Genomic DNA, 288,358 nt, shown 5'->3' with positions numbered 1-288,358 from the left:
AATCACTCATCTTGTTTTTATTATTGCTTGTAAGCCGCTCTGAGCCCGGCCTTGGCTGGGGAGGGCGGGGTATAAATAAAAAAATTATTATTATTATTAAAAATGCTGCCATTTCTGAGGCCTCCATGCCTGGCAATTGCATTCCCAGTGTGATATTGCACAGCCACCGAAGTTTCACGTTGGCAACATGAGGCATTTCATGCTGACGTGGATTGAATATGCCACTTCTGGATGAGAATATATGTTTTAGAGGAGTTTCAGCAACAAGCTTTAAAAGGGCTCTATTTTCACAGCACACAGATAGGTAAGTCATTTCTAATCAGCCCTAATCTTCTGTTCCAACTTTTTCCAGCATCAGACATCCTGTATTTAATCACTTATACCCAACACTTTTTTGCATGTGACAGTACTCATCCATACAGAGTAACATTACCTCTTTTTGGGCTGTTCATGGTAGCCATTTTGTGCTGACACCCGCAGCAGCTTTTATCAAGCTGTGAGTACCAGAACCTCATTTTATTACCCGAAAACCCCCACTACTTCTACCAAAATGTTTTCTATGACTTCCTATTAAAACTACTACTCACCGGAGTCCACAAAAATATAATGATTCATAGTAATAATCAGTTGAGTGTGTACTACTCCAAGTCAGATTAGCGGTGCAATCCTATACGTGTTTACTCAGAAACAGAATGCACCGTGTTCAGTGGGGCTTGTTCCCTAGTAAGTTTGGACTCAGCTATACAGCTGCAAATAAAACGTTTTAAGTGTGTTGTAAGGCACATTATACAAATGTGACAATAGGTGGCGATGGCGAGCTATGGTAAATTCAATATATTTTTCAAAATTTTTAAAAAGCATTTCCACAACTTTTTTTAATGTGTCTAGATTCCACCTTTGTTTAGAATTGAACACTAAACAACACAGAAAGCTACATAGACAACAGCAGTCTAGTGATATACTTTTCTCCCACAAGGAGCGGTCATGTAATCTATTGAAGGTAGCATATGCTGCCTGTTGTAAGCAGGGAGGCAAAGGGTGTTGGAAGAAAGGTCTCGTTTAGCAAAAGGTCCCTTTGCTAGGTGTTAGTTTCTATGCAGCGCTTTGGAGTCACAAGACTCTGTTTTGCATTCCCCACATTCCAGACTGCTGGAAGTCTCACAGAAGACAGGTGACGGATGTGATGTTACTGGTTTCCTGTTCCTTTGTTCAGTTGCTCTCTGCTCTCACAGAGAGAGGGTGTATTTCTTTTCTGTCTGCGTAGCTTAGTAATAAAACCTAGCAATGTAGCTCAAACTTCTCGTCTCTTCCCTGTGCTAGAAACTCTGCTGAATGGGGGAATGTGCCTGGAGCCTTATCAGAAGCTCAGGTCGTTAATTATTGTTGGGGGGCGATTCCGGAAGAGTCACTCGGTCGAACGCAGGTTCCGACACTAGGCTCAGAGAGTGACTAGCCCAAGGTGAACTTAACAGTGGATCAGGAATGTGAACCTAGATTTCAACAGCCAAAGTCCAACACTGTGACCATTCCAACACCACCCATTGCCAGCTAGTGATGATGATTATGGCTGTTAGCTGATCATAATAAAATGGGTACTATGTATTGTTGCTCTCTAGGGCAGTGTTTCCCAACCGGTGTTCCGCGGCACAGTAGTGTGCCGTGGAACTTTGCCTTGTGTTCCGTGGAGGCGGGCGAGTCGGGAGGTGAGAGGCGGGGCGACGGCGGCGAGCACACGCGGAGCGGCGAGCAAGCGAGCTCCCACATCCCATCGCCGCTCGCTACTTGGCCTGCGCATCCGCTCGCTACTGGGCCTGCCCCAGGAGGTGGGGGTGCGGGCATCACGCCCTTCCCCACGTGAGCGGGGAATCCCATCCGCCCCCACGTGAGCGGGGAATCCCATCTCAACCCCCGCGAGAGCAGGGGAATCCCATCCGGCCACGCCTCCTGGCCAGCCAATCGGCTGGCTGGAGGGGGCGTGGCTTGCCTCGAGATTTTTTTCATGAAACAAGTGTGCCTTTGCCCAAAAAAGGTTGGGAAACACTGCTCTAGGGAATATCAACTGCCTGCATTTTTGGGTTCTCCTAGTGGGCAGGGCTGTGGCCTCTGCTAATGTAGGGGCTAAGAGATGTCATTATTTACTACTATATCACTAATTTAATCCAAACCTTAAAACTGCGGGATAGCAAGCCTCATATCACCAACATGCTTACATCTAATGGATGCATGAAAGAGTTAACACCATAGAGTAAGTTGTCCTGGCAGGCTTAGCTAGGTGTCCCATGCCACACCTTGTGAGGAAGGTAATCAAGCCTTTGTTCTTCAGTCTACCTGGGAAGCTCAGCATGTAAAGAGGTCTGAGCTGGTTGCTCCAAGCTCAGACCGCATGGCTCTAACAAGCCTCTTTTGAGCTCCTATACCAATAATATAGGAACTTTCACCACTGTAACCAAGCCAAGAGTTACTGCCTATGCAACTTTTTCTGAATGCCGTATGGAAAAGCACATAGATCTGACCTTTGGAGAGTTTGTAAGTAAACAATTTCTTAACTTACCAAACGTGCTCTTTTCTATGCTAGGGGGAGAGGGGAACTTTGGAAGGAACCTAGAAGGGCATATTTTAAAGGCCTAACAGCCTGTATTTCCACACTTTACTTTTTGGCATGTTTGGGGATTTTAAATCTCTGCCGGGGTCCTCTCAACAAAGCGTATTTGCTCCAAATCTTGGCATTCAGGGAATTCTCCTTTTATATAACTTTTTTTTTTCCCTTGCCAACCAATGAAAACTACCTAACAACAGTAAGACAACTGAAATGAGAATCTCCCTGCAGCAAGATGTATGGTTAATTATTAGAAACCACAGTGTTAAATGGTAGATAAATAAATGAAACAAATAAATGTCACATCAATACGGTGGTGCCTCGCAAGACAAAAAGAATCCGTTCTGTGATACTCTTTGTCTAGCGGTTTTTTCGTCTTGCAAAGCAAGCCCATTGACGGATTAGCGGATTACCGCTATTAGCGCTATTAGCGGCTTTTAGCGGCTTTTAGCGGCTTATCGGCTTATCGGATCAACTGATAAGCGGCTTAGCGGCTTAGAAAAAGGGGGGCAGGGGGGAAAAACCGCAGGAACTCGCAAGACATTTTACAACTGAAATGAGAATCTCCCTGCAGCAAGATGTATGGTTAATTATTAGAAACCACAGTGTTAAATGGTAGATAAATAAATGAAACAAATAAATGTCACATCAATACGGTGGTGCCTCGCAAGACAAAAAGAATCCGTTCTGTGATACTCTTTGTCTAGCGGTTTTTTCGTCTTGCAAAGCAAGCCCATTGACGGATTAGCGGATTACCGCTATTAGCGCTATTAGCGGCTTTTAGCGGCTTTTAGCGGCTTATCGGCTTATCGGATCAACTGATAAGCGGCTTAGCGGCTTAGAAAAAGGGGGGCAGGGGGGAAAAACCGCAGGAACTCGCAAGACATTTTCGTCTTGCGAAGCAAGCCCATAGGAGATTTGTTTTGCGAAGCACCTCCAAAACGGAAAACTCTTTCGTCTAGCGAGTTTTCCGTCTTGCGAGGCATTCGTCTTGCGGGGCACCACTGTACTAAGTGAACACAGCATGTCTAAGCACCTATGATGGCTCATGACTGGTCTCCCATTGTCTTTTGCTTAGAACAGGACCATGGCCCTATCAGGAAAGGGAGTTAAACTCTTCCCCCACTTTGTGCCATTTGTGCCATTTCCCCACATATAAATCCCTCACAGCCCTAAGATGGCATGCATCGTGAAAGCTGGAGGGGATGCAGTGGAGAAGGGGAGACTTGTATAATATAGGTACCTGATGTTCCTCTCACCCAATAGCAGGCAGCTTCAGAGGGGATTTAAATCAGGAAAACAGCGCGTAGAGAAACTTGATCATCCCCCAGGAACTAGGGTTGCCATATTCCCAAAACTAAAAATCAGGACAAATGTGCTGGTGCTGATATCTTTATTTATACTCTACTTTTCCCATTATGGGCCTCAAGGAGGCTTGCATATAAGCATAAGAAGATAAGAACCACAAAAAGCATAAAAATAAACAATAATTTAAAAACATTCACAGAATTAAAAATTAAAAGGTTGATGCTGTTGGCACTATCACCTAGGCATATAGGGGAGGGATGTGGAGGTATTGCATAGCAAAAAAAAAAAAAGCAAAGGTAAAGGATACCTGGATGGTTATGTCCAGTCAAAGGCAACTAGGGGGTTGTGGCGCTCATCTCGCTTTCAGGCCAAGGGAGCTGGTGTTTGTCCACAGACAGCTTTCCAGATCATGCGGCCAGCAGGACTAAACTGCTTCTGGTGCAACAGGACCCTGTGACAGAAACCAAAGTGTGCGGAAACACCTTTTACCTTCCCACCACAGTGGTACCTATTTATCTACTTGTACTGGTGTGCTTTCAAATTGCTAGGTTGGCAGGAGCTGGGACAGAGCAACGGGAGCTCACCCTGTCACAGGGATTCAAACCGCCGACCTTCTGATCAGCAAGCCCAAGAGGCTCAGTGGTTTAGACCACAGCATCACCCACTGCATAGCAGCCCATAAACATAGCATGATCTTTGCTGAGGTAGCACATGCTCTGATAGGCTGTGAGGGAGGCTTTGTGTGTGGATGTCTCTCTGCTCTCAACAAGGTACAAATGGCAAGGTCTCTCCCACCCTCCATTTCTTTCTGATGTAAAGTAAGCCCTCAGCTTATGTGAGGGTTATGTTCCATGGATTGTGCCTATAGCCAAAATCACATATAGTCAAAATACATTGGGAGCAATGGTCGATGGCATTGCCAAAGTCTTTTTTCCTGGACACACACCCCTTTAAAAAAAAATTAAAGAAAAAAATGCAAAGCACATTAAGCTGAATGTGCACAAGTTAAATGTGTGTAACTTGGGCGATTATTGTATACTACTTAGTTCACCTTATTTAGAAAACTTTTACCAGGATTTCCCCTCGGGATTTGATCTGCATTATTCAGTCACTGCTCCAATAATAACTGCAGCTTCCCCCAAAAATGTCTAGAGATCCAATCATGGATCTCCCATGATCCATTCTTGGGATCATGGGAAATCATGGGATCAAACACTGCAGGAGGCCATTTGTCAGTGTTTAGCGTTCCTTTCAAGTGAATCGGACGATGTTGGGTTATTGGCGAAATCGTGACCCCGCGGGTCATTTTATGGCCTACTGTGAAACGTGGGGTCTGAACCACCAAATGTTGCAGGGGGCCATTTTCAAGTGTTTTGCATCGCTTTTAAGTGAATCAGACAATGGATTTTCCACGGGTTAGGGCACCGAGGGCTCATTTTATGGCCTACCATGAAATGTGGGGTTTCTACCACCAAACATTGCAGGGGGGCATTTGCAGATGTTTGGCACCGCTTTTGAGTGAATCGGACAACGTCAGGTTTTTAGTGAAACCGTGACCCCGCGACTTTGTAGTTTAGACTTGAGTGGGCATCACACTGACAGAGCACCACAGCAAGGCTTCAAATGCACATCTCTATTGATGTGTGTGTGGATTTTAAACATGCATAGAAGTGCATAACTGCATAGCCTATATATTTGCCAATAGTAAGATTTCATTGCATACCCCCAAAGCAGAAACTTAAAGACTTGGGGCTCTTCCTTCTGCAAAATTTGGGTTTGTAGAGGAAGGTTTTGTTTTTTTAGGCTAATGAGTTTTTTTCAGAGAACCGAAGGCAGTTGCCAAGAGAAATTATTGCACATGAAGGCTTAGCAAATTATATTATTATTTCAAAAACCTACAAAACCTGTATGATTATATGCAACAATGGGGGGGGGCGACATATGTACACCATGGGAAGAGATGTCTTTCTTACAACAAATGACTTCTTAAAAACTATTTGTTCTGTCTTAGACAGAAGAACGTTCTGGTCTTGTGCTTTAAGACCATGAACTGACAACACCCAATTGATTGCCAAAGTTAAGCACTTTTAAATCTGGCTGATTTAAACAGGGAAGAGGGACTTGCTTAATTATCTCATTGACATAATGGGAACTAAATAGTGTTATAACTCTGAATGGGTGGCGCCCCATATTTTGGTATAGTTTCTGTTCTTTCTCTGAATCAATTAGGTGATTTTGGAATTCTTCATTCTCTCTCCCTCTCCCTCTCTCTCTCTCTCTCTCCCGCCCCCTCTTTTAAATGGCAAATTCCTAGAACGGCAGATTGGTTTGCTAAAATATTAAATTCTTCAGTTTCACATCTCCTGGGGCAAAATGGTGCCAAACCCTTTTTGCTAAAAACAAAATTGCAATGCTGCATTGAAAACCCCGTCCGAATGACAGAACTCCAGCCAATCTAAATCATGAGTGTGGTCACAGCATTCCCTCTGAGAAATCTTTTCTGGGCATGCTCAACAACAGTGCGTGCCGGGATCCGGACCCCCGGGAAAGCACCAGAAAAACCAGTGGTCACTAGCAGTGCATGCTGGGATACGCATCTTCTGGGAAGCGCCAATGCTCTGCTTTGCTGACATTGTCCATTTCCCTCTCATTCTTGGCTGAGCTCAATTGCACACTTCAAAGAGGCCTCGGCACAGAAAGAATGTTTCAATTCTGTTAAGTTTCCATCTGTTATTTCAGTATTGTGCGCTGTGGGACTTACTTCGCAAACCCTTTGCTTTGATTCCATTTCAGTGAACAAATATTTGATTATGAAGCCCCACGGGAGCGTCTGCTAATCAAGTTGCTGTGCTGTGAGCATTCTGACCCTATAATTTTGTCTTCTAGTGAGAAACCCACGCTGTGAAGAAGACTGAATTTTACTCCACACCTCCCACAACCCATCTGAGCAGGATATCAGAAATTTCCTAGCAGGGCTGACTCTGCCGACCTTAACTGCAGAGGAACAAGAATTCATGGACGGTCCTCTCACCCCAGAGGAAATGGAAACAAGTCCTCAAAAACCTGAAACCACACAAAGCTCCAGGCCCGGATGGATTTACAGCAGAATTCTACATGTAATTCAAATAAATCCTGATGCCCTACATGACCCGCCTATTTAATGACATCATAAAAACTTGGACCTCCTCTAAAATAGTCTCTATCCCACTCAAGGATAGTTTCAAAGTAGAATCATACCGCCCAATCTCATTGATAAATCAAGACTTCAAAATACTCACATCAACCTTGGCCAACTGCCTAAATTTTTTCCTACACCAATTAATAGCCCCAGACCAGATTGGCTTCATCCCTGGCCGCAATATAACAGATCCCATTAAGAAATTACTGAATCTGATCAAACACAGCAAAACAACCAAACTCCCACTGACGATTATGTTGCTGGACATTTTCAAAGCCTTTGATTTTTTGGAATGGAAATACCTAATAGCAGTATTTACCAACATGTAATGTGACCCCAGCTTTCTCCAAATTAGGAAACAAATTTACCTCAGCAAAATGAAGAATTAATCGTAAGGGCTCCAATACCATAGCAATCCAAAGAGGCACAAAACAAGGGTGCCCACTGGCTCCCTTCCTATTCATCCTAGGCCTGGAACCCCTAGCAATCCGACTCCGAGCTGCCCCTGATATCAAGGGAGTGGAAATGAAAGGTAAAACCTATAAACTGGGGCTCTTTGTCATGACACCAGATCTCATAAACACAGCAACCATCCTAATCAAAGAACTCAACATATTTGATATGGTGTCAAGCCTACAGGTGAACTTTGCTAAATCCGAGGTTATGTGCTTCAACACACACACACACACACACACACACACACACACACACACACACCGCATACCCAAAAGGAATTCACCAGCATCACAAATATAAAACTCTGCTACACCAAATTCAGATACCTAGGGGTGCAAATCAACAGAGACTTGAGGAAATGGAACGACATCAACTTCACCCTTTCAGACAAAATAGCCATGGTCAAAATGATCACCCTCCCAAAATTAACCTACCTATTCCAAACCCTCCCAATCTGGATTCTCTCAACCCAACTCCATAAATGGCAGGGGGGGGGAATGACACTCATTTATTTTCTCACACAAAAAGCCAAGATTAAGCCCCAAATACCTGCAACTCCCCGCCCCAGAAGGAAGATGGGGAATCCCCAACACAGAATTATACTACATCACCAACCAAGTGCACCGCATAACCCCATGCATTCTAGAAGATGAGAAGACGCAATGGATATACTTGGAGAGACTGACAATTGAAAACACTCCCACCGCAGCATACCCATTCCTCCAAAACAAACAAAGGGAAATCTCCACAAAACTAAACAGGTTCACACAATCTAAGAAAAAGTAGGTAAACTGTCCCCAACCCCATTCCCTTGGTTCACCACCCACTATTCCATCGTGTGGCACAGAACTTCCAAATAAAAGCTTGGCAAGCCAAAGGCCTATACCATCTAGCAGACTTCTACAAAAATAACAAACCCGTATCAACACAAGGAATACAAGACAAACAGGGGATACCCAAATACCCTGACTAACACACCAACAACTACATGCCTTCTTAAACAATCCAGCAGTAAAATCAGCAGTCACTAGTGTTAAGTTGTGGGTGAACATATCAGACGACACAGCGATTCTTCAAACAGCTCTTGTTTATTCACATGCCAGAACAGAACTGAACTGAAGGGTTCAGCCAGCCTGCTTATATAGAGCTCCAGTACAACGTAACTGTAACAACTTTCTGTAACTATCCAATCACTCAACGTCACTTTCGATCCCTTATTTGCATATGTGGACCTGAACTATCTACAGTATCTCCCTGCTGGCCCAGGGTGAGAACTTCAGTACATAACACCTAGGCCCTTGATCACCTTTGAAAACCTCCTCCTAACAGCAGAGGGACACTGCAAGGGAATGGTATCCACAATATACAAAATACTTCTCCAAAATCCCACAAACCCCCTCAACGCAATCAAAGAACAATGGGAGCACGACATAGGCTACGAACCCTACCCAATGGACTAGAATGTGGTCTAAACCTCCCTTTGAATCCATCTCAGTCAAAAGAAGGGAGCTCACCTTGAAATTTACCTACAGATGGTACCTAACACCACAGAAACTGGCACTGATACACCCCGGAACCTCACCAAAATGCTGGAGACGCTGCACCTCCACAGGCACATACCTCCACATGTGGTGGGAATGCCCCCAAATCCAATCCTTCTGGACAGAAATCTTATAAGAAATATGCAAAATAACCAAACAGGTAATGAAACCCACCTCAGAACTGGCCCTCCTGAATATTTTCCAAGAGGATCAGCAGCCGAAATAAGGGATTTTGCTTAGCTTATGCACGTCAGGGCTGCCGTCGCCCTGGCACGAGGAGTTCCATCGGCCCTTTCCCGCCCGAGAGAGAGGGAGGGAGGAAGAGAGACTCTCGCCCGCAAGCCTGGCATGAGGCGGTTGCAGCACCGCAGTGGCCGCTGAAGCGCCGCCCTTCTGCGTCCCTCCCCATCCCCTCCTCTTCCTCCTCCCTCAGGTCGCCTCCTCAGTCACCTCCGGCTTCCCCTGGCAGCACGGTGAAAGTCTTGCAAGAGAGGGGCTGCCTGCCCGCCTGCTGCCACCCGTCTCCTCACGGCATGCCCCTGAGGGGGAAAAGGGAGAGACAGAGACGCGGCAGCTTGTGCGCGCTCTCTCTCAAGGCGGAGGACCCCGAGCCGCTGCTTCCCTCCTGAGCCGGGCGAGCATGAAACCCAGGAAATTTAAGGGACATCATCAATCCGGGACAGCAGCGGGACACGCCGCTGGGATAAGGGAGTTTCCCACCAAAAAAGGGACAGTTGACAGCTATGTTCAAGATTCATAGCTGAAGCCTGGCCCACACATGTAATGGTTGAATCTGAAGGGGGACTGTGGCTGTTTTTTCTGCTGTTTTTCTTCTTCCTCCTCCAGCCTAACAGCAGTAGCTAGTAGCAGTCCTGGCAGGGGGAAACTTGCAAAGCAGATTTTCCAGGTTTTCCTTTTAAACTTTCACAGAGGCGAAATGAAGGAACGTCTGTAAATGGCGCACGTCAATACACACCATGTGATTGCGTATTTAGTCCAGGTTGAACGGTAAATCTGAGCTATTTAGAAGGTGTGTCAAACTTTAAGAACATACCAATTGCCTTGCTGCATTGGACTAAAGATCCATCTAGCCCCAGCTTTCTGTTTCCAGCAATGTCCGGCCAAATACCACTGAGAACAAGTTTATAGAAATACTTCATTACATCTGCCCTGAACCTATCACTGCCAGTCAACGGCCAAATGGAATTTCCCGTGCTGGCTTATGGAAGAGTGCAAAAGCACTGATGTTGCAAAACTTCTCAACAACAGCAAAACAAGAATACAGTGCAGGATGAAATCCCAGCCAATAAATTCTCACAGGAGCCTAAAAAGAATTGTAATAGGGTTTGTGGTATTTCAAAAAGTAAAAAAAACCAGGATACCCCAAAAGTTAGACAAAGCCCAGAGTTGTTGACCATTTCCCCACAAAAACACCAAACAAATGTGATGCCGCCTTCTGGAAATTCCCCCCGGACGTCACTTCCGCCTTTGAAATCCCAGTAATGTCCAGGGAAATCTGGACGTATGGTAACCCTACGTTTGTTCCAATTCAACGCTAAACCACAGGTTTTCCCAAGGGAAAACAGAGGGTCGAAAGGAATCGTACGTGAGCCCTCTGTTACTCTAGCTGGCTCAAAATAAAATTACCTCACAGCCCACGCCTCCGCATGTTTATTGCATGTTCAATAGGGTTTGCTCCTAAAGACATGGGCACAGGATTGCAGCTTTCTCTTAACTTACACAGGGCCCAGGGCCTGTCCGTATTAGACATGGGGCCTCATGCAAGTTACAGAAACAAAATAAAGCTGCCGTGGAAAATAAATATGGCTTGCCACATAAAATCACCATTTAACTAGAGTTGTTATAATAAAATGGAAATAGTATTCTGTGTGGTGACTCAGCTAGAGCAGAGTTCGGCAGATTTTATCAATAACATCGTGCGACTCCTACAGCGCAGCTAAGTGGGTTGCCATGGGGATTATGACAGATTTATTATCACTGTTAACTTAAAGCACTATAGTAAGTATCTGCACAGTTGTTATTGGTTTACAGTGATAACTGTAGTTCAGATTTATGACTAAATTTGTAATGTTACTGGGGTGTTTACATACGGCCAGAAAAAGTAAGGGATTTTTTTAAAAAAAATTAATTTGACTTGTTTCGGGATCCTTCATGTGGTGGGGACCCAAGCAAGTATTTTTGTCTCCTCCGAGGTCTGATATACAAAAGAAAGTTGCATATTATAAAATATGAAAGGGGACTGCATTCAGTTGCAGGTCATAAACTTGCAAGGGTTTGTAGCTTAATTTCCCATTATAACCACTCAATTTACTAAAAAGGAATATAATTTACAACAGCTGTCTCATTATACAAAGATTTTCAGGCGGGACGGCAGGACGGTGAACAGCACTGTAATCCTTTGCAAGTTAATGAAACATAAAAGATAGGCAGTCAATAAGGTATTAATGTGCACTTCAGTGTGCCAGAGCAGGAAAGGCTTGTCTGATCTCAGCGGCAGATTATGTCCCAGATGGAGTCCTGGCTCTTCAAAGTCAGAAGGGAGTGCTCTTGCCCAGGCCACAGATATTCCATGCACCAATCACAAACCAAATACATCATAAGAAACTGTTGTAAGAAAAACTGTTCTCTTTTCCTTATGGGGTATTCCGGAGCCCATATAGAGTCCTTAAGTGGGTTCCCTATTGGTAGGAGAAAATAACAGAGGCCAACCAGAGAATATTGAGAAGCAAAGTAGCTAGTCAGCCCGATCTTTATTCAAGGAACTGTTGGAACAGGGTCCCCACTCACTACACGCAGGAGGAAGGAGAGAACCCCAAACAATGATGCGCAAGCCTTTATATAGACCAGGGGTAGTCAACCTTTTTATACCTACTGCCCACTAATGCATCTTTCTTGATGGTAAAATTTCCTTACCGCCCACTGGTGCTCGACGGAAGGAGGATTCAGCTTGTGCCATAGAACCCCCTACCGCCCACCTAGAATCCTGAAACACCCACTAGTTCGAACCAGGTTGACAAGCCTTGATATGGACTCTTGAAATTGCCCACCCTGTAGCCCAAGACCACCACCACCCCAAAAAAAAAAACACATCATACATACATCACAGAAGGAGGCGGTCTACAGCAGAAATCCTGTCTTGCAGGATACCTGATAATGGTCACTGATTGCATTACCTGGGCAGCCTGGCCATTCTTTTGTGATGGTTAATATTTTAGTTCCTGAACTCAGGTCACAGACTCACCCTATTCATACAGAAATACGCCGTTAAAACAGGATTTGTAAGCAAAAAAAAACCTGGGAAGGCTTTCCCCATTTGCCTCCCTTACTGCAGAGGACTATCTGAAGTCATTGGGAGAGTCAAAAGGGCTTCAGGATTGCTCTCCCATACTATTTCAGACACGTGGTTCATATATTTATATGTGTGTGCATTTATGAAGACTTATTCTATATTTGAGACCTAGAAATTCTTATAACGAAACACTGATGTTCTACTAGCATGCGCTCTTTGGATCTGATATGCCGCACTTGTACTTTGCACTTCACAAGTTTGAACCCACGTATTTGCAAGATGGCTGCTTTGGTTGAGATTCATGCATTGCAAGGGGTTGGACTACATGACCGTCAGGGTTCCTTCTAGCTATACAATTCTATGATTCCAGGTCTGTCTTGCTTGCCTGCCTCCTTCTGAACCATCTTAGAACAGGAAAGGTGCAATAATCTGCATGCTGAGAGAGAGCGTGATAGGCTGTGTTTAGGGAACCTGCAACCTTTTACCTTGGAGCAAGCCTCCTAAATGTTCCTTTCCCCCTAAAATGGACCACATAAAGGGTACTATAGAAAAATAGGGGTGTTTGGCTTTTGCTTCCCAGCTCCCCAAGGGACTGAGTCCCAGAAGAAGAAGAAGAAGAAGAAGAAGAAGAAGAAGAAGAAGAAGAAGAAGAAGAAGAGGAGGAGGAGGAGGAGGAGAAGGAGGAGGAGGAGTAGTAGTTTGGATTTGATATCCCGCTTTATCACTACCCGAAGGAGTCTCAAAGCGGCTAACATTCTCCTTTTCCTTCCTCCCCCACAACAAACACTCTGTGAGGTGAGTGAGGCTAAGAGACTTCAGAGAAGTGTGACTGGCCCAAGGTCACCCAGCAGCTGCATGTGGAGGAGCGGGGAAGCGAACCCAGTTCCCCAGATCGCGAGTCCACCGCTCTGAACCACTACACCACACTCGGTCAGAGATGAATGGATGGAGACAGGATGCAGTGAAAGCAAGGCAGATCTTTGTTTTTCTGTTGCAGCAGAGTTCCCTCCCCTCCTTGCAAGCAGGCATGAGAGACCCAGAACCAAGAAGAAACATCTCTTTGAAGGGTTTCCTTCCCCTTTACAAACCGTCAGAAATTACGTCACACATAAGCTGGGGTTACTGTGTCTCAGGCAGGCCGAGGTGTGATATTCCTGAGGATTTAGCATGTTTCACTTAGTTCCAGACACAGTTTACACAGAACATTAGCATTTGATAGGACAATTAGGATGCCCACCAGACATCCCTCAATGCAGAGCATCTGGGCAAACAATGATACCAAGGAGGTTCATAGATACAGGAGAGGAATCCCTTCTGGAACTCCCCCTGACTGCTATCTGACTGTGTTTTCTCAGGCAAGGGGGATTAAGGAGGCAGAGGAAATATTGAGAGTCTTTAGAAGAACCAAGATGGCTTTTGGGTGGTTCTCCTGTACTGTTTTAGACATGTGGGTTATATACTTATGTATGCGTGTTCACCTTGTGCAATTATCAACATTTATTCTAGATTTGAGACCAAAACAAGGGAAAGGACTTTATCTGCTTTAACTGTGCCATCCGTAGCCATTCCACCATGACCCATCCTCATCTCTGACAAAGTCTTTGAGACAAACGTGAGGACTAATGGGCTGACACTGTGGGATTAAATTGTGACCCTTTTCCTTTGTGACATCAGTAGTCATACAAGACTTTCCTCTTCCTCTCCTTTCCCCTGCAGCCCTGCATTTGATGAGCACCCCTGTGATTTTGAACACATCTCCGTTTCAGACCGACTCTCTGGCGTTTGTTCTGCAAAGCCGGGTGCACATTCCTGTGGCTGCTCCAGCCGCCGTGAGTCACCAAGTCTCCAAGTGACTCATGGACAAAAGGATCCATAGCTCCGCTAAAGGCCAGAATCCCAGCGGGTGGGGAAATATTTTCGTCCTGTGAGGAAATGCCAATCATTTGGGCATTTGTTTCCCTCAGAGATTGGATGGAAATGCCGTGTTGCTCAAATACCACAGGAATAAAACATTGCAAAATACTTTTGATGTGAAAATGTGTAGTGGAAGCGTTTTCCCATTTCCATAGCAAAGCTTTCTCTTGGTGGTGTTGTGTCCAAGGACTTAGTCTGAACCCAATCCAACATTGTATGGATCAGTGAGAGCACGCAGGTCAGGATTCATTGGCCAAGCCCGCTCACCCTTTTCGTGTGGCGGCATTGCAGGATGGAGGAGACTTCACTGGGGCCCCAATGGGGGAATTCAAACTGACTGTGCCCCTCCTGATAGGAGCAGACGGTGGGCTTCCCTCGGATCGCCCCCTTGCCTATTTAAGCAGCCAGTACCTGGAGCTCAGCCTGTTTGTTCCTGCGCTAGGTTTCCCGGCCCGCCCACCCTCGGTTTAAGCCAGGCTTCCTCAACCTCGGCCCTCCAAATGTTTTTGGCCTCCAACTCCCATGATCCCTAGCTAGCAGGACCAGTGCTCAGGGATGATGGGAATTGTAGTCTCAAAACATCTGGAGGGCCGAGGTTGAGGAAGTCTGGTTTAAGCTGATAGTCAATGACTCTGCTGTGGCTACGGTGGTCGCCGTCCTTCAAGGGGCGGGGTAGGAATTTGCCCACTGGGCTAATTGGCACTGACCTGGTGGTTTTGCCTACCTCATAGCAATCCTCAAAACTGGCTGGGCATTGGGGCAATCCTTTGTTTTGGATGGAGGGGAGGTTGTGGTCTCCACCTGCCCCTCCAAACTCTGGAATATCCCAGTAAAGGGATCCGAGGGGAGTGGCCATATCTGCGAGGCCTGGGGGGGCAGAGTCAAAGGCACTCCCCCAGACGGTGGCCCCTGTGGGGGTCACCCTATTGGGTGTAAGTCTTAGGAACCCCCGCCTGGATTGACCACACTTCACTTCCGGTGGTGGGCCAGAAGTATTTTGATTGCCCCATGCCCAAGCCAAACCTCTTTTATCTGTATTCAGTAAAGATTGGTGCTGTACCGAAACAAACTCGTTTTTTTTTTATTCAGTAAAGTTGTGGCCTGTTTTGACCCAAAACCAGTCTCATTGGTATCTTATTATTTGGGTTGGGGTAAAGGAAGTCTGATGCCTGGTCCTGCAAGAAGGAAGTGTTATAAACAAAAATGTGCCCTTTACCCCCTTATGGGGTATCCAAGAGCCCATATAGAGTCCTTACGTAGGTTCCCTATTGGTAAGAGAAAATAACAGAGGCCAACCAGAGAATATTGAGAAGCAAAGCAGCTAGTAAGCCTCTTTATTGATCTTTATTGATCTGTTGCAACAGGGTGCTCCCCTCACATGCAGGAAAGGAGGAGGAACCCAGAACAAAGGTGTGCCTGCCCTTATATAGAAATTTTAAATTCCCTGCCCTGGAGCTCCAGACATCATACATACATCACAGTGGGGGTGTAACTCAAGACCACCCCCCCCAGATGCATCATACCTACATCACAGAAAAGGCGGTCTACAGCAGAAATCTGAGTATGTCTGACAGGTTACCTACTAATGCTCACTTGATTGGATACCCTGGGGAGCCTGGCCAGTCTTTTGTAATGATAAATACTAAGTTCCTGAGCCAGGTCACAGGCTCACCCTATTCAAACACAGACAGACATACCCTTAAGACAGGATTTGTGAAGAAAAAGACAATGGGGAGGCTTTTCCATTTCCCTTTGACCTTGCAGAGAAAACATTTGGTCAGTTTGGGAATCAAAAATGGTTTCAGGTCAGTCTTCCTGTGCTGATCTATGAATGTGCTTAGTTGGTACATTTATGAACATTTATTATATATCTAAGACTTTAAAATTCTTATCACAAAAGCAAATTCAAAATTGGGACTTCGTGGATAGTGGATCTATAGTAGTCTTCAATTATTCATGCTGCTTCATGTCCTTCACTTGCTGACAGACATCCCTCTCTCAGGGCAATATGATGCTTGCTTGCAAACCTGCCTATTCTGACCTCAGCTGGGAGACAGGGGCCAGGCTGCTGGGTTGCCAGGCAGCTGTATTAATAACAATAAGGGGAGGGGGTGTCAAAGTGTAATGGGATGAGACCACAGGGAATCCTAGGGCCCCCACCCAGAGTGGCTTGGGTAACTCAGCCAGATGGGCGGCGTATAAATAATAAAATTGTTGTTGTTGTTGTTGTTGTTGTTAAAAAGGTAAAGGTAAAGGGACCCCTGACCATTAGGTCTAGTCACGGATGACTCTGGGGTTGCGGCGCTCATCTCGCTTTATTGGCCAAGGGAACCGGCGTACAGCTTCCGGGTCATGTGGCCAGCAGGACTAAGCCGATTCTGGTGAACCAGAGCAGCACACGGAAACGCCGTTTACCTTCCCGCCCGAGCGGTACCTATTTATCTACTTGCACTTCGTGCTTTCAAACTTCTAGGTTGGCGCGAGCAGGGACTGAGCAACCGGAGCTCGCCCCAGCACGGGGATTCGAACCAGCGACCTTCTGATCGGCAAGTCCTAGGCTCTGTGGTTTAATCCACAGCGCCACCCGCATCCTTAAGGCAAACATATACATAAGTATATAAACCATGTGTCTGAAATAGTACAGGAGAGACTTCCGGGTTAGCGGGAAAAGGTTAATGGCGGATTCCCTCCGAGCTCCGGAGGGAATCGGCTCCGTGGAAGACGGGTCCTGCCGCCGCGGCGACGCGGGGACCCTCAGAAACCACAGGCGTGGAAGCCTGTGGACTTGGTGACTCGGTGGGCACCATTTGCGCCCCCCGACCCGCGAAGAAGCCTTTTTAAAGGCTTCGGAGCGGGGGACGGAGAGTGGCGTGGTGCTGAGAGTAGACCGCTTCTTCTACGGAGTGAAGCCGCAAGCCATGGCCGGAGAACGCTGACTTCTTTCCTTGAACATTTGGACTGCAAAAGTAACAACCCGTGAGTAGTACGGAAATTGGACTTAAAAATCTCTTTTTTTAAATTCGGTACGATCGGGGGAGGTGTTAAAAGGAAGTCCGCCCCCCCCCCGTTCTGTAGACAATTTAAAGCAAGAATTCGATAACTAAGGTCGAGAAACCACTTTTCTCTTTGTGAGACAAAAGTCATTAATTGCACAATTTGGCAATATAAGTATTTTGCTGGAGGAAAAGAGTTGATTTTTAAGAGCTGCTGTGCAACCCCCCCCCCCCCGGGATCTGGGAGCGATCCGCGAGAGAGCCTGCTGAGGAGACATAAAGAGTTTGACAGCTGTCAAACGAGCTGTCAAAGTTAGAAAAATTTGCCTTTTGTTATTTCTGCTGGTTATTTTTGTTACATTTGACTTTAAGTCATTGAAAATAAAGAAGAAACAAAAACAAAGTAACTTGACTGTTGGAGAAGAATACTAAATAACTAGAATCCCTCTAGAGGGGGTTCTGAGACATTACAATGGCTGCAGATGGAAAAATACAGGCTGAGCTGGATAGAATGTTCTTTCTCCTGGGAAAGTTACAAAATCAGAGTGAAGCTTTGGCTACAGATGTTACGATCTTGAATTCTAAAGTAAATAAACTTGTTGATTGCGCCAAGGACTGGACTCAAGAAAATTTTGCAGCTGAACAAGAAGAGATATGTGTTGTTTCAGAGGAGTGGGAAGGAGGAGCTGAAATCCCGCAGGTGAAAAAGGACAATCAGAGGCCTGTAAAAATGGATTACAAAGAAAACAAGACCTGGATGATGAGAATTTGGTTTGAATTTGAGAATGAAGATTGGAGAGATCTCCCTATGGGGAGATCGGAAGACCTATGGATTAGAAATTAGATTAAGGTGAAAGTTGGAGCTTTTGGGACATTTGGGACACTTGGACTTAAAAAGAATAAGAAACATGATTTGGGCTCCACTTTTGAATATGGAGGTCTGGTTGGAAGAAACATAGACCCTATTGGGACAGAGCTTCTCCGAGACTCGATGTCCAACATAAAGGACTACCAACAAAACCGGCAGAGAGGGACTGAGAGAGATTTGAGGGCCTCGGACGTGAGGGATCCAGGCTGAGAACCGATAGACTGGTGGATATTCTTTGGGGATCGAAACCGGGAAAAGGGGGGGTGAGAGTTTTGGAATCCAAAGGGTGTATAATTATATGTTGTTTTTTGTTATCTTGTTTTGTAATTAATATAAAAATTGGGAAATTTGTGGAAGGGAACTTGGGTCGACCTTAGAAAAGGGCGTAAATGATGAGTACTGTAGTTTAATCGAGGTCTATAAGTTAAATTTGGTTAATTAAGACGAATTAAGTAAAATATGAATAAGGTAAAAGTTGGAGATAAGAACTTGCTGAGTTAACTATTGGAATTGGGATGCAAGAAGGGGAGGTGTGGGGAAGTCTGGGAAAGTGGTTAAGAAATTAAGGATTTAAAATTATATTTGTTATTTGTGTTGTGTTTGTCTGTGGGTGTTTTTGTTTTTGTGTTTGTCTTAAATATATGTGAAAACCTTAATTTTTTTTTTTTTAAGTACAGGAGAACATTCCTCAAGCCATGCTGACTTTCCCAAATTGACCTCAGATATTACACAACAAGCAGGAAGGAAATGGGAAAGTCCATTGTCTTTGGACTGTTGGGGTTTACACCTCCCTTTTCAAATACAGTCTGGAAAGTATCTGTAAACTGAGCAATATGCGTAAGAGTTTCAGGAACTAAGTATTTACCATCTCTGGCCAGGCTACCCAGAAAATGCAATCAAGTAAGGCACTATCAGGCAGACAGGAGAAGCAACACTCTCAAATTTCTGCTGGAGACCACCTCCTTCTGTGATGTATGTATGATGTTTGGGGGGGCGGTCTTGGGCTACAAGGTGGGCAGTTTCAAAAGCCTTTATAGGGGCTTGCACACCATTGTTCAGTGTTCTCCCTCCTGCGCGTGGTGAGTGGGGATCCTGTTGTAATAGTTTATTTCCTTTAATAAAGTTCAGGTTTACTAGCTGTTTTGCTTTCAATATACTGTGGCTGGCCTCTGCTTTCTCTCCAACTGATAGAAATCTCCTGAGGGACTCTGTACGGGCTCTGGATACCCCATAAGGGAATTAGAGGTATTTTTCTTATACAGTGGTACTTCGGGTTAAGTACTTAATTTGTTCCAGAGGTCCGTACTTAACCTGAAACTGTTCTTAACCTGAAGCACCACTTTAGCTAATGGGGCCTCCTGCTGCTGCCGCACCGCCAGAGCACGATTTCTGTTCTTATCTTGAAGCAAAGTTCTTAACCTGAAGCACTATTTCTGGGTTCCTGTAACCTGAAGCGTATGTAACCTGAAGCGTATGTAACCACTGTAACACTTTATGCTCAGAATTGTCGGTTTGTCCCGGTTACATCCTGCCGCCCGGGACTTATCTTTGCAGGACTTATCTTGCCTAATCATTTCCCTCTCTCTTTATGCTCTTAGCTGATGTCGCCATTGCCCATCCTGGCCAATAGGGGGCATGGTAGACATCTGCCCACAATGGCCAGGGGGACTGGCTGTCTCAGGTAGCAGATGCTGGTTGGTGGTGAGCCGTGGTGAGGTATTGCAGGACAATGCTTTATGCGCTGCATGACCTGCCATGTGCCTCCTAAGCTAGCTTGCTGCCCTCATGCGCTGTGGAGAGCCCTGGTCCATTTGCCAGTGTTGAAGTGAGAATCAGCCGACAGCCTGGCCAGCTTCTGTAAATGGAGCCAGAGTGTAGGCACCAAGTTTTCCTTCGCCTTGAGCGTTCTGCCAAGACTCTCCACATTTTTCAAGTAGTCTGAGAGTTTCACTCAGGCATCTTCCGTTTTCATGCTCATTCTTCTCTACGGCCGACCTTTATTTGCAGGAGAAGGTGCTAGAAAGGGCAGACATCTGGAGTACACATGTGTGGAGCTGTCAAGACCTTGAAAGCTGAAGAATACTCTTCATCTCCTTTCATTCTCCCCTATCTCCCAATGGAATTATCTTGCTTGTTTCATTCTCCATAGCAGACTTCAGATAACATGTCATCCAGGCCCAGGAGGAGTTCTCAAAAAAAGAAGACAAGAGGATGCACTCTAGGTAAATAGGCCACAGTCACCACACATCACTAAAATACCTACATTGTTCCTAGTGATAATTTCACCCTAATGAGAAAGCTCAATGCTACACCCTCTGAAATATACTCAGAGTCGAGTAGTGATTTCATGCTCTTTATTTCAGCTCAAAGGAACAGTGATTGAATTTCCCCTAAAAACCTCTGACTTTATATACATTATTTACACAATGGGTCCCATGTGATTGGCTGATTCTGCTTCCCTCCTGGAGCCTGATTGGTCTGCTCTTGCCGGCCAATCGGTTGTTGCATTCTAGGATCCTACTGACCTAATAAGCTGATTCACTTCCTCCTGGTGACTGATTGGTCTGCTCCTGCAGGCCAATCAGGTTGTTGCATTCCAGGATCCTACCTGCCTATTGTCCTAGGATCCAAGCTCAGTACATAACACCCTCCCTCCTTAGAAACACAAAAAGAGCTCTGCTGGATCAGGTGAGTGATCCATCTTGTCCAAAATCCTGTCTCAAGGTGTCAAGAGAAGCCTATGGGAAGTGCACAAGCAGAATTTGAATGCAACAAATTTCCAGCAACTGATGTTCAGAAGCATTTACTGCCTTCCTGAACTTGTGGAACTTCCCAGAACAGTGAAATGTTTATAGGTGCAGTGTTTTCCCTTTGGTGTGAGAGATCGCTGGAGACACAGATGTCGGTAATAGCTGGGTTTATTTGCAAATATACAAATAAAGCATAGAGGAAGGCAAACACCTTAAGGACTTTTACAAAGAGTAAATCCACTGTCCCACATCAGATTGTCAGAGTGAAACTCAGCACCCCAAAATGTTTTCTCTCTTGATTCTCTTCTCTTTCTCCTCTTTCTGTCTCCTTGTCACAAAACCTTCTCCATTGCTCTTTACACAAACAGATCTAACATATATCATCCAGATGGCAAACAATATGATAAAGGGACTGGAAAAGAAGTCTTACTTAGGAGGAATGATTGAGGGAGTTGGTGATGTTCAACCTGGAGGAGAGAAGACTGAGAGGTGACATGATAGTCATCTTCAAATACCTGAAGGGATTGCTGCTGCTCTAGAAGGCAGGATCCAAACCAGTAGAGTTTAAAAATATACCTCTATGCAGCATTTGTGAAATGTGTGAAATATAGTTTATTAGGCCTTTAAATATCCCCTCACACACGCTCAGTGTGGGACTCCACTATCTGTACCCCTCTAGCAGTGAATAGACTACACCATAAAGTAAGTTTAAATGTTTTACTTACATAAACTGAGGTCTTATTCATGCATCGTTGAACATTACAGCAAAAATTACACAGGTAGATTATTCTTGAGTACAAAATACAGAGAAGTATCCTCAAACATAGAGTCTGAGCTCAGAGCACCAGTCTCACACGTGTGATCAGCTACATGGTTCAAACAGAAGAGAGTGAAGAAGGAGATAAACTCTTAAGAGCCTGACCTAACCAAGCCTACTTTACCATTTACATTTCTATGGTCTGAATCAGCTGTTCAGAAATACAACTCTATAGTCTTAACCTATTTCATATATCAGCTAACATTGTGATTGCTAGTTATGTTTTGACTGCAAATCTCCCACACCAATTCTATAATTCGGTGAGTCTAGACGGACGGTAGGGGTGGGAAAGGTGTGTGCCTCAGAGAGATCTCTGTATCTGTCCCACTTGGAAAGGATCAAGTAATTGACTCCCCAAACCACACCATTTGCCATCAGGAAGAGAGTAGGCAGTGTGGGAATGTGTAGGGATACAGGGGAGGATATATTGTCTAAGATATCCTATCCCAACTTGTCTTTACAAGTTCAACAAAATCAGCAGAGTTAACACCCCCCTTTTTAAACACACGCACAGCAGATAGCTTGCTCAGACTCATTAGAGTCTCTGTAAATATTTCCTGGTATTTTCCTGTTTAATCCCTCCTAAAATAAATCGCTACACAGTCTTCTGTAAAGTATAAAATGTTTACTCACAAGTAATCATCTGTTCACACAAAGGTTCCCAGAAGGCAGACTTAAAAGGTTTTAAAAGGTTTAAACATAGTTTAAATATGGTGACTATCTCCTTATGGGGACGCAGGCGGCGCTGTGGGTTAAACCACAGAGCCTAGGACTTGCTAATCAGAATGTCGGCGGTTCGAATCCCCACGACGGGGTGAGCTCCCGTTGCTCGGTCCCTGCTCCTGCCAACCTAGCAGTTCAAAAGCACATCAAAGTGCAAGTAGATAAATAGGTACTTCTCCGGCGGGAAGGTAAACGGCGTTTCCATGCGCTGCTCTGGTTCGCCAGAAGTGGCTTAGGCCTGCTGGCCACATGACCTGGAAGCTATATGCTGGCTCCCTCAGCCAATAAAGCGAGATGAGTGCCACAACCCCAGAGTCAGTCACAACTGGACCTAATGTTCAGGGGTCCCTTTACCTTTACCTATCTCCTTATGAGAGAAAGCCCCCCTTTTCTTCTCTTGGCCTGGAGCCAAGTGTGCATCTTAGTAGTGCTGTTGTTAAGATGGCATTGATAGAGACAAGAGAGACAAGATGGCCGTCAGCCTGTGGTTCTGGTTCTTTCTACTTCAGGAGAGGCCACGCTCATCTCAAGTTACACATAGGAAGTTTCGTCTCAGTCCCGGAAAGCAGGAAGTTCTGGCTGGAGGACTGTGACAACCTTCCTGTCTACTCTTTTTATGTTGTGTTTGACCGCACCTGATTCTTACATCCCACAGGCAGTAGTTGAGAAATATGGTCCTGATGCCACACACTGTGGCCTTCCTGAGACTAGCATTGCAATGGCCAGGAGTTCCTCATCATTGCGAGACAAGAGGGGGATCTCAGGAGGGCCAGGAATGCAGCCTTTTGCATTGCAAGATTTCCAGGCAAACCTTGGGTATAAGGCTATAAAGGCCTCTCCCCACATTTCTTGGCCTTGATATGGGCCAGCATGTCAAACACCCAACCCTTCCTCCTTCAATGTCAGGTTTACCACAGGCATCTGCTGGCTGTACTTTTATAGAGCTGGGAAGGAATTTTTTTCATGTGCAGAATATCTGGGGGTGGACATGGGTTGTTGTTGTTCTGCCTTCTTGGGTGTTTTTAAGGAGTTGGTATGGTTGTTACTTATTTATTGCTTCATTGCATGCTTTATTATTTTAATCAGAACCAGTCAGGAGGGCAATAAAGTTTTTAGGTAAGTCCCCCAAACTGCAGATATACTCCTTTCTTAGCAGTGGCGTAGCGTGGGTTGTCAGCACCCGGGGCAAGGCAAGTAATTTGTGCCCCCTAACCCATGGATTTGCGCCCCCTAACCCTAACCCCCAGATGTTGCGCCCAGTGCGGCCGGCCCCCCCTGCACCCCCCACACTACACCATTGTTTCTTAGTAATTGTAAGACAGTAATGGTTCCCTCAGGTATGGGGGAGAACATTTACCTGGCTTGTGGACATAGCAGCAGAGCAAGGGCTAGACAACTGATCTTTCCAGATGTTGGCGAGGTGATGGTATCTGCTGCCAGTCTAACCATCACCCAAGGGTGGAGGCACCTGAGGAACACATACAGCATGGGCAGTCAGGCCAGTTCCTCAGGTCAACGAGTATTCAAAGTGTGGTACAGTGGTACCTCTGGTTACGAACTTAATTCGTTCTGGAGGTCCGTTATTAACCTGAAACTGTTCTTACCCTGAGGCACCACTTTAGCTAATGGGGCCTCCCGCTGCACTGCCACCGCATCATCCTGAAGCAAAGTTCTTAGCCCAAGGTACTATTTCTGGGCTAGTGGAGTCTGTAACCTGAAGCGCCTGTAAGCTGAAGCATCTGTAACCCGAGCAGTGGTGTAGCGTGGGTTGTCAGCACCCGGGGCAAGGCAAGTAATTTGCGCCCCCTAACCCGTGGATTTTAGTAGGGGCAGAGAGCAGCGAGTGCGAGTGCCCCCCCCCGATGTTGCGCCCGGTGCGGCCAGCCCCCCCTGCACCCCCCACGCTACGCCACTGAACCCGAGGTACCACTGTATAATGCATTTGCATGCATTATTTTCATGTATTAATTTTTATACAAGCTTTCCCCGAATAGATTTATTTTTGTAAACATTGGTTTGCTGAAAAATTGCATTGCAAAATTCAGTTAAGTGCAAATTTTGAAGGGTTTTGGTTTGCTGCTGCTTCTTTCTTCTTCTTTGGTGATCCCTCGTAGCTGAGTAAGATTGTCTTCCAAAAACACGGTTTTAACAATGAGTGACTGTGGAGGCCAATTCTGGATCCACACGTCCTTCCACAGTGGGCATATTGGTTTCCGGGCTGGAGTTGACCACGGTGAGGATTTGCCAAGTGTGCCTTCCTCTTAGCACGTTTCTCCCTTGCGTCCTGAGTTCGAGTGTCTTCAAAGCCCATGACACCTTTGGTAAAGGCTGTTCTCCAACTGGAGCGCTCGCAGAGCAGAGCTTCCCAGTTGTCAGTGTTTATACTACATTTTTTAAGATTTTTATTATTATTATTAAATATTTATTAAAAATTTTCCATTTCAAAAAAAGCCGAAAAGAAAAAACAAAAAAAGAAAACATATACAGTTTCGAACCCTTCTTTTTCTATAACATATTTCTCTGACTTCACCACACCTCCCCTTCTTATATTCCAATTCAAATTGTTGATTCAACAAGTTCTTATCCCCAATTTTTAACCTTTTAATATTTAGTTCAATTTAAAAAACCCTTTTAACAACATCAAAATTTATACATCAATGTTCATTCTTAAGTCTTAAATCCTTTTTCTAAAATCGACCCAAATTCCCTTCCACGAATTCCCCACTCTTCATATTAATAACAAAACAGAATAAAAAGAAAAAAGATGGATTATACTTATGCACCCTTTGGATCCCCAAACCCCACCCCATCCCCTTTCCCGGTTTCAATCCCCCACAAATGTCCATCAGTCTTAATCTGCTATCAGCCTGGAGATCTCACGTCCGAGGCTCTCAATTGTCTCTCAGTTCCTCTCTGCCAGTTTTTTTGATAGTCCTTAATATTAAACACCAGATCTCGGAGACGCTCTGGCCCAATAGGGACAATGTTTCTTCCAGCCAGACCTCCATACTTAAAAGTGGAGCCCAAATCATGTTTCTTATTCCTTTCAAAACCAAATGTCCCCAAAGCTCCAACTTTCGCCTTAATCAAATTTGTAATCCTTGGGTCTTCAGATCTCCACATAAGGAGATCTCTCCATTCTTCAATCTTGAGCTCAAACCAGATTTTCATCATCAAGTTCTTATTTTCCTTTGTAACCATCATGTCAGACCTCTGGCTCTCCTTTGTCATCTGCTCCTTCCTTTTCCTCAGAAACAACATGTATCTCTTTCTCCACACTCTCAAAATTCTCAAATTTCTCCTCTTGTCCAGCTGCATGAACTTCCTGGATCAAGTCCTTATCAAATTCAATGGATTTATTTACTGTTAAGTCCAGAGTTGCAACGTTGGTAGCCAAAACATCAATTTGGCCTTGTAACTTTCCCAATTTAGCTTGAATTTTCCCTCCTTCAGCCATTCTTGTAATGTCCCAAAACCCCCTCTAGAGGGATTTTGGTTACTTAGTATTCCTTCCAGTTCAAATCCAAAAATCAAATTAGTTTGTATCAGTTTTTCCTTGTTTTCAACAAAATATAACCAAATTGTAACAAATATAACCAGCAGAGACAGTAGAAAACAAAGTTCTCTTTTCCCGTCTTGACAGCTAATTTGACGGCTGTCAAGCTCTTCAATATCTCTTCAGCAGGCTCTCTCGCGGATCACTCCCGGGTCCGGGGGGGTGGCACTTCAGCTCTCAAAATTTGCTCTTATCCTCCAGTAAGATTACTTAAACTGCCAAATTGTGAAATTAATGTCTTTGCCCAATAGAAAAGATAAAATCCTCTCGACCTTAGTTAGCTGGTCCTTGCTTTAGATTATATATAAGACGGGGAGACGGACATCCTATTTGCGCCTTCCCCGATCGTGCCTAATTCAGATTTTTTTTTTCTTTAAAAGTCCAATTTCCATACTACTCACGGGTTGTTGCTTTAGAGTCCAATTGTTCATAAGAAGAAGTCAGCGCTCTCCGACCATGGCATGTGGCTTCACCCTGCAGGAGAAGCAGTCGACTCTCAGCACCGCGCCACTCACCCCGTCCCCCGTTCCAAAGCCTTTAAAAAGGCTCCTTCGCGGGTCGGGGGGCGCAAATGGTGCCCGCCGAGTCACCAGGTTCACAGGCTTCACCGCCTGTGATTTTTAAGGGTCCCCGCGTCGCCGCAGCGGCAAGACCCGACTCCTGCAGAGCCGATTCCCTCCGGAGCTCAGAGGGAATCCGCCATTAGCCGATGGCGCTAACCCGGAAGTCTACATTTTTAAAGATTTGCCTTGAGAGAGTCTTTAAACCTCTTTTGTTGACCACCAGCATTACGCTTTCCATTTTTAAGTTTGGAATAGAGTAGCTGCTTTGGAAGACGATAATCAGGCATCCACACAAACATCCAGGGATCCAGGTACCTGCAACTAGGACTCAACGCTGTCTTTCACAGTTTTATTTTTTTCATGCTGATTTGGCTTTTAGCGTGAATTTGTATTCCCGTCATATCTTAAAAGTTGTCGTCATTAAACATATTGCACATCATCTAGAGAATCTAAATTATGAGGTAGCTACTAAATGCAATCACCGCATTTTTCGCTCTATAACACGCACCCGACCATAACACGCACGTAGTTTTTAGAGGAGGAAAATCCGTAGGCATGCCACCCGTAGGCATTCCCTCCATAACACGCACAGACATTTCCCCTTACTTTCTAGGAGGAAAAAAGTGAGTGTTATGGTGCGAAAAATACGGTAATTGATTGATTGACTTTACCAAAACCACAATATGTTCCACATGCCACTTAACGGGAGCATTTAAAAAAACACACAACTGCAATGGTAAATAGTATCGCTTCCAACACTAACATTTGTTTAAGAAACAGGTAAGAAGACACATTTGCTTTTCTTAACATCCTCTGTCTTGTGTATCAATCATCAGCAAAGATATGGCAGATGAATTTTTAATAAACAACAGCCACTGTTTCTAGTACTGTGATGGTTTATGATTCTTAGAGATGGGAGGAGGGGAATTAAATTCATCCCAATGTGAAGATTTTCCAACTTGGGGTTTGACTATAGCCTCTCGGGAGGAGCTTCTTATATTTTTTAAATACTTATAAAATTGAATTGATTTTAAATTGTGCTCAGAGGTTGCACATAGAGAAAACCACATTGTAGAATGAGGAATGATGGTTTGGGCCAACATGGTCTTTTAAGAAAAGAAAAAGTTTTGTGCCCTGTATATACTCTTTGTACATTCCCTAGATATTGCCATTCAAAACACCTCTAACCACATACCAGGAAACAGCTCTTACTGAGGCACCAGGCTGGGATCTGGTTCAGCAGGCAGCCAAACCGCCTGATCACAAAGCTTTGACTGAAGGCTACTGAGACACTTTGATGATGCTCTTTCAAATCACTCATGAGAACAGCCACAGCAACTGCTATGAAATTAGGGATCAGCATAAAAAAGTAAAGGACCGCTGACAGTTAAGTCCAGTCGTGAATGACTCTGGGGTTGCGGCGCTCAACTCGCTTTACTGGCCAAGGGAGCCAACATTTGTCGGCAGGCAGTCTTTCCGGGTCATGTGGCCAGCATGACTAAACCGCTTCTGGAGAAACCAGAGCAGCGCATGGAAATGCCATTTACCTTCCCGCCGGAGTGGTACCTATTAATCTACTTACACTTTTTCGCATGCTTTTGAACTGCTAGGTTGGCAGGATTAGGGACCGAGTAACGGGAGCTCACCCCGTCGCAGGGATTCAAACCGCCGACCTTCCGATTGGCAAGCCCTAGGCTCTGTGGTTTAGACCACAGCGCCACCCATGTCCCTAATTTGGCATTGTTATAATGAGGCTATTAATGGACTGTATTTGAAAACTAATAAAAAATATTATTTAAATATTTTTTCCCCTCACAAGGGCTGCATGCCTTTCAAAAGGTTCATGTTGGGCAGAAACTACTTGCATCTGGTGTTTCCTCTCACAGCATCTTAATGCTAATAAACTGTACTTGTTGCATTTCTGCCTGTCATACAGCTGCTAAAGGAGCAGACGCTTCCGTGGCAAGCCATTCTCTATGACCATGGGAATTCCAGATAAACTGTGGCCTCCGTGCCTCCTGCAAATGGGAATGGGCCCAGGCCAGTGACTCAGATGGCCTCAGGAATGTGTGTGCATCCGAGCTGTTTTCCTTTGAACATCTGGAGAACATCCTCCTCCTGCCGTAACCATAGCTATACCTTCCCAGAGCATGTCAATTTTCATTGCGTGACGAAGAGGGGAGGTGAGGGAGGCATGTGAACACCACACGTTTGAGATGAAAGAGGTATTTTAGGGCAAGTATTTCTCTGGAAAATGCTGGTTATGTAGATGAGCAGCTCACCAACCACAACATGCAGTTGGTTGGTAGAGCAATTGTGCCATAAGCATTAAGGTCCACCTGAAGACCCTCCAAACAGAAGTTTCACCAGCAGTGGTCTACCACCAAGTTGCTGCTTCCAAGGAAGACTCAAAAACTTGAGGAGATTGTCCTACAACAAAACACCATTTCGGGTAGTGGCACTTGCTCGCCATTAAATCTTGGCATAGTGCCCTCACAGCAGATACCATCTTATTTGACCTCTTTGTAGCGGCCCACAGATATGCCTTTATTAAGGCAAGATTTAATGCCTTTCCTTCCAAGGAAGCAATAGGTTCAGCAGAGGGTGAGTGGTCCATTGGAAGGGAGCCAGGATGAGCAACCACCTCCATAATACATTTCTACAAGTCTGAGCTGTTATCTCCATTGGGAGGGACAGTGGCTGCCCTTCTGCATTTACCACCTGAAACAGTCACCAAACTCTGCTCATGGGAAGGACGGACCTGTGGCTCCTCCTTCCTGAGTCTCAGGGTTGTGGCTTCCCACGGCCACCCAACTCATTCTCCTTCTTCTGAATACGGATGCAAATTTCCCAAGAGCATCTGGTGGCCATCTCAGCGTCTTCAGTTCCGGCAAGTGATTTGTTGTCGTTTAGTCGTGTCCGACTCTTCGTGACCCCAAGGACCAGAGCACGCCAGGCACTCCTGTCTTCCACTGCCTCCCGCAGCCTGGTCAAACTCATGCTGGTAGCTTCGAGAACACTACCCAACCATCTCATCCTCTGCCGTCCCCTTCTCCTTGTGCCCTCCATCTTTCCCAACATCAGGGTCTTTTCCAGGGAGTCTTCTCTTCTCATGAGGTGGCCAAAGTACTGGAGCCTCAGCTTCAGGATCTGTCCTTCCAGTGAGCAGTCAGGGCTGATTTCCTTCAGAATGGATAGGTTGGATCTTCTTGCAGTCCATGGTACTCTCAAGAGTCTCCCCCAGCACCATAATTCAAATGCATCAATTCTTCGGCGATCAGCCTTCTTTATGGTCCAGCTCTCACTTCCATACATCACTACTGGGAAAACCATAGCTTTAACTATATGGACCTTTGTTGGCAAGGTGATGTCTCTGCTTTTTAAGATACTGTCTAGGTTTGTGATTGCTTTTCTCGGCCATTTAGGATTACATTTACCCAACTTTATCCAGACAGAATATAACCCATGGAGTAGAGAGCAGAGACAGTGGATTTTCCCTCTAGCCCTTACTGCACTTCTTTCCTTTCAAGATCCCTTCTAGATACATTCGCAGATGGATATATTCTGATAATAGCATTTTCGCTTTAGTTCCACTGGAAGGAACTGCTGTTGTTCTAGGCATCTCAAGGAAGCTGTTATTAAATGACATTTGTGTGAAGCAATTTAGTCCCCCTTGGTGGAATGAATTGTTCTGTCCATTTGATTGCGGCCCAGACTGAAATAAACTCCTTATATGCGCTGAAGACAATTGAGCTGCTTTTCACCCTGAGGGCTTCTGATGCTTAAGATCCACCTGTCCGTAGATCAGATCCCAGTCTGGTAACTGTAAGCAAGGGATTAACTATAAAAATATGGGGAGTTCATGACTTTGTCTTCCCTTAAGGTTATTGACTAATCCAAAAACAACAACAAAAATGGAAAAGATGCAATTGAACAGGGTAGAGGAGGGTGGGCATTGGCTGGAGTTGAAGCAATTTCATAGAATCGTAGAATTGGAAGGGAACCAAGGGTCATCTAGTCCAACCCCCTGAAATGCAGGAATTTCAGCTAAAGCATCCATGACAGATGGCCACCCAACCTCTGCTGAAAAACCTCCAGGGGAGAATTTGTCCTTGAGGTCAAAGAGACTGGACAATGTGGTCCTTTGGGCACATGCACTTAAAGACATGGAATAATTAAATGGTCGGTCTGTGAACCCTTAGAAAAGGATGCTGTTTTTATATGCAACAACAGCGGCAAGAGTATTGTTGGACCAGAAATGGAAGCAATAAGAATTACTGACAAAAGAAGAATGGCAGACAAACTTAATGGACTACGCAGAATTAGATAAGATGACAGGAAGGATTCGAAACCTGCGAGACCAGAGATTCACAGAAGATTGGAATAAATACACGAACTATTTGAAGAGCAACTGTAATCAACAAATTACGCTAGTAGGACTACAAGAAGTTTTGTAAAGAGGAATATATGAAATGTTGCAAAGAAGATAAAGAAGAGAGACTTTAGTTATGAGACTTAAAAGTAATAGTGAAAGTAAGAAATGTAAACTAAGTGGAAAAGATTGGAAAATATTCAGATGTGATTGACGGAAGTAAAAAAAAATAGTATAAGATATAAAAGTATGTTTTATAATTGTTGAAAATGATATGTTAAAACACACACACACACACACACACGTGTGTGTGTGTGTGTGTGTGTGTGTGTGTGTGAAAAGGATGCTATGATTACTAAGACCTAGCATGGGTTTCTCAAAAACAAGCCATGCCATGTGAATCTCATTTCTTTCTTTGATAGAGTTACAAGTTAGGTGATCAGGGGAATGCTGTGGACGTAGTGTACCTTGATTTCAGTAAGGTTCCCCCATGATATTCTTGCAGAGAAGCTGGTAAAATATGGGCTGGAAGAGGTAACTCTTAGATGGATTTGTAGCTGGTTGACTGACTGAAACCAAGGAGTGCTCACTACTAGTTCCTTGTCATCCCAGAATAAAGTGACAAGTGGTCTGCAGGGTTCTGTCCCGGGCCTGTTGTTGTTCAACATCTTCCTAAATGTCTTGGATGAAGGAATTGAGGGGATGCTCATCAGATTTGCAGATGAAACCACACTGAAGACAGAATCGGGATTCAAAATGACCTTAACTGATTGGAAACTGGGCCTAAACTAACAGAATGAATTTCAATAAGGACAAATGTAAGGTTCTACACTTAGGCAGAAAGAACAAGCTGCACCCGTCAGCAGCACCAACTCCAGGGGCCCCCGGGGGCCCGGGCACCCACATTTTTTTGCCGTTGGTGCCTGGGCTCCGCTCGTGACTGCTGCATACTGCCGCCACTGTCCGCCGCCTTATTTCTGGCGCTGCGGCGCTGCGGCGGCAACTGGCCTGGCCCAGTCACTGCTGCAGCTCTGGCCAGGGCTGCCACTGCAAGACCTCTGTTGGGGCCCGCTGTGGCCGCAGACATGGACGAGTCAACCTAAACATGATAAAAGTGGTTCTCTCTATGTACACAGGCACTGACTGTTTAGATATGTTCAAGCATACAAAGAATGAACAGTAATCATGCGCAGTACAGTGGTAACTCAGGTTAAGTACTTAATTCATTCCGGAGGTCCGTTCTTAACCTGAAACTGTTTTTAACCTGAAGCACCACTTTAGCTAATGGAGCCTCCAGCTGCTGCCACGCCGCCGGAGCACAATTTCTGTTCTCATCATGAAGCAAAGATCTTAACTTGAAGCACTATTTCTGAGTTAGCGGAGTCTGTAACCTGAAGCGTATGTAACCTGAAGCATATGTAACCTGAGGTACCACTGTAGTTACTTTCAATGCATTGGTTACGGAATACCTTACTGCAGGGGTAGGCAACCTAAGGCCCATGGGCCACAAGTGGCCCAAAGGGGTCATTTAACTGGCCCACGAGCCACCCCTGAACTGAGCTGTCTGCTCAGCAAGTCCCCACACGCTGTGCTAAACCAGCTCAGCACGGCGCAGGGACTCGCTTCCGCAGTGTCGGAAATCACGTCTGCGCATGCTCAGATGCGAAAAATCGCGTCTGCACAGACGCAGACACTGGAAATAGTGTCTGCACAGACACCGTAAATCGTGGCTATGCATGCAATTCAGCCCACGGAGAGATCGCCGCTGGAGTGAACCGGCCCAGGCGAGATAAACCTTGCTGACTCCTGCTTTACTGTCTTGCAAACCAATTCAGTGGAAAAAAGCTATGCGGTTCTTGGGAAGGCAGGAGAAGTTTGGGATAGGTCAAAGAACAAGTTCCCAGCTGTGAATAGAGTTTTCTGAGTGTTCAGCCCATCACTACTAATTCTGAAGTACAGTGGTACCTCGGGTTAAGTACTTAATTTGTTCCGGAGGTCTGTACTTAACCTGAAACTGTTCTTAACCTGAAGCACCACTTTAACTAATGGGGCCTTCTGCTGCTGCCGCACCATCGGAGCACGATTTCTGTTCTCATCCTGAAGCAAAGTTCTTAGCCTGAAGCAGTATTTCTGGGTTAGCAGAGTCTGTAACCTGAAGCGTATGCAACCCGAGGTACCACTGTAACTTCGTTAGCCCAAACCTGCAAATATACTGACCTTTTCTCAACCCTACAAGTACCTTTTGTTGCATTTCAGGAGAAGAGTTGGCTGTTCTGCAACCAGAGCAGACAAAAAGTCGTGGTGAGGAATGTGTGGATGTGAACCATTTGAAAACATTTTTAGGGTATATTTGGGTCCCCTCTCTTTCACACAGTCTGTCACTGAAAACAGTGTGAGGAACATGACTCACCCCTCCAAAATCAGTGCTCAGAAATAATTCCAACTTTCTCAATATTAATCCGAAAATAAGAATTTTGCGAAGGCTCTCATCATACCCATTGCCTAGATCCTCCTTGTTCATTAAAAAAGTGCTCCATCACTCTGAAAACTAAACTGCTCTTGTGCAAATCCACCTACATGCTAACTAGCACAGCCCAGACAATCTCACGACTTTGGGAAGTCCATTAAGGTTTTTCCCTCCCCACTTTCTTCAACATTGCATCAAAATTACCAGTGTATTTGGCTGCTGAGATGTTGGGTTGCAATTGGCACACGTTTCAGCAATATATATATATATTAAGATAAAAAGATCCTTCAGATACTGATGGAAGACACTAGCCTGAAGGACGAAGACTGGACCATGAGGAGCAAACTGAAAGCAGGAGAAACGAGACAAGAGGAATTGAAGCAGATCCGTTGCTGTTTCCCAAAGTGCCTGTGGCAGTCATCCTTAGGTCCTTAACCCAGCAGGGCCTAGGACCAACACACAAGCTATTCTTGAGGTTTGAAGCAAAGTCCAATTGCACCCGAATGCATAGCAAAAGGAATTGCACAAAGGACCATTGAGAACCTGAATCCGACCTCTATCGCCCCTGCCCCTTCACTGCAGGTTCATTAAGGCTTTTTCCATAGAAAACAGGCTGCATTTTGGGGGCCACTGGAGCGTTTGATATTTTCCACTCCGAGAGTCAAGGGCATTTACAGTCGGCGTCAGAATGTTCTGTCAGTCTGAGGGAAGCACTTTGAAGTGTTTGTGGTCTGGGCCACATCTGCAGGCAACATGTGCCTCTCCAGCAGTTGCTCTCTGCTGCCCAAGGATCTTACTCAGCTCACATTCCCAGAGTCATGTGACAAGGAACAACACTGCTTAACCCTTTCCTACGGCCGCAGCCAGCTTCCTCCGAGAACGCTGGGACCGTTGATACATGCAAAGGAGACTCAGAAGCAAAGGAGTCCTCTTCTTATGCTGCCGTTTCCGTTGCTACCACTGTATTTCCAAAGCTATGGAAACCAAGACGACTTCATGGATGGATGACGGCTAACAGATTGAGGTTGAATCCTGACAAGACAGAAGTACTGTTTTGGGGGGACAGGGGCGGGCAGGTGTGGGGGGTTACCTGGTCCTGAATGGGGTAACTGTGCCCCTGAAGGACCAGGTGCGCAGCCTGGGAGTCATTTTGGACTCACAGCTGTCCATGGAAGTGCAGGTTAATTCTGTGTCCAGGGCAGCTGTTTACCAGCTCCACCTGGTACGCAGGCTAAAACCCTACCTGCCTGCGGACTGTCTCGCCAGAGTGGTGCATGCTCTAGTTATCTCCCGCTTGGACTACTACAACGCGCTCTACGTGGGGCTACCTTTGAAGGTGACCAAGAAACTGCAATTAATCCAGAATGTGGCAGCTAGACTGGTGACTGGGAGTGGCCACCAAAACCACATAACACCGGTTCTGAGAGATCTGCATTGGCTCCCAGTACGTTTCCGAGCACAATTCAAAGTGTTGGTACAGACCTTTAAAGCCCTTAACGGCCTCAGTCCTGTATACCTGAAGGAGCGTCTCCACCCCCATTGTTCTGCCCAGACACTGAGGTCCAGCTCTGAGGGCCTTATGGCGGTTCCCTCATTGCAAGAAGTGAGGTTACAGGGAACCAGACAGAGGGCCTTCTCAGTAGTGGCGCCCACCCTGTGGAACACCCTCCCTTCATATGTGAAGGAAATAAGCAGCTATCCTATCTTTAAAAGAAATCTGAAGGCAGCCCTGTTCAGGGAAGTTTTTAATATTTAACACTATTGTTGTTAACACTTGATTGGGAGCCGCTCAGAGTGGCTGGGGAAACTCAGCCAGATGGGCGGGGTATAAATAATAAATTAAAATTATTGTTGTTATTATTATTCACAGATGGCCTGAGCTTAACTTTACTAGCCTGAACTGAAAGTTATCCGGTTAGTCAGCAGCCAGAATGCGAGGGCAAATCCAGAGGAGATCCCTGCCCCAAACACACAGCTTTGCAGTTACTGTGCATGTGTGTGTGATGCACATGGCCATTACATCACCCATATGTTGGGGTGATGGTGAGCATGACAGCATTTGTAGCCGAGAGCATGCATGTGAACTTAGGACTGGGAATGAAAATGCACCGATGCTGCTCTGCCACGTGGAGCTCTGCCACGTCAAAGACGAGGCAGGCGCCTTTTAATGTTCATTTCCCTTGCATGCTCAGAATTTCTGACGGGCTTTTGGCATGCGCTAACACATTTGGTGAAAGGGAACAGTCGCTAGGAAAATATATGGAGTTGGTGCAAGCACTTGTATGAGTGGTGGCTGCAGTAAAATGCTACCGTAAACACACCCAAATGGCCTCAGGTATAATAATAATAATAATAATAATAATAATAATAATAATAATAATAATAATAATAATAATAATAAATGATATTCTTTATTACTTATTCTTCATTCTTTATTCTTTATTCTTTATAGCCTGCCCATCTGGCTGGGTTTCCCCAGCCACTCTGGGTGACTCCCAATAATAATAATAAAGTGATAAAACATCAAACATTAAAAGCTTCCCTAAACAGGGTAGCCTTCAGATGTCTTCTAAAAGTCAGATAGTTGTTTATTTCCTTAACATCTGGTGGGAGGGCGTTCCACAGGGCGGGCGCCACCACCAAGAAGGCCCTCTGTCTGGTTCCCTGTAACTTCACTTCTCGCAGTGAGGGAACTGCCAGAAAGCCCTCGGAGTTGGACCTCAGCGTCCGGGCTGAACAGGTATGTTCACATCATCACTTTCTCTGCATCCAGTGCAATCTTACTGCTAGTTTGATGCATATTTCATTTCCTCAAACCAGTTCCAATTTGACTAGAAAGACACATTCTCTTGATAATTATTACTTAAATAGTTTGAGGATCCATACAACTGTGTAACATGCAGAAAACAGCATTTTTCGAGAAATCAAAAACTGGAACTGAGGGAAGTTGGGGGGTGGGGGTGGGTGGGTTCTGTGGGGGAGGGAGGAAAAAAGGAGGGAAATAAGGATGATATGTTTCTGGATAATATGTTTTGTTTTAATTTTGAATTAAAAAATTATTATTATTATTTTTAAAAAGAAAGACACATTCTCTTTGTGCTTGGAAATGGGCATGCGCAGACAACAGCTTCATGAATAGTTGCTCAGAAGGGGGAGTCGCAGGGGCAGGGAAACCCAAAAGCTCTTGTGACCAGGTGATGACATCACCACCACCCCTGTCATACAAACAGCACTGTGCAAATCCACTTGAACCCCAGTGAAGCGGGACAGAGGGACAGCCTTGCTGCATTTTAAGCCCCCGGTGTGAACATACCCTTTGACTGGTTGCAGCCAATTGTTTTCAAATACGTCTACAACGGAAGCATCGTGGTCTTTTAATGTGCACTCATTTCTTCTTTTGCACCCCTCTAAACTTGGGAGGTTTACGAAGCTCTATGAAAACATGTTAAGGGTGTTGCTTGTAGGATGGGCATCCACAGCACAGGCAAGAACACCATTAAAAAAAAACCTGTTGTGTAGCTCTGGCTCTGGCTATTGATAACCAGAAACACTCTTAGAGACACAGGAAAAGAAACAGCCTCTTGCCCTCTGCGACACTGAGGCAGGTCATCTGGAGAGCAAATACCAGCAATTCTTCATTCTAGATGCCAGAGAGAAGGGAGAGCTCTGAAACCTACTTCTCTGTGGGGCAAGTCCCTCTAGGAAGATTGCCTTTCAGAGCACAGCTAGAGAGCCAAACAACGTGCAGTGAAGTAACTTCATATCTCTATGTTACTGTACTTTAATATTTTGTTGGAAGCCACCCAGAGTGGCTGGGGAAGCCCAGCCAGATGGGCGGGGTTTAAAAAAAATAATAATATTATTAATAAATTTATACCCCACCCGTCTGGCTGAGTTTCCCCAAATGTTAAAAACAGTACAGCATTAAATATTAAAAACTTCCCTAAACAGGGCTGCCTTCAGATGTCTTTTAAAGATAGGATAGCTGCTTATTTCCTTCACATCTGGTAGGAGGGTGTTCCACAGGGTGGGCACCACTACCGAGAAGGCCCTCTGTCTGTTTCCCTGTAACCTCACTTCTCGCAGTGAGGGAACCGCCAGAAGGCCCTCGGTGCTGGATCTCAGCTGAGCGATGGAGGTGGAGACGCTCCTTCAGGTATACAGGACCGAGGACGTTAAGGGCTTTAAAGGTCAGCACCAACACCTCTTCTTCTTCTTCTTCTTCTTATTCTTATTATTATTATTATTATTATTATTATTATTATTATTATTATTATTATTATTATTATGTTATACCAGATACGGGGAATGGCAGGAGAACCATCACGCTCAGGACTGTGAAGAAGGAGAAGAACAATAGTCTGATCCTGCCTTAAACAACAACAAAAGTAATTCAACATTATTAACAACAACGGGGACGCAGGTGGCGCTGTGGGTTAAACCACAGAGCCTAGGGCTTGCCGATCGGAAGGTCAGCGGTTCGAATCCCCACAATGGGGTGAGCTCCCGTTGCTCAGTCCCTGCTCCTGCCAACCTAGCAGTTCGAAAGCACGTCAAAATTCAAGTAGATAAATAGGTACCTCTCTGGCGGGAAGGTAAATGGCGTTTCCGTGCGCTGCTCTGGTTCGCCAGAAGCGGCTTAGTCATGCTGGCCACATGACCCAGAAGCTGTACGCTCGCTCCCTTGGCCAATAAAGTGATATGAGCGACGCAACCCCAGAGTCGGCCACGACTGGACCTAATGGTCAGAGGTCCCTTTACCTTTACCTTTTTAACAACAACAACAATTTTATTATTTATACCCCGCCCATCTGGCTGAGTTACCCAAGCCACTCTGGGTTCAGGCCCTAAGATGCACTGTGGTCTCATCCCATTACACTTTGATACCCCCTCCCCTTATTTTTATTGTTATTAACACAGCTGCCCGGCATCCCAGCAGCCTGGCCCCTGTCTCTCAGCTGATGTCACAATAGGCAGGTTTGCAAGCAAGCATCATATTGCCCTGAGAGAGGGATGTCTGTCAGTCTGATGGGGATACACTTGCCAAGGCCCATGGTGCCCATAAGCGATAATGAGCAGGAACTGTGAAGGTAAGAGGAGCTCAGATGTCAGATTCTTGAACTTGGGGGGGGACCCCATGCATTGGAAATGGAAAACCAGGAGGGTGTTGTGTGTCACAGGATTGTGCCTTGACTTCAAGGGGAACGCTGGGGAGATGGGTTTGGCTCGTGCTCAAGTGCTAAGAGATTGCCACACTGGTTTTCCCACATATTGGAGGACAGGGAGGCCTTGGGAAATGCATAAATGAATCCTGCTATTTCCTAGCAACCAAAGACGCCTGCTCCTTGGGAGAAAGGCTATGGCAAACCTAGACAGCATCTTAAAAAGCAGAGACATCACCTTGCCAACAAAGCTCCGTATAGTTAAAGCCATGGTTTTCCCAGTAGTGATATATGGAAGTGAGAGCTGGACCATCAAGAAGGCTGATCGCCGAAGAATAGCTGGGCATGTTTAGCCTGGAGAAGAGGAGGTTAAGGGGTGATATGATAGCCATGTTCAAATATATAAAAGGATGTCATATAGAGGAGGGAGAAAGGTTGTTTTCTGCTGCTCCAGAGAAGCGGACACGGAGCAATGGATCCAAACTACAAGAAAGAAGATTCCACCTAAACATTAGGAAGAACTTCCTGACAGTAAGAGTTGTTCGACAGTGGAATTTGCTGCCAAGGAGTGTGGTGGAGTCTCCTCCTTTGGAGGTCTTTAAGCAGAGGCTTGACAACCATATGTCAAGAGTGCTCTGATGGTGTTTCCTGCTTGGCAGGGGGTTGGACTTGATGGCCCTTGTGGTCTATTCCAACTCTATGATTCTATGAATTGATGCTTTTGAATTATGGTGCTGGAGGAGACTCTTGAGAGTCCCATGGACTGCAAGAAGATCAAACCGATCCATTCTTAAGGAAATCAGCCCTGAGTGCTCACTGGAAGGACAGATCCTGAAGCTGAGGCTCCAGTACTTTGGCCACCTCATGAGAAGAGAAGACTCCCTGGAAAAGACCCTGATGTTGGGAAAGATGGAGGGCACAAGGAGAAGGGGACGACAAAGGACAAGATGGTTGGACAGTGTTCTCGAAGCTACCAGCATGAGTCTGACCAAACTGTGGGAGGCAGTGGAAGACAGGAGTGCCTGGCGTGCTCTGGTCCATGGGGTCACAAAGAGTCGGACACAACTAAACGACTAAACAACAACAAAAATCCCATTTTAAATAATATTAAACAAATCTCACACCCAACCAATTAATTAAGCCTGTGTTTTTCAGTGGAAATTTTAGGGCCTGAGTCAATTGAATAGTCATGCTAGTAGGAACCTGCACAATGATTCCAACTAGCGTTCCCTTCTCCTTCCCACACCCAACTGCCATTTGCTCCAGTTGAGTGCTAAAGAGCAGCTTTCCCAGCAGATGGGGAGCAGCCAGCCAGGTGAAGTGGAAGTGCAGATAAACTCCCCGCTACCTCATACCCATTTTGAAGTGCGTGAAAAGAGCTCAGAAATGGTCCTTTCCTTGCCAATTCAGTACAGTCCTAATAGTTTTTTAAAAATTGAACTTAAAAATGGAAAGTATAATGCAACAAAAGATGTTGAAAGACTCTCTCAAGAAAAATCTTTTTAAAAATGTAGTATAAACACCAACAACTGGGAAACACTGGCCTGCGAGCGCTCCAGTTGGAGAAGAGCCTTTACCAATAGTGTCATGGGCTTTGAAGACTACTACTACTACTACTACTACTACTAATAATAATAATAATAATAATTTTTTATTTATACCCCACCCATCTGGAGGGGTTTCCCCAGCCACTCTGAGCGGCTTCCAACCAAATATTAAAAACAATACAGCGTCAGACATTAAAAACTTCCCTAAACAGGGCTGCCTTCAGTTGTCTTTTAAAAGTAAAATAGTTGTTTATTGCCTTGACATCTGCTGGGAGGGCGTTCCACAGGGCAGGCGCCACTACCTAGAAGGTCTTCTGCCTGGTTTCCTGTAACCTCACTTCTCGCCAGAAGGCCCTCAGCGCTGGACCTCAGGGTCCAGGCTGGATTATGGATTTAATATTATTTAAAATATCCTTTAGGTATACTGGGCCGAGGCCGTGTAGGGCTTTAAAGGTCAGCACCAACACTTTGAATTGTGCTCGGAAATGTACTGGGAGCCAATGGAGGTCTTTCAAGACTGGTGTTATATGGTCCCGGCGGCGACTCCCAGTCACCAGTCTAGCTGCCGCAATCTGGACCATAGCTGTCAACTTTTCCCTTTTCTTGTGAGGAATCCTATTCGGAATAAGGGAATTTCCCTTAAAAAAAGGGAAAGGTTGACATGCTAAGAGGAAGGCACGTTTGGCAAACACTCACTATGATCAACTCCAGCCCGGAAACCCATGTCCCCACTGTGGAAGGATGTGTGGATCCCAAATTGGCCTCCACAGTCACTTACGGAGTCCAGACCGTGTGATCACATTCGCCAAAGAAGAGTAGTTTAGGAATTTCATTCAAGTAATTGAATTTCAGGACTTAATTTGAGCCAAGTTTGCCAATACTGCTCTGTCCTAAAACATAGGAAGTAGTCAAACTTGAATGCTCCATTTCTTCACCACCAATTAAGCACCACCACTGTTCACACATCTAAAAACATGTGTCAGAATCCATGGGTACGCAGACAGGCTTGGGCCCTTTGCAATGTTTTCCTGTCCATTAAGTCTTTCATATTTGGTCTTTATGATTGCAGTTCCTCTGTTGGCCAATATCCCAAACCACAATACTCCACCAAACATACCCCAGTGAGGCAATCCTGTTTTCCTGTTTTCCTTTCTCTGACAGCCAGCAGAGAGTGTGACTCACAAACGGAACTGGATTTACCCCTTTAATGATTCATTCGTTTTGGGGGAAGTATCTGTGTTTCTATGGAGGGCCTTGATCCAGCATCCCTTTCTGGCAGTGTTAGTGTCAAGAAGGCACCCTCAGAGGTCACAATGTTGGCAGCACAAACGGATCGAACTTACCGTTTGTTATGATTCATCCACCCCCTTAAACATAATATAAGGAGTTTTACTGGAAAGCTCAACACTGCTAAGAAAGGGCAGTTTTTCAAAATTCTAAAAATACTAACTGCACCATCCAGGGTCCTCTTCTTGCTGCTGGATTCTGGTCCTGGAAAACAGGATTGTTTTATTTGTTCTGTGCATTTCACGGGGATTTTTATTACAGATGTTGCACCTCTGGTGCCCTACAAACAGGTGAGCACAGCCTAGTCTTTATAGACAAGACAATGGCTACTTTCTCTCCTTGGATCTTTCCAGTGCTTTTTCCACCACAGGGTGAACCCTACCAATCCCTCTGGCAGCATAAGAGAATGACTTCCTGGCTTGGTCCATATACAGGTAACTCACTCATTTAAGATTTTTTTATTTATGATGTAAAAATGGCGTGCATGGGTGGTGGGGGAAGGATAAAGTTGTGAAAGTGGGAGGGAGGTGGTGGTAGAGCAGGAGAAAACAGGCAACAGCCCAAGAAGGGAAGAAGAAGAAGAAGAAGAAGAAGAAGAAGAAGAAGAAGAAGAAGAAGAAGAAGAAGAAGAAGAAGAAGAATAGTAGTAGTAGTAGTAGTAGTAGTAGTAGTTTGGATTTGATATCCCGCTTTATCACTACCCTAAGGAGTCTCAAAGTGGCTAACAATCTCCTTTCCCTTCCTCCCCCACAACAAACACTCTGTGAGGTGATTGAGGCTGAGAGACTTCAGAGGAGTGGGACTAGCCCAAGGTCACCCAGCAGCTGCATGTAGAGGAGCGGGGACGCGAACCCGGTTCACCAGATTATGAGTCTTCCGCTCTTAACCACTACCACTACACCACTACCACTTAACCACTACACCACACTGGCTATCAAGCCTTCATGAGAGTGTTTAGGTGAGGAAGAGGCAGTTGAGGACGATTGGAGGAGGCAGAGAGATTTGCGGAGTGGAAGAGCTCATTGAGGGCCAACAGATTGTTGAAGCATTGGAGAGACCCTCCAACTCCCAGAACCTGGTGAGCCTTGAAAGTAGGAGAGCAAAGAGCTCAAAGACAGAGGACAATGCCGTTATCCAAGAGGCTGCATTCTCAAGCCTCTCTCTGTAAATATTGAACAAAAAGCAGATTGTAAGGACTTTTCCTTGTCTTCTCTGTTCCTGGCAACCTGCTGTGGGGATTGGTTCCTCTGCTGCCTGACACCCATATCAGATGCAAGTAACCTTTATAAATCCATAGCTAAAACTATATAGACCTTTCCAGACAAACAAAGCCATTGTTGGCCTTTACCTGTAGCACCAGTCCCATTCTCATGGAATACCTAAAGGGGAATAGCCTTGTTGCAGTGGGTGGTTGCTTTGGCAAGGTATGTGTGCAAATATTGTTGCATACTCCAAGACTAGCTGGGAAACGGGCATATCAGATTGCAGCCTGAATCATATCCTGTTAGATCATCCCCGCTTCCCTTACTGGTGGAAAGTTCCAGGACAGTATTGCTGGGGTTCTTCCATTCAGAGCAATTTAACCATAGGATGTCTTTGTAACGTTTGGCTTGTTTGCAAATATACAAAGCAGAGTGAAAGTTGGGCCACATACACGCTGCAGTAGGTAGCAAATCTGTTGACCCATAATAATGAAATGTGTAAAGATGCTTGAGGAATTCAGCCTCTTTAAATTCAAACATGAACCATCCTCTCAGACTAATTTGTGGTTGAGAACTTAATTATCCGTTGGCATTCACACTTCCTTTGACAGTTCTTCCACTGACAGTTCTCAACTAAAAAAAAACACATGAAAAGGCACTTGCTAATTTCTTTTCAACGTAAATACTTTTAGAAGTGCATATTTTGAGAGAAAATACACTTAAAATACATATTCACATACATATTTAAATATACATTTTCATGAAGATGGGCAGAAAGAAAGTAGGCAGACTTAAAAGTGACATGGATCAAAAATCTCCCCAACCATGTTTCCTGCTTACAATGTAAACCTTCTGTGAATTGATGTTTAGGGAATACATCAACATAAAATTTCCATGCTTTTTTATGCATGACTAAAGTCTTGAGTGTCTTAATTTTTTTCCTGTTTAAAAAGTGCCCCCTCCCCCATCCTGGAATCTATTTTACACTCCTAAGTACAGTATGCGGGTGGTGCCGTGGGTTAAACCACAGAGCCTAGGACTTGCTGATCAGAAGGTCGGCGGTTCGAATCCCCGCAATGGGGTGACCTCCCGTTGCTCAGTCCCTGTTCCTGCCAACCTAGCAGTTTGAAAGCACATCAAAGTGCAAGTAAATAAATAGGTACTGCTCCGGCGGGAAGGTAAACGGCGTTTCCGTGTGCTGCTCTGGTTCGCCAGAAGTGGCTTAGTCCTGCTGGCCACATGACCCGGAAGCTGTACACCGGCTCCTTCGGCCAATAAAGCGAGATGAGTGCCGCAACTCCGGAGTCGGTCACGACTGGACCTAATGGTCAGGGGTCCCTTTACCTTTAAGTACAGTACAGTTCAGCGCTTTGTTGTTGTTTAGTCGTTTAGTCGTGTCTGACTCTTTGTGACCCCATGGACCAGAGCACGCCAGGCACTCCTGTCTTCCACTGCCTCCCGCAGCTTGGTCAGACTCATGTTTGTAGCTTCGAGAACACTGTGTCCAACCATCTCTGTCGTCCCCTTCTCCTTGTGCCCTCCATCTTTCCCAACATCAGGGTCTTTTCCAGGGAGTCTTCTCTTCTCATGAGGTGGCCAAAGTATTGGAGCCTCAGCTTCAGGATCTGTCCTTCCAGTGAGCACTCAGGGATGATTTCCTTCAGAATGGATAGGTTTGACCTTCTTGCAGTCCACGGGACTCTCGAGAGTCTCCTCCAGCACCATAATTCAAAAGCATCAATTCTTCGGCGATCAGCCTTCTTTATGGTCCAGCTCTCACTTCGATACATCACTACTGTTCAGCGCCTAACCTTGGTCAAATAGTGGTGGTGGTGCTCAGTGGGATCTGAATAGAAAAGGCACCCAACTTTTCGTACATCAACGACAACTCCAGTTCTAGCTTTCTGATATGTGGGTGCAGGGGCATGTTGGCTTGTTGCAGTCAAAATGAGCTCTCTTTGAAACTCCAGCTCTTTGTTTGATCTCTTATTTGTGTTGCTTGACTACTGTCAGTCCTAGCAGGGCCGTCTTTACCCAGGGGTGCAAGGGGTGCGGGGCACCCGGGCGCCGAATTCTGGGGGGCGCCAGGCACCCGCCGCTGAAGCCGCCTAAGCTCTTAACCTAGAGTAGGCAAACTAAGGCCCGAAGGCCAGATCTGGACCAATCGCCTTCTAAATCTGGCACGTGGATGGTCCAGGAATCAGCGTGTTTTTACATGAGTAGAATGTGTCCTTTTATTTAAAATGCATCTCTGGGTTATTTGTGGGGCATAGGAATTTGTTCGTTCCCACCCCCCATATAGTCCAGCCCTCCACAAGGTCTGAGGGACAGTGGACCGGCCCCCTGCTGAAAAAGTTTGCTGACCCCTGCTCTTAACTATCTACCTGTTATGGAATAATAAATAGTTCTGATTAAGCTAGAAAAACAAAATACATATATACCTACGTATTACTGAAACGTATACCTACTATTTCACTAAAGGACTTTCGACTTTGTGCGCTCATTTACCAAAGACACGCCGTGCCAGCAACGGCGCTTGTCATTCACAACAGCGGCGCTTGTCAGACTCAACGGCAGTGCTTTTCATTCATAATGGCACTGAGCACATGAAATTAACTCTTACATCAAAATATTATGTTACATATTGTATTGAGCTGCTATGTGGCAGCAGGGTCAGTGACACCTTTGACACGACTGATGTTTCTCCTAAGTAGGTGCCTAAACAATACTTATACGTTTAAGTGTGGTGGTGGTGTATACTTAAGTATAAGTGTATTGTACATAAATGAGCAAATTAAAAATTTGTTTCTTTTTCCTCCCTTCTTTCGTAGACAAGAGATAAGGCGAAAGCGTGGTGTCTGACATAAGCATAACAAAAGTTAATTGGGGGGCTAAACTAAATTTGGGGGCGCTGGGTAGATCTTTGCACCCCGGCAGCACATATGCAAAAGACAGCGTTGAGTCCGAGTTGTGGGTACCTGGATCCCTGGATATTTGTGGATGCCTGATGATCGTCTTCCAAAGCAACTACTCTACTGTCTACTCCAAACTTAAAAATGGAAAGCGTAATGCTGGTAGTCAACAAAAGAGGTTTAAGGACTCTCTCAAGGCAAATCTTAAAGAATGTAGTATAATCACTGACAACTGGGAAGCACTTGTCTGTGAGCACTCCAGTTGGAGAACAGCCTTTACCAAAGGTGTCATGGGCTCTGAAGATGCTTGAACTCAGGACGAAAGGGAGAAATGTGCTAAGAGGAAGGCATGCTTGGCAAACCCCCACTGTGATCAACTCTCGCCCGGAAACCTATATCCCCACTGCGGAAGGACATGTGGATCCAGAATTGGCCTCCACAGTCACTTACAGACTCACTGAGCCAGTGTGGTGTAGTGGTTAAGAGCGGTAGTCTCGTAATCTGGGGAACCGGGTTCGCGTCTCCGCTCCTCCACATGCAGCTGCTGGGTGACCTTGGGCCAGTCACACTTCTCTGAAGTCTCTCAGCCCCACTCACCTCACAGAGTGTTTGTTGTGGGGGAGGAAGGGAAAGGAGATTGTTAGCCGCTTTGAGACTCCTGAAGGGGAGTGAAAGGCGGGATATCAAATCCAAACTCCTCCCTCACTGTTAAGAGCGTGTTCATGGAAGACAATCTTACTCGACTACGAGCGATCACCAAAGAAGAAGACGACCTGGATCCCAATGGCAGCAAAGCTTATACTATAGCAATGATTCGAGGGGGGCTTCTCTGAAGTTTCTCATTTGAGAACTCGCTTGGCTGGGGTGGGAGAGACGCAGAGGGAGAAAAATCACATCTGGCTGGCTCTTATCCCAGATAAATTCTCTCCCCTCCATTCATGTTTCCTGCGGCTTCGGGACAATCAAACTAAGGAATGTTTCCATGAACGTACCTTTCAGAAGGCACAGTATGTGAGCGATATGCCCCAAGAGCACCCCACTGCTTCTTCCTTTCCTCGGCTTCTATGCTCTGCAAGGCTTTCTCCAGCAATTACGTAAAACACTGTCAACATCCTGGGAAGCCTCAGCCCCTGGCAGGATCAAAGGCCCTGATGTGCCAGTCCTTGAAACTGAGGAAAAACAAGAAGCACGGTTATCTCTCTAGGAGTGCCAATCTTCACACACAGCTCTGCAACATAAAAGACTGAAAGGAGAGCCATATTGTGAAGAAGAATATATTCTTAAGATGGCTGTTCAGTATTATTATTTAATAATAATAATAATAATAATAATAATAATAATAATAATAATAATAATAATTTTATTATTTATGCCCCGCCCATCTGGCTGGGTTTCCCCAGCCACTCTGGGCAGCTTACAACACATTCAAAAATTGTAAAGCATTAGATATTAAAAATTTCCCAATACAGGGTTGCCTCCAGATGTCTTCTAAAAGTTAGGTAGTTGCTTATTTCCTTGACATCTGATGGGAGGGTGTTCCACATGGCAGGCACCACTACTGAGAAGGCCCTCTGCCTGGTTCCCTGTAACCTCACTTCTCGCAGTGAGGGAACCGCCAGAAGGCCCTCAGAGCTGGACCTCAGTGTCTGGGCTGAATGATAGGGGTGGAGACGCTCCTTCAGGTATACAGGACCAAGGCCATTTAGGGTTTTAAAGGTCAGCTCCAACACTTTGAATTGTGCTTGGAAACGTACTGGGAGCCAATGGAGGTCTTTCAGGACCAGTGTTATATGGTCTCAGCGGCCACTCCCAGTCACTAGTCTAGCTGCCACATTCTGGATTAGTTGCAGTTTCCGGGTCACCTTCAAAGGTAGCCCCACATAGAACGCATTGCAGTTGTCCAAACAGGAGATAACTAGAGCATGCACCACTCTGGTGAGGCAGTCTGTGGGCAGGTAGGGTCTCAGCCTGCGCACCTGATGGAGCTGGTTGACAGAAAAGCAGGGAGAGGAGTTAAATGTTCACATTTGATACCAGAAGGACAAAACATTGGAGCTTAATCCTTGTGGACAGCCTCATTCCCCCACTCCAAGGTGTAATGGGACGGCAGATCACAGCTTGAGGAGCAGCTATAGTTGAGAGAACATATACTTTGAATGCAGAAGATGCAGGTTACCGGTTGTTGTTGCTGCTGTTTAGTCCTTTAGTCGTTTAGTCGTGTCCAAGTCTTCGTGACCCCATGGACCAGAGCACGCCAGGCACTTCTGTCTTCCACTGCCTCCCGCAGTTTGGTCAAATTCATGCTGGTAGCTTTGCGAACACTATCCAACCATCTCGTCCTCTGTCGTCCCCTTCTCCTTGTGCCCTCCATCTTTCCCAACATCAGGGTCTTTTCCAGGGAGTCTTTTCTTCTCATGAGGTGGCCAAAGTATTGGAGCCTCAGCTTCAGGATCTGTCCTTCCAGTGAGCACTCAGGGCTGATTTCCTTCAGAATGGATAGGTTTGATCTTCTTGCAGTCCATGGGACTCTCGAGAGTCTCCTCCAGCACCATAATTCAAAAGCATCAATTCTTCGGTGATCAGCCTTCTTTATGGTCCAGCTTTCACTTCCATACATCACTACTGAGAAAACCATAGCTTTTGCTATACGTACCTTTGTTGGCAAGGTGATGTCTCTAGGTTACAGGTACCTGACAGGATTAGGAGAGGCCAGGTATACAATATCTGTGGAGCATGCACATTGAACACCCCCTATTCAGTCCATCCAAGTGCCAAAACAGATCTGCCTACAGAACACTGTTTCTTTCCCTATTTTTGTGTGACTGATTATTTGCTCATAAATGCCAGCAGCGTATAAAAATAACCATTGCCAACTAAGCCTACGAGGGCTGATTTTTTATTTGTTTTTTGCACGTGCAGCCATGCTACATTTATTCCCCACAAAAAAAATATTATTTTACTCTAATTGGAACCCTGTTTCTCATCTGCGACTAAGCCCTTCTAATTTTTAGCACCGAATAGTTCAAATTCTGGCATAGGATAAAGGATACCATTTCAGTGCATTATGCCTCCAGAAGAAAATGGGTTCCCTTTTTTGTTCATTTTAAATCAATGGTAAAACAACAGCAGCCAAGGCGACATTTTTCCACCTTCGCCACATCAAGCAGTTGGTCCCTTACCTTTCCTGCCCCAACCTGGCCACAGTGATCCATGCAACGGTAACCTCCAGGCTTGACTACTGTAATTCGCCCTACTCGGGGCTGCCCTTGAAGCTGCCCCAGAAACTCCAGCAGGTGCAGAATGCTGCAGCGAGGCTCCTCACAGGGTCTCTGCCATGGGAGCACATTCACCCAGTGCTTTTCCAGCTGCATTTGCTCCCGGTGGAGTACAGGGTCAGATTTAAGGTGCTGGTTTTGACTTTTAAAGCCCTTCACAGCCTAGGACCCTCGTACCTACAGGACCGCCTCTCCTGATATGCCCCACGGAGGACCTTAAGGTCCATGTATAGCAACACCCTAGAGGTCCCAGGCCCTAAGGAAGTTAGATTAGCCTCAACCAGAGCCAGGGCCTTCTCAACACTGGCTCCGGCTTGGTGGAATGCTCTGTCTTATGAGACCAGGGCCCTGCGGGATCTGATCTCTTTCCGCAGGGCCTGTAAGACAGAGTTGTTCCACCTGGCCCTTGGCTCAGAATCAGTTTGATTCCCTCCCCCTCTTTCTTTTTCCTTTCTCCTCCTATGAAGAGATTGCTCCCTAACTGTTTTAATGTTGTATCTTAATTCTTTTAAATTGTATTTTAATCAACTTGCTTTTATTATTGGTTGTTAGCCGCCCTGAGCCCGGTCTTGGCTGGGGAGGGCGGGGTATAAATAAAAATTTATTATTATTATTAGGCAGAGGCATTAAGGTAAAACATTGTGGTGAAGTCAACTGACAAAGTCACCTTGGTGGGATATGGAGATGAACGCCAAATTCACACACCAAGAGGCCCAATTTACACATTTAGGGTTCATTGAATAGAACATGGGGTCATCTAGACAGCGTAAAAAATGGAAGCACCAGGGTAGCGTAAGTAAAGTTAAAGGACCCCTGGACAGTTAAGTCCAGTCAAAGGCGACTATGGGATTGTGGCGCTCATCTTGCTTCAGGCCGAGGGAGCCGGCGTTTGTCCACAGACAGCTTTCCGGGTCATGTGGCCAGCGTGTCTAAACCGCTTCAGGCACAAGAGAACACCGTGATGGAAACCAGAGCGCACAGAAACGCCATTTACCTTTCAGCCACAACAGTACCTATTTATCTACTTACACTCATTTAAGATTTTTTTACAGTGGTGCCCCGCAAGACGAATGCCTCGCAAGACGGAAAACTCGCTAGACGAAAGAGTTTTCCGTTTTGGAGGTGCTTCGCTAGACGAATTTCCTATGGGCTTGCTTCGCAAGACAACAATGTCTTGCGAGTTCCTGCGGGGGTTTTTTTCTTCCCCCCTTTTTTCTAAGCCGCTAAGCCGCTTATCAGCTGATCCGATCAGCCGATAAGCCGCTAAAAGCCGCTAATAGCGCTAATCCGCTAATCTGTCAATGGGCTTGCTTTGCAAGATGAAAAAACCGCTAGACAAAGAGAATCACAGAACGGATTCTTTTTGTCTTGCGAGGCACCACTGTATTTATGATGTAAAAATGGCATGCATGGGTGGTGGGGAAAGGATAAAATTGTGAAAATGGGAGGAAGGTGGTGGTAGAGCAGGAGAAAACAGGCAACAGCCCCAGAAGCCTTCTTGAGCGTGTTTAGATGAGGAAGAGGCAGTTGGTGAGGACGACTGGAGGAGGCAGAGAGATTTCCAGAGTGGAAGAGCTGTTGGCCAACAGACTGTTGAAGCATTGGAGCGACTGGTTAGATCAGGTTCACGATGCAAGGATGATGGTGAGACTGGTAAGCATGAGCTAGCAAGCTAAAACAACTCCAAGTCGCATAGCACGCAAACCATCCGTTTGAAGACTTTGAACCCTTCCATAGAATGCAGCCTCAAGATCATCTGTGGGACTGCAGACACCCTGAGACCATATCATGAAATATATAAGGAGCTCAAGAGGCAACAGCAGCTGCCAACCACTGTATTCCTCACCAAGAAAACCACCAGCAGCAGGCATTAGTTGTGTCTTGAACCACAGCCAAGCACTTCTTCCAGCTACTGGTCAACCCCGCTGGTCCTTATATCATCTCAAGTTTCATCCAGCGAGGGAGAGGAGGAGGAAGAGGAGATAAACTTCATCGGCAATTGCACTGGCGTGCTTTCGAACTGCTAGGTAGGCAGGAGCTGGGACAGAACAACAGGAGCTCATCCTGTCGCGGGGATTCGAACTGCCAACCTTCTTGGTTTAGACCACAGTGCCACCTGCATCCCATAAGTGCATAAGTGGACAGTGCTGGACTTGGATGTCGGAAATCTGGATGACACTGGGCTAGTATCTCTCCGTCTTACCTCAAAGGGCTGTTATGATGCCAGAGTGGGACACCCCAAGTGTACTGCCTAATAATGTAGCTCTGCCAGTGCCACCAGACTGGTGAGCCCATCTAACTGGTTTTCACTTTCTGGTACCAGAAATCTCCTGGTTGGAGGGGGAGCTACCATTTGTATGTGACACTTTCCATCACCCCTGGTTCACACTGCAGTTTGAACTGGGACCCCATGCGATGCTACAGCCATTTTCACAAGACTGTGAACAACTATGGACCAAGACTGCCAGGAAATAGAGCTGAAATAGACCAGAAACAAGGAAGAGATTTTGCTCTGCTGATAAGGAAAATGTAAGGTTCCTATCATTTATATCAGGTTCACTCAATGCAGAGGTCTCATACCGCTCACGGTTCCAGGGGATGAGGATGGAGATATTTATTCACTTCTATGCCTGAAAAGGGATGCGGGTGGCGCTGTGAGTTAAAGCACAGAGCCTAGGACTTGCCGATCAGAAGGCTGGCGGTTCGAATCCCCGCGACAGGGTGAGCTCCCGTTGCTCGGTCCCTGCTCCTGCCAACCTAGCAGTTCAAAAGCATGTCAAAGTCCCGGCGGGAAGGTAAACGGCGTTTCCATGCACTGCTCTGGTTTCGCCAGAAGCGGCTTAGTCATGTTAGCCACATGACCCGGAAGCTGTCTGTGGACAAACGGCGGCTCCCTCGGCCAATAAAGCGAGATGAGCGCCGCAACCCCAGAGTCGGTCACGACTGGACCTAATGGTCAGGGGTCCCTTTACCTTTACCTTTATGCCCAGAAAGAGGTCTCTCGGTATATTAGGGACTCAGCAACATTCATCAAAAAACGATGTTTTGAATTTGTTATAAACATACAATACCAGATGGCACCAGAGAGCAAAAAAGTTTTCTACCAAATTTTTACATAGCATTTTTTTCACTTTTGTTATAACAATTTAATTTCTGGCTTATTTGTAGCTTTTTCCACCCTGTGTGGAAGCTTTTTCCACCCACAGTCGGCCAATAAAGCGAGATGAGCACCGCAACCCCAGAGTCGGTCATGACTGGACCTAATGGTCAGGGGTCCCTTTACCTTTATTTGTAATTATGTGGTGTGTTTTTTCATGTTGTAAGCTGCCTCGAGTGTGGCATGAACTATGGAAAGGCGACATACAAATAAAATGATTTATGATTTATGCATTCTGTATAATGATAGGTAAATGGTCAGCAGGGAAAGGGTTACGCACCCCCTCCCCACCCCCTCTTTTTTCCTTCCTGATTGCAACAGCTGTTTTTCATATTAAACAAGCAAACAAAAAAATATGACTTTTTTGAAGAACATTTGTTGACAGCCTAATCAGCAAAAGTCCTCTGGGCAGTTGCAACAGAGTAAAAAAAATATACAATTAAAACGTTACAATATTAAAACATTAATTAAAACGTTAAAACCCAATCCATTTCCTGCCTAAAAACCGGTGTATGCAGCTAAGAGCTTTTTAAATGCAGCCTAGACGATATGTCCCAAGAGCAAAAAAGACAACAACCCATAGTTTTAAAAGGCAGGGCAGAATAAAAATCAAAGAAAGCTACATTGAGCTATGCCTAACATGTAGTCGGGTCTTTAATCCCAAATGTTAATACATCAAAATTCCATGCGTGCTGGCAAAAGTTATATAGAAATAGTAGCGCAAGGAGCTCCAACCTTTGGTGGAAATCCATCCACTACCAAAAAGTAACGCAAAACAAGCAGCTGAAAAAACACACCCACCGATTGCTTCAAATATGACACACAGTAACATTACAATTCACTATAAAGTTTCCAGAGACATGAGAAGCTTGCTTTTGGCATTGTAGATCAAATACGGAAAGGCTAAGGTTAAAGCTTACTGGGAAATGATATATAATGAATTGAAAAAGATGTTTAAAATAATGTTTGTAAAAAAAACCCAGAAGCCTTTCTCTTGGGAATTATAGGGTTAGAACTACCAAACCTGTATAGAAACGTATTCATGTAGGCTACTACAGCGGCAAGAATGTTACTTGCCCCAAAATGGACAGAAACAGAAGTCCCAGCAAAGGAAGAATGAATACAAAAACTATGTAACATGCAGAAATGGTGAAACTTACCGGAAATCAAGACAACAAGATTTTTTAAATAAAAGAATGGAAATGGTTTATTGAATATTTACAAATAAATTGTAAACAGATGAGAGCATTGGCAGGATTATTGTAACAACCTGCAGTTTTATAAGAGTATATATTTAAAGGCGCCACTGTGGTCTAAACCACTGAGCCTCTTGGGCTTGCTGATCAGAAGGTTGGCTGTTCAAATCCCCGTGACAGGGTGAGCTCCCGATGCTCTGTCCCAGCTCCTGCCAACCTAGCAATTTGAAAGCACGTCAAAGTGCAAGTAGATAAATAGGTACCTGTAGTGGTTGGGAGTTACTCGTGCGTAATCCTGCCCCGTTTGAGCATTGGATTGCCTGGTTAAACCCTCCGGACTGCACAGCCCATCTCAGCGTGGCTGCCCTTAGTCACTCGTAGAATCTGTCTGTGGGCGTTTCTTAAAGCGCTGCCAACATAAGAGTTGTTTGACGCCCAAGCGTCTCCGCCTCTCACTGCGCGGGAGTCTCCTGCGCAGGGTGGGCGTGGGCAGCGGGGTGCTTGGGCTCTCCTCACTGACTTCCAACGAAGAGTCCTGGAGCCCCTGCACCTCCCTGTCCCGTTGCTCTCCTGGATCCCTGGTGTTACACTCATTCTCTTCCCCTTCTTCCCAGCTGAGTCTCCCCCTAGCGCTGGGACCTTCTCCTGCAGAATCAGAGACCCTCTCCTTCTCCCGTGCCTCTGATGGCAGTTCCCTGACAGTACCATTCCGACGGGAAGGTAAACGGCGTTTCCCCATGCTACTCTGGTTCACCAGAAGCAGCTTAGTCATGCGGGCCACATGACCCGGGAAAACTGTCTGCGGACAAACGTCGGCTCCCTTGGCCTGTAAAGTGAGATGAGCACCACAACCCCAGAGTTGTCTGAAATCTGGACTTAACTGTCAGGGGTCCTTTACCTTTACCTGTATTTAAAGTAGATAAATAAACGAGAGCAAATTAAGTTAATTTGGATCTGCAGAAGGTATTAAAAATAAATTTAAGGAATCGCAGAAAGAGGGGGAAGGAAGTCGAGTTTTGAAATATTAAAATGATTGTAAAATCAGGGAAATGTATAAACCTGAAAAGTATGAATAAAAAGTTTGAAATAAAATAAAAATAAAGAACACCTGTAGCACTGAATACAAAATGCTGATTTCTCTCTCTCTCTTGAATTATGGTGCTGGAGGAGACTCTTGAGAGTCCCATGGACTGCAAGAAGATCAAACCTATCCATTCTTAAGGATCCATTCTTCACGAGAAGAGAAGACACCTTGGAAAAGACCCTGATGTTGGGAAAGATGGAGGGCACAAGGAGAAGGGGACGGCAGAGGACGAGATGGTTGGACAGTGTTCTCGAAGCTACCAGCATGAGTTTGACCAAACTGCGGGGGGCAGTGGAAGACAGGAGTGCCTGGCGTGCTCTGGTCCATGGGGTCACAAAGAGTCGGACACGACTAAATGACTAAACAACAACAGCAAGGCTCTCATGGTGACATGATAGTATCCTTCACTGCACCTGAGGCAGAAGGCCAGACCAGGGGTCCCAGGACATACCATGGGACAAAACAGGACTAGCTGAGATTCCCTGCTATGGCCCACACAGAACGGGAACAGACCAAATGTTGGAAGGATGGCACCCAACGCCTCTTGAACCAAAATCAATTACAAGATCTTCTGGTGATCATGAAGATGGATAAGAGGCACTTAAGAGATTGCCTCTTCAGGTCCGATGCAGAAAGGGATTTAACCACGATTGCCTCTACCAAAAGTTCACCATGGTTCCCACTTATCAAAACGGAGCGCATCCGAGCTAGCTATTTGACAAACCTCCCACTTGCGTTACTAAGAATCGCTTTTACAGAATTACAATTCCAATCGAGGCCCTCGGTGGTGGTGGATGGTCGGTATAGCAAAGTACAATACATGGAGATACTTTGTCTGTATGGGCAACCCTGCGTAGATGACCTGTACCACTATTTATTGCAATGCCCGCTATATATAGAACCAAGAGACCGATTTATAAAAACCCCTGCTCATGAATGGAACACACTTGAACAGGGTGGAAAGGGTGAAATGGCTGCTGAGTGATACTGATGACTTTGTAACTTATAAAGTAGCACTGTATGCGTTGGCAGCTAAGAAGATCAGGAGAAAAGAACTACATGGCCTTTGGCTAGTGCAATAAAGTTTATGATGAAAGAAAGACTAGCTAGGGAAGGTTTGGGAGGGACAGTGGCTGTTCCTCTGCATTTACCACCTGAAACAGTCACCAAACTGGGAAGGACGGACCTGTGGCTCCTGCTTCCTGAGTCTCGGGGTTATGGCTTCCCACGGCTACCCAACTCATTCTCCTTTTTCTGAATACGGATGCAAATTTCCCAAAAGCAGCTGGTGGCCATCTCAGCCTCTTCAGCTCCAGCAAGTGATTTGTTGTTGTTTAGTCATTTAGTCATGTCCGACTCTTCGTGACCCCATGGACCAGAGCACGCCAGGCACTCCTGTCTTCCACTGCCTCCCGCAGTTTGGTCAAACTCATGCTGGTAGCTTCGAGAACACTGTCCAACCATCTCGTCCTCTGCCGTCCCCTTCTCCTTGTGCCCTCCATCTTTCCCAACATCAGGATCTTTTCCAGGGAGTCTTCTCTTCTCATGAGGTGGCCAAAGTACTGGAGCCTCAGCTTCAGGATCTGTCCTTCCAGTGAGCACTCAGGGCTGATTTCCTTAAGAATGGAGAGGTTTGATCTTTCAGTCCATGGGACTGAAAGCACCATAATTCAATTCACCATCAATTCTTCAGCGATCAGCCTTCTTTATGGTCCAGCTCTCAATACCATACATCAGTAGTGGGAAAACCATAGCTTTAACTATACGGACCTTTATTGGCAAGGTGATTTCTCTGTTTTTTAAGATGCTGTCTAGGTTTGTCATTGCTTTTCTCCCAAGAAGCAGGCGTCTTTTAATTTTGTGACTGCTGTCACCATCTGCAGTGATCATGGAGCCCAAGAAAGTAAAATCTCTCACCACCTCCATTTCTTCCCCTTCTGTTTGCCAGGAGGTGATGGGACCAGTGGCCATTATCTTAGTTTTTTTGATGTTGAGCTTCAGAGCATATTTTGCGCTCTCCTCTTTCACCCTCATTAAAAGGTTCTTTAATTCCTCCTCACTTTCTGCCATCAAGGTTGTGTCATCTGCATATCTGAGGTTGTTTATATTTCTTCTGGTGATCTTAATTCCGGCTTGGGATTCATCCAGCCCAGCATTTCGCATGATGAATTCTGCATATAAATTAAATAAGCAGGGAGACAATATACAGTCTTGTCGTACTCCTTTCCCAGTTCTGAACCAATCAGTTGTTCCATATCCAGATCTAACTATAGCTTCTTATCACACATAGAGATTTCTCAGGAGACACATGAGGTGATCAGGCACTCCCATTTCTTTAAGAACTTATCATAGTCCGGCAAGTGATATGGAAAGCAAAAAAAGCCATCCCATCTATTTCATGGAACTCTTAGAAACAGCATGGTGGGTTCGGCAAACCTTAAGCTGCGAAGGAGAAGCTGAAAGCCTATCCGTAGATCATCTGTGGTATGCCTGAACTTCTGCCAAGGTGGATAAAAATAAAATAAGAGAAAATAAGGTCATTAAAAAAAATAAAAAATGGGGGTGGGGGTAACATTACATTTGAAAATAGGAGTAACTGTGTTCTATATCTGAAATGGCATCTGAAAATGATTTAGCTGAACAATGTGGTTTCTGATTGGTATTTGAATTGGTTCCAGAACATTTTTAACAACCATCATAAAGATCCCAATTATCTGATCCTTCCCCCTCCCAATCCACCCCCCAGCCTGGTTAGAGAGTTAAGTTTCCCGGAGGGAGATATTTTTCCTCCTTTGCTTTCTGAACCTTGCACACAATTCCAGGACTACACATGCACATTCCTGTCTAAGTGAAAGCTGCTCATGTGCGCAGTAAACGCTCTTAATGTGTTTGAAATAGCAGGGTTTACAGAGGAGCGCATTTTGTACTCCGGTCTGGTGAATGAGGCCACTAATTCTAGGCCCACTCGCCATTCCAAGGGCTATCCACGATTCATTTATAAAGCCCTGTAGATCTCAGCATTCCTCAAATAATTCCTTACTTAAACAGCTCCGTAAAACCCAACAACGGCAAGAAATACGAACCAGAAACCATTCCTACTTCAACGTTATCAGGTCTGGATGTCAGACCAATTTCTGATCTGCTTCCCCACAAACATCAGTAAAGAGTCCTTAGTACCGATAACAAGCCTTGAACATAAATCTGGCCTGGCTGGGAGGTGGTTTTATTTTCTGGAACAGTTGCCAGATTTTTTTTTGTGTGTGTGTGTGTGTGTGTGCAGGCCAACGTTTGGGTCTGATTGCCATAATATGTTTGACTACAGCTGGAACTGGAAAAGTTGGCCGAATCGTGTTTGCACGCTTGAGCTATGTAGCTCACAAAGGCTGCAAGCCAAGCTCCGCTTACCTGGCAGAAGACACCCCCCCCCAATAAATTCAGTAGGACTTACTCCTGAGTAGAAATGGCTAGGATTGCAGTGTAAAGAAGCTTACAGTGCTGCAACACACCATTGCATTGAATTTTCTGCCCTCCCAGCTCCACTTAAAAGAAGCCAGCTGAACTGGCAGCGGAATCTCATATGAATGCTGGTGACAGAATAACATCTTCTACCACACGGGAGGCAAAATGCAAGATAATGGCAGGAGACAGGCAAGCCCACCTTCCCTGGGGCTACTTAAGACCTGTGTGTCCTGGGAAACAAAAAAGAAGTCAGGAAATCCAGACCAAGGAGCCAGTTCCATTAGCTCCTGCAGTTGGCCTAATGATATTATGTATTTACAGCACTCTAGTACTGTCGTGTCGCAGTTCTCCAACGCCTTGGTACTCAAACAACTTGGAACCCAAACACTGCAAATCCGGAAGTAAGTGTTCCGGTTTGCAAACTTTTTTCGGAAACCAAACATGCTCCGTTTTGAGTGTTACACTTCTGATTTGAGTGCCACACTTCTGTTTGGAGTGTTACCCTGAAGTCTGTCTAATTTTGCTATTTATTCTGCGTTTTTGTGGCTCTGTTTTTTGTTTTTGTGACTGTGTGGAAGCCAGTTAATTGATTGATTGTGTGACTGCAGTATATTGTTCATTGCTTTCATTTTATGGATCAATGGCCTCGTTAAATAGTAAAATTCATGCCAACTTGCTGTTTTAGGGGCTGTTGGTTTTTCGTTAAATAATTTTTATTGATTTTCTTTTCTCATAACAGATATTCAATATGATCATTTAGCATCCATTTTCTAGTTTCCCCCCCTCCCTGTTGACTTCCCCCAACTTCCATTTCTGGTTTATTACATCAAAAGTCTGGAACAGAATAATCCATTTTGCATCACTTTCTATGGGAAAGCGTGCCTTGGTTTTGGAACGCTTTCGTTTTGGAACGGACTTCCGGAACGGATTAAGTTTGAGAACCAAGGTACGACTCTATTTCGAATTGGCAAGTGCCTTGGCACAGCAAGCAGTATATAAATAGGGGGGAGTAGCCAAGGGCTCCTACTGCTGTCCTTGCCTGACTCTGCCTAATAGTTGTAGGGCAGGGGTAAGCAACCTTTTCCAACTGTGGGTCGGTCTACTGTCCCTCAGACCATGTGGGGGGCTGGACTATATTGGGGGGGGGGGGAATGAACGAATTCCTATGCCCCACAAATAACACATTCTACTCATGTAAAAACACACTGATTCCCGGACCGTCCACGGGCCATATTTAGAAGGCGATTGGGCCGGATCCGGCCCTAGGGCCTTAGGTTGCCTACCCCTGATGTAGGGTAACCAGCCTCATATAACCAGCAAGCTTTAGTTTAATTAATGCCACGGACATGGAGTAATCTGTCCTACTAGGCTTAGCCCATATCACTTCCCCTCAGCTTGGGAGGATATGTGCAACAAAGCCTTTGGTTGTACTCAGCCTACCTGTGAAATTGGTATTTGAGTAAATAAATTTTATTTGCAGTACCTCGTACCTACGGGACCACCTCTCCCAGTCTGCTTGTAAGCCGCTCTGAGCCCGGCCTTGGCTAGGGAGGGCGGGGTATAAATAAAAAAGAATTATTATTATCATTATTATTATTATTATTATTATTATTATTATTATTATTATTAGTTTTACAATTTCAACTTCAACAATTATTTTCCATCAAGTAGAATGAAAGATGCAAAATATCCAACATAAAAAATAAAAAGTGAAATAAAAGTAAAGAGAAACAAAGAGAAAGGAAAAAGAAAAGAAAAGATCTTTTCTGAGGTTCTCTTTAATTTCCCGACTTCCCTCCCATTTCCTTTCCTGGTTCATTGAATATATATATATATACCTTTTCTGCATCCGTAAGTAATTTGTATTTTATTCTTGGCTTTTTCCCTTTCCAGGTAAATTTTGTAATGCCTTTTTGCCATTCTTTGAAGCATCTCGTGTTATTTATCACTAGGATTGATTGAAACAAAAATAGCATTTCTGGCAATACGTTCATCTTAATTACTAAAATTCTTCCTATAAGTGATAAATTGGTGTTTGAGGACTGAGGAGCACGGAGGGGGTTCCTCTTTTGCTTCAGACCAGAATGGAGTTTGAAACTATCATTTTCGTCTACGAATTGTTTCGGAACTTGTGCCATTCTATAGCCAAGCAAAGTTTTACTGCCTGTGCAACTTTTTCTGACTGCTGTATGGAAAAGCACATGAATTTAGAGAGTTTTGTAAGTAATATGAAAATGTTATATCAATGGTACCCGACACCAAGTAAATTGGTAAAAATGTATAAATCCAAATCAAATAAGTGTTGGAAATGTAAAGAGAAAGAAGGTTCTTTTTATCATATGTGGTGGTCTTGTAGTAAGGTTAAAGCTTACTGGGAAATGATGTATAATGAATTGAAAAAGATGTTTCAAATAACATTTGTAATAAAACCAACCCAGAAGCTTTTCTTTTGAGAATTATAGGGACAGAACTACCCAAACTGTATAGAAATGTATTCATGTATGTGACTATAGCAGCAAGAATGTTACTTGCCCAAAAATGGAAAGAAAAAGTCCTAGTGAAAGAAGAATGGATACATGTGGAATATGCAGAAATGGCAAAAGTTACCAGAAAAATAAGAAATCAAGACAACAAGCTTTCTTTTTTTATAAAAGAATGGAAATGGTTTATTGAATATTTACAAATAAATTGTAAACAGATAAGAACATTGGCAGGATTATTGTAATAACCCGCAGACTTATAAGAGTATATATTTAAAGTAGATGAATAAATGAGCAAATATTAGAAACAAATTTAAGGAACAGCGGAAAGAGGGGGAAGGAAGTTGAGTTTTGAAATATTAAAATGATTGTAAAATTATTGAAATGTATACAACTGAAAATCATAAGTAAAATAATAAAAACGAAGTGTTTTGTAAGTAAACCATTTTATGACTTCCTAAGCGTGTGGTCTAGCTTTGTACTTTGGAGAGAAGCATTAAAAGTGGGATACTTTCAGAGTTCACCGGAAAGGGCACATTTCAAAGATCTAGCAGCCCATATTTCCATGCTTTTCTTTGCGGCATGTTTTGCTATGTTAAATCTTTTGGAGGAGGAAAACAAGAAAAAAAATATTCTGAATCTCAGAAGTCAGAACAGCAAGAGGGATCGCTGCCCTCTTGCTGTTCTGGCTTCTGAGATAGATGTGCAGCCTGCATTCGCTCCATAAGATGCACACACATTTCCCCTTACTTTTTAGGAGGGAAAAAGTGAGTCTTATAGAGCAAAAAATACGGGGTGTGTGTGTGTGTGTGTGTGTGTGTATGTTCATAAATGTACCAACCAAACACGTACATAGATCAGCACAAGAAGACTGACCTGAAACCATTTTGACTCCCAAACTGACCAAATGTTTTCTCTGCAAGGAGGGAGGGGGTCAGGGAGCCTTCCCATTGTCTCAGGAATTGGGAAATCACCATCACAAAGGAATGGCCAGACTACCAGGAAAGGCAATCAGATAAGGCATTATCAGATAACCTGGCAGACAGGAAAAACAACAACATTCATGTTTTTGTTGTAGACCACCTTTTCTGTGATGTAGGTATGATGTTCGTGGGGGGTGGTCTTGGGTTACACCCCTTTTGTGATATGTGTATGATGTATGGAGGGGTGGTCTTGAGCTCCAGGGCAGGGAATTTAAAATGTCTATATAAGGGCGGGCACACCTTGGTTCTGGGTCCTCCTCCCTCCTTCGTGTGAGGGGAGCGTCCTGTTGTAACAGATCAATAAAGATCAGGCTTACTAGCTGCTTTGCTTCTCAATATTCTCTGGTTGGCCTCTGTTATTTTCTCCTACCAATAGGGAACCCACTTAAGGACTCCATACAGGCTCTTGGATACCCCATAAGGGGAAAAGGGCAGCTTTTGTTTACAACAGGTTCTCTCACCAAAGAGCCCTTGCCCCCATACTTAGGTACTTGGCTTCCAAGGATTTCCAGCACTAGTAAGGTCAGCCCTGCAGTGTTGCAGGAGAGAATTGCAGGGTTGAATCAGAATCAGGTGGTTCCTTGGTGGCTTTTCTTTTCAAAAATTCGTTTCTGTTAAAGATTAAGAGTGCATGCCGATGTTGGAAGTCTAGATTTTGGATAACTTTTTGAAACACGGCAACCCTCAAATAGGAGCTACTCAAGAATGTGGGCAGGTCAGTTTGTGGGAGCGTGGGAAGCGGTTCTATTTTTATTTTTATTATTATTATTATAATTAATTAATTAAATTTCTATACCACCCTTTAGCCGAAAGTGACAGGGTGGTTTACACTGCCAAGCTTCCTCAACCTTGGCCCTCCAGATGTTTTGAGACTACAATTCCCATCATCCCTGACCACTGGTCCTGCTAGCTAGGGATCATGGGAGTTGTAGGCCAAAAACATCTGGAGGGCCGAGGTTGAGGAAGCCTGGTTTACAATATAAAAACACAAAATACATATCATAATAACAAAAGGGAATAGTACCTCCCCCACACACATACACAGATTTAAAAGGCCATCAATTGTCACCAGTCATCTAAAATTTCCAAATGTCTCCCATCAGCAGGAGGGGGGCAGGGAGAGTTGAAGAGTCGTTTTTTTGCTCCTACTGCTCCCTTTTAGATGGTTTCCAAAGAACGGAAAAAGTCTCTGGGAGTGGAGAGATGGAAAAATGAATGCTGACCTCAGCATCCCATGTCACCCTCTTTTGTTTAGGGCTTTGCGTATAATTTATGAGGTGTCAGACCAAAATGGCTTTGGGCAGGGCCCATTTTTACACTTCAGTTGTGGTTTAATTCTGTTTCTTTCTCCCCGCACGGTCTGTCTCCTTAATCAGCGGAGCCTCACGCCTTCCAGAGATTATTTGTATAGTAAAGTAACTATACTAAGTCGCAGTTACACCAAGACATGTGTGATTCCCCTCCTTTTCCTTACTGGCCTTTTCATCCCTGATTAGATGGGAACTCCCTTTTCTTGGGGCTTGGCCATGGAAACGCTGGCTTTGACAAATTGCTTCGTGTGTGTTTTGAGAAGAGCTGGGAGGGAGGACGTTCTTAAGGATTCCTCCATATACTTGAAGAATCAGGAACTCGGGCAACCACCTTCATCAAACCACAGCAACCCAGTTACATCTAGATCCTAAGGTTTCTTTGCTGGGAATTTACGAAGGGAAGGGAAGGAAAGAGGAAAAGAGGCCCCAGCTCAGCCGTCTCCTCCAAATCCGCTACACGTCTCTGTCTCTGTAAAAGCGTTCTTGGGACCGAAGCCCTGTTTCCTTTGGCTGGCATGCCCAGCCTCCTGGCTCCTCTTGACATGCAAAGCTGTAGACATTCTGCGGAGTATCTTGCAACCTTGCTTGCCAGGAAAAGCCAATGTCTCCACAGAGAAATCTCAGCGGAGGCTCTTCGCATGAAACCTTGGGCAGAGAAGAAGGGAGTTTGTTCCTGCTTTTTGGATTTTGAGCCTAAGAAAGAAAGAAAGAAAGAAAGAAAGAAAGAAAGAAAGAAAGAAAGAAAGAAAGAAAAGAGAAAGAGAGAAAGGCAAAGCCATGTCAGTGGGCTAGCCGCTATATGAACCACCCAGAGCAATGGAGCGAAAGTGTCGTCATATTTGGCTAGAGATGGAGACAACTGGAAGGCGCCTGATGGATCCAAAATCCAGTGAAACCACTGGGATTCTGTCTTTTTAAAATAGCAACAGACTGATGCAGTAGAAAGTTTCCTTTTCTTTGAAATAAAAATTTTAAGGTCACACACACACACACACACACACACACACACAGTGGTGCCTCGCAAGACGAAATTAATTCGTTCCGCAAGTTTTTTCTTCTTGCGAGTTTTTCGTCTTGCGAAGCACGATTTCCCATAGGAATGCATTGAAAATCAATCAATGCGTTCCTATGGAGACCCTCCGGGGCCAGAGGGGGAGCGCTGCGCACCTTCCCCTCTGTCCCTGGACCTATTTTAAAGCAAGGGAAGGGGCAGTGGGGAGAATCGCTTCTCCCCGTTGCCGCCCCTTGGTTCAAAAGGGGTCCGGTGACAGAGGGGAAGGCGCACGCGCCTTCCTCTCTGTCCCCTCTTTTGAAGCAAGGGGCGGAGGGGAGAAGATGTTCTCCCCGTTGCCGCCCCTTCCCCTCTGTCCCCGGAGATTGCGGGGCTGGCAACGGGGAGAAGCAATCTTCTCCCCGCCGCCCCTTGCTTCAAAAGAGGTCCGGGGACACAAGGGCAGCCTTAATCTTCATTGATGCGGAGAAAGCATTTGACAACATTTCTTGGATGTTCATGAAGAAAAACTTGAAAGGGATGGGAGTGGGACGGGGGTTTGAAAATGGACTAGAAGCAATTTATTCAGAGCAAAAAGCTAAGCTGATAGTGAACAATGTGGTATCGGAGGAACTGCAAATTGAAAAAGGGACACGACAGGGGTGCCCTCTATCCCCTCTGCTATTTATTTCTGTTCTGGAGGCATTGCTGAATATGATCAGGGAGGACCAGTTGGTGCAGGGTATAGTGGTCGGAGCGAAACAATACAAACTGAAAGCTTTCGCAGATGACTTAGTCTTGACAGTTCAGGAGCCAGAATCTAGTACAAAAAGAGTTCTGGAACTTATCTTGGAGTTTGGTCGGGTGGCGGGATTTAAGCTAAACAAACAAAAAACTAAGGTTTTGGTCAAAAATCTGACACCTACAGAGATAGAAGGGTACCAGAAAGAGACAGAGCTAAGTGTGGTTAAAAAAGTGAAATACCTGGGGGTATCCTTGTCCACTAAAAATTTAAACCTTTTTAAAGATAATTATGAAAAATGTTGGTTGGAAATTAAAAAAGACTTGGATATTTGGTCAAGATTGAAACTTACCTTGTCAGGCCGAATCGCAGCTATAAAGATGTGTGTTTTGCCAAAAATGTTATTCTTATTTCAAACCCTTCAGGTCGTGGACAGAATGGAATGTTTTGGAAAATGGCAGAAGGATATCTCTAAGTTTGTCTGGCAGGGCAAAAAGCCCCGAATAAAATTTAAAATACTAACTGACTCAAAAGAAAGAGGGGGGTTTGCCCTGCCGGATTTAAGGTTGTACTACGAAGCTGCAGCCTTCTGCTGGTTGAAGGATTGGTTTTTGTTGGAAAACACCGATGTCCTAGATCTGGAAGGGTTTGATAATGTGTATGGTTGGCATGCATACTTGTGGTATGACAAGGCGAAGGTTCACAAACTGTTTAGAAACCATATTGTCAGAAAATCAATTTTTGCCGTCTGGATGAAGTACAAGGACTTATTAGAAAGCAAGACCCCAAGGTGGTTATCACCAGTGGAAGCCAAGATTTCTAAAAAAAGGCCCAATATGGAGGCCTACTGGCCAAAATATTGGGAATTGATTGAAAGAGTTGGAGATAATTGGAAGCTCCAAAGCCAGGACAAACTAAAAAATAAGGTGCGAGATTGGTTACATTATGCTCAAATTCAAGAGGTATTTAAAATGGATAAAAAAGTGGGCTTTCAGTTGGAGAAATCGAAACTGGAGACGGAGTTACTAGAACCAAAGACTAAGGTACTTTCGAGGATGTATGACTTGCTGCTTAAATGGAACACACAGGATGAGACAGTTAAATCTGCTATGATAAAATGGGCACAGGATGTAGGACACAACATTATGTTTGAGGACTGGGAAAGGTTATGGAACACCGGTATGAAATTCACGGCATGTAGTGCCTTGAAAGAGAACATTATGAAAATGGTATACCGGTGGTACATGACCCCAGTCAAGCTGGCTAAAATATATCATCTTTCTGATAATAAGTGTTGGAAATGCAAGGAGGCAGAAGGGACATTCTTTCACCTCTGGTGGACCTGCCCGAAAGTAAAGGCCTTTTGGGAAATGATACATAATGAGCTGAAAAAGGTATTCAGATATACCTTTGCTAAGAAACCAGAGGCCTTTCTTCTGGGCATGGTGGACCGGAAGGTGCCAAAGAAGGATAGAACTTTGTTTATGTATGCAACTACAGCAGCAAGGATCCTTATTGCAAAGTTCTGGAAGACACCAGATTTACCCACACTGGAGGACTGGCAGACGCAGTTGATGGACTACATGGAGTTGGCAGAAATGACTGGCAGAATCCGAGATCTGAGCGAAGAAACAATGGAGGAAGACTGGAAAAAATTCAAGGACTATTTGCAAAAATACTATAAGTTGTTTGAATGTTAAGATTCGCACGATTAAGAAACGTCACGCTTCTGCAAATTATCTAAGTAAATGATAAAGTAAGTAATGATGGAAAAAAAAACGAGACAAATTAGGAACAAAATATTATGTTTATTAAAAGTTTTGAAAACAAACTACAAACTTCTGAAATTGGTAACATAATAAACTCAAAGGTACAATAAGATGTGAAACAAGATAATAAATTGCTGAACTGGTTAGAATAATGAAAGCAATGTTGAGAGGATGCGAGGAGGTCCAAAAGAAAGTGAATTTGAGGATATTTAACTTTTGTCTTCTTTTTTCTATTTTTCTTCATATATATAAAAAAAAATGTTTCTTGTATGTTGCTATGTAAATTAATCTGTTAACCTATGGAAAGAAACGCAATAAAAAATTTTATAAAAAACAAAAAAACAAAAGAGGTCCGGGGACAGCGGGGAAGACGCGCTGCGCCTCCCCGCTATCCCCGGAGCTTGCGGGGCAAGCTTTGTTTTGCGAAGCAAGCCCATAGGGAAATGCGTCTTGCGAAGCGGCTAAGAAAACGAAAAACTCCTTCGTCTAGCGAGTTTTTCATCTTCCGAGGCGTTCGTCTTGCGGGGCACCACTATATATATATATATATATATATATATATATATATATATATATATAATGTTCATAACTGCATATATAAACCACATGTCTGAAACCCCACAGAAAAAGCCCTGAGACCATTTTGTCCCTCCCAAATTGACCTCAAGTATTTCTCTGCAAGGTCGAAGGAAAATGGAAAAGCCTCCCCATTGTCTTTTCCTTCACAAATCCTGTCTTAAGGGTATGTCTGTCTGTGTTTGAATAGGGTGAGCCTGTGACTGGCTCAGTTCCTCAGTATTTATCATTACAAAAGACTGGCCAGGCTCCCCAGATAATCAAATCAAGTGACCATTAACAGGTAACCTGCCAAACAGAAGATAAACAATGCACTCAGATTTCTGTTGTAGACCACCCTTTCTGTGATACAGGTATGATATATCTGTGGGGTGGTCTTGTGCTACACCCCTTCTGTGATGCATGTATGATGTTTCTGGGGGTGGTCTTGGACTCCAGGGCGGGCAATTTAAAATGTCTATATAAGGGCGGGAACACCTTTGTACTGGGTCCTCCTCCTCTCTCCTGCGTGTGGGGGGAGCACCCTGTGGCTTACGAGCTGCTTTGTTTCTCAATATTCTCTGGTTGGCCTCTGTTATTTTCTCTGACTGACGGAGAACCTACAAAGGACTCTATGATGGCTCTTGTGTTCCCCACAAGGGAATAAGGGCAGATTTTTGTTTATTACTTCTTCATTTGTCTTTTAAAAAATTGTGCTGCCACCACTGCAACAGGGTAAGACCTTGGAGTGAATTTTGTTTCCCCAAAATAACAAATTTGCCTATCCCCTTCAGATGGAGGTATCTGGTATCAGAGAATATGAGTACCCTGGACTTTACCACAATTTCATTTGTGGGTGCATGTATTTAAAATGCAGGGAGGTGGCCGTGTTGGTCTGACGCAGTAGATAGATAGAGATAGAGATAGAGATAGAGATAGAGATAGAGATAGAGATAGAGATAGAGAGAGATAGAGATAGAGAGATAGAGAGATAGAGAGAGAGAGAGAGAGAGAGAGAGAGAGAGAGAGAGAGATAATTGTCTAGTAGCACCTTAGAGACCAACTAAGTTTGTTCTTGGTATGAGCTTTCGTGTGCATGCACACTTCTTCAGATGTATTTAAAATGTTCCACCATGCTTTCCCATTAGGACAGCTTCCAAGGCATCTTAACTCCAAGAGCTAAAGCAATCAGTTTAAAACATGCAACAATCAAGCTCATATAAAACAGCAGCAAAAGACCAATGACAAAACAATAAATCAGCAGCAAAGACAACACTTTTCACTCCTGTACCTCCAACTAAACCTGCAGCTCCAAAAAGCCACCAATCGGAATGGTAGGGCTTCTTTCTCCTGAAAAGCCCCGTACCTATTCAGCCAGTCAAAGGGACGCGGGTGGCACTGTGGGTTAAACTACAGAGCCTAGGACTTGTCGATCAGAAGGTCGGTGGTTCGAATCCCCGCAACGGGGTGAGCTCCCGTTGCTCGGTCCCTGCTCCTGCCCACCTAGCAGTTCAAAAGCACGTCAAAGTGCAAGTAGATAAATAGGTACCGCTCCGGCGGGAAGGTAAACGGCATTTCCGTGAGCTGCTCTGGTTCACCGGAAGTGGCTTAGTCCTGCTGGCCACATGACCCGGAAGCTGTATGCCAGCTCCCTCGGCCAATAAAGCGAGATGAGCGCCGCAACCCCAGAGTCGGTCACAACTGGACCTAATGGTCAGGGGTCCCTTTACCTTTACCTTATTCAGCCAGTCGGCTGCCTGCTACAGTACATATTTTTGAAATACAGTGGTGCCTCGCAAGATGAAAAGAATCCGTTCTGTGATTCTCTTCGTCTAGCGGTTTTTCCGTCTTGCGAAGCAAGCCCATTGATGGATTAGCGCTATTAGCGGCTTTTAGCGGCTTATCTGCTGATCGGATCAGCTGATAAGCGGCTTAGCGGCTTAGAAAAAGGGGGGAGGGGAAAAAACCAGCAGGAACTCGCAAGACATTGTCGTCTTGCAAAGCAAGCCCATAGGAAATTCGTTTTGCGAAGCACCTCCAAAACGGAAAACTCTTTCGTCTAGCGAGTTTTCCGTCTTGCGAGGCATTCGTCTTGCGGGGCACCACTGTACTTCTAGATCACATGTTATTCCCCGCTGCCCATACTTAGGGCCTCTCAAATTGCAGTTGAAGTCCACAAGTCTGCATTACAACTGAGTCGGCCCTTAGGCTTGCCTCCCATCCAAATGGCAGTTAGCCTGCTCCCCAAATAACATCTCAGTCAGTAGGTGGCACTGAGCACTTAAAAGCTGGGAACTCAGGTTTCCCATCAGCAAAGACAGGATGGGATGGCAACAGAAAGCTGTTGTATGCTCTACAGATTTAAAGAATATGTAGTAAAGGTGAGACTCCAGGACAGAGAGAAAGTTCATAGAGAGGATCACGTGCTTCGTTTTTGTTCGTTTGGTTTCAGGTGGGGGTTTCTTGCCTCTGGAAAGCAAATGTTGGGAGAGAGGAGAGGTTTCTCAGTCCGAGCTCCCAAGCCAAAAGAAGGATTAGTGGAAGGAATAGCTCCTGGTGGATAAAGGCCTCACATGGATTCCTCTTGGCTTTTCACCTTGGCAGTCTTGGCTGGGGATTCTCTGCTACTGAACTCCACACAATGCTGCCTCTGAAAAAGCCGGCGCAAGTGCCTGCTGGGAAGAGGTCCCTGACACACCAGTGCCAAAACGTTTAGGCAGGGAATTTGCCCTGGGTGAAGCTTCCAGAGGGCACCATGGATTCTCCCCATTTTACTGTCTGGGCCTCTTTCCAGCTCCCTTCTCTCTCTCCCAGACACCCTTCCCTGCAGCCCTGGGACACCCCTTCACCCCTGTGATAAGAATTTTAAAGTCTCAGATATATAATAAATGTTCATAAATGTACCAACTAAGCACGTACATAGATGAGCACAGGAAGACCGATCTGAAACCATTTTTGATTCCCAAACTGACCCAATGTTTTCTCTGCAAGGTCAAAGGAAAATGGAAAAGCCTCCCCATTGTCTTTTCCTTCACAAATCCTGTCTTAAGGGTATGTCTGTCTGTGTTTGAATAGGGTGAGCCTGTGACCTGGCTCAGGAACTAAGTATTTATCATTACAAAAGACTGGCCAGACTCCCCAGGGTATCGAATCAAGTGAGCATTAAAAGGTAACCTGTCAGACACACTCAGATTTCTGCTGTAGACCGCCTTTTCTGTGATGTGTGTATGATGTATGGAGGGGTGGTCTGGAGCTCCAGGGCAGGGAATTTAAAATTTCTATATAAGGGCAGGCACACCTTTGTTCTGGGTTCCTCCTCCCTCCTGCGTGTGGTGAGTGAGGACCCTGTTGCAACAGTTTAATAAAGATCAGGCGTACTAGCTGCTTTGCTTCTCAATATTCTCTGGTTGGCCTCTGTTATTTTCTCCTACCAATAGGGAATCCACTTAAGGACTCTATATGGGCTCTTGGATACCCCTTAAGGGGAAAAGGGCAGATTTTTGTTTACAACACCCCCCAAAACAGGGAGCTCACCCAACCCTAGGAGGGAAGCACCAGTGCAACCCTGGCACGCACAGCAGTTGGGGGCAGCTGGGGGGGGTACAGCAGTTCAGAGTGCTGCGAGCCCAGCCTTGGCCTGTGCTGCTGTGATGGCCTGGGAATCAGATTCAGAGGCTGAACCTGAGGAATCCCAGCCTGCACAGGAGTCCCCGCCTCCAGAACCAGTTGAGCCGGGGCAGGAGCTTGAACCTGAAGGGCCCTCACCTGTGCTGGATCCTCAGGAGCAGACACCAGCTGAATCTGCTCTGCCTCCGGAGGTGATGGAGGACCCATTGCCTGCAGGTGCTCCACTCTCAGCCCTGCCAATGCTTATGGCGAGATGAATTCTCCAGCCTTTGGACTAGTAGAATTCATGCCAAACTCCTGAGCTATGGAATCTCTCCCTTAGATTCCCTAAAACTAGATCAAATCACTGCTCAAAGACTGATCCGCCAAAGACTGGATGACATTGATTTACAGCGAAATTATACGCTGGGGGGAGGTGTTTGTTCGCCCCAGAACATTGGTATCACTTTAACTTACTGCGTTCCATCATACCTCTCCTCCCTTTCGACTGTTGCCCATAGGCTGGCCTTCACCAAAGCGAGGTTTAACGTTTTTCCCTCCAATGTCCTGAGACATAGATTCTCAAAGGGCCAAGCCTCCGCCATGTGCGAATGTGATAAGGAGACGCCGGAGTCGCTTCAGCACATTATGTTCACTTGCCCCTTATTCAAGGTGCCAGGGGCAAATTTGTTGGGATCAATCATACAGAAACTAGAGGGTACCCCACCAAAATTCCACCTTGCCCAAATCTTGCAGGATAAGGATACCCATACGACCCTGAAAGTGGCTAGGTTCCTGGTCGCTGTCCTTACCCAAAAGCGTTGCCAAGGAGCACCACAAGCTAATTAAGGCGCAGTATGCTATTCCATCTTATAGTATTTTATTGTTATAGTAGTGTTTTAGCGGCTGTTTTTTCCCACGTGCACAAGCTGTTATTTATGTCTTGTTTTTATCTGTATGGGCCTACGGCCGTAATAAATTATTATTATTATTATTATCCTGAAGAGCAGAATACAGATAGGTAGGCAAATAAATAAACTGCCCTGCCAGGGGAAGCTGAGGTTGCCTCTGGGTCCAGTAACCCTCCAGCCTCTCCGGAGCTACAGAGGCTCAGGGCAGAGAGGCGGAGGGAACTAAGTTCCCGCAGGAGGAGCGCTCGCCTCCAGGCCAGGAGAGGCGAGTCACCTGTCGACCGGGGCCGCCCTATGCCTCAGGGCAGATAAAAGCCGGCCAGGCCAGTCCCAAGTTGCGGGAGCAACATTGTTGGTAACCTGTTCCTGCCGGCACCCTTGTCCTGCTCTTCTGCCAAAGTTCCTGACCTCACCTGACTCCCTGCCTTGGACCCAGCTTCAGCCTTGACGGACAGCCTCCATACCACACCCTCGACCTCGGACTGGACATGGTAACCCCCTGGGACCAGCACAGCTGCTTTGGGGAGCAGCACGCTGGGCTCTGGGGCGTGTGGGCTTGCATACCATCTTGGGCTCCGGCATGCTGTCCTCAAAAGTAAGTGTCGTCGGGCACACCCCGCTATGCTTACTGAAGACACCCCCAGCCATGGCAGCAGCAGCAACAACTGGAGGAAAAGCCACCAGCCACCAAAGGTGTGTTGCACCTGGCTCCGTATTCACACACACACACCCCCGAAAAATTCACACACACCCCTGAACAGTTTACACACCTGAAAAAAATTGCATGACCCAAAGTGCCTTGGCCCCTAGGAGTTGGTGCCTATGCAGGTTTCTATGGAGGGCACCGTGTGTGTGTGTGTGTGTGTGTGTGTGTGTGTGTGTGTGTGTGTGTGTAAAGGTAAAGGAACCCCTGACCATTAGGTCCAGTCGTGGCCGAATCTGGGGTTGCGGCGCTCATCTCGCTTTACTGGCCAAGGGAGCCGGCATACAGCTTCCGGGTTATGTGGCCAGCATGACTAAGCCACTTCTGGCGAACCAGAGCAGTGCATGGAAACGCCGTTTACCTTCCCGCCAGAGTGGTAGCTATTTATCTACTTGCACTTTGACGTGCTTTCAAACTGCTAGGTTGACAGGAGCAGGGACCGAACAATGGGAGCTCACCCCGTCACGGGGATTCGAACCGCCGACCTTCTGATTGGCAAGTCCTAGGCTCTGTGGTTTAACCCACAGCACCACCCGCGTCCCTGTGTGTGTCTGTGTGTCCCTGCAAAACAAATTCCCCCCATCCTGCAAATTCCCTTCCTCTCTAGGAACCTTGCTCGTTTTATCTTTAACCCTTTGAAAGTAAGGCCAAGCTCCACTGCCATCTCCCTCAGGTGTTCAGAGGAGAAGCTAAGGAAGAAAGAAACCCAGTCTGGGATGCTACTGCCCACCCTATGCCCAATGAGATGCCCAAGCTGGTGCCCCTGCTGAGGGTCATCTCACCCCATTCTGCTCATGGCAGCCCTGGTCGCCTCAATCCCTCCCGGTCTCAATTGTGCGAGGCTCTAGCAAAGCCCTCCTCAGCCCACTTCCAGTGGGGCTCCCTCCAGTCAGGAGCACGGGTGGGTTGGTGTCTTGCCGCAAATGAATCCATGAAATCTTTGAATACCAAGTTTTGTTTTCCTATATAATAATACGTCGCCTGCTTTTTATGCCCCTTAAGAACAAAAGTATTTAGGTGTATGTGCCAGATTGAGCCTTTGACTGGGCGAAATAAAGCCTAGTTTTACCACACACAGTCTGCAGTCCAGCAGCAATTTGTGATCATGATCCATGTGCATTGATGTATTATTGGTGGCAGGTAAATTGTCCTCAACGAATAGTCCTTGAGGAGAGCAACTCCATCAGCCCCTCCATCCATTCAAAGGGGACTTGCTCTGGAGGTGCAATTTGACTATACAATTCTCTCTCCTCCCCCACCCCAATAATTATCTCGTGAAATGTGGATATGCTGTCACACAGTATCAAATCCTATGTTCTCAAGGTTAAGGAGATCAACGTAAATCTTTGCCAAGCGCCTCAACTCTTCTATGTCCAATGATGGATGTAAACGGTTACTCAGTTTCAGCAGCTTTCATATGTGTCAGGATTGGGTCTGTAAAGATGGAAGCAGTTTGCAGGTGATTTGAGCTCTGAAAGAGACACCTGGAAAAAGCTGGAACTTATGTCTAGCCCATCAACATGGTTTTTATGCTGTGATGGTGCTGTTTTTCCCTAGATGAAAATAATTGCTTCAGCCAGATTTTCTTTTTATTTACCAGGGTTATGATGACCTTCCAAAGGAAGAAGGGAAGGTTTTCAAATAACTGCAGTAGCCTTTTCTTGAGCTTATCACACAATCATCAAAAGGAAGAAAAGAAAAGGAGGGAATCAACACAACTGGTTTTAATCACACATAACAGTTAAACACATTTGACCATTATCTGACAGAGCAACAGGAGATGCTTTATAAAGGAACAGAAAATCATGATGATGGCAACACTAGTCATATCGTAGAGATGCCTTTATTACATTAAATGTGAGACTCTGGTTGTGCCCAATTTGTGTGTCCAATACAAATAGCTAATTATTCCCATGGATACTTTACGTACGTTGTTGCTACAGTCGCATTGAAGGCCATTAATTTGGCTTCATTTCTGTGTGATGAGGAGCAACATGAGTTACATACAATTTGCTACAGCCAACTCAGGCAGCAGACAGGTTTGGCCCATGAGGACCAGCCCGTTATCTCCCACTTGGACTACTGCAATGCTCTCTACGTGGGGCTACCTTTGAAAGTGACTTGGAAACTACAACTAATCCAGAATGCAGCAGCTAGACTGGTGACTGGGAGCGGCCACGGGGACCATATAACACCGGCCCTAAAGGATCTTCACTGGCTCCCAGTGCGTTTCCAAGCACTGTATACCCGAAGGAGCATCTCCACCCCCATTGCTCAGCCCAGATACTGAGGTCCAGCTCCGAGGGTCTTCTGCTGGTTCCCTCACTGTGAGAAGCAAAGTTACAGGGGACCAGGCAGAGGGCCTTCTTGGTAGTGACGCCCTCCCTGTAGAACACCCACCCTTCAGATGTCAAGGAAATAAACAACTAACTGACTTTTAGTAGACTTCTGAAGGCAGTCCTTTACTGGAAAGTTTTTAATGTTTGACCTTTTACTATGTTTTTATATGTGATGTAAGCTGCCCAGATGGATGTGGTATTATGTTGTTGTTGTTGTTGTTACCATTAGACAGTTCTCCTGCACAAAACCTACTGAAATGAAAAAAGCAAGAGATTAATATAAAATAGGCTTATTTCGGAGAATTTGTAAATAAATTGTGCCCTGTGCATGTTACTTAGTATGCAAGGTTTTTATAGCTGAGTACCAAAATTTTGTCAGCAAATCATAAGGTGTAAGAATTTGTTTATTAATTTTTCTGACAGTAACACAACATGCCCCTGTTGGAATTCTCCCTTCCCCTCTGACCTGACATTTCACATGTCATGAGCATTTCTCATGACACCTCCAAAATGCCATGTTTTGCTGGAGGGATTCAGATGCATACTTTAGATTTCCACATTTGAGGTGGGTTAAAGCAGCTGTGGCTCTGTGGTCTAAATCACAGAGCCTAGGGCTTGCTGATCAGAAGGTCAGCAGTTTGAATCCCTGCGACAGGGTGAGCTCCCGTTGCTCTTTCCCAGCTCCTGCCAACCTAGCAGTTTGAAAGCACCTCAAAGTGCAAGTAGATAAATAGGTACCACTCTGACGGGAAGGTAAACGGCGTTTCTGTGTGCTGCTCTGGTTCGCCAGAAGCAGTTTAGTCATGCTGGCCACATGACCCGGAAAAACTGTCTGCAGACAAACGTCGGCTCCCTCGGCCTATAGAGCAACCCCAGAGTTGTCCGTGCCAGGACTTAACTGTCAGGGGTCCTTTACCTTTACCTTTTTAAAGCACTCTAGCACAATAAATCAACATAGGAAACTTTTTTTTTTTGTAGTGATGGGAAAATGCATTGAAAAGTTTGGGATGGAGGAATGGATGAACGATTAACAGGGATACATATAAACACCCTCAAGAAAATCTGGATGAATGCTCAATAAATCAGTTACAGTGGTACCTCTGGTTACGTACTTAATTTGTTCCGGAGGTCCATTCTTAACCTGAAACTGTTCTTAACCTGAAGTGCCAGTTTAGCTAATGGGGCCTCCTGCTGCTGCTGCTGCGTGGCCGCCGTGTGATTTCTGTTCTCATCCTGAAGCAAAGTTCTTAACCTGAGGTACTATTTCTGGGTTAGCGGAGTCTGTAACCTGAAGTATATGTAACCTGAATCGTATGTAACCCGAGGTACCACTGTATTGACAAACTAGAACTTACTTTAATTGCTGTACTAAAGATGCAGGCAAAAGATCTCCACTCTTATTCTACCAATAGCCATACATTTTCCCATATGATCTTAGATAGTTACTATATCTTGGGTTCAACCCACCTCATGGGACTGTTATGAGAATAAAAGGGAGTGAACTACCCCAAGGTCTTTGGATTACATGGAATAATGAAATTAATTTTAGCTTTAACAGTGGTTCCTGCCTAAAGTTACCAGATTTTTTTCAATGAGTCCTGGGACACTTTTCAGCTTCAGTTGAAGGGGATGGATTTTGTCAGGGGACTGATTGGTAAATCCGGGGATGTCCGGTAACCTGACTCCAACCACCTGCTTCCATTTATACAAAACTAGAGAAAGATGGGGAGGTTTTGCCTCCCTGGCTACCACAGACTCATTGGGGAGGAATGGTGTGGTATAAATTCATTGAATAAATAAAAATAAATAAACCTACTCTTAATGCCTAGACTCCTACAAGTGCTTGGGTACACTTATACTATCATAGTTTGGCTAAGGCATGCAACCAAAGCAGAATATTTTAATTGTCCTCGTCAAAGAAATAACTAAATTCCTCATCTATTGTCAGATAACCTTGTAGTCATTTGACTGAATCTTCCTGAATTTGTAGCATATGGACCATTGTATCAAAGCCAGAGGGAGCTAATCTAAAACATTTTCATCCCACATATTCTGCTTCTATTTCTTCTGTGGGTTGTTTAAAGTTTAAAGCTAAATGCACATAAAATGCTGTGTTTGAATACATTGCATTTAAAATGCTGTAAAGGGAAGAGGTTCTGCTATGGCAAAAGCTTCAGAGAACACCGGCATTTTACCGTTTCAATGAGCTAAAAACCAACTGAGGACTTATTGCCGGAAACAGGAGCTTACAGGAAACTGAAACATGAGAAGTCTCTATGTGTGCTTGTTGGGGGTGGCTAGCAGCAGCAGCAGCCATGGCAGAACAACTGCACATCTATGAACAAGCTTAGGATCTCTCTCCAGGACCAGAGAGAGGAAGGTTTACTGAAGTACTTAAAGGCCTCCACCGCTTGTTTGCAACCTGTTACTTTGCTATTTTGTAACATTCATCTTATTGTCAGTAGTATTTAAGACTGTTCTGCAGTAAAGCTTTGAAGCTCATGGTGGAGAGAATTTGTCTGAGGTGAGTGATAAGGAACTACGAACTCCCAGTTGCATGCATCCAGGTTTTCAAGCGAGAATTGCCACTGGCATTTGAGTTACTCATGCCCCCCGAATTTCAAACTTTGTGGAAACACCAACAGAATGAATACCTTGAATACTATTCTAGATAATGCCCAACAGAAAGGAGCAGGGAACAACCGTAAGTTAGGAACAGAGCAGCGTGTGAAGAAGAACAAAACAAGCCAACAAAAATAGCTGTACATTTTTTCTTGCAGGAAAAAAAAAGCAGTTTAAAGGGGGCAGTTTAGAGCTGAAAACAACCAAAGGGGAACAGATTAAGTAACTTATTAAGTAACCTCTCCTTCTTCTGCTCAGACGTGAAGACTGCCCAAGCTGGTTGAGATTAAAACCCAAACGAAAACCCAAAAGGAAGTCATCACAAAGCTCCATGTAACTCTGTCTTGGCCCTTCTAGCCATAATGAGATATTTCAGGAAACATGATCTGTACACTTCCAATCACAATCACATGTACACACCAGCAGCTTAAAACTCAGCAAGATTGTTTCCCCTGCCATGCTTCGAGTCACTTTTCCGTGTACACACCTGAGTGGGGTGTTTAGAAAGAGAAGGGTTAAGGTGATAAGAGTTGATTCCAAGAGAAGAGAGGCAAATGGCAGAGAAGGAAATGGCTAGAGTAGATGCTGTTCCAGCCATTATCAGACTGCATAGGACAGCTGTTTGATGGGTCCTCTACACTCATTGCATTAGAAAGAATGACAACCATTCTTCTGAGCTCCGAAAACCATCAAAATGGAAGAGGAAAAACCTGGGAGTGCCGCTGCTGTTTTACAACGTGAAATCCAGCCTGGAAACACTACTTCAATTCCCCCCACTTTGTTGCCCTGAATTCCAACGGCCCTTACAACATCCCATTTCTCATATGGATAGGATTCTTCTGCATGGCTATCATCCAGATTGGTACACACTGCTCAGGAAAGCCCTCTTGCTTTTCCTGTCTCAGGATGGTGAGGCCGCTCTTTTCAATAAGACTACTGAGGATGTTCAGATCTCGGATGACACTGCTGTCCAATGGATCGAGGACACAGCCCTCCCGTGCCACGTTGTCCTTCAGAATAATAATGCCGTTTTCCTTCAAACCATCCTGGCAGCGAATGAAAAACCCCAGTAAATCCTTATCTGTCAGGTTTCCTGCAGGAGGTCAAAACAGAAGAGGACTATATTTTTCATAGGAACGGTGGCTTCAGCCTTGCAACAGTATGAAGTTCTTTAAGGTGTAGATGCAATATTTATTATTGCAAATTTTCTGCAACATTGCCACAAGAGACAGAATAGGGGCAAAGTAATTATTTTTTTGGGAGGGAGCACTGCCTTACATCTCTGATTTCTGAAATGAAAGCAAGGGGCAAGCTAGTTATCAGAGGAGTAGATTGCAACCCCCTCCCCCTGCTTAGCATCATCCAGGAATGTCTAACAAATAACTATACTTAATATTCTGCAAACTCCACAACTGCTTCACTGTGGCACACTTTGGTTAGGGACGCATGGACATGTAAATTCTGGTCCATCCCAGATCTCAGATGAAATGGGACTAAGAAATTATGAGGTGATTCAAGGTTTGCAACTATTCTGTTGTTGTCGTCGTCCCCATTTTTCATTTAAAAACTTCTAAAATAGGATATCCAGTGACCCACATTCTAAGCAGCTGGTTTGCAGGGTTCCTTGCCGCTACATATTTTGAACGCTCAAAGAGCAAGTCCCCTTTGGAGGAATGAGTCTCGATGGCATTCTGTTGCTCTCCAGAGGAATTGGACAGAAAAAGCAAGGCTGTCCTCATGCAAAAGACTGCTTCACAGTTCAAGGATGCATTCCAAGAAGACAAATACATTGGAGGTGGGTCCAGAAAAGGGTTGTCAAGAGGTGTGACGCAGAGAGAGAAACATGGAGGGCACTATTGGACCACATCCCTGTGCTGTAAGCACTGACTACCCAGGGAGTTTTGTTAGGAAAATGGGACGGTGCCTTATACCAAGTGCACTGAGTTGGATCTTCTAGATATAAACCCTTGTTCAGTAGGCCTTGGTTCTCTACCTGCAGCCTGAGATGCAGTGTGTGGCCATGGTCTGTACAAGGTATGAGGAAAGATGGAGAGAGGTAGCCAGAGGATATTTGGTCCACTGACGCCTAGGGCTTATTCACACCTATGTTTGCACCACCTCTTGCCCAGTGAAAGCTGCCCTTCCTCTCTTTTAAATCGGAACCAGTGAATAATAATAATAATAATAATAATAATAATAATAATAATAATAATAATAATAATTTATTATTTGTACCCTGCCCATCTGGCTGGGTTTCCCCAGGCACTCTGGGCAGCTTCCAACAAAGATTAAAAATACATTAGAATGTCACACATTAAAAACTTCCCTGAACAGGGCTGCCTTCAGATGTCTTCTAAATGTTAGGTAGTTGTTTATCTCTTTGACATCTGATGAGAGGGCATTCCACAGGGCAGGCGCCACTACCAAGAAGGCCCACTGCCTGGTTCCCTGTAGCTTTGCTTCTTGCAATGAGGGAACCGCCAGAAGGACCTTGGACCTCAGCGTCCGGGCAGAACGCTGGGGGTGGAGACGCTCCTTCAGGTATACAGGGAACCAGGCAGAGGGCCTTCTCAGCAGTGGCGCCCGCCCTGTGGAACGCCCTCCCATCAGATGTCAAAGAAATAAACAACTATATGACATTTAGAAGAGATCTGAAGGCAGCCCTATTTAGGGAAGTTTTTAATGACGGATGTTTAAATGTATTTTTAATCTTTTGTTGTAAGCCACCCAGAGTAGGGTAGAAATAAATTATTGTCATTTATTATTATTATTATTAGTGCTGAATCAGAACAAACGGTGACAGATTGCCATTTTTTTTCCTATTCAGCACTAAAGAACATGTTTTTAGGGGGAAAGCAGCGAAGCAGAGACAAAAGTGCTCCTACCCACGCTTAGAAAGCAGACAACGAGACAAGCAGAAAACCACTTTGACCCATGCTTTCTAGGTACAGGAAGAGCAGAAGCGTGGACAGCCCCTCACTGCTGCATATCCTGTCTCACTCGCAAAGATGACCAGTTATGTGCCCTCCCCATAGCTTCTCTTGCTCACTCGTTTTTACATGGGAGACCAGATGGCAGAACTGACCTGAAACCCACTGGATCCAGATGACGTCGTATTTTCTAGGCGTTGGCGTGAACTCCTGGAGGCTGCAGCAATAGTACATGTCGACTTTTTCTCCCTGACCCTGCAGGTAGTTCTGAGCTTCTGTCAGAAAAACATCCATCATGTCCACCAGCTCCACGTGCTTGAATAAGGGAAGGAGGACATGTTTGCTCACCCTCCCTATTCCTGAGCCGCAGTCAAGAGCGAAGTCGGTGCCCGCTTTGCCAGGCCCCTGCGGAGAGCATGAAAAACAATGCTTGAGTCCCCTGGCCTCTCACATTCATTACCTCAGTAAACCTTACGGAAATCTTGCAAGGCCAGTCTTGTCCTTCTGTTATCGTTGAAAGAGGCAAGGAAGAGAAACAGCGGATTGCCCAAAGCATTCACACCAGATACAAAACCCTTTCCTTTTTTAAAAAATAAACAAACAAATAGTTTATAACCGAAAAGCAAAAAGCAAAGGCAAAAAGAAACAGGATACAGACAACGTATCCCAGGGGTCAGCAAACCTTTTCAGCAGGGGGCCGGTCCACTGTCCCTAAGACCTTGCTGGGGGCCAGACTATATTTTGATTTTTTAAAAACAAATGAATGAATTCCTATGCCCCACAAATAACCCAGAGATGCATTTTAAATAAAAGGACACCTGCTACTCATGTAAAAACATGCTGATTCCCGGACCATCGAAGGGCCGGATTTAGAAGGCACTTGGGCCGGATCCGGCCCCCGGGCCTTAGTTTGCCTACCCATGACGTATCTCCCCTGACTTCCCTCCCCCCACCTTTTATGGATCCTTATGTTATTATTTTCCCTCTGCTTCTTCTCAAAAATTCCAATTATTATAAAGCCTTAATCAATCCGTAATTCAGTTTTTTTACTACAAGGTTTCTGCCAATCCCACTAATGTGTGTAATTGTTTGCAATGATTTTTCAAATGCATTCTATACTTTCCCCATGCCTTATTCAAGGGGGCTGAAACCCTTTCCGCCCCCTATAGCTGCCCCCATTGACCCTGTGGGGATATATAGAATAACAACAGATTCACATGGAAATGACTTCCCTGTTGCTCCATGATACCCCAGGAGCAATGAAGTTAAAGTTCCCTCCGAACCATTGGCGCCACATATATAGGAGCTATCGTAGGGCAGAGTTTGGCTCTAAATAGTCTCCCTCTAACATTACTAATAGTTGTAAATCATGTCAGGTGCCCATATGCCATTTCTACTTGGGCTGTGCTTCAGTGATTAATTCAGCAGATTATTAAGGTCAAACCAGGGGCAAACAGACAGTGTCATAGCTATAAATATCCCTGGTTGCAGAGAGTAATTGTAGAATGAGCTCAGTGGGCATTTTGCCCCTTCCCACTTTGCTCTGCCAATGGCGCTGTCCTCAACATAAGCAAGCAACACAATTTAATTTACTTTTTTTAGAAGGAGAAGAAGAGAGTCCTTAGTTCTCGCGCAGATGTCATGGGAACAGATGTCAAATCCTCAGGCAGGTATAAAAAAGGTAAAGGACCCCTGACAGTTAAGTCCAGTTGCAGATGACTCTGGGGTTGTGGCGCTCATCTCGCTTTACAGGCCAAGGGAGCCAACGTTTGTCCGCAGACAGTTTTTCCGGGTCATGTGGCCAGCATGACTAAGCCGCTTCTGGCAAACCAGAGCAATGCACTGAAACACTGTTTACCTTCCCGCCGGAGTGGTACCTATTTATCTACTTGCAATTTTTTGGCGTGAGTTCGAACTTCTAGGTATAACAGGTGGTTTTCATGCCAGAGGCAACAATTGTCGAAACGACCGGCTGTATTGAATGTCTACTATCACCTTTAGGACAAGATCCCATTTTAGAAGTACACAAAGTCTCTAACTCAGGAGTGGCTAGCCTGTTAAATCTTAAGAGCTGCACACCAGCCGAAAGTGGGTGTACGCACTTTGCATGCACACACTTATGGAGAATACACACGGACGCCACCTCCTCAGCTGCTTTGTGCTGCAAGCACAGCAGCGGGAATCATTCAGTGTGAATCCTACCAAATTCAAGTTGTTGCAGTACGATAAAACACCATATGAACAAATGGAAAGCAATTTTTAAAAACCAGTCAAAACTCACAAAAATCACATGACAATGGCTACAGCTACAAAGACCCTCAGCAATTTTCAAGGAGTCAATGAAGGGAGAGGGAGACGTTTGGTAAACTCTGATTTCGCCTATTCCCACATGGTTCCACACTTCCAATTATATTCACATAGCAGAGCATTTTGTATAACATCCTATGAAACATTCTATGATGAATTTCAGAGACACAAGAAATTTCAGGTGTTATGAATACAACTGAATAGGCATGTGAATCCATCTGAATAACAGAGCATGTGGAGTCATTTTAATTTACACTTAAGCACACTCATTGAATAGACAGTGTTGGGAATGGGAGTTCAGCTTTCATTTACATTTTTACTTTTTTTCATTTACATTTATGATATGCAGTATAGAGTTGAGACTCTGGGAAACTGGGAAGGGATTTAAGGCAGGGCAGAAGCACCAGTTGCCGTTGTTATTTTAAATTCACAGAATCATAGATTTGTAGCCACCTATTTCAGCCATGAAATCTTTACCAGAAGTTTGCACTTCCTTGGTCCCCATTCATTTAGGGTAGCTCTCAGTCATATTTTCCTTGAACCTTATGCCAAGCTCCAAAAATACAGACAACACCAATTCCAATAATGAATTAAGAATTAACTCATTCCTGGTGCTTATGGTTCATGTTACTGTGCGAGAGACCATCCATAGATTGCACGCACCCATGCTTTATGTCACAAGTTTCAAAGAGAAACTGCTGACAGTTTTGGAGACAGAACTTTATTAAAACTTAGAAGAAGAAGAAGAAGAAGAGTTTGGATTTGATATCCCGCCTTTCACTCCCTTTAAGGAGTCTCAAAGCGGCTAACATTAGAGCTAAACTCACATACAAACCTGGCATGTAGGTTGTACACAGGAAAGGAAGGTCAGTCTGAACTGAGCACCCACCCTTCTCTAACAGAGAATCGTGGTAATTATATTTCGTATTTATATAGCACATTCTAATTCACAAAGTTCTTCAAGTATGTTATCTTTTTGTAAACATCGCTGCAGTGTAGGTGAGGAATGGAGGAGAAATTTGATTTAGTTCTCATTTAATAATAATAATAATAATAATAATAATAATAATAATAATAATAATATATTTTATTTACACCCCGCCCTCCCCAGCCGAAGTGAGGCTCAGGGCGGCTAACAACAATAAAATAATACAACATTCCGAAATCATTTCATTATAAAATTAATTCAAATCAAATTGATGGCAACCATTGGGCTAGAGTTCTGTGCAGATTGCCAAAGGAGGGAGTCAGGCTGTGCCCTGGCCAAAGGCCTGGTGGAACAGCTCTGTCTTGCAGGCCCTGCAGAAAGATGTCAAGTCCCGCAGGGCCCTAGTCTCTTGTGACAGAGCATTCCACCAAGTTGGGGCCAGTACTGAAAAGGCCCTGGCCCTAGTTGAGACCAGTCTAACCACCTTGCGGCTTGGGACCTCCAAAGTGTTGTTATTTGTGGACCTTAAGGTCCTCCACGGGGCATACCACGAGAGGCGGTCCCGTAGATACGTGGTTCCTAGGCCGCATAGGGCTTTAAAGGTTAAAACCAGCACCTTAAACCTGATCCTGTACTCCACCGGGAGCCAGTGCAGCTGGTATAGCACTGGGTAAATGTGATTTAAAGGCGAATCTACCTAATTTGCACTTTCTGATACAATGTGTGGGCCAAAACACAACCGTCCTTCAATATTTGCACTTCTCTGAATCTTTGTAGTGCAGTTCTCTGGCCAGGCAATGTGTAAAAAAAAAATGCACACGCTAGGGTGAAGTGTGTTAGTTAAAATAACATACAAGCATGCACATTAAGGAAAATTGCTTTGTGAAAATGTATATAGTAGACAAAATTGCACACAAATGTGTATATTGGAGAAATCCACACAAAATTGCTAATGAATTCTCCCCATCCCCACTCCATAAACTGATGTGGGAATGTGGAGAACTGAACTGAAAACTAGAAAAACGAGAAACTCAGAGAAACAGAAATTGGCCAACACATCCATCCATCCATCCCTAAAGGTAAGGTAAAGATAAAGGGACCCATGACCATTAGATCCAGTTGTGACCGACTCTGGGGTTGCGGCGCTCATCTCACTTTATTGGCCGAGGGAGCCGGCGTACAGCTTCCGGGTCATGTGGCCAGCATGACTAAGCCACTTCTGGAAAACCAGAGCAGCGCACGGAAACACCGTTTACCTTCCCGCTGGGGCGGTACCTATTTATCTACTTGCACTTGATGTGCTTTCGAACTGCTAGGTGGGCAGGAGCAGGGACCGAGCAACAGGAGCTCACCCCGTCGTGGGGATTCGAACCGCCGACCTTCTGATCAGCAAGTCCTAGGCTCTGTGGTTTAACCCACAGCGCCACCCGCGTCCCTTCCCTAAAGGTAGGTGTGAATTATTACCCCTATCTCACTGACTGGGTAGTTGAAGCTGAGTCTAAGGCTTGCTTAAGGTCACATAGCAAATTCCTGGCAGCAGCAAGATTAATAAAAACCATTGGCTTCCTGGCTCGGTCACTTGGTCCCTATGCTAGCTCTTACCTTGAGCCTGAACTGGAGTCTATGTGTGAGAAGGCTGCACTCATGAAAGCCATCCATATTTTATGGCTCTCCTGCATGCACAGCCTTATGCGCTGGTGCCAGATGTGACTTGGCTCTAAGGAATCACGAAATGACAACACAGCATGAAAACGAAATCTAAATACGTAAATGAGTAGCTCTTTGGAATTTCGGGTTGATTAAATTCGTAACTTTTTGCTGTACAAGCAACCATATAAATGTGACTGCTTTCAAGTCACTGAATGAACAGTTTGATCATTGCTAAAAGTCGCAGTGAACACGGTGACTGAGTGAAAGGATTAAGTACCACTTGAGAGCTGTTTAAGATAACCAAACAGCCCTGAAGTGGAATTTATTACACTTAATCCTTGTTCTGGCTCCAGCGCCACTGAGGAGTTACAAACCTCTACAACTAAATTACTATTATTATTTCAGATATTTCTGATTGATATTGTAGATTAGGACCTTTTGACATCTTCTCAGAAAAGTTTTGTTACTTTCAAGCGACTAACTTTTTTATATTGCTACATGCCACCCCTGCCTCTGAGCAGTGTTGGATTTCAGGGGTTCCAGACACATAGGCAGGGCTTATTTTTCCCTTTGGGAGTAAGGCACAGCAGAGACTGTGGTGTGTGGCCCTCCAAATATTGCCGAGCATATTATGCATTCCTGGCTGAGGCTAATGCAAGTCGAGAGCCCATCAACATTGAGGGGGGCACATTTCCATGCTTCTCTGCCAGACAACTGGAGGATTTCGATACTGTCATCTGTGTACATGGTTTCAGTTGTCATTTTCAAAATCGCCTTTATATTTAACATGGATTGATTTCTATTCTGCAGTGTATTTCTAATTGGTTTTATATTTGGTTTGCTTAAATGTCTTTTATTGGTTTCGTACATTGCTTTGGGGGCTAATTTTTTGCAGAAAGGCAATTGAGAACTGTAATAAAATACATAAATAAATCAACTGGTTGTCTGAGATACATCTTTCCAGTCTGTTTAACTTTTCCTTAAATGAGTCCCAGGCTTAGTGGTGTGTTTTCCCCCCCAAAAGTTATTTTTCCTTCCTATAGGTCTATTCCTTCTTTAAAAATTAACCAAATACTGACAGTCAGACATCTGAGGGCAGCCGAATTATATTATTGCATTGCCACACCTGGTGGAAGGCATGAGAAACGCACCGAAGGAACATAAAACTGCTTCCCAGGAAAACGTGCAACCGGTTCAAGTCTCTGAGATAAAGAGTTGCAGATTGTCATGGCTGACCGGAACAAATGTACAAAAGCCATCACTGCTATCTTGCAAGGAGTCACTGAAATATCTTGTCATTGGAAAAATGTGATTTCCTGTCCTTACCCTCAGCAAACATGTACACAGCCAGTTAAGACCAAATTCTCCTCACCAGGGCCGACTGGATTTGAGCAACGCACTTCCAAATGCAAGTTTCACATTTGTGGGCTATTTTCCCTCAAAGACGTTTACACACACACACCGCTCAAAAAGACAAGAGGAATGTGGTCTCCATATTTCTCTTGCACAAAATGGAGGCATCACCATAAAACCAAAGGGGTTTATAACAAGAGATGTGAACTTCAAAGACAGACACAACTCACCCCTACAAAATTCTTAAGAAATTCCCTGGAGGACTCAATATCTGTGTTGGACAACTCGATGAAATCCCCCATCATGCCTTCTTCCGACGCCGGCACCTCTTTGTAGAAATGTTTGGCTCTGGCGTAGAACTGCATCTCACCATTGATGACTTCGCTTGTCAGAGCATAAAGTTTGACTGCAAAGAGACAAAAGCAATAACTGCTTGTGGACTTTCCCAGTTGTATAAACTGATTTTAAAAAAAAATATATAAAATTACTTCTTGTTAGAAGGCAGGAGAGCTGGCCCAACTCTTAGCCTCAATGAGTCAATTGCCTCAAGCGGCAGGTTGCAGAGAGCTGGGGCCGGGGGGAGGCAGATCTGGAAAGGATAGACAAGGGCGTCCTTGCATGCCTTTGCCACTTCTCTGGCTGTTGTAGCTCTAGAACCAAAAGGATCTTGCAAGGCTCCAGGTCTGGGTTAGTTCAGGTGAGGAGAAGCACTCCTTGAGGTATTGGTGTCATACCCTCCAACATTTCTCCGATGAAAATAGAGATTAACAGCTAAATAATGCTCAGATGTGGGCAAACAAGGAGTCTCAGTGCATAGAGAAGGCTCCTTGATACAGAAGCTGCCTTTTCAATCAGCTCCCTTTTCATCATGCTTGCCCTGTACAAATAACATATGCAGAAACTGCAGCTGCCCTTTTCTGTTTTGTAATTCATTCTACATTGACTGCACATACAGCTGCATTATCTTCTGGGTTTTCTCCTGCATTAACAAAAGTTGTCGTGATACATATTGTTGGAAGTGCAACAGCAGTTGTTACGTTACGTTACGGAAATATACTCGGAGTTGAGAGTGGATTTCATGCTCTTTATTCAGCTCATAGTGGTGAGGAGGAACGGAAGTTCCCCCAGAATGTCTGCCTTATATACATTATACACAATGGGCCCCACATGATTGGCTAATTCCGGGATTCTCCTGTAGGCCAATCAGGTTGAGGATTCACTTCCACCTGGAGCTGGATTGGGTGGCTCCTGTGGACCACTGTGGCTGCGGACTTAGAGCAGGACATAGTTCCAGCTAAAAGAACAGTAACCTGTAAACTAGAGGAGATGGACTTGCAGCAGAAAATGGTGTTGGGCAATGGTACCTGCTCACCTCAAAACCTTGGTTTATTACCCCTCTTAAGGCTCCCAAACTACCGTATTTTTCGCCCTATAGGACGCACTTTTTCCCCTCCAAAAATGAAGGGGAAATGTGTGTGCATCCTATGGGGCGAATGCAGGCTTTCCTGGGCTTCTTGCAGCTCCGCGCCACCCTCCCGATCCCGGCGCGAAGCTGCGCGGAGCTCCGGAGGGTGGCGCGGAGCGTGCCTGTGCTCCAGGGCTTCTTGCAGCTCTGCGCCACCCTCCCGATCCGGCGCGAAGCTGCGCAGGGCTCTGGAGGGTGGCGCGGAGCTGCCTGCGCTCCAGGGCTTCTTGCAGCTCCACGCCACCCTCCCGATCCCGGCGCGAAGCTGCGCGGGGCTCCGGAGGGCGGCGCGGAGCTGCCTGCGCTCCAGGGCTTCTTGCAGCTCCACGCCACCCTCCCGATCCCGGCGCGAAGCTGCGCGGGGCTCCGGAGGGCGGCGCGGAGCTGCCTGCGCTCCAGGGCTTCTTGCAGCTCCGCGCCACCCTCCCGATCCCGGCGCGAAGCTGCGCGGGGCTCCGGAGGGCGGCGCGGAGCTGCCTGCGCTCCAGGGCTTCTTGCAGCTCCGCGCCACCCTCCCGATCCCGGCGCGAAGCTGCGCAGGGCTCTGGAGGGTGGCGCGGAGCTGCAAGAAGCCCTGGAGCACAGGCACCTCCGCGCCACCCTCCCGATCCCGGCGCGAAGCTGCGCAGGGCTCTGGAGGGTGGCGCGGAGCTGCAAGAAGCCCTGGAGCACAGGCACCTCCGCGCCACCCTCCCGATCCCGGCGCGAAGCTGCGCAGGGCTCTGGAGGGTGGCGCGGAGCTGCCTGCGCTCCAGGGCTTCTTGCAGCTCCACGCCACCCTCCCGATCCCGGCGCGAAGCTGCGCGGGGCTCCGGAGGGCGGCGCGGAGCTGCCTGCGCTCCAGGGCTTCTTGCAGCTCCGCGCCACCCTCCCGATCCCGGCGCGAAGCTGCGCGGGGCTCCGGAGGGCGGCGCGGAGCTGCCTGCGCTCCAGGGCTTCTTGCAGCTCCGCGCCACCCTCCCGATCCCGGCGCGAAGCTGCGCGGAGCTCCGGAGGGTGGCGCGGAGCGTGCCTGTGCTCCAGGGCTTCTTGCAGCTCCGCGCCACCCTCCCGATCCGGCGCGAAGCTGCGCAGGGCTCTGGAGGGTGGCGCGGAGCTGCCTGTGCTCCAGGGCTTCTTACAGCTCCGCGCCACCCTCCCGATCCCGGCGCGAAGCTGCGCGGAGCTCCGGAGGGTGGCGCGGAGCTGCCTGCGCTCCAGGGCTTCCTGCAGCTCCGTGCCACCCCCCGGATCCCGGCAAGAGGTCCTGCGGGGTCGCAAGGCTTGCAGGCAGCAGCCTGCAGCCCATAAGCTCGGGGGATAGCAGGGAGGCGCAGCGCCGCCACCCCGCTATTCCCTGACCTGATCTGAAGGCTGGGGGGGGAGCAAGCTTGCTTCTCCCCCCCGCCAGCCCCACAAGCTCGGGGGACAGCGGGGCAAGCCGCTGCCCCACGGAGGCTAGAGATGCTGTCCCTGAAGGCAGAAGAGGGAGATGGAGCGCTCTGTCTCTCTCTTCTAGCTTGGGGATGGCTGCGCAAACCTGGGGGGGAAATAAATTTTTTTTCCTTGATTTCCCCCCCAAAAAACTTGGTGCGTCCTATGGGCCGGTGCGTCCTATAGGGCGAAAAATACGGTATTTGAATTCCTTAACTTCTTCGGCTCATAGATATGCCTTTATAAAGGCAAGATTCAACGCCTTCCCATCGAACGTGCTGAGAAATAGATTTTCCAATGGACAGGTATCGCTCTTATGTGATTGTAATTGTTTGGCACCGGAATCGTTGCATCACATAATCTTTGATTGTGCTTCTCACTCATCGGCCAGGAGCAAGTTTCGTGATCCATATCTAAAGGGAATCATCGATGATTCGAATGGAGCCAAACTGAGATATCTACTAAATGATGAAGACCCCCTAAGATCACTTACGGTTGCCAGATTCTTGATCAGTGTCCTATCCCTAAAGAAGAAAAACGGACTCCTGTGCGGCTCGGATAACCCTTTTAAACCATGATATATGTTTTAGGATGTTTTAGGATGTAACTAGGTGATATCACCACTGATGTCTTTTATTAATTTATGAGCAGAGGGCGATGTTTATGTTGCAAATTTATTGTAATGTATGGTGTTGGTCTTTTGCTTTTTTTGCTTTGGTTCTTGTCTGTTTTTGTAAGCTTTTAGCTGTTTTAAATTTGGAGGTTTAAGTATATATATGTTGGTGGGAAACTGTCGTGTGACGGGCCAATGGCCGTAATAAATAAAATATCAATGTGGCTGCGGACGTAGAAGTGGACGGTACCAGTGCCACTTCCAGCCATTTGGTTTAGGAGTCCACCACTATGAAGAATGTTTTCCCCTAAAAGGGGCCAGCAAAGTCCACATGCAGGCGTGACCATGGTGCTCAGGCGGACTCCCAGGACTGGACTGGGGCTCTGGGTGGGATTCTTGGCAGGCTTGGCAATGTTTGACCCAGGCCTCTATCTCGCTATCAATCCCCGACCACCACACATAACACCTGGAGAGGGCCTTCATTCTCACTACTCCTGGGTGTGTCTCATGTAGGGCTGTGAGGACCCTTTTGCGGAGGGGATGGGAACGACGACCATGCTTCCCCATAACAGGCACCCCTTGTGGGCCGACAGTTCATGTTTACGGGTTGTATAGCCTGCGAATTCTGGCCCGGTGGCTCCTGTGGACCAATCAGACTGCTGCATTCTGAATCCTATTGTTCTAGGACCAATCAGACTGCTGCATTCTGAATCCTATTGTTCTAGGACCAATCAGACTGCTGCATTTTGGATCCTATTCAACTCAGTTCATAACAGTTACGTTATGTTATATGGGTGAATTTCGTTGTTGGTGAGTCAGCTAACCAAGAGGAAAGGGTAGATGTGTTGTTTGGTAGAGTGGCAAAGTGGTCTGATCTTCACTGAGGTAGCATGTACCCTGATTGGCTATGTAGTTTTGAGGGAATTTCCCCTCTGTGTTTTGGTTGTATGTCTCCCTGCTTTGTACAAGGTTTAAAGTAAGAAAGAGAAAGCCTCGCTGTTCCTTTCTCCTCAAATTGCATTCTTTTGTGTTCAGTTTCCTCAGTAAAGTGTTATCAGGATTCCTTTTCTCTCTGGCCTCCCTCTGCATTATTCAAGTGATTTTGCTAACACATACATTGTGAGAAAGCCAACTGCGCTCTTAATTGGTCATTTATAATTTTATTTTCTTTAACGTTTGCTACTGACAGCAAATCCAGAAGTGTGGGACTGCACAGTTTAACAATGACGACGTCCCTTGCAAGCATCAAGAAAACGTAATGGGAATAATTCACAGCAAGGCAGACTGTGAGAATAGGGCTCTTAAGTTTCATCTAAACAACATGCCTGGGCTGTTGCTCCTTCCAACAAAAGCAATGTTCCCAGCCCTCCTTGTCATCACCTGCTTAAGACAACTGCTGAGCGGATACGATTAAACCTTTAATCCATTACACATTTATGTTATGCCTGAGAGATGTATGCTGCAAGTGAGTGCTGAACTCAGCACGGGTCAGACCTGGGATGGTTTTTACACCCCCTGGTGATTTATTTTTGCATCCTCTGCCTCAAACAATTTTGCAAATGGAAACAAACAATGGAGGATGATCCCCTGGTTGTGATGACTGGGCTATAACAGTTGGTGTGCAATTCTGGGAGCTTCTCTTTCTGTCTCCTGACACATATATAGCCATATATGACCTGCAGAAAGGAAATAGCATCTGATATATTTTATCTGTATCTTGAGTACCATTCCAGTGGAGTGGGTGTAGTAGCCTGCAGCACAGCTGTAAAACCCTCAAAGGCAGGCGAGAGAAAGTTGTGGAAGTGGTATGATAGAGACAGGGACGCGGGTGGCGCTGTGGGTTAAACCACAGAGCCTAGGACTTGCCATCAGAAAGTCGGCGGTTCGAATCCCTGTGACGGGGATCCCTGTTGCTCGGTCCCTGCTCCTGCCAACCTAGCAGTTCGAAAGCAGATCAAAAGTACAAGTCGATAAATAGGTACCGCTCCAGCGGGAAGGTAAACGGCGTTTCCGTGCGCTGCTCTGGTTCTCCAGAAGCGGCTTAGTCATGCTGGCTACATGACCTGGAAGCTGTACACCAGCTCCCTTGGCCAATAAAGCGAGATGAGCGCCGCAACCCCAGAGTCGGTCACGACTGGACCTAATGGTCAGGGGTCCTTAATGATAGAGACACGATTGCGGCTCATTTATTTTCTGCCGCCTTTGCCTCCACTCAAACAGGCTTCACGGGTTTGTAAGCACTACCAAAAAACGCTGCAAAACTTGTTTACAGAAATTGACAGTGGGATAGGTGCGCAATGGACAGCAATCACTCTGCCGTGCCACTTTGCAGGTGTAGATAGAGCATTGTAAAAGCAGTTGTGTCAGATTTTTGCCCATGGCATAGACCAGGGGTAGGCAAACTAAGGCCCGTGGGCCGGATGCGGCCCAATTGCCTTCTCAATCCGGCTCGCAGACAGTCCGGGAATCAGCATGTTTTTACATGAGGAGGATGTGTCTTTTTATTTAAAATGCATCTCTGGGTTATTTGTGGGGCATAGGAATTAATTCATTCCCCCCCCCCAAAAAAAATATATAGTCCAGCCCACAACATGGTCTGAGGGATGGTGGACTGGCCCGTGGCTGAAAAAAGTTGCTGTACCCTGGCATAGACCATGGGTAGGCAAACTAAGGCCCGGGGGCCGGATCCAGCCCATCACCTTCTAAATCCAGCCCACGGATGGTCCGGGAATCAGTGTGTTTTTACATGAGTAGAATGTGTCCTTTTATTAAAATGCATCTCTGGGTTATTTGTGGGGCATAGGAATTCGTTCATTCCCTCCCCCCCAGATATAGGCTGGCTGCCCACAAGGTCTGAGGGACATTGGACCGGCCCCCTGCTGAAAAAGTTTGCTGACATAGCATCTCAACTTATGTTACACATGAACATACCATGATAATCATTTACTGGACCAGGGAGCTGCTTCTGATACCCAGATGCAGTGTCAAGTCTAGACATGCCCCACATTTCCCTGATAGGCTGCTCATCTTATAAAGGACGTGGGTGGCGCTGTGGCCTAAACCACTGAGCCTCTTGGGCTTGCTGATCAGGAGATTGGCAGTTCGAATCCCCGCAACGTGGTGAGCTCCCGTTGCTCTGCCCTTGCTCCTGCCAACCTAGCAGTTCGAAAGCACGCCAGAACAAGTAGATAAATAGGTACCACTGTGGCGGAAATGTAAACAGTGTTTCCATGCATTCTGGTTTCCATCACGGTGTTCCGTTGCACCAGAAGTGGTTCAGTCATGCTGTCCACATGATCCGGAAAGCTTTCTGTGGACAAACACTGGCTCCCTCGGTCTGAAAGTGAGATGACCACCGCAACCCCATAGTCGCCTTTGACTGGATTTAACTGTCCAGGGGTCCTTTACCTTTTACCGCCTTATAAAATCATTTTAAAAGCAACACATGCTCATTTATTTTGTACATATATGTTTCTCTTTCAAACAAAAAATAAACGTGGTTTGTTTGTTTGTTTGTTTTTTAAAAGGCTGCAAAAGTACCCTAGAAGTTGGCGATATCGTAACCCTCAGCCAATACTAGCATGCCCACGACATGCAGATTTCTGCTGACACGAAAAAGGAGACATGCTGTAAACCTGCAGAACACACACTCACCCCCCCCCACCTGCTTCAAAGCTCATCCCAGAACAAAAAAAGTAAGTGGATTTGGAGGACAGTGACAAGGTTGTCCACCGTTCGCAAAGTGACATGTCTGCCTTCAAATTGAGACAACTACCCCCAGTCTCCATCCCAGCTGAATACAAATCTGGTGTTCTAGTTATTGTTGGAAATTGTTTGGTATACGAAGTTTCTCCTTTGCTTGCTTCATGATTGCTGCATGAATGACAGTTCTGTGCTGACTGTGCTTCAGATATTTAAGAGGTATGTGACAGCTATTGCAACCAAGCGTCTGTGTGTTTAGCTTCACAAGATCTTGCACCACAGGGGTTCGCTCTGCAAATGTGTTAAGCATTTTTACTGGACAATGCATCTTAGTCCTTCTCCCTAATGTAAGGAAAAGGAACTTTAATGCTGTTTGCAGAGCAAGGTACAGGATGTAGTAGGTACCACTAGAACAGTGGTGTGTGTCCATGCAAACTGGGGGTCCCAAATGGGATATAATAATAAATAATAATAAATTTTTATTTATACCCCGCCCTTCCCGGTTCAGAAAACCATGCTCAGGGCGGCTAACAACAAATTAAAAACACTTAATTGATGCAACAAAAAACAGCATAAAATACAGTATAAAACTTGAATAACAATAAATTCAGAATTCAAAAATCAATTCAGGGGGAAAATCCATCCAATAAACATTAGATGATCACCAGGGCTAGCTGGCTAAATTAGTCCTATTTGGGCCAGCGAGGAGACCAGGGAGAATTAGCTGTGTGATCCCCGAGTGGGTAATCTTCATAAAAAGGGGAGGGAGAAGGAAGGAAGGGGAATAAAAGATCAGGCTAAGTTCAAATTGAAAGCCAGGTGGAATAGCTCTTTATTACAGGCCCTGCAGAAGGAAGTTAAATCCTGCAGGGCCCTGGTCTCTACTAAATTCCCTTTTTTCTGTGTACAGTCATACCTCTGGTTACGTCCGCTTCATGTTACGCTCTTTCAGGTCCCGCGGCGACCCGGAAGTACCGGAAAGGGTTACTTCCGGGTTTCGCCGCTCGTGTATGTGCAGACACGCAAAATGACGTCACGTGCATGCACAGAAGTGGCAAATCATGACCTCCGCATGTGCAGATGCGCCGCTGCGGGTTGCGCTCTTTTCATGTTGCAAATGGGCCTCCGGAACAGATCCCATTCTCAACCAGAGGTACCACTGTATATTGTAATGTTTTACTGTTGCTTTGGCCATCGGATGAGACGGATAAAGTTTTATCTTAGTCTTAGTCTTCTCCCACTGCTGCTGGTCTCACACATTCCCTTTGCTCTAGTAGCAGTTTGCCCTATGTACATTAGCAGATCTTAAAAGCGAGCAACATACAAGTGAATTTCAAACGCAAGACACAGCAGAATCATAGAATTGTTGAGTGGGAAGAGACCCTGACGACTGCTCTCTGCAAATTCTATTTTCTTCCTGGAGTTACTCACTGACCTGGTCCATATGACACACTATGGCAAATCATGGTTTAGCATGAATATGTGGGCAAGGAGGTCCCCAGGGAGGAAACAGAGTCTTTGCTTCTCCTGATGCTGCGCTGTTGCCAGCTAAGTCATGGTTTGGCATAGTGTTTTATCCAAACCTGGGCTTGTGGTCTGTCTTGCATGAGACAAGCCATGAGCTGTAACCAAAGTTTGTTCTGTTTGTCTGAAGGAGGCAAACTACAAGCCCAGATTCAGATGACATTTGACGCCAAACCATGGCTTAGCTCATACCACCATAAGGGCTGGAGAAGCTCAGCAACTGCAATCTCCTCTCTGGGGACCTGCAGGCTTGCGGTATATTCGCTCTAAGCCAAGAGTTTGACTTTGGGCCTGTCCACACATCCCATGCATAGAAAACATGGGTCTGAGCGATTTTCTGCTCGCCCCGTGCTTTCTAGACTTGTTTCCGATTAGTTTTTCCTTTGCTGCTTTCCAATGGTAAAAAAATGTTTTTTAGTGCTAAATCAGAACATACAGTCATCTGCAGAAGACCCAGTTGCTGTTTGTTCTGATTCAGTGCTAAACTGCTGGCTTTCCTGGGGGGAAATAACAAGGCAAAGAAAACCATGGACGGGCCCTTAGTGTTATGTGTGAACCAACCCACTGACTCATAGTACTAGCTAAAGCAGACTGTACCCATAACTTTCTAACACAACCTGCAACTATAGGGGCATGCAAGAGACAGAAGCAGGCAGGCAGGCAGGGGAAAGGGAACCTGGTAAAACCTTGGTGATGGATTCTGGGGGTAGTTCAATATCAATTTTTAATCTGCAACCAGGCCATTAACAACTGGTTGGTGGCACTGATTAATGGAGCTCACAGATACTTCCTTCAGCAATAATTAAACATTTGGAGATGTACTGCCAAGATTTATTTTGCTAGTTGACTACCATCCGTATCACATTTAAAGATGACTGCAAATCAGTATTTCAAGAGCGAATAAATTGATTAATTTCACATCTCTGAAAAATTTTCAGCCAGAGGTCCAAAACCCTGCTCTTCTTTTCAGAAGCCGAGCATACCCTGCCAAGCCACTCAACACTGCTGCTACCTTTCAGCTTACTCACCCAGAGGCAGCCGCTCCAGAAGGTAGAGGTAACTCTGGAAAAAATCGTTCCGAATTGCCTTGTGGAGGATGAAGGACATGCTGTGTCGACAGAGTTCCTCATCTGTCTTGTGCCAGCGTGATTTAAAGGCTAAATGGGCCCCCATATACTCCATGCTATTCAGGACTTTCTGGAGGAAATTGCCTGGCTGCCAAGTGGGACCTCTCTGCTCTCTCAGAGGGCTCCGGTGGTGTCATTTAAACCACGTCCATCTCTGTCATTCTATATGTGGCTGTCTGTCTGTCTGCCTGCCTGCCGGAGTCTCCTGACACTTGCTCAGAATAATCCCTTAAGTGTCATGCTCTTGCACTAGCAGGTGCTGGGAAGTGATAAAAAGCCAGATTGCTTAGACAGGGGAAAAGTATATCTGCTCTTAGATAGGTCACTTTACCTCCCATCTTAAAACTCGTTAGCTTCTTCTTGAAAGGGACAGAAACATTGTCCCATGGCTACTCCTGCACCCCGTAGCAGTGACGTTTCCCAATACAAAGGCCATGACTTTAGGTTTATAACCCACCCGCAACCACTAAGGGCTCAAAGCCATACAAAGACAACATGATCATGCACAAGGGCATGTGAGAGGTCAGCTACATTAACGATAATGTATCTGTAGCATAAAAGAACTACAAGGACTTCTTCAGATTGTAGCTGCTTGCAATCCCTGAAACTTTCCCCTGGCGGTTCGCCAAACCGGAATTTGCACTTTCATTCATTCTGAGCTGATTCAAGACCTTTTTTTTATTTTTTTAATGCAAGTGGGCATTTAGTGGCCATGAATAAGCATATGCTAAAGGTAAAGGTAAAGGGACCCCTGACCATTAGGTTCAGTCGTGGCCGACTCTGGGGTTGTGATGCTCATCTCGCTTTATTGGCCGAGGGAGCCAGCGTACAGCTTCCAGGTCATGTGGCCAGCATGACTAAGCCACTTCTGGCGAACCAGAGCAGCGCACGGAAATGCCATTTACCTTCCCGCCGGAGCGGTGCCTATTTATCTACCGTATTTTTTGCCCCATAAGACGCACTTTTTCCCCTCCAAAAATGAAGGGGAAATCGGGGTGCGTCTTATGGGGCGAATGCCTGCAAGCCTCGCGCGCCCGGCAGGAGGTCCCACCGGGTGCGCGAGGCTTGGGGCGGCAGCCTGTCGCCCGAAGCACGGGGAGCCCTTGGGAGGGCTCCCCTTGCTTCGGGCGAGTGTCTGCAAGCCTCGCGCACCCGGCAGGAGGTCCCACCGGGTGCGCGAGGCTTGGGGCGGCAGCCTGTCGCCCGAAGCACAGGGAGCCCTCGGGAGGGCTCCTCCTGCTTCGGGCGAGTGTCTGCAAGTCTCGCGCACCCGGCAGGAGGTCCCACCGGGTGCGCGAGGCTTGGGGCGGCAGCGGACTGCTTGCGCGCACCTAGAAGCTTGGGGCGCGCTGAGCTCAGCACGCCCCAAGCTCCTGGTGTAGCGCAGCGATCCGCTAGCCCTGGGAGAGCCCCGCGGCTCTCCCAAGACTAGCGGACTGCTTGCGCGCACGCAGAAGCTTGGGGCGCGCTGAGCTCAGCACGCCCCAAGCTCCTGGTGTAGCACAGCGCACCTGGGGGGGAAATAAAATCTTTTTCCTTTATTTCCCCCCAAAAAATCTAGGTGCGTCTTATGGGCCGGTGCGTCTTATGGGGCGAAAAATACGGTACTTGCACTGGCATGCTTTCGAACTGCTAGGTTGGCAGGAGCAGGGACCGAGCAACGGGAGCTCACCCCGTCGCGGGGATTCGAACCGCCGACCTTCTGATGGCAAGTCCTAGGCTCTGTGGTTTAACCCACAGCGCCACCCGCGCCCCCAGCGTATGCTAGCCACATCCTAAATATCTGTATGGGTATAACTGCCTGTTGTATTGCTACATTGTGAAAATGCTGGCAACGTCACATCATTTTGTCATGTTGTGCGGACACAGTTGTTGACATGCCATCTCTTCCACACACACCCTCCCTTTTGCATTTATGTTACCCTATGAAGCACAAAGTAAATTGATGGCACCAAAACATGCCCCCCCCCCCGTGCCTGTGTGATGCTGCAGCAAGACACAGGATGGTGCATTTAGCAGTAAGTTCTATTTATTGTTTTAGGGTATTTGGGATGTGTCTGTATTTTTCAAAACACTGTAAACTGGTTTTCTTTTTGGGGGGGGGGTTACACTTAAACTAGGAGTGGGCCACATTTCGGCCACATGGGGTGGTGAGTGAGTACTCAGGGGCCACATAGCAGAGGCGTGGCCATAACTGGTGGTGGACTTTGGGTGAACACACTCACACTCACAGATACAGTTAGTCCTTACATTCAAAGTCCTTCTCTGTTGTAGTCAAGAAAGGCAGATTCCATCAGTGAGAGAAAAACCACTTTGAAAGAGACAAATAATAAATGTTGGAAATGTAAAGAAAAAGAAGGAACATTTTATCATATGTGGTAGGAATGTAAAAAAGTAAAGAACTTCTGGGAAATGATATATAATGAGATGAAAAAGATGTTGAAATATACATTTTTTTAAAACCAGAAGCATTTTTACTTGGTATTATAGGTCAGGACATTAACAGGCAAGATGTTAAATTGTTTTTATATGCAACAACTGTGGCAAGAGTGTTGTTAGCCCAGAAATGGAAACAAGAAGAAATTCCAACGAAAGAAGAATGGCAGACAAAATTAATGGACTATGCAGAATTGGACAAAATGACAGGAAGGATTCGAAACCTGCGGGACCAGAGATTTACAGAAGATTGGAAGAAGTATATGAATTATTTGAAGAGCAACTGTAATCAACAAATTACTTTAGTAGGATTACAATAAGTTTTGTAAGGAGAAATATACGAAGTGTTACAAAGTAGAAAAAGATAGAGATATTGGTTATGAGTTTGAAATGTAATAGGGAAGATAAGAAATGCACACTGAGAGATTAGATTGGAAAATTTTCAGACAGGATTGATGGAAGTCAAAAATTTGAATAAGATGTAAAAGTATGTTTTATTATTGTTGAAAATGATATGTTAAAAAACTAGTTAAAATTATATACAAAAGAAAGAGGGGATTATGTCAAAAATCTCCAACAGGAACCATTTGGTGGAATGTACATTACCTGTCTTCTGATACTGTGTACTAATTGTTTGTCCTCCAACTTGTAACTAATGCTGGATTACTCGCTATCCAACTGTAGTTCTCCAGGCAATAGAAAACCAGCTGCTCATTATTGTTCTGCCTTGGAAGGATACAGAGTTTGAGGTTCTGAAAAAGGTATGTGCTGTATCTAAGGGCAAAAATTTGTTTACTGGGTGGTGTATATTTAGAACATACATTTTATAATGTAAATCTCCCCCCCCCCCAAAAAAAAATATATATATGGGAATTATTCAAAGTTAATATTGATCCCTTGTGGGGAGGGGGAGGGGCGTGATTGCTTGAGGTCACTATATTATTTTTGGCCATAAATTTCAAGGAGCAAGAACTATTTCATATGGGCATGTTGCCCTCTGTTGGTTAGTTGCTCTTCAAAGGGGGCCTGCTTGCTCCTCTAAGGTTGAAAACAGGTAATAATAGCTTTTAGGTGTTGTGTTACAGCCATTATTGGGTTCAGTCCAATGATTTAGTCATACTTTCAGACCAACTGAAAACAATAGTCCACACGCCTCATTGATTTCAATATGCCTGCTCCAAGTCTGGATCCAAGGTTCCAAGGCTGCAGGAGGCATTCATCTCTTTTGTCCCATTTTTTACTCTGGGCAAACGGCATTCAGCACGGCAGAATAATTTTTTAAATGGTTGTTTTAATAATTAAAAACAACCAATTAAGTCGCAAATTCAATAATGGACACACAACAAAATAACCCAGCTGCAAACCATCATGCCAAATTATATGATATGCCACTTATTATTGTTGTTGTTGTTATTGTTGTTTAGTCGTTTAGTCGTGTCCGACTCTTCGTGACCCCCTGGACCAGAGCACGCCAGGCACTCCTGTCTTCCACTGCCTCCCGCAGTTTGGTCAAACTCATGTTGGTAGCTTCGAGAACACTGTCCAACCATCTCGTCCTCTGTCCCAGCATCAGGGTCTTTTCTAGGGAGTCTTCTCTTCTCATGAGGTGGCCAAAGTATTGGAGCCTCAGCTTCAGGATCTGTCCTTCCAGTGAGCACTCAGGGCTGATTTCCTTCAGAATGGAGAGGTTTGATCTTCTTGCAGTCCATGGGACTCTCAAGAGTCTCCTCCAGCACCATAATTCAAAAGCATCAATTCTTCGGCGATTAGCCTTCTTTATGGTCCAGCTCTCACTTCCATACATCACTACTGGGAAAACCATAGCTTTAACTATAAGGACCTTTGTTGGCAAGGTGATGTCTCTGCTTTTTAAGATGCTGTCTGTTTGTCATTGCTTTTCTCCCAATAAGCAGGCGTCCTTTAATTTCGTGGCTGCTGTCACCATCTGCAGTGATCATGGGGCCCAAGAAAGTAAAATCTCTCACTGCCTCCATTTCTTCCCCTTCTATTTGCCAGGAGGTGATGGGCCCAGTGGCCATGATCTTCGTTGTTTTGATATTGAGCTTCAAACCATATTTTGCGCTCTCCTCTTTCACCCTCATTAAAAGGTTCTTTAATTCCTCCTCACTTTCTGCCATCAAGTGTGTCATCTGCATATCTGAGGTTGTTGATATTTCTTCCGCCAATCTTAATTCCGGCTAGGGATTCATCCAGCCCAGCCTTTCGCATGATGAATTCTGCATATAAGTTAAATAAGCAGGGAGACAATATACAGCCTTGTCGTACTACTTTCACAATTTTGAACCAATCAGTTGTTCCATATCCAGTTCTAACTGTAGCTTATTGTCCCACATATCGATTTCTCAGGAGACAGATGAGGTGATCAGGCACTCCCATTTCTTTAAGAACTTGCCATAGTTTGCTGTGGTTGACACAGTCAAAGGCTGTAATAAAAAATTATTATTACTTGGCTGCTTTTTGTATATAGTTCTTTCAGACTGTCAGTCTTGATGCTTATGTTCATTCTTCCTTTACTTTCTGATGCCTTGCTATCTGCTTTCTTCCCTTGAATCCTTTTCCCCTCCCCTCTTTTATCAACAGACTTTTCACCTTACTCATTCCCAGCATTCAACCCTTCCTCTTTATTAGGCTCACATTCTATGACCTTGCAGGAGTTGGCATCACAGAACTCCCTCCTCAGAGAGGCTCGCCAGATGTGTTCCACTGAGGCCATTTCACGTTTACTCCTGAATCAATTATATACAGAAATACCAGAAGGCCTTGTTTCTTCAGTCCCAGGCTTTCAAGGTAGGATTGCAGATATGAAACCTGGAGCATAGAGCCTTAGGTTCTATCGGAGCTGTGTAGGTGATCCTTTCACACAAAGCAATGTCCTATATTATAATAAATAATAATACATTTTCATTTATACCCCGCCCTTCCTGGTTCAGAAAACCGGGCTCAGGGCGGCTAACAACAAATTTAAAACACTTCATTGATGCAACAACAACAACAACAAAAACAGCATAAAATACAGTATAAAACGTGAATAACAATAAATTGAAACTCAATTTAGGGGGGAAATCCATCCCATAAACACTAGATGGTCACCAGGGCTAGCTGGCTAAGTTAGTCCTATTTGGGCCAGTGAGGAGACCAGGGAAGAATTAGCTGTGGGATCCCAAAGCGGGTAATCTTCAGAAAAAGGGGAGGGGGAAGGAAGGAAGGGGAATAAAAGATCAGGCTAAGTTCAAATGGAAAGCCAGGTGGAATAGCTCTTTATTACAGGCCCTGCAGAAGGAAGTTAAATCCTGCAGGGCCCTGGTCTCATGGGACAGAGCATTCCACCAGGTCGGAGCCATCACTGAGAAGGCCCTGGCCCTGGTGGAGGATAATCTGACTTCCTTAGGGCCCGGGACCTCTAAACTATGATTATTAATGGACCTTAAGGTCCTCTGCGGGGCAGACCAGGAGAGGTGGTCCCGTAAATATAAGAGCTCTCTTGAGAACCATTCCAGTTCAGCTGCCATGTTCAGTCCATGACTGCACAGCCTGTGACCAACAAGTCAAATGCAGTCCACCAGGCATGTGCCATGGCCTGCAAAGGGCTTGGTATCCCTTCCCAGTTTGTGCACGCCTAGACAGAGATCAAGAGCAAGACAATACAGCTAACCGAAGGGTCTTTAACTTGGTGAGTCACAAGTTGTGCATGCAGTTTCATAATTTGAGAACTTGTTTGGGATGCCTGTATGTGTTTTTAAAGAAAAGTCCACAAACTGTATACACCAACAGATAATTTGTGTTGGAAGACAGTGGTTTTTTGAAATGTTCTATCAAGTGGGAGGATAATTTTACTACTCATATGTATTCCTATGTATTCTATATGTATTCATTTATTTGGAGAGCCAGGTGGTGGTTACAATAAATCCTCAAAACCTGATGGAATGTAGAACACTACAAATGAACAGCTTTTGATATAGCTACCTTCAGAGCTTGGGACGTTATCAGTTGGTAAGTGGTCACTTGGACTTACTCACTGACCTTAAAAATCATATTACAAACCATTTTATCTGCTTTTATTTTTAGTAGTTTACTATTACTGTACTGTATAATCATCAATAGTAATAATAATAATAATAACAACTATAAACTGCCCTTCATTTGAGGATCACAGAGCGGTTTAGAGTATAAAACCACAATAATACATAATGTAATTAAAAATACTTCTGTTCTTTCCTTGCATTGACATGACTCTCTTCCGCTCTGTTTAACTCAGGACTAGTAGTTAAAATAACATTTGTTTCAAGTCGCCCCCAGTAACTGTGAAACCATTGTGACATGAAAAGACTAAAGATTTCCTCTGGAGATTGGGGATAAGGAGTCTGATCAAGTAACAAATGTAAATTTAAGAAAAATGCTTGAAGTGACCTGACAAGGGAAGCATACATTGTATTTTTAATGGGTTGGGTTGTACAAAGCTGTCCCGGGAGGGCTATATCTCACTAAGAAAGCACCATGTTAAGTTTATCAAATATCCAACACCTAGATATTAAGCCTTGGGGACTCATAGGACAGTATTTCCCCTGGATTAGTAAAATACATATTAGTAAATTTGGATGAAGACAATCTCAAGTGCCAGAGCTTTTAAGGTAAACATTAAAAGTGTTCTAGTTACAATGGAAAGCTCATTGACAATCCCTGCTTCTTAGGTTACACTGCTTTTCCTTGAGAAAGTTTCCCTAATTATAATGTTTTATTTTGAATCATTTCTTTGCAGGCCTTTTCCCACCCAACCTAGGAGGGTGAGGCCCTGAATGACTGCAACTACAAAAACTGAGGCTAAACAGAATCTTGGGCTAGGATATGATGGTTAGAGTATTGGACTATGACCAGGATTTGAATTCCAACTTGGATGACATCGGGCCAGTCACCATCCCTAACCTACCTAAAACGTTTGTTGCAAGAATGAAACAAAGAGGACGTTCTTGGAAGATAAAGGTTGTTGGTGAATGAATGAATGTTTAGGTTTTTTTGTGGGAGGGGGGAGCTTGTTGCTACTACTGATTTTTTTTTTTTTTGCATCTTTATTTGAGAACTTATTCTGATTTATGCTGAAATGGTCGAATTCTGTTGTGTACTTTTTGACATTTTATTGTTTATGACATCTTTTATTGTGATACGGAAGGGGGGGCATGTCTTCTTCACCTCCTTCTTCGCTACAATATATCCATTTATTTCCAATTGTCAATGTCAAAATCTATAAAATTCATAGAAGATCAACGTGCCAGTTTGCTCAATTTCTCTAGGACCCCATGACACCTCCCCTGTCCTCCATAATCCCTCAAATAGCTCTGCCAAGCCCTTCCTCTGGGCAATGCCAGGTGACAGACTATGCATACATGGACCATTGTCTTCTCAGGATGTGCTTATCTGCGCATATCTCCAGCTCTGCATATTCCCCCCTCCCTCCTCCATATGTTAATCCGGTGTAACCCAACCTCTTCCTAATGTATTCGTGATGTAATCTGTGTAACCCAACCTCTTCTTAATGTATTCATGATGTAACTGGGATGTATTTTGCACTGTATTCTGGGACATGGAGGGAAATTTCAAAAGTTCATGTCACCCCTTTCTCGCTGTTCAATCTCGCCTTGAACCTGTTGCGCAATAAACTTGGATCTTCTGCAGTTTGCTCCTGTCCGGCTGAGCTCATTTTCTTCCGCAGGGATCCGCGGACCTAGTCCGACGTGCTGGGTGGCAGAGTAGCCCCGCACCCAGAATTTTTCGTAACAATTGTGTTTGCAATTATGTATTTTTTCATGTTGTAATCCACCATGAGCACGATCAAAAGACGGCGTACAAATTAAATGATAGATGATGTATGATGATGTAAGTATTTAGGGAAGCATTCAGCATTGCACTAATGAGATTTTTTCTGTCATTGCAAACATTTCACCCCTCTCTTCCTGCAGGGTTCTCCTGACCCTCTTGAACAAATTTGGGAAAGGCACAGGGGGAGAATAAGGAAGTCCCACTGCACTAGCAAGACTTTTGTGCTGGCTTCCGTAAGCGCAACTTAGTTAAATCTAGCCCACTGTAATTAAAATGTTCCCTTAAAAATACATCCCACGTATAGGGAAGGAGAATTTCATCTGGTGCACATTTTTAAACAATTGGACTCCAATTACATGAATCAGAACATAACAATTGTTATGTACTGAAGTTCTCACCCTGGGCCAGCAGGGGGATACTGTAGATAGTTATGCAAATAAGGGATCGAAAGTGACGTTCAGTGATTGGATAGTTTTAGAAAGTTGTTACAATAACATTGTACTGGAGCTCTATATAAGAAGCTGACTGAGCCCTTCAGTTCAGTTCTGTTCTGGCCTCTGAATAAACAAGAGCTGTTTGAAGAATCGCTGTGTCGTGTGATATGTTCACCCACAACTTAACAATAATCATTTGGATTAAAATGTATCCAAATCTTACAAATTTGGCTCAAAAAAAGGACCAAAATTTGTAAAAATAAATAAATGTTATTTTTAGGACAAAAAATGTTTAGAGAAAAACAAAACCCCAGAAAGACAAAGAGCACAAGTTAATGACCACCGTGGCTTTCCTTTTCTTACTAGCAAGTAAGTCTGGAGTTATCATAGTGATGTCACAGTTCACAGGTCACTAAGATGCTGGGTCTCAGCAACACCAATGCCCTTTTCACCAAAGCTGCCTTTAAAGTATCAATTCAGTCACATGCTAAAAGAACATCCCAGTCCATCATGATGGGCGAGGTACCTGGACAGCAGGAAGCCTTGGACCCATTTTTCAGCATCATTACTAGGTAGGGCTGCCTGACTAGGAATTCCATTTTATGGGCAGAGATCCCTTTTATATTCATTTTTACCAACAACCACTTGTAGGTTGACTTCTGTATTAAATTAAAGACTATCAGTTAAAGCAAATTAAACAAACACTACAGGTTAAGGTCTTATCTTGTATTAAACAAAACTTGGAAACTCTCCCATCACCTGCAATGCAGATAAATTCTGAGTTGAATTCTAATGCCATGCATTTTATAACTTCACACAGAAAGAGGTCCCATTTAAAAAATCGTTCTTGTCATACAAGTATCTATAATACTCCATTGACTAGCAGTGAGATAATGGATTTTTTTTTTAATGGCCCACCCATCTTCATGGAGATCAGTTTAATATCTAGGGAGCCATTCCCAGAATATTCCAGATAATGAAAACTTGTTTCCACATTGCTTGCTTTTGTCTTTTTGCATATACGAACTCATATGGACCATTACTGGCATGGATATGACTGCTGTTTCAGTTTTCCAGTCTGTAAATGGAAATATTTCATTAGAATTGGTAGTGGGATTGCTCACTAGAAGGTCACCACCGTAACTTATCAGGATTACTTACCAAAGTCCCTCCAGTAATCCTTTACTCCTCTGGTCTGCTAAGCATCAGAGCTGTACAGTACATCCGAATCCCAAGTTAAAGATTAGACTGAAAGCTATGATAGCCATTTGCAACTATGACAGTAAGAGCTGTTCGACAGTGGAATTTTCTGCCAAGGAGTGTGGTGGAGTCTCCTACTTTGGAGGTCTTTAAGCAGAGGCTTGACAACCATATGTCAGGAGTGCTCTGAGGGTGTTTCCTGCTTGGCAGGGGGTTGGACTCGATGGCCCTTGTGGCCTCTTCCAACTCTATGATTCTATGATTCTATGATTCTATCTCAAGGGCTGTCACATGGAGCAAGCTTATTTTCTCCTTCTCCAGAGGGAAGGACCTGAACCAATACAGTGGTGCCTCGCAAGACGAAAAGAATCCGTTCTGTGATTCTCTTCGTCTAGCGGTTTTTTCGGCTTGCAAAGCAAGCCCATTGACGGATTAGCGGATTAGCGCTTTTAGCGGCTTATCGGATCAGCTGATAAGCGGTTTAGCGGCTTAGAAAAAGGGGGGGAACCCCGCAGGAACTCGCAAGACATTTTCGTCTTGCGAAGCAAGCCCATAGGAGATTCATTTTGCGAAGCACCTCCAAAAAGGAAAACTCTTTCGTCTAGCAGGTTTTCCGTCTTGCGAGGCATTCGTCTTGCGGGGCACCACTGTAGCTTCAAATTGCAAGAAGGGAGATTCTGACTAAACATCAGGAAGAACTTTTTGACAGCAAGAGCTGTTCGGCAGTAGAACGGATTCCCATGGGAGGTGGTGGACTCGCCTTCCTTTGAGATATTTAAGCAGAGGTTGGGTGGCCATCTGTCAGGGATGCTTTAGTTGAGATTCCAGCATTGCTGGGGGGTTGGACAAGATGACCCTCAGGGTCTCTTCCAACTCCACAATTTTATTAACACAGCGAGACTTAACCCCACACTATCAAATCTGAGAAAAGCAGCCTCGTTTTGCACAGAGGATATTTTGTAGTTACTTCTAACACCTGGAAACAACATCCCAGCATGGGCGTAGCCAGGATTTTTGTGGCTTCCCCCAAAAAATTGCTTTTGGGGGGAGATGCCCCCCCAAATAGTTGAGCTTCGTCCAAAAAGTTGTTGAGCATTTTTGGAAGACTGCTCCCCCAAGTTGTTATTTGAGTGTTTTCAAAGCTCGTCCAAAACTTTGTTAAGCTTTGGGAGACTGCCCTGCCCAAAGTTGTTAACTGAATGTTTTCTAAGCTTTTCAGTATATATATATTTTTAGGACACCAGCTTACACATCCACCCCTGGAAAATTTCCTCTGTTACAGTGGTGCCCCGCAAGACGAATGCCTCGCAAGACGGAAAACCCGCTAGACGAAAGGGTTTTCCGTTTTGGAGGTGCTTCGCAAAACGAATTTCCTATGGGCTTGCTTCGCAAGACGAAAATGTCTTGCGAGTTCCTGCGGGTTTTTTTTCCTCCCCCCCCCTTTTCCCAAGCCGCTAAGCTGCTTAACAGCTGATCCGCTAAGCCGCTTATCAGCTGATCCGCTAAGCCGCTAAACCGCTTAGCAGCTGATCCGCTAAGCCTGCTAAGCCGCTAATAGCGCTAATCCGCCAATGGGCTTGCTTCGCAAGACGAAAAAACCACAAGACGAAGAGACTCGCGGAACGGATTCTTTTCGTCTTGCAAGGCACCACTGTATTAATATTATTATTATTCTAGATTTACTTATACCCCATCTTCCCCCCACCCCCACGACATGGACTCAGGGCAGCTTACAGATTAAAAACAAGAAGATAGAGGTAAAAATTTAACTATAGAAAATACATTTTGAGGGTTTATCTCAATAATCAAATAATAGATATTATTAATATTGATTGATTGATACCCTGTCTTCCCCCCCGCCCCCACAACAGGGACTCAGGGCAGCTTACAGGCTAAAAACAAGAAAAGTTAAAAACACAGATGAATAGAAACCCCAACATTAAAAATATATATATTATTATTAGAATCAAAAATATCTTTATTTGCATCAGCCACCAGCCATAGCAATAAAATAAAATGTACTGAAGATAGAGGTAAAAATATAACTATAGAAAATACATTTTGGGAGTTTACGTCAATAATAGATATTATTATTATTACTGACTGTTTGATTTAAAATATATATATTATTATTAGAATCAGAAAAATCTTTATTTGCATCAGCCACCAGCCATAGCAATAAAATAAAATGTACTGAAGACAGAGGTAAAAATTTAATTATAGAAAATACATTTTGGGGGTTTACATCAATAATCAAATAATAGATATTATTATGATTGATAGATAGATTGATTGATTGATACCCCGCCTCCCCACCCCACCCCCGTTGAGGGACTCAACAAGAAAAGTTAAAAACACAGAGGAATAGAAACCCCAACATTAAAAAAGGCAACAACGAAGAATTAGCTGAATTAAAATTTAGTCTCTCACAGAGAGACATATAGGGACATATTCCAAAACTGACAGAGCTCAACCGACTCAGAGCCCTTCGCCCCGCCCCCTCGTGACGCCGCGCGCGCCTGCGCAGTTCGGAGGCCGCGCCTGCGCCTGCGCCTCGCTGCCCTCCGCCTCCGCCTGCCGCCTCTCCATCCCTCGCTCTCTCCGTCTCCCTGGCAACGGCGCCTTCCCCGCCCCCTCTGCCCCCCCCCGATGTCCGCCGGCGACGGGCGCCCCTCGCAGCCCCCCTCGCGCTTCAGCACCGCGGCCGCCGCCATGCAGGGGGAGGACGCCCGGTACCTCAAGAGGTAGAGTGCCTCAGGGCCTGGTGGTTAGGGAGCGGCAGCGAAACGGCCCCCCCCGGCCGAGCATCCTCCCCTCTCCCCTCACCCCCCCCTCAGATGTCAACGAGTTGGGGGGGCGGGAGGGGCGCCGGTGAGGGGGTCGCGGAGAGGTTTGGGGTAGGGGGGCGGGAGGTGGAGAAAAAGCCGGGGGGGAGGGGAGAGATGGCGGCATGTTTGGGGAGAAGGTGAGGGTCCTTGGGGTGGGGGGAGAAGGTGAGGGTGGGTTGGGGGAGGAAGTGAGGGTCCTTGAGGTGGGGTGGGGGGAGAAGGTGAGGGTGGGTTTGGGGACAAGGTGAGGGTCCTTGAGGTGGGGTGGGGGGAGAAGGTGAGGGTCCTTGGGGTGGGGTGGCGGGTTGAAGTTGGCGGTGGGTTTGGGGACAAGGTGAGGGTCCTTGAGGTGGGGTGGGTGGAGAAGGTGAGGGTCTTTGGGGTGGGGAGGGGGGAGAAGGTGAGGGTCCTTGAGGTGGGGAGGGGGGAGAAGGTGAGGGTCCTTGGGGTGGGGAGGGGGGAGAAGGTGAGGGTCCTTGGGGTGGGGGGAGAAGGTGAGGGTCCTTGGGGTGGAGGGAGAAGGTGAGGGTGGGTTTGGGGACAAGGTGAGGGTCCTTGAGGTGGGGTGGGGGGAGAAGGTGAGGGTCCTTGGGGTGGGGTGGCGGGTTGAAGTTGGCGGTGGGTTTGGGGACAAGGTGAGGGCCCTTGAGGTGTGGGTGAGAACTTAGTGGGATTGAGGAAGCTGCCTCAGGTTGAGTCAGACCATTGGCTCATCTTGCTCCGAATCAGGTCCCCCCCATGAAGTGTTGGATGGAACACAACTCCCATCAGCCAACCTCTTCTTTGGCGATTCGTCGTAGTCGAGTAAGATTGTCTTCCATAAACACGGTTTTAAAAGTCAGTCTGTAAATGACTCTGGAAGCCAATTCTGGATCCACACATCCTTCCACAGTGGGGACATTGGTTTCCAGGGGGGAATTGATCACAGTGGGGGTTTGCCAAGCGTGCCTTCCTCTTTTTGTCCTGAGTTCGAGCGTCTTCACAGCCCATGACACCTTTGGTAAAGGCTGTTCTCCAATTGGCGCGCTCGCAGGCTAGTGTTTCCCAGTTGTCAGTGTTTATACTACATTTTTTAACATTTGCCTTGAGAGAGTCTTTAAACCTCTTCTGTTGACCACCAACATTACGCTTTCCATTTTTAAGTTCAGAATAGAGTAGCTGCTTTGGAAGATGATAATCAGGCATCCGAACAAAGTGAACAATCCAACAAAGTACATGTTGAAGAATCATTGCTTCGACACTGGTGATCTTTGCTTCTTCCAGTACACTGGCATTAGTTCGCCTGTCTTCCCAAGAGATGTGTAAAAATTTTCGGAGACACAGTTGATGGAATCTTACGAGGAGTTGGAGATTATGAGTGGTCCATGCTTAGCCAGCATGGCAAGTGATCAGAGATGATGGGACTTGTACTTCAGGGACATCCAGGGTTTCAAGCAGGGATCTCTCCCAATCCTGTCTGGAGAGGCCAGCCCCAGCGTAAAAACTAGGTGCAAAAATGGCTTTTTAAAACCAAAGTTGCAGTTGCCGAAACAGAGCGTGTGGTTGCTATTTTGGGGGCAAGATTACTCTAAAGTCTTATTTTCCAAACAATGGGCTGACCGTAATCGATTATCAGTTCAACATCTGGCTGGTTCTGAGACAACCTTGAGCTGGGTTAAGAACACTGAGAACTTGAAGAAGAAAAGTCGCTTGATCCAGTGACAGTCCACGTATATATTGGCCTATTCTGAGCTCTTTCTTTTTAACGCTGACTGCTCCTGCTCAGGGCTCAAGCTGCACAGAAAAGGCACTTTGATTCCAGAAATTCATTCTGATTGTGCAGATAAAAGATAATAGTAATAATTTTATTATTTATACTCTGCCCATTTGGCTGGGTTTCCCCAGCCACTCTGCGCAGCTTCCAGCACATATATAAAAAGAGATGTCTTCTAAAAAAGTTGGGTAGTAACTGATAAGACTTCTACAGGATGGGGTATTAGTGTGTGGAAGGAGTCCGGATCCAATGATCCCCAGGCATACAGCTCCAGATGGTGAGAGATCAAGTGCCATCCTGGCACCCAGACATCTTCACTTGGTCGCAAGTGGTTGAAAGCTAAGTGTAAAATGCGCCTGGCACCTTGCTAATTTTGAACACTGGCCAGCGGGGGGATTGGACCTGGGGGGAACCAACTTCTCACAAGGCACATATTCTCTTCCACTGAGCGATAGGTGGGAGAGCTTGAGAATGCCACAGGAAAGTGCTTTTGGAAACTTTTGCACTGCTTCATGGCAAGAAGAAAGCAGACAGTGCAAGGGCATCTTTCTAAGGCGTGATACTTAGCAGAATAAGCTTTAAATGTGAGGGCACTTTTCAGTGGCTGCTAACATTCATGTCTCTGAATGTTAGTTCCTGGGGAACAAGCAACGGGAGGGCTGTGACCTTCATTCCCTGTTTGTGAGACTTCTTTCTGATCACTGTTGGGTTTTGCAGCAGTCCAGCAGTACTTTATATATTTTTATAATCTTGTGGCTTGATAGTACACCTGATAGATGAAAAGCCAAGTAGTGTGCTCAGCTTTATTTCCTCATCCGTTACTGTGACAAATAATAGGTGCTGATTGCTATCTGAAGTGTCATCCATGTATACTCTGAGACAGCTGCTTGAAATAGCATCTCCTCTATCAGTAGTTCCCAAACAACCCCTCATGAAAGTTGCTGATGGTTTTGGTGGACCACAGTGCTTTTTCTGCCTGTTGTAGCAACTGAAATGTGTTGGGCTAGATGACACACTGGAGCACGTCAGTGGAGCTCATGGATGATGAATGATGCAAATATGGCCTGGTACTGGTAGATACTGCTTTCCTAGAAACATCTGCATTTGTTAGCTCTCCATTTGTCAAAATAGGAATAGTAGTAACTGCCTCAGCTGACTATTCCAAGAATAAACAAAACAGTCTAAAGTACATTTTGCACTAAAAGTTCTGTGTAGGTAATAAAAAATACAATTCTCCTCACCCTTTTCAGGTGAATAGAATCTGCTTGTTTTGGTATGGGAAGCAGTAATTGGCTCTGCCATTCTTTTTGTGCTAGGATCAGACTTTTTCCTTATGGCTTTTTCATTAGAAATGGTTTTAATAGTAGTTAGTTGTATCCCACATTTCAGGAGCAAAAGATGACAGTAAGGCTTTGTACTGAGAGACAAAGCCAATAAGTCTTATCCAAATGAAGAGAACAAAAAAGGAACATATACTTTGGCCAAAGAAATACAAGCAAGTCAATAAGAGATGCTAAAAAGAAAAAAAAGGACTTTAGGAGCATATTGCTTAAGACATAAAAGACCAATAGCAAACCAGTCTTTAAAAAAATACAATAGTAGCAGGAGACCGCCTAAGGAGGGTGGTAGGACCTTTGGATGTCAAAAGGGTCAAATATAAGTTTAACTTATTGTATCAAATATATGTTTTTCTTATCACCCAGCATAATTGCTACACATAATTTTTCTTACTTAACAGGAAGGTAAAAGGGGGAAATATTGATGTACATCCATCAGAAAAGGCACTTATTGTTCACTATGAAGTGGAAGCTACCATCCTGGGGGAGATGGGAGATCCTATGCTGGGAGAGCGAAAGGAGTGTCAAAAAATGTAAGTTTATAGTATCCAGAAGTTCTTGTTAAAATACCTTTGATGTCTAGCTTTTTTCATTTTTAAAGTTTCAAAAAGTTTAAATCAGGAAATTTTGGATAACCTAAATCAGTTGAGACTTGATTGAGCGTATAGTAAACTATATCAACTACATAATATATAAAAAATTGGGAGGAGCGTTATTGGTTTGGTTTGGCTTTTGTTCATTTGTATTTTGTGTTCTCATTTTGTATTTTAATGTTGTGAACCACCCTGCGCATGAAGGGCGGTAGACAAATTTAATAATAATAATAATAATAAGTGTCAAAAAGATTTTCAAAAGCCAAATATTTCAGGAAAAAACAAAAAGCATAATATTCTAACCCAAAATGGAGGGAGAGAGCTGGAAAGTCCTTGTGGCTCTCTAGGAGACCCTCCCCTGAGCCCAAAGAGGACACCAATGAGCCAAAAGTCCAGAAAAAAAGACTCCAAGGGCTCCAAAATGGCATGTGGGAGCTCTCGCTGCTGCTGTGCTACCCCACTCAACAGCTGGGGGGGGGGACTGTATGTACTGCAGTGGGCTCCCCACAGGATGCAACCCCCATGTAAGTGGGGACTCACCTGTATATGAGATCTGCATCAGTTAAGTACGAAAAATCTTGGATTATATTTTACAGCATCCGACTGAAGAGTCTCAATGCAAACACAGACATTTCTTCCCTGGCTCGGAAGGTGGTGGAGGAATGCAAGCTTATTCACCCCTCCAAACTAGCAGAGGTAGAACAGTTGCTGTATTACCTGCAGAACCGCAGGGACACCTCATCGGCAAAAGGTGGGCAAAACAAGATCAAATGCAGACTTCGAAGCAGTCTGTGGTGTCGGCACCTCTCACTTTTACCTGTTTATTGAGGGGAGAAGAGCAATGGTGAAGGCAGCCTCTCTTTCCACCAGATAAACAACTTTATGGAGAAAACATAGCCAGCCAAGTAGAAGAACACTAAAATATGAATACGTTTTTCATTAATCAAGCAATATCGCTGGCATTTTTGTTGTTGAAAATTCTTTCCCAAATGCGCATTTAGTGAGATAGAGAAAATGCCGCATGATTGCTTTCAACTCTGATCAGTGTTTTTTTTTTTGGGGGGGGGGTGGAGAGGGAAGGTAGAAGGAAAGTCCTTAAGATTGGGATCCTAAAAGGTTGCATTAAATTGTAGCCCCTTGCAATGTCCTATTTACAGAGTATTTTACCCATGATTCCCAAGCTCAGCAATGGCCCCCACTAACAAAAATCCTGGCTACAACCATGCTTTCTAATAGCAAATAATAACAATTGTAAAGTTACTAGAAACGACTTCTCAAAATTAAATACAGTTTCTCATAATGTCAAAATCAACATTGTGACATAACGTATTAAAATGTAGCTTATTCAGTTAACCACCAAGTCAAAATGCAATTCCTATTTTGTCAGTCCCGTAGTATATTCATTTCTTCATCTTCTCTTGTATATTTCTGTCTGACAGAGAGTAACATGGAATAGTTTTCTAAGTGTCTAATGATGATGATAAGGTTGGTAGACATAAGAAACTGGCTCTGGTAGATGCTGGCACAGGCAGACGAGACAAGAATTCCTGGATATTCCCCTGTTTCGCCCCAAGGGGCTTCATCACTCATTCATTTCAATTGGTTTTGCATAATATAGGCATTCTAGTGGTTTTGCTTTTCTAATGGCAGCTGCTCCTCTGGAATGTCATTCATTAGGTTGTGATGAGCTGCTGCTAGGAGGGATAGTGTCCCCTTAGGTGTGCTCAGAGAAGCAGTTTGTGTGCTCTTTTCTTTTGTGTGTAACCTAAGTGGTAATCTGTGATAATGGACTAGACTGATACCCTGACCTCAAAATATGTCTACCTAGAAATCAGTAAACTATGGATTTCAATGGAACTTCCCCAAGCATAGGCTTTTGGCATGTATGAGTGCCACTGACTCAGTACTTTTCAGTTCTCCTCCAGATCCTTTTTTGAGCTGAACATAAAGAGACGGTTTAAAATAAAGCGAGAATGTTAAAGGAGCCTTTATTGTTATGACTCTGTTTTCCTTCCACAGAAAAGAAGGAAAAATCCAATAAGCCAAAAGATCCACCACCTTTTGAAGGGATGGAGGTAGGCATTGTTAAAGTTAGAGGATTTTAAATACTGTATAGTTAAACTTTTCTGTCATCTCATTGACTTGTTTGGAATGAATTCATCTATTCTAGATGAATTTTAAAAATTACTGAAAGATGCAGTAGTACACGATATTAATGTACTTCATAACCATTTTGTAAAATTGCAAAATGGTGAATTCCTTCCTTGAAGGGGTTTTAAGCTGAGGTTGGATGGCCATTTGTCATGGATGCTTTAGTTGAAATTCCTGCATTTCAGGGGGTTGGACTCAATGACGCACATGGTACCTTCCAGTTCTATGATTCTATGATTCTATAGTGCTTTTGGTTGTTGTTGTTTTTTTAAAAAAAAACAACGTTTGATATAATTTTATGCTGCTTAACTACTGTGTTTAATGATACGGAAACCAACACTTTACAAAATAAAATGATTAATTTGGGTAGCATATTCATGTTCATAATGGCTATCTTCCCCACCCCTGAAGTTTTCATTCACACTTATCTCTCAGTGTCTCATTTCAAACCTGTTTATACAAGATTTCATTCCTCACTAGCTACTTATACGAATTATCCTTTAAATGCAGTGGGACTACTTATATGAAAAATAAGGAATGAATTTAAGTGTGCAATTTGTTTTATGAATGCAATTTGTTTCCTGGCATGTCTGCAGTATTTTTCTTTTTCTCTGCTTGATATTTTCAGATTGATGAAGTAGCCAATATCAATGACATGGACGAATACATTGAACTACTTTATGAAGATATTCCTGATAAAGTGCGTGGCTCTGCACTCATTCTGCAGCTGGCCAGAAATCCTGATAATCTGGAAGAACTTCTGCTTAATGGTAATTTTAGGCTTATTTCAAACTTTTAGTTTCTGATGGGAATTTTCCTCAGTAAATGGAGCAGGCTTAGTAGTCAGATTTTCAGATAAGCTTTTCAGATAAGTACTAGCCAAAGGCCCTGGCATCATCCAAAGAAGGAAAACAAGAACAGCAGTCGCTACATATGCAGTAAAACAATGATCAAATCCACCAAAACTTCTTATTGCACAGAATAAAATACCGCATTTTTCGCCCTATAGGACGCACTGTCCCATAAGGCGCACCTAGTTTTTTGGGGGGGAAATAAAGGGGGGGGAATTATTTTCCCCCCAGGTGCGGGGCTGGGGCGGGGGAAGCGCCATGCGAACCTCCCTGGGGAGAGCATTCCACAAATGGGGAGCCATCGTGGAAAAGGCCCGTTCTTGTGTTGCCACCCTCCAGACCTCTTCTGGAGGAGGCACACAAAGAAGGGCCTCAGAGGATGATCTCAAGTTGCAGCTAGGTTCATATGGAGAGAGGTGGTCCTTGAGGTCCTGAGCCATTTCAGGCTTTATAGGTCAAAACTAGCACTTTGAAATGGGCCCAGAAACTAATTGGTAGCCAGTGCAGTCAGGCCAGGATCGGTGCAATAGGCTCAAAGCACCTTGCCCAGTTGAGCAATCTGGCTGCTGAATTCTGCTGTCTTCAGAGGCAGCCTTAATGTATAATGCTTTGCAGTAATCTAAGCTACCGTATTTTTCGCCCCATAAGACGCACCGGCCCATAAGATTCCCCACCTAGATTTTAGGGGGGGAAATAAAGGAAAAAAATTTTATTTCCCCCCCAGGTGCGCTGCGCTACACCAGGAGCTTGGGGCGTGCGGAGCTCAGCGCGCCCCAAGCTTCTGCGTGCCGGCAAGGTCTCCGCTAGCGTGGGAGAGCCGGGCGCCTCTCCCAGGGCTAGCGGACCCCTGCGCTAATCCAGAAGCTTGGGGCAAGCTGAGGTCAGCGCGCCCCAAGCTTCTGCGTGCCGGCAAGCAGTCCGCTGCCGCCCCAAGCCTCCCGCACCCGGCAGGAGGTCCCGCTGGGTGCGCGAGGCTTGGGGCGGCAGCGGACTGCTTGCGCGCACCTAGAAGCTTGGGGCCAGCTGAGCTCAGCGCGCGCCAAGCTTCTGCATGCCGGCAAGCAGTCCGCTGCCGCCCCAAGCCTCCCGCACCCGGCAGGAGGTCCCGCCGGGTGCGCAAGGCTTGGGGCGGCAGCGGACTGCTTGCGCGCCCCTAGAAGCTTGGGGCGTGCTGAGCTCAGCGCGCGCCAAGCTTCTGCATCCCGGCAAGCAGTCCGCTGCCGCCCCAAGCCTCCCGCACCCGGCAGGAGGTCCCGCCGGGTGCGCGAGGCTTGGGGCGGCAGCGGACTGCTTGCGCGCACCTAGAAGCTTGGGGCGTGCTGAGCTCAGCGCGCCCCAAGCTTCTAGGTGCGCGCAAGCAGTCCGCTGCCGCCCCAAGCCTCGCGCACCCGGTGGGACCTCCTGCCGGGTGCGCGAGGCTTGCAGACACTCGCCGGAAGCAGGGGGAGCCCTCCAGAGGGCTCCCCGTGCTTCGGGCGACAGGCTGCCGCCCCAAGCCTCGCGCACCCGGTGGGACCTCCTGCCGGGCGCGCGAGGCTTGCAGGCATTCGCCCCATAAGACGCACCCCGATTTCCCCTTCATTTTTGGAGGGGAAAAAGTGCGTCTTATGGGGCGAAAAATACGGTAAGAGGTTGGTTCCCATTCCTGCTTTCTGCACTAACGCAAACTTGCTTGCCATTTTTGTGTGCCTAGATAGCATATTGTAAAGCAAGTTCTAGAGGGATACTAGAGGGATAACATGGTAGGATATATTTTGTGGCTAAGCGCATGTTTCAGATGGTCTTACGGGGCAAGAACGGTTGCTTCCTGATGCAATGTAATCTGCAGCTGAGACTCATCATACTCTCCCCCTTCTTTAGAAACTGCACTGGGTGCTTTGGCCAGAGTTCTACGAGAGGACTGGAAACAAAGTGTAGAACTTGCTACTAATATCATTTATATTTTCTTCTGCTTCTCTAGGTATGTCACATAATTTATAATGTATATGAATGTTTTCTGAAAATTTAATATATATATTTTAAATGAGGACGCTGAAGCACAGAGTAGAACCTCTCTATAGTTGCAACATCACTGATCTGTTTTTATGTGAGTTAGACTGGCAATAGAAGTTTTGTTTCAAAGCCAATCACCCTGCTCTGATTTTTTTAATTGGTATTTTTCATAATGTAGTTTTTCTCAGTTTCATGGACTTATCACACACTACAAGATTGGGGCTCTCTGCATGAACATCATTGATCATGAATTGAAGAGGCATGAGCTGTGGCAGGAAGAACTCACGAAGAAGAAGAAAGCCGATATCCTTTCTGTAATTTTATCTTAGCCTTCACCTTAGCTTTGTTATCTGTAGTAGACAAGTGGGACTGCAACACAGTATTGTAGCATTTAGTGCTCCTATTCAGAGTTCCAACCACCTTCCCTTAAAAAATCCGGTCACTACTGTGTGTTCACTAAGAATGCTCAGTCTCCATTGGAGTATTTTGGGGGCCCCTCTTAGGGTTCCTCCCCTAAAGTTCTGCAGGCCAGGTATTACTTCTCTTTAAGACTGGTTAGTGTCATTTTGACTACATAAGGATGCACACCGATGGGATGAGCTCACTGTTATTATAGGGATGAGACAGCAAATTGCCTTAGACTAATATGATTGCTTTGGGACACGGGTGGCGCTGTGGGTTAAACCACAGAACCTAGGACTTGCCGATCAGAAGGTCGGCGGTTCAAATCCCCGCGACGGGGTAAGCTCCTGTTGCTCAGTCCCTACTCCTGCCAACCTAGCAGTTCGAAAGCACGTCAAAGTGCAAGTAGATAAATAGGTACTGCTCTGGCAGGAAGGTAAACGGCGTTTCCGTGTGCTGCTCTGGTTCGCCAGAAGCGGCTTAGTCATGCTGGCCACATGACCTGGAAGCTGTACGCCGGCTCCCTCGGCCAATAAAGCGACTGGACCTAATGGTCAGGGGTCCCTTTACCTTTACCTTTAATCTGATTTCTTTACTTATAGAAGTTGTCAGATCCTAACTTTGAATTGCATCAGACTGCCTGTACTCATGACTGAAGAGTTTCTGTTCTTTCTTTTTTTCCTGATGTGTTGAGCATATTCTTAACTCCCAATATTCACTTGATGAAGATCCTGATAATCAGACCCTGAAAAAAGAATATGAAAAAACCTTTAAAAAGTACCAGGGGCTTGTTGTCAAGCAAGAGCAGCTACTTCGAGGTACAAATTCCTAATGTAGTAGTTACTTTCTCTGTTCTTAATGGTTACAAGGACTCCAATGTTGTTGATGTCCTTTTAACACTGAAGCTATTTGGGCTACTCAGAACTGCTATTTCAGCGAAGCTTATTTTGGTTTTGCAGCTATTAATAGCAGGTGGACACCTTTGCTGAACTGTGTTTTTTTTTACACCTGTTAAAAACATTTTTATTTCAGCAAGCTTACCCAGACTTGTTACTTTGTTATTGGAGTGTCATTGGTTGTTCCTAGAGTTGGTGAGGTCCATGTGATAACAACAAAAAACAGAGCTGTGTCATTGACCCAGTAGAGTAGGCGCCCCCCACCTGCGGCCCTCCAGATGTTTGGCCTACAACTCCCATGTTCCCTAGCTAGCAGGACCAGTGGTCAGGAATGATGGGAATTGTAGTCCAAAACATCTGGAGAGGCGAAGGTTGAGGATGCCTGCAGTAGAGGTGCCGCAGGCACTTTTTATTGAAAATGTAAATGCCTGCTGAAAACCTTTCTATTCCACAGGCCTATGCAGGCAATTAAGGACACATCTTTCTGCAATAGCTAGTTGATTTCTAAAAATAAATAAATAAATAAATGTATTGTTATAAACCACTTTGATTTTTTAAAAAAGGAAATAGCAGTATGTAAATATTTGTTATAAATAAATTACATTTATTTATTTTTAAAGTTTGATTATTTTATTGATTTTTAAAATAAACATTTTAGACTCTCTTATGTAAACTGCTTAATATCCTTTTCCTTAAACAGTCTATGAATTTTGTTAAACAGCCAATCATTTCTACTTACAAATTCATCTGTTGAGAAAAGCCCCCTGCTTTCAGGTTACCTGAGGCCTGCATAGAGCTAAGGTCCTAGCACACTGCCAACATCAACTAGGTATCAGTTAGTGACCATCAGAAAATGAGAAATTTCCAGCGTTTGTTTAAGAATTTGTGTACAGTACTGGAAGTGAAAAGGCGCTGAATGGATAGAATATATTGAGCAGATAAAACTTTCTATGGAAATTTGTTACTAGATCATGGATATTAATAGTACAGGAAACTGTGGACCCCAATATTCTCCTAAATATTGTTGGCACAGGCAAACCACTGTGTTAGCAATACCGAAGTGACCTTCCCTGGGCACAATGCCTAAATATGGTTGGATGTTATTACAATTTGGAAGCATGTATAATCTTTTGTGGCACTTGGTTGAAGTATAGATAAGACTACAGATCAATAGCGTATGAAATCTCTTAATGCTTTATTCATTCATATAATACAACTAGAGAATTGAATTTGCCTTTCTTTTTTGCAGTTTTATTTATTTATTAAATTTCTTATGTTACATCAGTAAACATCATCATATTACATCACAAGCCTTATTATACTGTAATTTTCAGCATGTAAACTTTGAATTTGCCTTTCATTATGAGTTGTAGATTCCATTGATTTCAGTGGGATGTGTAACAAATAATACTGCCTGGGTATAGCTTATTATTATTTATGCTTATGGCGGAATGAACTTAAACCTTCTCCTAGAATTTATTTGAAATGTTTCCCTTTATTCAGAAATCTTACTGTAGGTAGCAGGTTTAGAAAGAGAGCCCCGTTAACTTTAAGACTAACTGCTAGTTTAGTCACTAGCCATCACATTCCAGCTCAACTGAAAGGCGTTTCTCTGCCTCTGGAACCTCCAGGGAAACAGTTCTGAGCAAACACTCACGAAATGTGCTAGTCCACCTTTGCTGCTTAAATATGGTCTACTGATGATTCTGTAAAGAGAGAGGTGGTGCCCCCCCCCCCGGGGGGGTGGAAGGAAAGGTCAACAACTTTGTCCGGATTTTCACTTTTGGGAATATGGCAACCCTAGGTAGGAGCCAAGCCATGTCTAATATTGTTATAATAATTGATATAAATATTTGAGTTTATTTTTAAAAGACCAAGCTACATTTCCCCAGTAAACTAAAACACTTGAAATATATGCAGTAGCTTACTTCCACCTTTTTGTTGCTGAAATCACTTAAGCATCAAAGAGGACATACTATGCTTAAGTGGATCTCATTTCACTGAGCCATACACAGGAGATGTTTGCAGTATCCAGAATCCTTGGAAATATTTCACATTCTTAGAAATGAATGAGCGCTACATTTTTTGTTTCTCAGTATTGTGATTTCTCTCCCCCACCCCAAATGTGCCAGTTGCCCTTTACCTGCTGTTGAACCTTGCGGAGGATACTCGTACTGAGCTGAAGATGAGAAACAAAAACATTGTCCACATGTTGGTGAAAGCTCTGGACCGGGATAACTTTGAGCTGCTGATACTGGTTGTGTCATTTCTGAAGAAACTCAGCATCTTCATGGAAAACAAAAATGATATGGTAAATCTTCTAGCATTTTGCTGAAACCGTGTTAGTTGTCTATGGAAAGCTAATCAACAAAAGGCAATATCGTTGCTTTCCTGTTCTCCATTTGTAACTAGGTCTTCATTTGCAGTTTGCTTGAATTGGTATGGTGTTAGATCAATTAGTTTGCAATGCCTAAGTATCTGGGAACTTGCACCTCCATGTACCTCACACAGGGAAAGATAAAAGCTCACTGGAAGTGTGCATGTCTTTCATGTAGAGGAGTCCCTTACAACTCCAGGGCTTGGAAAGGTCTCTGTCTGATATGTTGAAATGCTATGGCCAATCACAGTAGATTTCTATGGGATCAACGGGCAAATGGATGACTTGTTGTATGCAGGCATGCCTTTTATCTGAATATATTAGGTTATTCAGAGGGACGCGGGTGGCGCTGTGGGTTAAACCACAGAGCCTAGGACTTGCCGAACAGAAGGTCGGCGATTCGAATCCCCTCGACGGGGTGAGCTCCTGTTGCTCGGTCCCTGCTCCTGCCAACTTAGCAGTTCGAAAGCACATCAAAGTGCAAGTAGATAAATAGGTACCGCTCCGGTGGAAAGGTAAATGGCGTTTCCGTGGGCTGCTTTGGTTCGCCAGAAGCGGCTTAGTCATGCTGGCCACATGACCTGGAACCTTTCTGCGGACAAACGCCAGCTCCCTCGGCCTATAGAGTGAGATGAGCGCTCAACCCCAGAGTCGGCCACGACTGGACCTAATGGTCAGGGGCCCCTTTACCTTTTTATTAGGTTATTAAAGAGCAGCAATAGGGAGCCTATAGCCCTTCAGATGTTGTTTGACTGCAACTCCGATCATTTATTTCAGCAGTTAAATAAAGGCAACTCCCCTCTTTTATGGGGGTTAAGTTCCGGCTCCCCACACACCTAATGGGGAGCACCGTCTAGACACCCTTTAGATGCCCTCCCTGCCATGTTCTTTTCACCTAGATAAAAAATACTGCACCAAAAATATCCACAACTGGAATTGAAGGAGACATTGTGCTTAAACTCTCTGGTTTTTTTGCAACATTCTGAACTTTATGATATTACTATGTTTTAAATGCTGCAACAGATGCCTTGAATTCAGTTACTGTGTTCTTGCTTGTACCCTTCTATGACTCCCGTTGATCTAAAAAGGGATGACAAAGACATTCTGATTGTTTTCTTTCCATTTTGCTTCTTAGATTAAAGAAATAGGCATGCTTTTGCATAAAACTAGAGAGTCTTGACATGTATCAGAGAAATGTTGCTGAGGAGAGAAATCTTGTTTACTGCCAGTCATGATCAAATGTCTCTCTTTGCTCTGTCCTCTGTGCAGAAAACATGATATCGGGATATGATACTGCTCATAAGTCTTTGGAATATAGCTTTTAAAATGAATTAATTAAATCGTTGTGGCATTTAAAATGATATGCAGTTGAACATGACCTTCATACATCTGTTAAAGGGTAACATTTTGCTGCCTAGAATACACGCAGTGTCTTGGTAGTTATAGTTTCATATAGTTAATTGTTTCATCTCACTCCTCCACCCCAGTTTTTACTAATTCTTGAATTGCATTCCTAAAGTTCTGAGCCTGTAGTATCACTTGAGCAGGTTCTCTTTCCAGATGCTAAGCATTGCTGAACTTTGACTTAAGTATTGTTTATGTTTTGGTAACCTTCAGCCAGAAGCTATTCATGAGGAAACTTCAGCAGACCTCTTTTTAGAAAAATAAAAATTACTGTATTTGAGGAGAAAATGCTTTGGAAGCCTTAACCTTTTAACTGTTGTTCCATTTTATGAAATCTTTGCAAGAAGGCTTTCGGAATTCTTACTTTCCTATGCTTCTAACACAGGTTGAAATGGATATTGTTGACAAACTGGTTAAAATGGTACCATGTGAACATGAAGACTTGCTGAACATTACTCTTCGACTTTTACTGAACCTTTCGTTTGACACAGGCTTGAGAAATAAAATGGTACAAGTTGGGCTTCTTCCAAAACTCACTGCATTGTTGGGTAGGTTTCAGTCTTTTTTCACTACTCACTTTACCCTTAGAGCTACTGAAAGCATTTTCTTAGTGAAATATTTTCTGGAGAAATACATATTTTTGTTACTGATCTCCTAATTATTACCAATTCTCTAACATCCCCCCTTAAATGAAGCTGTTTCAGAATATAGTAAGCATAGTTCAGGGTATAATTTGAGTTAAAGCTCTCAAAGTAGGAGGAAAATGAGAATAAGATGTGGGGAATGGGAAAAAAATTGGTTTTGTTTGCCTTTTAATGAGAAGCAATCGAAGATGCACTTCTTGAACACAGCTAGCCTCTAAAATTTGCACTTCTCTGATTTTTATATAATGTTTTCCAACCAAACAATCTGTACAAAAACACATTTATTATTGTTGTTGTTAAAAATTGTATACTGCCCTTCATCCAAAGATCACAGAGAAGTTCACAGCATAAAAAATGAGAACACAAAATAATGTGTATAAAAATGCATACATTCATGAAAATGACAAAAATGCATTAGGTTGGAGGAAATTGCTTGCAAGAATATGTATATTGGTCAAACATGCATTCAAAAATGTATTTTTAAAGAGAAATTCACACTTCAATTTAGACAAGTAGCTCTCTAAACTGTAGTTCATTCATATATCTCTGTAATAAGCCAGCTTGAATTAGGTCCACACTTGGAAATTATGTCTTCTATGTAATGATTAATAAATGAAGTTGAGCACCACTTCTAGATGTAATATTAAACATGATATATCTGCATTATTAGTTTCTGGATATTCTCAATCAGTGTTCAAAGCTCCCATTGTTCTAGGCGCATTTTGTGACATGAAATTTCACTAGCACAAGCCGTTTCTGAGCTCGGCGCAGTACTGCACCTAAGATTTCAGATTAAAACTGCAGAATAGAAGAATAGGCAGGTCCTTTTTTTGCCTCCCCACTTCCAGCTACTCTCTGAAGCCTGGAGAAGAGACCCTCTCAAGAATATTAGGGGGGTGGACAGGGGAAGGACTAGACCATGTGAAAAATGAACATAATATTTTAGCTGCAGCTCATTCTTTTTCAGCTTTGTATTCTTATTAAAAAAGCATGCCTAGACATTCCATTGTTGTGCCCATAACCTCAGTTTAAGGTGCCATTTAGCTCCTAGCTTTCATATCTCGGTTTCTAACACTGTTCTCAATATGTATTTGTCTGCAGTTCTTTAGTACAGGAGTATAACAAGACTGCATATTTATTTCTCTGTCCAGATCATCACTTTACATAGTCATCCAGCTAAAAGATGTCTTTTGGAGGGCCATCCAATCTGATGAAGTTCAAACAGGTCACTGTTTGTAGTAATATTGAATTACCTATTGGCAAGGGGATAATATTTATAATTCTGAACCCTCGCTTACATTCTGCTTTTGATATGATCATCATAACAGTTGCTCTAAGTGGCTGAAAGTCCTTTGGTATATTGACAAAGGCAGCACATATCACAGGTTCTCAGAAGACTTCTGCTGATATGCCCACACAGATATTTAGCACGTCGGCACTCCATGAACCTGTTTGTCTCCAGAACCCAGCTTGCTTTCCATCAGCCAGTTCTGTCAAAAACTTCTAGCACACATATCAGTTAGCTATACTTTTATTTTGTTGGCTGCAAATTTCGCGCAGGCTGTTCTGAAGCCGGGCAAGGCAAATCCTACAGAGATGGCTTTTTATTCCCTTAACAGCTGAAAACCCAAGCCTTGGGAGCCTGTTTCCATTTAGCCTTGTCCAGAGAGATGTGAGCAGCAAAATATTTCCTCATAATTCTTTTGTAATCCTGGCATCACCCTGCTTTGTGTTGGTTTGAAAATGAGAGGAATAGCTGTCGGTCTGCCTGAAAAAAGTAGGTTGGGATCTCAGTGTGCTTGAAGCACGCTTGTGGATACTACAGACACTTGGGGTGGATTCTTGCATTCTTGTTTCTTGATTTTTGCATGGTGCCTTTTTTATTTAGAAAAATTGTGTCCGTACTCACCATGAAGTTGTTCTAGTAAGGGCCACACTTTTAACATTTGGGAAAGAAGGTGCCGGTACTGTGTACCTTTGAGTATCCCCGGGGGGGGGGGGGAGCACTGGAGCGTCAAGATAGCAGGGGGAGCTAATGGGTTGCTCTCTAGAAGTTTTGGACTACAACTCCCATTACCGCTAACCATTATACGAATCGGGTGGCCTGATAGTCATTGGAAGCTTAAACGAAAGAAACTGTAACAATCTAAGTGCACCAATCCATCGTTTGAAAGGACAGGAAGGCCTTTCTTGACAACCTTTCAGAACATAAAGAGGTTTGTGGCAGAATGAATTGATTCTTGTAAGTTAGTGCTAGGCCCAGATAAATTATGCTTGAGTGGTGTTATAGTCCAGGGTTAGGGAGCTGGCCAGTGGACTGGATCCTCATCTCCCCCAACCCCTGTGGGTCATTTTAACAGGTGAATGAGGGTTGTCCACCTATCAGTCCCTGCTTCCTTCATCATTGCCTGCCTGTTGGGTTTAGGGCAGGTGGGTGTGGCTTGGAAGAAATGGCCTTCCCAGCCAAATTAGAATCCCTACCAGGCCTATATAGGCCTATAGGACCAAGGTTCCCCATTGCTGCTATGGACCCTTAATTGGCAGACATCCATTCTTTACCTTTGGTGTCAGCTGCACTGGCAAAGAAAAAGCGCTTTATATGTGTCGTTTATGCATTCTAACACTGTGACACCAGATGGTGCTGTGGAGTTCTCTTTTTGCTAACCCGATTTCTCATACAAAGTTTGAGGTGCATTTAACTGACACACTTCTTTGATGTGTCAAGATCCAGCTTTTGTTTCCCTAGGAAATTATTTTCTTGACAAATATAGTGTAATAAGGCCTGTCTCTGAAGTCACTCAAGCCATCTTCCTATAAAGTGAATTGTTCATCAAAATTGGGGCATTGTAAAACGACTTTAACCAAGATGATTTTTTAAGTTAGTAAATATTTTTTAACCTTCTTTTGACTGCAATACCTTGTTCTTTCTCCTGAGTCAGTTCTATGAGGGGTGCTGCCAGTGGCGTAGCGTGGGGGGTGCAGGGGGGGCCGGCCGCACCAGGCGCAACATCTGGGGGTTAGGGTTAGGGGGCGCAAATCCATGGGTTAGGGGGCGCATATTACTTGCCTTGCCCCGGGTGCTGACAACCCACGCTACGCCACTGGGTGCTGCTGTTGGTAAAAAAAAAAAAATGAAGGCGAAAATGTTTGTACACTCCCACTTCAAAATGATTCTCCACCTCACCTTCTTAGTTTCACGTTTGTGGCATAATTGAATGACCTTAGCTTTGACTGCCTTGTTTTTTCTAAACTCCCTTCCGAAAAAGGCCTGGTTTTCAAAACCTGCATGCTACATCTGATTTCTCCGAAGAAAAGTATTGCAACTTGTTTCCTTAATAAATGGTGATGTAGAATCTCAAAACAGATGATCATATTGAAATCTGGAGATAAACAGGTTCATGGAGTGCTGAAGTGCTAAATATCTGTTTGGGCATATCAGGTTGTGCTTATAACTTGTAACTGCTGCCTCCTGTGCTTTTGCTGTATTTGCAACACTGAAGTGACCTCTTAGATGCAGACCTGGGTAGAGGTCCTGGGCTGCCCAAAACAAGCCCCTGCCTTGCTGTTGTGGTCCAAAGAAAAGGAAAGCAATACATTTGGCACCAGCTTAGCGGCAGGAGTTGCCTGAAGGAGGCATACAAGACACTATCCAACAGCCTCAAGGACTCCACTCCAGATTTGTGTAGGGTTTACTGCTTAGCCTTTTGTTCTCCCAAAGATGTATTGCGAGGCATTTTTCCTTGGGGTTTACAACCGAAGCCTTTCTCATGTGCCACCAGTGGCGTAGCGTGAGGGGTGCAGGGGGGGCCGGCCGCACCGGGCACAACATCTGGGGGTTAGGGTTAGGGGGTGCAAATCCACGGGTTAGGGGGCGCAAATTACTTGCCTTGCCCCGGGTGCTGACAACCCACGCTACGCCACTGTGTGCCACAAGGCTGCAGTGGTTTAGGACCAGAGTTTTCCTTCTCCTAGTTGGGCTACTTTCCCAGGTTGCCCATCTGCCCTTCAAGCTTAACTTGTTCACAAAGTTTAATTGATAGTCAAAAACAACTGCAAATAAACTTCGTTTTTATGTCTTTACACGTGTCTTGTGGTATTATATGCTGCTATTGTGTTCAGTTTTATCTTCAGCTTTTAAAAAGTTGTGTGCCTTCTTTGTCTACCAGAGCTATGGTCTTTTTTCTTTTTTTTAATAAAGGTTCCATTATTTTTATGAACGTTTATTTCCAAGAAGTTTTAAACCAACTTTTCCTTTATGCCCTGGCTTGGCCTTTTCATAATGAATTTAATATGCAGTTTCACACATTTGTTTGAGAAAGTACCTTCTTATTGGCTACAGCAATGTTGTTCTAATTTTAATAAGCCTAATTTATCCTATAAAGAAACATACATTTTCCAACCCGATTAAGTGAGCAAACAATTGGGGTTAGATGTGGCAGATCGTAACAGAAAGCACATGTCCTGCCCTGAGAGCACAGCAAAGTCTCTTATCAGGATTGCTTGAAGTTATTCATGGTAGTAAAATGTTATGCTTCCTCCTGTTTTCCCAATTAAATGAGGAAACCTTTATTCCTATGGCAGTCCTACCACAGCTGGTTTCAATATTTTGTGTGTGAACATTGCCTAAGGTGTCCTTTTCTTTCTAGCAGTAACTAGCTGAATCATATTAAGAATGAAAGGGATTGGTCTTGGGAAAACAGTAATTATTCAGAGATTTATTCAGAAGGTGGGTTTTGTGCTATTTGCAGCATGCATGTCTTGGAAAAACATGTTGCCTCCATAATCCGTGTAGGTCTAGAGTTGTCTAGATAGAAGGCACTATGGAAGAAGAGATCCTAGGCCCCTAGGCTATGTTTGCACTGAAGTCTCAACAGTGCTAGATTACGTCATTCAAGGGTGGGCGGGATTACAAAGTGCAGATTTGCCTGTTTTTGATTTGCTCACCCATATTGCAGGATTTGGTTCTAGTGCTACTTGGACGGTCATTTCCAAGAGGGTGATGCTTGGGGGCCCATGGAGCCTTCATTGTGGGGTTCCTCAGGGTTTAATTTTATTCCCTGTGCTGTTTAACATCTACATGAAACCACTGTGTGAGGTTATCTGGAGTGATGACACGCAGCTCTACTTCTTTACAGCTGCAGGTGAGGCAGGGATGAACGGGACCATGATATTACCTCAGTAATGAGGATGAGAGCCAATAAACTGAAACTCAATCCATGTAAGACCTAGGCCAGGCATAGGCAAAATCAGCCCTCCAGATGTTTTTTGAGACTACAATTCCCATCATCCCTGACCACTGGTCCTGCTAGCTAGGGATCATGGGAGTTGTAGTCCCAAAACATCTGGAGGGCCGAGTTTGCCTATGCCTGACCTAGGCACTGTTAGTGGGGTGATGGATGAGAGGTTGCCTCTTGATGGGGTTACAATTGCCCCCGAAGGAGCAGGTATGCAGTTTGTGGGTACTCCTGGATCTCTTGGTGTCACTTGAGGCTCAGGTGGCCTCAGTGTTGTGGATTGCCTTCCATCATCTTCTGGTGGTCCAGCTGCGCCCCTTATTTGGACAGGGATAGCTTAATTTCTGTTTTCTTGGCAACACATTATACATAGGGCTACCTCTGAAGACAGTTCAGAAACTTCAGCTGGTGCATAAATCTGCTGGTTAATTCCACCATATCTTATGCTTTGTCATGCAGCCAGTGAGAGGGAAGTTTCTTGTCTCAGTTCCAGGGCTGGTGTAAAGTTGCCCCATTGACAGGGATGTGCTCATGGTCTGGAGGGGTATAGCATATGTGTGTGCCTCCCTGTGTTGTCTCCCACCCTGTCCCACTTTTAGGTGTTTTCAATGGCATACGTTTGCCAGCAGAACTGCTACACTGCTGAAGTTTTCCATTGGCCTATGTGCCATGGTGGCAGCATATTTCGTGTTCCATCGGAATAGTAGGACTTCCGCCATATTGCCTCTTGGCCAGTGTGACTTTTTTGCGGAATTCCTCTGTTAATCTAAAAATTATTACATGTGGGAAGCAAAACAAAAAGTGGAAAATAAGCTCAATGGGGTACAGGCATTGTCTTGTTCTGTGCAGGAGCAGGCAAAGGTGATAAGCAAAGGAAGGCATATATTTTGGGGTTTCATGTAGTGATGTGCACATATTCTTTAGCACAGATGTGTCAGATTGGTTCTGATGAGTAGGGTGTACAAGTCACAAAATGTAGAGAGAAAATTAAACCTCAGTATTACATTGCAGCCCTAGCATGGTTAGGGATTGTGTACTAATGAGCAGGTTAGAGTAGTTTTGGTCCATAATTGCTGCTACATGGCTTGCTTAATGTTCAAAAGCTTAAAATAATTTTGAACTTTGGATTCATCATATGTGTAGTTGGAGCTTTTAATTTGTTGAAAACTTGTTGTGAAAACAGCCCAAGGGACACAATATTTTTCCACCCCAGCTGTTCCAGATGAACTGCAGCTGCAAATTTAACGGTATTATTTCTATAAACCACTGAGTACATTTTATAATGGCAATAATTTCCACAGAAAAACCAGTTATTGCTGCTAATGACTGAGTTGTTGAGCATTAACAGCCTTCAGCTGGGAATGACCAAGTGTTCTGGAATGGTAGTATAAATGCAAAGGACAATTGAATAACACTTTGGAATAATGATTTGATTAATCAATGATAAATTCCTGTGGGAATAAATTCAAAGTATTTCTGACCACCCAGTTTATTAGCCAGTGAGCTCATCATTATTTAACCTTATTACCATAATACATAATGTCCAGGCTGTTAGTTTGCTATAGCTGTCCTTAAGTGTTTTGGCCAACCCACTATTAGTCATTAAATGCTGTTGTTTTTAAACAGCTTGTCTCTCTGCAAGGCATCATATGACTATTTTTATCCTTGTCTTTTAAAAACCTAGCATAGAATTGGCATTTGTGTTTATATCTGAATTGTTGCCTTGCTACGACTTTCCCTATGAAACATCATATAATCTTGTGCTTAAATTGGGTCAATCTGGTGTGCTGTGCTTCTGCCTTCCCTTTGCTTATCTGCCTTCCAACTTTATCCACTCATAGCGCAAATAATTGGCAGATGTACAATGCCATCAAAACTCCTTGTGATAGAATTGCTGTGACAGTTATTCGTACTCTCTGAACATTGTTAGTACAAAATGAGTGCTGACCACTTGACCAACTGCATAACAAACCAGAGAGCTGCCAATCCCATAACCTTTTTCTTGATTTTCCCGTGCTTTTAGCAACCATCTGCTTCTAGCATATTGCAGTGGTTGAGAAACTCACTTTCAAATTGAGATTGGCAAAGGGGGGAAAAATCAACATTGTCTGTTATATGGAACATGCCCATGATTTATATTAGAGGACACAGACTTGCAACAGGAATGGCAGGGTGTATGTATTCCTCAAGTTCTGGGACAAGGTTAGAGTGGGAAAAGATGTAGGCTGTACAACTGAAATAGCCTCCTTTTCACACTAGGTTTGCAGGCGGTGTTGATGCTGTAGTACTTATACTAAGCTATATTGCTATGTGCAATATCATCCCCCTGCTTTATTTTTTTTACTGGTAGTGGGGCAAGATAAGGATTTGCCACATGATTTGGTGGAAGGAGTGAGTGTGCATTCCTAAGCACTTTGAACTTAGATTGGACTTGCAATAGGATCTTTACAGATTCCCTTGCCAGTCCCCTCTTGCTCTTCACCACGGAACCATTACAGTACTAAGGAAATTTTCTTTAAATGGTATGCATAAAAGGGGTATGCATATTGGTAAAAGGGGTGTGCATATTGTTAATTGCCCCTATAATGGAGGAAAGCTCTCTTATCTTCAGAACACAGGGGCATGATTAATCTAAAATTAAGTACTTTTCAATTCCATTGATTTCCATAGGAAAAATCCAGAACATATTGCAGCTAGACTGTGCTAAATCTATTTTTTATTAGATCTTTGATATGGAGCGAGCTGCCTACCTCTACTCTAAAAGCCTTCATCCCCCAGTTCTTTGTTGAATCTACAGAATCAACTATGAGAATTCCCATGATAAATGGCAGCTCCGTAACACTAAGCTTATCCTTAGCTTACTGAGTTGAAAGGGTTGGGACGGGCAGGAAATGGCAAAGACAGGGGAACAGTGGGAGTGAAGAGACCTGGTCGCCTGACATCCTGAAGTATTAGAACTAAGAGAGAAATAATTGAGGGCATGAAGAATAAATCGGGAGACACAACAATTGGCTCAGTGTCTATCAAGGTGTATCCAAAATGGTTCTTACTTTGATTCTGCCTGGTGTTGCATTTACTTCAAAATGTTTTCTTTGTTCCTTTTTTATTTTTAAAGGGCAGTAACAGTAGAATAGTACAAATGCTTCTCTCTGAAATGGCAAACTTTGAAAAGTCTTTAAAAACCTGGTTAAATCTGCATTAATGCCAATTCAAACATGATGAATTGATCTAGGTTATCCTGTTTGTCCATTTCTTTTTCCGTAGCCAATGAAAACTATAAGCAAGTGGCCATGTGCATTCTCTACCATATAAGCATGGATGATCGCTTTAAATCGATGTTTGCATACACAGACTGCATTCCTCAGGTAGGTGTGTCTTCTTTTCAAATGGCCAGTTCACCCATACTGGATTAATCCTCAGTTTCCTTGTAGCAGAATTCATAAGGACGTTACAGTAAAAGTGACAATATTTTCCCCCTTGCTAATGCTCTTCAATGGCTTTTTGGGGGGTAACCACCCATTTTTCTTCTAGGCAATAGGATTTGCCCATTGATTTGGCAGGCAAATGCTTCACCTCTGTTTTGTTGCAGTGCTGCTCATGATCATTTTTAGAAATTGTAACTCCAAAAAGGCTGCTGCTGCATCAGAAAAATCTCAGTGAGCAGGCAGGTTTTGAAATTTATCTTTCTTGTATGGTCTTGGGATTTTGCTGTTCTCAGGCAATTTATATAGTTTTGGATCTCTATACTTTTGAGCTTTCACTGATCAATGGTAACAGGTTACTCTCCTTGGTTCAGTCCATTCATTAGTAACTCTACTGAAAAAGGAATATTTATGGTATTTCAAACTGGGTTCACCTAACTTAGACTTCTTTTATCTCCTGCATAAGTTTATTTTGATATGTTAGCTCTCCCAAAGTCCGCATCCTTTCCCCTGTAAATTGGACCTAATGGTTTGTGTCCTGCTTTCTGGAGTGCCTTTTGTCTATGTTGAAATTGATATTAGACACCCCATAACCTACTTAGACTCCAGTTAAATCTAGGTCGGTTCTTGCTGCACTCGCCAGTGGTTTGACATGGCAAGTGATAAACCTGGTAGCGAACAGCCTTGATGAGTTCCTGATGAGCCTTCAGTAGTCTGATTTTGTACTGTTTGTCACTACAGAAATACTGCTTACCTTTAGTATTTATATTCTGAACTGGTTACGTTCAATTTTTTAAAGTTAAGTCTGCATAATCAGCATTTTTCTAGGGCAATAAAGAGTTGTGATTACTGTTCTATTTGTTTGTAATCCTGCTAGTCTTTTAGCATCCAAGTACACATGCAGCTGTGAGAATTTACGTCTTAAAAGACTAAATTTGAATTCTCAGGCTTGTAACTGGAAGTTATACAAAAGTGCTACATGGACTGCAAATCAACTCACTTTTGTGAGTTAGACGCTTCTGTGGGTTTTCGGTTTGCAACCTGTAGGTTGATTGGGTTGCTATCTTTTTAAAAACCATTTTTAGTGGCTGAAAGGAATGCAATATCACTGGAAGGCTCTCATGCCTTTCCCGAGTTAATGGGTGCTATTGTAGTAAGAGTTAAAAGTGAGCATTAACAGTCCATTCTTGTTTAGACCCCAGCAGTGCATGCTTTATTTAAATAGGTGCAAATGCCATCCAGATGTTTATGAAAGCATTTATAGGTAATAGCCTGGCCAATCAAAGGGCATGGTTGTACTGTGATGTCATCGTGATATTCAATATTCTTCCACAGAGCAGTATGCAAACTCCTCTGCAGCTTACTTATCCACATGTTTTTCCATCACAGTTGTCAGTTGGGCCTCTCTTTGATCTGCAAGCTTCTTTTTAGCTTAATGCTGGTAAACGTTCTCTCTTGACAGCCCCCTTTGCTTTTGTCCACCATTATCTGCTGAAGTTCAGAAACCAGAGCATTACTTCAAACATGAAGAGTGAGGGAGTAGCCAGTCGAGAGATTCTTGAGGCATGCAGTTCTGGCATAATCATTCAAAGATGTTTGAGCCGGGGAGAGGGAGAGGGCTGGACTGAGGTGTATGAACGGAAAGCTGTGGGGGTTGGCCTCTGGTCACTGGTAAATAAGTGAAGTCAGGTGCCAGAGAGTCTAGACACAGTGATTTTAGTCCTGGGCTGTGGTATCTGATACTCAATATGGGACTTGTCTGATTGAAAACTACTGCCTCTTCGTTGCACACGCTGCAGCCCTTTTACTGCTTTCCTGCTAAATGAAGAAAAGATGACAATGGACATAGTAAAAGCAGAACAAATTTAATTTTAATATTTCCTATTTGGCAGCAATTACACTCTCCTTTGAAGTGGCATGAGTAGCAATCAAATTAAATGAAGACATAATGGGAAACATGGAGCTCGTACCAAAGGATTATTCTAAAAACTTGAACTAGTTTAGATAAAATTACAGGACTTCCCTCCCTTTCTACAGGAATGCAGTTCAGCGCTGGCAGCACACTTTAACTTCAATTCATTTTTCATTTAATTAAGAGAGGACAATTTTATCTTCTAAATACAATAGATAATTTACAGACAAACTACAGGTGAACTTTAGTCATACTCAGAGAAGACCTATTGAAATCATTTAATTCAATGGGTCTGCACTGCGTATGACTTAGCTAGAGGATCCCCTTTAGCATTTTTAGCTTGTCCTTTGCAGATTCAAGTAGGTCAAAATAAGTTAAAGCAATTCTTTAAAAAGATAGTTTAAAAGACTTTCTTAGAAACCTAAAACCTCCCTTAAAAGAATCAAGCCTTCGAAAAAGTTATATGATCTAAGAAAGTCTTTAAAAGAATACTTTCAGAAGAATTTAAAAATTATAAAGTAGTACCTTAGAGACCAACTGAGTAGTTTTAGGTATAAGCTTTCGTGTGCATGCACACTTCTTCAGATACATCCTTTGCAGATGTTTAATTCCTGCTCTGTAGCATTCCCCATTCTTGATATGAAAACCAAGCATCAGGACAGGTAAAAGGAAGTCCTCCTTCACAGAGTATGTTGTTAAACTGTGAAATTTGCTGCTACAGAAAGGTTTTTCTGACTTCTTAAACTCTCTTCTGTTGCAGTTCTTTATTACATTATCTTTCTCTTCATTGCTGCAGTACGAGCTCACAATTATTAAACTGCTCTGGCAATTGTGTAGCTGAAAAGCAGTCTATAAATGCTTAAAATAAAATAAAATAAAATAAAATAAAATAAAAATCATAAGGTATTGTACTCTAAGAGACTTCTAGGCATACTGAACATTAAAGGAGTATTCCAGGCATGTGGAATAGTAAGGAAGAAAAGACTTGAGGGCAGGTCTGCACCATACATTCAAAGCATGTGACACCCACCCCCAACCAAATCTTGGGAACTATATGTTAAGTTGTGGGTGAACATATCAGACAACACAGTGATTCTTCAAACAGCTCTTCTTTATTCAGAGGCCAGAACAGAACAGAACTGAAGGGCTCAGTCAGCCTGCTTATATAGAGCTCCAGTACAACGTTACTGTAGCAACTTTCTAAAACTATCCAATCACTGAATGTCACTTTCGACCCTTCATTTGCATAACTATCTACAGTATCCCCCTGCTAAAACTATCCAATCACTGAACATCACTTTTGATCCTTCATTTGCATAACTATCTACAGTATCCCCCTGCTGGCCCAGGGTGAGAACTTCAGTACATAACACTATAGTTTCCCCGCCCAGAGCTGCAATTCCCACTCCATAAAAACTACATTGTTGGGTAGAGGGAGCTATGTGTGCATTTCAGTGTGCATTGAATGTGCCTTAGTAATTGGTTTGGATCTGTTCCCATGGGTGTTCCAAAGTCCTACCAGCAGCTGAGGATGGCAGACCTGCAGGGGCAAAAGTGGGGGAAGGGGAGGGTACAGGGCTACTGAGGATGCCAGAGGTAAAAACAAAAGATTTGTCCTGGATATGATATTAAAAAAAAAAGGGGTGGTTGGCCTTTGCTGCCCAACTGAGTCCCTAAGTCCATGTTCCGTCAGAGATGAATGGATGGAGGCAGGATGCAGGGAAAGCAAGACAGATCTTTATTTTTCTTTTGCAACAGAGTTCCTCCCCTCCTTGCAAGGAGGCAAGAGAGACCCAGAACCAATAAAAAACATCTCTTTTAAGGGTTTTTCATCCCCTCTACGAACCATCAGAAATTACATCACACATAAGATGGGGTTACTGTGTCTCAGGCAGGCCAAGGTGTGATATTCCTGAGGATTTAGCAAGTTTTACATAGTTCCAGATTCTTAAGGAAATCAGCCCTGAGTGCTCACTGGAAGGACAGGTCCTGAAGCTGAGGCTCCAATACTTTGGCCACCTCATGAGAAGAGAAGACTCCCTGGAAAAGACCCTGATGTTGGGAAAGATGGAGGGCACAAGGAGAAGGGGACGACAGAGGACGAGATGGTTGGACAGTGTTTTCGAAGCTACCAACATGAGTTTGACCAAGCTGCCTGGCATGTTCTGGTCCATGGCGTCACAAAGAGTCGGACACGACTAAACAACAACAAAACAACATAGTTCCAGACACAGATTATACAAAACATTAGCATTTGATAAGACTATTGGGATGCCAGTCAGACATCCCTCAGTGCAGAGCATCTGGGCAAACAGTGATAATCAATAACAGGAAAGTTCATTGATCTAGGAGAGGAATCCCTTCAGGAACTCCCACTGACTGCTATCTGCCTTCGTTTTCTCAGGCAAGGGGGATTAAAGAGGTAGAGGAAATATTGAGAGTCTTTAGAAGAACCAAGATGGCTCTTCTGTACTATTTTAGACATGTGGGTTATAAAGTATATGTTTGTGTGTTTACCTTGTGCAATTATCAATGTTTATTCTATATTTGATTATTCTATATTTGAGACCTTAGAATTCCTATAACAGATAGGAGACTGGATTGAAGCTAGCGTAGAAATCTTAAGGAGTGTCACACAATGTGAACTCTTGAGAGGTGCGGATGTTTCTGGTGGTAAAATTCTGGATCTAGGTAAGAGAGCCGAGATGTGACAGTGAAAGGCCAGGGTAGAGAAAGTTGCAGTAGAATGAGAACATGAACCAAAGGTTTCACCAAGGAGATGGAGAGGTAGGGTGGTATAGTGTTGGACTAGGACTTGGAAGATCAGGGTTCGAACCCTGCTCAGCCATGAAGCTCATTGGTTGACCTTGGGCCAGTCAGCTTAACTATCTCACAGAGTTGTTATAAGCATACAACGGAGTAATGTACAAGTTTATACATTGCCTGAGCTCCTTGGAGGGCAGGTGGGAGATAAATGTAGGAATAAATAAATAATTTTTGTCACTTTGTACAGAAAGAAACAACAGTATTTGGCAGCAGACGGAAGGTCAGTTAAATTTTAGAGAGTGGGTTATCTTTAAGGCATTTTGATAAAGATAAAATCAGTCCTTTGGCTGGGAAGATTAAAAACCCTCCTTTTATGTATCTTTGCAAAAGCCCTTAATTATCCATATTAATCAATGAATCGCAGCCTCAATGATCTCATTAGGAGTGTATTATGGATGACAATTTATCTTGTAAAATATATGTGTTAGTTAAACCAGGTTTAACCTCATCACCGAGAGGCCATAATATAATTACGGAGCCAGAACCCACTTTAGCAATCTAACTGATGACATTTTACAGAACTGTGCCGTTTCCATTTCTTTCCTGGAGGGAAAAATACTCTAGCCCTCATACTGGAAGATGAAAGGGCAAATACATTTTTGATCCCTTAGGATTGGGAAGCAGAAAGGATCTGAGCACTGGAACTCTTAAAGGAAATATTTACGTAAACTGGAATTGTAATGCTGTTGAAATGCCGCTTGTGCTGATTGGGCACAGAGTGTGTCCACGTTACAAAGGTCTGATAGCAGCATGGGGCAGGGGGAAATTGGTTGGGAATTATTTCACTGCATTCTAGTGCAGTGCTGAATTGTTGGAGGAGAAGGTGGGGAAATGCAGGGCCCAGATAGGGGTTGTGGAGATGGGTACTCTTTTAAAAGTATGTAACCTCCACTGCGGGCGCGGGTGGCGCTGCGGGTTAAACCACAGAGCCTAGGACTTGCCGATCAGAAGGTTGGCGGTTCGAATCCCCGCGACGGGGTGAGCTCCCGTTGCTTGGTCCCAGCTCCTGCCAACCTAGCAGTTCGAAAGCACGTCAAAGTGCAAGTAGATAAATAGGTACCACTCCGGCGGGAAGGTAAAAGGCGTTTCCGTGCACTGCTCTGGTTCGCCAGAAGCAGCTTAGTCATGCTGGCCACATGACCCAGAAGCTGTACGCCGGCTCCCTCCGACAGTAAAGCAAGATGAGCACCGCAACCCCAGAGTCGCCTGCGGCTGGACCCAACGGTCAAGAGTCCCTTTACCTTTAACCACCACTGTACACCTAAGTCCTAAGAGATGAGGAATGAGGCCAAATTGTATGTCTTAGTTGAGGATGTTTATGTGAACCTACTTCCCTGTATTTATATGGGGTGTCCAAATCTTGCGAGATTTCCTGGGTCAAATCAGAAGCAGATAAAAAGTCTTGAAATCACATACTCATTGTCTAGAAACAATAATTCATGGTTCTGTTTGAGACCATTTCTCTTGCAAGTGACAGCTGCCTCAAATAGAGAAATGCAACATTTTAGCATAACTGTGATTGGGCAGCGGTTTTTCTTCTTGCAAACCAAGTATGGCAACGAACAGATACTCATCATGTTCTTTCTGACCCCAGCCTTTTTGCAAATGAAACATGTGGTGTTAATTTTGTTAAGGATGAAATGCTTTAAAAACTGCCTTGCAAAGAAGGTCTATCATTGTGATTCCCAGATTGCAGGTCGAGGGAACTGTGGCTGGGAGAACATGGCTTGTTCCTCTGTAGTCGATTTAGAAAAGCTAAATGCAAACATAAAATTCTGCATATTGAAACACAATAAAACAATTCCATTCTGATGAACATATCCGTAAAATATCTTTCTAATGATGAAATACTACACATTTACTAGGGAGTAAGCCTCATTGAATATAGTGGGACTTCTGAGTAAACATGCATAGGTTTATGCTGTATAAGGCATTTATGAGTAATTCACACATATATAAGTTCACACGACCATGTCTCACAATGAATACATAAGGAGCCTGTTATAGAAAAATAGCAGGGCTGGCTTTTGCTGCCCAATCCTCCATGGAAGTAAGTCCCCTAAGTCCATGATTGGTCAGAGAAGAGTGGATAGAGGCAAGATCCAGTGAAAGCAAGGCAGATCTTTATTTTTTTGTTGCAACAGAGTCTCCCCACTGTTGGACTTTCTTCGCCAACCGAGTTTACACAGCAACTGGGGCGATGGAATAAAAACTTGCCCGCAATATCTTTGCTTACTTTATTTTAAAATAATATTCAAACAGCTGCAACTCTCTACACCAGCCAGTACCATACAAAGCGTTTGGTCAACTTAAATACAGTTTTCAAAATATTCAATTACCCTATCACATCGCTGCATCACATAACTCCACCTCTAATTAGTTACATTGTTAAGATACAGGTGTGCTGAAACATCGATAGTTTGCAGGTGTGCTGCCATGCAAATCATTATTACAAACAAACACCACTGAGTAGCACCGTTGACCACATCAATACTGTATTAAGAAAACCCAACACACACACCCTTCTCAAAAAGGTAGGAGAAACGAAGAACGAAGTGTGCAGGAACTTTTAAGGACGTTTGACATTGCCCAACCCCATAGCTAAAGACCACCCTAAAAACACCATACAGTGGTGCCTTGCAAGACGAAATTAATCCGTTCCGCGAGTCTCTTCGTCTTGCGGTTTTTTCGTCTTGCGAAGCACGGCTATTAGCGGCTTAGTGGCTATTAGCAGCTATTAGCGGCTATTAACGGCTTAGCGGCTTTAAGAAAAAGGAAACAAACTCGCAAGAACTCGCAAGATGTTTCGTCTTGCGAAGCAAGCCATAGGGAAATTCGTCTTGCGGAACGACTCAAAAAACGGAAAACTCTTTCGTCTTGCGCGTTTTTCGTCTTGCGAGGCATTCGTCTTGCGAGGTACCACTGTACATACACCACACATCTCTGCATCCTGTACTGGTTGTGTTTGATCATTTCTATTGGCCTGTTACACTGTCTATCTTCCATATACCTTTTTGCTCTAGGACTAGCTTACTGCCTTTCTTTCCCTGCCTAAAAGTTGTCCAAGAACACCATCCACAAAAAGCTGCTGCACAACTTCCACGCACATTTTTATTGGTGACCTAAGTTGTTTCACCAAGGTCTGCCACCATATTTGAGCAATGCATGGGGCAGATAAATTGAGATGATGTGGCTGTCTTCTTCTTTGGCGATCACTCGTAGCCAAGTAATATTGTCTTCCATGGTCTTAACAGTGACTGTGGAGGCCAATTTCTGATCAACATGTCCTTCCACAGTGGGGACATAGGTTTCTGGGCGGTAGTTGATCACGGTGAGAGTTTGCCAAGCGTGCCTTCCGCTTAGCACGTTTCTCTCTTTCGACCTGAGTTCAAGCATCTTCCAAGTCCATGGCACCTTTGGTAAAGGCTGTTCTCCAATTGGAGCGCTCGCAGGCCAATGTTTCCCAGTTGTCAGTGTTTATACTCCTTTTTTATTTTAGATTTGCCTTGAGAGTCTTTAAACCTTTTTTGTTGACCACAGGCATTACGCTTTCCATTTTTAAGTCCGAATAACATGACCATCTAACAAAGTTGAGGTTGAAGAATCATTGCATTGACACTGGTGATCTTCTTCCAGTACACTGGCATTAGTTCGCCTATCATGTGGGTTTCATGTAAGAGATGGGTTCATTTTTATTGCTGCTAATGCAGTTGCTTGACATTTATGTGTTGATAGTTAATGAAGATGTTGTTTGAGTGCCCTGATGAACGTGTCGACCTTGAGCTCATTTCCTTTTGCATTAACCTGGCAGCTAACAAGAGAAATGTACAACTCATTTGTGAAGGTGAGTATTCCACTATGGCAGAGGAACTGCTTAACTATGAATAATGTCATGAATCAGGATTGGCTCAACCCTGACTTGATTTAGAAACTGAACCAGTTCCAATACAGATCTTTAAAGCACCTTACTTCCCTTAGTTGAAGGAGCAGCCAGCTTATGTCCACCTTCTTGTTCCATGTTTCAGATGTGCAACAGAACCTGTTCTCATATCCCATGACTGCTAAGTTTATTCAACAGCTTTAGTTAGTAGATTCTGTCAAAAGCTTTTTGGAAGTCCGGGTATACAATGTCTACCAAATCAGCCCTGTCTGCATACTTTTTGACACTTGAAAATCTCAAAAGACTGGCCAAATAAGACTTTCCTATGCAAAATCCATGATAAGTCTTCCTTAGAAAGATGTAGTATTCCATATATATAAATATATAGTTTATAAGATTATAAAAAATGTATAATATATTTTGTGTATAAGATGATTGTTGTCATCTGCCCTGCAACCCTAGGAAGAAGGATGAGATATAAATCTCAATAATGAATGAATGAAGGGAAGTTTTCTATCAAATTACTAAGCCAGTCTTTTTTCTTTCTTTTTTAAGAGAGTCTCCCCCCCCAAACATTAAGAAAATAAACAACAAAACATGCTATCACTGATAGCAGCTTACAGGAGAGCAATCTAATCAAGACCACTATCTTTGACATAAATAGACAGCTCAGTAGGTCTACTCTGTGTAGGACTAGCATTGCATACCACCCTTTGTTGACTACTTATAGCAAGCCCCTACCACGATGTGATGTTGTTTGTCCTACATAACCAGAGTAGGCATCATGTACAATGTAAATAGATTGGATGGGCTCTTTGTTAATATTGTATACAAAACGTTATAATCAGTTGGTTCATACATTTCTCCCTCTCCTTTCATTTGGGTTGTTTCTTTTCAGGAAATGGACTGAAGATGCTGATGAAGAGAGCACTGAAATTCAAGGACCCATTATTGATGAAGATGATTAGGAACATCTCTCAGCATGATGGGCCAACCAAAACTTTGTTTATTGTAAGCATGCCTTATAAGTAATTTCTACCCGTCATAAGGTGGGGGACTTGTTTTATTTTAATGAAATTGAATAATGGATAAAATAACTTCACATTGAACACTGCACTTGATCGTTTGCAGCTTTGCAAATGCTTTCACTTCACATGACTTAATTATGTTGGAATATTATAGTAAACAGTGTAAACTCTGACTTCTCTAGTTCGTATTACTGCATGCCAGTATTATTATTTTTTAAAGATAATTTCTTCTGTCCTTCCTGTTGCTGTGCGGTAGCTGATTACTGAGCTTTCAGACCTTAGCATCCCTGCCATCATCTGTCTTATAAGAATATTTGACTTGCCTTTATAAAGCTGTTACCATGTGTATGGAGTGCTTTGAATACTGAGAATGTATTTGAAAGTATTTTTGAAAGTGTAGTTGGCATTCATATAGCACTTCTTTCTAAATTTAGATTTTAATATATAAAAAAATGTTTGTTGGACTGGATAATGTGTCTGAAACTGAAAAAGTATTCATTAGCTTGACATAGGAAGAACGGTTAAGGATTTCTGTTGCCAAAGTACACTCTTGATGTTGGATTCACAATATTGCATGTGTGTAATCAGCAGTTTAGTAACCACCTAGGCACACCTGCTCATTCCAGTTCACCACCATTATAACTGGCAATGCCTTTTCCTTTATGCACGCAATCTATTTGTTAAATGCTTGCTTTAATTGTTTGTTTAGGATTATGTTGGTGACCTAGCTGCCCAAGTATCAAATGATGAAGATGAGGAATTTGTGATCGAATGCTTGGGAACACTGGCCAATTTGACATTGCCTGATTTGGATTGGGAACTTGTCTTGAAAGAGTACAAAATGGTACCATACCTCAAAGATAAATTAAAGCCAGGTATGTATTATGAATGCCTAGTAATTCAAGATACTTTCTTTTGCTGTGCGGCATGTTTGTAGGTTCATTAATTTGCTTGGGTTTTACTTTGAATTTTGGGAAGTTGAAGAATATAAAGTAACACTTCAGCAAACTTTCATAGTTGGGCTAAAATCCCAAATGACAATCCAGGCACGGTCTATTTCTCAGTCAGATGAAAACATCAGATATCCTAGTCAGGTTTTTGAAACGATATAGGGGGCTTTTCCCCGTATCCAGAAAGCAAGTTTTCTAGAGGTATAAACCAGTACAGTGGTGCCTCGCAAGACGAAATTAATTCGTTCCGCAATTCTCTTCGTCTTGCGGGTTTTTCGTCTTGCGATGCACGGTTTCCCATAGGAATGCATTGAAAATCAATTAATGCGTTCCTAGGGAAACCACCTTCAGGCCAGGTCCGGGGACAGTCTGTCCCCGGACCTCTTCTGAAGGCTGGGGGGGGGGACAAGGGCTTTTCTTCCCACCCCCAGCATTTTAAAAAACCCTGGGACAGCAGAGGACTTCTCCGCTGTCCGGGCGATCTTAAAATGCTGGCGGGCGGCATTTTAAAATCGCCCCGGACAGCGGAGGACTTCTCCGCTGTCCGGGGCGATTTAAAAGCCCCTGGGAAGGCAGGCAGGGGGGAGCAAAGACTTTCGCCCCCTGCCCGCCTTCAGAAGGTGTTCCCACCCCCACCCCCCACCCGGCTTCGCAGCAGCGCTACGAAGCCCGGCAGCTGGGGCAGCTGTTCCCGCCCCCCTCCCCCCTTCGGAACATCGTTCCGAAGCGGGGCGGCTGGGGCAGCTGTTCCCGCCCCACCTCCCCCCTTCGGAACATCGTTCCGAAGCGGGGCGGATGGGGCAGCTGTTCCCGCCCCACCTCCCCCCTTCGGAACATCGTTCCGAAGCGGGGCGGATGGGGCAGCTGTTCCCGCCCCACCTCCCCCCTTCGGAACATCGTTCCGAAGCGGGGCGGATGGGGCAGCTGTTCCCGCCCCACCTCCCCCCTTCGGAACATCGTTCCGAAGCGGGGCGGATGGGGCAGCTGTTCCCGCCCCCCTCCCCCCTTCGGAACATCGTTCCGAAGCGGGGCGGATGGGGCAGCTGTTCCCGCCCCACCTCCCCCCTTCGGAACATCGTTCCGAAGCGGGGCGGATGGGGCAGCTGTTCCCGCCCCACCTCCCCCCTTCGGAACATCGTTCCGAAGCGGGGCGGATGGGGCAGCTGTTCCCGCCCCACCTCCCCCCTTCGGAACATCGTTCCGAAGCGGGGCGGATGGGGCAGCTGTTCCCGCCCCACCTCCCCCCTTCGGAACATCGTTCCGAAGCGGGGCGGATGGGGCAGCTGTTCCCGCCCCCCCTCCCCCCTTCGGAACATCGTTCCGAAGCGGGGCGGATGGGGCAGCTGTTCCCGCCCCACCTCCCCCCTTCGGAACATCGTTCCGAAGCGGGGCGGATGGGGCAGCTGTTCCCGCCCCACCTCCCCCCTTCGGAACATCGTTCCGAAGCGGGGCGGATGGGGCAGCTGTTCCCGCCCCACCTCCCCCCTTCGGAACATCGTTCCGAAGCGGGGCGGATGGGGCAGCTGTTCCCGCCCCACCTCCCCCCTTCGGAACATCGTTCCGAAGCGGGGCGGATGGGGCAGCTGTTCCCGCCCCCCCTCCCCCCTTCGGAACATCGTTCCGAAGCGGGGCGGATGGGGCAGATGTTCCCGCCCCCCCTCCCCCCTTCGGAACATCGTTCCGAAGCGGGGCGGATGGGGCAGCTGTTCCCGCCCCACCTCCCCCCTTCGGAACATCGTTCCGAAGCGGGGCGGATGGGGCAGCTGTTCCCGCCCCACCTCCCCCTTCGGAACATCGTTCCAAAGTGGGGCGGCTGGGGCAGATGTTCCCGCCCCCCGCTTCGGAACAGCGTTTTAAAATGCTGGGGGTCGGCAGCGAATGCTCCCGACCCCCAGCATTTTAAAATCTCCCCGGGACAGAGACTTCTCTGCTGTCCCTTGGAGATTTTAAAATGCTGGGGGTCGGCAGCGAACGCTTTGCTCCCGCCCGCCAGCATTTTAAGATCGCCCGGGGCAGGCGGGGGGGGGAAGGCAGGCGGGGGGGAGCAAAGACTTTTGCCCCCCGCCGGCCTTCAGAAGAGGTCCTCTTCTGAAGGCCGGCTGTGGGCGAAAGTCTTTGCTCCTGACCGCCAGCATTTCCCTATGGGCTTTCGTCTTGCGATGCAAGCCCATAGGGAAATTCGTCTTGCGAAGCGCCTCCAAAACAGAAAACCCTTTCGTCTTGCGGGTTTTCCGTCTTGCGAGGCATTCGTCTTGCGGGGTACCACTGTAATCATATGTTTTCATTTACTACCCAGATATGCTTTCACATCTGTGCAAGCTTTAAAATATAGTTTTCCTATAAATAGCCAGCGGCTTCCATTCTCAAACTCTTTCTGACCAGAAATCTCTGATGGTGTGTGTTTTATGACACGTGTGTGCTGATTTTCTTTGCTGGTGGCAGCTGTTTGCACATTATGGACCGCCATTCCAGACGGTCTCCTGACATTTAGGGGTAGCCTTTTAGAGGTTAGAGGAGCTAAAATAGAAAGGGTACAGCTCTTTAAATCCTGATTTCTCTGTTTGGCTAAATAAACCAAGAAAGGTGACTTTGCCAAATGATTAACAAATACAGGAACAGACAGTGTAATAACACCTGTGAGTTATCTAGGCTTCCTTTCCTTTCTACAGTAATAATGATTGTGACACATTACAGTAATGCACTTGACTATGCATGTGCCCTCTCGAGCTCTGTCCCTCTTGGCTAATCAAATCTAGCTGGCAAGGTTTAACCAGCTGGGTCCAGGAGGTGGTAATTGTGTCTTTACCTAAGGCAGTGATGGCCAAACTTGGCCCTCCAGCTGTTTTGGGACTACAGTTCCCATCATCCCTGACCACTGGTCCTGCTAGCTAGGGATGATGGGAGTTGTAGTCTCAAAACAGCTGGAGGGCCAAGTTTGATCATCACTGGCCTAAGGGTATCGTCCCCACTACCCTTAAAGAGGAAGTATTACAGCCACTCCTAAAGAAGCCCACCCTGAACCCAGTGCTTTGTGACAGCTTTCGACCAACCACAAATACCCTGTTTGGGGGGGGAAGGTGATCAAGGCGGGGTTGGTGGTGCAACTGCAGACATTCTTGAAATATACCAGTTATCTAAGCCTATTCCAGTCTAGTTCAGCGCTGACTTTGGGGCGAAATCAGTCAACATTGCCCTGATAATGACCTTTACAGAGAGAACAAGACAAGTAAAGCGTGACCTCCTCAGTCTCTCTGCAGCTTTTGATATCTTTGATGATGGCATTCTCCTGGACCCAACTGGGTACTGGGGGCATGCTTTACAGAGGTTCCACTCCTACTTCCAGGGTCAGCATAGTATTGAGGAAGTTCTCTTCTGCCCTGTGGCAGTTAGGCTATGGCGTTCCTTAGAGCACAGTTTTGTCCCCAATGCTATTTAACATATATGTGAGGTCATTGAGAGAAGTCATTGGGAGATTTGGAACATACTGTCGTCAGTACACCGATGGCACTCAGCTCTATTTCTCCATAATATCTGGATCATGTGTAGTGGTGCAGGAAATGGACTGGAGCCTGGCTGCAGTGCTGGGCTGAATGAGGACCAATAAACTGAGCTTGACTTCTGGTAAGATGGGTGCAGGGCTGGTGAAAATGCTTCGAAGGACCCATGAATCTAACCAGTGCTTTTTTTCTGGGGGACACACAGGGGTACGTATACGCCTAAACATTTTGTGAATCTTTGTACTTTTGTCCATTTGCTGTATTTATTTCCCCCGATTTGAATTATAAAATGGTGATTTTCTTGAGTCAAAATGAGAGTACCCCTAAACATTTGTTTAGAAAAAAAAGCACTGGATCTAACAATCCCTTACCAGATATTGAAACTCCCAAAGCAATGGTTGTCTCAAAGAACCTGTGACATAGGTGCTGTCCTAAAGTCTTCCTGGCTATTAGCCCACTGCATCGGTTTTTTTAAAAAAAGAGAGAGTTTAGAATGGGGCAGAGGAGTAATGATCAGCAACCCTGTTGTACTTTGTTGGGGCTGAAGGCTAAACAAGGATGTTGCATCAGTATGGCAGACACCTCAGATGCTTGCTTGCTGCTAAAAAAAAGAAGTTTTGCTGGCCATATTGAAAGATTCTCTCTGGGTGTGGCTTTCTTCCAGCATGAAGCTTAGTGTGTGTCTGTGGGATTCAACAATACCCTCTCTCTTTGTTAAATTTATCAGGTTCTGCAGAAGATGACCTTGTTTTGGAAGTGGTGATAATGATTGGCACAGTGTCCATGGATGATTCTTGCGCAGCGCTGCTAGCTAAATCTGGGATTATTCCAGCACTCATTGAACTACTAAATGGTATGTTATTAAGAATCTCCTATGGATGTTGGGTGTGTGTGTGTGTGTGTGTGTGTGTGTGTTTGCGCACAGTTCCCAGTTCCACAAGTCTGTAAGCACTTGAGTATTAAACCTATGTTGTAAAAGCTTATTTAATGTTAGATTGTTTATTGCCCTCTGATGCTCATCCAAGACAAATACTTTCAGTGGATATACCACTTCAAAAAAAAAATTGTACAAAAATTACTGTGGAATTTTTTTCGACGAGAGCAATTTACTTCATCTTAGCAACTCCTCTGAGTAGACCTCTCATTAAAAATAAGAATATTCAAGAGGTTGGGACTTGAAATGCTAACTCTTCTCGGCCCCTTCTTCAAGAAGGCCGGCTATTATTAATGTTTGGCTCCATCTTCTTTTGACCTTGGACAAGCTAAAAATGGGGCTCCCTCTACCGTGCCCCATCTCTTTATTCTTCCCAACCCTTGCCTTTCCCCAAGCTAAAGAAGTTTTCCGTTGGCAAAGGAGAAGGGGTAATGATCTACAGAAGACTCCTTTCAGCTGTAACGAAAGGATGCATTGGCGAAAAGCAGCAGCTCACATGCGGGGCATGGCTTAGAGCTGAGAAAAGGGACACATGCTCTCTGGAGAGCTGTTCTCAGTTCAGCTCAGAGGAGAGCGGAAACACATCACTAACCCAGAACTGAGCTTCAGATGGTTTTGACTTGGGAATTCAGTGTGACTTTCGACAAAGGACCAGCCCCTCTGAGGCAGTAGGGTCCTGGGAACCACATATTTCAGGGGAGTGACTACTACCAAGGCTGACCAGAATTTGAGGACCCCACCCTTCCACAAGTTATGGATTATTATTATTATTATTATTTTACTTGAGCAAGGGGGGTGTCTAGTAGTGAAGAGGGTGTGGTGAATAAATTGGACTTTTCAAGTCTTCCAGATGAACACTCAAAAATCCCTTGAGGTTTTTTGAGTTTTGAATTGGAACACTTTAAAAGCCCAATTTATCTTCAGGCCAATCTGGCACCGGTTCACACATTCCTGACTTTCCAGATGTGAGATGGACATGTAGATTAAGCCTGAAAACTGCACATTCTGTCTACTTCACGTCTTGAAACTTGCGACTGCTACTTTCCCTCTGCAAAGTGGTATCAGTGCATGAGTGATTAACAGGAGAGGAGAAATTTAGGAGGTGTGTGGGGGTGTCTAACCTTTCCCTTGCCTGCCATTTTCCACAATTCTGGGATGCCAGCTGGAAAATAAGTGGCAGGGGTGTGGAAAGTTGGCAGGAGCATGATTAAATTCCTTTCTCCAAACTGCCACTTCTGCCTACACATTGCTTCTTCTTGGTGCTGCTTTGCTCAGGAAAAGTGGTGCCCAGATTTCCTGGATGTGGAGTCGGAGTGCAGTGGGTAGTTCTGTCCTAAAGGAAAGGAGAGTTGTACTCCATAGCCTTGGCTTCTGTCCTTAAGGCAGGCAACACCTCCATTGTCCACCTCCTTCAGAACTAGTTTCGAAAACAAGCAAGGAGTCACTTTTTACTTCACGCAGACCAGGGACTCCTAGTTTACAGTGAAACCTCAGTTCTCAAACATCTCTGTTGATGAGCAATTTGGAACCCGAACGCCGACAACCCAGAAGTAATTGCTTCCGTTTCTGAACGCGCCTTGGAATTCGAACAGCTTTCTCCATTTTTTCAATGGATTTTGCTGGCCATCCTTTGATCTTTGGTTCTCAAACTTTTCAGAAGCCGAATGGTCTTTCAGAGCGGGTTACGTTCAAAAACTGAGGTTCCACTGTATTTGCTTTGAGCTAGGCCAGGTAGCAGAGCTGTTTGGATTTAGAGGGTGGGATTTTCACTTTTGCTTTTTTTATGGAAGTGGCCTGAGCAAAGACAATTCTTGGGGTTAAGTGGGTGGAGCAAAGCAGTGTGCTAACTCAGAGTGCATATCTTCCAAATCTCCAAAAGTAAAATGGGGTGGGAAGATTGGTGGCATATTCTGCCCTCCCCCCACCCCCCCAAAGCGAGAAGAATATGTAGAAAGCTGTAGAAAGTAGTGGCATTGATTTCCTTCCAATTCAGGATGTCCCTTGGAATTATAAGCACACCCTTCTCCCCTTCTGTAAGTAACTCTGGAGGACCTTCAGACAAATGCCACTCCTGAACTTTGGTTAAAACTGGTATGTTTTTAGTGTATATTTTTGTGTGGATTATGATCTAAAAAATTTAATGCATCATCTTCATGATTAAATGCTAGTAATTGGGGATTTAAAGTTTGACGGGGCAATTCTTTTTCCTTTTGTATAGCTCAGCAAGAAGATGACGAGTTTGTGTGCCAAATCATTTATGTGTTTTACCAGATGGTCTTCCATCAAGCCACTAGAGATGTCATAATCAAGGAGACTCGTATCCTTCTTCTATAGATCAAATAGTCCTGCTGCAGTGCTTTTATTGGTTCTACAGAATATGCAGAAGCTCTTATTTCAAGGTTTCATCACTATAGGTTCACCACAGACCGTGCATTTCTATTTGAAATTGAATTGCTTTGTATTTTAAAGGTAAAGGTACCCCTGACCGTTAGGTCCAGTTGCGGATGACTCTGGGGTTGCACACTCATCTCACTCTATAGGCTGAGGGAGCCGGCGTTTGTCCGCAGACAGCTTCTGGGTCATGTGGTCAGCATGACTAAGCCATTTCTGGCGAACCAGAACAGCACACGGAAATGCCGTTTACCTTCCCACCGGAGCGGTACCTATTTATCTACTTGCACTTTGACGTGCTTTCAAACTGCTAGGTGGGCAGGAGCTGGGACCGAACAATGGGAGCTCACCCCGTTGCGGGGATTCGAACCGCTGACCTTCTGATCGGCAAGCCCAAGAGACTCAGGGGTTTAGAACACAGTGCCACCCGTGTCCACTTTGTATTTTAGAGATGCAGTGAAGCAGTTGAAGCTAATTTTGGTGTTGTATCTTAAGCTGCTATTTATTGAGGAGTAACTCCTTTGTGGGGTTACTAGTTTGGTCCTCCCAGGATTCCTGTGCCTTCCCAGGGGCAATGTAATGACTGCAGCCATGCCTACCACGGAGATGCAGTGACGGCGAAAGTGTATTTGTTACTCTTCTGTGTGTCATGCAGCTTTCTTAACAACAGGAGCTCTGCAAAAGCGAAAGGGCTGGCAATCCAATTATTCTGTGTTGCCTTCAGAAATGGCCCCACTTCACAGCTGCGTTTCTGTTCTTATAAGGGATAGCAAACGAAAGAACATGCCTCCTCCTCTTCTGTCCACCCCCATCCCTGTCACTAATCTTGGATGTCTTCATTCACAACAGGAGGAGAGGCAGTAGGTGGTCAGTTTCAAAGGATGGTGGCAGGAATAGCTGTGGTTTTTGATCTGCAGTTTTTGTTTCCAAAGCTGCTGCTGCTGCTCTTCTGTGAACTCTGCTGCTAACACTGCATGGGATCATAGCTATGGGTGGTATTCCATTCAGTTTTACTCAGAGTAGACCAATTGAAATTACATTAGTAATGTACATTTCATTGAGTCTGTTCTGAGTGAATCTTCGTTGAATGTCACAGTATGTTATAACACTCATTTTTGCTCTGGAATAGAAGTTGTTTAGTGTAGTCAGGTCATAGAATGAGCTTATTAGCATGTGTGCTAAACCATCTCCATAACAACTGTAATTTTTTTTTTTTTTGTATCCATAAACATTTACATGACTTTTTAGTAAGGCTGCAAGCTTTAATAAAATGTTCATATGATCTTAGCTTAATGGGTGGCGCTGGGAACATGTACATATGCAAAACAAATGGCTGTTCTTTCCGGTTTTGCATGTGATGCTAGCATATCTTTATGCTTTCAAAATCAGTTACTGTGGGCGGTGATGTAATAGGGGATTAGGGAATGATCTGTATTCCTGCTTTCCAAATGTAATGAAAAGATACACCTATTGGTTGTTTTTCTTTCTAGCATTGTTAATAGCAAGTCTATCTCCCACTTAAAAAGCACACTCCCTTTTCTTTAGAGTTCTCAGTAAAGGTAAAGGTAAAGGGACCCCTGACCATTAGGTCCAGTCGTGGCCGACTCGGGTTGCGGCGCTCATCTCACTTTATTGGCCAAGGGAGCCGGCGTACAGCTTCCAGGTCATGTGGCCAGCATGACTAAGCCACTTCTGGAGAAACAGAGCAGCGCACGGAAACGCTGTTTACCTTCCCGCTGGAGCGGTACCTATTTATCTACTTGCACTTTGACATGCTTTCGAAGCAGGAGCAGGGACCGAGCAATGGGAGCTCACCCTGTCGCGGGGATTCAAACCGCCAACCTTCTGATCGGCAAGTCCTAGGCTCTGTGGTTTAACCCACAGCACCACCCGCGTCTCAGTAAGGTACCTCATTTAATGTTAACAGATGTGTGTTTCTTCTAAGCCTTATGAAGATGGTTGAAGGAGCTGGGAATGTTTAGCCTGGAAAAGAGGAGACTGGGGGAGATAGGATAGCCATCTTTAAATACCTTAAGGACTGTCACATGGAGGATGGAGCAAGCTTGTTTACCCCTGCTCTGACAGGTAGGACTCAAACCAATGGCTTCAAGTTACAAGAAAGGAGATTCTGACTCAATATTAGGAAGAACTTTCTGACAGTGAGAGCTGTTAGACGGTGGAACAGTCTCTCTCAGGAGGTGATGGACACTAATTCCTTGGAGATTTTAAGCAGATGCTTGATGGTCATCTGTCATTGATGCTTTAGTTGATATTCCTGCATTGCAGGGGGTTAGATTAGATGATGCTTGAGGTCCCTTCCAACTCTGCAATTCTGTGATTTATTAAAATTATTTCTTACCTACACTTCACCACAAGGGTCCAGGATGAATTTAAAATGCTATGTTAAAATAAGTTTGAAACAGTTACTTCACCCCGGCATACACTGTTCTCACAAAAATTGTATAGAATTGTTTGGAGGAATCCATAATTGCTTTATGTCCTTAACTATATCTTTGTAGAGGCTCCAGCATATCTTATAGACCTGATGCATGATAAAAATGCTGAGATCCGTAAAGTCTGTGACAATACACTGGATATAATAGCAGTAAGTGACTTTTCACTTTCTTCCGTCTGAGTATTAATGAAAATGACAAGCACCTTTTTTCTGAAAAGCAGTAGTATTTTCTGACGTGTGACTGAAAATTATGTCAATTGTGTTGCAAATACGTTTCAGTAAAATTTGTTCCTCCTATTTTACTCAGTTATTTTTGCTTCCAAAATTATAGGTGCATTCAGAAAACACAGGATTGGGGGGTCCTTTATTATGTGTTGCCTTTGAAACTTCTTTACTAGGTTATATGATTTTAAAAAAACAATTGAGTGTGTTTATTTTAAGGCGCTTTCTCCAGTCTTATATGATGAATATTTTCTTATAAAAGAATAATTGTTATACCATGTGGATCAGATCATATTGAAATATTAGGCAGAAACAGCAACTCCTGTGCACTGAAACAGTGCCCTGAATGTCTGTGTGCATAAAAATGAGTAAACTCTGTTTTTTTCAGATTATTTTTTTTAGATGCAAGTGCGTACTTCAAATGACAGTTTACAGTATTTTAAGACTTGAAGATTTTAATGGATGCAAAATCATATTTATAGTCCTCAAAAATACTTAATTTACCCTTGTGAGGAAGTAGTGATCAGTGGTGTTTTATAACATTTTTGCATGTATGCAGTTCTCCACACCTGGATTATTTCACCTATTTAGTACTGTGATATATTTCATGAAAATAAATGTTTCATATTTAGTAAGGCAGAGCTGTTTCTCCTAGACTTTGGGTTATTTCTGTAGGTCATTCCTGTATAAGTATTTGCACATAGCATGGTTGCGTCCATCGTTCTGCCCGGACACTGAGGTCCAGCGCCAAGGGCCTTCTGGCGGTTCCCTCGCTGCGAGAAGCCAAGTTACAGGGAACCAGCCAGAGGGCCTTCTCGGTAGTGGCACCCGCCCTGTGGAACGCCCTCCCAACAGATGTCAAAGAGAAAAATAACTACCAAACTTTTAGAAGACATCTGAAGGCAGCCCTGTTTAGGGAAGCTTATAATGTTTAATAGGTTATTGTATTTTAGTGTTTTATTGGAAGCCGCCCAGAGTGGCTGGGGAAACCCATCCAGATGGGCGGGGTATTATTATTATTATTATTATTATTATTATTATTATTATTATTATTATTATTATTATTATTATTTCCCCTCTGTGGCTCTTCCGGGGCCTCCTGGGTCCCTCATCTTCTGGCTCCGGTAGCAGCTTACTGAGCATGTGGCTATTGCCATCTTGCCGTCATTTTCTCTCTTCAGAACCTGGGTGTTCTGCTCAAATCCGCTCTGCGGCGATTAATGCAGTGAAAGCTTTGGAACCGATTTTAGGGCTGGGTAAAAATGGGGTGTGACTATTATGCGGTAGCAATGATTATGTGATGAAATGCGGTAGTTTCAGAATGTAATGTTCCATCTGCACAGTGTGTCTTCACAATATATTTACAAGTCCAATTTGTCTCTCCATTTCAACTGTACTTTATTGCCACAGGGCAGATAATAATACTACATCAGCCTACTTTGTTGGACAAATTGTGGTTAGAAGCTATGTGCTGGCACCGTTTAAGATAAATAACCCCAATAAGTAAAATTCAAGGTGGCAATTTTGTGATACAATCCTAGTGGTTTCAGGCATATTGTGTCTTGCCACAGTAGCTGTGAGCTTATGTAATGTGCAAAGATATGTATGGCTGTATAACATTTCAAGTGGATTTTTTTTTTTGCTGTGCTTCCAACTTACTGCATTGCAGTTTTAATTTAGTTGAGCAGTTGTCTTTAATGAACCTTATTACTGACCAGATTAAGGACCTGCCACATTAAAGAAAAAAGGGGAATCTGTTTTCCATCAGACACAGCAAAACACAGAACAGATTTATATAGTTCTCTCTTGGCACCGCGTATTTTAATTAGATAAAAGGTGTGACGGAAACCAGTGACAAAGAGGACCCCGATGGATAGCACCCAGATTTTGAGAGGCTACTTAATGCTTCATAATGTGTCAGTGGTTTAGTCCTCTAGGGAAAGATTTAGTCGTTCAAAAAGGATGGCACATACCCTGCAGAAATAATTTGTGTATTTTCCACGATGAAGGTGCCAATAAAGGTAGAGGACAATAACAAGAACTGACTAAACTTGCAGCAGGGGGAAGAACAGTATTTTCACTGCTATACGCGCTCAAACAATGGTCTTGCCTCCCATGTTCTTATCTTCTGTTTTGGCTATTTGTCAGAAATCTTCACTCATCTGATTCAGAAGGCTTGAAGTCACCCCCCACTTCAACCCTGCTTTCTGTGGGAATTATCTATGTCAGAGGTTCCCAAACTTATTTCGCCTACTGCCCCCTTTTTTAAAAAAATTATTCTGCATCCTGCCCCATAAATCTACCTTCTTTAGGTATAACAAACAGAAATATGCAGTGACAAATTTGCATTCTTTTATGTATCTTAATTTCTACCTATGTCGTACCGCACTAGGTCCTATGTCCCCCATGCCTGATTTGCACACACACCACCCGCCGGACCTCTGTGACTGCTCCTTTCCTTATCCCCATGACTGATCTCCAGTTTCAGACATCGCGATATATCGGAATATCACAATGTTTAATGCTGATGTATCACGATGTTGAAAACCAGATATCGCTCAGCCCTAGTCTGTTGTTTTTTTTAGTATGCCTAAAATCCTTTGCTTATAAGGAGCTACCCCACATTTTGTCCATAAAATGGCTTTGCAGCGGTAACTACCAAAGAGCTATCAAAATTTACAAAAGTAGGGGGACCGTGGCTTGGGTTTTGAAAAATAGGGGGTCCTCAGTAATTGGTTAATTGGGAACCACTGTCCTGCAACATCGAACGTGCAGGTGAAACATGTACGAACAGTTTTTCAAAACTTGGCAAGGAGGAGGACTAGGCCCCAGGACCAGAGTCAAGCCTGCCTGTTCAGTCCAATCTGCCGCAGGGGTGGGGCCGGGGCTGCAGCTCACCTGCCATTGGCTAAATAGGCAGGCAAGCTGTGACCCACTTCTTGGGCCTGGGTGAAGCCAAAAAGTGTTCACCCAAACCCAGGAAAATCCCTCCCTCCAGCACAACCATGAGATCCAGGGGGAAGCATTGTTGCCATCTTGCAACAGCGCCCGACCTGGCGGTAAGTGTCATTACACAACAGGCGAAACATGTATGAACAGTTTTTCAAAATTCTATTCTTATTTTTATTTATTGCCCCCCAATTGCACTTGAGGCTTCTACTGCTCCCCTGGATTGTTCCATCACCCCCCCCCCCAGGAGGCATTATTGCCAACTTTGGGAAACACTGATCTTTGTGATCAAGTTCCCCGTGGGGTCCTCAGCTGCTCAGCCAATCCAGCCACTTCTGTACCTGCTCCAAACTGGACAACAAGTTAGGGGGAAATGGCCTCATGGCACAAATTTGGCCTAGGGGCTGGAGGTTCTCCCCGCACTTTAAACAAACTGCAAGCAGCAAGCTGAGAACAAAACATTGACTTTTGCTCATGATTTGTTGGCAGAAAAGTAAAACCTGAGCCTGGGTTCACACAAAATTACAAGCCAGACTCTTGTGGGAAGCTTATTGATTTTAGCTTTCCTTTTTTAATTACCTATCCAAGAAATTTAATTGCAAAAGTTAAGAACTAATAACAGTTTTTACTTTAAGGTTAGCTGGTATTAAAGCCTTTAAATCTCCCAAACAGGAATATGATGAGGAATGGGCCAAGAAGATCCAGAGTGAGAAGTTTCGATGGCACAACTCTCAGTGGCTGGAAATGGTGGAGAGTCGGCAGATGGATGAAAATGAACAGTACTTGTATGGGGATGACCGCATTGAGCCATATATTCATGAAGGGGACATTCTTGAAAGACCTGATCTTTACTACAATGCAGGTAAGGCTGATACAGATAACATTAACTTCCCCACTGCACAAGCTCCCTGCAAGCATTTCATGGAGTTGATTCCCAGTACACCCAATCTTACAGAGAGGTTCAGCAAAAGTTAAGATATTTTGCTGGGAAAGACAAAAATGTTGGATTACTTTAAGTTTGTTATTATAGGTAGCTGAACGCATGTTTAGCAACTGGCATAAGTTCAGAATTCACATGGTTTTTACTGTGATAAAGTTAAATTAATACATGCACCATTATTGTACGATGCAATCACGTTGCTTTTGATATGTATATTAATGTATTATGGGTGGCACTCGACTGTGCTTTACTTTGAGTAGACCCACTGAAATTAATTGACCATGGTCACACGTTCATTAATTACATTGGGTCTGCTCTGCATAAAACTTAGTTGAATACCACCCTGTATCTCTAATACTACACGTTAAAAGGATTAATTTTTAAGAGCGATCAGTTTGATAGGCAATGTTTTTCTTTCAAAATGTATTTTAGTACAGTGATACAGTAATACCTCCACGAATGTCTGCCTCGTCTAGTGTCCATTCGCGGCAAACCCGGAAGTACCAGAACAGGTTACTTCCAGGTTTGCCACTCACGCATGTGCAGAAGCGCAAACCGCTCCACACACTTGCACAGATAAGGCACTTTGCCCTGCGTCCTTTTCGGCTAGTGGCTGGGGCTCCGAAATGGATCCCAGCCGCGAAACAATGTACGACTGTATCTCGGTTTAAGAACAGCCCTGTTTAAGAACTATTCGGTTTACAAACTCCGCAAAACTGGAAGTAGTGTCCCGATTTGTGAACTTTACCTTGGTCTAAGAAAGGAATCTGAACGGTGGAAGGGCACCAGTGGTGGGAGGCCTCATTAGGGAAACCACGCCTCGGTTTAAGAACGGTTTTGGTTTAAGAACGGACTTCCGGAATGGATTAAGTTCGTAAACCAAGGTACCACTGTATATAAAAGAGGCATTGGATTTTCAATATATTCTCAAAAGCCTGTGGAAGGAGATCTTGATCCCCCCCCCCCCAAGGAATGGTACAATAATACTTTTGTCAGCTGCCTCCTGCAAAACACTCTTGCCAGGAATGGGTCCACAAAGCTGCCCTATTGACGGTGGAGTTGTGTCACTTAACTGGGATGGGGCAGAGCATGATGGCAGTGACATTGGGGTGGTATGACTGCAACAGTGGGAGCACTGGATTGGCTGTGCCAGTGTGCCCTTGCCACCTCAACTGCACCTCTGCCCTACCCCCCCCCATCATGTTGGTAAGCACGTTGGGTATGCATCCCCCCCCCCCAATGCTTGCTTTGATTCTGAGTTGTGAAAGAATGCAGTGGTAGGATATTGGACCTGCAGGTAATTGATACGCAAAAGGAATTGAGACTCACAGAGAGCAAAACTGAGCTGTGAAGACACCCACCTGCTACGTACTAAAAGCCCCAACTATAGCATTGGTCAGTTCAGTTGAAATGAGGTGGTGTTGCTGCAAACAAAATCTTGCCTCTCAGTTGCTCACTCTTACTCACCACCTTCTTTGTCACACCTTGTTTATGCTGAAAGCTTTCTTAGGGATCTCTGCGTTGCAAGGGAATTTGCGTTTATTTACTACAGTGTCCATTTGTGCTTAATTTAGGGTAGAAAACATGTGGATCTGTTTACCTACTGCTTAGTAATGAAATTGTAACCATCCCCTGTTGGCCTGTCCTTTAGATGCAAATTGCAATTGTGGGAAGTAACAGTCTAATACCCATGGGCTGGATGCGGCCCAATCGCCATCTCAATCCGGCTTGCGGATGGTCCGGGAATGAGCATGTTTTTACCTGAGTAGAATGTGTCCTTTTATTTAAAATGCATCTCTGGGTTATTTGTGGGGCGTAGGAATTCGTTCATTTATTTATTTTTCAAAATATAGTCCAGCCCACCACATGGTCCGAGGGATGGTAGACCGGCCCACGGCTGGAAAAGCTTGCTGACCCTTGGTCTAATGGGAATTGGTTTAAATTGTTTATATTGATAACTGCTGGGACTGAATTTTCAGTCAAGACTTCCTAGGGTAGGGTAGGGTAGTGGTCAAAGGGTCAGACTAGGTTCTGGGAGACTAAATCCCCTCTCAGGCTTGAAGGTGACCTCAGGACAGTCCCTATATCCCAGCTTCACCTACCTCACAGGGTTGTTGTGAGGATGAAATGAAGAAGCATATAACCACCTTGAGCTCTTTGGAGGAATGGTGGGATGTAAATGCAATAGTAAATAAAAATGAATAAACAGCACACTCCGCTTCTACCTCTTCTCTTTATATAGAGGGGCTGATAGCACACGATGGAGCAGTGAGTCCTGATTTCTTCGGTGATTACCACCTGCAGAATGGAGACCTTGTGGGTCAGCATCATTTCTCCAGCAGGTAAATTGATTCTGCAAAAGACTAAGCTTACACTAATTCAAACGTTATCAGTGTCACATCTTAAGCTTTGGATTTGTCCATTTTCAAACACGTGTTTCAGGGTAGGTGCGATTCTTTACTCCATCTCTGCTGCCTGAGGGGCTGTAGGATTTGGTGGAAGATCTATGTCAGGAGAATATGGCAGCCATTCTCTTTCTGTATCTCCCCAGCCACCCAGTGCATGACGGAGTATAACTGTCAAGTCAAGCCACTTTTACAAAGCATAATATGGGAACAAAGCTGCAAAGTAGAAACCTGTCAGGGAACTGACATCGGAGCTAGAGGCGGAGGGAAGGCTCTCAAATGATGCTGGAGAAGGGCCCAGCAGGGAGAGAGGCAGCTCATCAGCTGGGGAAGGAAATCAGCGCAACACCAGGGATAAAGGGGGGCAGATGGGGGAATCGGCAAGAGGGCTCCAGGACTCTTCGCCGGACACCAGCGCAGAGAGCACGGGTCCTCCGCTACCCACACCCTCCCTGCGCAGAAGACTTCCGCGCAGGGAGAGTAGGAGGAGACTTGGCATCAAACAACTTTTATGCTGGAAAAGGTTTAAGAAACGCCCACTGACGGATTCTGCTAGCGACTGAGGCAGCCACGAAGTGAAGGGCTGCCCAGACTGAAAGGTTTAGCAAGGCAACAAAGCCTGGAGAGGCGGCAACTTACGCACGAGCAACCCTTATATTCATTACAAAACCATTCACCAAACTTTACCATTTTGTTATGTTGGAAGCCCCAGCTGTCAGTTGAATCCTGACTTTCTTCTAACAGATTGGTATAACAAAGTATTTCTGATAGCTTCCTAAAATCAATAAAATAGAACACAAAACCAGACCACACAATTATTTCTGTGTTGTGACAGGCATTGTTATTTGGAAACTGGTCTGTATTTGGAGTTTTGATTTACTTAACAGAGATGGTTTCAGTAATTTTAAATGAGTTGTTAAATATAAATTTCTCTACTGCCATTATTATTTTTTAACTAAAATCTTCCTACCTAATGGACAGCATTATTGCTGATGCCCTGGGCTCCAAAAAGCCACTCAGAGTAATTTTAAGCACTGAGCTGAAATGGGTGGTAGTGGCACATTTTGCAACACTTTCTTCTACAAAACAACCCTCCCTTTAGTGATTTTCCACATCCTTTTAAAAGAGGCTCTTTGCAAGAGTGTGTCAAGGAAGAGAGAATGGGCTTTGTTATTGATGGTGTGTTCTCCCATCCAGCCACACACCTGATTAAGTTAGGTGAGATGTGAATGAGAAGACACAATCAGAAGTACATCTCCCTGTGTATATCTTAGCTTGTGTAGTCATGTGTGTTATATGCTTCTAGATCAAGGCAGATGCTGTTGAGTACAATAAAACAGCAACTGCAGTGTAGCAAAACAAAATGTTTCCCACATGCCTTTGCAATCAGTGGGAGGGCTTTTTTGCCCTTAGTTGAGTTATTGCAATATTAAATCTGGCTGGCTGTGTACTGCCAGGAAAAGTGAACCTCAATTGGCTGAGATCACAAGAAGCAACGTTTAAATTATAGAAAAGCAACCATATACATCACTGAAAAGAGATGCAGAAGATCACTAAGGTACGGCTATTTTCCCTAGGGCTTCTAAAATTACTCAAAAGCACACTTTTCATCTTGAAAATTTAATATCATAAAAATCCATTGCCGCACTAGTTTTTTCAGAAATGTGTGTCTGCACCTCTGCAGTCTCTTCCATTCTGATCACGTGCCAGCTTTTCTGGGAAGACCAAGTAGGTGAACTTTGATTTTGCAACAGACTTGGCATAGCTTCTTTGCTGGAATTATGGAACACCTTTTATTTAGGAGACATGTTTGTGAAATAAAGAGATGGGTTTGGAAGGTACCCCTTTGAACAGTGCATAAACAAACTGTAGTATTTTCTTCAGTAAGACAAGTCTGGGAGAAGTGCATTGTATGTGAATATTTCCTAACAAGAGAATGTCACACAAAGGAAGAATGTAGCTAGTAAGAAATGGCACTGGAACTTTTTCCGGTAATACTACAACCTGGAGCTGCCTTAAAATTTTGGAATAGAAATGTGAAAGCCCTGAGAGCTGAACTGCCTTAATGTGCTTTATTTTAGACACCTAAATTGCCAACCAAATAAATATTACTATTTACTAGAGGAATTTGAGCATGGAAGTATGCAAACTAGCTTATGGAGTCTTGAAAGTGAGGTTCACAGATCTGTATTTTTATTTATGGCCCATTCAGATGACAGATTTCAGCAGGCAATAATCCATCATGATCGCTAAGGTCCCTCTTGGCTGTATATTCTTATGAAAGATGATGATGGCTGCAATCTGGCTTGGGGTGTGTGTGTGTGTGTGCGTGTGTGTGTAAAACATCTTGTCTGTTTGCCAAATGAGGCCCTTTTCTTCAGCTGTGAAAAAGCAAGTTGTCCTCACACGAAAGTTACAGTTGCTTTCAGGACCTTGAATGCAAACGTATACAGTGGTACCTTGGGTTACATATGCTTCAGGTTACAGACGCTTCAGGTTACAGACTCCACTAACCCAGAAATAGTACCTCGGGTTATGAACTTTGCTTCAGGATGAGAACAGAAATCGCGCTCTGGCGACGCGTCAGCAGCAGGAGGCCCCATTAACTAAAGTGCTGCTTCAGGTTAAGAACAGTTTCAGGTTAAATACGGACCTCCGGAACGAATTAAGTACATAACCAGAGGTACCACTGTTTATAAAAAGACATCCTGAAAACGGATGCATTTTGGTCCCTTGTACTGTAGAGACCAAGTAGCATTAGTGCCGAGGGCCCTTTTCACCAAACCTTTTACATTCTACAAAAGTGCCTCACAGTTTTGGTAGATTTAAGGAGATGCGTGAGAAAAGGCAAAACATTCCTCTCCTTTCCAGTGGCCGCTTAGAGCTGTGATACACACTTAGGCCCCTCCCCTTCTCTTGCCTGCCAGGTGGAAGAGAGATCGTGATGTGCATCATTCAGCATGAAAAGCTGGCATCTTTTGGCAGAATCTCCCCCCTCCCTCCACTCTTAAAAAATAAAAAATGTAAAACGAACCCTGTGAAAATTCAGTGCAGTGCTAAATTTACATAGCTAACATTTTGGGTAATTAATTTACTTTTTTCAGAGATCCGGACTGGTTTAGAGTAAAATCAAACATAAAAATCAAGAGTTGACACTCCCTTTTCAAATGTAGCTTGGGGGGCACTTCCTGCACTGTAATTTATCATAGGATTGAACACAATGCGAGGGGCGATTGCAGGACCAGAACTTTGGGTGCTGCCTGCCAAGCAAATGTTTGTTCATTTTATGGTGGTGGGTATTGCTTTAAACTGCTTTAGGTGCTAATTTTGCAAGTGTCATATGGACGCCTACCTTAGAGGCCTTCACACAGATTGCTTCAAATATTTAAAAAAGGGTTTTAGGTATCTGATACATATCTGATTCATATACTGTGCTATATGGAGGCCTCTCAGATGCAGAAAATAGTAATGCAAGAACCCCACCCAACTCAAGTCAAAACCAGTCAAATACATGCAAAACATCAAGGGTTTTTGCAAGTGTTCAGCAGCAATGCTCACAAAGGTACCAGTCATTCTTGTGGGTCTCTTCCTTACCCTGCCAAATCTTTCTCCCTTCCTCACCTCCAGACAATACAACATTGTTCTGTGTACAGTGGTGCCCCGCAAGACGAATGCCTCGCAAGATGGAAAACTCGCTAGACGAAAGAGTTTTCCGTTTTGGAGGTGCTTCGCAAAACGAATTTCCTATGGGCTTGCTTCGCAAGACGACAATGTCTTGCGAGTTCCTGCGGGGTTTTTTTCCTCCCCCCCCCTTTTCTAAGCCGCTAAGCCGCTTATCAGCTGATCCGATCAGCAGATAAGCCGCTAAAAGCCGCTAATAGCGCTAATCCGCTAATCCGTCAACGGGCTTGCTTTGCAAGACGAAAAAACCGCTAGACGAAGAGAATCACAGAACGGATTCTTTTCGTCTTGCGAGGCACCACTGTATATTCAGGCATCATTTCCTGCTTGGAAATTATTATCATTAAATTTATTTACCACCCTTCATTCGAGGATCACCTGGATCACTGAATTTGCAATACAGTTTGTACTATAGGAATGACAATAAATTGCCCTCTTGAGCATTCTCCAAAGCACCATTTCAAGCTCAGAAACTGAATAGGTAACCTCATCAGTGAGCCCTCGCTGCTGCTGGTTTCCCCTTCTCACAATGTATCACACAAATGCTTCCAATGGGATTGGCAAGTTCATGCATAGGCACAGCTGTGATGTTATGATAATTATGCTGCAATATTGCTAATGTACAATAATATATGACTTAATGATACTATTGTAACTTTTCAGACAAATATTAGAATTGGGGCAGCATAGTAGGATATATGCACAAAACCTGTGTTATGATTTTCCAGTGCATTCCTTCTTTCTGGGAATACTTTTTATATGGTTATCCGCAGAGCTATTCATAAGGCAAAAACTACCTAATTGGAAACATGTTCTGCTGCAAATACTCCGTTTCACATAGCAAAGGAGGGGGAGACAGTGATTTGCTTGAAAGAATAGACAGCAGCATTTGGATAGTGAATCCCAGTTTTCAGACATGTGTCATTACAGTTTTGAACTTCTTGGCGCCAGAAGCCAGGATTTCCTGATGTTTGAGCTTGATGTAAAATGCATTAGTGCTCTGGGGCATGAACAACAGAATTGCTATTCCCCAGCGTTCGGAGTTCAACTGCCCATCTCTTCAAATCCGACTTGGTGTTGGAAGTTAAAATCATACTTAATAGGAAGGCTAATTAAAAATAATTGCAGAAAGGTGGGATTCTCTTATATAGTGTGCATTTCATTCATTTCATAATATCATTCTCGGGCATTTTAATGCTTAACTGTTTACAACCTAATAAGAATCATATGTTACTGTGCTTGAGGCTTCCCCTTCTCAATTTGAGAAATACTTTCAGCATTTCATCAGCTGTAACTGCATTTAACACAGTACTACCACACACATGTTTCTTGCTGTCTTTTGGTTCTTTATTAGATAACTTCCATAAAATAACTTTACCCAGGGGTTTGTAACTTTGGTCTGCCCTTGTATCCACGCCAAATATTTTAGCCACCACCTCTTAACACAGTAGTATAGTGGCAAATTCAGAAGTGCAGGGTTCATGATAGTCACGCCTCACCCCCTGCCAGCCATGCCTCCTTCTAAGACTACAATAAAAATGAGCTTTCAGTCTCTTACTTTGTTTGGAGTTCTGTTGAACTCCAATGCTGGATGAGGGTAGTATTGCTTTCTGAGGTTCAGCAAGAAGACGACATTTATAAACAGAAAAAATGTGGGTTTTTTGCACAAAATAAAGCACAGCTCAAAAGCGCAAGTCTCACAGACACGCTCAGAGCAAAAGTGTGTTTTGCTTTATTTTGCAGAGCAGAGTAATGCAGTTTTCAAAAGTTTGACTAATGCAGCCCCCAAGTGAAAAATACAGGGTAGTGATATAAATGCGCATAAATGAAAAGCCCTGCAATTTCAGAATAACAGGGTCCTTGCCAAAGTAATAGCAATTTTCCTTTCAAATGAATCCAGTTTCAAACACTTCTCAGGAAAATGGAGGGGGGAGGGAAGGAGAAAGCAGAGAAAAGAATTTTCAGATAGCTCAGGAAAATCATAGCCAGAGCCATCCCTTGTTCTAACTAAGTGATTGGTTGATGTTTCACACAGCTAAAACAGGCTAACCATGTACAGTGGAACCTTGGGTTATGTACCGTCCTCCTTACGAATGCTTTGGGTAATGAGCTCCATTAACCCGGAAGTTGATGCTTCTAGTTGCAAACTTTGCCCCGGGATGTCAGCAGAAGTCACATGGTGGCAGTGGGAGGCCCAATTAGTGAAAGCGCACCTCACGTTAAGAATGGTTTTGGGTTAAGAACGGTCCTCCAGAATGAATTAAGTTCGGAACCGGAGGTACCACTGTAGAAGGAAAAATGTAGGAGCCACAGCCACCCCAGTGGTAGGTAAAAAAGTAAATAAAATATATGTGCTCAACCCAAGCCTTTCAGCACAAATGGGCTAGAAGAGCCATTTGAGAACCAGTATAGTGTAGAGGGACGCGGGTGGCACTGTGGTCTAAACCACAGAGCCTAGCACTTGCCGATCAGAAGGTCGGTGGTTCGAATCCCCACAAAGGGGTGAGCTCCTGTTGCTCGGTCCCTGCTCCTGCCAACCTAGCAGTTCAAAAGCACATCAAGTGCAAATAGATAAATAGGTACCGCTCCGGCAGGAAGGTAAATGGTGTTTCTATGCGCTGTTCTGGTTTCACCAGAAGCGGCTTAGTCATGCTGGCCACATGACCCGGAAAAACTGTCTGCGGACAAACATTGGCTCCCATGGCCAGTAAAGCGAGATGAGCGCTGCAACCCCAGAGTCGTTCGCGACTGGGGTCCCTTTACCTTTATAGTGTAGTATTTAGTGTTGGACTGGGACCTGGGTGGCATTTAGTTTAAATTTGAAATGCTCATTGCAAAGGCGTTGTGCTCCATTTGTGAATGGAGGTTTTACAGTAAAGTTAGTGATTTTTGAAGTGGGGAGTAGAGTATTACACTTTCAAGATGGCAGATGTGTCATAAAAATGTAAGACTTTCCCAAGCTGGTTCTGTATGTACAATTTATAAACTGGTAGGTTAAGACATTCTAATAAGGAAAGCTGGTATGTCTTAAAAACAACAGGACATAGAGTAAAAAAGTGAAGACTTTGCCATACATCCTTTATTATATATTTGTCACACTTCTATCTATCCCCAGCTAAATGGCAAGTCATTTGTGGTTTGTAAAAGCTGCTATTACCGTGGTAGCATTTCCTTACCTTTTCTGGCCGTAGTAGAGCAAGATATGTCACAGTCTATAAAATTACTACAGTTGCTTTTGTTTCAAAACCAACAATTTTTTAAATATTTGTAGATGGTGGGAACCTAATCCCAGTATACAGTGGTACCTTGGTAGTCAAATGGCTTGGTTCCCAAACAAATCGGCTCCCAAATGCCCCAAACCTGGAAGTGAGTTTTCCAGTTAGGTAACATTTTTCGGAAGCTGAATGTCCGACACGGCTTCCAGTTGAATGCAGGAAGCTCCTGTAGCCAATCGGAAGACGCCCCTTGTTTTTCTAACAGTTTCGGGAGTTGAACGGAATCCTGGAACGGATTAAGTTCGAGAACCAAGGTACCACTGTCCTGTATTTGCAGTGGAGTGTTGTCATGCAGGTGGGCAGCCCAGGTGGGCAAGCAGATGGGCAGGTGACCCAGGTGAGCCACATAGGAACTGTCAGGACAGACAGACTACCTTCCCATCAACTTGCTTGCTCTGCCAATACCTATCTCAGACTGATGCTGCTATTTCAGCCTCTACAGTGGCAATGGCCAAGGAGGCCCATGCAAGCCACAGAGGAACAGGCAGAACAGAATAACTCCTCAGCACCTCTCCTCTTCTGCTACTGTCATCGGCCACTTTCCCCTTCCTCGTCCTCCACAGCTGAGGCTGAAATGATAATTGTTTGAGGCAAGCAGTAAGGAGGGGAGGGTGAACTGTTTTGGGGTGCTATTATTGCCCAGTGATGTAACATGGGAGCTTAGCATGGTGCATGGAGGCAGGAGCTTTGAATTGGCTCCACCATCATGCACTGAGGTCCCTGCCCCTTTTGCTAAGTGGTAGTGACCCACAGTGTTGGCAAGCTGGGAGAGTAACTGAACCCCACCCATGCCAGCTCACCAGCCACTATCAGGATTGGGCAGTGGTTTGGGCAAACTGGGGGGCTTTGGATGAGCTATAAGGGCAGGGCTGGCAAGGTCTAAGGGAAGAGAGCTTGGTGAGGGCAGGCACAGCCCCTAGTATGCATATACTAGTACTGTATCATTATATAGAATCATGTATGTGCCTTTATTCGGATAAGGAGAACTTTATGGGGAAGCAGGCTCATGTTTGCAGGTCAGCAAACATAGATGTATATCAGATGCATGTTTTCATGTGCATTTGAAGATGGATGATACAATCCACACTGCAGCGCTTTTAGCTGGTTGCAGATTTTGATGCTTATCTGGAGTTGCTAGCCATCATAACTTCACATAGCCAGAGTTGGATCCTGGCGATAGTGGCTACGTTGGCAGCGACTCTTAATCCTTACATATAACGTCCACTTTTGTTGAATGTCCTTAAGACACTTCTGAGTTCCCTTTAAGTCCAGTGAAATGAAGTGATATTCGACTTTTAGCACTTGGACATCATTCATTTGCCTACCCTCTCCAGGAAGAACTGAATTAGATTTTATTAGCAGATTGGGCCTATAAACCAGTAGTAACGTTTTATTAGTTTATCACACATCAGCATTAGCAAACTGTAAATCTACTTCAGTGAACAAGAAAAGGTCTCTAGAGGCTTTGAAAAACTGGTGTTTCCAGAGGAAAGAATGTTCTAATCCGAAGAAAGGTATGACCTTAACAGGCAAATATCTTCCTTCCCTCCATTTCCAGTGCCCAGCCTGGGAGTCCTGTTGCATTCAAAATGCAACCCCCACATGCAAGGAGGTGGTATTGGAGGTTTTGAGGGAACCCAAAGTCAGCAAAAATTCCCAAAAAAATATTTAGACAAAAGTACTATAAGGATAGGGATGCGGGTGGCACTGTGGGTTAAACCACAGAGCCTAGGACTTGCCAATCAGAAGGTTGGTGGTTCGAATCCCCGCAACGAGGTGAGCTCCCGTTGCTTGGTCCCTGCTCCTGCCCACCTAGCAGTTTGAAAGCACGTCAAAGTGCACGTAGATAAATAGGTACCGCTCCGGCGGGAAGGTAAACGGTGTTTCCGTGCGCTGCTCTGGTTCGCCAGAAGCGGCTTAGTCATGCTGGCCACATGACCTGGAAGCTGTACGCCGGCTCCCTCAGCCAATAAAGCGAGATGAGCGCCGCAACCCCAGAGTCGGTCACGACTGGACCTAATGGTCAAGGGTCCCTTTACCCTTTACCTTTACCATAAGGATATGAACCCCCAAAACAGCCCAACGAGGATTGAATCATAGAATTGTAGAGTTGGAAGGGACCCAAGGGTCATTTAGTCCAACCCCCTTCAATGCAGAATCTCAACTAAAGCATGACCAATGGCCATCCAGCCTCTGCTTAAAAACCTCCAACGAAGGAAAGTCCACCACCCCCTGAGATGGTCCAGTTTACTGTTGAACAGCTTTTACCATCAGAAAGGTCTTCCTGATGTTGAGTTAAAATCTCCTTCCTTGTAACTTGTATCCATTGGTTTGGGCCTTGCCCTTCAGAGCAGGAGAACACAAGCTTTGAATATATTAGATATTCCTTTCATGTTTCCCCCTTCAATTCAGGGCAGAGCCGCTGGGGGCTCTTTCTCCGCCTCCATCAGTGTCTTTATCAGTGGCTCCCAAGCAACACCGGCTTCCCATCTCCCTTTCACTGCTGAGGAAGAGCTGTAGCTTCTCAGGAAAGCATCCAAACACATTTCCAACTCAACTTTCAAGTACTGCCCATGCCAGTGGCAACAACATCAGCTTGCCTGCTTTATGCCCAGGTATTGCTGACTATGGTGTTATACTTAATACAGTGGTACCTTGGTTTGCATACATCTTGGTTTGCGTATGTTTTGGATTATAAACACATCAAACCCAGAAGTGCAACCTTTTTTTGGATTACGAACAAAAAGATTTTGGGGGCGCCATTGGCAAAAGCGTGCCTTGGGTTACAACCTGTTTTGGTTTACAAACGGACCTCCAGAATGGATTATGGTTGTAAACCAAGGTACCACTGTATAACTAAGACAGTTTTATTCCCGTGCTGTTTTTTAACACGTCACATTTTATCAAGGATCTTAACTTAATCCTTTGTACCTACTTAATCCATATTACAAAACACCTTGGATTGTGTCCTTTGTTAGTTATACTTTGTGCAGACCCGTTGAAATTAAAGGATCCACTAACTTGGATCCATCAATACCAGTGGTTCTTCTCTGAGTAGAATTTAGTTGGATGCAGCCCTTTTCTTGACAGTAGAGGTACCTGTCAGTTAGAGCAGGGAGCCCTGCCTCATACCACAAGAAAAGACAATACAGGGGGTTGGGGTCAACTGATGTGCTGCTTGGCTGTAGGAGTAGGAGTTCAATTAATAATAATAATAAGAAGAAGTTCAAAATTATATTCACTGTATGAAATGCTTGCAAAAAATAGGACCCTTCTCCATGATTCCAAATTGAAAAATAAATGTTGGAACCTTATTATTTAGTGAAACCTGTTTGATCATCATCAGAACATTTACTTATTAATGGTATTAAGACTATTAGTCAAAATTGCTGCCAGGGTTTTATATCACGGATGGCATAAGATAGTCTTGGCATTCTCCAGGAGTTCTGGGGTGGGGGAGTCTTTACCTCCAGGTCTTCTGGCCTCTTGGCTGATGGGCAGGGCCTCTAGCAAGAAGGACACATAAAAGTGTCCAGCATAATACTGTTTGGTTAGCAGTCAGCAGGGTTTTGACCATACACCTATCTAAGCCGTTGTAACTCCACTCCAACCGCTTATTCCTTTTGCAGGAAAGAGGCACTTTCCTGGACATGGAATTGGATCATGGTTTACTTGCATTCTGACCTCAAAACTTGAGGAAACACTGCTTCTAGGGAGATATGGCCTTTCGTATCTCAGCTTTTCTCCTTCCTTTGAAAAACTACACTTTTCCAGATTCAGCAGTGCAATGTACAGGTGTGCTCAGGGATCTTCACTACAGAATTACGCAGAAGCAGAATGCTGCTTAACTCTGAGAAGTTACTTCTATTATCATTGGTCAGTGATGCTGGCAACCAAGAGGGCTGGGAGCAGCTAAGCTCTTGGGAGAGTTCAGCCTAGGACAGTTCATTTATAAATCCTCCCATTTCTGAAATACTTCTCTAGCCTTAGTCTCAGTTTTTCCATTGTGTCTACAGTTGTCCAAAGACTTGTGAAACCAGAGATCTGTCTGCAGAGTTCTCATTTAGATGTTGTTTCTTCACAGACCCTCCCTTACTGTACTTTTTCCATCTATAAGACGCCCCCGTGTATAAGACGCCCCCTATTTTTGGGTACTCATATTTATGAAAATTGGGGGGGGGAGGAGATGGCCCAGAGTATAAGACACCCCCTAATTTTTGACATTATATTTTAGGGGGGAAACCTAGTCTTATACACAGAAAAATACAGTATTTGGTGGTGCCTCTGCACTTCTAATAACTTTTTTTTATTGCTCAAGTATATTTTCTACACTTCAGTCGTGTTGTGGGGTGTGTGTTTGTGTTTGTCGGTGGGAGGCAAACATAGTCCTGGAGTGGTCACATCAGAGGTCTGTTCCCATTAAATTGTGCTTTTAGTATTGAACTGTAGTGAAAAAACAGGGAGGTGGCTGTGCAACACTGAATGAAACCTGCCAGGTTTTGGTTAACACGTTTCCAGTTACTTCCAGTTTTTGCTCTATAAGACTCACTTTTTCCCTCCTAAAAAGTAAGGGGAAATGTGTGTGCATCTTATGGAGCGAATGCAGGCTGCACGGCTATCCCAGAAGCCAGAAACAGCTCTGCAGTGATCCCTCATGCTGTTCTGGCTTCTGGGATTCAGAATATTTTCCCCCCGTGTTTTCCTCCTCCCAAAACTACGTGTGTCTTGTGGTCTGGTGCATCTTATAGAGCGAAAAATACGGTACATGCATGTTTAGGGAAGCTTTTAATGTTTGATGCATTACGGTATTTTAATATTTTGCTGGAAGCCGCCCAGAGTGGCCGGGGAAGCCCAGCCAGATGGGTGGGGTATAAATAATAAATTATTATTATTATTATTATTATTATTATTATTATTATTATTATTATTATTGTGGTGGTGGTGGTGGTGGTGCTGCAGGTCCTGCTATCCAGACACTCATTATACAAAGATCCACTTATCCAAACACAAGGAATTAGTACCCAAACTGCGCTGTATACAATACAGATTTAGATAGTCAGCCAGACTTGTGTGTAGTACCGTAAGCAAATAAGCAGCCTTAAACAAGACTTACTTTGGGTGTTTTGCTGATCCACATCAGCCATTTTACCAGAAACCATGGTGGGAGGTAGGGAGGAAATGAGAGAGTTCAGACCAATAAGTGAGTATTCCCCCCCCCCCTTGTTTGCCTTTTGCAAGGTTTCAAGAAGGTTTTCCCAGTTATTTTTTCATCATATGGGAGTCAAAATTCTGTGGTTGGGAACACATTAGAAATGTTCTCATAGGAAACAATGGAAATGGTCAACTCATTATGTGAATGCTTGTCTAACAAACAATTTCCTGAGAACACATTGTGTTTGGATAGCAGGACCCGCATTTAGGCCTTGTAGAGAAGTGTGTCTTTGAGTGAGTGAGTGACAGATAGCTCTGGCAATGAATTTTGCTAAGTAACTTGTAGTTTGTAGAAGTTTTAGCAATTTGCTTTAGCAATTAGTTTTTAATTATTTCATAAAATATCTGTGAATTGTAGTGAGTGGTGATAATTCTGAGCAAAACATTTATCTGATGCTTTTCTCAAGGAGACTATGTATTCAGCTGTTAATCTAGCTCAAGTATTTAGCTGCCTTGTTTTCTCACATGTGGCTCTTTAATTCACTTACACCTGCAGTCTGGTCAGCATTAATACATACTGAAACTGGGTCTTGAATGTTGGTGCAGTAATTTCAGGTTCCTCCATGTCCTACGAGAGAACAAAAAAATTGTCAATTTCTGAAACTTAGTATTAATTAATTCCCATGTTCTTGCTGCTCCCTGAACTTCCTCCAGATGTGGTGCTTGGAATAGACCAGCTCCTGGGTTACAAGCCATCTGGGCTGTGTAAACTGATTTGTGCCTATATTAAACAATAATTGAACAGAATGCGGAAGACTTAATAAAGAAAATGTACATTGCCTGTAAATCCCAAAAATAAAATATTAAAATGTAGTAAATGGGCATGGAATGTGCAAATGAAGACCTGCTTATTTTAATGTGTTTAGCTGTGACCTTCTCAATTTCAGCCCAGAGGAGGGGGGGAATCTATTTTTTCTCTTTTTAAAATAAAACTCCCCTATAAAACTGCTTACAGAAGTATGTGAGACAGAAACAAGGAAATATAATGTTCTGAACTTGACTGGTCCAAACCACTTGAGCTGCTGTGACAGCTCATAAAACAGAACAGTTTTTAGGTGGACTCTGTTTTAGTTGCCAGAGTGAATTTTCTTGCAGGAAGTAGCCTAAAGGTTTATTTTAGTTTCCAGACTGCAGCTTTGATCTCTCTGTTCTGTCGCTTCTCGGGTTACATAGCCCTTTTTCACTGCAGTAAATCTGCAACAGTTAAATGGAATAAAATTTCCTCCTCCTCACTGATCACATGCTGTTAAATGCCAAGCCACAGCCAGCAGAATGTTTGCAGAGCTCCACTGCATGGTACAAAAGCAGTACAAAAGGTTTAATCACCTTGTCTTTCTACTCTTTCTTCACTACGAGTTCACAAATTCACTTCACAATAGAGATGTACACAGTGGAACTTGGATTTGCTCTCTGATGAAAGGGCAGCTATGTGCATGCTTTACTCATGCATAAGAGCAGCTTTGACAGTGATCCAAACCACAAGGACGGCAAAACGTCTCACCAGGGGCCCAACTCAACATAAAGGCTTAAAAAGAGGATTGGACAAGTTCATGGAGGCAAAGTCTCTTGATGGCTACAAGTCATGGTGACTCTGGAGTGCCTCCACTGTTGGAGACGGCGCTTCTGAATATCAGTTCCTGGAAACCACAGGACAGGAAACTGTTCTCATGCTTGGATTCTGTGTATAGGCTTCCCATCTGGTTGGTCACTGTGAGAATGCGATGCTTTACTAAATGGGCCATTGGCCTGATCCAGTAGGCTCTTCTATATTTTTTTTATAATGCAACTCCATGTGTTCATGCCTAGTTAGCGCTTTCCCAGCTTTCCCAGGCTTTGCGAAGGCAGCACAAGCACTTCCTTCTGAGTAGACATGGTTTGTTTAGTCGTTTAGTCGTGTCCGACTCTTCGTGACCCCACGGACCAGAGCGCACCAGGCACTCCTGTCTTCCACTGCCTCCCGCAGTTTGGTCAAACTCATGCTGGTAGCTTCAAGAACACTGTCCAACCATCTTGTCCTCTGTCGTCCCCTTCTCCTTGTGCCCTCCATCTTTCCCAACATCAGGGTCTTTTCCAGGGAGTCTTCTCTTCTCATGAGAAGAGGATTGGCGCCTCAGCTTCAGGATCTGTCCTTCCAGTGAGCACTCAGGGCTGATTTCCTTCAGAATGGATAGGTGAGGATTGCACTATTAAATCAGTGATGGGAAATGTGTGTCCCCCCAGAAGTTGTTCATGCCTGTCTACTGACCCTGCTGGCTGGGGAGAGTTGTAGACCTGGAGGGTCAAAGGTTTCCCATTCCTGAGCTAAATAAATTGAGGTTCTTTTTAAAAAAAATTGGAGGAAAGAAAGACCATTATTCCTAGAGCTTACTAGAAAGGCTTGTCATAGCTCTGTTACCTTAAAGACCTTATAGACCTTATAGACATCTGAGGCCCTTTTCAATGTTGTGAAATTATTGGGTTTCTGCTTTTGTTTTTATTACATATTTTGTGTTTTTTTATATTGCAGTTTTGTGTTGTGATCAACCCTGAGATCTACAGATATAGGGTGGTATAGAAATTTAATTAACCATAATCCTTAACAGTGTTGATACTTAGCATGTTTTGATAACTAAGGGATGCAGGGAGGATGATGTTATTGTAACACCTATCAGTAGTTGCAAGAATTCAGCCCATTACAAAATTTAGCAGGAGTCTTAAGATGTATGTTGATGAAAAATAACATTTAAAGCAGCTGAGAAATAGGCTCAAGTTTGGTGTGTATTTAGTATTGCATAATGTATCAAACAGTGTAGAGACCAAATCCAATACTTTAGGAAGGATTCAAACACTAGTTGTATTTATCTGTAGCAGAAGCTACAAAACTAATGATGATTGATCCTTCCTTCCTCTTGTGGATTGTTTTGTTGGTGTGCCGGTTATTTATTTATTTACTTTGACTGTTGCTGGCTACTTTACTTCTTTTTATTTATTTATTTAGAAATTTTCTGGAACGCATCTTCATCCAAACATGAGTTCCAGTGTAGTGTATGAACTGTAATAGTGTTTTGATGATTGAATTTTTAAAACCAAAACTGACAATCGTAGCAGTGAAATAAGATTTGAGAAGCACTAAACCAAAAACCATTCAGTTAGCTAAATTAATGTGGTGAATTCTAAAAAGCCTAGACAAATAAAAATGTATTAACCTGGCAGTGTCAGCGTCTCCCTTTACTTCCTCTGGGAGGATATACCAAAGAAGGCCCCCTCTCCTTCCTGGATGTATAAAATATAGCTCTCCTACAGAAGGAACTCAAAGGAAGAGCCTTGTCTGAAGATCTTAATGCATGGGTAGGCAAACTAAGGCCCGCGGGCCGGATCCGGCCCAGTCGTCTCCTAAATCCGGCCCATGGACAGTCCAAGAATCAGCGTGTTTTTACATGAGTAGAATGTGTCCTTTTATTTAAAATGCATCTCTGGGTTATTTGTGGGGCATAGGAATTCGTTCATAAGAATTCGTTAAAAATATATATATATAGTCCGGCCCCCCAGAAGGTCTGAGGGACAGTGGACCGGCCCCCTGCTGAAAAAGTTTGCTGACTCCTGTCTTAATGCATGGGCAGGTTGGTATGGGAGCATGTTCTCCATCAGGATTTGGATCCAAAGCTGTTTAGTGCTTGAAATAACAGCATCAGTACCCCAAAATGGGCTTGGTTGCTTTAGAAAAATTCAGGCTTGAGTGGCTGCGGCTGTGCAGAAACACAGCCCATCCATGATCCACTTCGCAGCTTGTTGGGCTTTGCTTTCATTCCTGTTTTCGACTCTGGTTCTTTTAGGCCTCAGCATCAGTCTGCTTTCAAACTGAGCAGGATGATGCCTGTCCCAGCTCACTTGCGTATGTGCCCCGTGGTGCTAGGCCAGGCCTTTGCGCCATGAATGTTGTTCTGTGCCAGGTACGGAACCAATATGTGTGACTGTACAGGTGAGCACCAAATTAGCTGCAGTCTCAGGTAAACAAGCTGTCTTTCTCCTACTCTGTCGCAGACTGTGCTTATGAAAGAAATTAGGTTTTGTGGGCCACAACGAATTATTGCAATTTATTGATGTAATACTTTTCATTTTAACAGAATCATAAGAGTTGGAAGGGACCCCAAGAGTAGTTTAGCAGGAATCTCAACTAAACATCCTTGGTGGGTGGGTAGCCAGCCAGCCTCTGCTTAAAAATCTCCAATGAAGGAGAGTCCACCAGTCCTTGTGGGAGTCTGTTCCACTGTCAAACAGCTCTTGCTGTCAGAAAGTTATTCCTGACTTAGTCAGAATCTCCTTTTTTGTCACTTGAAGCCATTGGTTCAAGTCCTGCTCTTCAGGGCATGCGAAAACAAGCATGTTCCCGCCTCCATGTGACAGCCCTTTAGATATTTGAAGATGCCTATAGCATCTCCTCTCAGACTCCTCTTTGCTACTTTGACGTGTCTCAGCTGATTCAGAGATCCTGAATATATGTGGTATTTTTATTTTCTCTGAAGCAGTGCAAGTCCCAAGGACTTTATAAAATGCATCATGTATTTTTGGAACATTTCCTCTTTTGACAAGTTCTCACGAGCAAATTAGAAAGCTCAGCTGCCATTCTGAAGAGGTCCTAGATCATGCTAGCAGCCTGAGTTATCCAAGAGGTTAAGTATTGGCATTTAGTTTACAGTGCAATTTTCTCTTGACAAGGCTGGCAGACCAATAGGAAAAAGAAATATTTGTGCTCAAGAGAAGTGCATATGTAGAGACCACAAGCTTAACTGATGGCTGGAAATGATTTCAGACTAAAAAAACAAATCATTAAGAGTGCAGAGGGGGGTAAAATATACAGTCCTATTTTAACGGATCTCAAAATGATCGAGCAACTGAAGTTAGTATTACACAGTAATTAGCTAAGCTAAGCTGTTCACTACTTTAACTCCATGTCTCCCAGTCACTGTAAAGGTTCCAGGGTGCAACTAGACCTGAACCTGTTTTGCTTGTCAGTATATTCCACCAGTGGCAAGAAGCTTGTGAAACCTAAACCCATTGATACATAGTCTAAAGGAGGATGATAAATTACTGTTTCCCCCTCTATTTATAGCTTTTTGTTGGATTTCACAGAAGTGCAACTGCTGTTCTGAACAGCAGGAATTCTTACATCCAAGACCTGCAATTTATCCAAGCACACTTTGGCAGCTGTATAAAAATTTGCATATCTGAAAGGTGGCGATTGTTGAATATTAACTTTGAATTAGATTGCTAGCTTGTTAACACAGTGCGGAAGAGGGTGGGGCTTGAGTAGCCTATGGTTTTGAACTATGAGCATGATATTCATTATCATGTGCACGTTTTGTTTGCAAAATTCTTGTGTACTAGTGTGGATCCATTGCCTGTTGGTGCATTGTCTTGTCCCCATATACAAAATGGGGATTATGGTGCCACTTCTATCTGCAGGTTTAGAAAAGGAACCATTAGCTGAACAGCTTTTATAATTACATTTTCTATTCCTGTAACACACCATGGGATCTCGGCTGAAGGACAGGCAAGAAATATTATTTATAAATAAATAAATAAATAAATCAAACCTTCATATAATTCTGGGATTTATTTATTTTTTAAAGAAAATTAAGGAGATCCATGAAATGGTAGGGCATTGGTGCAGAGACAAGGAGTGATTTCTTGCTGATTTCTTTGTACCACTTCTTTGTAGCTGCTAAAGCGTTGCTTGAATAGTCATTCTGGAGTTCCAGCTGCAGAACACATTTTTATGTTCATATAAACCTTTTTTTTAAAAAAAACAATCAAACCAAAGCTTAGATTCTTACCACATCGTGGAGGCCTCAGAATCTGCTTTTATGACCCTGGGCCATGCTGTGATATAACCAAATTTGCAACTACTCTGAGCACATTAGTTGGTAGGGAGAGTAGAAACATTGAACTTTCATTGTGCAAATTCTACCATCCATTTTAGAAGTCAGAATTTGTGCTAATAGGCAGGAAGAGATGAAACCTTCATTAGTTTGTATAATAACTTCTAAGGCCTCACTGGTACGTATTTATTAACTGCACAAAGTCTTGTTCTCTGCATGAAATAGTTTAAGGTTTTCTGCTAGTCTGATGCCTGAAATGTGTATTTTTCTGCTTCCATCTGAAGCTTAAAGAATCTCTTGTGTGGGGAAGAAAGGCAATGAAGAGGAAAGCCAACACATTTTTAGACAAGCAACTCCTAGGAGTATTATAGATCTGGGCTGATTATCAGGGTGTCCTGCAAATTGGTGACAGTCTTTACTATGCTTGTCCCTTACCAGCCACAAACTTATCTATGAGTTACCCATTTGTGAGGGTCCCCTTATTTATATGTTAGTGTTTGGGTATGATTGCTCCTCCCTCGTTGCTGTTTGCCACACTAAGAAATGCCTAAAAAGTTCTGTACCAGCACCATGTCTCCATTGGACTTCTGACACTGGCATTAGAACTATCCTTACATTTAAAACTTTAGACACCAGCATTTCAATGTGGGAATTGACCATAAAGGAGCAGCAATTATGTCACAAAAGTAACATGTAAATTAGGCCAGATTCACAGCCTTCCCAGTGATCTTTCCAGTGATCTGAATGTTTTAATATTATGTTGGTTTAATGTCTCAAATTGTCATAGCGGAGCCATCACATACGCAAACCATTTGGAAATAACCAAAATGTCTCGAGCTCTGAACTGTAAGGCTCTGCACCTAATTACTTTCATGTTTATTGAACTAAAGGAGTTGATTTGATCGGAACGTAATTGAAACCATGATTCCCCTCCCCTACCTAATTAAAAATATGTTCAGGAGTAGTTTTGAGTAGGTTGAAGTAAATTGAAAGTGACTGGAAGCAGCTAACAACATCCAGAGATGAGGAGAGAGTGCCACCTACCGGTTCAAAAAGGTAGCCTACTCCTCTGCCCCCTTGTACCCATCAAATAAATGCATGGAATTGGGCACAAAAGGTTTTGCCAGCAGGGCAGCTTCTGTTCGGTCTATGGGGGATGCTTCCAGATGGGTGCTCAATTTGCAGAAGGGCTGTCACAATATCACCAACGGGCCATTGGCTATCCGGTTTTCCTCCAGAAGGGTAAATCCAGATTAAAAGGAATGTGTGGAAGTATGGGCTGGCCTTTTGATCATAACGACATGTGGATGCTGCAAAAACTTGCAGGCGTGAGAAGCACCAGTTACACAGAGGGCCATCATTTAGAGAGAACCAACATTAAAGATTTTTGAAGCCAAGATTGTGTCTCACCTCTTATATGGGGTTACCATTGCAGGGAGGAACTTGATGTACTACCTTCAAAATAGATTCCTGCGTACGATATTGGCAGTGCCACATAATACACCTGGAGCACTACACTCTATAAGGCCTTAACTCTATAAAAGTTCGTATACACAAATCCATGTTTCTATATTGGAGGAAAATATCATTGCAGCCAAAACAACATTTAGCTAAAAGATGCTTTTTGGATTTGCAGACAAGAGAAGGCTGGGTAAAATCTCGTAGAGGTCTGATGCAGAGTTAATTGATCTCCCCAACAGTGATATTGGTAGTTGCTCCTGGTCACAAGAGTCGAAATATCGTGTTTAGCAAAGATGCAAAAAAAGATATTGAATATATAAAGAATTGCCACCCTGCTATTTGGTACACTAAAATTAAATCAGACCCCAAAAGGGTTATATGTACTTGTGAGAATTAACTTTTCCCCCTGTTATACGAGCTTTCACTCAGCTCAGATTTCAGACAATGCCTACTGAATATCTGAATGGGAGATTTACTAACAGATCTGTAAAAGAGTACCTCTGTACATGTGGATCAGGGCTTATTGAGGATCTGGTACATTATATTTTATATTGTCCACTGTATGATTCACTCAGAGCTAAATTTATCTCCCGTTTTCAGATTGCCTTAGAACAGTGATGGCTAAACCTGGCCCTCCAGCTGTTTTGGGACTACAAGTCCCATCATTCCTAGCTAGCAGGACCAGTGGTGATGGGAATTGTAGACCCAAAACTGCCAAGTTTGGCCATCACTGCCTTAGAACATCACCCAGATGATTTGAAAATTAAATGGCTGCTGGCAGATGTTGATAATTGCATCAGCTCTAAGGTGGCACCATTTACACTAGTGGCAAGAAAGAGAAGGTCAACATTTCCGGATAGTGGAAGTGCCAAACCCCAGGGATACTGACCAGAAGGAATGCTTTTACATTTTGGACATTGTAGATTTGTCCTGGTCCGGTGCATGAAATGTCTTTTGCTTTGCAGCTGTGCGATTTGTGCTCATACTGCCATTTGATGGCTATTGGCTATAAACAATAAAATAAGATGATGATGAATACTTGGCTATGATGGGCCAACGATTTGATTGAGTATAAGGCAACATTTTCCATGCAAAGCACTCTGGCTACCCCTGTGTTAATTGCTGCTTCCATGTTACGCTGGTCACCCAAGTAGCCATAATTTGCTGGAGAGACAGCTGATTTGATAAGAACCAGTTCTCTAAGACAGGGCAAAGACTTCAGACCCCAGCATATACTTGATACCAAATAGGTACATTTCAATATATTTTTGCATTCTGGAAAAAGTCAGAGGGGACCTTGTACTGCGTGATATCTGTTTGCAAGGATCAGTTTTCAAATGTCAACTCAGGTGTTTTTCTTTTCTGCATAGCGTTGCTGTGGATGGATTTGGCCAGCCCATGGGTATCCCAAGCCGCCCCACCACTGCTTACGGATATCGGCCGGATGAACCGTACTACTACACCTTTGGAGCCCGATAAAACATCCTGGTGTATTAAACTATTGCCTTCCCGTATTCTTGAACTGTAGTTAAATTAAGACTTATCTCTGTCTTCTTAGTGCATGGTTATACTGTTTACGGGTCTTTGTGGTGCATTTTCTTCCGTATGTGTTGCAAAGAAATGTTAGTCGTTCTGTGACTCCCTTTTTGTACAGTTTGTGCTGTATGTTGAAATCTATTAACTGGAATGTCAACACTTGTTATGTATATTAAGCAACTAATTTAATTGCTATTAAATTCAGGTCCTGTAGACCGTGGTACTGAATACTGAGGCTCTGTGAGTTTTTAATTAAGCTTACTACAGTTGATGAGCAATAATTTTAACTAGCTTCTGAAAAAGTAATTGATTTATCCTTTTAAATGTCCTTGAAGAAGGCTGAATACCACAACTTAAATCCAGGGTTGGCCACCTTCTGTGAGACTTTACGAACAGAGACACACTTTGTACACCTGCTAGAAGTGATATGTTGCATTAGTGTCATTGAATAGTTCTAACACAGGTGTGCATATACTTTTGTGACCATGCTGCTTGCAAACTGCAAGAGAAATCCTATGCACATGTTGCTCTGTGTTGTTTGAATATAGGGAGTGGTGTCAAAATGGTGAAAACCAATAGGGCAAACTTGGAAAAGGTGTATACATCTGAATGCCAAACGTTGACTTTACTCTTCTTTGGGACAACTGTGCTTAATTTACCTCTATGTACAAGGTGTGCTTCCTGAGGAACTTGTACTTACATGTGTACAAGCATAGGTGAGGCATCCAGACCATAGTGACATTCTTAATTAACTGAGATGTAAAAGTACAATTCCACATTTTCCATATTCATATTCTAGAGCAGTGATGGCCACACTCGGCCCTCCAGCTGTTTTGGGACTACAGTTCCCATCATCCCTTACGACTGGTCCGTTAGCTAGGAATGATGGGAGTTGTAGTCCCAAAACAGCTGGAGGGCCAAGTTTGGCCATCACTGTTCTAGAGGAAAACTGTTGCTATAGATCAGAGCTTTCCAAACTTTTCACGTTGGTGACACACTTTTTCGACATGCATCATTTCGTGACAGAGTACAGTGGTACATCGGGTTACATATGCCTCAGGTTACAGACGCTTCAGGTTACAGACTCCGCTAACCCAGTAATAGTACCTCAGGTTAAGAACTTTGCTTCAGGATGAGAACAGAAATTGTGCTCTGGCGGTGCGGCAGCAGCAGGAGGCCCCATTAGCTAAAGTGGTGCTTCAGGTTAAGAACAGTTTCAGGTTAAGAACGGACCTCTGGAACAAATTAAGTACTTAACCCGAGGTACCACTGTAATTCAGTTTTGCATCATTTCGTGACATAGTAATGCAGTTTTACTAGCAAACTGGAGGTTAAACTAACCCCTTCCAGCCCCAGGAGAGAGTTTGTGCGGGACACCTACACACTGCAGCCAACACACTAAGATGTCGCGACACACGGTTTGGAAAGCTCTGCTCTAGACAGAATGTGCCTTTCAAAGCACAGGTGTATCTTTCTGCTTAATTATATATCAATGCCACCCCAGGAGAACACTTAGGTTGCAAGGAGCTGCTTTGCCAAGAAGCCCACCCTATGCTGCATGGAATAATGGTGTGCAAATTAGGACTGACTATATAGTAGACAATAACAGAAACACAGAAACACAGACCCTCCACCTTCATTTGTGCCAGGTCTCTCTTAACTATGCTGCACTTTGTATATCACTAATACGTCTTTTCCCTGGAAAAGACCCTGATGTTGGGAAAGATGGAGGGCACAAGGAGAAGGGGACGACAGAGGACGAGATGGTTGGGCGGTGTTCTCGAAGCTACAAACATGAGTCTGACCAAACTGCGGGAGGCAGTGGAAGACAGAAGTGCCTGGCGTGTTCTGGTCCATGGGGTCATGAAGAGTCGGACACGACTAAACGACTAAACAACAACAAATATGGCAAAACGATACTAATCCTGAACTGCATTTTATAAACTGCAATCGACGTTTTGACTTCTCCCGTATTTGAGCTTCAAAATGACTTGGCAAACCACATCCTAATGTCTCCATATCGTATGGAGCAAGGATCATACTTGGTGAAATGAAAAATGTGTGCTGGGGGGGAAAAAACCCAGACCTCCCACTCTGGTAATTTCTTTCCATGTTCATTTTGCTATCCAAAATACTCCCAGGAAATACCTCCCCAGAGTCCTTTTACTACTTGAGAACTATTTGTTTAAATGACTGTAGAAGCTGTCTGTTTGTGTTGCTTTTTTGTTAAAATGCTGAAGCAATTGAGTTGGGGGGCCTTAGACATACGCAGACCACCTGCCTTGAGTGTTTAGTTCTCACCTCAACAGCTCACACTTCAGACCCGTTGAGCGGTTACTAGCAGTTTTCCCAATGTGCATCGGGAATGAACACACAAATCCCACAGAAAGGAACTATGGAAATAAATTTTAATAGCAGCTAGACTGGTTTAATCTGATCCTGGATTCAGTCCCATAATATATGAAGCAGGAGGGTTTATTAATTTCTGTAGTATTTTGGCACTATATTAAAATGCCCCGGCTTATGTTAGCTTTCTCCAGACGCTGGTGGCGTTATTAATGTTATTGACCCTTACATGTTGCCCCACTACACAGAATGCATCCTTCACCTGGGCTTGTGTCTGATACTAAAAGGAAAGATTGATTGTCTATAAATTACTAATATGCAATGCGACAAGCGCACAAGAGTTTATGTGTACAGAGTTAGGCCAGCATCTCCTAGAATCTAGGGGCTGGATTATGACTTTCAAATACTGGCTAAAAAATTATTTTAATACAGACACGGAAAGCTTACTTCTTTATTGAGAGATACACATGGTTTTCTGATACTACCCTCAAACTTAGGCAAATAGGGATTGCAATAGGTTCCCTTCTTCTGTTGGATGACTCACAAATCTCTCTCATCAGGCAGAGGCTGCTAGATCATGAAATCTAAAAACTCTACCCCTCCCAGCCTTTTTATGCACATCTGCTTATTTAGGATTGCAGCCCCACCATGGTGTCATGCCTAATAATTTAGAAACTCCATTGCAGAGTTTTTATGCTAGCTCATCTAAATACATTCCTCTATCATCTATATTGTTTGAAAGGTTTCAAAAAATCCCCTTCCAGAACAGATTCCGTCCCTGTAATAAGAAAACACCAGATATATCACATAATTTTGGATTGCCCACTTCTCTACACCCATCGGAGAAATCTCCTAGTGACTCCCTTACAGCTCAAAATGTTGTTTTGCAAAGAGTCTGTAATCCAGTATTTGCTGAGAGATGCTACTCCCGAAACCAAGATTGTTTCCGGGTACTTGGCTGAGATCTTTAAAGCTAAATCTAAAATTGCCTGATTTATTCAGTGGTGGATATCTAGCCTTCAGTGGCTTCAAATTGCAAGAAAGGAGATACCAACTAAACATCAGGAAGAACTTTCTGACAGCAAGAGCTGTCGGCAGTGGAACAGACTCCCACGAGAGGTGGTTGACTCTTCCTCCTCGGAGCTTTTTAAGTAGAGGTTGGGTGTGTTAGGATATTGGTGTTCCGTTCCACCTTAAAACAGATGTGTGGATTGTTGTATGTCACATGTCTGTTTACACTCCAGCACAGCTTGCTGGGAATTTTCGTTTGTGTGGATAGCTTTTGCTTTTGCTGCTTGCTCTTGGACACGAAAGGGAGAAGACATGTTTTTCATTTGTCCTGACATATGCTGAATAAACTGCCTGTAAATATACTTTCACAGCTGTCTCCTGCCACTTCTGTTTGCGCAGTGTTATTCTCTCTGCTGATTGGAGCGTGCTCCAGCTTCTGAAGGCTTCTGAAACTGCGGGTTGCTGTTTCATGATGAACCAAGAACCGGAGATCGCCCGGCTACCGGCCGGTGAGCTGGAGCTAGCTGGGGCTGGCAAATTGCCCCTGTTTCCTTGGAAGCATCTGTCATGGATGCTTTAGTTGAGATTCCTGCATTGCAGGGGGTTAGATTAGATGATGCTTGAGGTCCCTTCCAACTCTGCAATTCTATGATTCTATGATTGTCCCTTTGGGAAAGAGAACTTGCAATTCAGTACTTCCAAATATGTCTGGTAAGTTTACATTCTTCGTAATACACTCAGTCTCCATTTTTCTTGACATAATTCAAATCCTACAGGTGACCTTCCATTGAAGAGCTTTCTTGATCCCTGAAGGCATTCAGGAAATATATTGAATTCCTCTTACCTCTACAGAGACAATATTTAAATCTTGGTGCCTTTAAAATTTGAATAACGCCTAAACGGATGCCATCAAGTTATTTGAATAATTGTTACAGATAATTGTCAGAGGCAGGAGTTCTTCTTTTTATCCACTTATCTATTAATTTAGTTATTTTCCTCTGTTATTTTTTCTTTTTCTCTTTTTTATATAATTGCGTTTAGCAAGGATCATGAGTATTACATTTTATATTTTCTTTCTCTTTATTCTTCTTTTTGATATATAGCTTTCTATTCTCTTTTTATAAATGAGTTTGGATTTCAGTGCTCAATATCTTTAAAATCTTCAATAAAATTGTCAACCCCCCCCCCCACAAAAACTCACTGCAAAATAACTGCAAAACTTTGGCTCTGGTTTCCAGGGGATCCCAAATGTTGGGGTTCATAGTTGTTAAGTACGAACCCCATGTTTGATATATCAATTATTCCGTTTGTGGGGTGCTGCAAAACACAGTCCCCCCCCCCCCCGCAAAAGGGCACATTTTTTCTTGTGGGATGTCATGCCTCATGTGACCTCCCCTTCCCAACACAATTCTTCTGCTAACACGCATCTGGGGAAGGAAAGGACAGCACCTGCATAGCCAATTGTTTATTATTATTATTATTATTATTATTATTATTATTATTATTATACCCCGCCCATCTGGCTGGGCTTCCCCAGCCAACAAAATATTAAAATACAGTAATCCATCAAACATTAAAAGCTTCCCTAAACAGGGCTGCCTTCAGATGGCCCTGCACTGGAGTTTTATTTCCTTGTGTCCTTAACTGCATCGCTATCAGTTAGTTGGTCTTTAAGGTGCTACTGGAAGGAATTTTTTTATTTTGACTATGGCAGACCAACACGGCTACCTATCTGTAACTGCATCGCTATCAGTCACCTTCTGAACAGGAAAACTGGTCCAGCCTGTGTTTTAAATCTAACACCTTCAATACTCCAATTTGTACCATTTATTCATTTGCAACATCCCCTCATTCTAGCACAGGCTTCCTGAACCTCAGCCTTCCAGATATATTTGGCCTACAACTCCCATGATCCCTAGCTAGCAGGACCAGTGGTCAGGGATGATGGGAATTGTAGTCTCAAAACATCTGGAGGACTGAGGTTGAGGAAGCCTGCTCTAGCCGTTATGGGTGCGCCCTTGCAACCCACCCCCAAAAAAACTTACTGTAGATCTGTAACAATCTAAATGATTGTAATAAAAATATACACGGTCATGGAGACAGAGATGCCGTCTCTGAGAATTGCAGAACATTCAATGAGAGTCTTTTGGGGGCTGTCAGTAGATTGCGGACAGGCTTCTTATATATTCATTTGTAAGAATACAGTGGTACCCCGCAAGACGAACGCCTCGGAAGACGAAAAACACGCTAGACGAAGGAGTTTTTCGTTTTCTTAGCCACTTCGCAAGACGCATTTCCCTATGGGCTTGCTTCGCAAAACGAAGCTTGCCCGCAAGCTCCAGGGATAGTGGGGAAGCGCAGCGCGTCTTCCCCGCTGTCCCCGGACCTCTTTTGAAGAAAGGGGTGGCGGGGAGAAGCGACCTTCTCCCCTCCGTCCCTTGCTTCAAAAGAGGGGACAGAGGGGAAGGCGTGCGCACCTTCCCCTCTCTCCCCAACCCCTTTTGAACCAAGGGGCGGCAACGGGGAGAAGCGATTCTCCCCGCTGCCCCTTCCCTTGCTTTAAAACAGGTCCGGGGACAGAGGGGAAGGCGCGCGCACCTTCCCCTCTGTCCCCAGAGATTGCGGGGCAGGCAACAGGGAGAAGCAATCTTCTCCCCACTGCCCCTTGCTTTAAACAGGTCCGGGGACAGAGGGGAAGGCGCCCGGCGCTTCCCCTCTGTCCCCGGACGGTCTCCATAGGAACGCATTGATTGATTTTCAATGCATTCCTATGGGATACCGTGCTTCGCAAGACGAAAAACTCGGAAGAAGAAAAAACTTGCGGAACGAATTAATTTCGTCTTGCGAGGCACCACTGTATTAATTCTTATATCCCCCCGCAACTGATGGGACTTGTGCTCAGGGCAGGATTACAGATTGAAAACAAGAAGGTGTATGTTGGAAGTGTAATGAAATTGAGGGATTTTTATTCACGTGGCAGTCCTGTAAAATAATTAAGGAATGTTGGAAAACTATATATAATGAATTGGAAAAAATACTTTAAAAAATCTCCCCAAAACGTGAGATTTTCCTCTTGGGGATGATAACAACAGAGGTCCACCCAAAACAAAAATGTTTACTACTATACACCACCGCTGCAGCTAGAAGCTTATTGGCACAAAGGTGGAAAACAAGTCTAGTACCCACTAAGGAAGAATGGCAGTGTAAAATGTTCGAATATGCTGAACTGGCTGGTCTGACGAACAGGATAAGAGAAAACAAAAATAAGGAATATAAGGAGGAATGGACAATGTTTATTGAATATTTCAAGAACCAGTATAGACAGATACGTAGCAGGTCTTATGTAAATCCAGCAGAGTTGAAATAGATTAAGAGTATTTAATAGATAATTAATTGAATGATTAAAAAGATGTGGATTACGCAGAGCAGTAGAAAAACAAAAGGAACCAGAAAAAGGGTGGAAGGGAAGTCATATGGTATTTGTATATATGCTGTTCAAGATGCTCTCTGTTCCTGCTTTTGAAAATGCAAATGAAAATTAAAAGAAAACAAGAATCACAGAAAACACCCATGAAAATTCAAACATGAGTAGAATCAAAACCATCCACATATTAAACCCGTTTGAAATGGGGGATGTTACTGGGTTGTTGTGTTTACACACACACACACACACACACACACACACACACACACACACACACACACACACAGGTTTTATTTACAGATAGGTAGCCGTGTTGGTTTGCCATAGTCAAAATAAAAAAATTCCTTCCAGTAGCACCTTAAAGACCAACTAAGTTAGTTCTTGGTATGATACCTGAAGAAGTGTGCATGCACACGAAAGCTCATACCAAGAACTAACTTAGTTGGTCTTTAAGGTGCTACTGGAAGGAATTTTTTTATAGTGGTTTTATGTTGATCTTGTTCTACAAACCGCCCTGAGACCTCTAGGTATAGGGCAGTATAGAAACCCAATACTGTAAATAAAATAAAAAACCCAATAATAATAAAAATAAAATAAAATAATAAGAAAATAAAAAATATAACAACAAGAAGATTATTGCAATGAAAAGAGCACGGCACCAGTTCTTTTATTTAAAGCCACCCCAGTTCCTAAAAGCCCGCTCTCCTTTTTCTTTTAGGATAACGGACAGACGGATGAGCAGGACGGAGGGGATAATAATAAATAAATTAAAAAACCCGAAATTGGCCCCGGGAAAGGGGTTGGCCGGAACCAATCAGCCCGGGTAATGTGTTGCTACCGGACGCAATCAGCCCGTGCTACGTGCCGTTGCCCTGTTGCTACCTGACAGGAAGTACGTCACCTCCACAACATGGCGGCCCCCTTGGCGACCGCTTTCCGCGGAAGCGCTTCTGCGCGGCTGCTGCCGTGGTGTAGACTCTATGGTGCTCCTCGGGCCGGAAGTCCCCCTCCTGGCCTCGAAGTGGGAAGCGCCTCTGCGCGGCGGCGGCTGTGGTGTAGACTCTATGGTGCTCCTCGGGCCGGAAGTCCGCCTCCGAACTCGCCTTGACGGGAGAAGCGGCGGTGCGGGAGCGGAGAAGGGAAGGGCGGCACAGGGAAGGGCGGCACGGGGGGCGCCCCCCGCCCTCGGGGCAGCAGGTGAGCGGGGCGGGAAGGGGGGGGGGTCGCCGCTCCAGGCCGAGTCCGCCTTGGGCCCCGACGAGGGGGCAGCTCCTTCTAGCTCCTCTCTCAGGAGAAAAGGGGGGGGGGGAATTTCCCCCCCCCCCAAATAAACCTTTTCGATCACAGTTTGTGGGAATCTAGCTCGGAGTCTATTGGAGGAGCTTGTGTTGCTTGTTACATTGCACGTGTGTATGTGTGTGTGAGAGAGTGGTGGGGTTTCCTCCCCCCGTAATTGCAAGGTGGTTGTTTTTGTTTTGGTTATGTCTTTCGTGGTTTTGGTTTTATTCAGTGCACCGCCGTGAGACCTCCGGGTAGAGGGCGGTACAGAGGTACCTCAGGTTACATACACTTCAGGTTACAGACTCCGCTAACCCAGAAATAGTACCTCGAGTTAAGAACTTTGCTTCAGGGTGAGAACAGAAATCGTGCGCCAGCAGCGCAGCAGCAGCAGGAGGCCCCATTAGCTAAAGTGGTACCTCAGGTTAAGAACAGTTTCAGGTTAAGAACGGACCTCCAGAATGAATTAAGTACTTAAAACCGAAGTACCACTGTGCAATGGTACCTCGGGATGTGAACGGGATCAGTTCCAGAGCCCCGTTCGCATCCAGAAACAAACGTAACTAGCGACGGCACGTCTGCACATGCACACGTCGCTTTTCACCGCTTCTGCGCATGTGCGTGACATAAGTTTGAGCACATGCGCAAGCGACAAAACCCGAAAGTAACACACTCCGTTACTTCCGGGTTGCCACGGAGCGTAACTCGAATGCACTCAACCTGAAGGGCGTTCAACCCGAGGTATGACTGTATACAAATTCAATAAACGATGGTGATAAAAAGGTAAAGAAAAGGTAAGAATGATAGTAATAATGGTAAAGATGATGATACACATCAGTTGATTGTGCTGCCTGTCAGTGTTGGGGCTCTCCTTAAGGCCTGGTGGAATGCAAATTAGATATTTCCCTTCAAACACATTGGTTCACATTCGTTTGCTCCAGGGAAGAGCTGTGATTGGACATTGAAGCAAAACACCAAAGTCTTGGAAGACGCCTTAAACATGGACAGCTTCATTATGGGAGAACCGCTTGCAGAAGGGAGCCCAGTCGGACACATAGTGCACCCTGAACTAGATGCGCAAAAATCGTGTGCGTACCACGTTGCTATTGGTGGTGGGAGTTAAGAGTGCATCTGACAAAAGTAGCTATTGTCCTTTTAAACTTTGATTACAGAAGGCCTGTTGGTTTTGAAAGTGTTGCAAGACGTGTGTGTGTGTGTGTGTGTGTGTGTGTGTGTGTGTGCATGTTAACTGAAGACTTTCCCTGATGACATAGTTTGGCCAGAAAACAAACGCTCTCCTATCAGATGTCAAGGAAATAAACAACTATCTGACTTTTAGAAGACATCTGAAGGCAGCCCTGTTTAGGGAAGTTTTTCATGTTTGATTCTATTTTTAATATTCCGTTGGGAGCCGCCCAGAGTCGTTAGGGAAACCCAGCCAGATGGGCGGGGTATAAATAAATATATTATAATCAATACTACTACTACAAAGCAAAGAGTTGGGAAAAGCAAGGGCTGTCAAGGAGGTGGGTTGTTTTTTTTGTTGGGCAGGGTAAGCAAAAAAACGCAAATGGTGGTAAAACCTTTGCAGTGTGTTGGCATGAGTGGCAGATTTTCTTATTTGGGTCTGATATAAAGCAACACATAATTACTGGCGCTGAATTCCAGGTGCCCATCAAACTTTGCTTAAATAACACACACGAAAATATTGATGGCTTAACGTAGTACTATTCTGTCTGATTTTGTCCACACAAAAAACAGGTGGGGTGGTGTTGTGTAACAAACACATTTTTCCGGAGTATTAAAAAAATCTCGGTTTTACAAGCTTAAGGCTGCAGAGGAAAACCAGAAAATACAGCCATGTTCCGCATCTGAAACCTGGTGCTCTAAAGGCAGTACTGTACAGAAGTAGTAGGCCACCAGGGGGACTTAGGCAGTCTGGTCATTGATGTTGCCAGGACTTTAGAGCAGACAGGAAAGACTGCTTCATGCCTGAAGTACACAAAAGTGCTTATAAGACAAGAGGCCGTCACTAGAAATAGGCTGTTTCTGTATCCTTCAGAGCCAAGGACAAAAGAAAAATTTGTGCATCCTATAGGGATGGTTAGAGGTTTCAACATCAGGCTCAAGGGGCAAATCCACAAGTGATTTACATAGCCTGTTGCAGATGAACACAACTGAGTTCTTTATTTCTTAATACAGTGTGTAAACTGTTTTCTTCTTGATTTACTTTTCTGGTCCTCTTCCTCTCTCATTGGCATAGGTTTTTGAAAGGATCCCAATTTCAAAATATTAAATTTTTCAAGGTGTCTGTGGATAGCTCAGTCTGTAGAGCATGAGACTCTTAATCTCATGGATTCGAGTTCCACGTTGGGCAAAGGTTTCCAACTCTATAATCCTATGATTCTGTGTAATTCTTTGGATTCATTTATAAACCCTGAATACGTCATGTTCGTGGATAAGTTTAAAGTGGACTTCTCGCCTTTGCTGCTTTTGACTGAACAAAATTTGGGCTGGGCAGTGAGCACAGCTAATTTGCTGCTTCCAGAGAATTTAGATTCTGGTGCTTTCCTGTGTATATTCCTACTTCTGGCTTTATGTTTTAGCATTAACTGGTAGAAATAGTGTGGCTGTTTCTTTAACGCAAAGAACTGTTAAAAGTTGATGTTGCCTTTTGAACCTTGGAATTTCTGTGCTTAACACACTGATTGGAATTCGAACCCTTTGTCCCAAGACTGATTCAAGGCAATCCTATGCATGTTTACTTGAAAGTAAGTCTCGTTTAGAATTGCAGCATTAAGCTCTTTTTGTGTGTGTGTGAGAAAAGCCAAAACGATATCTAAAATTATTTATTGTGTCTTTCATCTTTGTGCAGAGGATGCTATGAGGAATTTACAGTAACATCTCTTGGGACTAATTTGCCTGGAATCACTTCTCTTTAAAGTTGCTTTGACACTAGAAAACCCCCGCTGCAAAACGGCTTGAGTTTACAAGGTAATGGGCTCAGAGAACAGCGCTTTAAAGCGTGATGCGTTGCAAGAGTCTCCATTTACGTTACCCTCTGGAGTCAATATTTACCCAGCGGTACTGCAGCGTGGCAAACTTGCTTCTGTCTTTGTGTACAAGAGAGAAAATGAAGACAATGTTAACAAAGCTGCCAAGGTATTGTATTATATTTGGCATATCATTTATTTTTAAAAAATTTAGAACTTGCTTCACCTGCGGTTTCCAGGGTGGTTCGTATAAAAAGACCTCAGAGACAATGATAACTCTCGGTTTAGGAATAGTACAATATCCTCCTTTTGTTCCAGGCTTTCCCTCTCCCCTACTCCCCAACTTAGAGCAGGAGCCAAACCAAACTAACAGGAATTCTAGCTAATTCACAGCGCCTTGAGCTTATATGACTCAGCTTCTTCCAGATTTGGCTAACCAACACAGCTCAAACTCACCAGCGCAAAACATGAGCAGAAACTAGTGAAAACTAGAGATACGTTATTGAGCTGTCAGCATTGAATAAGGGTATACAGAACAAGAAAATAAAATGGCAAATGAAGGAAGAGCTGAGAGTTGAGACCCTTTCCACATCTTCTGGATCCCTGGGAAAACTCAGCCAACGTGCTGCACCTGGAACTGGGTGTGGAGAATGGGGCACAGCTGTAGGCAGCCTGAGCATCACCCACCTTGGGCCTGCCCATGAAAAGCAAATCTAGAGTGATAGGCCTATGGTGATGTCTGCTGTTTCCAAAAGTTCTTCTCATTGTGAGGCTTTTGTGGGTGGGGAGTTTGTTTGAACCCAGGGGCTGAGAACCCGGAGGCTGAGAGGGAGGGTATGTCAGAAAGAAAATGAACTGATACCGATTTACATAAGTAACTTTGTATTAATGCAACTTTTAAACATGTAACTGTATTTTTGTAATATTTTATTTGACTACTGCTTCAGGGTTGTTTTTTCTACACTGCTTGGATATATATTAAGCAGCGTAGAAATTAAATAATCAAATTGGCAGGGGGTTGGACTCGATGGCCCTTGTGGTCTCTTCCAACTCTATGATTCTATGATTCTATGAAATCGTATCGTGTGAAAATCAAGCTGTGCCAAAAAAAGCAATGTAGACTACTGTTCCTTTTCCCTGTTTGAATGTGTGATGTATAATGTGTGATGCCCTATACTGAGTGGCTTTATCTTGCATTTTGGAAGCACCTGAAAACTTTACGCCACCCTTGCCTACTGCGCTTCCTTTCTTGTACTGTGGAAACAGATGGAATCCACCTGGTTACAGAGCGTGTTCAGCCACTGGAGAAAGTACTGGAGACCCTCTCTTCTCCAGAGATATGCGCTGGTATCTATGATGTTTTGCAGGCTCTTGTCTTCCTCCATGATAGGGTGAGTTTTTGGTTTGGTTTTCTCTCTACTTCTAGGAAGAGAGGTGAATGTTTGGGATAGAAAAACATTGGGGCCCTCTAGGTAGTTTGACCACAATTCTCATCTGCCCATGGTTAGGTATTATGAGAATTGGAGTCCACCACATCTGGAGAGCACCACATTGATTGGCATGGCCTAAACTAATTGTAATGTATGGAGGGAGCTTTGCTTGAGGAACTGGTCATCGTGCTACTTTGAATGCAAGATATTGGACATGTAAAATCATGTGTCTTCAGTTTGCTTGTTTTTTTTCAAATGAGCAGTTTCAGAGCTAAATTAATTTACTTAATGCTAACTGATAGCAAAGCTACCGGGCTGCTTTCAGATGGCAAGAAGGATTGATGAGTTCTTCGGAGGCCTCATTCAGTCTTCCAGGTTAATATATTGATGATTGACACTGTCTGGTTTTGAAACGGCATATTAGGAAGACCCCATGACTATGCATGTTCCAAAAGTAAAACAAATTCTTTATTGCAAGACCTCCTTTGAGCACTTTTTTGCAGATATATTAAGCTAATACTTTCGCATAAACTCGTTATTTGTATGCTTTGATTTGAACTAGAAATTTGATTTTTAAAATAGTGCATTAAATTTTGGCTGGTGTGGGAGAACAGCAAGAAGAGGAGGTTTATATGTGTGTGACATGCGAAATGATGCTAGTTGAAATTAGTAGCATAAAGAATCGTGATCTTCCTATGCTCCTGGAGTTGGGAGTTGCGGGTTTTGCAGTGAAAGGAAATTCATTTCTGCTGGGAAGTTGGCAGTATTACCATCTGGCCATAGGTGTTGGAATAAAGGAAAATGCCTTTTGAAATACACAACAGATCACGTGCCTTCTGAGGCTGGCTTTGTATTTTCCCAGTGTTTTACATGATTCATTGCAATGTCTCCCATCTGGTTTGTTCAGCAGTTGTTTTGTGCTTCTTCTGCAGATTTGAAGGGAGCACACCCTGAGGCAGCATAAATTTCTCTCCTTGCCCAGATATGGTGCGCTGGGAGTAAACTGAGTTATGCTAGTTAAATTTGGCCTGGCATACAGCTCCTCTCCTTGCAAGAGCTCTCTGGTGGCATATAAACCTCCTCTGTGGTTTTGGCAGCTCTCCTCTGGAGTCTCGTGACACCCAATTAGTACTAACGAGCGCTTTATGCCTACAATTATTCCCAGTCTTATTGTATGTTTTCCCTTCCTTTCAAAATGTATTCTAGGGACACCTGACACACAACAATGTTTGCTTATCTTCTGTATTTGTGAGTGAAGATGGGCACTGGAAGCTAGGAGGCATGGAAACTGTCTGCAACCAGAATGAAGCAACAGCAGAGGTAGAGTCACAGAGGCCACTCCTTTGCCATGCCCAGGAGGGCATCTCCTGGCTTCTGGGTGGTCTTTGCTATTGAACTCCCTGCGTCGGATAATTTATAGTTTGTTAGGTTGAAATGCGTGTGGGCTCATTAGCAAGCCTTGTTGCCTTGAAATAAAGGGTGAAGCCAGCTTGCAGATTCCCTAAACCAGGAGTAGCAAACATGGACCCCACAAATGTCGTTGGACTGCATCTTCCAGCAACCCTGACTAGAACATTGCCTGGAGGGCGTTTAATGCTGCCTTAAATGATGGCGTTCAACAAGACTGGCAGCTAATTATCTTTTAGCCAAAGGTTCACTAGCTGCAATGAACAAGCAAGTTATTTACTTATTTGGGCAATTTATATCCTGCTTATATTTGAACAAAGCAAGTGGTTAACGTAGGTTATACCAGGTATAGGCAAACTCGGCCCTCCAGATGTTTTGGGACTACAGCTCCCATCATCCCTAGCTAACAGGACCAGGGGTCAGGGATGATGGGAATTGTAGTCTCAAAACGTCTGGAGGGCCGAGTTTGCCTATGCCTGGGTTATGCAAACAATACCAGGGAATTTCTACATTCTGTAAAAGCACGACTAAATAGAGCATCTGCTTTAGTATCAACACAAACACTACACATAAAAACCAAGGACAAAAATACAAGAAGAAATTGACCATAAACATAGTAAGGTAAAACGTAAAGGGACCCCTGACAATTAGGTCCAGTCGTGACTGACTCTGGGGTTGTGGCGCTCATCTCGCTTTATTGGCCGAGGGAGCCGGCACACAGCTTCCGGGTCATGTGGCCAGCATGACTAAGCCGCTTCTGGCGAACCAGAGCAGCGCACGGAAACGCCGTTTACCTTCCCGCCGGAGCAGTACCTATTTATCTACTTGCACTTTGACGTGCTTTTGAACTGCTAGGTTGGCAGGAGCAGGGACCGAGCAACGGGAGCTCACCCCTTTGCGGGGATTCAAACCGACGACCTTCTGATCGGCAAGTCCCAGGCTCTGTGGTTTAACCCACAGCACCACCCGCGTCCCCTGAACATAGTAAAGAAGTATACAAAATATTTCCTAAACGTGAAGTGAAATATCACAAATGAAATCAACTCAAACTTTTTTTAATAACATGGCAGACCTGAGAGTAATGCTATTGCCACTTGGGTTTTGTGGGTTTATTCTTGGCTGCAGCTCATGGTTATTGATGGCAGAGCTTAATCAGTAATCCTAGTTTGGTCCACCCAATAAGGCAAATGTTGGTTTAGCTCAGCACGGCACAAGAGCATAAAGGACTGTAGAAGAGCGAAGCAGCTGTGAGCTCATCTCCAGGAGCCTGCACATTTTCAGTTTCCTGGCAAGCCGTAGTTTGGTTTACTGTGCCATGTGAGTCAGGCTATTCTTAGGTTCATCTTTCAAATAAGAAGTGCTGTTATAAGAATTTTAAGGTCTTAGATATATAATAAATGTTCCTAAATGTACCAAGCAAACATGTACATAACTATATAACATGTCTGAAGCAGCACAGAAAGACTGTCCTGAAACCATTTTGACCCCCAAGCTGACCAAATGTTTCTCCGCAAGGAGGGAGGAGGTGAAAAAACCTTCCTTGTTACAGGAATTTAGTAATCACCATTTCAAAGGGATGGGCAGACTACCAGGAAAGGCAATCAGATAAGGCATTATCAGATAACCTGGCAGACAGAAAAAACCACAACATTCAAATTTCTGTTGTAGACTGCCTTTTCTGTGATGTAGGTATGATGTTTGTGGGGGGTAGTCTTGGGTTACCCCTTCTGTGATGTGTGTATGATGTATGGAGGAGTGGTCTTGAGCTCCAGGGCAGGGAATTTAAAATGTCTATATTAGGGCAGGCACACCTTTCCTGCGTGTGAGAAGAGCACCCTGTTGCAACAGATCAATAAAGATCAGGCTTACTAGCTGCTTTGCTTCTCAATATTCTTTGGTTGGCCTCTCTTATTTTCTCCTACCAATAGGGAACCCACGTAAGGACTCTATACAGGCTCTGGAATACCCCATAAGGGAAAAAGGGCAAATTTTGTTTACAACATGCCTATCAGCAGCAGATCAGAAGGTCGGTGGTTCAAATCCCCGCGACAGGGTGAGCTCTCGTTGCTCAGTCCCTGCTCCTGCCAACCTAGCAGTTTGAAAGCACGCCAAAGTGCAGGTAGATAAATAGGTACCACTCTGGCGGGAAGGTAAACGGCGTTTCCGTGCGCTGCTCTGGTTCACCAGAAGTGGCTTAGTCATGCTGGCCACATGACCCGGAAGCTGTATGCCGGCTCCCTCGGCCAGTAAAGCGAGATGAGCGTGCAACTCCAGAGTCGGCCACGACTGGACCTAATGGTCAGGGGTCCCTTTACCTTTATCAGCATCACCTCCTGTTCCTTTTGGCTGGCACAGTACTATGCTGTTGTGTGGAGCAATTTTCCTCTATGATGGAGCCGTAAAAGGAAACTAACTCCACAAAATAGAGGCAACCTGTGGAGTGGTTTTATTCCCACTTTAATATATCCTGTTGTGGAATCCATTCTTCTACAGAGCACAGATTGAAAAGCACTGTGTTGGGCAAGGCATTCTGGATAGCTGCTACTTCCGGGGTGAAACAGAGGAAAGACACAGCTTCTTGAATATTTGATCAATGTATGGCCAAGATTATAAGGATGACAGCTAACATGTGAAGACTTCTGTAGTATATGCTTTTCATAGTTTGTCATGTTTCAATCCCCCTGAGGTCTACCGATGAAGTGTGGTGTGCAAATCTAATAAGTAATAGTGTTGCACAGTGCTAGAATCACCATTCATTGGCTCAAAGGCTTCTTCTCTCTTTATAGTTCCTGCATAGTATCAAGTCAATACGGGAGAAGACTGGCATTCCACCTGAAGAACTGGTAAGTTTCCTCCATTGTTTATGTGGGAGATCTGAAAAATAAGCTCAGAAAACTATCCATTTTAAATTTGATGGGTGGAGCCAGTAAGCAGCTAACTTAACGTTATCATCTGTGGGGAAGATACTTTAAAACATGGGGAGACAAACTAAGGCCTTGGGGCCGAATCTGGCCCAATCGCCTTCTCAATCCGGCCCGCAGACGGTTTGAGAATCAGCGTGTTTTTACATGAGTAGAATGTGTCCTTTTATTTAAAATGCATCTCTGGGTTATTGGTGGGGCATAGGAATTCGTTCATTATTTATTTATTTTTTTCAAAATATAGTCCGGCCCCCCACAAGGTCTGAGGGACAGTGGACCGGCTCCCTGCTGAAAATGTTTGCTGACCCTTCTTTAAAAGATGCTAAGATGAAGTTGCTATTAAATTTCTATTTTGGAATTGCGTGGGGAAACCCTCAAGAACGTCGTCTCTGGATTTTCTGTCTGTGAACATTTTTAACCAGAGTCCAAACTTGGCACCACAAAATCCCTATCCTTTTCAAGTTGTATTTTAACATGTAAAGTGTATTTAAAATTCAGTATCCTGGTTTTTTTTCAATTTGTGACTAGACTTTTAAGCTTTTGTGTTTTTTAGACTCCATTGTTTTTGAATTTTGTTATGGTATTGTTCTTAATTTTTGTAATTTGCGTTGAACACTTTAATGGAAAGGCAGGGCTGTAAAATAAATTTTGTGCAAACTGTCTGGAGTCAAAGGTGGGAAGTATTTTCAAAGGGACTAAGCCAGTTTCTGCTGTGTGATCCTCTTTCTATGACTCTAGTCTGACGACTTCCAACTTCTTCCTGACGGCCAAGGGCATTCCCGTGATGCCTACTCATTTGGTGTAATGGTTGAAAACCTGCTGACTTATTTAAATGAAGAGGGTAAGAGTTTTTGGAATTGAAATGGCATCATTGCAAATAAGTAACCCCAAGTTCCCTTTGCGACTGGCTCTTCTAAGGAGCTGCTTTTGGTATGGAAAATACGTCCTCGCAGTTAAAATTGTTGCCTTAGCAGAACCTTCACTCCGAAAGAATTGAGTTGTCTATTATTTCCCCGATAGTTCAGAATTTGCTGGTGTTGTTGAACAAATGTTCTGGTTCCAAATATACCCCATGTAGGACTTCTTAAGTGGTGTGATGGTTTTGTTTGCAATTTCAGGGACAACATGTCGCCTCTTAAAGATTGTAATGAATGGTATCGAGGGACTTTAATATACAGGGTTCCTCCATGAAAGATTCTACTGTAATGAGTCTGAACAACAGCTGTCCTAAATGCAAGCACTGTGCAGTAGCTAACAGTGGTTTGCTATTTAAAATGGTTTCTCAGTTGCGCTCTAGAGCACATGCAGAGTGCAGACATAACAATGGCTTAATTGTCCCACCTGCATATATTAGCTAAGGGTTTAGATATATAGCATGATAATCTGCATCGAGGTCATTCTGGCATATTTTATTTTATATTATTGGCCCACTTGGTGGAAGAGAATCTGCCCTAAATATTCCCAGGCATAGGTGCCACATACCTGCAGAAGCTCCACCAGCTAAATGGCACGAGGAATGACTTCCTTAAGAGTAAAGGTAAAGGGACCCCTGACCATTAGGTCCAGTCGTGCAGACTCTGGGGTTGCGGCGTTCATCTTGCTTTATTGGCCGAGGGAGCCGGCGTTCAGCTTCCGGGTCATGTGGCCAGCATGACTAAGCTGCTTCTGGCGAACCAGAGCAGCGCACAGAAACGCCATTTACCTTCCCACCAGAGTGGTACCTATTTATCTACTTGCATTTTGACATGCTTTCGAACTGCTAGGTTGGGAGGAGCATGGACCGAGCAACAGGAGCTCACCCCATCACGGGGATTCGAACCACAAGTCCTAGGCTCTGTGGTTTAACCCACAGCACCACCCATGTCCCTCCTTAAGAGTATTTTCCCATAATTTATCAAGTAGGACTAAGTCCTAAAGTAGAAGCTAATATTATTTTTAAGGGTGTGTTCTCTCCTTGTGTTGGTTTGGAAGGATATTTCTTAGTGCTTGCATTGCCATCTGGCCAAAGCTTGTTTTCTGCATTCTTAAACTGCAGGAAAAGTCATTCCTGTTGCTGAAAGTGTTGCTGTTAAGCTTATGGTGCAGAATAATGAGCTTTAATTGCCCCCACTATAGCTTGAGCCTGTCTTTTTGCTCTGAGTTTCTAACATAGATTTGATTGCCAAACTGTCTTTCAGTTTCAGAGGACGTTATATCCAGCTTTCACCACACCTTACGGTCTACTTTGCTAAACCCAGATTTTATGGGCCGCTCTCCACTGTCCAATTTATTGCGGCATGAATTCTTCAGGTGAGCATAGTCTTAGAATGTGTGCTGATGCCTTAAAAGCTTACCTAAGTATGAAATTCAGAGGTCATCATCAGAGGTTTCTTGAGTGTGGGTGAAAGGAGCCGTACAACTGGGGATATGTAACAAGTGTACTCCTTAAAAGAATTTCATTACGGATTAGGAGCGGGGGATTAAAGTGACCATCATATGCTACAAGGACAATCACTCCAATTTTTGTGGTGTGATAGGAAATGACGCTCTTTGAAATCCTGATTTTCTAGGTTACATTTGTTGACATTTCTCACACCCAGTAGTCAAAATTGCCTAAATACTGGCCTCTGATAAACAAAATATACCAGTACTTTCCAACCATAATTGCAAGAAGTTATGATTAAGAGAAATGTTACAGTATATTCTTATTAGAATTGTTGCGTAATTCAGCTCTGTCAGTTAATACACATTCTGAAGTTTGAAGTATTCATCTGAAGACTTAAGTAGGCTAAGGCCAGGTCCTGTAATTTCCTTCTAAACATAAAAGAGTTGTATCCACTGTTGGTTGTACTTTCACTAGACCCAGTTGAAGTTAATGGGCATGACTAACATAGGTCCATTGTGCTGAGCAGAACATCGTTGGATACAACCCCAAATTTTAATTCTACAGTGGTACCTTGGTTGTCAAACTTAATCCATTCTGGGAGTCCATTCAACTCCCGGAATGGTTCGAAAAACAAGGCGGCGCTTCTGATTGGCTGCAGGAGCTTCCTGCACTCAAGCAGAAGCTGCATCGGACGTTCGGCTTCCGAAAAACATTTGCAAACCGGGACACTCACTTCCAGATTTGCAGTGTTCGGGAGTCAAAATGTCCGAGTACCAAGGCATTTGACAACCAAGGTACGGCTACTAAGACTGTAAGAAAAGCCCTGCTTGATCAAGCCATAGGCCTTTCTAGATTAGCGTATTCAGAGGTATACTGTCAGTGGGAGTACAATGTAGGCATCATGACTAGTAGCCTTTAATAATAATAAATAATAATAATAATTTTATTATTTATACCCCCCATCTGGCTGAGTTTCCCCAGCCACTCTGGGCGGCTTCCAACAAAACACTAAAATACAATAACCTATTAAACATTAAAAGCTTCCCTAAACAGGGCTGCCTTTAGATGTCTTCTAAAAGTTTGGTAGTTATTTTTCTCTTTGACATCTAGTGGAGGGTGTTCCACAGGGTGGGTGCTACTACCGAGAAGGCCCTCTGCCTTCAGTTTCCTGTAACTTGGCTTCTTACAGCGAGGGAACCGCCAGAAGGCCCTCAGAGCTGGACCTCAGCGTCCGGGCAGAACGATGGGGTGGAGATGCTCCTTCAGGTATACTGGGCCGAGGCCATTTAGGGCTTTAAAGGTCAGCATCAACACTTTGAATTGTGCTCGGAAACGTACTGGGAGCCAGTGTAGTTCTTTCAAGACCGGTGTTATGTGGTCTTGGCGGCCGCCCCCAGTCACCAGTCTAGCTGCCGCATTCTGGATTAGTTGTAGTTTCTGGGTCACCTTCAAAGGTAGCCCCACATAGAGTGCATTGCAGTAATCAGCTGCTCCTCCATGAATGTCTCACCCCCTTTTAAAGCCGTCAGGGATGGTGGGGGCCATCAATCGCTACATCATGTAGAAGTGAATCCCATACAGAGGCGCCAACTCACCAGTCACATGGGGGGGTGCATCACATGACGCATCTGCCCCAGTGGGACGAGCCCCAGTGGGGCAGGAGGTGTTACGGAAAAGGAGCAATGCAGCAGCGAGCTGCAGCTGGCTGGAAAGCAAAACATTATGGAAATGTTTGGGACTGTACCGTGAGAACAAAGGGGCAGTCTATTCACTGTGCTGAGCACCGGATGTTAGCTCAGAGTGTCATTAGACCTGTACAGGAAGTACAGGAGGTGGAGTTTGTCTCTCTGCTGATGGTGTTTGAAGAGAGCAGACGCGTTTCTCTGTAATGCTGCAAAGACAGAAATAAAGGCATGTAAATACATTTCTGTCTATCTCTTCCCCTCCCTGGGGGGAGCAGGGAGTAGGGAAGAGTGGTGTGTTCTTCTCACGCTTGAGGAGGATCGCCGATCGTGACCTAGCCTGTATCCTGCTGGGAAACGCAGACAGGGAGGTCAACAAGGAGATCAAGCCGGGTGCCTGGAGAGTGGCCAGTTCCTCTGATAAGGCTTGAAATCTGACAGGAGGAGGATCGCACTGCTGGGCTCCGCCACTCGCCCTTGCTCACCCCATCCCCCTTTCGGCTTCTGGGTGTGGGCTGGGGTGCCTAGCAGTGACAGGGATGTTGTCCCCCTCAATATTGGGGGGGGGCTGGACCTCCTGATTCTAAATATTGAGGGGGCTGGAGCCCCTAGCACCCCCTATACCTGGTGCCAGTGATCTCATACCACCATGTAAATAAGTACTTTTGTCTTTCCTGATTCTTCCAGCATTCAGTTCCATTAGATAACCCCTTGATTTCCAGCAGCATGAAATGAGAGGGAAAAGCTTACCCTACTTTCTCTATCTCTACTTTACTTAAGCGTTTCTGTTCCTTTGTGGATACCAAATTCCTTTTGCTTCTGCTTCTCAATTCTTGATGCATAGTGACTTTTTTTTCATTATCAGAAATGATTTTCTGGAAGTTGTGAGTTTTCTGAACAGTCTAACACTGAAAACGGAAGAGGAGAAAACTGAATTTTTCAAGTAAGTGAAAAATGGCAGTAGTTAATTGATTACTTAGATTAGCTTGCCACTATTTATAAAAAGTCTTCTTTTCTATAGTATTTTTATTAGTATTTTCTCTGGTAACTGTGGGCGGCAACTTTGTGATTTGGTTTTAATGCACAGATTGAAAAGGGGTCCTTTTAACTCCAAAAAAGCTGTGGTAACATTCTTGAAAAACATTGTTTTGTGTCTGTCAGAACAGTGGCACGTTGCAGAAAAATATCTTCCTTTTGCAATGACTGCAAGTGATGTCCTGTCTCATTACTAGTTCTCATGTATATGAGGGTGCAAATGAGAATCGCGGTCTCAACTAGTTCATTTTCGGACCGTAACTTAGTGGCAACAGAGCTCCCACTTTAGACAGTTGGGTATTAGTTCAGTTGTGAAGCATGCAGTGAACATTTCTCTCCCCCCATGCCCATTCCATATTTTCAACATAAACAATAAGCACCATTTTGTTGCAAAAAGAGAGAGGATACTACATTTTAAAAGTAAAAATAACCAAAGCCATTATACATAGGGTTGGGGAAGTTAGCTGGTTGAGCGCATGCAAATAATTGTGTAGTACTGAGCTACGATATGTAGGACTGAAAGAATTGCACTCTGTAGATGTTTAGAGACACTTGACGTTCCTCATTTCAAGCACACCAGTACTCTAATGTGTAAGCTTACACAGCAAGGGCATAGAAATCTTTTGCTTTCAAGGGCTGCATTCCTTCTGGAGAAATCACTCTAGGCCAGCATGGGTGAGACTTAAGCAGTCTTCAAGAATGCAGATAAATCAGAACATCTATGTGACCAAATAACACTGTGATACAAGCTTCAGTGTAACAAAAAATGAAAATTATCTCTTCAAATGAATAAAGCTTTACTGCATTCAGTGGGACTTACTCCCAGGTGTGTCTTGGATCTGGAAATACCAGAAATAGATTTGCCATTCCCGAAAGGATTGTGTCCACTGCTCTGTTGCCATAGCCCTGGGCTCCCAAGTCACTGGGCATTTATACGACTGATACAGTCCCGGTGTTTGGGTTGTAAATGGGCGAGCGAGAAAGGAGAGGGGAGGAAATTGGTGCAGCAATTGCATTGCGAGGCAATAATGGTGAAGGCTGAGCAATTTCTCTCTCAACACAGATTCCTGCTGGACAGAGTGGCTGGCTTGTCAGAAAAGTTGATCGCTTTGCGGTTGGTACCTCTGTTGCTCGATCCGCTGGTGTTTGCTGAGCCAGTAGCTGTCAAGAGTTTCCTTCCTCATCTCCTTGGTCCAAGAAAAGGTGAAATTTTCATTATCTCTTCAGATTAAGTGCAACACATTAGAAATATGAGTGGATGAAGAATTTCAAGCTGTGCTGAAGCGGACAGCTGTACCATTATATACCTGCCCACAATAAGGCCATTCTTTCCTGTTGCTGCCTCTCCTTCTCGCTTGATGCTCTAACTCCCATGTAGAGATTAGCTTGTCCTCTGGCCTAAACGTACCAGGCAGAAGAAAGGTACTCTGCTTCTCACCCACTGATGCCATTCCTTTTCCCGTAAGGCTCCAGGCTGCTTTTCCCATAGTGCCTGCTCACCTACAACCACGAGAAGAGTCAACAGGTCAATGCATTGGACTTGCCGATGCTTCATCATTTATTTGTGTCCCATCTTTAGACCACGATTCTCAAGATGGCTTGCTGTAACTCTTGCAGAGCCACACAACCCAGCAGCCCTTAGTGCCCTGGGCAATGTATGAGACCTGCGCATGCTTTCCTTCCGTTTTACAATCCCAGGCCAACTGGGAGTTTGGGGGCAGAGAAGAAACATTCCCTGCAGCTGCCGCTTCTCTGGCTGATGGAAGCGCTAAGCTTCTGCTCCCAGCTGCAGCATCGCTAGAGAAAAGCTGCCACACATTACTGTAAGATTGAAGGCTTTGTGGTAGTTAGAGACATTTTCCTGTCCGCGTTGGCAGTTTCAAATCGCCAACTTTAGCAGACACCCTGTTGACCCTTCCAACCCTTTTTGCTTTAGATAAAGTGGGCGAGAGCCAAATCAATGGCCTGCTGTCTCCGGCCGTGTTCCAGGCGCACGTCAGCCCCGTGCTGCTGAAACTGTTTGAGGTGCATGAAGAGCACGTTCGGATGGTATTGCTGTCTCACCTAGATGCCTACGCAGAGCTGTTCACTCAGAAAGAGCTGAAAAATGTAATATTGCCACAGGTGAATATGACAAGGCAGGAATCTGGGACTAACGTATCAAGAAAGCACTTGTTTCTGCGGTGGGGTTCCCGACAAAATAAAGGCTGTCTGGCACTGGAACAAGTTATTGCCCATATCTGTAAATTATATCCACATGTCCCATCTTCCCCCTTCTTCAGCTTTGCTACTGTGTCCCTGTGTGTAACCGCAGAAACACATGTGCCCTTCTCCCAAAGCAGAGCCAGGAAATGGGGGCCTCCATCCCTGGGAACTGGATTCGAATCACACAGATTTCCCATCCCTGTCGTACAGCCCGTGCTGTGCAATCATAGCCCTATGTCCCGTTTAGACGACAAACCCTGCTTATTGGCATGTTGACTTGCACTGAACCTCCTTCTCCAAACCCTTATGTCTGTGTTCAGGGTTAGAATCCACCGTAAGCAGATGCTATCTAGTCTCATTATTACTGGTTTTGTGAAGAAGCCAGGGTGTTGAAGGGAGGTGGGGCTTGCTCACTTACCCACATTGGTTTCAGAAGGAAGTTGGCTAGAGGAATGAGGCATGCCACAGGGACTTGGTTGGGCTGCCAAGAGAGGATTAAGAACCTGCAGCAAACGGTTCCCCAGTTCAACGGGCCTATGCTTGATAGTCTGTCCTTATTCTAGGTTTTACTGGGGCTGCGAGATACCAGCGACTCTCTGGTGGCTGCAACGCTGCAAAGCTTAGGGGTGCTGGTTTCACTGCTCGGACCAGAAGTTGTTGTGGGAGGCGACAGGACAAAGATCTTCAAAAGCTCAGCTCCAAGCTTCACGAAAACCACAGACCTTTCCCCAGAAGGTAAGTAAATAACAGCAGGTTTCAAGCTCTCCTACAAACCAGTTCAGCTGCACATAGGCCTGCTTTTCTCCTCAAACGAGAGCAGAGATTGTAACTGGAGCAACAGATTATAATTAGTGAACTATTTTCTGAAAGACACGGCATTGATGCTCTAATTAGGAAAGCACCAGGGCTGATGGTTAGCTCTCAGCTGGGAATAGGTGCTGAACCCAGTGATTTTCTCCTCAGGGTTGGAATGATGTTTAGGCAACTAGTTCTAAACTGAAAATTTACTTGTGGCATGTGAGTCAAAAGTGCACTGGGTGACTAGTGGCTAGTAGAGGTCATTGCTCCCATCGATGGAACAAGCCTAATAAAAAATACTATGCGCTAATTGTAATAGGCTCAGCTGTTCATATTTTGTGTACATGTTGAGCAGCTGGTCGTCCTCCCCCCCCCCCCCCGAGCTCCTGAATCGGTCTATTTTTAAATGAAACCTTTATTTAAAATTTATGAATGTATGGGTAGGAACTCTCTTGGGTGAGTGGGTGGGAACTCTCATTTAAAGTCTTCCAGAATCTTGAAATTCTCTGCAGATGATCCTCCTTTCTGTAATCAAGTTGTTTGAGTCTGGTGTTCAAGTTTATAGTTTATGCAAAAGTTTTGTTGCCTACCTTCCTAAATGACTGTTTGTGTTGTCACTTAACAGTTTTTAATGGGTTTATGACAACACCACAGTGCCTAAAAGCCCAGCTTAGGTATCTTTCATTCCACTGAGGGCACATGAACCTCTGGCAACAATGATTAACAGCCTTCATCCCTTTCCAGTTCTCACTTCCATTGGTTGGACACAGACAGCAGGAGTCTCCCATGCTGTTTGATATCTTCCCCCAAACTAAAACACAAAGGAAATAAATATGCTCCCGCCCCCCCAGCTAGGCTTGCAGCATTTGAAGTTTTTTTTTTTTTTTTAAAAAAAAGCACAACAGACTCTGCTGTTTCTTAGTGTCTTCATAGCCTAACAAGTGAGAGAAATCCCTGTCTTTCCCCAAGACCTGTTTGTGGGAAATCAGGGCAGAGTGATCAAATGTGCTTGGTATGCTAAAAAGTGCAACTGACAAAAATAAATTCCAGTTAAGTGCAGATACTAAATGTATTCAGATTGGTTGGCTTCATTAAACCATGCCAGAATTCAAAATAAATTTAGCTATGCTCTAAACTGCTTAGAATGATACCTTTGCGTCTGAGTAAGTGGAAGTTTTGAAAAGCAAATATTGTTGAGAGATGATTTTTCCATATTTTTTTGGTTTGTGTATCCTTGTAGACTCTCCTAATCATGTAGTAAGTTGCGAGAGAAGGCTGATTTATCAGCCCCTGCAGAAGAATAACTCCATGTTTCTCAAGTGCTCCAGCTCTGGGAATCTTCCCTTCAGCAGCAGGAACCATGTGCCAAGGCAAGAGTCCAATGTCGCCTTAAGGGAAGGTAATCTTGGTCTTTCTTTTTCATTGCCACAGTCCTTGCTTCTAAAAAGGCTCTGAAGATTCTGCAATGCCTTCTGCTCTATGGGAAAAAATCTAGCATTTATAGCTCTTAGCCACTTTAGACGGCAGACCTTTCATATCATTGAACTTACTATTTTTAACTGGTTAGGTTGATAGCCGCAAGAGATGTCAGGCTAGGTTAATATGTTCTGATCTGGTGGACTTTTCTTCAGCTTGGATTACCTTTTATGTCTCTTCAGTGCAAGCAGTCATGTATGTTGGTTTTTTTATAATGCATCCCTCCTCAAAACAGCCATATGCTCTGTGTCTTTCACAGGAGAACAAGACTCTCTGCACTTAAGCAATGTTCCTGGTGGACTAAATATATTGAGGAATGGTGGAAATTATCAGCATGCAGTTGAGAAGATAGGAGAGGAATGGCCAGACTGGAGCGAGGGTGAAAAGCCAGAGGCTGACAAAAGTGTAGAGAGCCAAAGGAAAGAGTTTTGTGTGAACAGCAGTCCCTGTCTTGCTGGTCACGATGTAGATGGCAAATCTTGGGACAGTGCAGCTGACAGCCCTAACTTTAAACTCTCCTCAGGAAACAGCCTCACTGCTGTAGGGTTAAATGACGTCGCAGAGCTGCAGCTGCCTCCAACGATGTTTGAGCTCAGAAAAGAATTCAGAACTCTCAAATGTAATCCATCTCCGGGACCCAGCATCAATAGTGGCCGCTACGGCCACAGGGACCACCAGCAAGACGAAATCGGTTTGCCCAAAGCGGCGCTTTTAGAGAAGCCTCCCAAGTTGGAATGTGGTTTAGGGGAGGAGTATATGATCCAGGTGAAGAGGAAAGAGTTGCATGACACAGAGCTGGACTGGTTTGCTGACATGGTCCCGGACATCAAACCTCCGTCAGCACTACTGATTCTGCCAGAGCTGGGGCCCCATCCTGTCATTCAGAACAACTTGAACACAGTCTCCGGCAGCGAATGCGATGCACAGTTCTCTTCTAAGTTTGCAGCAGCTGAAATTACAGAGGTGAGAATTTGGAACTTGGATACCTCTGTTTGTTCAACATGTATCAGTTTTTAAAAAATAAAATATTATAGCTGGCTTAAGATACAGCCCATGGTCTTTCTCAAAGTAATGCTAGAAAACAGGAGTTGTGAGGTTTGTGAGCAACACTGTGTTGGCCACCAGAACTTTAGAGGGATGGTGTCTCTGCCTTCAGCATCCCCTTTGTACTACTTTTCTACATAACGTGTATCAGCACTGATAGCCAATAAAAAGTAATGGCTCTCAGCAGCTTAGCTGTGCAACATTTGTTTATTACAGAGCTTGTTGGTATAATTAATGCATTTTATCTTTATTCTAGGTGGATGTTGGCTGGGAACAAGATGAGCTGAACTGGGAAGATGATGCCAACTGGTGACAGATAAAAGACCCTGAGCTATGTTTTGAGTTAGAGAGCTGCTTCTGCAATGCCCTGGACAAGTCTTGCCCCTCCACAGGCACCAAGGCCTCAAAGGTATCTTCAGAGTTCGTTCAGGTGCTTGCCTTTTTCACCTGCAGCATTTAGGCCACATAGCAACTCATGCATCCAGCCCTGTGCGCTTGGAAAGAGGGATGGGCTGTGTGGTCTGATTTTTTTCCACCAACCGTTAATGGAAAACTAGGAAAAATAAATGGACAATTCACTGGTTAAATGTTTGTGTAATCTATTTCTTATGAGAATTGATTCAGCAGGTAGAGGTGCAAGAAATTCTAGGCTGTCTTTTACAAAGCTATGTTTTTGTACAGTGTGAGAAGCTGTGAACTTAAATTAGGGGAGAATGGCATCACAGCAAAAATCTTCGTTCTCACAGTTTAGTTTCCATTACATGTTTGTAATGCTCTTGGTAAGCAAAGGAGGCAGGCTGAAGTTGAAGGAAATGGTATAGAAAAAATGTATTTTAATTCTGTGTTCAATAACTTACTTAAGCTTCGCTCAGTATCTTCACTCTTCGAACCAATAAGACCCTGTAAACTTTACAAACCAACTATACAACATGCTTACTCTAAAATTACCACTGGGCTGCACTTTGTTTCTTTGGCTTTGAGCTGTGAATCTCTAGTGAGACTGCAGTCTGAGGTACTGAAGTCACTCAAAAGGTTGCATTAAATCTATCAACTTATGCTGTTCTTCAAACTGTTCAGTGTCATCTGTAAAGTTTCCAGTTTCTTCGCGAACCAAATAGGGGGTGGGCCCTTTTGTAGTAGCGCTTTCAAAACCTCCAGTGTCCTTCCGGCAGCGTCAATTGCTGACTTATATTGCTCTTCACTGGCTGAGTAGCAAGTTCTTTTCGGGGAGGGCTATAAATGGAAAACAGTAGTTTTATAATCCGACACTTCTGCACCCAGTCACTGCTCAACACACAAGATGGAATCTGATTTTCAGGATTTTGATTCATAGCCATGAAGCATGCTAAGTAGTGCTGCTTAGTCAAAAATCAAAATGACCCACTTTCAAATTGTATGGAGACTGTCGGGCACTATCTTCTTGGCCTGTAATTGCAAACCCCAAAGAAAAAGGTTGCAATACCAAGAGGGGTCACTTCTCATGACAGTGTTTATTTTTAAAAGCAGCTCTCAGACTACTAGTTACTTGCCATTCCAACAAACAAAAAGCCCCAGCATGGGCTATTATATACATGCAGGTTGTGTTTACTGAATATAATGCATTCCTGGAAATCAGTAATTAAACATGCTTTTGCATCATGTGTCAACGATTACTATGAGAAAATTTCTAATGCGTTCTCAAGCATGGAGTTTTGACCCCAAAACAACAGGAAAACCCTCTGAAACATTGCAAAAGGCAAACAAGGAAACAAATGCTCTCTTATTTGTCCAGTCTCTCCCCCTCCCTCTCATCATGGTTTCCGGCAAAACGGCTATTGCAGATCAGCAAAATGCAACAAGTAAGGCTTGTTTAAGCCTGCTTATTTGTTTACTGTGCCACACACAGATCCAGCTGTTGGACTATCTGAATCTGTGGCATATACAGCATGGTTTGGGCACTAATTCCTCCTATTCAGATAAGTGAAGTTTTGTATAACAAGCATCTGTAGAGCAAGACCTGTGTGTACCAGCAAGACTATAAAAGCAGCTGTGGCCCCATCACTTACAAACTCAATTACAATAATATGATTGAAGTTCAATAGTCAAAAGAATGGGTCTTAAAACCTCTTGCTCTGCCTAAAAAAGGCTTTGCCTAACATGGCCCTTTAAAGCCTGCAATCCAAGCCACACTGAACTCAGTGGCACTTATGTCAGAGTAGACCAGGTATGGTTAGGCAGCTATTGTTAGAGAAAAATTCTGAAGTTAATTATTCTATCCCTTCCCTGTTCTGGGAGGGTAGGACAGACTGAGAGACCCTTTCTCCCCATGAATTGCAAGGGTTAGAAATGTTTACAGTTTGTACCTTAATAATAAAAAGTAGGGCTTGAAGGTAAGAATATACTGCAATGCAAAACTATCCTCACTTCCTAATATCAGGATAAAGTGTGACTGCCTGAACTGGGAGCCCATATGTTCCAGACTGCCTTTCCTCAACTGATGAGAATGATTACCAGGTGCTATCTTCCCCCTTCAGCCAGGAGTCCATCGCTTTCTTCTTATAGCAAAAGCTACATAACGGTAAAGGGACCATTAGATCCAGTCGTGACAGACTCTGGTGTTGCGGCGCTCATCTCACTTTATTGGCCAAGAGAGCCGGCGAACAGCCTCCGGGTCATGTGGCCAGTATGACTAAGCCGCTGAGCAGCTGAACCAGAGCAGCGCACAGAAACACCATTTACCTTCCCGCCGGAGCGGTACCTATTTATCTACTTGCATTTTGACGTGCTTTCAAACTGCTAGGTGGGCAGGAACAGGGACCAAACAACAGGAGCTCACCCCGCCACAGGGATTCAAACCGCCGAACTTCCGATCGGCAAGTCCTAGGCTCTGTGGTTTAACCCACAGCGCCACCCGCGTCCCTTAAAAGCTACAGACCAGGATATAAAATGAGGACTAATAGACCCCAAACTAGTATTTTTGTTTGCCTGACTAGTGACTGCCTCTGGGTAAACATTCACATGCAAACTGTATGAATTGGAAAAATACAGATAGAAAGCAGCAATTCCTATAAACTGCTGTGATCCTGTAACATGACTGTTGCCTATATATAGTTCACACGATAAATGTATTTTCATGAGCGCACAGACGTGCTCAGGTTAACAACAAAAAGGTGTGTCTTGGCCCTCAATTTGCTGGCACAAATTTAGCACCATCATGAACTGTGTGAAAATGATAGCAGAAATCACTACAACACACAATCCCAATTCCACAACATACCTCCAAGGTCAGGCTCCTTTGTCTGTCTGCTGTGGCTTCTCGCAAATGGCACTTAAGACGAACATTTTCCTCTTTCATCCGTTCTGCTCTTGCTTCTGCTGTCTCCTCTACAAGGCGGGTCTGAGAGAAAAGCCAGAGCAGAAATAATCTAACTATGCAGTTAAATTCATAGCTGCTGCTGCTACTACTGTCAAAAGTTTGGAAGAAAACTGTTTCTAACATTACAAGTGCAGTTTTCCCTTAGTTAGAGGTTATTGGCTGCCTTAAAGAAGGCCCGTTAGGCTGAAATATGTGATTTAAATATTTCAAATAAATAAGCACAGGTATGACTGCAGAGACCACAAAGAAGTGATTTAGTGTCCTTACTTGTGTAAATAAACAAAAGTCCATCTTTTGGTACATGTACAAGGTATGTCGTCTGCATATCTTCGTTTCAGGTTATGCATTTTTGTTTGATAAAGCTCAGTTTAGTTGTAAACTCAATACAGTGGACCCTCCGGATACGAACTTAATTTGTTCCGGGGGTCTGTATGTACCCCAAAAAGTCTGCAATGTGAGGCGCCACTTCTGCGCACGCATGCAGCGTGATAGATCACTTCTGCGCATGTGGTGAAACCCGAAAGTATACACTTCCGGGGTTGCCGCGTTCGCAACCCGAAAGTTATGTTACCCGAAGTTCCACTGCATAACTCTGTATTATCAATGTGCATAATTTGTTCAGGAAACATTAAATTTCAAAATTGAAAATCTGGCACCAGCAGCATACCATCCATTTTATATATTAAGAAATACCTTTGATAGGAAGCCAACAACTTTGCTTTTAATTTCTTCAGAATTAAGGCACTGGGAAAGTATGGCTTCATGGCTCGTCTCCTTAATACAAAAAACAACAACACAAAAACAAATAGGGGAGAAGAGGGTTCATGCCCACCACAGCCTGGTTATGTTAACACAAGAATCAAGCAGATCTGAGGAATTTCTGTTAAAAAACTGGAAATGTTCAGCACTATTAGAACTAACAACAAAAGAGCAGGCAGTTTATTATTCAAAGTCAGGTGCTCCCAAATCTTTCTGCCCTGTTTGTCATCCCTTATATCTTATTTAATGTTATTGTTATTTTAAAATTCTAACCCCTAGTCTTTCCCTGTACCCAAAGTATTTTATGAAAGCAGAGCTAAAATTACAACTAAAATACCGATCAGTAGAATTTACGCAATTCCTTCTTCAGCTGCTTTTCTGTTCTCTTTAATAACACAAGCATCTACAGATCCAGAAAAAACTAATCTGTAGTATGTCATTGTGACTTAACACTACTTATATTACCCAGCCGAAGAGAAGCATCTAATCTAAGTACCACTGAATGTGATGGAAGTTAAGCAGTGGTCTGCAAACCCTAGCTTTGCTTACTAGGGGTTGTTTCTCAATTTGCCCTGGAACATAGAGAAAGCAAAGGGATAGAAAGTGGAAGAGACTTGAGTTTCTTTTGGGGTTGGTTGTTGTTGTTTTTAACAACTTCACCAAACCTCAGGAGAACGAAATAAATCCTTGCATTTTCTCTTTCAAGTTGTCCTACTGTTTCTCATTTTCTCCAAACTCCAGAAGACAGTGCATCTTCCTGAAACCATGTGGCAAGGTTTTGGAAGAGTGGTGGACTCTTCTCTAGCTACACTGCAGTTTGGACATGGTAAGAGTCAGAGAGATTTTTGCTGATTCTCATTTCTCAAAACTGCAGTGCAAATGAGAACTTGGGGGAGGGCAGTTCTTTCCACCAGAGGGCCGGCACACTTTCCTGTGGAATCTCTGGATGCCAGGAGCTCAGTTACTTGTAACCAAACTTAGCTGGATCGAGCCCTTTACAGCCCGTAACACCAAGAGTGTTAAGAGTGAGCTTAAAACTGATTAATTTTAGTGGGATCATGTGCATTTCTCCCCCAAACTGGGAAGCACAGCTGGACTTTATCTTACCTGTGCAAACTGTGTGAATGCCTCTATGGCGTGCTGATGAATCAACCAGCTACTGTTGGCCAGCAAAGAAGAAAACAGGTAGGACAGCTTGGATAAAATCTGCTCCTAACAAGTGAATAATGCAGTTATTTGTATTTTAAGCCTCCGCTCATAATTTCCTGGGAATCATAATTAAATACAACCCAGATACCCCACCGAGAATGACAATAATGAAAATCTCATGGCAGCCTTTACTGACAAAACGTATCAAATAATCTTGCAGTAATTTACAGACTGACAATTTTGTCACAGCATATGCATCAGATAGAAGACAATCACTTAAGCCATAATACATGTGTCAGTCTCTTAAGATACCAAAATATTTTTTGTTGGTTTTGACTATTCGTCTGGACTCTGCCGACAAATAGACACGCCCAGCCCTCCAAATCAAACCAGCAAAACATCCCACAATATGCCAAGTCCTGTTGTCACACTGACCCACTGCCATTCAACAAGAGTCAAGAAAGTGTCTTTAAAATGGAAAAAATCCAAGTAAAAATGCATTTCCAAGCTAAAATAAACTCAGGGGCAAGAACACCACCAAGTCCAGGGATAATGTAATAGTGATATCTTTCTACCCCTAGGTAACTATCAAGGAGTCCCTGTACCTTTCATTACCCATGTAGGCTTCCCACACAGGGTTTCTAAAAAGTAATAGGCACTTGACATTCTTATGATTAATGTACTTTGGGCCTTAGCTACTCAGTGGCCACTACTGAAAAACAGTAAACGACACCTGCAGAAGGTTAATGAAAGAACAGAATCTTGTTCTAGTGAATTTACCTGGAATTCTGGTGGAATAATGGGAACCCCCATCGAAGAGAGAAAATCTAAGATTGCAGTGAGAACATGATCTGGGGGATTGAGTTGAAGGAGGGAAGTTTGCAGTGTAAGTATCTGCAGGAAGAGAAAACAACGAATAGTGTTGTCACATTTGAAGATTATGATATAAGGTCTTTTGGCCCATTTCATCCAGTGCATGCAGATGCAGCTATATACACACACATTGGTGGAGTAAGGTTTAGAGGGGTTTAAAATGCAAGAACACGAAGTGACAATTCACATAACCTGGCCTGCATGCAAAAGAAGCACAGCAACCTTTTATAACAGAAATAATAGATTAAACAATCAGCGTAGTAGTGGGACAGGAAAGCTTGTGATTTTAAGTATGATCAGGAAATTCTATTCCACTGACCAACCTTGAAGGCTCCTGGCACTGTTTGCTTCTCCCAAATCCATCAACCCTCACCAGAGTAGCATTGTGTATGCACAGGTGCTAAATACAGTGGGCGCTCGGGTTGCAAACGTGATCCGTGCGGGAGGCACGTTCGCAACCCGCAACACCACATCTGCGTACGGGCAGGTCGCAATTTGGCGCTTCTGTGCATGTGAAAAGCGTGATTTAGTGCTTCTGCACATGCGCCGAAACCCGGAAGTATACCGTTCCGGTACTTCCGGGTTCGGTGCAGCGCGCAACCCGAAAACACGTAACCTGAAGCGTCTGCAACCCGAGGTATGACTGTATGCTCAACCTCAACTAAATTAGCAAATACACTTCAAATTCTGGTTGCTAGCAGTCATGACTAGCCTTGACAATGGACAGGCCAATAAAGGATGGAAGTGGGGAACATTCAGGCCAGTGGTGTTGTGGCTGCATTGGCCTGGGCAAGAGGTGTGCGCCTCCAAATATAATACAGTCTGTTTGAAGGCCCTTAAAATGGTGTAGGGGGGCAAAACACACTTCCATCCTCTCACCATACTGTGAACATCTGTGAGTGAAGATGCAGGAGGTTGTTTGTTGAATATGTTGCAAACCAGCTGTAACTTAATAATTACACCCTATGAAGCAAACTGTAGCTCTGCTTCTTGAGGGCTAGGGTTTCTAAATAGCCAGGAACTAGGATCATGACATTCTTGTACTACTGTGGCTTATGCTTACCAGGATCATTCTCTGGTAGAAAAATGATGATGGATACACCAGTCATAACTAGCAGCAATCAGCTTTGAAAAGTACCTTGCTAGACATCCATCTGTGTATGCAAGGCAAGTCTGCTCATCATACTATTTCTTACCTGAATTAGCAGTTGAGGCTCTAATATTTGGATGAAGAACTGCATGAGTCGAAGCACCAAGCTAAAGGTCTGCTGCAGAGAGGGCAGACTGGAGACCTTCATTGGACAAAAAGAGCATATTATAGCCTCACAGTGTCCTCCATTTCTGGCTAGATAAACTAGGTAAAGATTCACTGCAAAGTGAATGTTTAATGATTCTGCTATGCCCTGCCTGTGACGGCAGCATGAAAGGCTGTCTGGCTAAGGAAGTAAGTGTTGTTGATCTACTCAAACTCAAAACTGACAGATGGTGCACTCCTCCCACAGACAGAAAGTGTGAAGTCAGCTTCATCTAAATAAGAGGACTGATACAAACTACCACAAATTGCTGCCTCCTAGTCCAGTTCCCTTTTGGGTTCTTTGCCAGCACAATGTTTGGTGATTGTAGGTAGCAAAAGTCTCACACGATTCGCAAGTGTTAACTGAAATTCATATTGCACTGAAGTATTATTAAATTCACCCTGTATATTAAAGCGGAAACACTTCTTTGCCTGTTTCTATGGCTATATGGTACAAGGCAAAAATAGAGCACCCCTCCCTCTTTTGGCACATAATGGAACTAGTACTATAGCAAGAGTCATCAACACTTTAAATGCTGTCATTTGTATGGCAAGAAAGATGCATATTGGGATGCAACTGCATGCTCCTGTAACAAAACAAGGTCGTCGTCTTCTTCTTCTCTCTCCTGGAATTCTGCTTTCTCCTCCTATAGCCCTCCACAAGAGCAGGAAAACTGCAGCTATCTCTGTTCTGACATATTACTGGAAGGGAGAACTAGATGGAGTAGCAGGAAGTGGGAAATGAGAGAATTTACTCACCTGTGTGGCAGGTAGAACTACCAAGAACTGGCCAACAATCCCAACAAGTGCTGTTTGCTGTCCCACCTCTAGTGACTTCCCAGCAGTTTGGCACAAGGACAACAAGGCAGAGAGAGCAGTGTTCTAACAGAGAAGAAAGAGCTGTGAGGAGCTAGGAACACTTCTAGTTGTATCTCTGATCACTAGAAACACCACCCAATCTGCAAGCATTTAGGCATAGAGAGAGCCTGTCTCTCTCCAGAAGTGCCTGTCAACCTCAGCTAACCAGTAGTTTGCAGTGGTGGGAGCTTTAGTTCAGCAACATCTAGAGAGCCACAGGTTGACCACCCTTGTTTTAACAGAAAAAGTATGTCCACTTTCAGGCTTCCGTCTGCAACTACAAAGGCAAGAAAAAAATACATGCATTCTCTCTTTAAAGTGCAAGTCCTGAAGCTCAGGAATCTGAAGTCCTGCATCCTTTGCACCAACACTTGATCCCCGTCATGCAAACTATTGATAGACCCGGTACAAAAAGTTATTATCGCTCTGAAATCATACTATTAGTACAAAGATGCAAAAAGCTGGGCTTACTTGTGGGTATCCCCATAACAGAACAATAGAACCAAAGAGGGCAAGAAAACCCTCACCAGAGTTTTTCATCCGCAAGTAATTCATTCAAGCCTTTCCTTACCACCTGTGGAAGTTCCTCCAGAGACCTTTTGCTGCTCAGCCACTCTTGACATTGTGCAAATCCGGCCACAAAGAGCTCATGAGCAACTTGCTGCCTGAGGGGAGGGATCAGGGCCTGGAGAGAAAGATGCTGCCACAATATCAGGTTCTCTGTTTCTCTGCAAGGAAATTGTTGGGTGAACCTCACCTGCAAGGAGGTGAAGGCAACATTAGAACGAGCACAGGAGAGTTCAATAAACTGTTTCACAAATATAGGAAAATAATAAACTAAACAGAATATCCTTTCTGTCCAATGACAGAGTAAGATGGCAGGCTAGAGGAAAGGATTTCTCCCTCTCAAAGGCAAGGCTTAGACTCTGAAACTATCCCAGCAGCTTCTCCAGTTCCCAACCCAGAATGTGACTTCAGCCACTCTCTTTCCAAGACAGATAATAATAATTATTATTATCATTATTATTATTTATTGAATTTTTTATACCGCCCTATACCCCAAGGTCTCTGGATGGTTCACAGAAAACCTTAACAATACCCATAAAATATGTCTACACTTTAATAACAGAACAGACAGACAGGTGCACAACTTCAGTTAGTACAGAGGGAGATTCCTGAGAGATTTAATTGCAAAAAGACTCCACACAATGATTCCTTTGGGCTAAATTCAGATAGTACAGCTCTTACCAAGATGCAGCCAAAATGTTTTCACAGAACACCAGTGACATACTCTGGTTGTTAAAGCCTGTGTAAGCCTTTTACCATGAGGGAAAACTCTCAATGCCTGGGCTGCACATTCAGTGCAGCAGTTAAAAGGGAGACTTTCTGGATGGTAAGACTAATCTAATCATACAAAAACATATTTGACCACCTTCCTATGGTGAGTGTAATATTTGAATGAGCCCTCAAAATTTGTTACGGTTGTAACAAAGCAGGTTGAAACATATGCCTCTTCCCTCACTAAACAAAAAGTGCTTAACACCTTGAGTTCCTTGAAGGAAAGATGGGATACAGATGGAATCAATAAATAACATTTTTGGCAGTACTTGCCTGGTGATCAGCAGTCATCAGGAATAGCAGACGCCTTAGCAGGACTCCAAGCAGAGAAACTTGAAAATGCTCTGCAGGACAAGCTTTTATCTGAATACGGTAAGAAATTATTAGCTCACAAAATTCTAACAATCTAGCGACACCTAAGCATGTTGTTTGGTTTTTTAAAAAAAGAGAACAGTTTTGATGCAGAACCTATAGCTACACATACACTGGGTCCTATTTTAGGTAACAGCAAGTCCAACATTACTTACATATTCCTTTTTAACATTACGGATTCTCCTCTTGACCACAGCCAGATGTCTGTATTAACCAAATACCATTTGCACCCATCTGTGTGTCCCTCCTAAACTACTTCACAGAGTAGCCTGTACCACACAAATTATTCTGTTACAAGCTTAAAATTAGGAATTAATCAAAGTGGCTCCATGTTAGAGTGGCCTATCAAGGCCAGCATTTGTTTGTTAAAACCATCCAGATAGCTCAAACAAATGAGCCAAGCCACATAACTAAAGACGAAGGTAAAAATAAATAAAAAATTAATCCCATCACTAGGTAATCAGACCTAGAGAAAAATGCTTATCAAAATGAAGCAAAGCTGAACAACCAAGCATCTCCTGAAGAAAGCACCATGAACATATTTAGGCTTGTTTAAAATGATTGAATATGACATGATTCCCAGATTTTATTGTGCTACTGTTTATTTTAAAATAGTGTTGATAATTAATTTTGTATGTAAATTTCCTTGGAATCCATGTTTGGCTGAAGACATGGGGTGGAGTTTTTTCAAAATATATAATGAGAGAATCAAGCTGGCAAAAGAAAGAAAGAAAGAAAGAAAGAAAGAAAGAAAGAAAGAAAGAAAGAAAGAAAGAAACTATATAATCATTCACTGCATTTTGACTAAATTCAAACTAAATTTGATTAAATACTGCTATATTACAAAACTAATATTTAGCCCTTATTATACAAACGTATCAGGAAACCAAGGAAGGGACTGAGCATTTCCCCTGTTTTGTACAACAGATTTTCCCACAGTCTTCAAGAGGCCTGGGATAATAATCTGCAGCTATGTAAACTTCATGTTGTGTTGTGCTATGTTACATTTTCTGCTCTGCTCAAATACCTCTGCTTATAAACAAACCACGTTCTGCTTACCAAATATGCTATGATAAATGCATGATGAGCACACAGGTCCGCTCTTCCATACCTGGGAGAAGAAAAAAGAGCAAGATGAACAAGTGAGGCAGCGGATCTCTCCTTGGGGTGCTAGTCTGTGTTGATCTTGAACTGGGAAGGCCTGCGTTCAAATCCCTGTTTAGTCATGGCACCTATTAGCATAGCTCTTGCAAGTCATTCTCTCTCAGCTTAACAAGTTTACTGTGAGGAGAGAAAAATGCCAAGTATGATACGCTACCTTTCTTGAAGAAAAAGTGGTATCTGTATTTAATAATTTTTTTTTCTTGTCCTTTTGCTGAAGGTGTGAGTGTGCAGGCCGCTCCCCGCAAGGCCCTTTCCACCTGGCCTAGGGGGCGGGGCCCAGATTCACCCAGCCCTACTAAAGAGGCTCCTCATGAGGCCAGAGGAACATTGCCCAGCTGTTGTTGTATTGATTTAATATGCTGTAAACCGCTTTGAGATTTTTATTAAAAATATAAAGTGGTATCAAAAATAAATAAATAAATATGGGAAAACTTAGCAGTTTAGGTTACATCTGCCTGTGTTTCAGGATTTTTTTTTTTCTTACCGGGCAAGGAAGCACCAAATGTCCATAGCCAGGAGAGCAGTGATTGTGTTAGAACCAAGTACAGCCTCCAGCAGGGAACATTCCTGAAAGAAAACAGATACACGTATACACAGGCAAAAAGTTGATTAGAAAGAAGTTACGGCTGCTGTTTATTGTCATCCCACCAACTAACAAGAAAAAACAAAGCTGTCCGTGGAGGCAAAGGTCAGTTCTGTGTCCAGGGCAGCTGTCTACCAGCTCCATCTAGTATATCGGCCCACTGTCTCAAGATAAGACCACAAAGGCAACTATCCGTAAATGAATAATAAGCATCCATAAAAATGGCAAAAGTAGTTTCTTTCCAAAATAGGTTTTATCTTAAACAACTGAAAACGCAGTAAAATATACCAGTGGTTCAGTGCTTGAACGTCGTTCCGGTAATCAAGATGTTTCGTTGCTAAAGAGCTTAGTCATTGAGCTGTCAAAATCAATCATAACGTTGCTGTGCTTACAATTGTTTAAGATAAAACATATTTTGGAAAGAAAGTACATTCGCCATTTTTATGGACGTTTCTTGTTTGTTTACAGATAGTTGCCTTTGCCCCTCGCCAACTCTCCTCCCCACTTCCTTTGCCCCTCAACAAACTCCCTTCCCACTCCCTGTGCAACCACCAACACACCCCTTTGCACAGCTCAAACTTCCAGAAGTGGGGAGGACAAATCCCTCTTTCTCTTATTTCCAGGGTAGAGACTCTTAAGGCAGTGGCGTGGAAGAATGAATGGACAAAGGGAGACTTTCTCCCCCACTCCATGGCAGTGGCAGCAAAGATGGAAAGGCAGGATAGGACCACCCTGGACTCATCCTCTGTAGCTAGCCTGTGGCAGCTACACAAACTGAGGTCATCTTAAGATTTTATTATATGGTAAGACATGCAGTGGAGAAGAATGACTTATATTGGAAAGCTTGGTTTTAAAATCCACCAGCTGCTCCAAGTCAGCAGATGGGGCAATACTTCTCCTTACCAGTAGATGGAAATGCGAAACCGAGAAGGATGTGATAAAGGCACACAAATGGACACAGACATAGTGGTAAAAGGTGACAAGATCCTCAGCTTGCCCTGTCCCCATTGCTGCTGGCAAACTAACAGGAAGAAAAAGCTCTCCAGGACACTGCTGAAGACTGAGGAAGAGGGCTGCAAACAAGGAGACTCTGCAGAGAAATGGAGAACATCAGGATTACTCCTACCTAAGGCTAACTCTTTGCAGCAATCCAACATGCATCACTAAAACAAATAATATAGAGACAGTGCAGCCCTAAATTGTGCTGGGTGGATTTTATGCTGCTAGATTTCCAGATGCTGCAAAAGTCTACAATCAATGAAACAGAAATAAGCATCTTAAATCTAGCAAGAGCTATCCAGAATCTTTGTACAGTCAACTGACACTACTGAGGAAATTATATTTAGAATTAATCATGCTAACCTTCACTAAACCCTTCATTCAATACAACACATCTTTTTATAAAACATGTTCAAAACAACCTGGGGATGAAGCTTGGCAACATCAAGTATGCTAATCACAAAAACGCTTACCCATTAATATAAATCTACTACAGCAGCAATGAATTACCTGGGAATCTCCTCTGGTAACTGACTTCCAGTGTTCCAAAGAGCCTGCACATCTTGGGGCTGGGATGGCAACTTGTCCATTACAGAAAGCAGAAGACGACATTGTGGAAAATGCAGCTCAGGAGAGAGATCTGTAGTCATTTTTTTTTAAAGAAAAAACCTTTTTTAAGTTAAAACTTTTAAAGCAAGCTTACATGTATATGGCACTCTCATGTCTGAATAAATCTAGAAATCTACAACCATGTACTTAAAACTAATTTGTCTTTGTAATTTTTATCTATTTTAGTTATTTAACTTTATATATTGCTTATATACTGCTTGATTGTAACAAAACCTCAAAGCAGCTTGCAAAAAGCATTAAACAATAACATTATCAGTAAAAATAGTTAAAAACAACTGTTCAAAATGAATGAAAGCCAACAATAAGCTAAAATGAATTATAACATATGGAAGACTGCACATGTTTGGAAAGGTTTGCTGAAACAAAAATGTCTTCATCAGGTGCCAAAGAAGAATACAGTGAAGGCAGCTGCCTGATGTTAACAGGCAGGGAGTTCCGAAGTGAGTGCTGCCACGCTAAAAGATCAATCTCTTACAAGTGCCAAACAAGTATTATGGGGCACCTGCAAAAAGTTTATGGCTTATAACTAAACAAATAAAAATGTTATTAAGAGAAATTAAGCCTTTAATAAGAATACAAAATTCTACACATGAAAAAGAAAGATTAGCTTTAAAAATTAGAATGGTAAGAATATTCTAAAGCCATGAAATGAATATAATGATAATAATAATAATGTTTATGACCTGAAAAAAGCTGAGTTACTAATAAGTAACTTTGGTCTGATTGTACATTTTCAAAACAAATTGGTATATAGTATTGCTACTGTGGAATTTTATTATTCTTGCAGCTGACTAGGGGGAAGAAATGCCTGGCTTTCAGGGACCATCAGAATCCTCCACCCAGTTCTCTGAGGCAAGGAGAATGCAGTAATAACATCGTCAGGGCCTTTAAGCTTACCTGAAATTTTACTTAACGCCACTTCTAGGAAAGGCCTAAAAGAGAGCAGGTGGGGTAGGAGAGAGTCCAGCGTCACGAGGAATTCCCTCGCTATTTCATCCTGATGAGACTTAGAAATCGCTGGAGCATAAAGACTTGGAGGAAATTTGCTGTCAGGAAAGAATACAGAATGCCGCATGTATCACTTGTACTCTGAAGAGCACTAAACGTGGATTTCTAAGGTTCAACAGAATACAGAAACTCTGTGGAGCTAAGACAAGACACACTTTAATTATGTTCTTTTTGTATTGGAGTGACATTCGTTTAAGAGCTGTTCAACAGTGGGAACAGCATCCCTTAGGAGGCTGTGGACTCTCCTTCCTTGAGGTTTTTAAGCAGAGGTTGGGTGGCCCCGTCATGGATGCTTTAGCTGAGATTCCTGAATTGCAAGGGGTTGGACTAGATGACCCTTGGGCCCCTTCCAACACTATGATTCTATGACACTGTGTGGCACATACCTTGATACAGAAGGAAATGGGGCTATTGCAGATGCATGCCAGGACATCAGTCTTCAGTCATCATGATTTTGGAACCCACTGTTTGCAAACTGTTTGCAAACTGCCATACCAGGAAGGCAGCTTTCAAATTACTTTCAAGCTCAGGCACAGAAAACACTAATGACATAATAAATATGTAAAAATAATAAAAATCAAATTAATTATCAGGTACCACTTACCTGTATATTTGAAGGTATGTCTGATGTAGCTGACAGCAGGAATCTGCCAGGAAAGGAGTGAACTCCTGTAAAGCCAACCATTTAAAATACTTTTAAATTTTAAAATTCATTGATATAACTTTATCTCCACTGCCTTTTATAAGCTGAAACTTTGCATCATTCTGGATAGATGAGATAATATATTATTATATTTTAGTAATTATATAATAATTATATTATATTTCAGTAATTTTATCTGTACAGTGGTACCTTGGGTTACATACGCTTCAGGTTACATACGCTTCAGCTTACAGACTCCGCTAACCCAGAAAGTGCTTCAGGTTAAGAACTTTGCTTCAGGATAAGTACAGAAATTCAGGATAAGTACAGAAATTGGGCTCCAGCAGCGCAGTGGCAGCAGGAGGCCCCATTAGCTAAAGTGGTGCTTCAGGTTAAGAACAGTTTCAGGTTAAGAACGGACCTCTGGAATGAATTAAGTACTTAACCTGAGGTACCACTGTATCTTTATTGTAGGTTCAGACCTTTTGTGGAATTAATGTTGCAATTTTTTAAACTTACTTTTCAGCTGCACTTTACATATGATTCTGGTAAGTAGAGCACAATCCCAATTTTTTACTCCTGCAGCTCACGTGCATTTTATACTATAATATATGTATTTTTGGCTCTGTATGCACATGAAAGGATACTAAGCAAGACAACTTACTTGAAATAAAAGGCTACAATCTGAGACACACATTACTTTTGAGTATAGGAATGTGCTGTAATGCTACAATCCTGTCTATACACATTTGGAAGTCCCTCTAAGCAGAGTGGAACTTTGTTCAAAAGATAATACAAAATAGTACAAGACTTACTGTACTGTATAAGCTACAATTCAGAATTAAAAATCTGTTCTACATATTTTAGAATCAAATTTTACCCACTCTTCTAAGTAGGGTGGGTCAGGTTAAAGTTACTAAACCCAGGGCAAAACAGATAACCTTAAACGAAACAAAACATTTATTCAGGAAAAAAGGAAGCATAACATGAGATATAACACAAAAATACTATGCTGACTTAAGTAAACTCTTAACAACTACAGATGGACAATGCAATCACAGCAAATACTTGTGATTTAAGAACCAAGTAAATTCCTAAAGCATTTCAGATAAATGTTAAAACTTTCTGCAAAACACCAAAAACAAACTGCTTTTCCAGCAGATGCCGCTAAGGGAGAAACACACCCTAAGGAAATTTGGTTCAGATATCATTAGTGAACCATTTTATTTGTCCGTGGTACAAGGGCTGTTACAAAATATGGGAATAGTACAAGTACCTACAATAAAAAATGGGTAGCAAATCTAAATTCCCTCTGGGGAAAACACCATTTGTGATTCTCTACGTCAACTGATGTTCTTCTCAAAGCATTTGCAAATTGACACAAAGGATTTGGGGTGAAAAAGGATGATGTTCACTGACTTATTAGAAAGAGACTTCTATAACTGCAGACTTGAAGAGTTGTGCAATTTGTACAATACAAAGAGGACAGATATGACAAACTGGAAAGGTATCCTTATTTAGACACAGCTTTGAGCACAAACTTCATGGCTAAGTAGAGTCTGTAGTTAACAATGTCGAATGTAGTATATAGACACCACAAATCAAGCGCTACATGACAAGTAATGATTCTGATGAATATGGATGGAATATTGCCAATTACTTTTTATATATGCTACCACATTTTCCAAGTTAGACAGAATATTTTATAGCAAAGCAATTAAGGCATATTCAAGCCAAACATACATTTTGCATCAGAGTGAACCCAGTTTCTATCTCTCACCTTGGTGTAGTGCACCAGGGAATTGGCCAAGAATCTACACAGCTTGACTGTCCTTTGGAACAACTTGCAATCAATGCTCTCCTATTTGAAAGGGAAGAAATCAAAGCTCAAATGGACAGAATTCAACAGTGTTTTAGAAAACTTATACCAGAAATGCCTCACCTCCCTGCCCTATCCCCCTCCCCAGCACTGAAAGGCCAGTCCTGTGAGGTAACATTCTGGCTATTTCATTCCCTGGCCTATGCACATACTGTAATGGAAGTTCAGCATACCCAAGAGAGAGGAGGGGAAACCTGCTTATACACAGAAGCTATGCTACGATTGCCAATAAATTTATTTTATGCATGCATAAATTGAGACGTGTCCTTGGGAATTCTGAAAAACGGTTAATTTGGCTTTTTGATGTTTTACTCGCCTTCCATTTTCAGGCCTGCACAACAGATCCTATACCAGTGCTTACTCGACACGATTGGCTTCCACCCAGGAATCCCCCCAGCTATGACTATCAAATTTTCTCATCAAGTTCAGAATAAATTAGTGCACCGGAGAACAGCAACAAGTTTTGTGTAGCCCATTAAAGTGACAGTCTACATGATGCTCACCATTAGGGGAGCAAGTGTTCCTTAGCTCCTGAGATAGAGATGTCCGAAGAGGTTTTTGTCCATCCCCACCATTTACTAAAAAGTGGTCAAAAGGAAAGCTAGGATTCTATGTTTCTAAATAGTTTGTGTGCTGCCCAAACATAAGCTATGCTTGTGGCCTGTCTAAAGCTCTCAGAAGTTCACGTCCTTGCAACTTTAACCACAATACTATGGAAGTCAACTTCATCCCAAGGTCAATATGCCTAAAAGTCATATTCACCTCTGTTCCAGACCGCTTCATCTGCTCAGCCAGCTGCAAACAAGACTGGAAAGAAAACAGGATATCCTCACAAAGACCACTGAGTATATCGGAATGCTTCAAGCTGTTCTTTATCAGAGATTTGTGCTTGAGACTTTGCCTGAAAGGGACAAACTTGTGACAATTCTCAAATAGGCAACAGGCTATTAGAACCATCACACACACCCCAATCACTCTCATTAACTCAGATGGCGAGTACCAACTGAAACAGAGTCAACACAGGACCTCTGAGAAACAAAAGGGAGCACCCCCCCCACCCCTAAATCTGTAGCCAAGAATGTTGAGAATCCGTTGGGGGGAAATCAGAAATGGAAATGGAGTGCTGTGGAGGAGGTTGTGGCTGGCTGGCACAGTGGCGGGCCTTACTTCTGCTGCAAGGACTCCTGTTAGAAGTTACAAATGGGGAATGGGTAATATGTGGCACCTGCTATAGTGCCACCTCCACAGGTAAACAGATGCAATCTTCATAGGTAAACTTGTCCCAAGTTGTTAAGGGCTTTACAGTCATACCTCAGGTTGCGAACATGATCCGTGCGGGAGGCACGTTCGCAACCCGCAGCATTCGCAACCCGCATCTGCGCACATGTGTGACGCAATTCGGCGCTTCTGCGCATGACGTCATTTTGCGCTTCTGCGCATGCACAAAAACCCGGAAGTAACCCGTTCCGGTACTTCCAGGTTCAGCGCGGTCCATAACCCGAAAACGCGCAACCCGCAGCATTCGCAACCCGAGGTATGCCTGTATATACTTGGCCAAGCAGCAAACCAGCAACCAGCGCAGACATCTGAGCCCAGGTGTTACATACTGACAGGTCTCACTCCTGTCAGCAATCGTGCTACAGCATTCTGTACTAACTGCAGCTTCCAGCTCAAGTGCAAGGGAAGCCCCACACCAGTACCATGAACTACCAGTCCAAGAATGGCTGTAGCTGTTGAACCAATTGTAGTTGTTAAGAGGCACTTCCAGCCACTGAGGCTACCTGAGCCACCAGTGACAGAGCTGGATCCAGAAACAACCCGACTGCAAACCTGCTCCTTTGCAGGGGGAGTGCAACCCCATCCAGGGTAGGCAATTCACTAATTTCTCAGACATGGGAACTACTCGCCCACGGTGACTCCACCTTGCTATGATTCAAGCTTAGCTTGTTTTCCCTCATCCATCTCACCACTGCATTTAAGCAATGCAATGGCCCAGAACTCTGTCGTATTTTTTAATTAAGTATTTAAATCTAAATGATTCATTCCTTCTCAGATTTTAAAGCCATGATCTCAGTGTAGACTGTAAATGAGATATTCTGGGGCTTAATAGCCATTTAGTGCGATCATGTACCTTTTAACTAATTTGAAACTAAAAATTCATTTTTATTATATTGATCCATTCTGATCTATTGGTTCTATTTCTGCAGAGCATTCTTCACAATGGAGGAGCTGCCGTCAGTCCAAATCTGAGCCCATATTATGTCTAACAAGCTGAATTAGATGCAGATTTTTCAATATCACAATTTGATGCAGAGCTCATATAATCTATTTAGATTATATAACAGATAACATTAATAGAATGAAAACATACCTGATTATGAACTTCCATGTGTTTGCATGAAGCGCATGATCAATGCTGGAAATAGCAGAACAGATCTCCAGCAAAGTATGAACAGCTGTAGAGCAAAGGACAAAAAGTAAATGCAAGGTAAGTTCAGCATATAACATAGTGAACCGTTCAATACAATGAAGCTCATTCAATACAACAAAGACCACCATTTCCCTACGTTCACAACAGTAGTTAAGTGATAGCTGCACTTTTAATTGCTTTTATCTCACATTTAGCCCTGAATTTGAGAAGCAGATCAAATCATCCTGGACTGATGAGGAACACCAACTTTAACAGAAGGGAATAGGTATGTGGTAGGAGTTTATACATTTGGGAAAGTGGTCTGCTTTAAAGTGAATGGTTTGCATACACACCTGACGCTATAATCGCTATACTGTCTTCAGCAGCACAAGAGTTCACAGATACCATCTCAAGCAGTTCCATAAACTGCTTTTGCAAAGCATAGGCCTCCTTAAACAGAGACTGGAGTAAATCCGAAAACAAGTGGAGACACTCACTGTACAACGACTCACTATTCTGTAGCAAAAAAAAAAAAAAAACGGAGAGAAAGTGAACACATTGCATAGATCAGTGGTGGAAGTAACTAATTCATGACCCAGATCATTTCTCTATTCATATTATTCATAGCTGCTAAGCACTAAATACAAGATCTCACTACATGCTATACAAGATGTACTCCAGAATTTATCCCAGATAAAACAACAAAGTTTCTTGTGACACCTTACAGACAAACAAATGTATTACTATGGCATAATATACATTTTTTTTGGGGGGGGGGGTTGCTGCTGCATACTAACACCAGAGGTTCTCCCCTCTGAAAATTATCCTTAAAAAGTATGAGTGCATATCAGGATAGTATTTATTGAACAAAACTGTATTCAGGCTTTCTCAGTATCGATTTCAATGGAAACAAACACTGGAAAATTGTTTGCACCAAGTTACTAAATCTCTAATATCCTTGTGATACCCTGTGAGAATACAGTTGGCAGTTATCTAAAGGGTTGTTTTCCACTGGTAGCACAAGGCTAGCAGGTTAGGTTATGGCTCCTCCACCTGGTGGCAGAAGGAAGGGCAAACATTTTGGGAAGCAGGCAGCTCCCCAAATCTAGTTCACAGACTTGCCAAGCTCAAACAGGTGACAGGACTCAACTTCATACTTACAGAACAAGCAAAAGAGAAAAAGCAAGCATTGGAAAAGCCTATTTAAGAAGGTTCAGATTTGCAGATACTAGAAACAGGAGTTGTTGTTGTTTAGTCGTTTAGTCGTGTCCGACTCTTCGTGACCCCATGGAACAGAGCACGCCAGGCACTTCTGTCCTCAGAAACAGGAGTATCAAGCTCTAATTTAGGCTTCACTTGTTCAGTCTCAATCTTGAAAGGACTCCAATTTATCTTTCCAAAACTGAAAATTACCTAGTTATCCTTTCAAATTAAGTCTTCCCTCATCTAACGTAGAGGCCAATCGTCAGGTTTTATGTGATAAAATCTGTTTGTCTTGGTCTCATGTTTCCAAGCAAATATCTATTAACTCATTTGGTTATAGTGTGGTGCTGACAATGTCAAGGTTGCAGGTTCGATCCCCATATAGGACAGCTGTATATTCCTGTATTGTTGGGGTTGAACTACATGATCCTCAGGGTCCTTTCCACCTCTACAATTCTATGATTCTGTTATGTGAGACACACAATATTTCTGTCTCTTCCACTTACCGACAGTAGGCTTCCAATATCGGTTTTGACAAAATATTCCTGTGATGGCCTGTTATAGCTCTCTTTCGGCTTGTCCCATTGCATTAACCATACTAATTGTCCTGCATCATCAAAATATTGACTTATTTAAGAAATATCCAACCCCCTTCATTTTTATCTACTTTCCCAACTTTTCTGGCTACTTTGGGTTTTTTGTCTTTCCATATAAACTTACCTTTTGCCATTCTTTTTTATAACTGAATTCAATCTAGAGACAAGCAGGCTTGGTAATAGAAATAGGATGATGGGAAGGGAAGGTATGTTCATTTTTATTATGTTAATTCTTCCTAATAATGAATGATTTGCCTTTCCCCAATTTTTCAGATCTTTCTGAACCAAGTTTTGGCAGAGTGTGATAGTTAAATTACAAATATTGCAGACTTATTGAACTACCGTATTTTTCGTCCTATAGGGCGCACCGGCCCATAGGACGCAGCTCGTTTTTTGGGGGGGCGGGAATGAATTTAAAAAATCCCCCCCCCGCGGCTGCCGCCCCAAGCCTTACGCACACCTGCCCGAAGCACGGGGCACCCTCCGGAGGGCTCCCCGTGCTTCGGGCGACAGGCTGCCGCCCCAAGCCTCGCGCGCCCAGCGGGACCTCCTGCCGGGCGCGCAAGGCTTGCGGACACTCGCCCGAAGCACGGGGAGCCCTCCGGAGGGCTCCCCGTGCTTCGGGCAACAGGCTGCTGCCCCAATCCTCGCGCGCCCGGCGGGACCTCCTGCCGGGCGCACAAGGCTTGCAGACACTCGCCGGGGCTGCAGGCTGCTGCCCGCAAGCCTTGTGAGCCCGCGGAAACTCCCGCCAGGCTTGCAAGGCTTGCGGATAGCTTCCTGAAGCCTGGAGAGCGAGAGGGGTCGGTGCACACCGATGCCTCTCGCTCTCCAGACTTCAGCGAAAGCCTGCATTCGCCCCATAGGACGCACACACATTTCCCCTTCATTTTTGGAGGGGGAAAAGTGCGTCCTGTGGGGCAAAAAATACGGTATTTATATTGTAAACCACCCTGTGATCTTCAGATGAAGAGCGGTATAGAGATTTAATTAATAGTACTAACTATGAAGTTCACCAACCTTGCAGTGTACAAATGTGTTCTTGATTACATGAAGAATGGAAGAGGGAAGACTGTAGACGTGTTCTAAGGGCACAACATCCTGTACAGTACAGATGTGGCGCACAGACCCTGTTAATGCTTCCAACACATGCACCAAAGTCTGTATGACAAAAATATTACTGTAAGCATCAATGGAGGTTATATAAACAACAATTCAACACAAATCAGAAGTGTTAGAGATGTTCAACCTTTGTACAATAGAATCAAACATATGCTCACAAATCCTCAAATGATTTACCACGCATATGCTGGTATACTCCCTCCCAAAATACTGCCAACAATGTGGAATATATATATATATATATATATATATATATATATATATATATATATATGTATGTATGTATGTATCATTCCTGTTGTTAGTTCTAATTCCAGTAGATTTACCTGCAGATGGTTTCTTAATGTTTCACGTAACTCTACATTGTGGCTTGTTACACTTGTGGCTTGGTGGGATAATTCATATATCAAAAGATCAAATAATTGTACGGTCTGTTAGGAAAAAAAGCAGATTTCAATTAAAATGATATCCACAGAAAACCCAGTATTGGTATTCTATATATTAAATGCAACCAAATTGCACAGCATTGTCATATGTTGGGATGGTTATTACAGTGGTGCCCCGCAAGACGAACGCCTCGCAAGACGGAAAACCCGCTAGACGAAAGGGTTTTCCGTTTTGGAGGCGCTTCGCAAAACGAATTTCCCTATGGGCTTCCTTCGTAAGACGAAAGCCCATAGGGAAATCTCCGGGACAGTGGGGAAGAGCAGCGCTTCTTCCCCACTGTCCTCGGACCTCCTCCGAAGGCTGGCGGTGGGGCGGAAAGCCCTTCTCCCCGCGCCAGCCTTCGGAAGGCTCCTCCGAAGGCTGGCGGTGGGGCGGAAAGCCCTTCTCCCCGCGCCAGCCTTCGGAAGGCTCCTCCTAAGGCTGGCGGTGGAGCGGAAAGCCCTTCTCCCCGCGCCAGCCTTCGGAAGGCTCCTCCGAAGGCTGGCGGTGGGGCGGAAAGCCCTTCTCCCCGCGCCAGCCTTCGGAAGGCTCCTCCGAAGGCTGGCGGTGGGGCGGAAAGCCCTTCTCCCCACGCCAGCCTTCGGATGGCTGTCCTGAAGACTTGCGGTGGGAGGAGGGTTTTCCTTCCCACCGCCAACATTCAGAATGCTGTTCTGAATGTTGGCGGTGGGGAGGAAAAACCCTCCTCCCACCGCAAGCCCCGGGAACAGAGGAGAAGCGCTGCGCCCCTTCCCCTCTGTTCCCGTACCTGTCCTGAAGGCTTGCGGTGGGGAGAAAAGCCCTTCTCCGCACCGCCAGCCTGGCAAGCGGTTTCCATAGGAACGCATTAATTGATTTTCAATGCATTCCTATGGGAAACCGTGCTTCGCAAGACGAAAAACTCGCAAGAAGAAAAAACTTGCGGAACGAATTACCGTATTTTTCGCTCTATAACACGCACCAGACCATAACACGCACATAGTTTTTAGAGGAGGAAAACAAGAAAAAAAATATTCTAAACGAAATAGTGGATATATGATTTTTGTGGTTCATGCTGTGGCCACAGACATGTGATCTGACAGTGAGTTTGGAGTAGCCCAATGCAAAAATCCTGAGGATCCATGTGGATCCATGCTTTGTAACCATGGAGGAGGGAAGGAAGGGGAACCATGGATCCTCTGCTCACAACTGCAGCAGATCCCCCCCCCCCGCCACCCGCAGGCATTTGCTCCATAACACGCACAGACATTTCCCCTTACTTTCTAGGAGGAAAAAAGTGAGTGTTATGGTGCAAAAAATACGGTAATTTCGTCTTGCGAGGCACCACTGTATTAACTTCGATGGCTTTTAAGAAGTACAAGAGAAAATCTGGGAGTACAGTGTGATTAGCCATGGCAGTCAAATACAGAACCTCCATTTAAAGAGATAACAGACAATCCTGGAAAAATCCAAATTCACAATGCCTTGCAAATCTTCTGAGATAACTGAGCATCTTTTCAATTTTGCTTAATTCTTCTTCTTCCATAATCTAACCACCCAGAGAAGCACTGAAAAATCCATTATGTTTATAATGACACCATCCTACGAGCAGTGACTAAATAAATAACCATAGAATGGAGGTTTTGTAATTATTTTGACATTTCGTCCAAACCAGAAGAGCAACAATTTTTGGATCTGGCAATCATACCCTTTTTCTTCATTAGTTAACAAAAACCCCAGATTCTGAAGTTTATTTTTATAGATAGCTAAGGTAAACTCAGAATGCAGATTGAGGCCTTTTTGTTAACTTAAACAAGCCAATGCTAAACTGTTACCTAAGTGCCAAATCATTTATCAGCCATTTTATAGACCCATTTTCTCAACTAAAATGGGGAAAACAGTGGTAAAAGCTACTATCTGTTAGCACTGCTCTTCAAAGCAAACTGCTCACTGACACAAGCCAAGCTCCCATTAAAACAAGTAAATAAAAAATGTACGGTATCTTAAAAAATGACATGCTTCTGGAAGACGAGCTCAAGCATATAAATAACAGTACACAAGTGTGAATACTCAGCAGTCCTTAACACACACTTGCTGGTTCAAAATAGTGTCATACCTTTGGTAATATTTTAGAGAAAAATGCTTGCTCCAGCTCAGAAAGATTGATGCGGGGTAGAAACTGCTCTGTCAAGATCCTTAAGACACCTGGGAATGAAAAAATTTAAGAAAGTAAACCCACAATACTAAAAGGGGGAAGTCATTCTCTTTTCTTTCTTTTTTAAAAAAAGACCCATTAAAAAAACACATTTATTTAATATTAAAACAAATCGTTAATTCCCCACAAAATCAAGAGTTACACTACAGTTTATCAACTGCCATAATACTCCATTCTCATTATTTTGTGACATTTGTTTGCACAAAGCCTTGTCTGTACATACTCAACATTGTGAGAACTGAAACTATAGCCATAGATCTTTATAGCTTGTAAAAAGAGAGTAAAGGTATCAAAGATGGATCCAAGTATCAAGCAGTTTCCGAACACCTACAAGCAATAACTGCTGGTTTCTGGTGCAGGAGGATTGTGGTGGGAAACTAGGAAAAAAGTTGTAGGTGCCAAACCAAGTCCGTTACCCTGCTCCCCAGCATGACATAACAAAACTGTGTCATGCAACTTTAGTGGGGCTTCTTCATTGGGGCAAAACTCCTAACTAACCAAGAGGCACAATTTCAGTGCATTTTGCCAACCAAGGTGGATGTGACTAAGCCGCATCCCATGTTCATGTCTGAAGGAGACATTTCCTGTACAATCACCACCAAAACAGGGAAGTAAATCCAATGCTTTTCCCCCTAAAACAAATGTTTAGGGGTACTCTTTTTGACTCAAGAAAATCACCATTTTATAGTGCAAATCGGGGAAAATACAGTAAATGGAGAAAAGTACGAAGATTCACAAAATGTTTAGGGGTATGCGTACCCCCAGAAAAAAAGCACTGAGTAAATCTAACTTAAGTTTGCACAGCATTTACTTACCGATACGCTGGGTCCAGCTATCAGATGTCTGATACATAGAGTACAAATACTAAGGGAAAACTGCATACTTATGCTGGCAGATAAAAGGCTGGCTCAAAATTAGTCTTTTATCAACTTTCGCTCTGCTGCGAGGGAACAAAGGTACTTGTTGAATTCGCACGGCACGCCAATGGCTTTGTTTCCTATTGCGTTCCAACTGTACAGAATGGCACTATATTCAAAAGTTGTTGCTGTTATTAACTAAATTTATACAGATAGATTAGATATAGATATATAGTAGTAGTGGTCGCAAAAATAATTTATTACAGTGGTACCTCAGGTGAAGTACTTAATTTGTTCTGGAGGTCTGTTCTTAACCTGAAACTGTTCTTAACCTGAAGCACCACTTTAGCTAATTGGGCCTCCTGCTACCGCCGTGCCACCAGAGCATGATTTCTGTTCTCATCCTGAAGCAAAGTTCTTAACCCGAGGTAATATTTCTGGGTTAGCGGAGTCTGTAACCTGAAGCATATGTAACCTGAGATACCACTGTATTTATACCCCACCCATCTGGCTATATAGATATGGAGAGAGATATTGCCCTTCATCCCGAAAAACACAGGGCAGCTTTGTAGTATTAAAAAAAACACACAAGGTAACAAAACACAGCTGCTCCAGGATGATGTTGGGTCTGAAAGGGTGCAGTAGTGACCTTGAGAATTTTCCTTGGGGTCAGATTCTTGGATTTTTAAACTACTATTTTTAAGTGATTGCCTCCCCCCTCTATGCTTATAAGCTGTTCTTATTTCTAGCCTGAGTCTTAAAAGAGCAGGGTAGTGACTTTGAGCATTTTCCTTGGGAGTCATATTTTGGATTTTTTTAATTATTATTTTTAAGCGATTGCCTTCCCCCCCTCCCCTTTTACGTTTTCAAGCTGTTCTTATTTCTGAGTCTTAAAAGGGCCCGGTAGCGACCGTAAGCATTTTCCTTGGGCGTCATATTTTGGATTTATTTTTTTAAAACGATTGCCTTCCAACCCCCCGCTCCCCTTTACGTTTTCAAGCCATTTAAGGAAGCTTTTAATGTTTAACAGACTATTACATTTTAATATTTTGTTGGGAGCCGCCCAGAGCGGCTGGGGAAACCCAGCCAGATGGGCGGGGTATAAATAATAATAATAATAATAATAATTTCTAACCTGAGTCGCGGGGTGGGGTGACTGCGGGGTAGAAATACATTAAAAAAGGATGAGGGAGATGCCCACGGGAGTCCCGGGCCACGAGGAGGGATGGAAGGACCCCACAGATTATGGTGGGTGGGATGAGGGGGGGGGTCCTTTCACACACACAGAGAGAGAGAGACACGCTCTCCGCTTCTTCCCCGCCAAGAAAGGATATAATGAGGCGGGGCAAGGCCGTGGGTAGCTGGCCGAGGCCCAGCTCCTCGGCCCGGCCCTCCACCTCCGACAGCGGCGGCGGCAGCGTCTCGGGCTCCACCTGCGACATGATGGCGGCGGCGGCGGCCTGGGATTCCCCTCAGGTCAGGCGGCGGCGGCTTCGAAGATTCCCCTCAGGCGGCGGCGACGGCGCCGCTCGAATCCGGCGCCCTGGAAGCGGAGGCCCAGCCCCTTTCCCGGCATCCCGTCAGGCCTCGCGAGGAAGGAAGGAAGGAAGGAAGGCGGGGACGATGACGACGGCGGAGAAGGCCGCGCGCGCGAGGAGCTGAGGCGGCAGCGGAGCCGCGCGAGGCCGGCGGGGAAAGAGGCGCCTGGGAGTTGAGGGGAGAAATTCCTGCGGGGCAGGCCTCGCCCCAAAGCCCGCTTTCCCGGCGCTGCGAGTCATCCTCTTTTTAAAACAAAAGTCCAACTTGCTGGGCCCTTGCAAGCCCCACCGAGCTTCCAATTGCCAAAATTGTGAGGGGTGAGAAATGAACAGCGTAAAACCTTGAAACGCCTCAGTTTCCTGTCCTTGCCTTTCGGTTGCTTTCTGTGGCCGCCCCCAAAAAGGTTATTTCGACCCTTGCTTAGAGCTTTCCCTAGAAAAGAGCTCGCTAGAAAGAGGAATACTGTATGCATTTTCTAAATAAGGTGCAGCTGTGGCTGTAAGATATATCTATATCCGTATAGAGATACAATTTTGTATTTATGATTTTCATTTATGTGCATTTCAGTAATTTTACAGTCCTAACATTTCGACCCTCTTCCTGCGGTTCCTTAAATTTATTCATTTTTACATTTCCGGCACACTCCAAATTAACTTGTTCATTTATTCCTCTGCTTTAGATATATGCTCTTAGGAAACTGCAGGTCATTACGACGTGTGAGATATAAATGTTACATACATTTCAATAATGTTAAAATCCTAACATTTTGACCATCGACTTCCTCTTTCTGCGGTTCCTTAAATTTATTTATTTTTACATTTCCGGTGTATTCCAAAGTAACTTGTTCATTTATTCCTCTGCTTTATTCCTCTTAGGAAACTGCAGGTCATTTCGACGTGTGAGATATAAATGTAAGTGTGTTTTCACATGCATGGCATGTATCTATAGTCTATTTCATATTCACGTAATAATGATTCTAATGTATGGATTTGCTTCAAAAATGGAAGCTCTTCGAATATAGAAGATAATTGATCCACTTTGCGTATTATTCTATATCTCAACTTTTGCAGCGGCTTCCCTGGATTTCAGACAGAGGCCTTTAACAGTCTTAACACTTTGGGATGTCTGAGATTTGAACTTGAGACCTTCTGCATGCAAAGCATGTGCTAAACCCCTGAGCTACACTCATCCCTCTACCCCCCCTTAAGTTCAAAGTCAAGAGGTGCTGTGTTTCGAACTCGCACCACCCCTCAGTTGGCAAGAAATAATAGCTTCATCAACTCCGAATCTCAAAATTTGGAAAAAGGATTTCCAGATAGGGATTCTAGCTTGACTCTGGCCCTGAAATGCAGGGGGCAAATCTGGGAATTAAGAAGGTGGTGCCTTGCAGATAAAGGATTGCAAGAGAAGGCTTTGGTGACATGGTGTGAGGGTGCAAAGAATCTGGCTGAACCTTGAAAGGTTTGGGCAGAGTCTCAGTCAACAAGTGAGTGAAGTTCTGTCACTTCTCGGAACCCACAAACATATTTCTTCTCAGACTTGGAGTGTTAGGGGAACCAAGAGCTGCTCACAGTTCTTTTCCACCTCGCTGATGAAACAAACAAGTTAGACAAACAAGCCAGAAAAATTGTGGGGGGGGGGGGTTGCAATTGGGGTTTATGTAAGAGTACTTTCACATAGTTTTAAAGATGCTGGTGGAGAAGGTGGTCACAAACTGATGCCAAATGGGTTAACAGCATACTTAATATTGCTCTTTGCTGTCCCCATAAGCTGAAACGTTAATACTTCTGAAAGCAAAGGCATCGGATTGAGGTTGGTTTGGACAAACCTGTCCTCACAAAATAAAAGGACATATTCTGACTATAATAGTTTGTTTACTTTGAACAGGGCTTCATAAAATTCCTCCCAGCTGGAGGGAGAGCAGCAAAGAGCAGTGTTGGGTACTTTGGGGTACATTTTGACCATCCATAGCTATCCCATCTCAACATTGTGAAAAACAGTAGTAGTATTTTTATATATAGTAATGTTTATTAATTTAATTTAGACCTCCTTCACTGGGAGAGCCCAGTGCACTAAACAGGATACACAATATAAAAACAAAGGAAAAACATTCTAAAACTCTTAACAATTTTTTTTAAAAAAAAATGCTATTATCTCTTTACTCTGTAAACTACATTTCTTTTTTCTTTTCAAAGGAGGCTTTTATTCAAAGAAGTAGTGGAGTCTTCATAGTAGATGATCTCACAGTGAAGACTAGACTGGATCGGAAAACTTCCATCAGCACAGCACAGCCTACTTCCTTTGGAGTGTCTTTGCGCTTCATGCTTTGGATATAAACTCTTAATTTTACCTGCTTTACAGGAAAATGGCATTTCAGTTCAACTTCTCTATTGACAGTGCAGCAGAAAACGGAATAGAGGCAGTTGGGAATGGAATGCAGGAATTGGTACAGGAGTCTTTAATCTTTTTGGACAAGCAAGAGAACACTACAGGAAAGAGTAAGGAGATTTCCTCAGAAGAAACAATATTAAACCAGGAGGATTTATCAGAAATCTCTGCTAATGTGGCAGGCAACAGCTTTTTGAGTAAAAGCAGCACTATGCCTAAAGAAGGCTTGTGCCTTAAATGTGCCAAAGAACATAATCTCCCTGAAGATTTCCAGAAATTGTTTAAAAACAAAGTCGTGGGGACCCTCCTTCCAGGTACACGCTATGCAAATATTTCTGTGGTGGAGACAGCACCCTCTGAAAATGCTGTTGGGGAAGACGTGTCACAAAGTGTTTCTTCTCATTCTGACCTAATCACAGGCATCTATGAAGGAGGTCTGAAGATCTGGGAGTGCACCTTTGATCTCATGGATTATTTGTCAGAAGCTGAAATTCAGTTTGCACACAAGTTGGTTTTGGACCTTGGCTGTGGGGCCGGGTTGCTGGGAATAGTTGCATTAAAAAGAAATGCCGAACAGGTCCATTTTCAGGACTATAACAGCACTGTGATTGAGGAACTAACCATGCCTAATGTATTGGTCAACTGTGCTAATCAGGGTGATGATGTTGAAGGAAATACTGAGCTTTCTCTAAAACAATGTCCAAAGAAGGACTTGTTTTCTAAATGCAAATTCTTTTCAGGGGAATGGTCAGAGTTTAGTAATCTTCTATTAAATGGCAGTAAGCCTTTAGCAAAATATGACCTCATACTCACCTCTGAGACTATTTATAATCCAGACTACTATGAGGCTTTGCATGAAACACTTTTAAAATTACTGAGAATTAATGGGTGTGTTTATTTAGCTAGCAAAGCACATTACTTTGGATGTGGAGGTGGGGTCCACCTTTTTACAAAATTTATTGAGAAGAAAAATGTATTTAAGTCTAGAATTGTTAAAGTTATTGACAAAGGGCTAAAGCGTTTCATTATTGAGCTGGTCTTTAAGAAATCCTGTTAATGTGCTCAGTGTGTTAGTAAATACTTCTTTATTGTTGTTTTGCTTTCATGCAGCTCTTACAATAAATTGCTAGCACATTTTTCTTGTTTTATGGTTGTGAATTTGTTCCCTGATCCTATTGCTTCTGCATCTACAGAGTCTTCGCTAGAAATTATCATATTCTTTTTAAAAAAAACAACAACAGTTTTGAGATCATTTGTTCTGAATACACGATGCTTTCTTGATGTCTGCAAGATCTCTTTTGTTGACTGAACTTGCTCCAACAATTTTTTTGCTTATTTATTGATATCTCAATACATATACAGTGGTACCTCGGGTTACATACACTTCAGGTTACATACGCTTCAGGTTACAGACTCCGCTAACCCAGAAATAGTACCTCGGGTTAAGAACTTTGCTTCAGGATGAGAACAGAAATCGCGTGGTGGCGGTGCAGCAGCAGCAGCAGGAAGCCCCATTAGCTAAAGTGGTGCTTCAGGTTAAAAACAGTTTCAGGTTAAGAACGGACCTCCAGAACGAATTAAGTACGTAACCAGAGGTACCATTGTACAAAATGTTTACATAACATTACATATACATTATACTTGTAAATTCACATTTTCCATTTCATTATGTATCAACATTTAGGCATTTATTACTTCTTGTCTTTACCCTATGTCTTCCCTCTACCCATGCGTGACTTCCTAATTTTTATTTTATAACTTTATTATTGTGATTGTATTCTTGTATCTTAATAATTAAACATACATTCTTTTATATCTATTTAAATTCACTTTGTGAGATCAGTCTATACATATCAATTAATTTTTGTTGGAGCATCTTTTAATCATGTATTCGTCTACACACTTCCATTCCTGTTTGAGATTTTGGTTAGACTGCATTCTAATTGTTGCCGTCATTTTTGCTAATTCAATCATTTCAAAAAAATTATGTTGCCAATCTGCCACTGATGGTACATCTTCTGATTTCCAATTTTTAGCAACCAATAACCTAGCAGCAGTGGCTGCATATAGAAAAATTCTCTTCATGTCTTTGAAACTGTTCTTAACCTGAAGCACCACTTTAGCTAATGCTGCAGCTGCGCCGCCGGAGCACGATTTCTGTTCTCATCCTGAAGCAAAGTTCTTAACCCAAGGTACTATTTCTGGGTTAGCGGAGTCTGTAACCTGAAGCGTATGTAACCCGAAGTACCACTGTATTAGGATAGTATTTTTTGAACAAAACTGTATTCAGGCTTTCTCAATATTGATTTCAATGGAAACAGACAAACAATGGAAAATTGTCTGCACCAAGTAAGTAACCCAAGGTACCACTGTACTTTATTTGTTCTGTTCCAAATGCAGTCAGTTTTCACTCTACATCTGGCTCAGAGATGCCCATTTCTTGGAAGAAAGCCAGCCTGGTTTCATTTTATTTCCAGTAACCAAACAGGACACTGGAGAGGTATAAGCCTTGTTGGAAATTAGCGCAGGAAGGAAGAGGGGCATAGTTCAAATTGGACAAGCATTTGCCTAGTTTAGTCACCTGGGCTGGGGTGTGTTAAGTGTTGATTTGCTGATGGCAGGAACTGGATCTAAATTTAGATCGAAGCAACCACTGAGGCAGTTTAACAGCTACTTTTACAGTTGTCCCAGATAAAGTACTGGAGGCAGACAGCAGGTAGTTGGAAATGCATTTAGTGCTATTATCTGAGAAAAACGTTTTAGAATCCAGTGCGAATGCCTAATCCTACTTTGATTATAACATGAATAATATATCCAGAATTCAGACTGTTGAAGGATTTTGCATTTTTTGCATTTATATTTGTTTTAAATATTTGGATGCCAGTTTCTTGTTCCTTTGTTGATGTTCCTTTGAACTGCGCTTCAGATGATGTGGGCCTTCTGGGCACTCTCAATTTTGCAATTGGGCAGAACAGTCCACTGTTTGCCAAACAGGTATCAAGACATAACAAGCATCTCACATAGCATATAAAACATGGGGAAGCCTATATTGAAACAGCCCCAATAAGATAGTATCTTCAAGCCCAATTCAGGGAGAAGAAATAATTGCTGAAGAAGCTAAACTAAAAGCACATTCAGACAGGAGCCTCATAAACTCTGAATCGAAAGAAGTGTTTCAGGAGAAAAGACAAATCCCACCCATTTTCTACAACCCACTCATTTTCTATCCACGCTACAAGATCCCAGGTGACTGCACAGTCTGCAGTGGTTTCTGCCAAGTCATGGGGGTTTGATAACTGGTTTGATGTGATCAACCCACCTGGGATAAAGTCATTTCCCAGGGCCTTACTGCTCTTCAGGTTTCTAATTAATACACAGACTTCTTCTACCATAACCAGAGTAAAGTGGAAGTTTTGTCAGCTCTGCAGAGTAATCATCACAAATAGGGGAAATTGTCAGTAAATACTGTTTTAAAATGTTTCTCCCATACTTGGGCTGAAAAAATGCAGCTAGGGTTCCAGGCAAAGTTCCTTTGGTCCCTACTTCAGGTTCCAAACTGTGTTCCTAATTCAATTCTATTTCTGAACACATGTGAATGCCCACTTTCCATCAAAGTGTGGTGGGCTCCCTTGAAATACTGATTTAAAGATTTTGGTATTTGGCCTGGGAAAGGGATTAGTGGCGAGAAGGTAAACAGTGTTTCTGTGCACTCTGGCTTCCGTCATGGTGTTTTGTTTGCCGGAAGTGGTTTAATCCTGCTGGTCACGACCGGGAAAGCTGTCTGTGGACAAACGCTGGCTCCCCCAGCCTGAAAGTGAGATGAGCACCGCAACCCCATAGTTGCCTGTGTTTGGACTTAACCGTCCAGGGGTCCTTTACCTTTTACTTTTATATTTAACCTATGGAGTCAATCAGCTCATGGTCAAAAACTATGGTCTGAAAAGCCTTATCAAAATAGACTGCTTATGTTCTACACTGTGGGCTGTATGAACAAGGCAGGGATCAGTTAATTAAATCCTTATTAGTAAATTTACCTAGAAATTCTGATACCTTCTGTCTCAAGTATCTTCTCAAAGGTAAGTCAGATGATATTACCCTGGCCGTGGCAAAATTTCTCGGAAGTAATAAGAAACCAACATGCTCTGGATAAAACATAGTGACTGCCTTAGAATCTTTTCCCTGTATCTGCTGCATTTTGCTTTCAAAGCTGTTTTTTGTGGGGTTTTGGACCATAATATAGAATGTTTGTGCAATATGTTTTCTCCTTTAGCGGCTGAAGGCAAAATTGAGTAGGACGTTCATTAGCAGTACCACCCCAAAGGGGAACCTTTGCCTGTGCCCAACATAAGACAAATTGGGGGGGGGGGACATTTTCCCAAAGAGGTGTGCTTCAACAGAAATAAAGTTGAGGCAGCAATGTGTCTGAATACTAGTAACTATCAGGGATCCTTTACCTTTTTTACCAGTTGTTGGAAACCACAAGAGGGGAGAGTGCTCTCGTGGTCAGATCTTGCTTGCTGGTTTCCCATGTGCAACTGGTCAACAGCTGCGAAAACAGGATACAGGCCTAGATGGGCCATTGGCCTGATCCAGCAGGTTCTTCTTAAAGTAGTTGCACCATGTTTTCAATCAGCAGTGATGTTCTTACATGCCCTGAGAGTTGAGAGAATGACATGCAGTCCCTAATCTGCCTAGATTGCTTGGATTTAGATGAAGGACCTGTGGTCCTTCAGATGCTGCTTGATGGACTGCAACACCCATAATCTCTGATCAGTGGCAATGCAGGCTGGGACTAAAATAACTTCTAGAAATCACAGGTTCCCCACCTCTGCCTTAGAGACTGGAGTAAATTACCGGTAACCATAAATCCCTTGTGTACTTGAGGCACAAGAGCTTTGCAAAGTCTACCTTGTGCGACTCCTTCAGGTTCTGAAATGCAGATGAAAAGGGGAAAAGATCAGCTGATTCTATAGGTGAAGTTAACCTTAGGTAGAAATCGACTGCCTGGATTTGGGGGACTTCACCTTGACTGCCAGCATGGACTGACTCTTCAAGACATTATTTTTGGAACGCATCCCCTTTTAGAGTGAATTTTGAAAAATATTTTCTGCAATCCATAAAGTGGCAAAGCATTTGCCCAGACCCATTTTTATTTACGTGGACTTTTAAAAAAATTGTTGTGTTCAGCTTTTTACCTTTGAAATGCTTGGATTATTTTAATAAATTATCTTTACTGCTACAAGGCTCTGCTACGAGAGGTTAATTCCACATTCTATCCCTACCCAAACTAGTTCTGGTTCACGTTACTAGGGATTGAACCTATCATAAGTTTTTAAAAAACTGTTTTAGGCTTAATAATTATTGGGATACTATCTGGACCTTTAAAAAGTATACTATATTGGTAGCCCTAAGGCCTAAAATAACAAGTAGGGGCAGCCTGTTGAGTTAGATGTGTTTTGTGTCCTTTTAAGATGGATTGGTGATCCCTGAATTTTAGGATGCATGCTTGCCTCAAGGCCTCTCACCATCAATTTGCAAATCCATGAACAGAATTCTTAGGCTTTGACCTAATATGTCCACCATGCCCACTGTAGTCCTTATGCCATTAGAAGTCAGAAACGGACCAAGCTTTGCTCCTTGGCTCTTAGTGCCCAGGGGATGTTCTCCCATCCATGATCCTTCTCCCCTCAGTAAGAAACGCAGGGTGAAGTTGGATTCTCGTTCTCTGTCCAAGAAGCATAAAGAATTGTTCATACTGCAGCCACTTGAGCCACAACCTTCCCCCCTCCCTATCTAATCAAGCAGATAAGGAAAAGTTGATCTCCGCTCTATGATTAATAAAGTTCCACCAACTAGAAAGGGCTTCCACAGGAAAGATGTAGACAGAACTCAAGAATCTATTTCACGCCATGAAAGTACTGTACTGTATTCCCATTCACTAAGAGCAGACTAAGCTCTACAGTACATTGTTTTTAAACTGATCCCACCACTTTGGGTTAGGTTGTGGGTAGGAATTGCCTCTTACAATATTTAAAATGCTTATAGTGGAATTTCACAAGATCAGAAGTACTTTTAAAACGTTTTTTGAATCAAGCACCAACAAATTCACAGTCAAAGTTTTTATTCAGCATTAAGCTAAATACATTACACATTTTGGTGGAAGCTTAGAATTATGTTGAAAAGAACCAAGAACAAACTGACTTTAAATTTTAGACTGCAAAGCAATGGTTCACTAGTCATCTGAACAACTAATGTCATAATCCTTAAACGTTTTCTTCAGTATTGCCACAGTCATGGAATGATCAGCTTTACCATATGCCTGTGGGAAAGAAGAATGCACAAAATTATTACTCCTAAAGAGAAAATGTGTGTGCTAAAGATTCTTGCTAGAATTTCTTCAAATAATAGTAATAATAATAATTTATTATTTATACCACGCCCATCTGGCTGGGCTTCCCCAGCCACTCTGGGCGGCTTCCCCCCAAAAAATTAAAATACTCTAATACATCAAACATTAAAAGCTTCCCTAAACAGGGCTGCCTTCAGATGTCTTCTAAAAGTCTGGTAGTTGTTGTTCTCTTTGACATCTGGTGGGAGGGCAGACAACATATGATTACCAATCTCATTTTTCATTTGTTTAATAATAACCTAAGTACACCACATAGCTTTTATCAATTGGGATCTTTTCTCTCTGTTCTCTACCCAAAAGGCCAGATTACTCCCCCCCTATGATAGTAAGACATGCTTGGGAAACGAAAAGAAAAATGAGGGAGGAAAATCTCTCCTGTGCTTTCTCCAAGAGTAGTGGGGAAAACGAGTGCAGTAAGAATATATAACAGTTTCTACACCATCCTAAATCCGTATTAGGGCAATCAAAATTTAACAAAACCATTTGCAAGCTTTTAAGATCTCCAGAACTCTTCCTCATGCTAGATATTAAAGAGAGAAGGAGTTTTTTTTTGAAGCTCATTTAAAATTGTGGTAAGACTGGCTCTCCCTTGCATGTGAAAAGTCTGGACCTCTTATTAGCAACCTTTAAATAGCCAATATAGTTGTAGATGCTGGACTTCAGCAAACCAGTCTTGACTGATTCTGTGGCTCTTCTCACAGGTCATTTTACTAGCTTGTTTTAGGATGCTGTCACCTGCCCTGAGCTTTTGTAGCAACTTGATTAAAATAATTATTTTCATAGGGATTTATTTTGAAGAATTTGGTATTTTATTCATAAAGCTTTAAAAGAATGCAAGTAATTTCTTGTTTCCTGTAAAAGTATATTTCTTAGTGGATTATGAAATGACTGACATTCATATACTAAACAAATATTCAAGTTCTTTCAGTATTATGTAATTCGTAAAATTGTCTGCTTCTTCTCAGAGACCAATATGAAACACATTTTTGTGACATTATCATTAATTACTAACATATTTGCAAAGTGAATCGTCATATTTAGAAACTGGATGTATACAACACTTACTGGAGAAACACCAGATACATGGATTTTTTTGTCTCTGCTATTGTGCTCAATTTTTCCTCCTCCAAGACACTTGCACATACAGCCCATCTTTTCAATTTCAGAACATATCTTTTCATATATGTGATCTACAAAACAATGATAGTACTAAGAATACCTTATAAAAATAAAGGTGGAAATACCTGAAGTACAAAAATAATTATGCCTCATTTGAACGTTAGCATTTAATACGTTACAGCTATACAGATTTGGAGCATTTTTAACATGGGTGGTTCAGGCCGAAAAACGTCAGGAATTATTACAAAGGTTGGTGCTCCTCATCTTTTCTTATTTATCAATTGAGGGGAAACCCCACTAGAATAGAGAAATTTAGTGACTAGTTATACTTGAGGCTGGGAGAACCGCATTTATTATTGGATTTCACTGAATGGCCATGGGCAAGCGTACAGTATTTTCTTCTCAGTCCATCTTCTGTAAAATGGCATTAGCAGTGACTTACTTCCTAGGATTATCAGAAGAATATGGTATGGTTGTAAAGGACTTTTGAGTGATTCAAGATGTGTGTTCAATATGGGATTAGTGCTACTCATGCATTAAGATTTCCACAGTATCTCACTGCCAATACCATCAAAATCACAGTCTGCACCTCCCTCCCTCCCCAATTTCGTCCAAATCTACCCTTTCTAGGGGAAGGTTCAGTACATTAAACAAAACCTGTTATTTATGACCCATTTGTGATATCTCGTTGATCCATTTTTACAGTATTACACCCTATCTAAAACCACCTTTTCACTAAAAGCACCTTTTTATTGAACGTCCTGGAAGATTGAAATGTTCTCCTACTGGTTTCTCTGTCTTGTGATTCCTGACGTCAGATTGGAATCACAAGACAGAAAAACCAGTAGAACATTTCAATCTCCCAGGACATTCAGTACAAGATCACAGAGCAGCTGTCTTATTACAAAGGAATTTCAGAAATAGACGAGAGAAGTTGCTGAATTACAACTTATTACTAAACTGAAAACTATAGAGACCAGGTCTGAATAGAGATACTGGATTCTTGTCTCATTATACATGCTAAAGCTATTTTTTGTCATCTGCATACTATCCCTTGCTTTTTCCTATACCCATTGAGTCACCCATCTCCTACTACTTCTGAAAAATACTCCACCCCACTATATATAAGGGTCTGGTGACTTCTGTTGCAGTGTATCTGAAGAAGTGTGCATGCACACAAAAGCTTATACACAGAACAAACTTAGTTGGTCTCTAAGGTGCTCCTGGACAATTTTTTTATTTATTTCTACTGCTATATGTAATACGCTGGGCAGCTAAACAGGTATTCAGGCTGGCTCAAAATAAGGGAAAATATCGGGGGGGTTCGGATGGTTCCCCACCCCCCTTTAAAAAAGCATTTTAGGAACATATAGGGGGTTGTGAAGGCATCTTAACACTTTCCTTTAGGGCAGGAGTTTCAAATTTTAATAATAGTTTATTATTTAAACCCCACCCATCTGGCTGGGTTTCCCTAACTTTATACCTGCATTAGTTCATACTCTTGTATGTTAACCATACATATGGCCTAGTATGTAGTCTTCTAACTGGGACTACAAAGTTTATCAGATTTCAATTTATTTTGGGATCTCTACCCCACCCTTAAAAAAAACGATCATACTTCCATTTTCTAGTGTTTGTAGTACCCCGCTGGACTCCAGTGCATCAAATTTCATTTTTCTAGGTGTCACAGAAGTCCTGAATTATCCCCAGCCAAGGTGCTGGCAAGTGTATTTATGCAAATCTTCAGAAAGCAGAAAGAAGCCCAGCCATGTTCCTTCTTCCCACAAGCGAGACAAAGCAACAGAACAAAAATTGCTGGGTGGCAACGCAGGCACACGTTTGCATTGTTCTTCCAACAGGCTTTGGGAAACTAACAGACTTTTATTTAAAGGGTGGACACCATGCCGTTTTTATTGTAATTATGTTTTGGGAGGTGGGGCAAAATAAAAGTTGTTGATCTTTTGGGGGGGAAATGTCCCCACCAGGGCATGGGCATAACCAGGATTTTTGCTAGGTGGGGCAGGCCTTTTATTGGGGGGGCCCAAACCTGTTAGCTGTGCATTTTTATTGATATTAAAATCATTGGCTACGCCCATGTTACACGTGGGGGGTCAGGCTTCTGCTAGGGCAGTGGCGGTGCAGATCCTCGTTAATTATTTTTTAGCACCCTTCAGTAATTTTTGAGGCGGGGGGGGGGGGCTGTTGGCTATGCCAATATTCAAATGGTTTAAATCAGCCTTTCTCAACCTGTGGGTCCCCAGATGTTGTTGAACTACAACTCCCATCACCCCTAGCTAGCAAGGCCAGAGCTCAGGGATGATGAGTTGTAGTCCAACATCTGGGGACCCACATGCTGAGAACCAGTGGTTTAAATGGATGATATATCTGTTATCTGTGGGTGTTTATTTGTTTTTTTAAAAAAAATTATTATCGCCACCTCCACCCCACCAACTGTTTCTGTATCTGTGTGGCTTTTTTAAACTCCCCCCCCCCCCCCAATTTCTAGCTGTCATTTTTATTGATAGTTTTTAGAAATCAGGCATAGGCAACCTTTGGCCCTCCAGATGTTTTGGCCTACAACTCCCATGATCCTTAGCCAACAGGAGCAATGGTCAAGGATTGTGGGAGTTGTAGTCCAAAACATCTGGCGGTCCAAAGGTTGCCTATGTCTGTTTTAAATGATTGTCGTCGTCCCCCACCTCTCCCTCCCTGCCCAGTTTCTGTTGTTACTTTTTTGCTTCAAAAAATGGTTCCCCCCCCCCGCAAATGTTTCTAGCTATTATTTTTATCTGTGGGGGTTTTTTTAATCATTTCCCCTCCCCCGACCTCTTCCCCGCCGCCAAATGTTTCTAGCTATTTTTATCTGTGGCTTTTTTATGATTTCCCCTTCCCGACCCCCGCCAAATGTTTCTAGCTGTTATTATTTTATCTCTTAAAGATCCCCTAATAACAATTCGCAAAGTGGCGGATTGAGCGAGAAACGCTTATGTCTTATTTCCCAATTTGTGAGCCGCCTGGCCGGGGGGGTGCGAAGGCGTCGTGTAAAATCTCATCTCTCACTGTGCAACTCGGCGGAAGCGGTCCCCCTCACGATGTCTCTGCACTCGCCGCCGCGGCTTGGGCTGCCGCCGCCGCGGCTTGGGCTGCCAATGCGGCCGGGACTGCAGCCTTGTTGGCCACCACTTTGGCCACCGCCTTGGCCGCTGCCTCCGCGCTGCACCCGCACCAGGATGTACTTGAAACAGCCGTCGGAGTCGATCTCCACCTCGGCCAACTCGCCCGCAAAGCAGCCTGATTTAGGCGGCGACGACGACGCCATGGCCTAGCTCTGCCCAAAGGGAGAGTAGCGAAGGATACCTCCCGCCCCCCACTAGCCCCGCTTGCGCGCAGAGAGAAAACGACGAGCGAGGTGAAAACGGCGCCTCTCTTTCCCTCACTCCCCTCAGGAATAGCCTCGCTCGGAATGGAGACAAACGGCCCTCGCAGGACGGCGAGCGCTCATTGGCTCACGCCTTACCGCGCGAGGCCCTGGTTGGTCAGAAAGCGCGCGAAGGGCGGTTAGAAAGAAAGGAATAACGGTCGGCGCCTCTGTGGCGGTTTTTTTGGGCGCGCTCGCGCGCATGGTTGCCGTTGGCGCGTTGGTTTTCTTTAGTTTTTTTGTCATTTTTGAGAAAGAAATTCTCGATTTTTAAAATAATAATTAGCTTTTACAGATTTTGACAGTTTACAAACAATTATCAAACAACCAAAATAAAAAGAGAATCCCGTAGAATTTCCTGAACTTCCCTCCTGCCCTTTGTGGGTCTTTATATTAACCTTTCCCTCATGCATCTTGTCTGTTCATCCAAATCTTTTAAAAGTCCAAACGCAAAAAAAATCAACATTAAACTACAAGTGTCATTCGAATCCTAATAATTTCAAGAATCAGAAGAAAGATTCTTCTCACTCTTCTTCAACATTACACTACAAATATAATTCCATTTCAACTAATAATTTCAATTGTTTGCAATGGTTTTTAAGGTAAATTATACATTTTCCCCATTATTGAAATTTTGGTCTAAAAAAATTATACTTTTCAAGTTTATACATTTCACTAATTTTATAATCATTATGACATTTCAAAACTTGACTTCCCCCACTTTCTGTGGTTCCTTAAATTTATTTTTAATATCTTCTGCATATCCAAATTAATTTGTTCATTTATACATCTTCTTTAAATATATACTCTTAGGAAACTGCAGGTTATTACAATAATCCTGCCAATGTTTTTATCTGCTTACAATTTATCTGTAAATAGTAAATAAACCATTTCCATTTTATTAAAAAAAATGTTATCTTGATTTCTTATTCTTCCAGTAAGTTTCACCATTTCTGCATATTCCATAAGTTTTTGTATCCATTCTTCCTTTGCTGGGACATTTTTTCCATTTTTTGTCTTCCTGGTTTCTGATCCTTCTGGTCATTTTTTGCCAAATTGGCAGTCCATCAACTTTGAATCTGCCGTTCTTCTCTGAAGAAGAATGGTTTTGTTTTGTTTTGCTTTGTTTTTTGACACTGCAAGCTGCCTTGTGGTCTTTGGGTGAAGGGTGGTGTTTAAGACAAATAAATAAATGCATAAATGAATGAATGAATAAGCAAGCTCACAGAACAGGTTACCTATTTGGGTATCCTATGCAGTGTGGCACATTTGTTTACCTCAGAGTAAATAGTGCTTAGGGCTCAAAATAAATAAATGAAGGAATGGCTTCCTTCCCCAAAATTTTGAAAGTTTTGCACCATTATGTTACAGAGACTGTAAATACTATTAAAACACACACACAAACAAAATGACCTGAGCTGGTTTGATGAAATTCTGAAGTTGGTTCCTAGTTTGCAGATCCTTTTCAGCAAAAAAATCCCAAAACTGACCCTCTAAGTGTCCCTATTTCCCAGGGACAGCCTTGGATTTAGAGAAGCCATCCCGGCTTCTGATTTGACCCCGGAATGTCCCACTTTTCCATAGGATGTCCTTATTTTCATCAGATAAATGTGGTGGTGTTATCTGTCTCTCAATCCTGAAGGCAATCCTGTATTGGGAAGTTTTTTTAAAAAAATGTTTCATGTTTTATTATGTTTTTATATATGCTGGAAGCTGCCCAGAGTGGCTGGGGCAACCCAGTAAGATGTGTCTGGTATAAACAGTACAAATGTCATGATGGAATGGGATGTCCCTATTTTCAACAGAGAAATGTTGGAGGGCATGCCAAGATAACTTTGAGGACATACCAAATCATATATCCCTACCATCAGAAAAACTCTCCTTTGAAATGCCCATAGCATTTTGTCAAGCCCTTATGGTAGGTTGAAAGGGGAACCCTTTTTCTATGAAGGGCCATAAACCCATAGGGAAAGTCACCCAAGGGCCAGAGGCACGGTGGGTGGAATTGCAGTGAGAGAGAGAAAGAGGTGGGAGATCCTGAGAAGAGAACAAGGGTGGAAGGTGGTGAGCAGGAGAAAAGGAAGTAAAGTTCACTCATAAACAGGACTGGTCTGGTCATTAATGCTCAAACAGCACAATCTTCTATGGGCCAGTGTGTTTATGGTTTTGGGTGGCCCAAGACTGATGTGCACGGCTTCAGTTCTTGTTTTGTTAGTGTATGACTTAGGTGCCTTATGTCCGAGGATGATGAAACATAAAGCAAAACTTTGAACTGGACACAATGCTACAGCAACCGGAAAATAGTCTTCCAGAAGGAGGGGTATAAGATTTGGGTGGTCCAAAATTTATGCTTCAGTATAGTAATGTGTAGGGATGCGGGTGGCGCTGTGGTGTAAACCACAGAGCCTAGGACTTGCCGATCGGAAGGTTGGCGTTTCGAATCCCCATGACGGGGTGAGCTCCTGTTGCTCGGTCCCAGCTCCTGCCAACCTAGCAGTTCGAAAACACGTCAAAGTGCAAGTAGATAAACAGGTGCAGGTAACCCGTTGAACCCCATTCGTGATGGGGATCGGGGATTGCAATTCTTCCCGCTCTGGGGGGAAAGTAAACGGCGTTTCTGTGCGCTGCTCTGGTTTCACCAGAAGCAGCTTAGTCATACTGGCCACATGACCCGGAAAAACTGTCTGCGGACAAACGGTGGCTCCTTCGGCCAGTAAAGTGAGATGAGCGCTGCAACCCCAGAGTCGTTTGCGACTGGACTTAACTGTTAGGGGTCCTTTACATTTTTTTAGTAATCTGTAAAGAATTACTTCCTTGCTTAGGTTGCTTCTAAACCTCCGGGTTGATGGATAATCTCATAACCTATGACAAAGTGGATAGATGGAGGCATTTCAAATGATAGCTGGCTTTGCACCAATGAATAATTCCCCTCTTCAAGAAAAATTATGAGCAAACCATTTGTGGGCAATTTTATATCTCTGTTGCCCAAGTAGTCTGAAATATATGCGGATATGGGTATGGGAAGTACATCTGGTACCAGAAAGATAAGATGGTTTTAGAAATCAGCATTCCAAGCATGCAAACTGTCTATAGATAGTTAATATTTAGTCACTGGCTTGCATTTCTAGAGGCATTGTTCTTTTGTTCATTACACCCAAGAGACTTCTTATTTGCTCAACAGGACATCTAATGGAACGTTTCTTCAAAGAAAAGGAAGTGCTAATGGCTCATATACGGTTCAGCACTTCAGCTGATTGTTCAGTGACTAAGGGCCAATCTGCAGAGAAACTTCTCAAAGGTGCCCACTTATGGCTCACAAGGCATGTACACACAGAGACACACACAGAGAGAGAGGAGTTGTAAAATTGAATTTCTTCTTTATTTCACTGCCTAAGTGAAATGTGCATTTAAACAGCATTGGTTTTCTTTGCTCTGAGGTCCGAGTGCTTTTTCTACTGAACTGTGTCAGTAGTGTCCCACATGGTGAGCAGGGTGGGAGACATCAAAATGATAATAAAATACATAGCAGGAGAAGGCCAGCCGTTCTCTGACATTTATTTTTCTATGTTCAAAAGATTTGCTTTGTATGGAGGAAAGATCCCCTTAGTGTGCTCTTTTTACTCACAAGAAACAGTCCTCGCTTGAGCCCAAGTATGGTGTGGCAAACAGAGGATTTACTCAAGGGAGAGGTACTTTTGAGGAATCTGGTCGCTCACTGCTGCCACCATCAAGATCTCCCTTCCTTTGAAGTCCAAGAAGCTTCGTTGAGAGCTACAGGGCTGCATTGCACTTTTCAAGCCTGTCAGTCACCACCAGCATTTTTTTTTTAAGATTCCAGACAAATGCAGAGAAATGGTAAGTTACATTAAAAAGAAAAAAGATAACCAAGGAAACTTAAGTAATCCTTGATCTAGATTCTAAAGTTAGTTTCAGTAACTCACATACCAGCAAAACATCCTTCGTTACATCAAGACAGGGAGATATTGCACTTTCCCCAGGCAGTGAACATAGAGAAATAAGTATGTTCAAAACTAGCTACTTTTATGTTTTGTCTTGGGTGGGAAGAGCTGGCATGGGGGAAAGTCAGTCATATAGGATTCTGAACTTTTCCTGTTTTGCACATATGCGGGAGATGGGTGCACTGAAGTCGTTAAGGGCTTTGGATGCTAATAATAGTAGCACCTTGAACTTGGCCCGGTAGCAAACTGAAGAGGGGGTCTCATGTCTGCCAATAATCGTGCCACAGCCTTCTGCACTACCTGCAGTTTTCAGATCGTGCACAAACAAAATAAAAATGTCCCCCCATTTGTGAAGGGAGGGGGGCAGTCACACTGGTTTGTTAGTTTGAAAAAGGTACATCGCGAACACATGAACATAATATGAGGTGCTTATCCTCATATTCCTATTGGCTTGGGCAAGAGGCAGGGGCCACTAACATAACTAAACATCATGGGAAATTTTAAATGTGAGTCCTTTCATCCTAGGGGTTACAACAGCAGAGGCTGCAGCAAAAGGACAAGGAGTACAATAAGGACTTTTTATATTGTAAACCACACTGTGATCTTCAGATGCAGGGCGGTATAGAAATTTAATTAATAATAATAAAGCACATTCCTTAGAATCTGGGGCTGAGAGGACAAGCTTACACTCCCAAAACAAACATTTCTGGCACCAGGGCCCTCTTGGAGCCACACCGTTAGTTGGAGGGGCTCAAAACCTCCAACTATGTATATGGGCTACACAATACCCTAGAACTAACTTTAAGAAAATTAATATAAGAATTTCATTAAATGTATTTGGTTTTATACACCCAAAATCCAGATTCCAATTAATAGGTGTTATTATTGTTAAGAAAAAGGGATGCAAGAGAAAGGTGGGTATAAATGAAAAATAAGTCCGATAGTTTACTTACCTAGATAACCTGTACTACACACTCTTGCAGAGAGATTCAAAATCTTATGTGCAAAATGCATGCATCACCCAATGACAAAGCTGATAAAAAGGATGATTTAAAAAAAAATACATAGGGAAAGGCCCATCTTTTATCTTGTAAGGTCAAAGGAGGAGGGGTTGAGAGGCAGAAGAGAATCCATCAGTCAGATGTAGCCATAGGCCTCGACAGTATCCTTGGAAGTAAACTGGTATGGGGTTGTGTGGAAACGAGATATTAGCACTTTCTCAGCACTTCCCATAAATACATCAGAGGTGGCCTACTTCAACCTGGGGGGAAACTGGGCAGCTCAGATGAGCCATGGGGGAGAATTCCTCTTTACACCTGGTAGACAAGACACATCAAAAGGGAGGAATTCCATCATATGTGTTTGAGCAGAACTTCAATATTTAGAGCACTTCCATATATTTCAAATAGCCCATTGACAACAGTTAAAAAATGATAATCAGGTATTTTTATTTTCAAGCTCTTCTCCACAATGGACAACCTTTGAAAAATCAGTGCCTGGGGGCCAAGTCGTAGTTTGATCCAGTCTGACCAAAACATTACCACATTAGTGCTAAATATATATTTTTGTATAAATCTGACGTACAATTTAAACCTTAAAAATGATGCCTTTACTGGAATCTGCCACAGAAGCAGAGTAAGACTGCTGGCTTAGCATTTACAGTCATAAACGAAGTGCAACTAAATACCCTTTCAAGTGTTTACTGGACCCTTTGCAACACTTACCAATAACTTTGAAGAACTGGGATTCAAACAATGGATTTGTGGCCTTGAGTTTATCTTGAAATGTCATTAAACACATTTTAGACATGTGAATGTAAACTTTGTAAGGAAGTGCAGCATTACACCATTGTCTGCAGCAGTGCAGGTTTATAGCCCTGGTAGCAAAAGATCTCCACTGGTGCCGTTTTTGTCTTTGTTGAGATTTATTTCTGCAGAGTGATGGCCCACTTTTTATAGTGCAGTTGTGTACTGTAGGGTAGAAGTATGAAATGCTGTTCCACAATTTAAAAAACTGTACAGTGTGCAACTTTTGGACCACCCTTTGGAAGTAACATCATGCTGTTTGCAATTGGTGATGAGTCCAGATATGTTTGTCCTGAGCCCTGGATTCCCTCCCTCTATATTTGACACTCTCATTTATTCCTTCCTCTACAGTTCCATTCAGATATTCAGTACTTATTGGTACTGAGCATGTGAAAAAATATGTGGTAAGATGTGCTTTGATGCCCCCTGCATCAAAATACCATTTATGATTTGATTTTACAACACCTGCAGTCCAGTCCTATACAGGTCTGCTCAAAGTTGCATCAAGTTCAATTTGGCTTGCTTACTCCCATTTAGGAAGGGACAGAATGACAGCTTTATGATTGTAATTGTTGTTTCTGTTGAAAAGTAAAATTCTGTCTCGTTGGCCTAAGTTTAGAGTTCTCTTGCATCCACATTTAAACAAAATGTATCAAAGAGAGCTAGCTGCTCGCGATGTGTGAACACATTTCTTCCACTTGCCTCATGTAAACACATTTTGTATTGTTTCAAACCTATTTGAGTAGAGACAACAGAGAGACAAGAAGAAAGTGTGTAGATACAGCACAGGAAGTGACACTTCTTTCAATTCAGTGTGTCTCCAGCCATATCAAAAACATTGTTCTTTCCCTCGAACTGAATGAGGCAGCCTGTATGATTCAAGCACAAAATTCCAAGTTCTGACAATAGAGAGTGCCAGACAGATTGGAGACTTGAGTCAAAGAAACAAAATTTCCCAGCCTCTTGGGGCTGGCAGGATCCAGGGCTTCCTCACTTTCCACTAAACGTAAAACCCGGGCAAGAACAAAAAAGATGTTTCAGCATCTTCTTATTTCCATACCCAAAGGACTTTTTCCTAGTAGAAATGTCGTGCCAAACATAGATTTCAATTCTTCTTTTCTACACACAAAGGAGTCATTTAACTTAATACCAAAAGATTAAAGCAACACTCTCTCATACAAGCACCACAAAACAGGAAACATCTTATGTTGGCTGCTGCCACCTCTTCCCACTTTTCCATTGCTAATCATTTCTACCTTGAAATGGTAAACATTTCTAGTTTCTTTCTCCATGTTTCTGAGCTTTGTTCAGATCAGGAAAAGTTTTGTTTCTGGGTCTTCAGGATATATATTTGAGCCCATACCTAAATCATAAGAAAGAATGACATACTTTTCAGAAAAGTAGGTTTTTCTCCCTACCAAAATGACTTCAACAGTCATTTTAGGAAAAAATGGTATAAATAAAGTCCTAGTAGATCCTTTGGTCTGTGCATACTCCCCCCGCCAAACTTGCCCTTTGATGGTCTCCCTTCTAGGGTTGCCATATCTTGAAGATCACAAAAGAGGGCATCACGAGCCGCTGCCATCCCAGATGGGCATGTTGGCTCCCAAAGGAGAACATCTCTGGGTTTTCCTGGACCTATGACAACTCTACTCCCTTCTCTCCAAAATAACTCACATGTAGGGCTTATATTGTTATGTTGTTATGTTATGTTTTATGTTAGTATGCATGTGTGCAAAATTTTGTCCTCACTCACAGCACCATATTACCCAAGTCCGCCCCTGCTAATACTATATAAAACGATTTCTGCATATGCTTTTTTTTGGTAGAAATATACGTACTATATTTTAAAACAATCACACAGCAATGCTCCTCTAACACTCCTCCCTCAACATGTCCCTACCAAAGACTGAGAGCGACTTTCAAAGAAATATCAGTAGAAAGTCCCTGCTTACAATCTAAGATACACAACACAAAAAGAAAAAGGAATGAAAGAGAGAAGGAAAATATCATAGGGGAGAAAAAGGGTTTAATGGAAAGGATCAAATCTGAACAATAAGATTATTGCTAATAATCTTAATTACCCACTTTCCAGTGAAGCTGGGTAAGCAGCCAAAACAAGCAACTTGGTGGAAGTTTTACAGTGACCTTTTTCCTGATTATCATCAGATGTAAAGTCTTGTTTGGACACTGGACAGGAAAGGTATTTCACAACCAAGAAGCTTACAACCTGGTGGAGTTTCCTTCCTTTCTGGAACTTTACTAATGATGTATTATTCCAGTAAAGTTCCAACATGGCATTTAAAAAACTTCAGTCAATAAAAGTAGGTTTCAGTGTTAGTGATGCCTAGTAGGAAGCTCATAAAATCCAGTAAGGGGAAAATATCAAATCATAATAAAGCGCACATTTCAAATCACAAATGAATTTTCAAATTTGGGGGGGTATGATTGAAAAGGGTTGCATCTTTAAACATGTCAAAGATTATTATGCTACATGATTTCCAATTGCAAACTACAAAGGTATTCCTATAGAAATGATGTCTACCACAGGAACAAACTCCTGGGTCCCTTTGGCCCCCCACCAATAAAATATTTGAGGGGGCTGGGCCTATCCAAAGTTGATGGACATTGTTATTCAAATGGTGTGTCTGTATGTGTGCCACGTCTTGTGATTGATTGTGCAGGGTGGGGTTTATCTGGGCCCCTCTAATACAGGTGTGCAGCCTGGGAGTCATTTTGGGCTCACAGCTGTCCATGGAGGTGCAGGTCAATTCTGTGTCCAGGGCAGCTGTTTATCAGCTCCATCTGGTACGCAGGCTGAGACCCTACCTGCCCGCAGACTGTCTTGCCAGAGTGGTGCATGCTCTAGTTACAGTGGTGCCTCGCAAGACGAAATTAATCCGTTCCGCGAGTCTCTTCGTCTTGCGGTTTTTTCGTCTTGCGAAGCACGGCTATTAGCGGCTTAGCGGCTATTAACGGCTTAGCGGCTATTAACGGCTTAGCGGCTTTAAGAAAAAGGAAACAAACTCGCAAGAACTCGCAAGACGTTTCGTCTTGCGAAGCAAGCCCATAGGGAAATTCGTCTTGTGGAACAACTCAAAAAACGGAAAACTCTTTCGTCTTGCGCGTTTTTCGTCTCGCGAGGCATTCGTCTTGCAAGGTACCACTGTATCTCTCGTTTGGAATACTGCAATGCGCTCTATGTGGGGCTACCTTTGAAGGTGACCGGAAACTACAACTAATCCAGAATGCGGCAGCTAGACTGGGAGTGGCCGCCAAGACCACATAACACCGGTCTTGAAAAACCTACATTGGCTCCCAGTACGTTTCTGAGCACAATTCAAAGTGTTGGTGCTGACCTTTAAAGCCCTAAAAAGCCTCAGCCCAGTATACCTGAAGGAGCATCTCCACCCCCATCGTTTAGCCCAGACACTGAGGTCCAGCTCCAAGGGCCTTCTGGCAGTTCCCTCACTGCGAGAAGCCAGCTTGCAGGGAACCAGACAGAGGGCCTTCTCGGTAGTGGCACCCGCCCTGTGGAACGGCCCCCCACCAGATGTCAAAGAGAGAAACAACTACCTGACTTTTAGAAGACATCTGAAGGCAGTCCTGTTCAGGGAAGCTTTTAATATTTAATAGACGATTGTATTTTAGTATTTTGTTGGAAGCCGCCCAGAGTGGCTGGGGAAACCCAGCCAGATGGGCAGAGTATAAATTTATTATTATTATTATTATTATTATTATTATTATTATTATTATTATTATTATTTCAAGTTGGCACACCGATGCCTGCATTCAGTGTATATAGGGCCCCTTTTCAGGGTCAACCTAAACAGCGTATGCAGACATGATGGTATCTTACATGCAGTTAACTTGCACGTTTTTAACTGCACACGGTTGAAATTGTGCAAGTTAAGTCCAAGCAAGGTGGAGAGCGTAGAAGCTCTTTATACGCTGGGTCTACTTCTGGCACAGAAATGTATTTCAAAATCGCCTCCGTCCTTTCTGGCCAAGGCCCGCTTGGCACTTGCGTACCCTTCGAAGTGCCCCAACTTTCAAGGGACAGTCCTGGAATTACAAAAAGCCATCCTGGCTTCTGATTTGATCCCAGAATGTCCCTATTTCCTCCAGCAGTGCTGCCGCCACCGAACTCGGGGAGGAGGTGATTGTCGTGAGTGATTGTCGTGCCGGCTGTGAGGCAGCATCCCGTTGCCTCTCCATGGCTGCATCCGCTGGCCTTCTCTGTTGGGCGGCTCGTAGCGGCTGCTGGGGGGCAGGCAAGGAGGAGGAGAGGCTGCCACTGCCGAGGCCCAGGGCCGAGGGGCAGGGAGAAGGCCGGGCTCCCCTGGGCGGGAAAAATGGGGAGTGGAGCAGACCACAAGGTGTCTCGGTTTTTTTAAAAAAAAAATGCTTTGTGCGTCTGTGTAATCCTGCCCCTTTCTAAAATCGATTTATTGCTGTATGCTTTTCTTTTTGTAACTGCCAAAAAATATATATCTAAAAATCCAGATTAAGGGATTTTCTCCATGGCCAGGAAAGGAGCGGCAGGGGGCTCGCTTCTGAACATGTAAAAACATTGGCAGTTGCTGAAGTCCTGGGTTATCAGACATTGCCTTATCTATGTAGATAATCGTAGTGGAGGGGGAGTGGAGTCCGGCAGGGCTGTGGCCCCGGGCACATTTTTTTCAGGGGGCTCGCAACCAGGGGCCCCCATGACAGGTTCCCTCGTCGAGGCCGGAACTGCGGGCCTTTGGGGTCTGGCCAAAGCACGCAAGGGAGCTGCCGAGGCAGCTTTCTCACGCAATGGCCCAATGTTGCCAGCCGGCTCCACTTGACCCCGGGGCGGAAGCAGTGGAGAGGGTTGCAGCAGCTGTATTGGGCACGCGAGTGAGCCCTCCCTCCCTCTGCCACTTTCCGAGGCTGGAATTGGACCAGCCAACTGTAATGTGTTGATTTACATTTTCCTTTCTTACAATTTTATAATTGTAAACTGCTTAGAAGCCATTTGGGCATGTAAGTGGTAAAAGGTAAAGGGACCCCTGACCATTAGGTCCAGTCGCAACCGACTCTGGGGTTGCGGCGCTCATCTCGCTTTATTGGCCGAGGGAGCCGGCGTACAGCTTCCGGGTCATGTGGCCAGCATGACTAAGCCGCTTCTGGCGAACCAGAGCAGCGCATGGAAATGCCGTTTACCTTCCCGCCGAAGTGGTACCTATTTATCTACTTGCACTTTGACGTGCTTTCGAACTGCTAGGTTGGCAGGAGCAGGGACCGAGCAACGGGAGCTCACCCCATCGCGGGGATTTGAACCGCCAACCTTCTGATCGGCAAGTCCTAGGCTCTGTGGTTTAACCCACAGCGCCACCCGCGTCCCATTCATGTAAGTGGTATACAAATGTAATAACAACAACAACACAACTCAGCCCAAACCTGAGCAACCTACATAAACCCTTTCCCCTCTGAAACCTATTTATAAAAAAAAGTTTGAAAATTTGGATTTGGAAGAAAATAACACAAAGAACAATTTGTAAATTTGATTCACTGAAATAGCAGATTTTGATTCCACCATGTGAATTTCCCTAGTTAGGAATACAGAACTTGCTTATGAAACAAACACAATTCCATTTGCAGCTACAGCAGCAAAGAAACTTGAATGCCTTTTTTTTTTTTACTGTTAGGACTGATTTCTATGTCCAGGAATTTAAAAAATAGCACAGATGCTCTCCAGTGTTTTGAGAAGGAAGAGGCAGGGAGGCTGTCTGACTAATTTAGAAACACGGATATTCCGGGCAAATCATTTTTTTCCCCCTACCTTGGGAAATTCTCACTCCCCGCCTCCTCAGTAACATTTTGCTGGACACAATATAAAAGACACAGGGCTCATGGCTCACAGTTAAGGATCAGCAAGTGAAAGCTGTAAGACGGGTCTGTGGCCAAAACCTAGAATACTGACCTCACCAAGGACACAGGCTCTACATCAAGGCAGCTACACCAGCATACTTTTGAGAATCAGGATTCTGCAGCTATTGTTGGTAAGTAAGCAAGACTCTGCGTGCATGTTTATGTATTTTTATTGCATATTAATAAACAGATAGTAAGCCACGTATGTATTGTACCATTGCTGAAATGCAAAAATGCATAAGGTGCCGAACTCAAAATGATGATTCTTGCCCATAATGAAACAATACCACTTGGAAAAGAATTCCATGTGTGTGATTTGTCCATTTCTTCTAAGAACCTACATTCAGGTAGGTAGCCGTGTTGGTCTGATGCAGTCGAAATAAAAATAAAAAATTGTCCAGTAGCACCTTATAGACCAACTCAGTTTGTTCTGGTATAAGCATGCACACAAAAGCTTATACAAGAGCAAACCTAGTTGGTCTATAAAGTGCTACTGGACAATTTTTTATTTTTATTTTTATATTTCTAAGAACCTGTTACTGTGTTCATGCGTGCCTGTTTCCAATACCCATTCTGTAATAGTTGTGATTGCCCATTTTCCAGTATTGAGCATTTACTATCCTAACTAAGAAGAGATTAACTGTCAAGTGTTCACCTTCATTGTTAGGTACATTCATTATGTTATTTGTGGTGTAATCCTCCTATGCCCATCTCCTCGGGGCTTAGCCAGATTTCCTTTTGTCCTGCTGCTCTAGGGATTTTCATCTATTCAATTTAAAGCTGAAAAGCAGGTTTTTCCCTGGGAAAGGAGAGGGGCAAGGGGAAAACCACTCAAGCCTGTGTTTTCTGTGTTGAAGTGTGGGCGAGCCCTTAATTCAATAACTATCAAGTAATTATGGATACATAGGATTGTAGTCTCAGAAAAGTACATCAAACCTCACAGCCTAAAACCATGTACCAGTGTTCAACCTCAATATATTTTTCCTCTGCTTTAAAACCCATTCCTTACCATAAATGTGCTGCGCTTCCTTTTTTTCTTTATACAGTAATAATTCTGCAAAGTCAACTCAAGGGAGAGAGGAAAAAAGCTTTATAGTCAGTTCCTGCCATAATGAACGCCCTTTGGTTCCTATCTGCTCTCACCTATGGTAAGTAATGTCTTTCAGAATGGGAAATCCTCTAGAAAAGGGACGGGTGCAGTTCAGCTTTCTGGGAACTCCTTTGGTTTTTAATAGAGCCCCAAATGGAATTGTTTGCAGCCTACAATTATTGGGTGAATTATTCAGCTCACTCTTATTTGGCTGCCTTATTTGCCCAGGCAGGCGCATTATGTGGCCCATGAGAGCAGCAAAATAACCAGACCATACAACGGTGATGGATTGAAATCAGGCCAAATCTTTATTGACAGCAGCAGGCAGGGCAAGGGTTGGCATGCCATTGGGTCCCAGGATTAGTTCATCCTTCCCCCATATTGATGGGAAAGATCCGCCAGGTTTGAACCGCTCCAAACCTGTCCTATGGTAGTCACCCATGTGTTGAACCTTGTCATGGTGTAAGCCAAGCAAGCAAGGTCTCAATGGGTGACCAGGCTGCAGATTCCAACCAGGCAGGTCAATCTTTCCCTTAGTCCCACCCCCTACTATGTTGATCCTGCCCAGTGCCATTTCCACCTTCATATAAACAACGTTCTTCTGCCTATCAAAGGCCACAATTTCACTGAAGGAAAGGTGAAAAAAACCAACCAAGTGCCAATCAGATTGACAGAGAAAAATTCCTTTCTGGCCCTGTCCACCAGTGACCCAAAATTGCTCAGTGAAGGCTCTAACCCTTGCCCAGTATTTTGCTTCAGTCTACGGGCCACATCACCGCCAAGCAAAGGCGTCCTACGCTCATAGGCGCGGAACGGGGCTTAGATGGGAAAAGTCATTTTGCTGTTGCTTGTGTTAGAAAGCTTGCCAATTTAATGAACCAGAGAGCTATTTCCATTTACCTTTTCTCCAGTCCTGCTCTAGAATAATTCAGGAAACTAGAGCACGGGAAGTCAAACAAAATAGTTTAATTTGGTACTGAATAATTGGCTCTTTTAATTGTATTGTAATTTCGTATTGTATTAATGTGGCTTTTATTGGATTTTAATAAAAGGAAATTAATAAAAAAATATTATACGGGGGGGGGGATAATTCAGAAATTGACATTCCTTGTTTGGTTTTTCTTTCCTCTGTAAGTGGCAGTCTTATTCTGCAGACATTTTAAAAAAGTATACTGAAAAGTCAGAAATGGACAGAAATCATATTTTGATTAAAAAAGGAATACAGAGTGTAGCCTCTCCTTGACTTCTCTGACCAGTTGTCCAAAGTCATGTTATTTCTTCTCTTTGTCTTCTCTAGCCTAGAGAGTTCAGGAGACCTTTCCTCCTTGACTGCTCACTGGTTTTCTTGGCACTTATAGGCCAGTCTCCAAGCTCATTTGCTTTCCTCCACCACCCATCTTCATAGCTCTTTACTCCCAAAGGGCCTCAAGCTTCTATTCCTGCATCTCAGGTCCATCACTGAGAATGACATGGTTGTTCACCACTTTTAGAGCCAGGATGCTGCTCCTTCCACCGTTTACCCCTTGATTTGGCCATCTGTCTATTTTGTCTTCTTACTCCAGCATAAACCTTGTTTCTGAACCCTCAAGGCTTGGAGAGCTCTCTGAGCAACATTTTCTAAAAAAATAGACATACATAGCAACTTGATGACGTGTTCTTTTTTCCAGGACTTTTGTTGCTTAAGGAAAGCACCTGCTGGACATATCATTATTCACTTGAAAGCATGAATTATATAGATGCTGAGAAATGGTGTAAAACCCACTTTACCCACCTGGTTGCGATTCAAAATAAGGAGGAAAACGAGTACTTAAACAAAGAGATCCCTTATAATGGATCGTACTACTGGATTGGGATCAGAAAAATTGGCAATGTGTGGAGGTGGGTGGGAACGAACAAGGCATTGACTGAAGAAGCTAAAAACTGGGCAAAAGGTGAACCAAACAACAAAGGGAAAAATCAGGACTGCGTGGAAATTTACATCAACCGAATACAAGATGCAGGAAAGTGGAATGATGAACGTTGCAGCAATAAGAAAAGGGCTTTGTGCTATACAGGTATGGGATGGGATCCTTCTGACTAATATATTTGCCTCTAAAACAGCTAGAAACTTGTTTGGCAGATCCTACTGGCTTCTGTGCAAGAGAGCATCTTCTTGTATTGTGTGGCATGCAGACTGCTGAATGTTCAGGGATCATCCACACTTTTTAAAATTTACTTCACTTGTTCCGTGCCCTGATTGCATGGGTCTGAGTGGTTTCCTGCTTGTCCCGTTCTTTCTAGGCTCAGGTCCAAGAGGTTTTCCATTTGCATCACTGCTTTCCCCAGGAAAACGCACTTTACAGCTGAATTGGAGTAAACGTCAGTCGCTGGGAAACCCAGCTGATATTTGCTCTGATTCAACGATAAAGAGGGAAGAACCCTAAATAGTCACAGGCTTGCACCACAGTTCCACTGTTCTCTATTCAGTCTATTCACTCTTCAATATCAGCACTATAATAATACTACCTGCCTATGGGGTGTAAATGTAATATGGGTTAGGGACAGAATGTCAGTAAATGCCTTTTGATCATCAGCGGAGTCTTTCAGTTTGTTTGTTTATCAATAAACTAATAAACCGATAAAGTGATAAAAAATAATAGTATGTTTCTTGCTCCAACTGTTGCTGGTGTCTGTAAGCCTGAGATGACTTCAAGAGGGCCAGTTAGTTAAGCTGTCCATTTTACTCATTTGCACAGAGTTTGCAAGGGGGTTGTGCAAAGTCAGTTGTTCCTTGTTCTGATTTGTTCACAAGGAGGTCTTAACTAAGGTTACCAGATTTCCCCGTTTCCCGGGGACAGTCCCCGGATTTTCAAATCAGTCCCCATACAAAATCCATTGAAGGTGAAAAGTGTCCCTGGATTCATTGAAAAAAATCTGGTAACCTTAGTCTTAACAGCTGTTAATCCCACACAGCTGTTAATCCCCTTATCGCAAAAAGCATGATGTCTATTTTTATCGGGTGGTGGGAGCAGGTTTGCTGCACAAGAGCATATACATCCACCTCAATTTTGGATATAGCCATCTGATTTTGCCGGTGTGTGATTGAATCCCATTTGCAAAACAGCAACAGTGTGGAAGTGGCCTAAGCTGGGAAAATAAGCACAGGACAACTGTGCCGATGACACCTTGTGATAGCCAAGTGATATGCAGTGGTGCAGTGCTCTATAGTGAAACCATATCAAAGACTGGTGAAAATAAAACTTTTGCATAAAAGGAAGATAATGGAGAACCCTCCAATAACTCCAAATTGTGGATTTCTCTGTTCTTTGCTGCCTTGTGGAACATGTTCCCCCTTGGACCCACAGAGCAGAAAAAGATGGGCAGCACCCAAAGGGCATGAGGCCAAGAAAAAGGATGTGAAACCTGAGGATGTGGCCTACATATGATGTGATATTAAACTCAAAGTGGTTTAATGCATCAATGTCTTCAGGGCTAAGAGCCTGTTCCACTCACTTGTTGTAATAGTTCATTTAAAGCATGTTACATATGATGGGGTGATTTATAGCCTGTTAATTGTCTTGCAGCCTCCTGTAATCCGCATTCCTGCAGCGGCCATGGCAAATGTGTGGAGACCATTAATAATTACACCTGCCAGTGCGATTCAGGATTCTACGGGCGCAATTGTGAACATGGTAGGATTAATCGTATAGTTCTTTTTCAAACTGGACAATTCATCTCTAACCCTGTAGCTTTAATGCACGTTGCTTGAAACAACGGCCTTGCCTAACTCCTTGCTTGTTGTGTTCCTTCTCTGTAGTAATTACCTGTGACACACTGAAAAAACCAGATCATGGTACCTTGGAATGCAGCCACCCAGTGAAGGATTTTAGCTACAACTCGTCTTGTCATGTTCAATGCACCGAAGGCTACAGATCCACTGGACTGGAACCCGTATTGTGCACCGATTCTGGAAACTGGTCTGCACCCACCCCTTTGTGTAAAGGTCAGTGAACTGAGCGAGTCCTAAATGAATGAAAACTAATGCAGAACCTCTTAGCTTAACCCTAGAAGTGATGAGGAAAGTGAGTCTTCATTAGCCATACAGCATCAAAATCTTTGCTGTGTTGGCAAAGGACATTGTTTTGTGCTAGATTCTGTGGGAGTTGTGACAATACAGTCATACCTTGGATCCCAAACCCCTTGGTACTCAGACGTTTTGGCCCACAAAACCCAGAAGTGAGTGTTCCAGTTTGCGAACTTTCTTTGGAACCCAAATGTCCGACAAGGCTTCCACAGCTTCTGATTGGCTGCAGGAGCTTCCTGCAGCCAATCAGAAGCTGTGCTTTGGTTTCTGAACATTTTGGAAGTCGAACGGACTTCTGGAACAGATTCTGTTCGACTTCCAAGGTACAACCCAATAGGATAGCCCAAACCACCTTCAAATCCCAATTTCTCTTTCTCTGGGGGGTGTTCCCTGAGGCAGTCAAAATGGCACCACCCATACTTAAGAGGTGAGGAATCAGGTAGGCTTGGGAGAGCCCTAAGGTTTGCAGCAGTACAAACAAAAGAAAACAACCCACATTTTAAAAAATTAAGGGAATACACTTCCCCAAAACCAGCCCAGAGTACGTTCAAAAGCCACAGAACAATGACTTGGTGTAGGAAGGGAAGAAATGCAAGCAGTGAAGATGGAATGGAGTATCTGAAAACTGTGTGGGTGGGTGTGTTTTTGTAATGGAGCAACCTAGAAAAGTGCTTGGCCAGCTAGAAACCCTGAACAGGAGCACTCCACACGGCAACAATTTGTTTCAGGTCCCACTTTTAAATTTGTAATAGTCATCAAACTGGAAAAAAATTGTCACGTCTTTGGTAGTTAGGTGAGGAATCCATGTTTGGCTTCAGGTACCGTGTATCTTATGGATTGGCGAACAAAGACAAACCTAAAGCATTTTGATTGCATTTCTAGTTGCGGAATGCCATGCGCTCCAGACACCTGCTCACGGGTTCCTCAACTGCTCCCACCCCTCTGGGAATTTTGCCTGGAATTCGTCATGTGAGTTTGGCTGTAAAGATGGCTTCGCCTTGAGTGGCTCCAGCAGGCTGCAGTGTCAGGCATCTGGAGAGTGGGACGGACAACAGCCAGCCTGTGAAGGTACTAGTTTTGTTCCATTGCCTTGCTTACCTTCACACATCTCATTATATTTCTCTGTGCGCACACCCTACCCCCCCCCCGGCACTCTCCTGTAATGTATCTGGATTAACCAAAGTCACGATCTGTGTCTGTTTCAGCGGTGAAATGTGAAGCGGTACCTCTGCCTGAAAATGGCTCTGTGAGTTGCTCCCGTGTGGACACAGAACTGACCTACAACTCAACCTGTGATTTCGTGTGTGAGCAGGGCTACACCTTAAGAGGATCGCCTCAAATTCAGTGTTCATCTGAGGGACACTGGTCACAGCCAATCCCTGCATGTGAAGGTAAGATTTCCTATCCACGGGAAAGAAAATGTTCTGGAAAATCTGCAGTTATGATTTTTATCCCATTGGTTTAAATTGAGCTGAATCCCACTCATCTCTCTAACTTGTTAATCTGTTAAAATGGTTTGTAATGAAAGCTTTCAACACATCTCTGGAAATACCGTATGTTTTGCTCTGTAAGACGCACCAGACCATAAGACGCACCTAGTTTTTGGAGGAGGAAAACAAGAAAAAATATTCTGAATCTCAGAAGCCAGAACAACAAGAGGGATCGCTGCGCAGCAAAAGCAGCGATCCCTTGTGCTGTTCTGGCTTCTGGGATAGCTGCGCAGCCTGCATCCGCTCCATAAGACGCACACACATTTCCCCTTACTTTTTAGGAGGGAAAAAGTGGGTCTTATAGAGCAAAAAATACGGTAGTTGTTTTGAAAGAGCTGGAAACAGGCTGGCTGCCCTGCTTCTGTTCCTACTAACTGATTCTGGCCCCTGGTGTTTTCAAAAACCAAATCAGAAAAAGAAAGAAAGCGTTGTGAACCACTGTTCCTTTACGCTTCTTTCAAATAGCAGTCATGGGAGGGGCAATCCAGATCAGAACCACAAGGTGAGGCTTTTTTACCATTTTGCCAATGGGTAAAGGAGCCTTCCTCCCCAAAGCTGCTATTTGTCCCAGGTCAGAAGTCCCACTTACACATCTAAAGGCTTATCAAGACTTTCTACTGCTACATTTTAGCTCTAACTATTATAAAAACAGGTATTGCCTTTCACGTGGCAAGATATATTCAAGCATGGAAGTGTTAATGTGTAGTTCAGCCCAAAGAAACATGGGAATACAGTGGTACCTCAGGTTAAGTACTTAATTCATTCCAGAGGTCCGTTCTTAACCTGAAACTGTTCTTAACCTGAAGCACCACTTTAGCTAATGGGGCCTCCTGCTGCTGCCGCGCCGCCGGAGCCCGATTTCTGTTCTTATCCTGAAGCAAAGTTCTTAACCTGAAGCACTATTTCTGGGTTAGCGGAGTGTGTAACCTGAAGCGTATGTAACCCAAGGTACCACTGTATGTTTTCCCATAGCATGCAGGCCCTTCACACCCCCTGCCCATAGTAGTGACGACTGACCCTTCATTAATGTAACCTTACAATCAGTGGCGTAGCGTGGGTTGTCAGCACCCGGGGCAAGGGAAGTAATTTGCGCCCCCTAACCCGTGGATTTGTGCCCCCTAACCCATGGATTTGCGCCCCCTAACCCGTGGATTTGTGCCCCCTAACCCATGGATTTGCACCCTCTAACCCTAACCCCCAGATGTTGCGCCCAGTGCAGCCGGCCCCCCCTGCACCCCCCACGCTACGCCACTGCTTACAATTATGAGCTCCCCCGCCCAACTGAATTTCAGAGTGAGGGAATCTTGCTTCTCTCTAGCATCTTGCCTCTAATGGTAGAGTCTAACACTTTGAAACCTTCAAGCCTCCCAGTCCATTCACCTGCAGCTCCCTTTCCCATCGTCAGAAAGCCTAAGCCCATCTCGTCGCCAGGTGTATTTTTTCTTGTTACCCCCAAGACAGAACTAATGCAGATGAATATGTCATTTAACAGCTGTGGAGTGTAGTGAACTGAAACCTCCGGCTCATGGCTTCTTGAACTGCTCTCACGCTTCTGGGAATTTTTCCTGGAATTCAACTTGCAAGTTTGCTTGTGCCGAAGGGTTTGCTCTGAGAGGGTCCAGTGAGCTCCAGTGCGGTGCCTATGGAGAATGGGATGGACAAAAACCAGAGTGTGAAGGTACTATCTCATTTGGGCCGTTGCCTTTGTCTGCATTACAGGATTATTTTTTTCTTATTTCTGGTGTCCCTGTGACATGCAAACTAACCCTAAGTTTCAACGGTCTCTTACAGCAGTGAAATGCGAGGTGGTACAGCAGCCCGAAAGGGGCTTTGTGAACTGCTCCCACCTGGACACAGATCCAAGCTACAAGTCAGTCTGCGAATTTAGTTGTGAGGAGGGCTACACCTTGAGAGGATCATCCAAAATTCAATGCACATCCAAGGGACGCTGGTCAGAGCCAATTCCTGTTTGTGAAGGTGAGACTTAAGCCCATCTCAGCACATTTCCAAATCAGTTTGCAGATACTTTGAAATAAAAAGCCCTCAGGAAAATTCACCAGCATTGTAGTATGCATATCTCCTAACGTACACATTTTTGTGTACAATTGTGCACAATATATACAAGAACTAATACAGTGGTACCTCGGGTTACATACGCTTCAGGTTACAGACTCCGCTAACCCAGAAATATTACCTCGGGTTAAGAACTTTGCTTCAGGATGAGAACAGAAATCGTGCAGCAGCGGCAGCTGTAGGCCCCATTAGCTAAAGTGGTGCTTCAGATTAAGAACAGTTTCAGGTTAAGAACGGACCTCCAGAACGAATTAAGTTCTTAACCCAAGGTACCACGGTATATGCAAGAGCCAATAAATGCACAGATATTTTCACTAATAAATGTTTTTATCAATATTTTTTTGATAGGAGAATTGAATCACAAAATATAGAGGAGGGGAAATTTTGAAGGATAGCTTTGTTTCAGTTTGTGTCTTGTTTTGGGAAATGCAAATGATGTAGGATTGCATTTAAATCAGAACCAAACCAAATTTCTCCCCTGTCTGTAGTAGAGTTGTATCTCAGGCCTATTATTTATTTTGCTATATTGATAGTCTGCTCTTTAATTATATGCCAAGTGGCTAGTTCATACAAGTAGCAAGATGAGCAGGCAATCCTCTTTCTAGACTACACTACTTTAGTTTGCTGTTACATGAAAAATAGATCAATGTTCACAGAAACTTGCAGTTTACTAAACTTGAGTGGAATCTGCACACATATAAAAAAAAGCTGTGAAAATGCTTTTTATAAAAACATTTTGGAAAATGTATTGAATTTGCCATAGCTCGCTGTCACTATCTAGTGACACATTTGTATATTGAACTGTAAAACCCACTTAAAACGTTTTATTCGCAGCTGTATAGCTGAGTCCTTAGGTTAATATCTGCATCATTGTATTTCAGCAATACAGTGTGAAATACTGACACCCCCTGAGAACGGCTTCTTGACTTGTTCGGACCCTGAGAGACATTTTGTCTACGGCACAATTTGCGAGGTCAGCTGTGCAGAGGGATGGGTGCTGAATGGTTCCCACAGACTCCATTGCTTGGCTGCAGGAAACTGGACGTCAAGTCTTCCCACATGTGGAGGTATCCACTCATCTCATTGCTATCCTTTCTTGTAGTGCCAGCGGTGTAGAAGAGACCTTTGAGTGATCTTGAAAATCAGGGTGGGAAAAGGAAGCATTTTTAGAAACACATAATGGAGGGTCTAGGGACGCGGGTGGCGCTGTGGGTTAAACCACAGAGCCTAGGACTTGCCGAACACAAGGTCAGCGGTTCAAATCCCCGCGACAGGGTGAGCTCCCATTGCTCGGTCCCTGCTCCTGCCAACCTAGCAGTTCGAAAGCACGTCAAGTGCAAGTAGATAAATAGGTACTGCTCCGGCGGGAAGGTAAACGGCGTTTCCGTGCACTGCTCTGGTTTGCCAGAAGTGGCTTAGTCATGCTGGCCACATGACCCGGAAGCTGTACGCCGGCTCCCTTGGCCAATAAAGTGAGATGAGCGCTGCAACCCCAGAGTCGGTCACGACTGGACCTAATGGTCAGGGGTCCCTTTACCTTTACCTTTTAATGGAGTGTCTCTTCTGATGTAGCTCTCTGAAGATGGTTGGATAGGGGAAACGCTTATATGAATTATGGGAGATAAGGAACCAGTCGTAAACAGGAGTTTATCCACGAGGGGGAATCCTGGTAACATGGTCCCAGGCAAAGTGCTGCTATGGAGGAACCAAGGAGAGATTACAGAGGAACAGAAGTGCTGATATGAGGCCTCCTGTGCTATAAGCTCTGACAGCTATAAAGTATTATAATAATAGCGATTTACTACTGATTTCATTCAAACTCCTTTTTCCAACTTCAGCTCCTTTAGCATCTTCAAGAAATGTGACAATTGCAGCCACAGTCACTTCGGCCTCGTTGCTTTCAATAGGATCGTTCCTTATTTGGCTCATGAAGCGTTTTCGGAGGAAAGGTGAGATATTTCCCTCATCTGTTTGTTACCAAGCTACACCTAGGACTCAAGTGCACAGTTTTAAATGCGTAGCAAAGTGCAATATGTGACACCAGATGGCGACAGTGAGCTATGGCAAATTCAATATCATTTCAAAAACAATTTTTTTTAAAGCACTTTCACAGTGTTTTTATATGTGTGTGTAGATTCCACCCTAGTTGCACTTAAAGCGTTGAGGCAGAAATACAGAGTATCATAGAATCACAAAACTGTAAAGTTGGAAAAGACCCTGAAGGTCATCTAGTTCAACACCCCCCCCCCATGCAAGAATCTCAACTAAAGGCATTAACACTTACCTGAATCAGAGGTTGCGGGTCTCTCCTACGACACCCATGAAAGGTCTCAGTTAATATTCCCTCAATAATTCACACTGCACAAGAGGCAGGTTGCTCTTTCTGCTCAGTACTTGTTTGCACTCACACAGAGCCTAGGACTTGCTGATCAGAAGGTCGGCGGTTCGAATCCCCAAGACGAGGTGAGCTCCCGTTGCTCAGTCCCAGCTCCTGCCAACCTAGCAGTTCGAAAGCACGTCAAAGTGCAAGTAGATAAATAGGTACCGCTCCGGCGGGAAGGTAAACGGCGTTTCTGTGTGCTGCTCTGGTTCGCCAGAAGCGGCTTAGTCATGCTGGCCACATGACCCGGAAGCTGTACGCCGGCTCCCTCGGCCAATAAAGCAAGATGAGTGCTGCAACCCCAGAGTCGGTCACGGCTGGACGTAATGGTCAGGGGTCCCTTTACCTTTACCTTTAGGCATCCTTGTATTAAACACTCTTCCTTAAACTTGCCCACATTTCATGGGGTGCCAGGAGTGGATACCCTCCGTTCTATTCTGAACAGAGGAGAGGTGCAAAAAGTGTGATGTAAGCAATGTGATGGCAGATGTAGGGACCAGTTTTCCCCATTGATGGGGATGGGGCCTGGTAGTGGGGCAGGCTGCATAATATTGACGTCCTCTCCGTTTCTGTGACTGGTGCCTTACAGCACTTTCTCAGAATTCCACATGTGTTCACTGACCCAAAAAGTCTGGCAACCCCCGATTCACACAGAATTCCACATATAGCCCTAGTGTGTAAAAGAGTGCAAGAGGCCAGGTCGAATGTGTCCATCTTAGTACAGCTAAGAAAGTGGAATATTAGCAAAATAACGTGGAGCCAGCTCCTGGGAATGTGGAACATTTTCCCTAGGTACTTGTGTATGGAATTGCAGCCTTGGTGTCCAAATATTAATACTTCCTCTTCTTCTTTTGCAGCGAAGAAATTTTCTCCTGCCAGGTACGTTGCGTTTCAAAACTTATGTGGAAAATTCAAAGTAATATTTTGTTGACATAGCACTGTTTTATGGCAGACTGATTTATTAATACATGCATTTTTAATTTGTGTTTCGCAGCAGTTGCTACAGCGTGAATTCTGAAGCTACTTTTGGTCACCTGATTTAATTCACTCAGGTAAGCCATGAGAAAGTTCATTTGGAAAAGACATATAAAGCTGAGAGCAAGGGTCTTTTAATTTTTTTTATTTTAAATCTTTTTTTTTTTTTTGATTTTTAAGTTTTTACAGATTAGTCACTAATTTAAGCAAATTAAATTAAGACAAATTTAACATTTTTCCAAATCTGACTTCTCGCACACCTTCCTAGATGTGTCAACGGTTCTCCTGAGTGCTGCATCATATTCCCCAATTAATTCTAGTTTAACTTCAAACACTACAGATAACCTTACATTACAATATACTTGCGTTTTTGACTTAATTCCTTTTCAGGCAACTATCCAATCAATTCCTGCACATGTATTAAATTAACATTTCCAGTTTCAACAAGTGAGGTCACTTATCAGATTGTCAATCCCTACTAAATCATTGATTAATATTAATGAACATAGAATAAAACTTCCTCTCCAGCCCTCTGTGTGTTTAGAAATATAGCAATCTTCTTATTGCTCAGCTCCTTTGCCCAACATTGGATGTAGTCTGTATTCTCTCTCTCTCTCTCTCTCTCTCTCTCTCTCTCTCTCTCTCTCTCTCTTTAAGATAGGAACCCCAAGGTAGATCATCTCACTCAGTATATTTTCCCACCAGTGACATCATAGCAACCAGCCCATGATATCCAGGGATGCTAACCACATTCTCCTAGATGATTCAAGTTCTTGTTTCAGCCTCTTCCCCTGATCCGAGCCCCTTGGCCACAGATGTATTTGTAATAAGAATTTGTGGTTGCGATCCTTATCCACACTTATTTGGGAGCAAGCGCCACTGATTTTCAGTGGGACGGAAAGGTGTAAATATGCATAGGATTGTACGGTGTACAAGGTTTTTCCTGAATGCACCTCTTTTAAATTGCAAACCTTGTTATTTTTGTAGGATTTCAAGCTGTCTTCTCTGGAGTATGTGAGGAAGGAGAATGAAGAATGGCCATAAGTCAGGCGTCAGAAGTTATTGTGTTTTATCAATAAGAACAGCCTGAGCTAAACATTTGCTTTCTTCAAGAAAATATGGCAGTGCCAGTGTCCATCAGGCTTCTCAGAGCATGGACAAAGATCAAACATGGTGCCTCTGGTGGAGAGATCTGTCATCCTGGAACTGAAGAGAAGGTACCACAGTAACCTGAGAAAAATCTTCCTGCTACACCAAGGTCATCTGCCACCTACTGGACATCTCGATTGATGAAGCTGCGTCAGATGAGGAAGAGCACTGAATAGTCAGTGTGGAAGATATTTGAGCAGCTAGTTCCCTTTCATTTCAATGAGTCTAGCAGGGAGAAATTTTCTGGTGGATAATTACCCACATTTCGTGGGATAAAATAATTATTTGTATAATGCTTAAAGTTCAAATGCAGTAGTGGAAAAATTCACATTCCGCTTCTTAACTTTTAAATGCATATGTTGAAATCCTCACCCAGAATTTTGCATTTTATTGCCATACAAAATAGTTGATCTATGCCAAAGTCCAAATATATATATATGAAAAGACGACTGTTTTGATTTTAAATTCTGCTTGGAGATGGGTTTTAGATTTGCACCTTTGAAAAGGAAACATTTTGTTTCACATCCTAAAAGTGTTTTTTGAAACCCAGACTTCAAGTTCTTATAGTCACAGATATTTGCCGAAAAATAAATGTGGATGAGTTTCACCTCTTCCTCCTGGTGTGGAAGATATTATTTTGTTTTAAGTGTGCTCTATTTATTTATTTATATTTATTAAACTTATTAGTTGCTTGTAGCCTGAAGATCTCCAAGTGACTTACAGCAATATTTATATATATATATATTATCTAGCTAGCACTGAAATTAATTTTAGGATAGTAGCACCTGTTTAATTTCTTAAATGCTGACTTTGAAACATTTATCAAAGCTACCGTAACCTTAATTCAGTTATAACAATGTAGATTTTTTTCCTTTTTGGCTGCTATGTTTTACAGAGCGTTTTCACTATCTTTGTGAAAGCAATAGTGTGATTAAATCCAAAGCGTTAGAAATTTTTCATCCCTATGGGATTTAGTACTGTAATTTCAATTATATTGATTATATTTATTGCTTGGGCATTTTCATTTCAGGACAAAAAAAAAGATTATCTAAAGAAAAAAGTAGTAAAATTAATTATATTTACTAAAAATCCTCCTAATAAATAGCAAAGCTAAAAAATGTTGAAACAAATGGAAGCATATTTTCCTTATTGTGGCTTATATCCACAGTCTTGGAATACCTCGATTTTACTTAATTTGTTCCAATTCAATATTGTTTAAATAGTTTATATTCTTGTATATCAGGCCAACAGCCCAAAGGGTGCAGATGGTTACGTCCATCCCCAGAAATTCTGTCACTTCTTAATTCTGAATTTTCCTTTGAAGAGTTAAGTTACATATTTTAAATTAGGGGGGGGGGGTTGGGGGGGATGTTTCGATACTATCAAATACAGTTAAAAGGCACTGCTAATTTCTGAAAGTGATGCCCATGTCCTGTCCTGGGCTTGCCTGATCTTATTTTCCTCTATAAACATTCCATTATATTCAGTCGTTCAGAATGAATATATCAGTCGCATCTAAGGAATACTTTAAACTACCTTATAACAGCACCTGCACAAAGCTCTCTACTAGAAATGATACCCTGTTATATATGAAGTACAAAAATATACAAAATCTGAGCACCTGAAATGTAGAGACTGAAAATTTAACAGTTATTTGGTATATGTTCAGACATTTGGGGTATAATTTCAGTAGCCTGTTGATGGGTAGCTTCCAGTAAGATCCTGGCAGTAACCCTAAGCATGTTTCCCTTAAAATCAGTGACACAATGTACTGTATTCCCTAGTAAACATGGTTAAATCTAGCTTCCTGGGCATCCAAATCTTTAAATCCTGATCTAAGCATAGACCATGAATGAGTGAGTGAGATTGTCTACCAAGCAATGTGTTTCAGATCAGGGTATTAGTATTTACCCCTTCAAACAGTGGCTTGGGGTTTCCTTATATTTCAAATCCCCCCTAGAAGCACACAAATAGTTTAAATCTAAAACATGATAAAATATGGTATGTATTTAATTTATTCAAAGTTATGTATTTAATTTGGCCGTTGCCAGAAGTTTATTGTGCTTTTTTGTTTACGTGCATTCCCAATAAAACAGTTCTGAATTCAAAGCCTGTTGAAACTTTGCATTATTAAGTCTGAACTGCCTGAGTCTGAACTCACAACTTTCGTCTGCCTGGATTATGATCTTGTTTTGCTCATCTGCCACAAGGGCGCAGTTCACAGAGGGAGAGCTCTCCTGCCACCACAGAGCTTCCATGGAATGAAACTCTTGCAGAGATTGTTCCCTTGACATATTAAGAGTGAGAAAACACAGTGACCGGCAGATGGTGCCATCTGCACAGGACTCTGTGTCTGACGGATGGAGAGGGTGCTTCAGTCATGGTAGAGCTGAACACCCCAAATTCTCTCTTTTTTTAAAAAAAATAATTTTTTTGGAATGATTTTATGTTACAAAACACATTACAACCATACTACCAAACATTCCATAGAAAGCACACATGTGTACAGACACACACACAAAAATGAAAATAATGAAAGTAAATATTTCCCCCTTTTATCTTACAAAATATTTTCTTCAATTTTGACTTCCTGTCAAGTCCCTTCGCATATGTTTTATCTTACAATCGAATGCACACAAAACAATAAACCTTTCTATATAACTTTTCCAATACATTCTGAAAACATAATAAATCCTTAATTGTTATCCACCTCCTTTTACTTCCTTTGTCACTCAAATGCTAGCATGGAGTCAAAACTATTATTGTATTTTTGAACATAATCTTCTATAAGCATCTCATTTTCCCGCAAATTTTTGCTTTGAGTTTCCTCTGAGTTTGCTAGTCAGCTGAGCCATCTCCACCAATTCCTGTAATTTGCTTTGCCAATCTCTTAAAAGCACCTTACCATGCTCACAGTCCTAGGAGTGAATTACTTCCTTTTTTTTTTGCTAAAGAGCTGCCTTCACTTTTTGGGGGGGAGTAAATAATTTTTATTAATTTTCAATTCCAAAAATCTAATATGCGCATATTATATTAACACCAAATAGCAATAACAGTTCAAATATAAATCAATTACATAGCCAACTATAAATTTTCTGTGGCTTCCCACGTGCTGTACTTCAAGGTCTTATTCCCTTTCATTCTGCCTCTAGACCATCGCTCAAACCAAATAAAATCCATTCTTGATAAAAACCCTTATACCACAGCTACAATGATTAACTTCAATTCACATTAACACATATACAGTGGTACCTCAGGTTAAGTACTTAATTCGTTCTGGAGGTCTGTTCTTAACCTGAAACTGTTCTTAACCTGAAGCACCACTTTAGCTAATGGAGCCTCCCGCTGCTGCTGTGCCGCCGGAGCACGATTTCTGTTCTGAAGCAAAGTTCTTAACCTGAAACATTATTAAGTTCTTAACCTGAAGCATTATTTTTGAGTTAGTGGAGTCTGTAACCTGAAACGTCTGTAACCTGAAGCGTATGTAACCTGAGGTACCACTGTAGTAATTTGCAAATTCGCAAGTGAAGTTCTTCCTGTGTGAGGTTTTAATTTCCATCAATTGTTCCTTTAACTCTTTATCAAATATTATGTCCATATTAGTTATTCCTGATCCCTTTGTGCCTTACAGCTTTGTTGACTCAAAGTTACTCTGGAGAGATCTCTCTCTTTGTTCTCAACTCTTCTGATTGCAGCTGAAAAATTCCACCTTCGCTCTTGACTGTGCACCAGTCACACACAGGCCAGCAGCCCCTTCCTCAGTTGATCCACACACGTCAGGTATGAAAGGGTATCATTGTCGTCTCTGATCATCAAATGACTGACCTGATGGCCAGGGAGGGAAGTTCATATCAGAGCATTGCCAAAATTGGCAGGGTCTTAACAGGGAGCAAGGACGCAGGTGGCGCTGTGGGTTAAACCACAGAGCCTAGGACTTGCCAATCAGAAGGTTGGCGGTTTGAATCCCCGCGACGGGGTGAGCTCCCGTTGCTCAGTCCCAGCTCCTTCCTGCCAACCTAGCAGTTCAAAAGCACATCAAAGTGCAAGTAGATAAATAGGTACCACTCCGGCGGGAAGGTAAACGGCATTTCCGTGCGCTGCTCTGGTTCGCCAGAAGCGGCTTAGTCATGCTGGCCACATGACCCGGAAGCTGTACGCTGGCTCCCTCGGCCAATAAAGCGAGATGAGTGCCGCAACCCCAGAGTCGGTCATGACTGGACCTAATGGTCAGGGGTCCCTTTACCTTTATAACAGGGAGTAGGACGGGGGAGGGGGAATGCTTGGGTGGTTGGATCAGGCTCCCAAAGTAGGGATTCGCCACTCCTGAGGCAGAAGCAAGTTTCCCCCCCAAAAAATGGCTTAAGCATGGCAATATTGGTAAAGGTCTTGGGAAAAATGCACTTTGAACCATGGGGAGCCTTCTTTGAGAGGATACCACCCGCCGAACGGAAAGCCCCGTACTGTTTAAATGGAAACTAAGGTAAAGGTAGAGCGACACGGGTGGCACTGTGGGTTAAACCACAGAGCCTAGGACTTGCCGATCAGAAGGTGGGTGGTTCGAATCCCCGCGACAGGGTGAGCTCCTGTTGCTCGGTCCCTGCTCCTGCCAACCTAGCAGCTCGAAAGCACGTCAAAGTCCAAGTAGATAAATAGGTACCTCTCTGGTGGGAAGGTAAATGGCATTTCCGTGCGCTGCTCTGGTTCGCCAGAAGTGGCTTAGTCATGCTGGCCACATGACCCGGAAGCTGTACGCCAGCTCCCTTGGCCAGTAAAGCGAGATGAGTGCTGCAACCCCAGAGTCGTCCGCAACTGGACGTAATGGTCAGGGGTCCCTTTACCTTTACCTAAGATAAAGGTAAAGCTATCATGCTACAAATAAAAATGCCTGGTTGTTTTTAAACCAGTGGTGGCGGCAACAGCAAAAACAAGCTCCCCCCCGAAGAATTAGTGCTTCAGACGTGGAGGAATACCCTGCCTTTGTGAAACATCTGCAGTTGAAATAGTGCAGGGGACTGTGGGCCTAGGGCAAGACGTTCTGCGCTAGAAAGTTACTTAGCTGAGGGGGCGGCCCACCCATGAGGCAAGGTGCAGCGACTGCCTCAGGTGGCAGGATCCACAGAGCAGCAGATCACAATGCAGATCTGTATTGCCCGACCTGTTCCTGCTGTAGATCATCACTCACCCCTTCTTCCCCGGCAGGGAAGAGAGGTGGCCTTTTGTGGTTTGCCTCAGGTGCCCAAATGTCTTGGGCTGGACCTGCTTAGCTGATACTTAGCACTCCTTGAATTCCTGCCTATACAAAGCCAGAGGACTCACAAAATCCTTTGTAAGAAGTTGCAGATTTTATTTATTTACCGTATTTTTCGCTCTATAAGACGCACCAGACCACAAGACGCACCTAGTTTTTGGAGAAGGAAAACAAGAAAAAAATATATTCTGAATCTCAGAAGCCAGAACAGCAAGAGGGATCGCTGCGCAGTGAAAGCAGCAATCCTTCTTGCTGTTCTGGCTTCTGGGATAGCTGTGCAGCCTGCATTCGCTCCATAAGATGCACACACATTTCCCTTTACTTTTTAGGAGGGAAAAAGTGAGTCTTATAGAGCAAAAAATATGGTAATTTTATATCAAAGTTTGTTGTTTGTATGGTTGTCTTTTAATGTTATATCTTGCCTTTCCTTCTAAAGGAGCCCAAAGTGACAAACAAGAAAAGATAGAAAAGGCATGGGCAAACTCGACCCTCCAGATGTTTTGGGACTACAATTCCCATCATCCCTGACCACTGGTCCTGTTAGCTAGGGATGATGGGAGTTGTAGTCCTAAAACATCTGACGGGCCGAGTTTGCCTATGCCTGAGATAGAACAATTAAAAAATTAGAAACAGCTTTAAAAAACAGAAATTCTTCTGAAATAATTCTAATATAGATGGGGACAGGGGGAGATCTCATCTTAATCAGCTTGTCCCAAGAACATGATTAAACGCAGGCATGGAAATTAACACCTGGCTCCACACAAAGCGATTGTCTGCCTCTATGCCTCCTTAAAGGTCCACAAAATAAACCGCTTTGTAAACACTGTGAAACCTCAAGGTATTACTGGTGTGCTATTCCATCCTGATGGGGCTTTCTGCTTAAAATAGGGAGGCAGACAGGGAGCCAAGGCAGGGGGCAAGCATGGTCACAGCATGTCTAATGGGAGCACCATAACAAGGACTGACCTCTGGGTCAGAGATCTAAGTAGGTAATGCTTATGACTTAGTGATTATCGACTAAAGAGTAAGCAATAAATGGCCATTCCCCACCATCCCACCCTCAGGCAGGATGGAGCCCCCAGAGGATGATCAGATGGAACATGTTAATCCCCCCCGGTTCCCTGAGGTGCCCTGTAGATTAGCCCTACATGCCCGATGAAAAATCCCCACTGAATCTGTTCTCAAGACTAAAGTCCCTCCAGAGCTTATAGTTGCTGTCTCTTCATCAATATTACGCATCATTCGAATACCGAAAGCTCCGTGGACGATACGGAGGAGATAACAGGATGGATGGGAGTCCGTCCATTTTTGCGTTTGAAGGCAGAATCCGAACTTTTGGTGCATCAAAAGGATGCGAAGAGAGACTTCTGGAGATGGCAAAGAGCGATACCAAACGTGGTTCAAAGCAAAAGGTAAACTGTTTTGCAGCAGCACAATTCATGGTTGCAATTTCATTTGCCCCACACACTTTGAAAACTGAGGTTTTGCTGTATATTATAAAATGTTTGGCTAGGCGAGGAGAATCTTGCCGTTATATGCTTTACTTGTCCATTTTCCAGCTCTGTATTTAATAGTTAAGATAATTAAAACAGCGTGACTCAATGCCCAAGATTGTATAGTGGTGTAATAATCCACTGAAGCAATGAATGTCTAGACTGTCTATAGCTTGCCAGATTAAAAGGTGGCAGCCCTACATCAGCTACGCATCAGCTTTGTTGCCAATGCTGCTACTTTTATGTCTCCACAGCTGTAGAAACATCTGGCGGAGAAGAGGAAAAGAGCAAGACAGAAGCTTTATGCTGCACTGCTGAGAAAAATGACCTCACTGACATGTCTCTGTTTATGAGATCGGCCGTGCCATTTTAACAAACCTTGCATGCGCAGGTGCCAAGTTTTCTGATCATGTAATAATTTCACAAGCGTCTCAGTATAAGAGTGGTTATTTCCTGTAAATAGTTAGAGCCGACCTTTCCTCTGTGTAGATACCAGGGCGGCATACAATGCGAAAGAGGACTGGGCTTTTTAACAGTTGTCTAGAAGAGGGACTTTCCATTGGCACAGCTTTCTGCAAGTTATATCGGCTGAAATTCCCTCTTCAGCAAGGTATGGAAATCAGCCCAAGTAGAAAAACCGACATATAAACTGAGAGCCTCTAGAGGTCAAAAACGTAAGGACAAATTTCTTTCTGTTTGGCATGATTTTATTGTTTAGATCAATAATGGAGAACAGAACCATTTTCTCCTCTCTCTGCCCAATAAATGGCTGGGGATGATACAACAAATAGGAATATATTTTTTTAATATATATTTTGTATTTTTTTTGCTTTTTTGCAGAAGGCCTTCTCGGTAGTGGCACCCGCCCTGTGGAATGCCCTCCCATCAGATGTCAAGGAAATAAACAACTACCTGACTTTTAGAAGACATCTGAAGGCAGCCCTGTATTGGGAAACTTTTAATGTCTAATGTTTGACATTTTTTATGTGCTGTAAGCCGCCCAGAGTGACTGGGGAAACCCAGGCAGATGGGTGAGGTTTAAATAATAAAAATTATTATTATTATTATTTCACAAACCAAGGTTTACTAGAAATGCAGCTCGCCCCAGTGGAAAATAAGAGATATCCAAGCTCAGTGGATATTATTTTTATAGACTTGTTATCAGGAGCACCAACTGCTGGGGACCCAACTCTTTCCCCCCCCCTCCCCAATATTTTTTTTTGGGGGGGGCACTCCCCAATGTTCCAAAAAATCAGGGCCAAGCATGGAGCTCTTCAGTGGCTGGCTCCTCCTCCTCCTGGGAATGAGGGGGATGCACCCCCCCCATGAACCATGTTCTCTTTGTGGTTCTATCATCACATGGAAGCCCGGCTTATGTGATTTCCCCATTCCTTATTTGGAGGGAGAGAGATCATTCCAACCAGGCCTTGATGTGGTCAGCTTCCAGAGTCATTCCAGGTTTAACGACCAACATGCCCTCTGGTGAGACCCTTCCTCTTACTTGGTTGCAGTGGTAGTGCTGTAAGTGGAGATGCGGGTGGTGCTGTGGTCGAAACCACTGAGCCCTTGGGCTTGCTGATCGGAAGGTTGGTGGTTCGAATCCCGGTGATGGAATGAGCTCCCGTTGCTCTGTCCCAGCTCCTGCCAACCTGGCAGTACGAAAGCACACCAGTGCAAGTAGATAAATAGCTACCGCTGCGGCGGGAAGGTAAATGGCGTTTCTGTGCACTCTGGTTTCCGTCACGGTGTCCCGTTGCACCAGAAGCGGTTTAGTCATGCTGACCACATGACTCGGAAAGCTGTCTGTAGACAAACACTGGCTCCCTCGACCTGAAGGTGAGAAGAGTGCCACAACCCCATCACTGTCTTTGACGGGACTTAATCGTCCAGGGGTCCTTTACCTTGACCCTTCTTGTGCTTTAAGTGGGGGCTGTGTGTAGCCTTCTTTTGGATAGTCCACAATATCCCAGAGTGATGCTAGTTGAGGGGATTGTGGGACGTTTAAAGGGTGTCCCTATCCAGTTGCCTTGTGTTGCTTGGAATGGTGCGCCTTGCTGCCCCCCAAAGGGTACCTGGTACTGGAGCCAGCTCATGCTAGGAATTCTGTTCATACCTGACGTGAGCTGGATGGCGAAGAGCAGAGGTTTGCCCTATTCCACCATGCTATCCTCCTCTTTTTCTGCCCCAGCTGAACGTGTGAGCCAGGCTTAATTTTCCACCCTCCCCATATTCTTTTGGCATGGCGTAGAGAAGAGCCAGTGCTCTTTGACAGGTGTCGCACGGCGTGCTTGAGAGGTGAGCATGCACTGCTTGATGCTCTGACCTCTGCAAGCCGTGAGTGACATTAACTGGGAGGCATGTTTGCCCTTTCACACAGCCAGTCACCTGCAAGCAGAAGATGAGATTTCTGCAATGCTTTCTCACATAGCCCAGAATGTATTTTGGTTATCGTGACCTAGTAAGCAATTTGCCTTTCTCCTTCCTGATGTCCCTGCAGTGGGAATTCCGATTGCATCTACAGTGGTACCTCGGGTTAAGAACTTAATTCGTTCTGGAGGTCCGTTCTTAACCTGAAACCGTTCTTAACCTGAGGTACCACTTTAGCTAATGGGGCCTCCTGCTGCCACCGCGCCACTGCCACGCGATTTCTGTTCTCATCCTGAAGCAAAGTTCTTAACCCGAGGTACTATTTCTGGGTTAGCGGAGTCTGTAACCTGAAGCGTCTGTAAGCTGAAGTGTCTGTAACCAGAGGTACCACTGTATATCTATGCTACTAACTGTCAGTGCCTTTCTTGCTGGGTAAATCGGGTCCTCCCTTAAAGAGGGCACGTATTGCGGTGAGACCTGGAAAACCGACACCCTGTGTTGTGGGTGGGTACGATTGGTCAGCCACAACACCCGATTGGTAGGTCCCTTGTAGCTGGGAGCAATCTGGCCAATGGGATACAGTCCAGATGGTTCAAGGGACCTATTTATGCCCATGCACGTGACCCAGAGCTTCCTCTTTCGGTGCGTGCATTCAGAACACCCGCCCACCTCTCCCTACTTTTAGGGCTTTGCGCTTGACCTTGCTATGACGTCGTGTGTCGTCTGTCATTGGGACAGGGGCACGGCTGGAATCTTCCCCACTTGGCTGATTGGCTGTTGCCATTTGGGTTTCGCCTGCCGCGTAGCACGTCGTCACAACTTGTAAGGTTGCGGATAGGCACTGGTTCAGGTGATAGGGATGGGAGAACGCTCTCACCATCCCTATGTGAAGGGTATTCCGTTAAAGGAATCCAGGGACCCGATGGTTTGGTCAACCCCTGAGAGGTGGTTGTGCCCGTGCCGGAGTCCAGGGGGACATTTGGGTGGTGGAGTTGGCCCATTCCTGGCTTTCCGCTTATCCAGGTGTTCCCCCTTGGCTGACCTATGCTGGAACCCTGGGTCAGCGCTATCTGCATGGCAGGGAGCTAGTTGAACCAGAGCCTATGCAACCAGTCACTTTCTGTAATCAATAAAGTTGTGGCCTAAATTCTGCCAAAAACCAAAACCAAAATTTGAGTCAAGTGTGAATTTATTTAGGGGGGAGGTTTCTGGGTCTGAACATGCAAATGGGGAGCTGCCTGTTCTTTTCCCTCGTGGGACACGAGCTGGGATTAGGAAATCTGGGTACTAGAAACTGGTGCGCTGCCTCCACCTGAGGGCCCCTGCACTGGGAGTTAACAGTATATTAAAAGGGAGCCCCAGAACCTTTGGCTACCAATTCTTGCTTTTTCCTAGTGTGCCCCTTTACAATGTGCCTTCAATACACATTGGCTGAGATGGCCAAGTTCGTAAATTATGCAAAATTCATCAGGAAGGTGAAAAAGAAAGCTGGGGTCCCTTTCCAAGCTGCATGAATAAGTGTACACACACAAGAGTCTGAACTGATGGTGATGCAACGGGAAGGATCTTGAGATCATTGTGGGTAGTGATCTATAAAAATAGGGTGGTTGTCTTTTGCTGCCCAACTCCCCAAGGGACTGAGTCCCCTAAGTCCATAATTGGTCAGAGATGAATGGATGGAGGCAGGATGCAGTGAAAGCAAGGCAGCTCTTTGTTTTTCTGTTGCAACAGAGTTCCCTCCCCTCCTTGCAAGGAGGCAAAAGGGGCCCAGAACCAAGAAGAAACATCTCTTTGAAGGGTTGCCATTTTGGCACGGAGAAGAAGAACATCCCCTCTACAAACAGTCAGAAATTGCCTCACACGTAAGGTGGGGTTACTGTGGCTCAGGCAGGCCAAGGTGTGATATTCCTGAGTGTGGGGGTTTGGAGTTACTCGTGCGTAAACTGTCCCCGTTTGGGAGCTTAACTGCCTGGGTTAACCTTCTTGACTGCACAGCCCATCTCAGCGTGGCTGCCTCAGTCGCTAGCAGAATCTGTCTGTGGGCGTTTCTTAAACCGTTGCCAGCATAAAAGCTGTTTGACACCCAATCGTCTCCGCCTCTCATTGCGCGGGAGTCTCCTGCGCAGGGAGGGCATGGGTAGTGGAGGACCAGGGCTCTCCTCACTGACTTCCAAGGAAGAATCCCGGAGCCCTTCCCCCTCTTCTCCCATTTGCTCTCCTGGATCCTTGGTGTTATGCTGATTTCCTTCCCCCTCTACCAAGCTGCGTCTCCCCCTGGTGCTGGTACCTTCCCCTGCAGAATCAGAGAGCCTCTCCTTCTCCTGTTGCTCTGATGTCAGTTTCCTGACACTGAGGATTTAGCAAGTTTCACTTAGTTCCAGACACAGCTTACACAGAACATTAGCATTTGATAAGACAATTGGGATGCCACCAGACATCCCTCAATGCAGAGCATCTGAGCAAACAATGACAATACCAAGATATTGTCAAAGATATAGGAGAGGAATCCCTTCAGGAACTCCCCCTGACTACAAACTGCCTATGTGTTGTCAGGCAAGGGAGATTAAGGAGACAGAGGAAATATTGAGAGTCTTTAGGAGAGCCAAGATGGCTTTTGGGTTGCTCTCCTGTACTACAGTGGACGCTCGGGTTGAGAACGTGATCTGTGCGGGAGGCACGTTCGCAACCCGCAGCGTTTGCAACTCGCAGCGCTGCGTCTGCGCATGCATGGGTTGCGATTTGGCGCTTCTGCGCATGCGTGACCGCTGAAACCCAGAAGTAACCCGTTCCGGTACTTCTGGGTTTTGGCGTGTCTGTAACCCAAAAAAACGCAATGAAGCGTCTGTAATCCGAGGTATGGCTGTATTTCAGACATGTGGTTTACATACTTACGTATGTGTGCAATTATCTTGTGTACAATTATCTTACCTTGTGCAATTATCAAGATTGATTCTATATTTGAGACCTTAGAATTCTTATAACGGTAGCTTCATGGAAACGTTAACCCTGCGTGCCACAGCGGTGAAACAGCAAATCCATTGCCAGGGAATAAAAAAGGAAGAGGAATAAAAAAGAAAACTGGTTGGCCACAGTCGCAGGGAACAGGTTCCTGGGCCAGATGGATCTTTAGTCTTTTCCAGCAAGATCCTTCTTCTCTTCTTACAACAAGGAAATAGAGAAGCCTGAAGAATCGGTCAGCTGGAGATATAGCGTATTTTTCGCACCATAGGACGCAGTTTTTCCATCTTAAAAACTAAGGGGAAAAGTCTGTGCGTCCTATGGAGCGAATGCAGGGGGGGAAGGCAAGCAGGAAAAGCCCCCAAGAGCCACACACAAGCTTCGCGCGGCTCTTGCGGGCTTTTCCCCAGGAGGGAGAAGGGACTGACGCGGCCAGACAGTCCCTTCTCCCTCCTCTAGAAAAGCCTTGCGCAAGCTCTCCAGTCGTGGGAGGCTATGCAAGGCTAAAGAGGAAGCCCGGGCAGCGAGCACGATCCATCCCGCTCGCTGCCCGGGTTTCCTCTTTAGCCATGCGCGCCTCTCCAGCCGCGGGAGGCTGCACAAGGCTAAAGAAGCCAACTAGAATGTATTGCCTAGAATGTTATTTTTGTTTCAAACCTTGCAGATTCTTGACAAGATGGATTGTTTCAAGAGGTGGCAGAAAGATATTTCGAAATTTGTCTGGCAGGGCAAAAAGCCCAGAATTAAATTTAAAATACTGACAGATGCTAAAGAAAGAGGGGGATTTGCCCTGCCGGACTTAAAATTGTACTATGAAGCAGCAGCGTTTTGCTGGCTGAAAGAGTGGATGCTCCTCGAGAACACAGACATTTTGGACTTGGAAGGTTTTAATAATGCATTTGGTTGGCATGCATATCTATGGTATGATAAAATCAAGGTGCATAGGGCCTTTAAAAACCATATTGTCAGAAAAGCATTGTTTAATGTCTGGACAAGATATAAAGATCTGTTGGAAAACAAAACCCCTAGATGGGTGTCACCCGTGGAGGCTAAGGCATTGAAGAAACTCAATATGGAGGTCGGATGGCCGAAGTATTGGGAAATCTTGGAACAGGAGGGAGATAAACTGAAATTACAAAGTCATGAGAAAATGAAATCTAAAGTACAAGATTGGCTTCAATATTACCAAATAATGGAGACCTTTAAACAGGACAGGAAAATTGGCTTTCAGGTGGAAAAATCAAAATTAGAGACTGAACTGTTAGAACCCAATACTAAAAACTTGTCAAGAATGTATAATTTGCTGCTGAAATGGAATACACAAGATGAAACAGTCAAATCGGCTATGATTAAGTGGGCACAGGACATTGGTCATAACATTATGTTTGCTGACTGGGAATGGTTGTGGAACACCGGTATCAAATTCACGGCATGTAATGCCTTAAAGGAAAACATTATGAAAATGATTTACAGGTGGTACATGACCCCAGTCAAGCTAGCAAAAATCTATCATTTGCCTGATAATAAGTGTTGGAAATGTAAAGAAACTGAAGGCACTTTCTATCACCTTTGGTGGACATGCCCGAAGATTAAGGCTTTCTGGGAAATGATATACAATGAAATGAAAAAGATACTTAAATGTACTTTCCCTAAAAAACCAGAGGCCTTTCTCTTGGGCATTGTCGGCCAATTGGTGTCAAAGAAGTACAGAACTTTCTTTATGTATGCCACAACAGCAGCAAGAATACTCATCGCAAAGTATTGGAAGACACAAGATCTACCCACCCTGGAAGAATGGCAGATGAAAGTGATGGACTATATGACATTAGCCGAGATGACTGGCAGAATTCGCGACCAGGGAAAGGAGACGGCGGAAGAAGATTGGAAGAAATTTAAAATTTACCTTAAGGACTACTATAAACTTGATGAATGTTAGAATGTCAAGGTTTTGAGTAAGAAAGGGTTACAGCGATACAAGATTAGATTGAAGGAAAGATTGAGAGGACAGAGGATTGACAGATGTATTTAGAGTTGCTAAAAACTTTTGGTCATTGGGATGCAGAAAGGGGAGGTATGGGGAAGTCTGAGAAACACGGTTTATGAAAAAAAGGTTATGAAATTATACGTGTTTGTATGTCTTTTTATATGTTTGTATTGTCTTAAAAAATTTTGTAAAATCAATAAAAAAATTTATAAAAAAAAAAATAAAGAAGCCAACTTTTTAAAAATCTCTCTATCTCTACCTCTTTTTCTTTTTTCATCCTTTCTCCACCCCCTTATTTTCCTCTGGATCAGTGTTTTTATCAAGATTAATGTTTTAGTTTGGAGGGGGGAATATTATAAAAAAGGAAACTTTGCAGCTTTTATTTTAGTATACGTACAATAAAAACAGATTAAACAAAACACAAGAGAAGGAACTAGCATAGAAGAAGAAGAGAAAAGGGAAAGAGGGAGGATACAAAGCCATTTACCAGAGGTAGATCTTAACCCTTGCCTCACCTGGGAGCTTCTCTGGACAGGAATTCCCTTGGCTTAAGTGGGGTGAGGGAAGAGTGGCAGGTAGGGGGTACCTACCTAGACAGTGAAGCCACATGTCTCTCCAATGAAAATTGGGAGTGGGCATTGTGTGAAGGGGCTGTGGATCTCCTGCCGCAGAAGTGTAGGACTGTATAGAGTTGGGAGGGCCACCCGAGGGTCATCTAGCCCAGCCCCCTCACAATGTAATAATCACAGCTAAAGAACGCCAGGCAGATGGTCCCCCAACCGCTGCTTAAAAGCCTCCAGTGGTGGAGACCCCCCAACAACTTCCGAGGTCACAGAATTGAAGGGTTGGAAGGGAACCCCAGGAGTCATCTAGTCCAGCCCCGGTGGACAGCGGGCACGATCCATCCCGTTGTGCAAGGCTAAAGATGCTGCTGCTCAAGGCTAAAGAGGAAGCGCGCAGCCTGTCCGTTGCTCTTTGGGGCTGGGGGGGGAAAATAATATTTCCCCCCCTTGATTTCCCCCTCTAAAAACTAGGTGCGTCCTGTGGTCCGGTGCGTCCAATAGAGCGAAAAATACGGTATATAGAAAACAAATTGCCCAAGAGTAGCCGTGCTACAGATTCCACTTGTTAAAAGATTCATTCATCTTGCTGGCCACATTACCTGCGGGAAGAGTGTCTTGTTTCTGCAGCCTTGGTTGGTTCCCACTTGGAGCATTTAAATGCACAGCCACCATTTCCAGGAGGACCTAGTCATCCTATAGTATTTCCAAACAATGGGTGGAATAGCAGTGGTCTCTTCTGAGAAACAAAACCACTGCCCCCGTTTTCACCAGCTCTTTGCTGCGTTTTCCCAGAGCGGGATTCGTGTTTTGGTGAGAAGTTACTGGATGTTCAAGTCCTTTGGTTCCCATAGCAACCCATTTCCTCCCTGCTCCTCCACCCTCCGTCCTGCAGAATTGACCTTTTGGAATGTGCTGCTTTCAAACTCTCCCATCTCAGATGAAAACATCGGGGGTTTTTTCCTCTGAAACCAGAGCTACTTGACATATGAATGCTTTTAACAGTGCAGCTCCAATTGCCGCTCCATAGAAGAGAAACTATTAGAGAGAGATGGCAAGGACGAAGCAAAACCACCGCAGGCTTGGCTCGGAAATGATGATTACTAAGAATGGAGGGAGCTTGTTATTATTGCTGGGGGTCTCTCTGGTTTCATAATAAAGTTCTGAACCAGGCAGGTTTCTGCTCTCCAAAGGATACTCCGTGTATATAGCTCATTCATTCACAGACTAATATATAAGCTCCAACCAGCGTTGCCATTTCCTCCAGAACAAGGTTGTGTCAGGTTTGTTTTGGTTTTGTTACATAAGGAAATGAAGCGGTGGAGTTTGGACATGAGCAGCCAAAGCTTCTCCAACAGCATTTGCACAAGATATTAGACTTGGTTTTTCCAGAGATCGGTTTATTGGCTCTCTGAAGAATCCAGTGGCTATTTATTTCAGAGGTAGAAGCATAGGCAGCTTGCCCCGTCTTACCACTTGGGGTGAAAGGGAATTGCCATCTCCTGCCCCCCCCACCTACGCTACTGGTCTCAGTCTCCGTTCCTCTCAGTCGCCTCTTGTTTAGTGTGGAACTCACTGCCGATTGAGATCAAGCACTGTACTCTTTTGGTGCCTGCTAAAAACATAATAATAATAATAATAATAATAATAATAATAATAATAATAATAATACCCTGCCCATCTGGCTGAGTTTCCCCAGCCACTCTGCGCGGCTTCCAATCAAGTGTTAAAAACAATACAGCATTAAAATTTAAAAAAGCTTCCCTAAACAGGGCTGCCTTCAAATGTCTACTAAAAGTCAGATAGCTGTTTATTTCCTTGACATCCGAAGGCAGGGCGTTCCACAGGGCGGACGCCACTACCAAGAAGGCCCTCTGCCTGGTTCTCTGTAACCTCACTTCTTGCAGCAAAGGAACCGCCAGAAGGCCCTCGGCGCTGGATCTCAGTGTCCGG

At 43.8% G+C, this 288,358-nt stretch overlaps 7 protein-coding genes and 2 long non-coding RNA genes across 16 annotated transcripts; 5 read left to right on the top strand and 4 right to left on the bottom strand.

Annotated features, from left to right (window-relative positions):
* Positions 1–74,887: 74,887 nt before the first annotated feature.
* Positions 74,888–95,872, bottom strand: NTMT2 (N-terminal Xaa-Pro-Lys N-methyltransferase 2). The gene is made up of 4 exons (XM_081194517.1): positions 95,618–95,872; positions 86,103–86,278; positions 79,790–80,039; positions 74,888–77,797 (listed from the first exon to the last, which is right to left on the bottom strand). Exons 1-4 carry the CDS (start codon positions 95,769–95,771, stop codon positions 77,508–77,510), a joined length of 870 nt encoding a protein of 289 aa, XP_081050643.1. The 5' UTR covers positions 95,772–95,872; the 3' UTR covers positions 74,888–77,507.
* An 8,980-nt stretch (positions 95,873–104,852) lies between these two features.
* KIFAP3 (kinesin associated protein 3) lies at positions 104,853–179,141 on the top strand. 2 transcript variants are annotated; one of them, XM_081194371.1, is made up of 20 exons: positions 104,853–104,990; positions 111,938–112,069; positions 112,726–112,880; positions 114,149–114,204; positions 114,909–115,050; positions 116,992–117,091; positions 117,302–117,426; positions 118,245–118,343; positions 120,554–120,732; positions 122,588–122,750; positions 131,345–131,445; positions 139,976–140,084; positions 141,019–141,131; positions 141,858–142,023; positions 146,323–146,448; positions 148,748–148,846; positions 151,440–151,525; positions 155,219–155,408; positions 157,729–157,828; positions 178,748–179,141. In XM_081194371.1, exons 1-20 carry the CDS (start codon positions 104,929–104,931, stop codon positions 178,854–178,856), a joined length of 2,412 nt encoding a protein of 803 aa, XP_081050497.1. In that variant the 5' UTR covers positions 104,853–104,928; the 3' UTR covers positions 178,857–179,141. The 2 variants fall into 2 exon arrangements, with proteins under 2 accessions (XP_081050497.1, XP_081050496.1); XM_081194370.1 differs by lacking the exon at positions 104,853–104,990 and adding an exon at positions 108,170–108,362.
* Positions 125,956–126,926, top strand: LOC308587188. The gene is made up of 2 exons (XR_014008279.1): positions 125,956–126,634; positions 126,781–126,926. It is a non-coding gene; the product is annotated as an uncharacterized lncRNA (long non-coding RNA).
* Positions 170,064–186,734, bottom strand: LOC308587199. Its single transcript, XR_014008290.1, has 2 exons — positions 186,596–186,734; positions 170,064–170,626 (listed from the first exon to the last, which is right to left on the bottom strand). It is a non-coding gene; the product is annotated as an uncharacterized lncRNA (long non-coding RNA).
* A 25-nt stretch (positions 186,735–186,759) lies between these two features.
* Positions 186,760–207,390, top strand: SCYL3 (SCY1 like pseudokinase 3). 4 transcript variants are annotated; one of them, XM_081194383.1, is made up of 15 exons: positions 186,767–186,891; positions 187,914–188,058; positions 189,848–190,134; positions 191,171–191,356; positions 192,602–192,715; positions 195,589–195,645; positions 196,462–196,564; positions 197,901–198,012; positions 200,636–200,713; positions 201,869–202,008; positions 202,742–202,929; positions 203,574–203,745; positions 205,049–205,207; positions 205,544–206,247; positions 206,585–207,390. In XM_081194383.1, the coding sequence occupies exons 3-15, from the start codon at positions 189,970–189,972 to the stop codon at positions 206,639–206,641; spliced, it is 2,235 nt and encodes a 744-aa protein (XP_081050509.1). In that variant the 5' UTR covers positions 186,767–186,891; positions 187,914–188,058; positions 189,848–189,969; the 3' UTR covers positions 206,642–207,390. The 4 variants fall into 4 exon arrangements, with proteins under 4 accessions (XP_081050510.1, XP_081050507.1, XP_081050509.1 ...); XM_081194384.1 differs by lacking the exon at positions 187,914–188,058 and having other exon boundaries at positions 186,760–186,891; positions 189,848–189,966; XM_081194381.1 differs by lacking the exon at positions 187,914–188,058 and having other exon boundaries at positions 186,765–186,891.
* On the bottom strand, positions 207,142–233,563 carry FIRRM (FIGNL1 interacting regulator of recombination and mitosis). Its single transcript, XM_081194369.1, has 24 exons — positions 233,376–233,563; positions 231,999–232,039; positions 231,085–231,173; positions 228,890–228,994; positions 228,462–228,602; positions 225,996–226,158; positions 225,604–225,688; positions 223,995–224,133; positions 223,134–223,214; positions 221,315–221,379; positions 220,600–220,748; positions 219,583–219,712; positions 218,977–219,163; positions 217,975–218,057; positions 217,386–217,437; positions 216,228–216,317; positions 215,188–215,373; positions 214,518–214,640; positions 213,661–213,756; positions 212,372–212,485; positions 211,550–211,654; positions 210,377–210,457; positions 209,585–209,704; positions 207,142–207,561 (listed from the first exon to the last, which is right to left on the bottom strand). The coding sequence occupies exons 1-24, from the start codon at positions 233,480–233,482 to the stop codon at positions 207,376–207,378; spliced, it is 2,718 nt and encodes a 905-aa protein (XP_081050495.1). The 5' UTR covers positions 233,483–233,563; the 3' UTR covers positions 207,142–207,375.
* A 290-nt stretch (positions 233,564–233,853) lies between these two features.
* On the top strand, positions 233,854–237,110 carry METTL18 (methyltransferase 18, RPL3 N3(tau)-histidine). 3 transcript variants are annotated; one of them, XM_081194498.1, is made up of 3 exons: positions 233,854–233,896; positions 234,455–234,490; positions 235,775–237,110. In XM_081194498.1, the coding sequence occupies exon 3, from the start codon at positions 235,945–235,947 to the stop codon at positions 237,022–237,024; it is 1,080 nt and encodes a 359-aa protein (XP_081050624.1). In that variant the 5' UTR covers positions 233,854–233,896; positions 234,455–234,490; positions 235,775–235,944; the 3' UTR covers positions 237,025–237,110. The 3 variants fall into 3 exon arrangements, with proteins under 3 accessions (XP_081050624.1, XP_081050623.1, XP_081050625.1); XM_081194497.1 differs by having other exon boundaries at positions 233,854–233,982; XM_081194499.1 differs by having other exon boundaries at positions 233,868–233,889.
* A 4,961-nt stretch (positions 237,111–242,071) lies between these two features.
* LOC308587113 (14 kDa phosphohistidine phosphatase-like) lies at positions 242,072–246,961 on the bottom strand. The gene is made up of 3 exons (XM_081194544.1): positions 246,556–246,961; positions 243,442–243,566; positions 242,072–242,286 (listed from the first exon to the last, which is right to left on the bottom strand). The coding sequence occupies exons 1-3, from the start codon at positions 246,812–246,814 to the stop codon at positions 242,200–242,202; spliced, it is 471 nt and encodes a 156-aa protein (XP_081050670.1). The 5' UTR covers positions 246,815–246,961; the 3' UTR covers positions 242,072–242,199.
* A 10,937-nt stretch (positions 246,962–257,898) lies between these two features.
* Positions 257,899–273,904, top strand: SELE (selectin E). 2 transcript variants are annotated; one of them, XM_081194416.1, is made up of 14 exons: positions 257,899–258,706; positions 259,622–259,723; positions 261,333–261,719; positions 263,229–263,336; positions 263,462–263,647; positions 264,611–264,796; positions 264,934–265,119; positions 266,711–266,896; positions 267,010–267,195; positions 268,173–268,358; positions 269,130–269,240; positions 270,529–270,550; positions 270,669–270,723; positions 271,634–273,904. In XM_081194416.1, exons 2-13 carry the CDS (start codon positions 259,687–259,689, stop codon positions 270,712–270,714), a joined length of 1,827 nt encoding a protein of 608 aa, XP_081050542.1. In that variant the 5' UTR covers positions 257,899–258,706; positions 259,622–259,686; the 3' UTR covers positions 270,715–270,723; positions 271,634–273,904. The 2 variants fall into 2 exon arrangements, with proteins under 2 accessions (XP_081050542.1, XP_081050541.1); XM_081194415.1 differs by having other exon boundaries at positions 257,901–258,706; positions 270,666–270,723.
* Positions 273,905–288,358: the final 14,454 nt, after the last annotated feature.

This window comes from Podarcis bocagei (genome assembly GCF_964188305.1).
Source record: "Podarcis bocagei genome assembly, chromosome: 5".
Taxonomy (NCBI): Eukaryota; Metazoa; Chordata; class Lepidosauria; order Squamata; family Lacertidae; genus Podarcis; species Podarcis bocagei.
Note: the sequence above shows the minus strand (reverse complement) of the source record. Positions and strands in the feature narration are given on the sequence as shown.

Bases quoted from the DNA above. Each gene is read 5' to 3' on its own strand.
- NTMT2 (XM_081194517.1), bottom strand. From the start codon at position 95,771: ATGGAGTATATGGGGGCCCATTTAGCCTTTAAATCACGCTGGCACAAG. The intron at 80,040-86,102 runs GTGAGTTGTGTC...TGCTCTCCGCAG, and splicing joins TTCTTAAGAATTTTGTAGGG to GGGCCTGGCAAAGCGGGCAC. The intron at 77,798-79,789 runs GTCAGTTCTGCC...GACCTCCTGCAG, and splicing joins CTGGATCCAGTGGGTTTCAG to GAAACCTGACAGATAAGGAT.
- KIFAP3 (XM_081194370.1), top strand. From the start codon at position 108,268: ATGTCCGCCGGCGACGGGCGCCCCTCGCAGCCCCCCTCGCGCTTCAGC. The intron at 114,205-114,908 runs GTAGGCATTGTT...TGATATTTTCAG, and splicing joins CACCTTTTGAAGGGATGGAG to ATTGATGAAGTAGCCAATAT. The intron at 122,751-131,344 runs GTAGGTTTCAGT...CTTTTTCCGTAG, and splicing joins AAAACTCACTGCATTGTTGG to CCAATGAAAACTATAAGCAA.
- SCYL3 (XM_081194381.1), top strand. From the start codon at position 189,970: ATGGGCTCAGAGAACAGCGCTTTAAAGCGTGATGCGTTGCAAGAGTCT. The intron at 202,009-202,741 runs GTGAAATTTTCA...TTTTTGCTTTAG, and splicing joins TCTCCTTGGTCCAAGAAAAG to ATAAAGTGGGCGAGAGCCAA. The intron at 206,248-206,584 runs GTGAGAATTTGG...TCTTTATTCTAG, and splicing joins CAGCAGCTGAAATTACAGAG to GTGGATGTTGGCTGGGAACA.
- FIRRM (XM_081194369.1), bottom strand. From the start codon at position 233,482: ATGTCGCAGGTGGAGCCCGAGACGCTGCCGCCGCCGCTGTCGGAGGTG. The intron at 226,159-228,461 runs GTTGGTGAACTT...TTTTTGCTACAG, and splicing joins ACACATTTGTACACTGCAAG to AATAGTGAGTCGTTGTACAG. The intron at 211,655-212,371 runs GTAAATTCACTA...TTCACTTGTTAG, and splicing joins TTATTCCACCAGAATTCCAG to GAGCAGATTTTATCCAAGCT.
- METTL18 (XM_081194498.1), top strand. From the start codon at position 235,945: ATGGCATTTCAGTTCAACTTCTCTATTGACAGTGCAGCAGAAAACGGA.
- LOC308587113 (XM_081194544.1), bottom strand. From the start codon at position 246,814: ATGGCGTCGTCGTCGCCGCCTAAATCAGGCTGCTTTGCGGGCGAGTTG. The intron at 243,567-246,555 runs GTGAGAGATGAG...ATTGTTTTGTAG, and splicing joins CGCTTCCGCCGAGTTGCACA to ATCACATATATGAAAAGATA. The intron at 242,287-243,441 runs GTAAGTGTTGTA...TCTTTCCCACAG, and splicing joins ATGTATCTGGTGTTTCTCCA to GCATATGGTAAAGCTGATCA.
- SELE (XM_081194415.1), top strand. From the start codon at position 259,687: ATGAACGCCCTTTGGTTCCTATCTGCTCTCACCTATG. The intron at 268,359-269,129 runs GTATCCACTCAT...TTCCAACTTCAG, and splicing joins AAGTCTTCCCACATGTGGAG to CTCCTTTAGCATCTTCAAGA. The intron at 269,241-270,528 runs GTGAGATATTTC...CTTCTTTTGCAG, and splicing joins GAAGCGTTTTCGGAGGAAAG to CGAAGAAATTTTCTCCTGCC.